Source organism: Pleurodeles waltl, chromosome 4_2 (genome assembly GCF_031143425.1).
Source record: "Pleurodeles waltl isolate 20211129_DDA chromosome 4_2, aPleWal1.hap1.20221129, whole genome shotgun sequence".
Taxonomy (NCBI): Eukaryota; Metazoa; Chordata; class Amphibia; order Caudata; family Salamandridae; genus Pleurodeles; species Pleurodeles waltl.
In genome coordinates, this window is record NC_090443.1 from 791,461,843 (window position 1) to 791,750,200 (window position 288,358).

Here is a 288,358-nt window from a genome sequence, read left to right on the forward strand (position 1 = left end):
GTCTGAAAATTTCAGAGCTAGCAGCTCATTATTCTGCAAGGCATTGCACTGTCCATTCTCACGTTTTTTACAGACAAGCTCCTTTGGATAGCCTTTCCGGTTAGAACAGATTGTGCCACAAGCAACAGTGTCCACTCTAAACAACTCCTTGAACAACTGCACTCCAGTGTAGAAATTATGTACGTACAAATGGTGACCTTTGTTAAACAGTCGTCTACCAAGTTCCCACACAATTTTCTTGCTAACTCCAAAAGTGGGCGGACAACCAGGAGGGTCAATACTGGAATCCCTACTAGGGTAGACCCGGAAATTATACACGTATCCTGTACTACTTTCTGACAGCATATACAATTTAATTCCATACCGTTCCCTCTTACTAGGAATGCACTGCTTAAAAACTAAACGCCCCTTGAAAAGGACCAAAGACTCATCCACACTTATCTCTTTGCCTGGAACATAGACCTCTGAAAACCGAACTACAAAATGATCAAGGACAGGCCTAATCTTAAAAAGACGGTCACAATCAGGGTGATCTCGTGGCAAGGCGAAAGCATTGTTTACAAAATGCAGCATACGAAGAAGAAGCAAATAGCGATTACGTGTCATAGTTGCAGGAAAAATAGCCGTTGCCATCAAGGGACTAGTAGACCAATAAGAAGCCAGTGACGGCTTCCTTATCAACCCAATCAAAAAAGTCAAACCTAAAAACGTTTTCATCTCTTCCAGATATGTGGTAATCTGACTGATGCCTACGTCTGGCAGCGTTGTCCCTCAAATATTGCTCCTCATACAAATTAGTCTGCTCCACAGTCTCTTCCAAAAATACATTGTCCATAAACAAGTGAAAGAAATTGACAGGCAAAAAGTTTTTCATCTTGTCTCTACACCCAGGGAGACCAGTAAATGCAGGTAACTGTGGCTGCTCTATTTTTGGGGCAATCCAGGTGTCAGGTCTTCTAATGGGAAACCCTTCAGCCCCAGGCTGCTGCACTCTTGGCACACCAATGTCCTCCTCTAAAACAGGCCCTTCATCTGCACTGAGAGTGGCTTCCTCATCAGAATAAACCTCTTGGACAGAAAACTCACTTGCCTGAAAAAGCTACTCACCATCAACTACTCTGCGCAGACACAGCAATCACCAATGATATCCCTCTAAAAAGAAAAAAGCAAAAAGCAAATTAGACATATGACAACACAAATATCATTGTGCTCAAATCTAAGGAGAATTTTACACACAATTCTGCATTTAGTACACCACCTACAAACATGTTATTCATGCATGTTAACAATACTCCTTTGGAGTAAATTGCTTTTGCTTACCTAAAACATTCAACTATGCAAACCGCAGGACAACTACTGCCAAAATCGCAAGGATCCACAACAAAGGAAGCAAAAGCTTTGAACTAGAACAAAAAGAAGAAATAAGCTGTTATAATCACAAATACAAATACTTCGCCAGTTGACAAACACCCCACCACCAAGAACTTAGAAATTGTCCCTGGTGCCTAAGTGGCTTTGAAAAATAATAGGCAGAGAAATGGCCAACAGCTCTGTACCCTGTTTGGGGAGGTGACCCTTGCCAATGGGGGCAAGAGAGCAAAACTAAGGGGAACAAAAAAACAAAAATTCCCTTACGTCTTGGTGGCTTCTGCCCCCTTAGGGGCAGATAGGCCTAAAAAAAATAGCCCGATCTGCCCCAAAAGGGAGCAGAAATGGCCATCAGTAATGTGCCCCCCTTTGGGGAGCGACGCTTGCCAAAGAGGCCGCCCTCCCACACACAAAACACACAGACACACAAGATCCCTGGTGCCTCAGTGGATTCTGCTCCCCTTGGAGGCAGATGGGCCTAAAAACAAAATAGGCCAATCTGCCCCTCAGGGGGCAGAAATGGCCAACAGCTGTGTGCCCCCTTCGGGGGGTGACCCTTGTCAAAGGGGGCACCCCCAGCACACAAAAAAACAAAGGGACCCAAAAAAAAAATTATCTGACATCTTGGTGCCTCTTGCCCCCCTTCGGTGCTGATGAGCCTAAAGAAATAGGCTGATCTGCCTCCAAGGTGGGCAGAAATGGCCATCAGTAATGTGCCCTCTTTAGGGGGTGACCCCTGCCAAAGGTACAGCCCCCTCCACACAAAACACACACACACACACACAGGATCCCTGGTGCCTAAGTGGATTCTGCCCCCCTTGGGGGCAGATGGGTGTAAAAAAATGTTGCCGATCTGCCCCCAAGGGGGGCAGAAATGGCTAACAGTCACAGTTGAAGTAAAAATATAATAAAAATGTGGTGTGATTCTAGTAAAATAGCTATCACAGCTAGTAGTGCGTACTTTGAGTTTCCCCCATCTGTTCACCAGTGCACATTAAGTAGCTGGGTCAGGTGGGGGAGAACAATTGAAGAGCTAACAACAAGGGTGTTTGGTTTATGAGAGTCAGATGAGGCACTAAACACAGTCTGACCTGAGAAGCTTCCTGAACCAATGAGTTTTGCCCCTTCAATGACTGTAAATAATGTGCAAAAGTAAGTAAAGTGTGAAGTAGATGGTATTCTGCTAAAAGTAACAAAAGTCACAGTTACAATAAAATCACAATAAAAATGCAACTTGAGTCTAGTAAACTAGCAATCACAGCTGATAGCATGCACCTTTAGGTTCTCACGTTTGCTTACCAGTGCACAGTGGTGGCCCAGCCTGGCAGGGGAGAACAACTGGAATGCTAACAAAAATGTCTCTCACTTTATGGGAGTTAGTGAAACACTAAACATGGCCAAACCTGAGAAGCTTCCTGATCCAAAGAGGTTTGCCCCTTTAATGCCTGTAAGTAAAGTAAGTAAAGTGGAAAGTAGATGGTATTCTGCTAAAAGTAACAATAGTCACAGTTATAATAAAATTACAATAAAAATGCAGGGTGAGTCTAATAAAACAGTAATCACAGCTAGTAGTCTGTTCCTTGAGGTTCTTGCATCCACGCACCAGTGCACATTAAGTTGCCGGGCCAGGCAGAGGAGAACAACTGGAGCGCTAACAAAAATGGCACCCGCTTTATGGGAGTCAGGTGAGGCATTAAACACGGCCTGCCATGAGAAGCTTCCTAAACCAATACGTTTTGTTCCTTTAATGACTGAAGTAAAGTGCAAAAGTAATTGTAGTGCAAAGTAGATGGTATTCTGCTGAAAGAAACAACAGTCACATTTACAATAAAATTACAAAAGAAATGCAGCATGAGTCTAGTAAAATAGCAATCACAGCTAGTAGCTCGTACTTTGAGGTTCTTGCGTCTGTGCACCGGTGCACAGGAGGTAGCCAGGCTGGGCGGGGGAGAACAACTGGAGCACTAACAAAAATGGCTCCCGCTTTATGGGAGTTAGGTGAGACACTAAACACAGCCCAACATGAGAAGCTTCCTGAACCAACATGTTTCTCCCCCTTAATGGCTGTAAGTATAGTGCGAAAGTAAGTAAAGAGCGAAGTACATGGTATTCTGCTAAAAGTAACAACAGTCACAGTTACAATAAAATTACAATAAAAATGTGACGTTAGTCTAGTAAAATAGCAATCACAGCTAGTAGTGTGTACCTTGAGGTTCTTGCGGCTGTGCACTAGTTCACATTAAGTAGCTGGACCAGGTGGGCGAAGCCAACTAGAGCACTAAAAAAATGGCACCCCCATAATGGGAGTCAGGTGAATCATTAGACACAGCCCAACCTGAAAAGCTTCCTAAACCAACAAGTTTTGCAACTTTAATGACTGTAAGTCTGCAGTGGGATGCATCGGTTCAAAGTGACACACCGGTATCGTTGCATCTGTTCTTGTGCTGCAGCACCACACTTACCTCCCAGGGCCCAGGACTGGATTTGGCACCACTTGGCAGAGTAGGACTCTTAGCAGAGGAGTCCAGGGCCTGGTAGCAAGAAGCAGTTGAAGTCTTTGATGTTGTCCCTAAGATTTCATAAAGCAATCTCAGTCAGGCCCTTGAAGAAACTTTAGACTGTGGGGTGAAGAGGGTTAGATCCAGTACTCTCACTCCCAGGTAAGAAGTAGCAGGTAGAAGGCCAAAACAGCAGCGCAAACAGCAAAGTTGTTGTCCCTCCTGACAATACAGCTGGCCTTCTCCCTGACAGAATGTCCTCATTGACGAAGTGTTCCTAGTATATGATGTCAGAGGCCCAGTGGCTGGCTGGTGGCCTGGCTCTTGACACTGACAGCTGTCAATGGCCTCTTTTGGTTGTTGACCTTGTGGATAGAGTTTTCCATGGGTTGGGGGCAGAAGTCAGACCCAAGAGGTGGAACGGGCCACATCACTTTGTTGACCATGGTGGTACTGCCTGCCTACTGGGATGCATCTGTGAGCAAAATAAGGTTAGGTGCTGCAAAGATGGGGTCCACAGATGAGGGGAAGGATTCCCCATCGGTCAGTTCAGTGGGATCGAGAGCATAGACAGAGGGATCCAACTAGGTCAAAGTGGCATAGAACTCACAAATGTTTCTGCAGTAGTGGGCCGTTGTCTGGCTTCTATCACCCTAAGCAGTTGATTAGTCTACCCTGGCTTCAGGCTGGAGGGGGTTGCACTGGAAACGGCCCTTTCTTCAGGGTCACTCCCAAACTTTTTGTCTTCCTCCTCTTCTTTTTCTGACCCTGTTTTGGTTGGCTTTATGACTCTGCGTACTTTAACACTTTCTTCCAGTGCTAAACTGCATGGGCTCTGTGTTTTTGCTTCTCAATGATTGGCATATTTGATTTATTAGTAAGCCCCTAGTAAAGTATGCAAGGTGTACCCAGGGCCTGTAAGTCAAATTCTACCAGTGGGCCTGCAGCACTGGTTGTGCCACCCACTACTGTAGCCTTTCAAACACAGGCCTGCCAACTCAGAGCCTATATGTGCAGTTTAAGCTGCCATTTTGACCTGGCAAGTGTACCCACTTGTCAGGTTCAAGCCTTCGTTTTTATTTGATGTAAGATGTTAAAAATGGGGTCTTTGGTTGACAGTCAGGTTACCCCCCTGTTCAAGCAAGGACCCTCACTATAGTCAGAATACCCCTCAGCTAACCCCTGCTTACCCCCTTGGTGGCCTGGCACGAGCAGTAGGCTTAACTTCAGAGTGCTAGGTGTAAAGTATTTGTACCAACACACACAGTAACTTAATGAAAACACAACAAAATGACACAACACAGGTTTAGAAAAATAGAGAATATTTATCTAAACAAAACAAGACCAAAACGACAAAAATCCACAATACACAAGTTGAGTTATCAATTAAAATGCAAAAAGAGTCTTCATGTAATTTTAAACACACACTAACACTGTTAGCGTGAAAATGTACCTTGGGTGCGTCAAAAATAACCCTGCACGGGTGAGTGTGCTTCAAAAAGGACTTGCGATGCGTCGATTTCACTCACGAGCGAGACCTTGCATCGTTTTTCCTTTCGTCGGGTGGGGGCATGTTGTTTCTTCTCTCCACAGGAGAGCGATGCATCGATCCGGTCCATACTCTCGGGTCCGGGCAGGCCTTGTATTGTTTTTACACACCCATAAGTACTTGTGTCGGAAATCCAGCCGCATGATGATCCGAAGACCACGCAACGCGGGTTGCGATCTCCCAGCCTCCGTCAGTGATGCTGCGCATCATTTCTCCATCTGTGTGCGTCGATTCTTCGGTCACGTTGCAGGTGAGTGTTGATTTTCAGCCGCAAAGCCAGCGGCGCTTCGATTATTCAGACGCAGATCGGAGTCGTGTCAAACTTTTCCCCACATGGCATTCTGTGCGTGGATTTCTTCCTCTTAGGCTGCCAGCTTCTCCTTTCTAGGTCCCAGGAACTGGATGGGCACCACAGGGCAGAGTAGGAGTCTCTCCAGAGACTCCAGGTGCTGTCAGAGAGAAGTCTTTGCTGTCCCTTAGACTTCAAACAACAGGAGGCAAGCTCTAAATCAAGCCCTTAGAGATCTTCACAAGATGCAAGGCACACAAAGTCCAGTCTTTGCCCTCTTACTCTGGCAGAAGCAGCAACTGCAGGATAGCTCCACAAAGCACAGTCATAGGTAGGGCAGCTCTTCTTGCTCAGCTCTTCAGCTCTTCTCCAGGCAGAAGTTCCTCTTGGTTTCCAGAAGTGTTCTCAAGTCTGTGGTTTTGGGTGCCCTTCTTATACCCAATTTCTCCTTTGAAGTAGGCCTACTTCAAAGCAAAGTCTCTCTTGAATTTGAAATCCTGCCTTGCTCAGGCCAGGCCCCAGACACTCACCAGGGGGTTGGAGACTACATTGTGTGAGGGCAGGCACAACCCTTTCAGGTGTGAGGGACCACTCCTCCCCTCCCTCCTAGCACAGATGGCTCATCAGGAGATGCAGGCTACACCCTAGCTCCCTTTGTGTCACTGTCTAGGGTGAGGTGCAACCAGCCCAACTGTCAAACTGACCCAGTCAGGGAATCCACAAACAGGCAGAGTCCCAGAAATGGTATAAGCAAGAAAATGCTCACTTTCTAAAAGTGGCATTTTCAAACACACAATCTGAAAATCAACTTTACTAAAATATGTATTTTCAAATTGTGAGCTCAGAGACCCCAAACTTCTAGTCTATCTGCTCCCAAAGGGAATCTACACTTTAGTCACATTTAAAGGTAGCCCCCATGTTAACCTATGGGAGGGACAGGCCTTGAAACAGTGAAAAACAAATTTAGCAATATTTCACTGTCAAGACATATAAAACACATAACTGTATGTCCTACCTTAACCATACAGTGCACCCTGCCCTTGGGGCTACGTAGGGCTTCCCTTAGGGGTGTCTGATATGTAAGAAAAGGGAAGATTTAGTCCTGTCAAGTGGGTACACTTGCCAAGTCAAATTTACAGTTAAAACTGCACACAGAGACACTGAAGTGGCAGGTCTGGGACATGATTACAGAGCTACTTATGTGGGGGGCACAACCAGTGCTGCAGGCCCACTAGTAGCATTTGGTTTACAGGCCCTAGGCACCTCTAGTGCACTGTACTAGGGACTTGCTAATAAATCAAGTATGCCAATCATGGATAAGCCAATAACATACACATTTTGTAAAGGAGCACTTGCACTTTAGCACTGGTTAGCAGTGGTAAAGTGCCCAGAGTAACAAAAACAGCAAAATCAGAGTCCAGCCCACATTAACAACCTGGGAAACAGAGGCAAAAGGTTAAGCGAGATCACGCCACGGATGAAAAGTCTAACAAGACTTTTAAGTTTAACATGTCCAGGTAGTGAAAAATGCTTCAATTCATCTTTCACTACTGCAAGGACCATCTCTTCCATAGGTTAGTATGGGGATCACCTTATGACATCTTTTAAGTGTAATTTCCAATTGGGAAAAGTTTGAAAAATTTAGTTTGCTGTCTATGGACTCACAATTTAAAAACACATCTTTTGGTAAAGGTGTTTTTAAATTGCAGGTCTGAAAATGCCACATTTAGAAAGTTGCCATTTTCTTACTTTAACCCTCCTGTGCCTTCGCCTGCCTCCAATTCACGTCTGGTCTGTGTCAGGTTAGGTGACAGCTACCTTTGTGCATTCCATCCAGACAGCCATAACTACAGGACACTCAACTGTTTCTGCATTCAATCTTTATACTGATAGGTTTCCTGGGAAGGAAGGGTGGAGGGGCTCTCACACTTCAAAGGATAGTGGCCTTACGCCACACAAAGTACTGATAACACCTCATCTCCTGGCAGACAGGTCTGGACTGAAAGGGAACCGGGGCACTTTGAAACCACTCTTTGAAGTCTCTTCCACATTTGGGTATAAGCACTGGTATCCAGTCGAGATGCATTTGCTGTTAAAGATGTGTGCGCTTAAGCTGTGTATTTAAAATGTTGTGTATATGTCCAGAAAAAAGAGCCCATCTTAGTAGGATGGCTAAACCTCCTGCACAGTGAGAAAAGAATGCACCCTCATGAACGATTGCCTCTTTGTGGTATGCTTCAACATAGAGGTCCGTTACGGTACAGGGGCATGCTACTACCTGTGAAATACACAGGAACATTGAGTGGTATGCTCTAGATGATGATGGAATAGGAGTCAGAGGGTTTCTTTAAATGCAATTTTAAAATATCTCCCTGGTAGGATTATGTGATCAATCACAGGGATTATCACTATTTCAAATTGACGTGTTTTCCTAAACCCCTCATTAAGCATCCCTTTTTGAGCCTACATAGACTTATACTCACTTTGAGGTGTTTTCAACATATTATGAACATTTTGCGTTACCTATTTTGTTGGTTTGAAGCATTCTGTTACCCCTGTATCTACCATACACTATAGCAGGCTAATTCGCTCCTTATGTATTTCAGGTTTGACAAACAATAACACTAAGTAGGTAACAAGTATGTGTATGATCATGCAGCATGTGTGAAGTCATCTTGCAATAATTATTCTAATTGATCGGGAGTTGAATCAGGGAGTGAGTTCCTTGGTCCTGAAGAAAAGCCACTGGGAATGACTTGAAACATGTAGACCTGTTGAAAGCAGGGTCATTACATACATACTTTCTATTTCTCTTTCCCCTTTTTTAACCACACCATCTGGAGGACGGAATTAAGCATTGCTCTCCTACAAGGCTGTTTTTTTATTGCACTTAAAAACCCTTCTACTCCTATTCTATCACCCTCCCGAGCAGACCACTCAGAGCTCCCTGCTGCCTGAATGAGAAGTACTGGACCTGCATCTTAAACCCAGCACAACTAGATTGACTCCATGGTCTAGTTGGCTGGCCTCCTGATTGAAACATCAATGACAGAAAAGGCTGCAACCATGTTCAACCCTTCACCTGGACTTTGCCTGTTGTGATTTCTGCCCACAAGTAGTAGTAATCCAGCCCTTGACCCTTGGAAGTGGGCATAGAAGTGCTCAGGCAGCCCAGATGTGGTCCTAGTATTACTGACGCAGCGTGATGAGTCACCTCACAGCTCGCATCAGAACTTTCACTAAAAGATGCATCCCCGACGCGGGATCTTGCAGCTCCTAAGAACTGCAGCTGCTTGACTTGAAGCAGGACCTCATGTCCATACACTAGCAAGAACATCAAGCAAAAAGTGTGGAATGACTAGGTAAAAGGGGCATTTTCTTACAGTATACAAGCAGAAGTGGAAGGGAGGTTCTTTCTGTGATTTCTGGTTTTATGATCTTCAGTGTAGCTTTTATGAATGAAGATTTCTGCTTGTAGATTATCAATTAAAGTATTTCGTTTCCTCCTTGTAAGGTTCTAAGACTCTGATCTCCCTCTAGAACTAATTTATGGACACATGTAACAATGATTTGACAGCAGGTCTTTTTTCAGCTTTTTATTTGTTGTAAAAGGTGATTTGTTGGAAGAGGGAAACTTACGAATCAACACAGACAGAGTCATATTTCTGAGGTTTAATTTCATCCATGTTGCTTAGGATCAAATCAGCGATTTCAGCCCTAGATGCTGAAAATGTACTCAAAGGTTTGCTGGATAATTTCAGTTTACTCCTTCTTTTCCCATACACGTAATCAGATTGTCTAGTCATAAGCAGTAGTTTCTTAACAGATGAGAGGAAACGAGATAAACATTATTGTAAGGGGAAAGTAGAGTGGAGTAGAATTCATAGGCAACAAATTGTAAAAGATAGTCGGGTGCAATACTAAGGAGTTTCTCAATGAACAGCATTTGTCATGATAAAACAGCTGGCTGGTAAAACACATAGGCCAGAATAACTATTGTCATCCAATTGATATGGTCATGTAGGAAGCACATCAGATATCACTAAATACCACTAGTCAGATTGGTTGCTTAAAAATCAAAATGCAGAATGCAACAGCACTCAGTACAAAACAAGATGGCAGGAGCACTTCATAGCAGAAATCTAGCAATGGGGGCTTGGGAGGAGCAAGGGCTTGCCCAGGCTCCCCCCGGGCACATCGAGCATTGGTGGTGCAATCCACCATGTTAGGTTACATAATTGGTTGTAGTTCTGGGTAGGATGGGGCTTAAGGTAGGCTATATATATTAAGGGTGGAGTGTGGGCGGCCTCTTTTGGACGTGTCACACCCCAAAGAGTCAGGGTGTGGTTGTTCTGAGCCCCTCCCATCCTCCCTTAATAGAGGCATTCTTTTTTGGGCTCTATTTTATTAGAATATAATTTGGTTAATTACGGGGTCTCACAGGAGGTTTTTAGGTAAATCTCATTCTCAAATTTTTGCATAGTTGATTTGTTTTAATAGGGCAGGTCATTTTTTTATTAGGTCATTGCCGCTGGTAGAATGGTCTGGTAAAGGCGGAGATGAGAGACATTTCAGTGGTTGGTAGTGAGTATGGAAACACCTTAAGGAGAGGGCAATGATATTGAGAAGGTCCAAAGTGATGGAGGGGCAAGGAGAACAACAGGAAGGGGACACTAGGGCACAGGGGTACTGGATTTTGGACAAGGTTTATCTGGGAAACGGCAATGGATTTTATCAGAGAGTGGGGGTGGGGTTAGGTGGAGTTTTATTAGTGAGGACATTGATTAGTTTTGTGAGGCTTTATGCCAAGGTTGTTTTTATGGTTCCCAGACCTGTTCTATTAAAGCACCCTTTTACCCCTTATTCAGGTTTCAGCGTGTTGTTGTTGCGCCGTTTTCGCCCCAAGTGTGATTTGTAAAAGTAGTAATTTAATTATTCTGAAGAGTTTGATATTAAAACGTCCTTGTCTTCACGATCACAGCCAAGCAATAGGACCAGAGTTAAAAAAAAAATTAAAATATCCAGCAACTCGTTCCGGTCACCTCAAACTTCATTCAAGACACATCCATCTTCTACAGCACCCAAGCCAGGCTCCCATTGTGTAATTCTAGAAGAACTTCTCCACATTTTTGGAGCAATATTGTGGGAATGAAGCGTGACATACAGGTACACATGGATTTTGCCGGTGCTTTGAGATAATGATATCAGGATTGTAAAGTAATACAGGAAATCTAAACATGCAGTTACATTTTGTGAATAATAGGGTTTGGAGGACTCAGGGTAATCAAAGTGTATTGGGTACCAACACTGTCAACTAGGGTCTTTCGCCTATGGTGTCCTTGTGCTTGCATACCATCGGCGATCAAGCTGGGATCAAATACACACTGGTGCACTTGACTCGCAGTGCACAGAAGTAGAGCAGCTCAAGCCTAACACAGGTGCAGTATGCTAGAAACTCAGACATCAGCAACACAGCAATAACTATAATTATACTGTAAAATGTTTATTTTGGGGATAATACTCCAGAAAAGAAATTACAATTCATAAGTACACAAAATCCATACAACAGTTATATACAGTGTGCAAATTGCACTGTTTAAAATACAAAAAGTGTCTCACAGGATTATCCCAAGAAACACAAAAAGATATTGCTTTGATTCTAACTCTGCTATTGTGCACAGCTATGTAAAATTATGTCTTTTGACTCAAAACAATAACATTCTGTTTAAACAAAATACAAAAAGAGGAGACAAAGGTTAAAGCAATTGAAAAGAAAGCTTTAATCTATAACTAACTATAATTATAGCTATAACTATAACTATAGCAATACCTATAACTATATTTGTTAGAGCTCACATGCTTTGCGTGGTATTCCCCCAAATCTTTTTCCTTCATCCCTCCTCCTTTGCTGAATTTGTTATTGTTGGCTTTAGAAATCTGTGCATTTTACCACTGCTAACCAGTGCCAAAGTGCTTCTGCTCTCACCCTAAAACCTGATAAAATTGGCCTACACCTGATTAGCGCATATAATTTACTTAGACACCCCAATTATATGCTACTACATGTACCCAGGGCCTTCCATACTACTGGTAAGCCTGCAGCCCCTTTTGTGCCGCTACTAAAGTAGCACTTTAAACATGTATCCAACCTGCCATTGCAGTCTGTAATGCAGTTTGAACTTGCCATTTCGACCTAGAAAAAATAAATACGGTAGGAGGCCCAAAGGCTCAGAGCGCACAGTGTTTAAAAAGTAGGACGTGTTTTTAAGTGTCCATGTTCATACAGTGAAAAACTCCCAGTATCATTTTCCACTGTTGTAAGGCCTATCTCTCCCATGGACTAACACCAGGTTACATTATTACATTTTAAAGTGCTAACTTTGAGTTGGGAATCAGACAGAGATATGCTGTTCAGATTTAAATGAATTATAATTTAAAATCCACTGTAATGGTAAAGTCAGATTTTAAATCACAGTTCTGAAAATGACACTTTTGAAAAGTTGGCATTTTCTTGTCCTAGCCATTTGCACCTTCTGCTGGAGTCCTGTGTCATATGACTGTGAATGGCTATGCTGTTGGGGTTTGTGTATTCCTCCCAGACAATGACCTACAGGGGACTGTATGTAAACATGATGATGATCCTGCCAGAATGGCAGTGGTGGAGCTGTTTCCTGTCCCACTTACAATTCAAAGGGTTTGCCTCCTGCACACATAAAGTATCTTGACACCAACCTTTCATCACCTGAGACTGTTTGGAGCCGTGATAAGGAAAGATATGAACTTTCCAGAGATAGGCATGGAGGTAGGACAAGATGTTCTCCCATGCACAAAGGCTGGCATCACATATAATCATTGGAACCTTCAGAACACCTCTTGAGTACACTCTTGGGCTCTTGGAAGATTCAGAAGAAGGACTGTCCTGTTGCCGTGCTGTCTGCAGAAGGAGGACTGGATATTTTCCTTAAAGCTAGGACCATCACTATGCTTGACATTAAGAAAAATCAAGCTTTTCCTGCCAGGAGCTGTTCCCTCCATTGTTAACAGCTTCACTGAGACTATATCCAGAGACTCCCCATTGTCAATAGCCTCCTCTTGGTCACAGTGTACTGCCTTTCCCCGCTGAGACTCTACCTTCTCCAGAACTTTTTCTTGAAGTTTCTTCTAAGTCCAAAGGTTAGACAAGACAGGGCCCAATGCACCCCTTGTACCTGACCCTCCCTTCATTGCAGTCAGCCTTAACTTTTGACTTTGCCCAGATCTCTTGTGAACTGATACCCTTGGTTGTTGCTTTGATGTTTTAGGCTCTAGATTTCACTACAAACTTTACAAATTCATAATTCTGGTTCTAATGTTTGGATTTCATTCATTTTAGTGTTATTGTATTTTTTATATTTTACTCATTTTTTTCTAAATTGGTTTTGGATTGTTCTTGTCATTTTTTTTCTTTCTTGCTGTTTGTGTACTGCATAAATACTTTACACATTGCCTCTAAATTAAGCCTGACCACTTTTGTGCCAAGATACCAGAGGGTTCAGCTAGTGAAAGGATTGTGGGTGTTGTCTGAGTGGGGCTTCCACCCTCCTCAATCAATAACCCAATTTTTAACTAAAACTATATCCTTAACTATAACTATTTCTATAACAACTATGACTATAACTATAGCTGTAGCTAAAACTACAACTAAATGTGCCACTTCATTGTCTGGCTAGTTTGTGTGCAGTGTTACAGATGGATGAGTGTCTGAATGCAAGAATGACTCAATAAGTGGGCGAATGGCTTCATGAGTGCAAGAGTGAGTGACTAAGGGGCAGAATGACTTAATGAGTGCAAGAGTGAGTGACTAAGGGGCAGATTTATGGAAAGTGGCGCTGCACTGATTACAGCTGCACTTTCCCTGTGCCCCTTAGCACCCTCTTACCCCCACCATGTGTGCGCCATATTTAAAATACGGCGCACCATGACGCAGGGTAGGGGGCAATAGTGTCATTTTTTATGACGCTATTGATGTGCTCTGCAGGAGTAGTGCCAAAATATTGGTGCTACTCCTGCCCATTCTAAAGCCCCCTTGTGCTTTTGAGCAGGCGTTAAAAGTGCTGTAAGAAATGGTGCAAGGAAATCTCATAGATATTTCCTTGCACCATTTTTATGGCTCCCTTAACGGGGGAACGCCCCCTTTGCATACATTATGCCTGGCGCAGGCATAATGTAGCGCAAAGGGTTACAGAGTGGCATGCATTGCGTCACTCTGTAAATATGGTGCAGGGAGTTTGGCCTCGTTGGTCCACATTAACGTCATAATAAATTATGTTAATGTGGCGCAAGGTGGCGCTGGGGGCCTATAAATATGCCCCCAAATGCATAGACATATGAGTGCGTGAATGTCAGCAAGATATAATTTCTATTTTAAGCCAGATCTATTGGTTTGACCATTGATTTTTTACGTAATCAACGTTAAATGCTTCCCAAATCTCGCAGTTTGGACCGCATTGGCTGCTTCTGAGATTTCTGAAGATTCTTAAAACTCATATTAGGAAAACAGAATAAGGCTGTAAAATTAAGTAGGTTTGTGAGATCTATTTCCCCACACTATTGCTCACCTATATAGATCATGCAAACTGAATGTACTGATTTACAAGAGTCATATTCGACCTTTACATCAATTATATTTACAATTACTAACACAATTCAAATGTAATAATTTCTCATGCACTGGATAGCCACTCTAGCAACATGTGTAAATCAAGTGGAAATGATGGCATAAATCAGGAGGAGACTTTAACCGCACTAACAGATGCTACTAAATCAGTAATGGAGCTTTTCGTCGGCACAGCAGCAGCCATCCAAATCTAATATACAATAAATAGCGCACTTCCTGAGCAGATTCCTACTGTGTTGCTCAGTTTCAAGAACTACAGGAGTTGGTGATATGCATTTCCCACGCAGTGGCTTCCAAATTGTACAAATAAAGATACCCAGAGATCTATTCTAATTGTGTTGTTATGTGGTTCATGTTTTTTATAAGGCTGTTTAACATATGAAGTACATCAGAGGTTCAAAAGAAGCCAGGGGAAGGAAATAAAAATGTAAGCAGTAAGTGAATGTTTTTGCACACAAATTGAAGCAATTTGCCCTTCAATTTGCTATGTGACTATTATTAATGAGGATACTTTCAGAATTTGCTATTATATTTATTTTCGAATCCGTAATACATCTCCCAGGATAAATGAGTGTTGAAATATGCCTGCTGTGAAGGTCTACAATGAGAGGTTTCCAATACCATATCTTACAAATGTCGGGTTATTTTAGATTTGGATTTAGCAAGCATTAAAATTTGAAAAAAAGGGAGAGTGGATGGGGACTCCAAACCACACCTGTCTTCCGGTTGTTTTACTCTAATAGTAAAATGTCCTCACTGTTCGCAAGTAAATAAGCTTTTATTTAAAGGACTAGAACCTTTGCAAAGAAAGGTACATTGAAAGGTTTTACCTGTTCTCTCGGTTTAATCAACACATTGATCTGAAGAGTACCGAGCTGACATGAGTGTAGGAGGTAGGGAACGCTGCCAGACTGTGACTTGTACAACTCCGAATTTTAGTAGCATTCATAGCCCTGAAGGATGACATGACCATTATGGATGAAGGTAGAAGCCTTCCCTTAAGCAACAAGCCCTTTCACTCAGTGATCATCTGTGGAATGGCTGCCAGTGCTAATAATCAAAGTGGCAGTAAAACTGCACACACAGGCCTTGCAATGGCAGGCCTGTTGGTGGCACAATCAGTTCTGCAGGCCCACTTGTAGCATTTAATGTACAGGCCCTGGGCACCTCTAGTGCACTTTACTAGGGACTTAAAGATAAACTGAATATGTCAACTGGGTGGGAGCCAATGATACCATGATTAGGGGAGAGAGCACATGCACTTTAGCACTTGTCAGCAGTGGTAAAGCATGTAGAGTCCTAAAACCAGCAAAAACGGGATCAGAAAAATGGAGGGAGGCAGGCAAAAAGTTGGGGGATGACCAACCTAAGGCTGTCAGGCCTAACATGTGTCCCCCTAGCTGAAAGTGGGGAGAGCTACCCAACCCCAAGGAACTCTTATCACTAAGGCAGAAGAATCGGGAGAGACTGTGAGCATTGGCATGGTCAGTCCCCGGGCAATGCTCCACCGTGAAGTCCATTCCCTGAAGGGAGGTTGACCACCTCAAGAGTTTAGGATTTTCACCCCTCATCTGCATGAGCCATCTGAGGTGCCTGTGGCCTGTCTCAACCTATTAGTTAGTCCCAAATAGGTATGGTCTCAGCTTCTTCAGTGCTCAGACCACTGCAAATGCTTCTCTTTCAATGGCACTCCACTTCTATTGCTGTGGAAGTAAGCTCCTGCTAATGAAGGCTTCTGGTTGGTCTAGGCCCTCCTCATTAAGCTGTGCTAAGACTGCCCCTATGTCATGTTCTTAAGCGTCTGTCTGTACTATGAATTCTTAGTAGTATTCAGGGGCCCTGAGGAAATGAAACGCTTTCTGGCAAGCCTCTATCCAGTTCACCCATCTGGTCTGCATCTTAGAAGTCAGCTCAGTTAAAGGGGCAACAATGATGCCATATCCCCTAACAAATATTCAGCAGTCACCAGTGAGGCCTAGGAAGGTTCTCACTTTAGTTTGGGTTTTAAGTGGTTGCCAAGCCGTGGTTGTTTCAGTCTTGGCCTGGAGGGGCTTTACCTTTCCACCACCTACCAGGTGTCCCAAATACACCACGGAACCCTGCCCAATCTGGCACTTACTGGCCTTGATTGTCAGTCCTTCCTGTTGTATGGCCTCTATCACCTCTTGGAGGTGAAGCAGGTGTTCCTCGCAGCTGGCACTGTATAGGCCAATGTCGTCTTAGTAGATGGCACAGCACTCCTCTTTATCAGCCAGGACCCTGTTAACCAACTGCTGGAAGGTAGCAGACACATTCAAGCCAAAGAGCTTCACCCGGATTTGGTAATGTCCCTCTGGGATTGAGAACACTGACCTCTCTTTTGCCCCCTCAGTCAAGGCGATCTGCCATTACCCTGATGTCAAACATACTGAGGAATTTGGCAGCACCTAGCCTGTCAATGAGTTCCTCAGATCTGGGGATTGGGTGTTACTCAGTCTTGGTGGATTTGAGGCCTCTTTAGTCCACACAGAACCAAAGTTCTGATTTGGTGTTCGATGTGGCAGCCTTTGGTACCAATACCACTGGGCAGGTCTGGGGATTGTTAGACGTTTTAATCACCCTTACTAGCATCTTGGCAACTTCCTCCACATGCTGGCTCTCACTCTATCTGACAACCTGTAAATGCTGTTCTTTACAGGGGAACTGTCCAGTGTCAATGTCATGGACACACAGATGTGTGAGTCCAGGGGAGAGGGATAACAGTGAGGAAAACTGTCCTAGCAAATGGCAGCAGTCAATCTTTGCTCTGGGGTCAGTGAGTAAGAGAGGTTGACACCCTCCACTGATGCATCACTTTACTGTGCAGATGAGATCAAAGAGAGGTTTACTCTCCTCCTCCACATTCTCATCTGTCAGAAGAAGCATGCTCACTTTGGACCTCTCAAAAATGAGGCTTGAGTCTGTTTACAAGGAGCACCCTTAGGGGGTTTCTAGGTGTCTGGAGGTCCACTAAGTAAGTGGCCTACCCCTTATGCTCCTTTACTTCATATGGGCCACTCCAGTGGCCCTGGAGAGCTCTGAGTTCTACTGGCTCTTGACCCATACTTTGTCGTCAGGTTGAAAGGCCACCAGAGTGTCCTTCTGGTCATACCCGTGTTTCATTACCTCTTGACTGGCCTCAAGGTTGCTTTTGGCCTTTTTCCAGAAGCTGTGCATCTGGTTGCAGAGGGCTAATATGTAGCTGACCACAACCTGGGGAGGGGGGTTTCTGGAAGCTTTCTCCCACCCCTGCTTGACAAGGGGAGGTCCCCAAACAGGGGGGCCATAGAGGAGTTCAAAGGGGCTAAACCCTACTTCTTTGTGGGGCACCTCCCTGTAGGCAAAGAGAAGGCATAGCTAGAGAACGTCCCACTTATGCCTCCTGGCCTCAGGTAGGCCTGCAATCATGCCCTTCAAGATCTTGTTGAATCTTTCAAATACACCATTAGGTTGAGGGTATAGGGTGTGGTGAACATGTAAGTTACACCACACGCATCCCACATAGGCTTCATGTATGCAGACATGAAGTTAGTGCTTTTGTCAGACTGTATCCCAGGTAAAGATCCCCATCAAAGTTCTGGTCACCACAGGAGTAGTCACGGTCCTCTGAGGGATTGCCTCTGCATAGCGTGCGGCATGGTCCACCAGGACCAGGATGAACCTGTTGCATGTGATTGTCTTGGAGTCCGATGGGCTAATGATCTTGATGCCTACCCTTTCAAGGGGGTGTCAGTGATGGGAAGTGGGCTCTGGGGAGCCTTGAACTTTTTCCCTGACCTCCCACTGGCCTGGCAGGTGGGACAGAACCTGCAGAATGTATCTGAGGCTGTCTTCATTCGGGCAAATAGAAGTGGGCGACAAGGCTGGCAAAGGTCTTGTCTTGCCCTAAATGTCCTGCCAGGGGTAAATCACAAACTAAACCCAATAGAAAGGCCTAGTAACACTGAGGGACCACCAGCACACATGCTGCCCCAGTACCCAGAGCCTTAGTCTGACTATATAGGAGATCATTCACCCAGTACATCAGGTGATCCCCAGAGACTTCAACTGCTCCATGGGCTGAGGCCTGTCGCCTCATGCTCTCAAGAGTGGGACACCCTTTTTGAGCTTTGCAGAATTCCTCCTTGGTGGGCCCACCCTCAACTAGTCAGCCAGCAAGCTCAGGTAGGTCACCTACGGCAAGAATGTCCTCCCCGGTTGGCTCAAGGGCCTCCTCCTCAGGGACCTTGTCAATCTCTACTACTGGAACCTCTGGGACCAGTTTCCTGCCCCTCTTGCCCCTCTCCTTTGCAGATGTCTGGGCCATTCTTCCAGGACCCAGACATCCTTGATTCCCCCTCTGGCCAGCCATGGACAGTGTGGTCATGCAGGCCCACTCAGGCAATCCCATCATCTGCAAGTGAGACCTGAGCTCTACCTCACTCCAGGTAGTGTGCTCTAAGCCATTGCCTAACAGACAATCTACGGACATGGCAGGGCTCACAGCTACTTTCAGAGTACCAGAGACCTTCCCAATTCAAAGGGAACCAAAGCCACCAGTAGATGGCTCTCACTATTGTCAGCGACTTAAACTTGGTGGATTGTGTTCAGTAGGACCTGCTCTGCTGACACCCGCTGATACTTGCCAGTTGTCATGCTGGCTCCTGTGTCACGCAGAGCCTCCACCTGCTGCCCATAAATGGTCATCTACTGCCTATACTTAGAAGTATTGGCAGGCATGTGGGCTTTTGGCACCATATCTGCATCCCCCAGGGACACTAGGGTTACATCTGTCTGCTCCCCAAAACTATCTGGGACTACCCCTTCCCTGAGCCAACCCAGGTGTCTGCCCACCAGTGGGTGGCTGTGCCCTCTTTGGGCCTTTGGAGTCACCCTTAGAATGACCATACTTGGAGCACTCTGTACATTGGGGTACAACCCTCCCTGTCTTGCGATCACAGAACCCTTTCTTCTTAGAATCAAACTGGGACTGATTACCACTACTCCCTTGGGAATCTATTTGGGAACTTTTAGAGAACTCCTTATTTTTAAGTCTTTCTACCCCCTCTTTCTTCTGTTGAGAACCCTGACCACCTCCGTGTGTGTCCCAGATACCCTTTTGGACACTCTGGTGCCAGCCCAAAGGTCCACCTCCTCAGCAAGCTCCCTGTGATCAGTCAGCTTACTGTCAACTGGATGCTGGTGCAACTCTGAAAAACAAATAATGAGCTTGTGCTCTCTCAGGATTAAATTCTACGGCCAAACATAATCCCTGACTTGGCTGCTCGCACCCACCCATTCAGTGCCTTACTGAAGAAATCAATGAAATCTACCCAGGATTGGTTGGGGATCTTTTTAATGTCCCTGGATATTTGTCGATACTTCTCAGGGGTCAGTCCAAATTTGGCAATCAAAATGGCTTTCATGGGAGTGTACTTGGTCTTGTCTCTAACCTCTATTCAGAAGTGTATCCCTCCCAAGTGTTGGCATGTGTTTCCACAGACCCACCCCATGTGTCCTCAGTGCAACTTCATAACCAGAAAACCACTTATGATTATCATCTCCCAACACATAACGGGGCACCAAATCCTTGGGTATATGAACCTTCTTGCCTCCATCAGGTACTGCACGTATGCCTTGAGGTCCAGCTCTTTTAGACTCAGTTCATGAGCCAGAAGTAATTAAGAGCCAGATGTAGGTAGAAACCAATTTGCGAGTTGCAAATTGCGAGTCCTTCCGACTCGCAATTTGCAACTCGCAAATTGGTATGCAGAAAGGTGTCTCAGACACCTTCTGCGACTCGCTATGGGGTCTCAAAGACCCACCTCATAAATATTTATGAGGTGGGTCGCAGTTTGCGACCCCATAGCGAGTCTAGGCACTCACGGGGATGGTGGCCTGCTAGAGACAGCAGACCACCATGTCCGTGACTGCTTTTAAATAAAGCAGTTTTTTTTTTCTCTTTGCAGCCCGTTTTCCTTAAAGGAAAACGAGCTGCAAATAGAAAAAAATACCGAAACCTTTTTGTTTGTTTGTTGAAAAAATATTATTGTGAGCATTCACAAAGGGGAAGGGGTCCCATGGGGACCCCTTCCCGTTTGCGAATGAGTTACCATCCACTTCAAGTGGATGGTAACAGTGATGATTTGCGACCGCTTTCGCGGTCACAGATCAACCCTACATCGCGGTGCGACTCGCAAATAGGTAGGGAACGCCCCTTCCTATTTGCGAGTCTGAAACACATTTTGCGAGTCGGTACCGACTCGCAATATGTGTTTCAGCATCGCGTGAGGGCATTAGTGCCTCGCAAACTGCGTTTTTCGCTGTTTGCGAGGCGCTAATGTCTTCCTACATCTGGCCCTAATTCTCTGCAAAAGCTCTTTCAACCTCTCTCTCAGCTTTTCTTTCAGCTCTTTCAGCTTCTGCTTTCCTCTCCTCTAACTCGATTTGCCCTCTGCAGCCTTAATTCCATCTCCTATCTCCTTTCCTTTGAAGTCATGTCATCACTTGAGACACTGCTTCCTGGTCTCACAGGTAGCAAAAAGCCAACTGATGTAGGCTGCTCCTCGGAAGATCACTTCTCAGGCTACCCCAGCTCATCATTCTGTTAGGTGCTGGACCCTGCCCAGGCCTTCAGCATCTTTTAAAACTTTCCCTTTTCAAGAGCTCTATAGGCAGGTACCCCCAAAAGCCCTTCGGCTGGGCAAGTGTGTGTTCCTCCATCTCAGCCAGGTTAAATTCTCCAGCTCCATTTGTTGACCCAGCCAGAGACAGGATTTATTGGATGAATTATAAATGTAAAGCAGGGAAAACATGCAGAAAAAGAAGAAAACTATTGAAATGGTCTTTCAATGTGGGTAGGTAGTGTACACATAGCTATTGTATGGCATTGCACAAACACAAGTCCTATCCACTCTGATGATCATCAGTGTTAAAAATTGGGCCGATAGTTTACAGAAGTACACTCCCTTGTCCAAGAAGGGACCGCAATCCTAGTCATGGTAAATCACAACACAATCCAAATTATCCTATGCTCACCCTCTGGTAGCTTGGCACAGAGCAGACAGGCTTAACTTAGAAGGTAATGTGTAAAGTATTTGTGCAATAACTCCTACAGTGAAAATACCACAAAAGGTACTGAACACCAGGTAAGAAAAATAGATAATATTTATCTGAATAAAATAAGACCCAAATGCCAAAAATTATTTATATGCACAAGTCAAGATATCACTTTTTAAAAGTTTAAATGAGTCTCAATCCTTAAGAATCAGTTGTTGTGTTTTTGTAACATACGGTACCTGGGAAGCATCAAAAATAACGACGCACAGTGTCACAGTCCAGGTGTAGATCCAGAAGTGTCTACTTTTGGAGGGTCATACCCCCAGTATAGATACACACAAAAATGCCTTTGAAGTGGGGATAAATCAGAGAGTGTTTTTTAGTGCACAAACTCCCCTTTCAACCCAGCCCTTTCTGCCAGGATCCCTTTAGGGGATTATCAGTCCTGTATGTGGGGTCAGTCCCCAGGCCTTTGAAGGGTAAGTGAGAACTCCTTCATCCTTCCTGCCCAGGGAAACCCTTTCAGTATGCGGATGAATGCAGATGTGGCTTAGGGTCCTGTGTTTATGGCTACTGGGTGGAATGTACAAAGGGATGTGTCAACCAGAACAGTCCAGACATGGATTGGAGATAGGTTGTAAGGCAAAGATGGCAGTAAGTGCAGAGAAATGGCCACTTTCTAAAAGTGGCATTTCTAAAATAGTAATATTAAATGCAACTTCACCAGTAAGCAGGATTTTCTATTACCATTCTGGCCATACTAAATGTAGGAAAGTACCATCCTTCTTGGCATGTTAGCCCAACTTTCTGCCTGTTTTTTAATGTGTTTTCACTGTGTCACTGGGATCCTGCTAGATCGGGACCCCAGTGCTCATAGTTGTGGCCTATATGTCAGTGTGTTTTACTCTGTTGTCAGTATGCTTGAATGTGTCACTGGAGTCCTGCTAACCAGAACTCCAGTGCTTATTCTCTCTGTTTCCAAATTTGTCACTATAGTCTACTGACTCTGTTGGACTTTTTTGCTTATTCAGGGTCATCCCCAATCTTTTTGACTCCTGCCTCCTATTTTTTTCTGACCTGTTGCTGTTGGCTTTTGAACTCTGAGCTCTTTACCACTGCTAACCCGTGCTAATGTACATATGCTCTCTGTGTAAGATGGTATGTAATTGGTTTATCCATGATTGGCATATTTGATTTACTAGTAAGTCCCTAGTAAAGTGCACTAGTGGTGCCAGGGCCTGTAAATCAAATGATACTAGAGGGCCTGCAGCACTGGTTGTGCCACCCACATGAGTAACTCTTTAATCATGTCTGCAGTGTCTGTGTGTGCAGTTTTAATTGTAAATTCGACTTGGCAAGTGTACCCACTTGCCAGGCCTAAACCTTCCCTTTTTTTACATGTCAGACACCCCTACGGTAGGCCCTAGGTAGCCCCAAGGGCAGGGTGCAGTGAATGGTTAAGGTAGGACATATAGGGGGTCATTCTGACCGCGGCGGACGGCGGTCGCCGCCCGCCACGCGGTTCCCGTCGAAAGACCGCTCCGCGGTCAAAAGACCGCGGCGGTCATTCTGGCTTTCCCACTGGGCTGGCGGGCGACCGCCGAAAGTCTGCCCGCCAGCCCAGCGGGAAACACCCTTCTCACGAGGACGCCGGCTCAGAATTGAGCCGGCGGTGTGGGAAGGTGCGACGGGTGCAGTTGCACCCGTCGCGAATTTCAGTGTCTGCTAGGCAGACACTGAAGTTCATTTTGGGGCCCCCAGGGGCCCCGCGGCACCCCCTACCGCCATCCTGTTCCCGGCGGGAGAACCGCCAGGAACTGGATGGCGGTAGGGGGTGTCAGAATCCCCATGGCGGCGGAGCGCGCTCCGCCGCCATGGAGGATTCTCAAGGGCAGCGGAAAGTCGGCGGGACACCGCCGACTTTCCGTTTCTGGCCGCGGCTGAACCGCCGCGGTCAGAATGCCCAGCGGTGCACCGCCAGCCTGTTGGCGGTGCTACCGCCGACCTCCGCCATGGCGGTAATTACCGCCAGGGTCAGAATGACCCCCATAGTAATGTAGTTTATATGTCCTGACAGTGAAATATTGCTCAATTCTTTTTTCACTGTTGCAAGGCCTGTTCCTCTCATAGGTTAACATGGGGGCTACCTTTAAATCTGATTAAAGTGTAGATTCCCTTTGGGAGTGGATGGACATGTGGAGTTTGGGGTCTCTGAGCTCACAATTTAAAAATGCATCTTTTAGTAAAGTTGATTTTAAGATTGTGTGTTTGAAAATGCCCCTTTTAGAAAGTGGGCATTTTCTTGCTTATACCATTTCTGTGATTCTGCCTGTTTGTGGATTCCATGTCTGGGTCAGTTTGACAGTTGAGCTGGTTGCACCTCACACTAGACAGTGACACAAAGGGAGCTGGGGTGTAGTCTGCTTATTCTGATGAGCCATCTGTGCTAGGAGGGAGGGGAGGAGTGGTCACTCACACCTGAAAGGGCTGTGGTGCCTGCCCTCACACAATGCAGTCTCCAACCCCCTGGTGAGTGTCTGGGGCCCTGGCCTGGGCAAGGCAGGATTTCACATTCAAAAGAACCTTTACTTTGAAGTAGGCCTATTTCAAAGGAGAAATTGGGTATGAGAAGGGCACCCAAAACCACAGACTTTAGAAACACTTCTGGAACCAAGAGGAACCTCTGCCTGGAGAAGAGCTGAATAGCTGAGGAAGAAGAGCTGCCCTGCCTGTGACTGTGCTTTGTGGAGCTATCCTGCAGTTGCTGCTTCTGCCAGAGTAAGAGGGCAAAGACTGGACTTTGTGTGCCTTCCATCTTGAGAAGAAATCTCCAAGGGCTTGATCTAGAGCTTAGCTCCTGTTGTTTGAAGTCTCAGGGACAGCAAAGACTTCTCTCTGCCAGCACCTGGAGTCTCTGGAGAGACTCCTACTCTGCCCTGTGGTGCCCATCCACTTCCTGGGACCCTGAAAGGAGAAGCTGGCAGCCTAAAGACAAGAATATCCACGCACAAAGTGCCGTGCGGGGAAAAGATTGACACGACTCCGATCTACAGCTGAAAAAACAACGTGGCGCCGGCTCCGCAGCGGAGAATACGACGCTCGCAGGAAATGCGACCGAAGAATCAACGCACGGAGCAGGAGAAACGACGCGCAGCTTGGCTGACGAAGGCTGGGAGATCACAACCTGCTCTGCGGGGATTTCAGATCATCGTGCGGCTGGATTTCCGACTCAAGTACCGCCGTGCGGAGTTATTTTTGACGCACACCCGCCCGTGCAGAGTTATTTTTGACCCACACCAGGTACAATTTCACATTAGCAGCGCTAGTGTGTGTTTAAAACTACTTAAAGACTCTTTTTGCATTTTCATTGATAACTTGACTTGTGTATGCTGGATTTTTTTCGTTTTGGTCTTGTTTTGTTTAGATAAATATTTCCTATTTTTCTAAACCTGTGTTGTGTCATTTTGTAGTGTTTTCATTAAGTTACTGTGTGTGTTGGTACAAATACTTTTCACCTAGCACTCTGAAGTTAAGCCTACTGCCCTGCCAGGCTACCAAGGGGGCAAGCAGGGGTTAGCTGAGGGTGATTCTCTTTTACCCTGACTATAGTGAGGGTCCTTGCTTGAACAGGGGGTAACCTGACTGTCAACCAAAGACCCCATTTCTAACATTGGTGATCAGCGGTTGGGATTTGGACTTGTATTTGTACTTGACATACAGTAATTCAGTGTACACTACTATTTTGAGAGCAGACCACTACGTGACCACATACTACTTGTTTGGTGATCTTTTGCTTTTTCTCTTAAGGACTCCTTTTTGTTCTACTTCCTTGATTTTGCTGTTCCTTTGACTGATTCTTTTTACTTCATTGGGAACTTATTTTCTGCCTTTGGAAATTTGAACTTGTGACCATCATGTCTCAATCTGGAGATGCAACAGCTGGAGCTGTGTTTGAAATGGAGAAACTGAAGGAGTACTCAGTTGCTCAATTGAAACGGTTCCTTAAAGATCTTGACTGTCCCACTGAGAGCTTCACTAGGGAGGGGGAGCTGCAAAAGGCACAGAGGGCCTGAGTGACAGACAAGAAGGCTGGAGGGCACACAGAGGAGGAGAATGTGGGTGGGGAAGTGCAGAGGATACACAGTGGTGTAGTGGAGGTACCTGTTACGCCTGGGGGAGGGTCCCGAGGAGGGGTAGCAGGGTGTCACCCAAGGGTCTGACTCCTGAAGAGTTACAGGACAGACAGGCAGAGAAGGCTCACTGGTTGACGTTCAAGGAGTTGAGGATGCAAAGGGAGAAGGAGTTGGAAGAAAGGAGGAGGGACTTAGAGATCAAAAAGAGGATTTGGGCCTATGAGCTCAAAATGAAGGAGCTGGAAGTCATGAGGGCTGAGTCCAGCTGGAATTGGGGCAGCAACAAATTTATGTCCAGTGCTGCTGAAGAAGTGCACATGCCCAGAGATGTGGTGCCCTAGTTGAAGGAGGGAGTTAACACACACCAGGAGGTTCAGGGGTATGAGATAGCTCCAGTGGTGCATAGGGTCCCTGAGGTGGATTGGGGAACTGGCATAGAGAGTCATATTCCTAGTGAAGGGAGGGACACTCTATTGGCTCTAGGTAAGAGTGACAGGGAGAGGGGTTCCCCCCAGGTAGAAGTCCTGGTTATGGAGTGTGAAGGCATCCCAGAAGAGTGTGGGTTGAGTGTCAGGGACAGTCAGGTACTGTCTCACCAGTCTCAGAGTCCCAGACTCCTACTCTGCCCTGTGGTGCCCATCCAGTTCCTGGGACCCTGAAAGAAGAAGCTGGCAGCCTAAAGACAAGAAAATCCACGCACAGAGCGCCGTGCGGGGAAAAGATTGGCGCGACTCAGATCTGCAGCTGAAAAAACGACGCTCCGCAGCTGAGAAAACTACGCTTGCAGGAAATATGGCCAAAGAATCAACACACAGAGCAGGAGAAATGACACGCAGCTTCGCTGACAGAGGCTGGGAGATCACAACCTGCGCTGCAGGGATTTCGGATCATCGTGCGGCTGGATTTCCGACTCACGTACTGACGTGCGGAGTTATTTTTGACGCACACCCGCCCGTGCGGGGTTATTTTTGACCCACACCAGGTACAATTTCACACTAGCAGAGCTATTTTGTGTTTAAAACTACTTAAGGACTCTTTTTGCATTTTTATTGATAACTTGACTTGTGTATGGTGGATTTTTGTTGTTTGGTCTTGTTCTGTTTAGATAAATGTTTCCTATTTTTCTAAACCTGTGTTGTGTCATTTTGTAGTGTTTTCATTAAGTTACTGTGTGTGTTGGTACAAATACTTTACACCTAGCACTCTGAAGTTAAGCCTACTGCTCTGCCAAGCTACCAAGGGGGTAAGCAGGGGTTAGCTGAGGGTGATTCTCTTTTACCCTGACTAGAGTGAGGGTCCTTGCTTGAAAAGGGGGTAACCTGACTGTCAACCAAAGACCCCATTTCTAACAGACTCCATATTCCAATCCAGATTGGTACACTTTACCCCCCTTATAAGTCTCTAGTATATGGTACCTAGGTACCCAGGGCATTGGGGTTCCAGGAGATCCTTATGGGCTGTAGCATTTCTTTTGCCACCTATAAGGAGCTCATACAGACACTCCTTTAGGACTGCCACTGCAGCCTGAGTGAAATAGTGTAAACACAATTTCACAGTCATTTTCACTGGACCAGGTAACTTATAAGTCACCATCCCCTAAATGTCTAATCTTCAGTTACTGAAGGCTAGGTGCAAAACTACTGTGTATGAGGGCAGCCTTGCACTAGAAAAGGTACCCCCACATTGTCCAGGACCAATTTACCAGACTTCGTGAATGCGGGGACACCATTATAGGCACTACATATATGTCAATACATACATGTCGGTTCACAATGGTAACTCGGAATATGGCCATGTTAGGTGTCTACAATTGAGAAACTGTACCCCCAATCCAATTCTGGTATTAGGGGACCAATTCCATGGACCCCTAGTACTGCCAACCCAGCTCTCTGAGGTTACCACTGCAGCCCCAGCTGCTGCCACCTCACAGACAGGTTTCTGCCCTCCTAGGGATTGAGCAGCTCAATCCCAGGAAAACAGAACAATGCATTTCCTTCAGGAGAGGGGTGTTATACCCTCTCCCATTGGAAATAGGTGTTACAGGCATGGTAGGGGTATCTTCCCAGAGCCTCTGGAAAGGCTTTGAAAGGCACCGACATCCAGTCTACACTGGTTCAGGGACCCCCAGTCCCTGTTCTGGCATGAAACTGGACAAAGGAAAGTGGCGTGACTACTCCCCTGTCCATCACTATCCCAGGGGTGGTGCCCAGAGCTCCTCCAGAGTGTTCCTGGCATCAGCCATCTTGGATTCCAAGGTGTGGAGGCCCTGTAGGAGCATCTGAGTGGCTAGTGCCAGCAGGAGGCATCAGAGACCCCTCCTGATAGGTGCATACCTGGTTACCTCTCAGGGATATTTAGGTTCTCTCCTCTGGGTGTTTCCTCAGATACGGTTTGCCCAGGCCCCAGCACTCTATCCTGCAATGCTCAGCTCCCTGAGTGGGATCCCTTTGTGTAGTGCTGCGACAACCGCATTTTACAACTCCTTTGTCCCTCTGTTCTGGGACTCCTGTGGGTGCTGCCTGGTCTTTGGAGGGCTCTCTAAACTGCTGAGAGCCCCCTCTGTCTCCTCAGTCCAAGTTGAGACACTTAGGTCCTTTCTGGGCCCAGGTAGCGCCTTTTCCCACCAACTGCGACATTTGGATAAGCCAAGGCTTGTTGGCGGAATACAACAACGAAAACCAACCTGCACCCAACTACTCAATGTGGGACATATCTTGCACCAAGCAGGAACCCGCAGCTTTCTTCTTTGGTGCATTTCTGACTTCTTCTCTCAACCGGAAAATCCACTTTTGCGCCATTATCCAGGGTAGGGGCTCCTGTTCTTCCTGGACTCTTCATCGACTTCTGGACTTGGTTTCCTCTCTCCACAGGTCTTCCGGTCCAGGAATCCATTGTTGGTTTCTTGCAGTCTTTCTTGGTTATTGCATGATCCTTTACCACGACTTCCAATGTGTTCTGAGGAAACGTGCTGTACTTTACTCCTGCTTTCCTGGGCTCTGGGTGGGGTAATTTTCTTACCTTTGGTGTTTTCCTACACTCCCAGTGCCCCTCTACACACTACACTTGCCTAGGGGGGAAATTGACATTCGCATTCCACTATTTTAGTACATGGTTTGTGTTAGCCCTAAGCCCATTGCTACCTATTGTGTTTTTCACTGTTCGCACTACTTTATGACTGGTTACTTACCTGATTTTGGTTACTACTGTATAAATTGTGTATAATACTTACCTCCAGAAGGCGTATTGCCTCTAAGATATTTTTGGCACTGTGTCACTAAAATATAGTACCCTTATTTTTGGTAACACTGAGTATTGTCTTTCTTGTGTATAAGTACTCTGTGACTATAGTGGTATTGCAAGAATTTTGCATGTTTCCTAGTTCTGCCTTGGCTGCTCTGCTACAACTACCTCTAGACAGCCTAGATGCTAGCACTACCTACATTTCACTAAGGTGGATCACTGACCTGGTATAAGGTGTAAGTACCTTTGGTACCCACTACAAACCAGGCCAGCTTCTCACACTAAACATGAGAGGGCTACTCCTTCAGATCAGGTGCTACCACCTAAAAGTATATAAGGGCAGTTCTAATTCTGGTCTATAAGAGAAGCAGGTGTCAAAGTAGTGGAAAATGAGGTTGTGAGTTTTCCACTACCAGGACATGTAAAACACATAAATACATGTCCTGCCTTTTACTTACATAGCACCCTACCTTATTGGTTCGCTAGGGCCTACCTTAGGGGTGACTTCTATGTAGAAAAAGGAGCGTTCAAGGAATGGCACTTCATTTTAAATGCCAAGTCGAAGTGGCAGTAAAACTGCATATACAAGCCTTGCAATAGCAGGCCTGAGACATGGTTAAGGGGTTACTTTTGTGGGTGGCACAATCATTGCTGCAGGTCCACTAGTAGCATTTAGTTTACAGGCCCTGGGCACCTCTGGTGTACTTTACTAGGGACTTACAGGTAAACTAAATTTGCCAACAGGGTAGGAGCCAATGTTTAGGGGAGAGAGCACATGCACTTTAGAACTGGTCAGCAGTGGTACAGTGGAGAGTCCTAAAATCAGCAAAAACAGGGTCAGAAAAATGGAGGGAGGCAAGCAAAAAGTTAGGGGATGATCACTCTAAGGCTGTCAGGTCTAACATTCACAAACTGTTACTGTTGAGATCAGAGAGAATTTTTGTACTATGCTTAGTGTGGTCAAATGAAATTGAGAAACTTCAGCTGAAATTTCTTGATTTCCCCTATCTATGTAAGAGTAATACAAATCACTGACACCTAGCAAATAGTTGTCTACCAACTGAATTCTGAGCAATTACATAAGCAGTATACAAATAATTAATTGGGAAAGTATTCAGTGAGTATACAGGCGCTACCATCTCTTGTTTCCAAACTGGCTCAGAAGGTGCACTGGCCAGGTTGAATACTTCCAAAAGACCCCAGATACCAGCAGACAATAACTGGTAAAATTAGAAATTACACAAATTGCCAGGCACACAGCCAACCAGTATAACATTTTGTTGACTCTATAGTCCATATATTTGATTCAGAACAGTACTTCCACCTATATTATATTGCTTTATTGGTCCATATGCATGCCCAATTGGCAGCTGCTGCATCCACAAATATTTCATACAAGGTCCAATGAAACGTGTGTCATAGTTCAACAGATCAGTTTCAAGTAGATTTCACATTGGATCTCCAGTATAACCTTTGAATACTTTTCAAATCCAGCCAGCCAACATGTGTTTCGTCAGGGATATTACTTTGACTTTATCAGGGCTGTAATGATGTATGACACACAAATTAGTCAAGTTCAATTTAAATAAAATTGTTGAAACTAATATAATTAACCATGCGGTGTCATATGGGTAATCCTTTGATACCATGAAAATTAAGTAGAACTTTTTTTACATTAGTGTAATGAATCTACTCCCAATATCGTGCGTAAAGTGACCATGTGCCCAAAGAAGAATGGACTAGAAATAGCCATGCAAGTCCTATTGGTCCCAAATGAGTGCTAACCGAATTAGCAAACACTGTGTATCATAAATGTGCACATATCACTGTGTTTATCACCAATAGTATCAGTGTCACTAACCTTAATAATAGAATTGTCCTTTGAAACGTAATCCCTCTAGTTGACGTTGGTGTAATGGTTTCAATACAAAGTACCCACGGTCAACTATAATAAATTGCAGTTCATCTGTCCAAATATCAGAAACAACACTATGTTACGCAATCTGTAAATAAATGCCATTGTCTCCTCTGAGTCACACACCGCAGAACCTAGCTTCATAGCGGCTATAATATATATACTTCAAAACAAAATTCTATAGACATAGTCACTATTTACAAAAGTTCGGACTGCCGATGTAGTCAAGTATATAAATTATATTGTAGTTCTACCGCTAAGGATTAAATTGCCTTAACACATAACTCGTGCGTTAAGGGACCCGGTATAAATTCATTATACCGGGTCGTTCCTCGAACAGAGCACAACCAAATCCGCACAGAAATAGTCTACCAAAGTTTTGCTATTAGCTGTTGTTAAATAAATATGAAACAACACCCACAATGGTGTGACAACTTGGGTTCCGATTAAATTAAGCCCAGGTTTTTCCCCTACCTTCAAAGTCTCTGGCACACTTCTTAGAATATCAAACTTGATGGATGTGAGTACGCTCATCATTCGAACGTGACCTGCATCAGAGATTAAATAACCGCATCAACGCGTCGGACGTGGGTGCGCTGAACCCGTGTGTGTATGTCCTTTCTTCAGTTCTATTTCTTATGCATTGAAACAGAGAGAGGACTCAGAAACCCTGACTTCTCTCTCTGCACTGCCGATAGGTAAAATAACAAAGTTATAAATGTTTGTTATAGCGTTGTAGTCAACAACCTCTGTTCCCATAGCTGTCCTCATGAAGTGAAGACGGTAATAAGCAATATCGAGCATATTCAATATACAATTGTACCCTATTCTTCTGAGTCGATCTGGACGATATGGTGGAGTCCACACTGCTTCCGGAAGTCGTCAGTGGTGTCACTGACATTGACACCTCAGGGACACCCAGCACCAGCAAAGGTAAGGCCAGCAATGATGCGTATCCCCATATGTGCATTTACATATGCCCCCTAGAAATAGCTATTAGATTGATGTATCGTGATAAGTAGTCCATGCCACATCTTACATACAACACAACAATGCCTTATGGGAGTGATAGGCCACAATCCTAAGGTCAAAAAACCACATTAAAAACAACTTGGTGTTAAGCCACATAGAGAAACAACACACACAAGTGGAAATGTGGGGGATGTTGAAACACAGCCACAGTCCGACTCCAACACAAGTGAGTCTCTCAGTATTGCACCAACCAGATGGAGGGCAAGGATGTTACCACTCCCAGAGTACAACCTGGACTCAGATGAGATGCCGGATGAACTCCCCACACCACCCCCAGAGGACAGATCCACAGGAACATAGCAGTCCATGCCCCAGCATCAGTCAACTCCCCTCAGGAGGCGTCATGATGCAGGCAGACAGTGCACAGAGGAAAGAGAGGGCCCATCAATCTTTGGCGGACTTGAAGCTTCCATGCTGAAAGCGCAGCACCTGCAATGCAAACACATCAGGGCAATGCACAGGCAGTTGGTGTCATTCAATCAGAACATGGGAGCAATGAACAAGCATTTGGAGTCACTGCATGAGGGACAGTACACAGCAGCCAAAAACACAAAGGACTTGACAAATGCCATTAGGGACCTCTGCACTGAGATTCAGCAGGAGCGTGTCAGACACCATAGGCGTCATCACCAATTTATGAGAAGGTTTGATGGGTTCTACAGAGTGGTCAGTCGGCTTGCTAGCTCAACTGCCATGATGTCACGATATGCTGTGGGCATACAGGTGGAAATGGCACACTACAGTCGGGACGTTGCACAGGGCTTGGTGCAAATAGCCAATGTCCTGGATGCAATGCAGACAGCATGCAGTGCTACAAACAGTAAACTAGGTGGTGGAAGTAGTGAGGAGTTCTCTAGCGTCAGCAGTCTTACAGCCCTGTGATGGACCCTAGGTGTCGCAGTACCAGACACAGTACTGCCAGTGAACCAGCTGCAAGAGGTGCCAGTGAGGCCACTGAGCACTCAAGTGGAGTGCATGGACGTAGGAAGTAATGTTAAGGCATACAGAGGACTACCGTAACATGTAGCTGTACTGTTATACTGTGATGCTAATAGTGTGACACTGTTATTTGCACATGGTAGCCTATGGTTCATGGCTATGGTCCAGATGTATCAAACGGTTTTACCCATTTTGTGTCTATGGAAACACGTGTTCATACATATGGCCCTATGTCCTATTGACACATACGTTACCTGAAGTCAAGGTAATAAAGTTGCTAACTACAGAAAGACATAAAATTGCAGTGGTGTTGTCATTACTTACATTAGAAATGGTTGTGCCTGATGTCAGCACGACTTTGCCTGCCCTCTGCTGCACTGGACCTGTCTACTGGGTAATGGGTTGGTAAGGGATCACCATCTTCATCTGAGTCAGGCTCCATTGGTTCAACAGGTATGCCCCTTCTCGTTGCTATGTTATGCAACATTGCACATGCAGCCACTATTTTACATGAAGTCTCTGGACTGTACTGTAGAGTCCCTCCACTCTTATGGATGCACCTGAAGCGGCTCTTCAGGAGACTGAACATCCGCTCCACCACTCTGCGGGTTGCCCTGTGTGCAGCATTGTACCACCTCTCTGCAGGCGTTGCAGGTTTCAGATAGGGCATCAGTATGTAGGTGCGCACTGCATAGGCACTGTCCCCTGGAAAGAACAGAAGGTAAAATGAGAACTGTTGGAATCTGCAGTCACTATTACTTCAATGCAACATAGTCATCTATTACTGTGCCCAGTAGGTCTCCTTCGCCAAACTCCCCAGCTAGCAGTCGAGTGTAAATCCCGCTGTGGCGAAAGATGTGGGAGCCATGTGTGCTACCTGGGTATCTGGCCACAAGATCAGTGATGATGTTAGAGGCATTGCTAATTACCTGAATGTTCATGGAATTATGTTTTTTATGGTTGCGATAAACATACTCAGTGACCAATGGTGGACAGGTAGCTACATGTGTCCCATCGATGGCACCTATGACATGTGGGAATTGTGCAATCTGATAAAAATAGATTTTTGTTTGTTGTAATTCCTGTGGGGTGTTGGGGAATCTTATGTGCTCCTGTGTTTTGCTCAACATGGCATTTAGGAATGCTTTGAAGACTCGTGAGAGAGTACTCTCTGAGACCCCTCTTGCTGCTGCTATGATTCCTTGATAGCTCCCTGAGGCTAATAGGTGAAGGGAGAATGATACCTGCACATAGGTGGGTATGCTATTGGTCCTGTGTGTGGTGCGCTGCAGTAGGGGTTGTAGATCTGCTATCAGGTCAAGTATCATGGCTGAGCTTACCCTGTACTTCTCATAGATTTCCTCCTCTGTCTGGTCAAAAAGGGTTATGCGCTCCTGTCTCCTCCTCCCTCTCCTCAACCCTGCCAAGATCCTCATCCTCCTTGCCATCACGTAGAGTGCAGCCATTATGGAAGAGAGGCCGAGTCTTTCTCGGCCTCTTTATATAGGTTGCACCTGGTTACCACCTGATTTCACATTGTTGTAAATTGTCTGTGCAAAAGGCCATTCTGCAAATTTTTGCAATTTGCGAATTATTGAATCATCCCATTGCGACATGGTTTTGCTTGTTGCAATCAGCGTATCGCAAATTGCGCCATGATTTTGCAGATTGCTATCTGCAATTCGCTAAACTGTGTTGCAGTTTGCGTCTTGCAAATAGCGATTCGGTATTTTATGTCGCTATTTGCGATATAATTGATTACGACCCGCAAAACCATGGTATATTCGCAAAAATTCACATTTTTGCAATTCCATTTTTTCACTCTGCGAATGCCTTTCATACATCGCAGGGACCATTTTTGCATTCGCAAATGGCTGATTTTTGTGATTCATATCGTTTGCGAATGCAAAAAAGCTTGATACATCTGGCCCCTAGTGCTGGCTCTTTTCTTCAGAGCCCTGTTTGATCCTCTTGAACAGTAGTGGCCCATCAGTACGGGTTGAGGAGCTACGCCCCCTACCTTTTTCCTAAATTGAAGAGTGTCTGTCAGTCTGAACAAAAGTTAGCCTGACAGATACTCTTCTGGTTCAGGTCAGACAGCCAGGAGCTGAACATGTACTAAATGTGCAGACTCCTGGCTGCCTCAGCTGAACTTTGCTGGGCTGAAGTAGTCACAGCCCTGTGAGACCTCGTCAGAGAGTGGGATGGAGTCAGCAGTCTCACTTGATCCCATCCCACTCTGTGATGAGACTGGGACTGCTGCATTCCCAAATTGGCTGACTCAAGGTCAGCCAATGAGGTAAGGCAGCAGTGCCAACCATCCTGGGACCTCCTAGGCTTCCTTGTTGAGCTGCTGCTCTTGAGGTACGTTTTTTTTTTTTTTTTTGTTTGGTGTGTGCATGCGTGCATGTATGAATGTATGTGTATTTGTTAGTGAGTGTTGTGAATGTGTGTGCCCGTGCATGTGTGAATGAATGAGTGTAAGTGAGGTGGATATGTGCATGTGTAACCTCCCCCCTCTCCTGCGCCTCCCTCATAAAATTACAGGCCACAACTGCTCTTGAAAACGAAGTAGGCCCTGCAAAATCTGTAGCAAAGTGGAGACTTCAAAAATATTTTGACTGGGTGACTTCAAAAATATTATTTTAACATCCACATTCCGTGAGGGTGCCCACTGCATTCCACTCTGCAGTGAGAAAGAAAGCTGTGAGACGTGGTTTGGCAGCTCCCCAACAATCTTGTAAGTCAGCCGAGGGTGGCAGCACCTCGACAATCTAATGAATCAGCTGTAGGAAGTTGGCCACTCTTGAATGCTCTCTTTCCTGTATGGAAATCGGCATTCTTTGCAATCAGGGAGGGCAGGGTCATTTTAGTGGGGAAAATGGAGCATAGCTACCTCTCCACCAAGACATTATTTTCCGCCGTGAGTTTCCATCTTTGATTGGCAATAACAGTGCTTACATTCCATTGTAACCTTTAAACTAACATTGTGGGTGATGATGGTCAAAGTGTAATTAACCAATCTGACTGTCCTGAAACCATCTTAAAAAAAAAAAAGAAAAAAAAAAAGGCGACGGCATCTGACCTAACCTGGTCACGTTGATCATGAAATCTATAAAATACCTGTAATACAACCAGGCATAATTCTGAAGAAGGGTGCAGTTCTTGCTTGCATAATAATATTAATTCATTATTTGTTATTATCTAGAGATTTTGCAAAATTCTGCATGTGGCCTTCCGGCTACTCCAGGGAAATGAATGACTTCATATTCAACACACTTTAAGCCAGACGTTTAGAAATCGCAGAACTGTGTTTGACCACATTGATAATGCACTTGACATTGAAATCTGCATTCACATCCTGTAACCCAAATTCACACAATAGCTTTCTACGTAATAGCGCCAACAATCAACAATAAAGACAGATATACTGTAAGGTACATTTAGATAATTACAACTTGCTGATATTTTTATTATGTGTGGACCTTACGCCATAATTATTTACATGCTGCAGGTCAAACAGGCCCTTGGCATCTGGTCTCAAACAAAAGGCATCGTGCCATGTCCTTGAAAGAAGGAGAGACAATCTTTTGGTTACAGCAGAATGTACTACATTTAGTGGTGGTTAACAGCGCTATTAATAGTATTAGTGTTGCTATCATGTAACATATTTGATATGCTCTCTTTTCATTATTCATTGTGCTATCTAAATGTTTTGATGACAAGAGTTATGAGGTTATATAATTAATGCGATAAGGGCGGATTCTGGGAAATCTGCTTTTATTGCTTACAATATGTCTTTCAAATCTTGACTGAAATTAATTATTTCCATGTTTTGTCTTTAAGGCAGTTCATTCATTGTTCCAGAATTAAGGTGCTCTATTTAACTGCAAGTTCTTTCATGTTTTAAAAATGTAGAACCCGATTAACGAATAATGCACGGTAAGAGTTGCAATTTTGCACACACAACTTAAAGTGACGATTTCTAACTTTTCAGGAATTCTCAAAGAACTCGCTTATTACTGCTAGGAATCTGCAATCCTTGTACTTTATCACGTGCATACCCATTAATGCATAAAAATGTAACAGTTGTCCATTTGTGTATAAGGAACCAAGCACACATATTTATTTCAGTTTGCAACTTTAGCTGTTTCTTAATGCAGACCTATGTATCAATACACCATACATAACCATAGTCGGTTCTGCGTCCCAGTTATCGCCGTGGGTTTCTGACCTGAACATTTATGAATTTACATCCGTGTTTATGAATGGCAAACCATATAAAACACTTTCCCAGATTTACGAGTTGATGGGAGGTCACTAAGTTGTACAAGTGGACCCTCAATGAAATCCTTCTAAATATAGCCAGTAAGAAGATTTGGTGACAAGGATTTTCCACCATGCTGGAGAACTTCTGTACAAGACAATCTAATTTACGAGGGTCAATTCTGCGAATCAGATGTCCCAAAAGCTGCTACTGACACACCTAAGTTGCACATAGGCGCACAGGTAATTTTGTGGATCCGGCCTAAAGAGTCAGGTCTATGAAGTAAAAAGAAGTAACAATTGTGTTTCAGTGCTTCACATAATATGATGTAAAAGTGTTGCCTGTGTTGTCACACGCCGGATCTTTTCCCTTGTATCTTTGCATAAGTGTGTACTGTGTGGTGTCATAGAGCACCTTTACGACTAACACATCGGCATTTGTCTGTAAACATTTACGTGTCTCTTTCTTGACGTCGGTTGTGAATAGGGACACGTGCATTTCCAGCCCTCGTTTGAGTTGTAAGTACAGTATAACCTCTTGTAGCAATGCCACCACGCTGACAGGGTGAGGACCTATATGGTGACAGACCTGCCAAAGATCGCACAAGTTTTGTTGTTTTTAAATCCGTTAAAAATGTGAAGTGCATAGATGGAATACTTTGACTAATGTATCCAAGCATTGTGCAATTTGTAAATACACACAAGATAGCTTAGTGAGTGGATTTCTCTCCACTGACAAACACAGTTATCTCTTTGTTGGTGATGACTTAAACCATGCAACTCGACCTTCCACCCTTCCTATGTCAGTAAATCGTGTGCCATATAGAAGCCATTAGTAACGTCTCTTAATTCCATTTTGAAACACCTTGTAAAAACTACTTGTTGGAAAATATGTTATTGGTAAGGGCAGGTAGGTACCTACACCTAGCAATAGGCCACTAACCTCCACTAAGGTCCAGTTAGGTCTCAGTAAATTAAACCCAGCTCAACCCTTTGTAGCTTGGCAACGAGCGTCAAGGCTTAACTTAGGAGACAGAGTGTAAAGCATTCAAATATCACAAAACAGTAGTTAAATAAAACACAGGAAACAGTTTAAAAATCCAAAACCAATTTATAAAAATAGATTATATTTTTATCTTTAAAATGACACCAAAACGAATAAAATCGGATAAGGGGAACCGGAGATATGAATTTTTAAATAATTATTATTTTTTTAGCGCCTAGAAACAAAAAGCGCCAATCGGGTCATCTGGTTGCACCTCGACCGGGGCAAAGTCAAAGTTTCAGGCCGACCGCGATGGAGCCCTGCTCGGCTAAAGGCCGCGGGAGGCCTCGGTAAAAAGTTTACCTTCACACATAGGGGGTCATTCTGACCCTGGCGGTCGGTGACCGCCAGGGTCACCGACCACGGGAGCACCGCCAACAGGCTGGCGGTGCTCCGAAGGGCATTCTGACCGCGGCGGTTCAGCCGCGGTCAGAAAGGGTAAACCGGCGGTCTCCCGCCGGTTTACCGCTGCCCTAGTGAATCCTCCATGGCGGCGGAGCGCGCTCCGCCGCCATGGGGATTCAGACACCCCTTACCGCCATCCTGTTCATGGCGGGAAACCCGCCATGAACAGGATGGCGGTAGGGGGTGCTGCGGGGCCCCTGGGGGCCCCACAAAGTATTTCAGTGTCTGCTTTGCAGACACTGAAATACGCGACGGGTGCAACTGCACCCGTCGCACCTTCCCACTACGCCGGCTCAATTCTGAGCCACCGTCCTCGTGGGAAGGTTGATTTGCCCTGGGCTGGCGGGCGGCCTTTTGGCAGTCGCCCGCCAGCCCAGGGCAAATCTCAGAATCACCGCAGCGGTCTCACGACCGCGGTGCGGTGTTCTGGCGGGGTTACTTTGGCGGGCGGCCTCCGCCGCCTGCCAAGGTAAGAATCACCCCCTTAGTCTCTTTTTCGAAGATTTTCTTCAGCGGGACGAACCTGCCAGTCCAATCCGACCTCCTGGAGCCCTTCTCCAGATACGCAATGCGGGAATCCTCGGTGGAGATTTTTACCTTCGGACGTAGTCATTTTTTTCGAGGTGAAAATCCTTCGACCGGGGTAAACCTGGATCTTAATTCGACGTCCATGGAGCCCTCCTCGGATACGCTGGCTGGGAGGTCCCGGTCAACTTTTTACCTTCGAACTTAGTCTCTTTTTTGGAGATTTTCTTTACCGGGACGAACCAGCAAATCAGGCCGGGTCACGGTTGAGGCAAGCCGGCTAGAGTTGCCGCGGCGGGTCGGTCCCTCTATGGAGCTTTTTTACAAAAGTTGTCCAAACTTCTCCAAACTTCTGGGGCTTCTCCCAGATGTCCTTTTAGGGTTCTTTTGGGGTCCACAGCTCACCCCAAGGGTCCAGAAGTTCTGAGATGGTCCTTGGGGGGTGCGGACTACAACTCCCAGAATGCACCTGGCGCAAACTCCTTTTTGGCCACTGGACAGTGGTCAGCTGGTCGCTTTCTTCAGGAGTTGGTGCAGGGGACTCTGGATAGCAATTTTTCACCTGTAGCAAACAGGGAGTCCCTCCTTGAACCAGTTGAAGCCAGGCAAAGTCCTTCTTGTGGTGAAGCCCAAGTGTGCAGCTGGTGCAGTCCTTCTGAGTGCAGGTTCCAGGTGCAGGCCAGGGGTCCAGCAGGGCAGTCCTTCTTCTTCTGTTGTTCTTCCTTGTTGGATGTGGTAGGGAACTGAGGTGTGGGTGCAGGTCTGCCAGTTTTATCCTTGCTCCTGGGTGAAAAGCAGGGGGGTCCTGGTTCTCCAATCAGGTGCAGGGTCCTTCCCCCTGTGATGACCACTTCCTGGGAAGTGTGGCAAAAATCAATCCCAGGAGGCAACATTCTCTAAAAATCCATCATGGCTGAATCTGATTTTTGGAGGTTACATCTGGCTGAGAACACCCACTGGTGTGGCTAAAAATCATAAACACACCCCTCTCTTGCCCTCTCCTAATCTAATCAAGGGGGCACCTAGTTGTCTGGGGTTGGAGGATGTGGGGGTGTTGCTGGGAGCTCCAAATGTCCTTCTCTGCCTTTGAAGACCAGTTTGGCAGCCCTCCCCCTTCCTGCCTTACCATCTGCTGAGGGGAGATTCCCTCCCACAGGCACATTCCTTTGTGTGAAGCCAGGCCACTTCACACCTCATCAAGGCAGCTTGGCCAAGCTGCTCGAGGCTGGCCAATCAGAGCACAGCAGCAAAAACAATGCAGGGCTGAAATTGGCAACTTTTCAAGTAACGTTTAAAACTCTTTACCTGAACAAGTTATATTAAATCCAACAACTGGAAGTTGTGGGATTTATTACAACGATTAATTTGATACCAAACTCTTGGTATGCATCATTTAAGGAGACTTTAAAAATTAAAATAAAGTCTCCCCATTCTAGCCTATGAAGGCCATTTACTACAATGAGGGAAAAACGAATTTGGCTGTTTTTACCTCAGTAAATTAAACCCAGCTCAACCCTTGGTAGCTTGGCAACGAGCGTCAAGGCTTAACTTAGGAGACAGAGTGTAAAGCATTCAAATATCACAAAACAGTAATTAAATAAAACACAGGAAACAGTTTAAAAATCCAAAACCAATTTATAAAAATAGATTATATTTTTATCTTTAAAATGACACCAAAACGAATAAAATCGGATAAGGGGAACCGGAGATATGAATTTTTAAATATTTTTTTTTTTTTTAGCGCCTAGAAACAAAAAGCGCCAATCGGGTCATCTGGTTGCACCTCGACCGGGGCAAAGTCATAGTTTCAGGCCAACCGCGATGGAGCCCTGCTCGGCTACAGGCCGCGGGAGGCCTCGGTTAAAAGTTTACCTTCACACTTATTTACACTAATATAAACTATTTTTATAAAGTCCCTGCTTATAGTTACATGGCACCCAGCCCGAGGGGCACATAGGGCACACCTTAGGGGTGACTTATATGTAAAAATAAGGTAGTTTAAGACTTTGGAACTACTTTTAATTCCAAAGTCGAATTTGCATATAACTTTAATTTAAAAGCAGCCAGCAAGGCAGGCCTGCCTTTAAAATTACACTGGGCACCTCAGCAGTACACCTATGTGTGCACCACCTATGCTGTGGTCCCTAAACCTACATGCCCTACCATATACTAGGGACTTATAGGTAGGTTAACTTAGCCAATTATAATTAGCCTAATTTGCATATCCATTTTACACAGAGCACAGGCCCTGGGACTGGTTAGTAGTACCCAGGGCACTATCAGAGTCAGGAAAACACCAGCAAAAAGTGGAAAATGGGGGCAAAAGGTTAGGGGGCCTCTGCAATCAGCCCTGTTTTCCCACACTACTTATTATTATTGAAATTGTCATCATATTTAGTATTAGTACTTGAATACTGAGTGGGCCACAATGTTTTTGATCTCCTCGCCTTCGCTTTTGATTTGTGGCAACAAATTGCCGAAAGAGGAACTTGTTGCTAAAAAGTAAAACACAAAGTTTTTGGGAATACCCCACTGGAGAATCAAAGAAATTTTCATAGAATGTCATGCCTTACGTGTTTTTTCTGTGAATGAAATATTAGTAACAGTTGCAAACTAAGGCATGGTGACCGCTAAAGTGACCCTGTCTTGCAGTTCTTGGACAGACTGCTGAGTCAAGAATTTTTGATGCCCAAGCCTTCTGAGGTAATGCCTTTGGAAACCAAAAGGTTAGTCCCTCGCCACAACCCAAATATCTAAACAAGAGAGTGGAACAGCAACTTTGACATGGGTATAGCTCAGGGGCGTAAGCAACACGTCTCCAGGCCTTGCAGTTCTGGTTGGGTGGGGCACTCCTTATAATCTTGAATGTGGCCCTTCAGCCTTGACTTCTGATTGCTTTGCTGTCCTACACGGAGGGCCTCATTACGACTTTAGCGGTCTGATGTTAAGACTGCAGCTGTGGTGGCTGCCAAAATACCGCCCTGTTGGCTGTCATCCAACCACCGTATTAACAGATGCGCAGCTCAGACCACCAAAAAATAGCAAATTTCCCGAAACCGACAGGACACTGGCAGACAGAAAAAAGGCGGTTCGACCACCAGCCTGCCAAAAATCATCTGATCAAATTACGATCCACTAATCACAAGATCGTTCTTTCCATGGCGGAAAACCATCAGCAGTGTGACCCGTGGTGGTTTGAACTCGCATCAGTCAGAACACTACACCACATTGATTAGTTTGAATCCCCCACACCTGACACACATTCACACACCCGACACACCTACACACTGCACTATGAAACACACTCCTACAAAACCCACAATCCTTTCCAACCACAACACCACTCACAGCCAGAGACTAGCAAAAATGAAAAGAGTTAGCTAAACAAACAATAGGCACCCCTGCACATTTCACTCAGCACTCATCCCATACTTGCATAACATATATAACACACAATTTTTCAACCCGCACAAAACACAACCATCACCCACCCACTCACATCACAGCACCCACACCTCATCACTAAAATTTTTGTATCCTTTTTTTTACTACCTCACCGTCTTCACCACCACTAGCATGTCCTCACAAAAACATCCACTTTCTCTGATGATGAGTTGCCAGTCATGGTGGACAAAATTGTCAGGACAGAGCCATATCTATTTGGATCACAGGTCCAGCAAACTTCAATATCCAGGAAACTGGAGTTGTGGTAAAGGATAGTCAACAGAGTGAATGCTGCAGACGGTTACCCATGCACAAGGGAGGACATCAGGAAGAGTTGGAACAACCTCAGGGGGAAGGTACGTTCCCTGGCATCCAGGCACCAGTTGGCGGTCCTCAAAACTGGTGGTGGGCTCCTACCTCCTCCCCTATAGTTCACATCATGGGAGGAGAAGGTCTTGGACATCCTGCATCCTGAGGGTCTAACATGAATACCTGGGAGTGGAGTTGGGTAAGTAACAACAACATTCATGTTGCCAAGCAATTTTGTCTTGCATGCTCACTGTTCACCTTCCCCACCCCAATGACCAAACCACCCACACCCCTCTGTCCAAATCTCCAAATACTCCTCTCTGCCCTGCCACATGTCAAGTAAACTCAGCTTGGGCCACAGTGTTTGGGAAGGGCATATGAAGTACTGGTAACTGACAGCACTACAACTCCTAGAAGTCACTGTTCCACCATTAACAAAACCAGAACAGTGCACTAAATTTGAAATGTCTTGCATGTGAAACTAACAATCAAAGTAACCCATCCTGAATGGTCCACCATTTAACAGTTCATGGCAATGACAGCTATGCAATGGCCCAGTACCATTACACGCAAATCACAGCTACAGCTGTGTCCTATACCAAACTGGCCTCTGAGAAAAGCCCCATTATAATGTCATATACTCACCTGGAGGGGACAAATAAATGGCAAATTGGATGCACTTGCAGTACATCTAGACAGAGGCCCAAATTGTAACTCCTATATTGTTAGCCAACTCTGACACCATTGCGCATTCTTCACTTTTTAGTTGACTCAATGATGCCATACACCTTACTAGGAGAGAAATGTGGATTGTCATGTCTTTACTCAGACAAGATATGAAGGTATCGGCAGCGATCTGAACACCAACGTACTCCAAGAGCTTGGAGCATGCTGTATGCAATTGCAAATCTCTATGTCCCACATCGCAGTAACCCAGACTTAGTAGCAGCTGTCATTGTCATTTCAGGGGATCATGTAAAGGCGCTGTATGCATGTCACATAGCATGTTTAGTTGTCTAATTTATACATCACTTGTTGCATCACTTACAGCAACCGTGTGTTCCACTTTTCCTACAGGTTACCTTGCTATCCCCAACATGGAGAGGACACCAGAGAATGACACTACCCCTCTGGATGAAGGTCCCAGTGAGGAAAACACCTCTGGATGTTTATACACTGACGGTAAAGCTGGCCCATCAGGGACACCTGGTAAGCCCACAATGACTCCTCCTTGCCCTGTTGCAACTAAATCACTGCCAACCTTTGCCCCAAACCTATGTCTCAAGGACAGTCTCTTCCATTGTATGACCCCCCAGTACAGGTACCCGAGGCTGCTAATGTCACCACTGACAATGATGGTTCTGCCACCAGTGGTAGTGGGCAGACTGTGCCAAGGGGACAGGTATGTGGGGGTAGAGTAAGTGGGAAGGATGGTGTGTGCCAGAGAATGGGAGCTCCAAGAGACACAACTGAACAGGAGACCATCTCCTAAGTCTTGGGAGTCTATGAAAATTCCCAAGGCATGATGGGCCAGGTACTGACCATCATAGGGAGATCCAACAGCTGCAGAGGGACAACCACCAGGAAGTCATGCAGCAGTGGCATGCCCAAAATGCCATCCTGGCTTCCATTGCTGGGGTGCTGAGGGACATGAACACTACACTGAGTAGGTTTGGCACCCAACATCAGGCCTCTTCAAATAGCAATGAGACATCAGGCACTTCTACACCTGTGGCTGCTAGTGGAATTGAGGTCCTGCCAGGGGAAGGGAACACCCCACCATCTGTTGCAGAAGAACCCCCCACAAACATGAACGTCCACCCAAATATCCAAGAGGAGCAGATGCCAAGACCAAACACACAGCCAAGAAGTGAACCTCTCCTGATTGGTTCCCCTGGTGTGTCACTGATACACCCTGTTGACTGTTCTGAAACCTAACTCCATTTTCCTATGGTGCAAGGACACTGGACTTGTGTTTCCAAATGGTGTAGCAGCTTCCCTGATGATCTAATCCACCAAGGCTGAACCCTTTGCTGTTCACTTTGTATTATTTCTGTTTCAAATCACTCATTTTGTCGTGCACTCCCCAATAAATACCACTTAACCACAGATTCTGTGTAAGTGTGATGTATCAGCCATATGAAACTGTCATGTATGACAACTATTGTAGCAAAATGTTCCTCTCCAATGTTAAACCTTTGTGATGGTCATCACACATGTACCGGATAACCAGGATACATATTGCATTGGGATTGTAACATAGACATGACACAAATCACCTGTATTGTACATCTCCACATATTTATTTGGAAACTGGAAATCAGCACATAGCGAAGTATTGCTGTGGACTTCAGTGTTTCAGCTAAGGTGTCATTCCCTACCAGCCCACAGCATACAGACTTTAGAGACATGTCAGTCTTTTGCCATCCCAGAAGTCAGACGTATTAGGTCCATGTGTCATCAGTTAAAGCCTTAAAGCCTTATCACATACCCATACCTTGCCTTCCAAATGAACATACCCCATGAACCAGACAGATGTTAGCACTTAATTCCCCAGTCATGGAACCTTGCAATTACCATGGTCAGGTATCTGTGGGCTTGCCACTCACCTATGTCAGTCTTCAGACACATGCTCATTGGTCTGCAATGAAGAAACACATTGACAGTTATGCACAAGTTAGTACACATACAACACAAACCATAATGATGGTTGAGGGTCTGGATACCACATTATGACATGTGTTAGACACAAATGGACACACACATGGCACCATTTGAGCCACCTGCAATACCAATTAAATCTTTTTTGGTAGAAAAGGATACTTCCATCCCACTGTACTGACAGTCTGCGCATAGAACACACACAGCGCAAATCTCATACTAAAGAGTACCTGGTGTAATCCATGTCTACTTCTCATGTCACTCTGGAAATACCATCTGCCTGTGACACTGTCTAAGATTGCCAAATAAGGATGAACCAAACAGTCAATCTGCAAATCTGTGATTTACAAAGATGAGGTATGGGCCAGAGTGGAACACATACATCACATTGTCAATGCATAAGTACAAATGTGACTTTGTGCATTTACAAAACAATAGACTCTGTACATAACAGCACTTCACACAACTCTAAGTAACAATCGGCATGTATATCTGAGTCATGGGCATTGGAGTCTCTTAAGACCTAACTGAGGGTGGTAAATAGAACATTACATGGCATGCATAACCTAAACAACACCCCAAGGAATCACAATTGTAACATCACATCACATACTTTGAGTCAGTTGAAGTACTGATTGATGATATCTGCCCTAATGCCGCCAGCTTCATCCTCATCATGCTCATCCTCACATGGCAAAATCTGCATTTCCACCCACAGGATCTGTGCCCCCCCCCTCATCTGGTATGAATGGTATCTGACGTCTCAGGGCAAGGTTGTGGAGAAGGCAACAATGATTTGACATACCTTATAGGGTGAGTAAAGGAGGGCTCCTCTAGACTTGTCTACACTGCAAAATTGTGCCTTCAGGAGCCCAAACGTCCACTCCGTGACACACCTTGTCCTTCAGTGGGCCTCATTGAAGTGGACATCCCCTGGAGTGGTTGGGTACCTCACTGGTGTCAATAACCAAGGATGGTTTGGGTGGCCAGAGTCCCCTGTAAGGTATAGTGACACCAGTCCAAACTGTAATCTTGGACATTCACATATATGGTAGCAGGAAAAAAGGTACAGACACATGACATATATGACTTACCAACCAGCCAGTCTCTCTCGGTGTATAGTCGTGTCATCAGCAGTGGGATATTGCTGTTCCACATGATGAAGGAATCATGGACTGATCCTGGATACCTTGCACAAACTTGTGAAATATATAGCTCAGCCAAACAGTCCACTTGGAGGTTTATGGAGTAGAAGTTTTTCTTGTTTCTATTTACCTGTTCATTAGCACTTGGGGGAACCAAGGCTACATGGGTGTCATCTATGGATTAAATCACATGTGGAATGTGTCCCAAAGCATAGAAATATACCTTCACAAGGGCCAACTCCTTATTTTAGAGAAATCTGATGTAGCTTTCCGGGTGTCTTACAATGGAGACAGTACAGCCTTTAAAACCAGACTGAACATGGGCTGAGACATCCAAGCAGTTAGGGCCACTGTATTCAGAAAGGAGCCAGTGGCCAGGAAGTGCAGCACTGACATGACTTGAATGATGGGAGGTATGCTGTTGGGATTGTGAATGGCAGGCATCAGATCTGGCTCCAACTGACAACGTAGTTCTATCGCTATCCAGGCAATATGTTTGGCTTACATTTCACTCCTACATGGTCTGCAGGTCTGCTAGTGGATGGTAAACTGGATGTTGTCTTGCTTTCCTCAGGTAAGGGTAACTCTGTGGGACAACACCAGAATGTATGTGAATGACTCAATCAATGCATCATAAGTATGATCACACTAACCTCACACATATATCTAAATCATGTCACGTGAAACAGTGAATTTGTGGTATTTAGCACTCAGCTAGGCAAATATGAAAGTGTACTGTATTCAAATCCCCTAAACCCTTGCATGTTCTCTAAATGGAGATACATGTCATTGAGAGTAAAAGGTACATCAACCTAGCTGACATGTAACAGATATGTATTGCACCTATACTATCTTCAGATTGTCATTAGTATGGTGACAACACTGTTACATGTACCTAACCCAAAATACCTCATTTCACTTCCTCTATTAATGACATGCTACTTATAAACAGTAAGCCAGCACTTAGTACATTATCATAGATATGAGTTTTCAGTAAGTGACAACTTTCATTACTCCATCATACATATATGAGCCCTAAAATGGCAGTAGCCTGACCCACTGCAGAGGAAATCAGGAAGTGACCTGACTCTGCCGGTGGATGTCGTCATGACGGTGGGCGCTCAGAACCGCAGTTGACATTACCATTGGAACACATTCTGCTTTTGGCAGACTTGGGCCAATGGCGACGTCTTCCAGTGGTGACAGTCCTGTATGTGGTGGACATGACCGCCATCTTCTGCACAATCCCTCACTTGACTCCTGACACTGCTGCCAGCAAGACCTCTACAACCTGAGCTGCTGTGTACTACCTCTGGGAGCAATCATGCCATGTCTTGCAGGTGAGAGGTCCCCTGCCTTCCCTCCAGAAGGGCTGGACAAGCTTGTGGAGGAAGTCCTACTCCTATATGGACAACTATATGGTACACCAGAGGAGCATGTGAGTCCAAAGCAATACCAGTGGGTGAAAGGTTGAGTGTATGATGACGTAGATGAAATGTGCAGGAATGGAGGATTGAGCTATCATGTGTGGGTAGATGGGCATATGCACATGTGCATAAAAAGACTGTTTTCCCTGATACATAGCAGGTAGTGTGTGATGTATGTACCCTGATACACAAATGTTCATTACATCATTAATATCAATGTTGGTATGACAAATAGTTGTTGAGATATACCTTTTTAAGGATATTTTTGTGGTCTGGTCATATGTTTCTAACCAAAACCTAGTACTGGTTATGCATGTTGTATGCCTTACTCCTCTTCACACATAGCTTGACTGCAGATGGTGATTTGAATAATATTTTGAAGTGTGAGGATGGGTATGTTTGGGTACTTGCACTAACTTGAATTTTCACCTTACTTGTTTTGGGATGAAGCACATGGACATGACTTTCTCCTCTTGTCTGTGTAATCCATGTAGGTCTACGCCTAAAAAGGGATCTGGCGTGCCATTGCCAAGAAAGTGCAGTCCTTGTGGGTCCACAGCTGGTGGAGTTCACTGTAGTAAGCGGTGGGAGGACCTGAGACGCTGGGCCCGGAAGACCGCAGAGGCCAAGTTGGGGATGTCCTCCCAAGGAGGACCGGGTGTCAGTCAGAAATTGACCCCCAAAATGGCCCGCATATTGGCGGTGGCCTACCCTGAGTTCGATGGACGTTTGAGGGCAGCACATCTGCCACAAGGGGGATAAGTTCTGACTACACTAATTTACATCCCTCCGCCAGGTCAGTGTATGATGTGAAAGACTATAAACTGTGACAATGTGGTAAGTGCAAAAGGTAAGAACACCTAAATGTACAGTCCTCAACATTGGTACATAGGTGTACACATAGTATTGTGTATAAGGACATGTTACCCACCTATATCATCCCTTCTGTACGGTAGCATATGATGATGCACATGTGACTGTGTCATATGTGTACCACTATACTGCTCTTAATACCCTGCTGGTTGATCCTTACCACCTACAAATCCATACTCCCAAGAGCATTCAGGTATAAATTGAAGGCAATGTGTAAAGTATTTATGCAGCACACAAACATTAAATAGGTGAAAACACAACACAATGTTTTTTTGTTTTAGAAAAATTCTGTATTTTTTAATGCATAACATTATATCACAATAAAAATCTTGTCTCTCTGGAAGTTGAAGGTGGCACCCCAGAACTGCGGAGTGGGACTTTAAGTTCCAGCAGTTCTTTTTCCAGTTCTCCTGCTTGCTCAACAATCCACCCCTTGTATTGTGAAACATCCCCTTCAGAAAAAGAAAGCAAGGCGGGAAGAATTTTTTGTAGCGTGGATCAAGAAGGCTGGGACAGATGTACACTTTTGATGAGATGATGTGATTTTGCAGCCTTGCATTACAAGTCAAGGCTAAACCTTTCAGACGCCTTCTTTAGCTGCTCCTGTAGCAGATGCAATACCGGGATAGCTTGGCCCATTTTACTGTCCTTGCTAACTTTCCATGTGAAAACCTCTAAAGGGAACAGCATCTGTGTGAGGCATTTGACTAGGCCCAATTTCCATGGTCATGGCTCTCCCAATTGCATAAGCTCCTCATTCAATGGCATAGTCATTGATCTGTTTTTACTGCTCAAACAGACGTTGCAACATAAAATAGCTTAGGTTCCAAAGTGTTGGCACCTCCTGTATCAGGGCTTTAACTGGTACTCTGTTATGACGCTGAATAATCCACAACTGTTTCTGGGCTTTAAAAGAATGGCTGAAGTGAGTGCAGATACATTATGTTGCTGATTATGTTTCATTTTAAAAAAAAGTCTTGCACAACCAGGTTAATGCAGTGTACCAAACACAGGACCCTAAAATAGTCTGTGATGGCCTTGACTATGTTACTGCCATTGTCTGTGGCAACCAATCCAACTCAGAGACCTATGGGTCACAGCCGTTCAGACACCTTGCTATTAAATTCCTCTAAGATATTTGCAGCTGTATTTGACTTCTCCATGGTGAACGTGGCTACTGTTGCATGCCGCCGAATGCTCTTAAATATTTCTTCTGGGCCAAGATCTGTAGATAGCTGTTTCTTTACCCTCAGAAAAGAGATTCAGTGTGCAGTGATGCACATGTAATCAGTCGCCCCTGACAAATAGTTCACATGTCTGTCGTCAGGTGGATAGTGTGAACAACACTTTGCTGCAAAGCTTGTCCAACCAATTGCAGCACATCATGATGCAGTGCTGGAACAGCAACTCTGGCAAAATAGGTCCGGCTTGGAACCTTCCATTTTGAGCCCAGGGCAACCACAAACTCTAAGAATCCCACTCCTTCAAAAAAATAAAAATGGAGGAGGTCCATCACTCACCGTTCATTACACATGGATAGAGTGTGTGGGAGAAAGGGATTTTGAAGGGAACACAACTGTACTCAGCTCCCCATATAACTGAAAACACACAAATGGAGTACGGGGTTCTTCTTATGCGTTGAGGGGTAGACACCAGGTGCGCCAATTGTGCCCTAGGTTCCTCGTGGTCCTCTAATGGAGGAAGGGGGTCAGTGTGAAGTGGAAAAGCAGTGGGAATGGAGAAAAAGAGGGGAATTTCCTTTACGGACTAGGTGGTCTCACACACTAGTGTCATGCTTCATCATATGACCACCTAGCCCCACGGAGGTAGGACAGTGCCACTTTGTTGGACTTAACCTGGCTGTCCTCAGTGGTGAGCCTAGGAAGGTCTTGGGGCATTCATCAGGGCAAAGGTTCCCTAAGACTCACGCTAGGAGTATAAGAAAACACTGTCCGGTCAGTAACAGTTCTAGAAGGTAAAGAAAATGGCCTACCTTGCCAAGGGGCTACCTTGAGGAGGCCTGTTGGGTACGAAACAGATAGACAATGAAGGCAACAATGTGACACAGCAATACACAGCAAACCAACAGCAGAGGTGAAAAAAATACTTATGCATGGAACAATTACACTCAATAAGGGCTATAACCATGCACATGTAACGTCATAGATAATAATACTATGAGGGGTAAGCAGAAAAATTCTTACCCTATACCTAGAGGCTATTGGCCTCTGGTGTCCGGGAGGTGGAGTGTCCCCTTATAGTCAGACACTAAGGTTAAAAAAAAGAGTAGATAAAGAGGGGCATAAAAAGATACACAGTAATATATAGAGAGGGAATGAGAGGCCTCTAGAATCCAAAGGAGAAGGCTGGTTGCAAAATGTCAACCTGAAATTGGTACAAGTAATAATAGCGCGTTAGCTAAGGTGCAAAAAAGGAGAGAAAGAAAAAGAAAAAGACAAATAAGAAGATAAGGAGCGCAGAAGAATCTTATCTGTGTGTCCAGGGCGTGGCTCAGTCACTCACTGCATCAAAGAGGGCGCTCGCTGTGCGCCTATACCGTCCTCTCCCTGGACCTCTTAGATAAAATGGTCAGGGAGAGACGGGCTTATATTGTAGAAAACTGCCTCAATCAAGGGGCCAGATGTGGCTAATCACTGCCGTGCCCGTGGTCTCATCGTCAGGCAGACGTGGAGGCCGGAAGTAGAGCTTCCGTGATCGAGCTGGCACAACCGACTCGTCTTTGTTGTGCTTCCGGGGCAGCCCGAGGTGGAAGCCTCTGGCTGCCGCTCGGAGTGCCGGGAAATATCGTGGGATTCCCGGGCCGCTGGGAAATGTAGTTCCCAGCGGCCTGAAAAATCCACCATCGCGAAATGATGTGGGATTCCCGGGGCCACTGGGAAATGTAGTACCCAGCGGCCTGGAAAATAAAAATAAAAAGGGTAAAGGAGGGGGGAATAGTGGGGGCAGGGGTGTGGTGGGGTGTGGGGGGTGTCAGGGGGAGGGAAAGGGGAAGAAAAGGGGGAAAAAAGGGGGAAAGAGAAAAAGAAAAAAGAAAAAGAAAAAAGGAAAGGAAGGGAGGGGCGGGGGCAGAAAGGAGCGAACTGTGGGGAAAAAAGTGGGGGGGGATGAAGGGGGGTGGGGAAGGGAAGGGAAAAAAAAAACAAAAAGGGGAAGGAGAAGAGGGAAAGAGAAAAGGGAAAGAAAAAAGGGAAAGGAGAAGAGAATGAAGGGGCAACAGCAATAGAGAGGAGAGAGAAAAGAAAAGAAGGAGAGAAAGAAAATAAAAAGAAAATGGGATAAAAGAAAAAAGAAAAAAGACCCCAGAGGAAGGGACGAGGCGAAAAAGGATAAAGGAGGGGGAACAAAGGCAAGGGAGGATGGGAGAAGGGCTGGGGGAAGGAAGAGGAAATAGAAGAAAGAAAAGAAAAGAAAAGAAGAGGGAGAAAAAGGGGGGAAGGGAAAGAGCGAGGGAAGATGGGAGAAAGGCAGGGGGAAGGAGGGGGAAATGGAAGAAAGAAAAGAAGGGGGGGTTGGGGGTTCTGGAAGGGGAGGAAAGAAGAGTGGAGAAGGCGGAGAGCGACCCGGATGGTGGGAGGAGGGGGGGAGGGGGACAAGGATATACTGGGAAGACCGGAGTGGTCAAGCAGGCAAAGTGCAGAGGGCCTAGTTATAAAGTGAGAACCAGGGTATCTCATCGTTCAGACCAACTGTGTCTGTACATAATCTCCACACCCAGCGTTGTTCAGACCGAAAGTTTCTGTGACATGTTGAAGGTTGTGGGATGGCAGTTGCTCTAGGACCATCCAGGAAAGATCATCACTGGCCACTTTCTTAAGAGCAACTTTCTTAAGGGCCATCTTAACTGCTTGGGTTGGCATTGACACTAAGATGCACAAGCAAAAGAGTTTGGTGCCTGTGGTCCGAAGTAACTGTAGGGCCTTCTCTTTTGCAGTACTGTGGGTGATATGAGGTCTCTTCTCTTGTATACCTAAAAACAACCAAGCAAAAAAAACATGTAGTTGATGAAATGTGGCATGCCATTGTTGTGGCAGGTTGAAAATAGTACAGAGAAATGCAATCTTAGTGTAATATACCTTGTATTTATTGTAAAAACAAACCAAAACACTACAACATAAAAATGACATTTCAAATCAGCCAGCACAACAGACAGATCTAGATCTTTGCTTTATTTACATCTGTTTTAAGAGACACCGGGTGTAGTCAGAGAGAGATGCCTGGGGAAAATGGGGTAATCCTTTAAATAAAATGACCTATGGCGTCAAGGTGGTCCACGGGAAATGCTTTGGTGGATAGATGCAAGGATCAAGGCAAAATGCAGAATTAGATATAAAAATTTAAATTAAAAATTAAAAAAAACAATAAATATAAAAATTAAAGTAAAAAGATATTAAAATTAAAAAAGTAAAAAAATATATAGAATCAATAAAACAAACATATAAAATTTACAATAAAAAAGTAAATTAAAAAAGAAATAAAAAGTGGCATAAAAATTAAATAAAAAAAATTAAAAAAATTAAAAATAAACTAACAAAAAAAAAAAAAGAAACTTCAAAAACAAATGATCAGTACCTAATGATGTTTGTATGTAAGCCTATGTCAACTCAAAGACAAACTGGTTGTACAGTGTACGCACAAAAGGGCTGCCAGCCAGCCACATTGTCAAACAACAAGGAGCAAGGAGGCATGGCAAACACATAGAAGCCTATTGCAAAGCAACACTGGCTGCATGCACAAAATGTCTCTCAGCCACATGGTCAAACAGCAACAACAAGGAACAAGGAGGCACGGCAAACAAAGAACACATGCAAGCCTATGGTAAAGAACACTGGCTGGCTGGACAAAATGGCTGTCAGCCAGCCACATGGTCAAGCAAAACAACAAAGAGCAAGGGGGGAGCATGGAGGACAAAGAACACATGCAAGCCTATTGGAAGGGACACTGGCTGCATGGACAAAATGTCTGCCAGCCAGCCACATGGTCAAACAACAACAAGGAGTAAGGAGGCATGGCAGACAAAGAACACATGCAAGCCTATGTCAAAGGGACACTGGCTGCATGCACAAAAATATCTGCCAGCCATATTGTCAAACAAAAAGAACAAGGAGGCATTGCAAACAAAGAACACATGCAAGCCTTTGGCAAATGACACTGACTGCATGCACAAAATGGCTGTCAGCCAGCCACATGGTCAAACAACAAGGAGCAAGGAGGGGGGCATGGCCAAGATGGTGACCGTGTTGGAAGCTTCTTAGAGCGCTCCGCGCTGGGCCTGGCAGTTATCCTGCTTTCAGTTGCCAACGGGTTCTGCCCTGGTGGAGGAATATGATGAGGGACAGCAGTGAGATGCCAGAGCAGAAGCGAGTACATTGAGAATGTCTGGTGTACTGAGTGAGGTTGTATGACCATTCAAAGTGATATGTTGGTGCCCGCAGGAGAGATGGTTGCTTCACCTAGAGATCCCTCATAATGAGTGGGAGACTATAGTGACTGAGGCAATACGGAAGAAATGTGCACTTAAACACTCTGAATCATTTGTTTGCCGTCATACCTTGCTGAAATGGTCCTGATATATATATAGTAACTAACGCTCCTGTGTCAGTTTCCCATTCGTTTCCCCAACAACCAGGAGGGCTCCCTTCAATAACTTGGAGGAACTGTAGGGCAGAGCTATTCAACATACCCATGACAAAGGGGCGAGCCATATTGGTGGATAGGGTCACCCAAGCAGAATCAGCCACACAAACTCTGCCAACGACTCTTCAGGCCATGCAAACAAAAATTGCGAACATGCAAGAGGGAATTTGCAGAGGGACGCTCGTGACGTAACATTCAGTTTACTGGCTTTGCTGAGCTGAACTTTTCCTGGAGGAGTTGCTCGTGCACACCATAATGAAAGATAGGACGCCTCCCTTGTTCTCAGTGGAAAGAGCCCACTGCATCCCGGGACACCCTCCCAAAGCAGGAGCACCACCACGCCCTCTCATCGCCCGCCTACTGAATTTCCGTGACCATGGTCCCATCCTTCAATTGTTCTGTACTAAGGACCCCTGGCACTTCGACAACACCACAATCTCTGCCTACCCAGACTATACTATGGAAGTGCAGGCCAGACGTAGCTCTTAGACGAAATTTAAATGATTGCTGCATGAATTACAGATCAAATATGCTCAAAGTTATGGACATTGAAAAGACGCACATTTTTCAAACACCAGAGGATGTGTGGACCTGGCTGCATGCCAAGGGTCTCGGTGCAACACTTGGGACGGAATAGGAAGCAGATACGTTGGTGACACCTAGACCTCGAGACATCGCAGAAAACCCCCATGGTCCCGTCCTGATCAAGCAGCTGCGGAGCAGGCCCGAGCTGTTGAGGCAGTGGCACAGCATCAAATAAATTCATTCTCTGCTCTTCACTCGGATATTATGAGAACATCCTGATCCAAGACTTTCAAATTAGAGGCCTCTTCATTCTGCAGTGTAGGGGTCCCCCACGTCACCCCCTGCTCTGTAGATTATATTATCAGATTTTGTATTTCCCATATGTCACAAACTGCTGATCCACTGCTACTGCTTCCCCTATGTACCATTCTGCTGCAGACAGGGCTTCTCAGCTGATGCTGATTTTTTGGACCTCTCCATACTAGGACCCGGGCCCCAGCGCAGTGCCCTGGAACGCACTTGCAAGTCATGCCTCCACGCTATGCCTATTTGAACACATTATTCACCAAGTTATCATTGCAAATGTTATTTTGCAAATGGTTATGAGTATTGGGCGGCATACCATGAGGTTTCGCCCCTTTGGGGATTGTAAATACAGTTGGGGTGTTTTTTAATTTGTATGCTCGTTCTACACTGTTCTGCACTGTGTTGTTGTTTACAGAGTTGTTGCTTTACACGTGGGATGCTAACATTGTGGATGACTATGGGAGGTATCTCTTGTACAGGATGGGGAGATCACGAGAGTCGTGGTATAACTGGTAGCCCAATAAGTACCTCTTCCAATTACTGCATTGGTCATGATACCTAACACACTATCATCAGAGCACACCCCGCAATATAGAATTTTGACAATGTGCGAGGCATGGCATCCCTTATTAAACGCCATAGGATGTACTCATATCTTAAACACCAGTAGGTTCACATTCCAATGCTTCAGGAGACACACCTTATGGCCGCGGAGCTAGATCGATTACAATCTAGGTGGCGAGGACAAACATGGCACTATTACATCTGCCTATGCCAGGGTGGTTCTCATTTGGGTGGCTCCAGGAGTCCCCTTTGTACTAACTACACAAAAGATAGATACAGAAGGCCATTATGTTATTCTAGAAGGTCGACTGGATGGGACCCCTCTCAATCTAGCAGCAATATATGCACCTAATGCTACTCAAACACACTTTCTAGACTCTCTAACACCTGTGCTCTTTCGAGACCCACTAACTCAAGCAATATGGGGGGGAGGCTTTAACTGCGACCTGGATCTGCATTTAGATCATTCCCATTCCCCACTGTCTTCTGCCACAAGCAGCCACATCTCCCACCACTTCAGAAGATGGTGTATACATATGGGCCTTAGTGATATATGGCGCCTGGGCAATCTGCAAGACTGTGAGTACTCATTCTACTCACCCGTCCGTGACTTGCATACCAGGATTGACATCCTTTTCGCCACTACCCACACAGGCCCTCTTTTGAATCAGTCAGAATACCTAGCTCGAATGCACGCAGACCATAATCCGCTAGTGGCAATTCTGTCTTGGGGCACACTACGACCCGTCATCCCCAACTGGCGCCTCCAACCGGAGGCTCTTCTGGACCCCTATTCTGTGATGCACTATCGCAGTACATAGGACACTTCTTCTAAACAAATGCTGGTTCGGATTCTTCTTATGCCATCAAGTGGGAGGCCCATAAGGTGCTGATCCAGGGTCACTGTATGGCGATCACCTGGGGGGTTCGGCGACAGCTGCTGCATGACCTCTCTGTGGCGAAACGGGATCTGCTCAAACAGAAGAACAGGTTGAGGGGCAACAGGATCGTCTCCGTCGTAGTGAGGCGGAATCCACCTTGGGCTATCATGACTTTCACACACAGATGGTTCTACAACATGATCAGGGAGATCGCTCGGGCAGATTGCTTGTCTGGCTCCTCTGGGGAGAACACCGTAGTGCCCTGGCTATGACGATTCGACTAGCTGACGGCACGATAGTTACTTCGCAGATGGCTATTAACAATGCATCCCGGGATTATTATCAAAAGCGATATGAGAAACCTCGTCCCCCAAATCTGAGTTGTGTGCAGGAATTTATAGGCAAGGTATCTCTTCCCAGGCTCTCCAGTACCCAACAGGATGTTATTGAGGAACCCATTAAGCTTGATGAGATCAAGGAAGCCATCTCGCAAATTGCTCATAACAAAATGCTGGGCGCAGATTGCCTACCGATCAAATCTTATGCCATTTACTACACTGCTATTACACAGCAACTTTTGGGGGTACTTCAGGAGGCATTTGAGCGGGCTGCCTACCAGAATTCCTATGCAAAGCCTTAATAGTGGTCTGCCTAAACCGGGGCGAGATCCATTAGATGTCAGGTCATACCATCCGCTATCTTTACAAAAAAATTGGGACTGCAAGATATCGGGGAAGATCCTGACAAATGGATTACTTCCTGTAATGCAGACATTAGTCCATCGTGACCAATCAGGCTTCATCACGGGCCGAAGTACTTTTCTCAACATACGCCGCTTATTACATATCATTCATAATACCCCACCTGATGACCTACACCGGGTGGCAGTCTCCTTAGACATAGAAAAAGCCTTTGATACCCTGAGATGGGATTTCCTCTTTGTGAGTCTAGAAGCCATGGGATTCAGACCACGACTTCTGAGATGGATTAACACGGTGTAAATGGAACAGCTAGCCAGGGTAAAGATGGGTCAGGTGATTTCTAATTGTTTTGTTATACAGAGGGGGACGTGTCTTGGTTGCCTGCTCTCACCCCTTCTCTTTGCCTTGGCTGTGGAACTCCTTGCCTGTTATCTGCGTGACTGCGCTGAGATCTAGGGTACACCGGACTTGCAGTGGTACCATGTCGTGTCTCTCTACGCAGATGACGTTCGCATTTATCCCAAGTCATGTGTATTCCCGCTAGCCCCACGCCCTTCTGCCAACAGAGAGATCATAGCTGACTCACACTTGCAGTGGAATTATGACTCCTTCAAGTACTTAGGAGTCAATGTTTACCATACGACACATAATCTTCTTGATGGTAATCTACAAAAAGCAGTTGCAAATCTCCGTAATTTCCTCACTTTCTGGCGTTCTTTGCCACTGTCGCTGATCGGCCGTGTGGCGATATCCAAGATGTTAATCCTACCCAGATTGCTTTATTTATTTTGAGCATTACCTGTAGTGGTGCCACACGTCTTTTTTAAGACGCTTGATGGCTTGTTCCTTGACTTGATCTGGGGAGATGGACGCCGTAGGGAAGCTGTGGCGATAACCTGTAAAGATGTGTCTAGTGAAGGCTGGAATGTGATGATGTGAGCAGTGAGGTCAGATGGAACAGGGAGACTCATGTGAAGGCTCAGGAGAAGGCTTTTAGGAGAGAAAACTGAAAGGTGGAGCTGTGCTGAAGATGTCATGATACTACCCACTCCCAATAAAAGTGGATACCAAAAGTAGTTGTGAAAGAGTGATCTTTACATTGGCGACGAGGGACTTCCGTGCAGGAGATGGATTTTAATGGAACATCTTCACTCCTGGAATAAACCAACAGCTCCTTATGAACTTCATTGATTCATTTCTTCTACTTATGGAACACACATCAAGGTAACATATTATTATTGAAGAAAAACCATAGAGAACAAATCCTTGTTAAAATTGTTTTTTTAAATACTAAAATAAATGTTTTTATAGACTTTAAACATCAATGTTAACCCGAGCGCGTGCACTTCAAACTGAATCTTGAAAAAATCCACACTCGAGCTCATCGGGTTTCCTTGAGCCTTGTGGTGACGCTTTCTCAAGCCGTCAGATGTTTTCCATTAACGTGCCCTCTGGAAAATAACCGAGCGCACAGTTATATTAATTGCGCTCGGCCGCACAACTGAATAGAAACTAAAACGTGTGCACAGCGCTACAAATTGGCCTGGCATTCAAGTCGGTGCTCGGCGGCACAATTATTAATCAAATGAGCGCACTGTGCTACTAATCGTGCTCGGCGGCATTAGCCGCACAGCTGAATAGAAACTAAAAGGTACGCACAGTGCTACTAATTGCGCCCGGCAGCACCAGCATTCAAGTCGTGCTCGACAGCACTCATGCTCGGCAGCACTGTCTCGCTTGGCGGCGCAATTATTAATCAAATGAGCGCACTGTACTTCTAATCGCGCTCTGCTGCATCCATTCGACATCAGCAGTTAATTTAACCTTTCATTTAAGCAATACAGATGTGTGAATAAGCACCTTACCTTTCTTGTTCCCGGCATCTGATTTTGTTTCCTGCAACAAAATGAAAGAAGGACTAGAACAATAACAATATAATATTGAAAAACACAAAAGAAGGTCTTTCACTGTAAATTCTTTTCAAGAGTGCAAAGAGTAGATGAAGACATAGCGCCCTATGTAGCAACACTAAGAGGACTTGCGTTTTCTTGCCGTTTTGAACAATTGTCTGATTCTTTGATAAGGTATCAGATTGTAAGGTGCACGTATGACAAAAAAATAAGAGAGAAGTTATTAATGAAAGACCCCAATTTGGAACAGGCGATACAGATAGCTAAGATGATGGAACACACTGTTATCTGGCTGCAAGAGATGGAGGAACCTAAAAAAGAAGGAAAACAAAGTATTGTTGGTGAAATTAGAAATAAAAATGACTTACAGATTAATACAGAAAGGAACAAAACTATGAAAAATTGCAAAGGAATGAAAGGAGAAAATGGAGAAAAGCAGAAAAAATGTGGGTGGAGAGAGATAACATGTTATCGGCGTGATGCTCCAGGACACATCGCGTCCAGCGAAATGTGTGCAGCCAGAAATGCAATTTGTTGCATCTGTGGCAAAAGAGGACATTTTGCCAAAGTTTGTAAATTCAAGTCTAACGGTGGTGGTGGCAGGACAATTCAGGAAATTCAGGATGTGTGCGAAAGTGTTGAAGAAATAATTTTAAATGTAGATGAAGGTCTTAATGACTGCAATGTTGGAAGTGGAAATTCACAAATGGGACTGTCAATTGAACAAGTCGAAATGGAAAGCACTGACTTGTTGGAGAAACCTCATGCTCAAATATTATTGAACAAAGTTCCAAACAAATTGCTAGTGGATTCTGGGAGCTTGTTCACACTTATTTCAAAGAAAGTGTATGAAGCTGAATGGACAAATTCAAGGAATGAAAACTTGATGGAACCTGATATAAAGGCTGGCGGGTATGCTGGAAAGAGGATCAAGATGATTGGAATGCAATGGATGACGATCTTCTTTAAGGGTAGAGGTGTGAAAGGAAAGGTATATATCACAGACTATGGAACAAATTTATTGGGTTGGTGCCATCAAAGAGACTTGGGCATAATTCTGGATCCTAATTCTAGAGCCGGTAATGCTTACGGAAAAAAAAGGCTTGAAGAACTGACAGTAAAGCTCCAGCATCATCGGATTGCAATGCATCCAGAAACTTTTTTGTCAAAATTGGGTCTCTTGAAGGGTTTTTCTCACAAAATAGTGCTAAAGAAAAATGCAAGGCCTGTGGTTCATAAAGTACGGAAAGATCCGAATCTCATGAGAGAACCTCTGAAACAGGCGTTAGATAGATTGTTACGAGATGACATTATTGAACCTATTGAGTCTTCGGAATGGCTTGCTCCAGTCGTAGTGGCGTCAAAGGATAGAGGATAGATTTGTCTGTGCATTGAACATAGAGTTCTAAACAAAAAGATATGGATTGACAGGAAACCTTTGCCAAACATTTCAGAAATGTTATCTGTAGAAGGAAAAGGGAGTGTACTTAGTGTTCTGGACATATCATCTGCCTATCATCAAGTAAATCTGCACGGGATTCTAGACACCTGACATCCTTTGTAACTCTTTAGGGGCTTTCCGTTACAAGAGGATGCCTTTTGGTCTAGCCTCTGCTTCTGCCATATTCCAGAGGATAATGGGAGATATTTGTGGGGATATGGGTAAGGTATTGTGTTTTCAGGATGATATATTCATTGCAGGGAGCAGTGAATCTGAACATGATCTTTTGTTTGAAGAAGTAATGCGTAGATTATAAAAAAAAGGCTTAACTATAAAGGAGGAAAATTTTCAGATTCGAAAACCTGAAGTGATATACTTAAGACACACTGGTGTGGTATTAGACCTAAGAAAAGTATAGGTGCTGCGATTGAACATGCACCTGAACCTGGGTGCAAGGATGAGTTAAGGTCATTCTTAGGACTTAATACTGTGCAAAGTTCATAAAGAACTTTATGGAAATAGTCAAACCTTTGAGGAAGCTTATGAAGAAGGGTGTGGTGTATGATTGGAATGAAGAATAGCATAGGAACACTGGCTGCACACACAAAATGGCTTCCAGCCACATGGTCAGACAACAACAGCAAGGAGGCATTGCAAACAACCAACACTGCAAGCCTAAGGCAAGGGACACTAGCTGGATGTACAAAATGTCTGCCAGCCAACAAGATGGTCAAACAACATCCTCCTATGCCTTCAAATATTAGTAACCCACAATATATAAACTTTTTGCAAAAAATGAATTACAAACAATAGCCAACATTTTAAATTTAAATTAATCCAATGACATCCCTGCCCTAGATGAGGTTTTAAGAACATATACCACTGAAACATTTATTTCATGCACTGAGGACTACTAGTACTGGTCTGGGATGACTGGCTTAAAGGCCCTTTGGAAATCTAGGACACATGGTGAAATAATATTGCAAATGGAAACTTGTAGAAAAGGTACTGAGCTGTGCAACGATTTTCCTTTAGAAAAGGTGAAAAGTCAACGAAATACAAAATGAATAATAACTAGGCCAATACTTAAACTCCAGGCTACACACCATCACTATACAAAGAAATACTGGTGCGTTCCCAAGCAAACAAACAATACCACCCTTATTCAATACAGTTTTAAAACTTACTTGAGTGATGATTTATAAAAACAAAGCCCTTAGATCCAAAAGTATATCCAGGAGACAAAGAGAGTGATCCTTCCACCTCGAAATCCAAGGGAAAATTGACCAGGGAATGGAAAAAGTGCTGGGAGGAGCCTGCTGGACAGGAACAGCAAGTTGGAGTCTCTGACACACTTCCTGTTGGTAAATGGAAGGGATAGGCATTACAATAGTGAATTGAAATGACTTTCGGAGTTTTTCACTGCCAGGACATATACAACTGAAACCCACATGCCCTACTTTTTAAACACAATACACCCTGTCCGATAAATTTTAGGGCCAGATGTAGCAAACTGTTTGCGAGTCGCAAATGGCGAAAATCGCTGTTTGCGAGTCGCAAACGCATGTTTGCTATGCAGAAATGCATTTTGCGAGTCGGAACGACTCGCAAAATGCATTTCCGAGTCGCAAATAGGAAGGGGTGTTCCCTTCCTATTTGCGAGTCACAGTGGTATGCAATTCCATTTGCGACCGAGTACGCGGTCGCAAATGGAGTCGCAGTTACCATCCACTTGAAGTGGATGGTAACCCACTCGCAAACGGGAAGGGGTCCCCATGGGACCCCTTCCCCTTTGTGACTGGACCCAAAATTATTTTTTCAGGGCAGGCAGCGGTCCAAGGGACCACTACCTGCCCTGAAAAAATCCGAAACTAAAGGTTTCGGTTTTTTTTCCTAAGTGCAGCTCGTTTTCCTTTAAGGAAAACGGGCTACACTTGGAAAAAAAAAAACAGCTTTATTTAAAAGCAGTCACGGACATGGAGGTCTGCTGTTCCCAGCAGGCCTCCATCCCCGTGAGTGCCCAGAGTCGCTATGGGAGCGCAAATTGAGACCCACCTCATTAATAATAATGAGGTGGGTCTTTGCGACCCCATAGCGACTCGCAGAAGGTGTCTGAGACACCTTTCTTCATATGGTTTTGCAACTCGGAAATTGTGAGTCGCTCGGAGTCGCAATTTCCGAGTCGCAAAACCTAGTTTTGCTACATCTGGCCCTTAGAGCCTAACTTAAGGATGACTGGTCAGTATAAAAAAGGAAGGGTTAGGTCTGGCAAAAATGTGTATTTTGCCGGGTACCAATGGCAGTTTTTAACTGCACTACAGGCTTCAGTGGCAGGCCTGAGACATGCTTTAAGTGTGTTGCACAATACATGCTGCAGGCCTACTAATGGCATTTAATTTACAGGCTGTGAGCATATGTAATACCATTTACTAAGGACTTACAATTAAACTCAATGGGGCAATTAAGAGTAGGCCAATTTTACCATGTGTGATGGGGAAAGCACAGGCACTTTAGCACAGTTTAGCAGGGTAAAAATGCATAAAGTCCTAATGCCAACAAACATGCGTTTAGCAACAGAAAACAAAAAGCTGGGGTTAACCCTGCAACAAAATCCATATCCAACAATTGTCAATATATTAGGACCCAAAGCAACAACATCCATATGTTACTGATGTATTGTGTTATTTGATGCAAGCTGGTGTTGGGTGTGGCACTATTTTATTTGTGCAGTAAAGCCGGCTGAAGTTTCTATCAGAAAATGTGTGTGACAGGTGCAGAGCCTAGGAAAGCAAACCAGTTATTTTAATGGTAAAAAAGGCATATTCTCAGGAATAATTTTGGTTTAGAAACTCCATGTTTTTCTATAGAAAAGCTAGAACTGAGCATGAGTGACCCTTCCTCCCTCCATTATTGACAAAGTGTAAGGGCAAGGTTGGCCATACGGACCAGCTACTGAGACAAGGCACAAGTGAGAGAAGGACTGAAAGATACTTGCCCATTCTCATTTTCTTTGAATTTGGGGTAAACATGACATGGTGCTCAACATGGATTTCTCAGTAACTTTCCACACACAAGCCAAACCAGAGATCTGGAGGTGTTTTACAACCATCCTTAGCAACACCAAATACACCCTCCCCCATCCAAGTGAGGATTTTGAGTGCCCAGCAATTACAAAGGATCCTACCAAATTACTGGTACAAATTCTGGAATCTTTGTGAGCAACAGCAGTAGAAAATGGGAATTAATTGGGGCAATTTTATACTAGTTATCTGAGCAGACCCCATGCATATTAATTAAGTATTCTAGGCATGAACTGAACTGTAAGCTGTGTTTGCAGCAGAGGGATTCACAAAATATGCAATAAAAGAAACTCTATACCACTATGATTCATATGTTTTTAATGAGATGCGTTTAGATTACAAGGAGCACCTAACCCTTTTCCAAGGGAGAATGTCAACATGTGATGTAGAATGTGCACTAAAGGCTTTTGACATTGAGTGGCATTAAGAAAAAAAGGAAAATCCCAAATATTTCAGTGACTGGAAGGTGGTTTAAACAATTTCCAAGATCATTTTATATGCTGGCTTCTAGAGGTCTCCGGGTGGATGAATGCCATCTCATGAAGGCTCAACTTTGAGAAAACCAACATCTTGGAGTTTGGCACCCCCTTCTGTTGACATCTATCATAGTGTTCAGTCTTTGGGGACTTGCCCTATCCCCTCTTTTAATGTCCCCTCTTTTGGAGTAATTTATGATTCAAAATTGTCCTTTAAGGGCCTACATTCAAAAACTCACTTCCACTTGCTTCCTTATGAAAGTCTTAAGTCAAATTCTGCCTCTCATTCCTAAAACGTTCAGGCTACGTCTAATCCAATCCCTGATCCAAGTATGTTGAATTATTGTAATTCCCTGTTCACTGGCTTCCATCCTATCTGACACACAAGCTAAATCTCATCCAGAACAGATGCATAATTTGTATTGGATATTCCTAAACATGCCAACATTACAATACATCTCAAAACCCTGCATTTTCTTCTGGTTCATATAAGATGCATTTTTAAGGTGCTGTGCTTCTGTCATAAGGCTACACACTGATCCTCTTGCATGAACTTTGCTTCTCAGATGTTCTACAGGTTTAAACCACCGCTGCAGACTCCTTTGGTCCTCGACTTCACAACTGCTTTGTGTCCTCAGGTATCATGAATCTTGCCTTGATGGACGTGCATTCTCTGTGATCATTTTTCAGGCCTTGATCAGCTTTTCTTTGTCAGTTTGGCCTGAATTCAGTCTTCGTAGATTCAGCAATTTAAAAAGATCTAACTTTTTCAATAATTCCTCCCAGTGCCAGGACACCTATGGGTATTTGTGCACCCTAGAAAACCAAGGGCCCAATGTACGATGCAATTTTGCTGTTGAAAAGGGTGAATTTGCCTTTTCCAATGTACCGTCCCTATTTTGCGAGCCGGCATGCAAATACTGACTCTCAAAATAGGCGTTGCAACTACCAATTAGGAAGGGGCATTCCAAGGGTGTCCTTTCCTAATTGCGAGTTGCAGTGGCATGTATAATTGTTTTATGACCGGAATTGCAGTTGCAAAACAATCACAGTTACCATCAATTTAAATTGGTGGTACCATATTCGCAAACTGGAAGGTAGTGGTCCCACAGAACACTGCCTACTCTGAAAAAAAGAAAAAAACTTTTCATGTTTTTGTTTGAAATGCATCCCGTTTTACATTAAGGAAAATGGGCTGCATTTAAAAACAAAAAAAAACCTTTATTTAAAAAGCAGTCACAGACATTATGCTCTGCTGTGTCCAGCAGGCAGACATCCCTGTGAGTGTGGTCATTCTCAATGGTGTCTCAAATTACAACCTACTTCATGAATATGTTGATGAGGTAGATCCTTTGCGACCCCATTGGGAATCGTAGTGTGATTGACAGTGTTGTGCATTCCAGATTGCGACTTGCAAAAAAATGCAAATTGTGAATCACTATCTGAAATGGTAGTATATTGTGCCCGAAATATCAAATCATGTTGTTATAGGGATGAAGAAAAAGGCATCTATACCTTGAGATATAAAAGGGGAAACTGGAATATCAATCCTTGATGAGCATTAATATTATTTTTCATAGGATCATGAAGATAGGAAATGAGATTCAAGGAGAGAGGTTCATCCTTCCCAAGAATCTGATAAGACACAGACCTATCAGCAGGGAAAGACCACTGAAGCTGAAAAAAAATTAGAAAGCAGCCTCTACCAGGAGACAGCATGCATCACAGAAAAATAGCCCATCTGAATTTCCTGAAGGTGAAGAGATTAATGACTTTGGGCCCGAATACGATTTCGGTGAACTTCCGATGGGAAAGCTGCTGCCATACTGGCTATTTCCCCACTAGGCCCATTACAACTTTCCTGCTCATAATTGGTCTGTGCGGCAATGCTGCCACCTGCAGAGGGCAGAGCAGACAGTAAGCATTGAGAGGGTGCTGGGCACGGGGACCCATGCACTGCCCATGCCAAGTGGATGGGCAGTGCTGGGGCCCTCTTGTGGCCCCTGCACCTGTTCTCCTCCAGCCTTTTCATGGCAGTGAAAATGCCATGAAACGGATGACAGAGGACCAGGTCATAATCAGAAGGGTGGCACTGACTTAAGCGTTGCCCTGACTGATTCTGACCTCCACCACCATTAGCCTTTTGGGATCATTGAAGATAGAGGTAGGTTGGCGGGGCTGCCCGCCACCCTCATAATGTGGCGGTCAGACCACCACAACCACAGCGGTCCAATAGCCACTGCGGGTGATTGTCTGAGGACCACCACACTCATAACAGTGCCCTTTGTTCAGAAAGAAACACCAGGTATGCATTAAATGGACTGTATTTAATTTATAATACTCAGATTCAAATTGAAGGAGAAAGTGAGAAGAATCTCAGTGATTTTCTGGACACCATTGACTGATTCATATGATATAATACTGGAGGAAGAACACTGGCTCCTACAAATTATAATCAATGTTTCTCTCCAGGAGGGAGCTATAATGGGAACTATGGGCCACATGTACGAAGGCTTTTTGTGGTTGCAAACAAGCCAATTTGCGGAATTAGTCTGTTAGAAAATGCAAAAAGGCTTTTTTACATGTACAAAGCCCTATTTGCGATTTGGTAACCTATTATCGAATCACAAATTGGGTTTGCGATTCAGTATAAGGAAGGAGTGTGTACAGGGCATCCAGAAAGTCCCCAGGGGACCCATTCTCCTTTGTAAAAAGTTTTTTTAGGAGCAGGCAGTGGTCTCATTTTTTTTTTTTTTTGGAAACGCGTCACATTTTGCTTTAGGGAAAAGTGGCTGCATTCAAAAAATATATTGCTTTATTTATAAGCATTCACAGACATGGTAGTCTGCTGACCACAGCAGGCCACAATCCCTCTGATTTTAGCGATTCCCAATAGGCCACAAACCAAGACCTACGTCATTAATGTTCATGAGGTAGGACTATTTGAAACCCACTGGGAATCACAAAATGTGTCAAAGATACATTTGTACATTGGTGTTTGTGATTACCAAATAGGTAACTGCAAAAATGTGTTATTTGGTAATTGCAAACTATTACCATTGTAAATGTGGCCCAATTTCTTGTTTAGACCCCTTGTCACTTAAGGACTGGATGCCAGAAATTAGCATTACAAGTTACTCCAGAGGTGTTTGGACAAACATTGAAAAAAAATATTGTGATGCAAAAATGTAATGTCAAGAATATCAGGATGTCAAAAATATCCACAGGAATATTGAAGGTAAAAATATAATTTCAAGTGTTGTTTTTAATACTGTTGTAAAAAATGTTGATTTAGAAAATATTGTTATATGTGATATCACTTGTAAGAGTTATTCAGTATATAATTTACAGTAGTGTGTTTGGCCCTCTATGATATCCATATAATAAAATTGTGGAACTTTAAATGGTATTAATATACACAAATAATGGATTCATAATTATCTTTAGCTGCTGGATATTGGGTTTGTACGGGATAAGGCTGGGAGATTTTTAAAAAGTGGATATTTTCATGTACATTTAATGTAAAATATTTTAATGATATCAAAATTAATATTATACATTTTAAATGTATGGTGTTACATTAATAACTTCCCAAATATTAATTTATAATTAATTAAAATATATAATAATTCTGTTAATTTAAAAAATAATTCTTATTGTAAATCTTGAAATTAATAAAACAATAAAAAAAAAATGAAAAAAAAAAATATATAAAAATAAATGTAATACAGTAAAACAACAATTACATTGTTTAAATAAAAATGCTAATGTTATAACTGATTATAAAAAAATGTTATAATGAAAATATTATTTTTATGTTGGAAATTATAATTTCAAATATTTTAATATTTTTTAATTTAAATAATGGTTTTATATGTTTTTTGAATGTATGATTGTTAGTTTAGATTAGATTTTATTGTTTATTTTATGGTTTTAACTTTAAGAATGGTAATAATTATTAAAAAAAATATATGAATTACTAATAGTGATAATATTATTTTACAAGTTCATGTTTAAATCTGAATATATTTGTGTGTTGCTTTGGTTTGTGTGCTTCAAAGTACATTTTAGTTTATTCTATAGATTAACATGTGTATGTGTGAGTATGGAGCATTGATTGTGTATATAAAATTTTTATATGACATGTTTAGTGTGTACCACCTTTATCTCTTTTGTTTTCAAAAACCTTCACCTAGTTGGGTTCGATTGGAGTGGCAATTAGGTTGGATTGGAATGGGAATAATAAATGTCACGCCTTTAGTGTCCAACACCTTTTCCGAGTGGGAATGGTGAATGTCACCCCTTTAGTGGTCAACACTTTGCTCAAAATAGTTTACTTAAGGGTGAGAATGGGAAATGATATCCCTGCAGTGTCCAACACATTTTCCAATGTGGTTTAGATTAGAGTGTGAATAGTAAATGTCACCCCTTTAGTGTCCAACACCTTCTGCCAATTGGGTTGGATTGGAGTGGGAATAGTAAATGTCATGCCTTCAGTGTCCAACACCTTCCCCAAATTGGTATAGATTGGAGTGGTAATAGTAAGTGTCACTCCCTTAATGGTCAACACTTTGCTCAAAATAGCTTACTCAGGGGTGAGAATAGGAAATCACATCCCTTTAGTGTCCAACACCTTCTTTAAATTGGTGTAGGTTGGAGTGGGAATGGTACTCCATACTGTCCTGCAACGCATTCTCCAAATTGGCTTAGATTGGAGTGGGAATAGTAAATGACAACCCTTGAGTGTTTACAAATGTCTTCAAAATAGCTTGCTTGGGAGAGGAATAGTAAATGTCACCCCTGTAATGTCCAACACCTTCTCCAAATTGTAATGGATTAGAGTGGGAATAGTAAAGGTCAGCCCTGTACTGTACAATAACAACTTCTACGAAGTGGCTCAGATTAGAGTGGGAATAGTAAATGTCACCCTTTTAGTGTCCAACAACATCCCCAAATCAGATTAGATTGGAGTGGGAATCATATATTTACCCCTTTAATGTCCAAGCACCTTCTCCAAATTGATGTAGATTGGAGTGGCAAAAAGGTAAATGTCACCATTTTAGTGTCCAGCATCTTCCTCAGATTGGTATAGATTGGAGTGGGATTAGGTTTATTTTTTAAAACACTTTTTTTTTTATGGTTTCTAGATACTTTGGATTGTTTTGAGGGATGTCCATTCGATTTTGTTTTATTTTTGCTTTTTTGGTAAATGTTTTTGCCCATTTTTGGTGGATTATTACTTTTGACTATGTGGATACAGAGGAAAATCTGCAGACAGAATAATAAGTCAGATTTATTTATTTCTATAGGGTGGGAAATTTCATATTTTATTGTTTGTGTTAATATTGATTTTACATGATGATTTAGTTAGTTTTTTGGGCTGTTTGGTTGGTGAGGTTTACATTTTTCATGTAAATAATTATATATATTATTTTATTATATCAGTCTTGGTAAACAGATTAAGGGGCTGATTACGAGTTTGATGGTCAGAAAAAACGACTGCCAAACTCCTGATCAGGAGACTGCCAAGGTGGTGGTGGGCTTCCCACTGGCCCCATTACAAGTTTTCCACTGGGTTAACTGGTTGAAACCAAGATTTCCGCCAGTCAGCCAAGTGGAAAACATGCAGAGACATTAGACTTGGAGCCGAGTCCTATGCTGTCAGACAGGGGCCACCCTAGCACCCTCGGAATTCTCACTGTCTGCTAGGCAGACAGTGCGCATTCTGACTGTGCTGAGGAGTGGGGTCCCTGCACTTGTTCTCCTCCAGCCCTTTCACAGCAGTTGAACCCCCATAAAAAGGATGGCGGAGAACATAGTTATAACCAGCACAGCGGTGCCGACTTCAGCGCTGCTGTGGCTGATTACAACCATGACTTCCATCATCTCGTCGGGATCAAAGATCCTGGTGGAGATGGCTGTCTTTTGGCAGTCTAACCTCCAGGGTCATAATGTGGTGGTTGGACTGCCACAGCCTCGGAGGTCTGACCTCCACCTTAAGCCTGCCAGACTCGTAATAGGGCATTTAATGTTTAGATTGACATAATAAAATATTATATTTATTGTTTATATAAAAAATGATTTAGGATTTTGGGTTATATTTTGTGACAGTTTTCTGGGACTTATGTAGGGTAATATTTATTTTACAATAATCTTTTGGCTATTATTACTAAGTAATGTACTCCTTTGTTGTTTATGAAGAGCTTGACTTTCAAATTGTAGCATGTCATACATTCTTTTGTTATGCTTGCTAAGTTTAGGTACAGTTTGACTAACAGATTGCTCCATTCATAGTTGACTGTAGCTTTGCTCGTTTTGTAATACTTCTATAAATTCAAATAGTGTAGGTTGGGTTCTGCCTAGTGTGAACTGGAAGGCCTTTTGTCATCATTCCACTGCATTGTTTGTTCTGGGTGCCTGTGCAAAGGTGCTGTCATAGACATTTCATCATGGTATCTAAAATTTGGGTTGGTGTCTGTGTCAGGAGCTATGCAGTCTGCCAATCAAGCATCTTTAAAATAATACATTAGGAGGCTTAGTTTGTCTTCATTATGTTGGTAGAAAGGGCTTACCTTTAGTAAATTGTAGTGGTTAGCTACCTCTGTGACAAGGGACATAGGCTAGTGTTTCATTTCTTTTATTTCAAAGGCAAATTATCTGTTTGTAGCATATTCTACATTTAATGCAGATTGTTGTAGATGCCCTCAAATCATTTGATTGAAATAATAGTAATACCCTTGTATGGATGTGATGAGGTAATGTTTTTAAAGTGGGTTGAATTATGGCTTGTTGAAAGTCTAATATTATATTTTGTGGGCAGAAGATGTTTGATCTATGTTTAATGTGGTTTAAGATGCCATAGTAAGTGTGGCTTTGTTTGTTTGGTAGTAGGGCATATATAAAAAGGGACATTTTTGTTTTGATATTCATCATTTATGGTATATATATGAGTGGATGGTTTGAGACTAATTGAAGATCCCACCCATCATCCAGCCGGGTGCTCGGTGCTACCTGGTTTGGCTCATTGCTACAGGTGCTTGCTTGGGCTGATTATTTAAGAAGTCGTGCAAACTCCTCTGTCACCAAGATAGTGGTACTGTGGTAGTAGTAGTAATATCAGTGAGTTAGCGTTCTTTGTGTCCTTCTTTTTTTGTAAGTTGTACACTCCGAAGCAATTCCCCAATGATGTGTAGTATGCATCAATGCAATGAAAAGGGAAACTGACTGAGTTGGCCCATCAAGGTGGGTTGAAAAGCAAAGATCATTCATTGCAATGCATTATTAGATCTAAATGTAGTTTAGGAAATTTGGAATAGGGTTTAGGGAAGGTTTAGGAAATTAGGAATAGGTCAACTTGATAATATAGGCAATCTGATTTAGAAAAGTACAAGTCAATATGTTATTTTCTTTGCCTTGCCTGTCAAAATATTATCTGGGAGATTAACTGTACCACAAATGTATTTTTGTAATCTTCTTTATTGCTTACATCAGTACCCAAGTGCAAGAAGAAGAGGGCATCAGAGGATCAGGCCAAGGCTGCTGCCACCAGTGCCGTGACAGGTGGAAGAACCACCGCCACCACCAGCGCTGCAGCCATGGCTGATGGCTTTCTGGGCACCAGTAAGGTCTTGTTAATATTATTTATTTCTCTATCTTTTACCTCTCCCCATTACAGTAATTTTGCCTTATTTCTCTTATACTGTGGCTTTTTTCCCAAATCCTCATCATTGTATTTAATGTTTGTTAATTCTTGTTATCCCTCCATGCATTATACTTTTTTCAATATTTCTTGTTTCTGTGGCTGACTTCCTCCTGTCTGCTAATCTGCAGATTTCTTCTGTTTGGTTATTGAACTTTCTCTCTCCCCTAACTTATATACCCTGTGGACCTGTTCTGTAAAACTAAGACAATAGATTAGTTACTCTACTGTGAAAGTTGCTGAGCTTGTAGACCCAAGCAAGCTATCCTATGTTTTTTTGTTGTGAAGGTTTTTAATTCTTGCTCATGCTCAAATGACAAGAGAGTGGCCATGGGTATTGTGACCCTCCCAATGTTGTGTTGTATATATATTATTCAGTATCCCAGCAGTTTTGATGGCAATGCAGCATGGCAAGAAAGTAGTATGAGGATGGTTCCATTGCTTTTGCAAACTCAAACCATAGGTCCTTCATTGATCAATATATTCTACCCCTTCATTATGCTATGTCTGACTCGCAGTCATCATCATATCTCTGCCCCTCCATTATGGTTGGGTTGGACATTGTCAACCAACAAAATGCCCAAAGCAATATTTTAGATGGGAGAGGAGATACTGCAAACTGAACTGTAGTCATGTATTGTGGTTGTGTTTTGTTAAAAAAATAAAAAGGGGGGTGTATCTGGCACCTAAAATGTGTAATGTTTTTTCTAGCCACACAGACTGCCAGTCCCGGGGCATGCGCCAGATGAAACATTTGAAGGGGGAGTCTCATGCCTTGGTAATTGATAATTACTAGTAAACCCACTGTATTTGTTAAGGGTGACAGATCCCACTCATCATCATACATGACCTCACTGCTAATGGCATTTTGTGACCCATGGGCCATGACCCCACCTAACTGCAGTATGGTTCAATTTGGCATTGCAGTGTTGGCTGTGCAATGTGTGTCTGCTTCTGTTAATGCAGCATTTACAAAGCTTTCAATGGATTGCATACTGAAACAAAAACAAGGTACCTTTCCCGCCCCTCCCAGTGCCCACTACTCACATCCTAGTACCACAGTGCTTTAATCGTCCCCATGTTCTGTCCTAGCCTACCAAAAACACTGAAAACTATTTTTTTAGCATTTGCCACGTCACAGGACAAGTGGTTGATTTGGCTTCCATAATGGATTTCCATCTGTTCAAATTTTCTCCTTTTGACATTCATCAGCTTTCAGTTTCAACTACAGTGACTGGCTAAGCTTCAGCTTAGCCACATGATGATCAGTGTACCCCTTCTATCCTATAAAAAAACCTTTACCATACCTACCCTGTCTTTTCCCTGTACCTTACCGTGTTGCAGACTATGGGTCTGATTTAGATTCTGGTGGACGAGTTACTCCATCACTATGGTGATGGATATCCCATCCACAGTAATATAAATCCCAAAGGATATAATGAGATTTATATTTTCTGGAGACAGAATATCCCTCACCACTGTGGTGGAGTTACTCATTCATCAGGATCTAAATCAGGCCCTAGGTCAAATTTCCTTCCCTTACTGCCAAGCAAATGTGTTTGATTGAAATAATTTGTGTTTGAGGGCAAGGTCCGGAAGTAAAGTGGGATTAAGTATTTGTGATTTCATGTTTTGCAGATTGGATACTCTGTGATTAACGTGTCCAATAAAATCTATATATACCGTACCTTTCCTTGTAGTGCAGTCCATAATTTTTCACTCTACTTACTGTAGACAGGATATCTTTGTCTGCATGTTATACATGATGTGTGTGACAATATAATTCATATGCCTCTTTGGAATTAGGGAAGAATTGAAAGGCATTTGGAGAAGAATAATGACATTGGAATCAAAGATAATTAATTGTCCATTGTAGCTGCCCCAGCTGCAGAAAGTAGCACATGTGTACCTGATGCTGTAGCTATCATGCCTCCAGTCATTTAACACAACAAGAATGGGATACTTGTAGTCGAAAGTAGATGATGCCTTACTCAACAATCAGAGTTACTTTTCATTTTTCCACCACAGGTGGTTTATTTTTTTTAGAAAATCCTTTACAAGAAAAAAAAATCACTCTGTTTTTTTAACCTGGAGTTATGCTGCTTCCTTTCAACCAGTCAGTGCTTTTATGTGAGGTCTGTGTTGGTAAAATCATGTCCCTGTGATTCTCCTAATCATATCAAAAATTCCAATGGCCCTAGGGGACACGCAATGTACTTTTACTATGCAACTACATAATTTTAAACAAGTGTTTGCATAGAGAATTCTTTTCAATTCGTTTTTTTCGTTTCTTGATATAGCTACTCCTGCTGGTCCACCACTACCACTGACCCAGCAAGAGACAGTGGTCCAGCTCCAGCAGTAGAATTTGGAGGCCATCTGGGCACAGTACCAAGGGCTGATAGAGAAAGAGTGTGAGGCACATGCCCCTGCCCCAGTTCTGCCAGCCACTCTCTTGTACCTCCAGCTTATGCCAGTACTGCCAGTAGCTTGGTGCTGCCCAAACCACCATTGCCGTCCTCCCTTCAGACCAGCTACTCCATCACAGAATGCTGCATGAGCTGCCACACTTGGACCATAGGATAGCATGCCTCGAGGCCCAGCCGCAAGACCCACAGACCCTCCTGGAAAATGCCCTCTAATAAGCCCTTTTTTAAAAACAAATGGAGGGAGGGAGTTTTGTTGTGGTTGGAGAGGGTGGGAAAAGGTGTTGCGTGGGCTCTCATTATCCTAAATGAGACTACTGGATTTCTAGGCAGCAGGATCGTTCACGGTGTGGGGGACTGAGTCTGACCCACTTGGAAGGACCTATGTCACTCTAAACCCGGTTTTGCTCTGGCTAACTAGAGATGATTGGGCAGCCGAGCACATGACATCTTTGGAACTTCTCAGGGAAGTCGTGGTCACTCAGATCCAAACCAGCTCTCTCATTTACAGTATGATCTTATATACAAATGACAAAGGCAGTTTAGGTTTTATATAGTTTTTAATAAAACAACTGCATTTTAGATATTAAGGCGTGAGCCGCAATAACCAGAACCATACAACACAGTAGGATTGAAAAAGTCACGAGGAGAGTGAAACATAAGAATAACCCTATCATGGTGTTAACTATTCCTACTTTCTCTCAGCTAGTTCTATTTCGAGCACAGCATGTTAAGCTTCTAACTTGCCTTTCAGATTCCCTGGGAAGACATTAACCCCCATACCTGAACAAAGGCCTGTGATCTGGTTCAGCATCTGCAACGAGGCAGTCAGCGTCTAGTTGTGGTTCCCTGGTCGGAATCTCCCTCTTGCATGTATTGGGACAAGGAAATGTTTTTATAACTGAAATGTCAGCGTGATCACAAAATGTCCCTACGCAAGAACGCCAAAGACTAAACTCCTACCGCGTCTATCGGCAATGTACCAGACTGTATCCTTGACTGAAGCACAGAGTGAACAGGAATGTGTTATTGAGAACTCCAGTGCTGAAGTAGGCTAAACAGTGTGATATAAAAAATAAAACAAGACCGCAGAACTGGTTATTTGAAAAATAACAGTACGAAGCCGAATAAAAAGCAATTAGAGCAAAGTGCACAGAGGCTCTAAGCTGCAAACAAAGAAATAAAATACATCCAGGGCAAAGTGTTGTGGAAGAGGTGTGGGCCTGTTGTGGGTAGGGAGACTGGGTTTAGTTCTGGATGTTTTGTTTTTAGTAGAGGGAAACCTTTTTATTCTACTTTATGTCTGAAGAACATTTTTTGTGTTTCACTTTAACTTTGCACTGATGCCTTTCCACATAGCCTATCTTTTTAATCTGTTTCTCAATGTGTAAGTTAGTTACTTATACCCTTGTCCTACTACCCCTTGTAATGATCTTCACCATTAGGATGATATGCTGCTGTTCCCTATATTGCCTACTGAAACCCAGATACACAATTACTTATCTCATCTGTAGTAGACGTTGGTTATGTACTAACTAAACTAGTTCATTTTACCCTATAGTTATCTTACCTGAATAGATGAAGTGGTGGCTGCTCCCACTGTCAATCTTCCAACACCTTACTGAAGGGTTTCCCAAGATGCCTTCTTTATGGTATTGGTAATGCGCTAACAGGGAAGGCATCACAAGCAAGGCCCCACTCCCAACTAGGTGATCCCCAGCTGTAGGATTAATCAAAAGGATTGTCCATCCCATATAACCATTTCTGCCCCACCAAGTGTGTGAGCCATTCGGTGTAAATTAACTCACACCTCGATAAATCAAACAGCCCGGGAAAAGAGGGTTAGGGGTTTGATGAATGGATGGGGAAGGGGGTTTGGAGAAAGGTGTAACAAAGAAAGACACAACACAAGAACAATATTCATCTGGATGATGAGCAGCACATCATCATCAATCTGTAGTGGAAGGAAATGAAGGAATAAGTATGACACAGTTCAGTTAAATGCTTTGCAAACAGTCCTTCTGTCTCAGAACCCCAAGGTATTAGATATCTAAATGTTCTGTAATCTAGGTTTGAAAAAATCATATTGTGGAGGAGTGAACTGAACCCACCAAGTTCTAAAAATATGATTGTTAAAAGAAAAATGATACTGTTATGCCAAATTGGGTGGTGCATCTGCATTCTCCTCGGGACTATCCGTCGCTCTTAGGTGCTTGGCTGAATCAGTCTGGTAGGTAAGCAGGAATTTGAACTTGCCTTTCATTCGTGCAGGAGAGGAGAAGGCCTGCAGATTGTAAAACAGAAACTGTATTATAGAGTCAAAGAGAAGGACAGAAGGAAGGGAAGCTTCATAAGGAATGTACCAAGAAAACTCATAGGCAGAGCAAAAAGAAGAGGAGTTTCACATTTGACAGCAGTGCAGCACACACCCACACACACAGCAGCTTTTCCCAATTCAAGGCACCTCTTTGAGTACTAGGCCTCACAGTCTTCATCATCATGGTTTCCCTTTGAAGATGAAAACTTCCTTCTTCTACCTGATGAGATAGTCTTACCGTGAGTCCTTCCATGCTTCTCCTGACTCCAAGTAACTCCTCCCAGTCCTGACCTGAGCGAGATAGACCTGTAGTGCCCTGCTGCTGGATAACAAGTAGAGAAACAGAATTGCAGTATTTTGCATAGATCTGTGCTTGTTAAGTAAAGTGTCTGATTTTGTCTCTGAAGAAACCCGAAAAAAAGAGTGGACCCTGAAGGTATATTTTTGCTAAGTTTGAAAGTTTCAATCACCTTAAGGAAAAATGATCATGTATCAGGCACTAAACATTTGAATTCATCGAATTCAAGTTTACTAATTAGTTGAACACCCTCCCTCACTGTCTGCCACCACATAAATCATCAATCAGCACTCACAATCACTCAATAATATGCTTGAATTCTAACTAGATAAACTTAGCAGAGGATCTATGCACTCACCCCCATATGTCAGTTTATCCTACAGATAAAAGTTACCTTGGATATAATGGGTAGTCAAAAACTTAATAAACAGGCACATTACACCATAAGTATAGAATTCATCTAACATCTTTAGATTCAATTTTACAGGCAAAAGTATGATGATGTTACAATCTGTCTAGCAATATATTATCAACACATTTGTATCAGTTGTAGCATTAACCAGCAAACAATGTTGAACTAATGAAAGCACTGAAGTTGCCATGAGTGTTTCGGGGAACGTTCTCTCCACTTCTTCAGGCCTAATGGAAAAGAGAATGAAAAATAAACATAGAGAACAACTGAATGTAGGTTTACAGCAACCTACAAGAATACAGTATGAGTGAGTGTAACCACAAAATCACAAAAGTGTTGTTGAGCTCAAAGCACCAATGAAATAAAATTAGAACCTTTAGAAAACTAGGCAAGCCTCCAGCATACAGTGTTTAAGTTGAAATTGACTATTTTGATCTCTCCTCAATTGATCTATAGATTTGTAAAAAACTTGAGAAAAGAATGCGAAAATCACAATGCTCAAAACAAGGTAAATTACATGAAAAAGTAATACCAACAGGATCACGATTACAAAAAAAGAGAAAGCAACTTGGCACTGAAGCGAAAAAACATATTAAAATCCCATCTATAAGACTGTCACCGAGCTTATTCAACAATAGAAAGCAAATCACCAAAAGTCCAAGCAAAAGGTGATTAAGGCAGAAAAAACACAATCCGAAACTGTTAGAAATGGAGTCTTTGTTTGACAGTCAGGTTCAAGCAAGGACCCTCACTCTAGCCAGGGTAAAAGAGAATCACCCTCAGCTAATCCTTGCTCACTCCCTTGGTAGCTTGGCAGAGCAGTAGGCTTAACTTCAGAGTGATAGGTATAAAGTATTTGTACCAACTCCCACAGTAACTTAATGAAAACACTACAAAATGACACAACACAGGTTTAGAAAAATAGGAAATATTTATCTAAACAAAACAAGACCAAAACAACAAAAATCCACAAGTCAAGTTATCAGTAAAAATGCAAAAAGAGTCTTTAAGTAGTTTTAAACACACGCTAACACTGTTAGTGTGAAAAAGTACCTCGGTGCATCAAAAATAACCCCCCACGGGTGAGTGTGCGTCAAAAAGGGCTTGCAATGCGTCGATTCCACTCACAAGCGGGATCTTGTATCGTTTCTCCTTCCATCGGGTCGGGCGCGTCGTTTCTTCTCCCTGCAGGAGAGGGATGTGTCGATCCAGCCAGGACTCTTGGGTCCGGGCAGGCCTTGCGTTGTTTTTAAACGCCCAGCGGTGCTTGAGTCGGAAATCCATCGGCACCATGATCCGAAAACCAGGCAGCGCGGGTTGTGATCTCCCAGCCTCTGTCAGCGATGCTGCACGTCGTTTCTCCTGCTCCGTGCGTCGATTCTTCGGTCGCGTTTCCGGCGAGCATCGATTCTTAGCCGTGGAGCCGGCGGTGCGTTGTTTCTTCAGCAGCAGATCAGAGTCGCATCAGTCTTTTCCCCGCATGGCGCTGTGCGTGGATTTCCTTTTCTTTAGGCTGCCAGCTTCTCTTTTCAGGGTCCCAGGAACTGGATGGGCACCACATGGCAGAGTAGGAGCCTCTCTAGAAACTCCAGGTGCTGGAAGAGAGAAGTTTTTGCTGTCCCTGAGAATTCAAACAACAGGAGACAAGCTCTAAATCAAGCCCTTGGAGATTTCTTCCCAAGATGGAAGGCACACATAGTCCAGTCTTTGCCCTCTTACTCTGGGAGAAGCAGCAACTGCAGGATAGATCCACAAAGCACAGTCACAGGCAGGGCAGCTCTTCTTCCTCAGCTCTTCAGCTCTTCTCCAGGCAGAAGTTCCTCTTGTTTCCAGAAGTGTTTCTAAAGTCTGTGGTTTTGGGTGCCCTTCTTATACCCAATTTCTCCTTTGAAGTAGGCCTATTTCAAAATAAAGTCTCTTTTGAATGTTAAATCCTGCCTTGCCCATGCCAGGCCCCAGACACTCACCAGGGGTCAGAGACCACTCCCCCCTCCCTCATAGCACAGATGGCTCATCAGGAAATGAAGACTATACCCCAGCCCCCTTTGTGCCATTGTCTAGTGTGAAGTGCAACCAGCCCATCTGTCAAACTGACCCAAACAGGGAATCCACAAACAGGCAGAGTCACAGAAATGGTATAAGCAAGAAAATGCTCACTTTCTAAAAGTTACATTTTCAAACACACAATCTTAAAATCAACTTTACATAAATATGTATTTTTAAATTGTGAGCTCAGAGACCCCAAACTCCACATGTCCATCCACTCCCAAAGGGAATCTACACTTTAATCAGATTTAAAGGTAGCCCCCATATTAGCACACGAGAGGGACAGGCCTTGCAACAGTGAAAAACAAATTTAGCAATATTTCACTGTCAGGACATATAGAACACATCACTATATCAGGACATATAAAACACATCACTATATGTCCTACCTTAACCATACACTGCACCCTGCCCTTGGGGCTACCTAGGGCCTACATTAGGGATGTCTGACATGTAAGAAAAGGGAAGTTTTAGGCCTGGCAAGTGGGTACACTTGCCAAGTCGAATTTACAGTTAAAAACTGCACACACAGACACTGCAGTGGCAGGTCTGAGACTTGATTACAGAGCTACTTATGTGTGTGGCACAACCAGTGCTGCAGGCCCACTAGATTTACAGGCCCCGGGTACCTCTAGTGCACTCTACTAGGTTCTTATTAGTAAATCAAAGATGCTGTTCATGGATAAACCAATCAACAATACAAGTTACACAGAGAGCATATGCACTGGTTAGCAGTGGTAAAGTGCTCAGAGTTCAAAAACCAACAGCAACAGGTCAGAAAAAATAGGAGGCAGGAGGCAAAAAGATAGGGGATGACCCTACATAGGCAAAAAAGTCCAACACGACCACCTACCAGCCTAAAGCCAGGGGAGAACAATCAATACCTTGATGTATTTCCCTGATTGGGGTAATAGAACAAGGACCCAGGCCCACAACAGCAAAGGCATGTTCCAGTTCTATGCCTTCCTGACTCGAGTTGGATCCCTCTGTTCATACTCCCAGGACCTACTAAGCTAACCCATGGGGAACCCTTCTCCACATCTGCAGATACCATCTGTGCAGCACCTAACTTTACTTTGCTTACAGATGTATCCCAGGGGGCAGATAGTACCACCAGTGCCAACCATGTAGTGTTGCCCACTCCACCCCCGGGTGTGACTCTTGTCCCCCCCCAGGGGCAACTCTGTCCACCAGGACAGCAAGCCACAGTGGCCACTGACAGCTGTCAGGGATGAGAGCCAGGTACCAGGCCTCTCAAGGCTCTCTAACCACTGTGACTGTTGAGAGTGGGGGGGGCGGTAGCCCCAGGTGCCTGAAACCCTTTGACCACTCTCCCTTCGACCAGGTCAGGGATGACAACCTGACCCTGGTCCTCCCCTCTGGGGATCTGTACCCTCCCTCCAGGAACGGCACCCCCAGAGTCAAAAATTGTCAGGATGCTTGTAGAAGTAGTCCTTCACAATTCTTCCACCAGTGCAGGGATGTTAACCTACAACTGGTCTTCCAACCTGGGGTCTGTACCTTCAGGTTGGACTAGGGCCAGGGGTGAGGCGTCCCTCCCCCTGCCCTCCCCTCTGGGGTCCTGCACCCCAAAACTAGGAGTGGTCCCCTCAGAAGACAACCTCTTAGGGACACTGTTAGCAGTAGCCCCTTCCTCCAGGTCAGGGGGGACACCCTGAACCTGGCCTTCCAATCCAGGGCATGTACCCTTATATTGCACTGGGGTCCGGGGTGAGTCTCTCTCTCCCCTACCCCTACTATCAGGGTTCTGCACCCCCCTCAGAGAGAGTACCCCTTGAAATCACACCAGGGGGAGTGATTGGGCAAACCGCCCCCCCTTCCGATCAGGATTTACCCCCTGCACCTGATCCTCCAGTCCAGGGTCTGTACCCACAGACTGGACCACTGCCTGGCAACCCAGGACTTCCTGGGGGGAATACCTACCCCCCACCAGGTCGCAAACCATTGGTGTGCATGCAAAATCAACGCAAGGCCTGTCTGGACCCGTGTGCGGACCGAATCGACGTATCACTCTCCTGCGGAGAGAAGAACTGACACACGCCGACTCGACAGAACAGGGAAATGACGCAAGGTCTCGCTTGTGAGTGATATCAACACATCGCAGCCCTTTTGTGACGCGCACTTGCCCATGCAGGGTTATTTTTGCAGCACCCAAGGTACTTTTTCACGCTAACAGTAAAACTACTTAAAGTCTCTTTTTGCATTTTTATTGATAACTTGACTTGTGTATTGTGTATTTTTGACTTTTTGGTCTTGTTTTTTTTAGATAAATATTTCCTATTTTTCTAAACTGGTGTTGTGTTATTTTGTAGTGTTTTTATTGTGACGTAAGTTCTTACGTAGTGTTCGTAGGTTTCCAATCTTGGCACAAGTGAGTATCCCACACAACAACCAAATCTAGCTATTCATCCAGGACAAATGCCACCCTCACATATCATCATTGACTAGTGAAAATGGGTGTTTCCACCTAACCTGATTCACTAGAAATGTAAATAATCGTACTGAAACCCCACCACTTAAGCTTCAGCAGTGGTAACCATTGATACCACAATCAAAACATAAACCTCGAAAGTTATTTACCAGTGCACATCTGGGAGTCTTTAATGAACCACATATTCAGTCATGCAACTCCCCCAAACAAAAGTCTCTTACCTAAAAATCACTAAAGACCAGTTCTGCATAGTCAGTGTAGTCTGCGGTAGTAAGCACACAGTAATGAAGAGTGTGTCATTCCACTACAGAGAAAAAGCAAAAGGAAAAACGAAAAACAAAATATTCCACTGAATAACATTATCAGAAGTCAACACCAGAAGTACCCCTATTCACACATATTTACAAACGAAATAACGCGTTTCCACTTACAAAATCATACAGCCATGGGAAACAAGAAAATATTAAAACAAAGATACTTTGGGGGTCATTCTAAGTCTGGCGGGCGGCAGAGGCCGCCCGCCAGACTTCCCCCTCCGAAATACCGCTCCGCGGTCGAAAGACCGCGGAGGGTATTCTAAGTTTTTCCCTGGGCTGGCGGGCGGTCGCCAAAAGACCGCCCGCCAGCCCAGGGAAAAACTCCCTTCCCACGAGGATGCCGGCTCGTAATCGAGCCGGCGGAGTGGGAAGGTGCGACGGGTGCTGTTGCACCCGTCGCGTATTTCACTGTCTGCCAAGCAGACAGTGAAATACTTGTAGGGGCCCTCTTACGGGGGCCCCTGCAGTGCCCATGCCAGTGGCATGGGCACTGCAGGGGCCCCCAGGGGCCCCGCGACCCCCCCTACCGCCATCCGGTTCCCGGCAGGCGGACCGTCGGGAACTGGATGGCGGTAGGGGGGGTCGGAATCCCCTTGGAGGATTCAGAAGGGCGGCGGTACACTGGCGGGAGACCGCCAGTGTTGCCGGTCTGACCGCGGCTTTACCGCCGCGGTCAGAATGCCCTGCGGGGCACCGCCGGCCTGTCGGCGGTGCTCCCGCCGACCCTGGCCCCGGCGGCCTAAGACCGCCCGGGTCAGAATGACCCCCTTTGTGTCAAACTAGATTCCAACAGATGAGATAAGCTCAGAAGAAAATGCCACGTGTACTTATACTTATTATAATAGAGAAGCGCATTTCCACATGAACCTCCTCATGGGGAAAAACAAATTACAATGAGCAAGACTAGAGATCTAGCACTCCCAATACATTGCTTCCAGCTGAAAAGGCAGTATGGTATTCGTCAGCGTAAATTCGAATCGACCAATCCTCTGCAAAAACATATAGTAAAATACGGACTGGATAACGTTTCAACGGGAATTACAGAGCTCAAATAAAAATATGAAACTAATTAATAAGAAAAGATGAATGAAAAGCTAAACCTGCTAAGCCATCACAGTTCCGCCAATGTTAAACAGAACCTGAAAGGATACTAAAAATAACAGAATTGTGACTCACTGACATGAAAACAAATACGAGCAATCAATATCCCACTCATGTAGCTAGTGACAAGTGGAATTGTTGCTTTTTGAATTAGTACAGATACATTCATTTTATTTGGGTTGTTTTTAATCGTGGTGGGTGAGGGACTTTTCCTGCTTTTACTGGTTGTGTGGCTGCTATTAGGGACTTTCTGGGGCTTTGGGGGTGTTTCTCACCTGTTGTGGGACTTCTTTTCGAGCCCTGCTCCCTCGGCTCGCTCCTTTTTTCCTGCGAGGTTTGCTAGAGCCCACAGTGACTTACTCCGTCCATCATTTTGGGAGTATTGGTGGCCACAGAGAGGAACAAAGGAGTGCTCTAGTGTATGCAGAGAGATAAAAGGCACGAGGATGCGCGGACACACAGCAGATGAGCACAGCAGGAATGCCAAAGGCAAGCCCATCTGCACCTGAGCTTAGACGGCACCAGGGATGCTGCCGGTTCTTAGCTGGAGGACAGGCCCTTTTACTATTCACATAAAGAACTCATGGAATGGTGTCCTAAAGAGAGGAGTAAGTGCAATACCTTCGACCCTGCCATTAAATTTACTGCTTGCTGCATGCATTGCAGCTTGGAACCTAAGGTACTCACGGAGACTGGAAACCACATATCTAATAAACAGGGGGATGGCACTACTCAGTATTCCTCTGGGTTTTTAGGTGATTTCCTGTAGGGGTGGGCAAAGAATTTGGCTCGCTGGTGGAGTTCGCATAGCTTTTTCTCTCTGTGGCTTCCCAACATTAAGTTTGCGAGCGAGAGAAATCGCTAAGTTGGCAAGCAAGATTTCTGAATGTGGGAGGTCACGGCAGGTCACTTCCGCTCATGTTGAGAAAGCTGCTGCGCGAGTTGAAGAAACTGCTGCTCGAGTACAAAATCTACTTTAGCGACAAAAAGAAGCTAGGCTCTCATTAAGAGTTTGGCAGTCAGTGGACCGCTGCAGGACTGGTGGTATAGACCACCATATTACGAGTAAAAGTCAAAAGACATAGAGAAGTCCGTCAACAGACAACTAACCTGCTTCCTAGAGGAGAGCCGCACCCTGGACCCTTCCCAATCCGGATTCCACAGCAACCACAGCACCAAAACCGCCCTCATCGCCTCCACCGACGACATCAGAACTATACTAGACAGAGGCGAAACTGCAGCCCTCATCCTCCTGGACCTCTTGGCCACCTTCAGCACCGTCTGCCACCACACCCTACGGTCACGCCTCATCAATGCTGGAATCTGCAACAGAGCCCTGGACTGGGTCTCCTCCTTTTTCACCGGCAGAACCCAGAGAGTCCGCCTCCCCCCATTCCGCTCGGAGGCCACCTAAATCATCTACGGCGTACCCCAGGGTTCGTCCATCAGCCCGACCCTCTTCAACGTCTACACGGTCCCGCGCACCAACATTGTCCAATCCCACAACCTCAACATCATCTCATACGCAGACGACACCCAGCTGATCCTTTCCCTCACCAAGGACTCCGCCAAGACCTACCTCCATGAAGGAATGAAGACCATCGCCGAATGGATGAAGAGCAGATGCCTCAAACTCAATTCCAACAAGACGAAAGTCCTCATCTTTGGCTCCGCCCCCTCTGCATGGGATGACTCCTGGTGGCCTGCTAATCTCAGAACCGCTCCGACTCTCACCGACCACGCACGCAATCTCGGATTCATCTTGGACCCCTTACTATCTGTGACTCATCGGGTCAACACCATCTCCTCCTCTTGCTTCAACACCCTCCACATGCTCTGAAAGATCTACAAATGGATACCCTCCAAAACCAGAAGGACAGTCACCCAAGCCCTCGTAAGCAGCAAACTGGACTATGACAATGCCCTCTATGCAGGAACCACAGCCAAACTCCAGAAGAGGCTGCAACGCATCCAGAACACCTCTGCATGCCTCATCCTGGACATCCCCCACCTCTGACACATCACACACCACCTGAAACACCTGCACTGGCTCCCAATCAACAAGAGAATCACCTTCAAACTCCTCACCCATGCTCACAAAGCACTGCACAACACCGGACCAGAATACCTCAATAGACGACTCTCCTTCTACACCCCGATCCGGCATCTCTGCTCCGTTGACATCGCCTTCACAACCGTCTCATGCATCCACAGAACTACAACCGGCGGTAGATCATTCTCACACCTCGCTGCCAAAACGTGGAACATTCTTCCCACCCACCTGTGCCAGACAAAAGACATCCTTTACCTTCAGGAAACTTCTCAAGACCTGGCTGTTTGAGCAGTAGCACCCGCACATCTTCTCCCCCCCCCAGAGCCTTGAGACCCTCAGGGGTGAGTAGTGCACTTTACAAATCCCTGATTGATTGATTGAGTACTGGGAAGGCACCTGCAGAACAAGTTCCCGTCCGAACCGCCAATGTGGACGGACTGCTGTTGCCGGCGGAAGGCCCCTTCAGGCCAGCGGTCAGACAGTTTCCACCCACTGTACTACGAGGTTGCACACCGCCAGGACTTCCAGGGCTGTCCAAGCGATGTGAAAACCATGGCAGAAACAAACAATATAAAAGGAAGCACCTACCTTCTGAAACACAGGCACGCCCATAGGTGCCATGGCACGCAAATTACAAGTCTTTCCAATGCTCCTGCTGGCCATTGACATCCAGGACCAGCGACTCCATCATAGACACCAGCTACAAGTACCCCACCCTATGACACACTTGAGGGAAGGACATTAGTATACACACATACACGCACAAACGCACAGTCATCATATATACATGCACAAGGAAAGCCAGGACAAGCTATGTAGCATTGACACCAACGGTGCCATTGTAGGTAGATAGTATTGTAAATATAAAAAACTGTCATTACAACAACTATGTACAAAATGCCAAAAGGGCTAGTGCTTCATTGTCCAAATATCCCGAACACAATGGGCATTTGCGGACTGCCCAACTTGACTCCTAACTGCAATGTGCAGACCTCCACAGGGCAGGGGCATCAATGGGGAATACAGGCACCTCAGGGATGGGGGAGTGGGGGTTGATCAGGGTTTGGATGGGGTGTCCTTCCTCTTCTTATCAGGCTTCCCCCCTTTCTGTCCTGCTTTCAGGGGGACGCCTTAGCCTTGCCCTTTCTTTCCTGCCTTCTTAGGTGGGAAGGTGATGGAGGGCACCACAGAAGGGGACCCAGATGGAGTGCTACCAGGGCTGGAGGTGTGAGGGGCAGGTGTGCCTGTTGTGGCAGCACTGCAGACTGCTGACTGCGGGGCATGGCTCAGCCCAGAGGAGGACAGGGAGGTGGAAGGCAGGGGTCTGGGAAGGGTAGCAGGGCATTTGGGGGGAACAGGGACTGGACTGTAGCCTCTGGGTCTCCTGCAGGGTAGTGAGGATCTGGGCCATGGTGTCCTGGGTTTGGTAGTATGCACCCAGGACCTGGTTGAGGGCCTCCTGGCCAGTCTGATGTTGTTGCTGCCCCCTCCCATGGACCACACCTCCCACTAGCCCTGGCCCCCTGTGCCTGTGCCCCGGGGACAGTGTGCTGACTCCCAGTAGCACCAAGGCCTTCATTGTCAGGGGCATGTGCCCTTGACTCATGCCCCTGTACTGTGGTGCACACCTCTAATTGAATGGTCCCTAAGGCACAGGTTTGGGGAGAAGGGCCTAGCTGTGGTAGTGTAGCCACATGGGAGGGTGAGTCCGTGGTGTCTAAGTTGGGGCTGCTGGAGGCCATTTGGGGCCAGTCACCCCAAATGGCCCTGGCATTTCATCATCCTACAGACATCCACTGGGGCCTTCATCCTGGGGAGGGGGAGGGCTGTCTGACCCTGGTATCCTCTGCTGGATGGCAGTAGCAGGGTTAGCTGTGGATGGAAATGGTGAGAGTTATTATGTGGAAATATCGTTGTAGTGTCATGGTGTGCCACTTGCAGTGGGTGGAATTGTTACCCAGGGAATCGTTACCCAGGGATGGCAATGACATTTGCAGAAATGCTGACACTGCATGGTGAATGGCCTTTGGGCCATGCTTGTCATATCAATTGTAGTTGTGGATTTGCTGTTTGACATTGTTGTAATTGGCATTGGTAGTGAGGTAGTGTTGGCTAGCAGTCTGGGTGGGCTGTGGGATGAATGTCCATGCAAGTGCACCATTGTGAAGTGTGAGTGTGACTCGGATCTGTCATGGCTAGTGATAGATTGTGGGAGTGGTTGTTGAGGAGATAGTGAAGGTTTAGCGTGCATTGTGCGGGGTGGGTGTGTGGATGGAGGGAGGAGGTGGTGTGGCGTGCAGAGTAGCAAGGTGGGGCAATAGTGAGGGGTGCATTCTAGTGGTTTGTGATATGATGGGGAGTGGTAGGTGCTTGGGTGGCATGCAGGACTGGAGTGGTTAGTGCTGGGGGGGTGTAGGTTCCTTAGCGGTATCAATCCCTCCAATGATTCCTGTCAGGCCCTGAGGATGCCTGATGTCCAAGACCTTCGCCTGGGGTCCACCGCCAGTCTTGTTGAGGGCGATGTTGTGCCTGGATGCTGTGGAATGGACCTTCCCCCTGAGGTTGTTCCACCTCTTTCTGATGTCCTTCCTTGTGCGTGGGTAGCTGTTCACTGCATTCACCCTGTTGACATTCTCTGCCATAGCTCAGTTTTCCTGGTGATTGATGTTTGCTGGACTTGTGCTCCCATCAGTTGTGGGTCGAATTTGACGATCTTGTCCATCATGACCCGCAACTCATTGTCAGTGAAGCGTGGGTGCTTGTGGCATGACAGGTTGTAGGGGTGCGTACAACATGTCAATTATTGCTCAATGTGCAGTGGTTCGTGGGTTGTATATCTCTTGCTCGTAGTGCTATTCTCATGGGTTTGTGGGAGAATGAGGGTGTGTGTATTATGCTGCAGTGAACAAGAGTGTGTGGTGTGTGTATATGTTTCAGGTGTAGGGTATTCGGGCTGTCCAATCTGGTGTTGCCTTCTATTGGGGGTGATTTTCTAGCCCGCGGTGGTGCGCACCGCCAATGGTTCACCACTGTGCATGTTCCGCTGTGCTGAATTGTAACTCATATTATGGTGGCCGGAATGGTGTCATTGTGACGGGCCCGGCGGACTGACAGTCGCTCTTTTGACATCAGTTGCACTGGCGGTGTTGGATTTCTGGCTGTGTTTTGTTGGCTTGGTGTTTGTGACTCATAATACAGCGGACACTGTACTGCCAACACAGGCGGGATGGTGGCGGGATTTTGCATGGCGGCCTTGCCCGAAGACCGCCAAACTCGTAATGAGGGCCTGAGTGTCCTCTGGCGCTACACATGATGCCATTCATGATGATTTTACTGCACAGGGGAAACTCCTGGCACTGAAAATCAGTGCGAACAGCATGACCTACCCAAACTCTTCTGCTCCTGGAGATTTGCGAAATGTACCTGAGTTGGTTTATCATCCCCCCCCCCCGGGTTCATGGTCCAAGTTTACTGAAGACTGGAATGTTGTACTAGAGCCTTAAATTATTAGCCCAAATTTCACAATCTTAGAGGACTTCAACTTTCATCTGGAGGACACAGAATGTAGTGACTCCAATAGGCTGTTGGACCTGTTGAAAGATTTGGTTTCACCTTAGTGGTGGACTTACCTACTCATGTGGTGGCCCATACGTTTGATGGCATCTTTGTTAACCATGATGCCCTGGATAGGGGAAAACTGCTTCTGTTGTCACCTTTTTATTCTTTTTAAAGTCAGATTACAGAGGACTGCAGCAGAGTAACAATCTTACAGTTAGCAGATGGAATAAAATTCGGAACAACTGGAAGTACAGTTGAATGATACCTGTGTAAGGACCAGCTGTCCGTTAGAATATTCTTCAGAAGATTTTAATAGTAGTGAGGAGGCAATTAATTCAGCCCCATCTGCCACTGTATCACCCTTTCCCCCAAGCTCCTTTTTAAAAAGAGGGAACTTATTTTGCAGATAAAATCAGGCTCTCCAGATGATCTGTGATCTCCCAGAATTCTTCATATGGCTCCATGGCAGATTGCCACCTTTCTTGAAAAAGTTTCCAACCAAATTCTTAGTACCAGGATTTTTCTCCCCACTTAGAAGGAGAAAGTAGTCACCCCTCTGCAAAAGAAACCTGATGGGGACCCAGAAGACCTTAGCAACTTGCTTACTATTTCTTTGTTGTGTGAACCTGCTAAGATTCTAGAAATATATATTATTCAGGTACTCATGGAATTCCTGATCACTCAAGATTTGTTGGATCCTTTGCAGAATGAGATTTGGAGAGGCCATAGCACGGAATCTGCCTTGCTGGTGGCTACTGATGATATACGCTACCAAGTGGATGAAGATCGATCTGCCATATTAGCATTACTGGATCCTTCAGCTGCATTTTATATGATGTCTCCTACCGGCCTGGTACATAGATTGCATCTGGCAGTTATGAGGGACTGCACATTGGCCCTAATGGAGTACTTTCTCATGGATAGTACCCATACAGTGAGTTGTGGGCCCTTCAGATCAGAACCCTATCAGCTGTGGGGCTCCACAGGGCGCCTCGCTTAGACCCACCTTGTTCAATCTGTATGTTGCCCCTTTGGCAAAACTGCTAAAATCTTTTGGATTCCAAGTCATGTCTTACGTGGATAACACCCAAAGAATTGTTTCCATTATAGATGACGTAGGTGAGGTAGCAAACAGGTACAAATGCTGCATGATAGAAATTAGTGCTTGGATGAGAACTGGTTAAAACATAATGCAGATAAGACTGAAATTCTGATCTTTGATGAACAAATATCAGTAAGGTCTGAAATGTGGCGAACAGAGGCCTGTGGCCCTTTACCTTGCCCAGTCACTGAAGTAAAAAATGAAGGTGTTATTTTTGACAGCACCCTCTTGTTTGATTCTCAGCTCAAGAAGACAATGAGCACCTGTTTTTTCACTATTAGAATTTTGAGAAAGAGCTTTCCTTTCATTCCCGTTAAGCATAGGATTGCAGTGGTTATTGCTCTGATAGCTTTGCGGTGGGGCTACTGCAACTCATTGTATTTAAACATCAATAGATCTACTCTCAACAGACTTCAGATTGCTCAAAATACAGCAGCTCACTTGACACTGAGGCCCATATTTATACTTTTTGACGCACAACTGCGTTGGCGCAGTTGTGCGTCAAAAATGTTAACGCCGGCTAACGCCATTCCAAAGCGCCATGCGGGCGCCTTATTTATTGGATGACGTTAGCTGGCGCTGCGGACTGGTGCGCGTCAAAAAAAATGACTCACACCAGGCAGCGCCGGCGTAGGGGAAAATGGAGCTTGGGCGTAAAAAAATGGGGCAAGTCAGGTCGGAGGCAAAATTTTGGCCTCAACCCGATTTGCCCCATTTTTTTTACGCCCAACCCTCATTGAAATGACTCCTGTCTTAGCAAAGACAGGAGTCATGCCCCCTTGCCCAATGGCCATGCCCAGGGGACATATGCCCCCTGGGCATGGTCATTGGGCATAGTGGCATGTAGGGGGGCACAAATCAGGCCCCCCTATGCCACAAAAAAAATCGAAAAAATATACTTACCTGAACTTACCTTAACTTCCTTGTGATGGGTCCCTTCATCCTTTGGTGTCCTCCTGGGGTGGGCAAGGGTGGCAGGGGGTGTTCCTGGGGGCATGGGAGGGCACCTCTGGGCTCCTTCTGAGCCCACAGGTCCCTTAATGCCTGCCCTGACCCAGGCGTTAAAAAACAGCGCCCATCTGGCTGTGCGCCGTTTTTTAAGGCCTGGCCCCTCCTGTGCGTCAAAATGACATCACAGTATAAATATGGGGCACAGGCCTTAAAGTCATTTTTTAGAAGGGAACGCCTACCTTGCATATAATTAACGCAAGGCTGGTTCACCCTTCGAAAAAATGGCGCACATGGTGGAACTTTGACGCCCACTGCGTCGGACGTCAAAGTATAAATATGGGGCGGTGTTTGCGCCGAATGTGCGTCAAAAATTTAGACGCACATTCGGCGCAAACAGAGTATAAATATGCCCCTGAATGTCCCTAAACGTTTTTCTGTTAAGGACATCATTCGTTCTCTTCATTGGCTGCCGATCAGGAAGCATGTGATGTTCAAAGCTCTGTGTCTGGCTCATACTTCCCTTGCCCTAAGATCATCTTTTGGTGTGCTCCTAACAGACCTTTAGATCCTCGTCTCTGAGGAAGGTGAATACCCCAAGATTTAAAAAAAGCAGATGGGGAGGATGGAGCTTCCCAGTAGCTGCAGCCAAATTGTGGAATGCCTGGCTAGTAGAAACCCTTATGCAGTTTTCCAAAAGGCTTTTCTCCCTGCCATGACAATGGCTGAATGCTTTTCTTCATGTTTCTGCCTCTTGTTTTATTGCTAGCTCTTTGGCATCCTTGGGTATAATCTGCTTTACAAATTCAAAATAAAAATACAAAGACAATATAATTTTGTGTGGTTGGTTAGTTAGGCAATAATAATTAACAACAATTTGACCAACCATTTTAAGGTCAAACCACACCACCATTACATAAAATGTAATTTCCAGTCTGGATAACACAATATACCTCTTTGCTTTATGTGCATCTATTCTAAAGGAGACACCTTTATTAGTCAGGGAGGTGCATGGGTAAAATGAATTAATATTTAAATGAAGGCTAAGATGTGCCTTTGACAGGCAAGGTTGTCCAGGTAGAAATGGAATAATTGAAAAGTGAATGATGCCGTTGTGTGAAGTGCATCTACTCTATGGCAGGCAGGGGGCCTAGGGGGAATTAAATAATACCAATAAATAAATACGTACATAAATGAACAAATAAATACATGAATACATTAAATTAAATAAAAGATAAAAAATATTCTTAGAAATTAACACAACAAATAAAAAAAACTAATAAATTTTTTTAAAAGAAAACAAATAAAATAATAAATTATAGTAAAGAAAAATAGAAAATGAATTGCAGATATTTGCACCACAGAAGTATGAGAAACCTATTGGAAGGAAAGGTTGTGCAGTTAAAAAATGCAAATAAATGCATGTACTATAAAGCGCTGTTCATCATAATCATAGTCATATTATACATATGCTACAATCATCCTCAAGCATATTATTAGGCTGATATCACATGCAAGCCCATGGCAAAAGCGCACTGACTGGCTGCACAAAATTGCTACCAGCCGCATGTTCAAACAAAAAGATGAAGCAAGGAGGCATGGAGAAGAAAGAACGCATGCAAGTCTATGGCAGAAGCACACTGGCCAGCTGCACAAAATGGCTACCAGCCACATGGTCAAATAACAAGAGCAAGCAAGGAGGCATGGAGAACAAAGAACACATGCAAGCCAATGGCAAAAAGCGTTTTGCCAGCTGCACATAATGCTCAAAAGCAACTTCACCAAAAAACAACAGCAAGTAAGGAGGCATGGAGAACAAAGAACACATTCAGGCCTATGGACACAGACTACACAAATTGGCCCCTGCCCACATGGCGTAGAGAACAAAGATAAATAGTGGCCTGTGGCAAACATACTCACACACACATTGGCCATACAAACTGAGCTATAAAAATGTAACAACAATACACATCCTCCTGTGGCATCAAATATTACCCTACATGTACACGTTTTGCAGGAAGAAAAACATGAAATACGAACAATAGCCAACACTGTTAATTTAATCCAATTCTATCCCTGCCCTAATCAATATTTTAAAAAACATATATCACAGAAACATTTCTTTCATGCATTGATGACTAGTACTGGGTCTGTTGGCTGGATGGCCCATTGGAAGGCAAGGCCACATAGTAAAATAAATTACTATTGCAAATGTAACAAACATGGAGAAAAGGTATTGAAGTGTGCAACAGTTTTCCTTAACAAAAGGTGAAAAATGAAATGCAAAAATATTAATAGGCTGCGACTGAAACTCCAGGCCGCCCACCACAGTGAAATTTAAAAATCAAATAAAAGTACAAAGAAATACTGATGCATACCCTATCAGACAAACAACACCCTTATAAAATAGTTTTTTAACTTACTTATGTGATATCAAAAAAAGGAAGTCCTTAATTCCAAAAGTATATAACCTGCAGACAAACAGAGTGATCCTTTCACCTCGAAATCAATGATCGAAATCAGACCCATAGTCTACTCCAGCTCAGTCTAAGTTGCCTACCCACCCGCCAAAGCTTAACGAATCATGAGCGAGTTTAGCTGTTTAAAAAAGGACCTGTTCAATGGGGTAGGTATGTTTTGAAACATATAGAGTAGCTTGGGTAGAATTATCATTTTCATCCATCAGGGACAATGGCAGAGTTATCCAGCGATCCACTTTAGATTGGAGCCCATCAATAAATGCCCCATAATTCTCCAAGATCGTTTGAGGGTCAGTATGATATAAAATGCCTAAATAAAGCACCGGTCGCCCATGTAATGGGAGTGATAATGAGGGCTGAGTAGTAGCATTCGTAAGCAGAACTGGGATGGACTTCAACCATTTAATTTGAAAGTCCGCTCAGTGGCCGAATTGGGTAATGTCATCTATAATGGGACACAGATTATCTTCTGGATCCTGGAGAGCATCATCTGCATACTTAGAGAGTAAGGTATAGTGAAACCCTAAAGTAATCCTGTGCCAGGAATTAAACTTTCAAAGTATGCAGACAAGGGGTTCAATTGTTTGGGCAAAAAGCAAGGGGGAAGGGGACAGCCCTGTCTCGTGCCTCTACTGATTGAAAATGCTGCAGACGTCCCTCTTTTGATCCTATCCGGAGCCTGGGAGTCTGTGTAGAATAATCTAATCCATCCAATAACTGTGCCACCAAGCCCCATTCTGGTAAGCACTGACATTAAAATAGACCATTAACCAGTGTTGAACACCTTAGTGGCATCGCAAAATACTGCCACAGCTTTCAGGCTAAATTCAGACAGCAGAGGTTGTCAGTGGCGGAACATCCTGGAATAAAACCAGATCGATCTGGTCATACCAGGAGAGGCATGAGAGGTAATATTATATGTCCCAGCAGTCTGGCTTGTATTTTACTTTCCACATTTATATGGGATGGGAGCAATATGAATCACACCACTCTGGGGGCTTACCCAGCTTGATGAGGGTGATGATGAGTCCCTCCCTCATGGTATGCAGGAGTGTACCTAGCTCATAAGCTTCTTCATATATCTTTAATAATGAATACACAAGTTATTTTGCATATGTCTTATAAAATTCAGCAGGGAAGCCATCACTGCCAGGGGCACTACCAGTTTTGAGCTGCAAAATTACAATTTTGGTCTCTTCTAGTGGAAGAGGTGGTTTAGCACAGCACATTCTTCAGGCCCAAACCAGGCCAAAGTTGCCCACTGCGGGTTGCTATGAATAGCTGTGTCTTGCCCCCTAACTTGGAAGTTTATACCTTTCTGTAAAACCCAACAAATGTATCTGTGATGGCCTCAGGCCCATTAAGAGCCTTATCAACTGACATATGGAGGGGAGTGATATGGCAATGGACCACCTAGGACAGAGCAAAGAGGTCAGCATGTGTCCCTATCAGTCTCCCTCCCCATAACGCCAGGCCAATGCATGTTTGCCCAAGAATTTTAATAGAGCTCGCATGCCAATAGAGGGTGAAACACATGATGTTTGTTTGGATGCACTCTTTGATTTCTCTAAACTATCAGAAACAATATCATAGCTCTCATCACTTGAATTGCAAGAATAGTGACAAAGACATTAGATGTATTTTTCCTTTGTTTTTTGTGATGTAAAATACAACTATATGAAACCCATTATGTGTTTAATCTGTTATGTAGTCACAAACAAGTGAATGTAGTGTTGTTAATATTGGTGGCTAATTCTGGGCATTGGCATCCCAAAACATATAACTTTGAATAAAACCAATTTTCCAATTGATCAGACAATTGAATCTGACATACGGCTGCAAATACATGAAGTAACAGCTGTAACCTGTTGCAAAGTAAGATCGACTGTGAAATAGTCTCAACACTTCACTTATCTTAATAAAAAAGAGGCCCCCACCTCCTGGCTTTCCAAGTCATCTACTTCCTAAGAAAAAAGTCACTATACCACAGATCGGTGATCAAAAAATATGCAATCACCAACTTAACATTATTAGAGTAGTACATCTGAGGGTTGGTTCAATGCAAGTAGTAGTTTCAGCTATAATGTGAATCCTTAACAATATGACTTACAATGTGGGATTTACCAGCACATAAAATGTTGTACCATAATAAGGGCAATACAAACTCCTTTAGAGGAAGCAGCACAACCTTTCAGTATCACTTACCCAGATCATATTGGACCATTCAAACTAAAAAAGAAATGCAAATATATATTGGTGCTAGTAGAGTCATGTGCATGTTTTAAGTGGGTGTGATCATGTTTTTGTGGGGGAAAATATGGTACTTAGTAGGAATGGAGTTAGTCTCATTTCACTCAGACCATGAGCAGTCTTGTACCTCAAAGATGTTAGCAGAAGTGCTCACTGAGGTGGGATTAAGTCTCCAGTTCTCATACACCTTTAGGCCTAGTTCACACAGGTTCTTCAAGGGCCAACAGTATGTTTGCGCAAACCTTGACTGCAAGGATCCTAAGTAATGGTTCACCCTGGCAAACAAGCTATATGGCGCACAGAGAGTTTTAAATATGCCATATATATTTTGTTGAACAGTATGCCTTATGAAGTGTTCTCTGGGGTTATAATGGATGTACTGGATGTTCCAGAAGGTGAATACAGATGATCAGTAATTTCTTGGTGTTTTGGAGGATTTGCAGTAGGCATGGAAAAGCATGAACAAAGCTGCCAGAGATCTGCCTTTACCTGCTGTCATTGTCTAAATACCAAAGTGCAGAGTGCACATGGGAGAGAGTTTCAGAATGAAAGAACAGTTCAACCTTGCCTATAAGAAACCTGTGCCAATGCTAGTGATGATTAGAAAATGAACAGTGATCTTACCACTGCTAGTCAAGTAAAGAAAGAAGGAAAGCATTTTAATTGATTCAGTGAAACCATATCATGAAGTGCATCTTGTACAGCTGAACAGTGTTGCATCTGAAGCTGCCACAAACTGTGTAATTGACAATGTCAGAAAATGTGTTCCAGTTGGAATCTCTCTAAATAAAGAGCAACAAGTTTGAAGTACAGAACATCAAGCTATATGCTCTAAATTGACTGAGAATGCTATAGCAAAACCATCACCAACACCACTGAATTTAGGATTTAGTAAATATTTACTAACTGTGAGCATTAAAAAGCCAGAAAATTCTGGTACAGAGCATGAGACTTTTGCAGTCAGTGTTTTTTCTCTACAAAAGCTGAGGTATACGTTTATGTTTCATAAAGCCCACAGTGGGATAGGTGGGTAGAGTTTAGGCTTGCGGGGAGATTTATGTAAAACATCCCTAGACTTATTTTGGCTTACATAGATGCTGTTTTCATTATTAATTTGGCTTTAAATAGCGGTATTCGTAGCAAGGATCGTGATAACGAGTGTGTACAATGTATTGAGAATCCTGACTTAGCAGAAAGAAAACTGAGCAATGAGGATAGTTTACACATAGTCACTAGCAGTATGCAGAGTGAGTTTCATTATAACCTGATAGCCACTCCATTGCAAGATGGCATTTTATGGGAGGACTTGCCACACACCTTCTGTTTTATACCAATCATGTCAGAATGTTCATAATTATTATAAAGAACCAAGCAGGTAATATGCTGTTTAGGGTGAATGTTAAATAGGCCACAGTCATATTTCATTACACTTTCCTACCAAAAGTGTCTAGATATTGTCAGCAGCCATCCAACGTTTATGGCTGCATTAGTGTATTAAACTTCAATTGGATCAATGACATAATATCGATTAGGTATGGACGATAAATTCTGCTCTGCCATGGATTTGGTGGAATTTTGGCCACTCTGCAATATACTTGTAACGGGGAATTCCATCCCTCCAACCAATGCGTGGTGAAGTTTTTTCTCACAAGTTGCTCATCAACAGTAAATTGGCGAGCAAGAATTGGCATCTCCTAGCACAATTTTCAGGCAGTATTCACCCAGAGAGATTTTCTCACTGCAAATGGTCGTGGGCTGTCACGACCGCTCACAGTGAGAACATTGCAGCTCCAGTTGAATATCTACTCAAGTGGCAGCAAAATCAACTCAAGCAGCAGCACCCTCTTGCGTGCTCTGTGGTGCTGTTTATGCTGATTTTTTTGTGCAGAAAGAGCTCCCGACACTAAAAATCAGATCAAGCTAAGAAACATACTGATTTCCGCCAGTTCACAGAACTCTGTGGAATCTCATAAAGTTTATATGTAACTCCACGGAATTCCACAGATTGGAACTCTGCAAAACATCTGCCCTCCCCTGATATCAATGCACACAATATTGATTCACAAAAAAATAAATAAGTATTGTTCACAAAAATATCGCCTTCCTCTACCTAATAAAACACACATATGGATAACCAAAATATTGCAGTCAAAAATATCTATTTTCATTGTTATCAATGACAAAAATACCAGAAACCAAAATATCAGAACCATTAAATAAACATATAAATAGTAAAAAAATATCCAAGATACAATATTAACTATATTAATCTCACCCCCAAAATTATTTACAAAACAGAAAAATAACAACCTTTTAGGGTAAACAACATTTTTTTATTATAAATATTCTAACAGCATTGTAAACATTTTACCTTTCTAAATTAAATTTAAATTACCCAGAAAACTAGTATCTCAGTACATCATAATATTCATAAAACTATTTCCATTAGGTCCTAATATTTAAACATGAAACTGAAATTATCTATCTATCTATCTATCTATCTATCTATCTATCTATCTATCTATCTATCTATCTATCTATCTATCTATCTATCTATTATAGTGAAAATAAATCAAAGTTTTTGAAATATATATTCAACATTATACAATAAGCAGTAATTAGTGTTCTCCACAAAAGTCTATAATTGAGAACATTCCAAACTAAAAGACAACTAAAGAAAAAAATACTTAAACAAAATTAACCAGTAAAATTATGCAAGCAATTCAACTAACAATATATGAGGAGCATACATTTTACCAACTTATTACTCCAAAAACTACAAAAGCTGCAAGAAGAAGGGCCTCTGTGTGAGTTTCCAAACAGAACCTGAAAATGGAAATAGAAAAATATATCCAACTACCTTCCAAGGTAAGTAAAACATTTATTTAAGCTCAATTATAAAAATATTGACATTAATGTAAAATAACAAATAACTACACAAAATATGTTATAGCATGTATATATATACCTGCCACCACAAGTTTGGTGGTCTGAGGACCACCAAACTGATAACTAGGCCCTTAATATTATAACAAAATAAAGAACAGAAAATCTAAATAAATGTGTAAATAATCTGATTAATAAAATCAAACATTATTTGTATATGAAATAAAGCATGAATAAATGTAAATATATCTGTACAACACACAATCCTCTGTCACAGACAATATTCAAACTATATTCATCCAACAGTGAAGCTGTTCAAGATAGTTTGTAAAAATGCTTTTGCCAATAGAGATCAGTTTTCAGATTTAATTCATAGGTCCTTATTACACGTTTGGCTGTTGGACCGCCAGACCACCATGTTGGTGGTCCCATGAAGACCGCCCTATTACGAGTCATACAAGCAGGACTGCTGACTACCTACCAGAACAGGTGGACCACCTGCGTTGCGGAGGTCTGAAAATAAGCAGTCCGACCTCCAGCAACCACAGCACAGCGACAAACCACTGACCGTATTACAAGCGCAAAGTCACTGTGGTGGACACCATGGCAGTTAGCCAATGGTGGTTCGAATCAAGGCAGTTCGCTGTCACAAAACTAATACAAAATGGAACATTGGATGGATTTGAAAACAACACAGCTGACACATATTGCCACACTGGACACACCTGAAAAGGACACTTTAAAGCGTCTCCTTTCACACACCATAATCCTCTGCATGTTTACAGCAAGACTCAGCAAAACAGAGTGAATCTACTAATCCACACCCCATAAATTAGGCACCCTTTTAAAAAAAAAATCCCATACATTGCCCTGCACACACCACTCCATTCACATCCTATTGCACTACCCCCGTTAAGTAAGTCACTTTCACCCATTTTTTTTCCACTGTATCATGTTAAAGAAATCCCTGTCTTTCCGAAGATGAGTTGAGAGTCATGGTGGATGAAATCATAAGAGTAGAGCCACAATTGTTTGGATCACAAAGTCCAGCACACTCCTCTCAGTAGGAAAATGGAAATATGGGACAGGATCCTCAACAGAGTGAATGCTGTAGGCCCCACCCTGCACACAAGAGAGGACATTTGGAAGAGGTGGAATGACCATAGGGCCAAGATACATTCCCTGGTCTCCAGGCACCACCTTCATGCCAAGAAGACTGATTGTGGCCTTCCCAGTGCCCCATTACATCCATGGGAGGAGAAGGTCTTGGTCATCCTGCATCCTGAGGACTTGACAGGAGTTCCCGGGGGAGTGGAGTCTGTTAAGTCACAGCACTATAAATGTCACTAAAATGCCATTTCTTGCATGCTCATAGCTCACCTTTTTCCACTGTCACTCCACTCACCAGCCCAGTGTTCACTTGTCCAAAGACCCTTGTTTGAAAACTCCCAAATGAAGCACACTCACCTGGGGGAGGTCAGCATTTGTATAGGGTGCATAGTACAGGGACTGACATGAATGCAACCTCTAGGAGGCATTGTTGTGATAACTCCAAACACCAGCACAGTGTCCTCTTCTCCAAATACTCCTGTCTTTGAACTCCCAATTGAAGTGTACTCACATGGGTGGAGACCATTGGCCAAGTGTGTGTAGTACAGGAAGTGACCTTACTGCAACTCCCAGCAGGTCATTTTTCTCTGACTCCAACCACTGTCACAGTGGTCACATGCCACAATACATCTGTTTGTCAACTCTCAAATGAAGTTCACTCCCCTGGGTGGATAACATTGGTCAAGTGTGTGTATGTCAGGGACTGACATGACTGCAACACCCAGGGGGCACTGTTTAAATAACTCCAGACACCAGCACAGTGACCTTTTCTCCCTCGAAATACTCCTGTTTGTGAACTCCCAATTACAGTGTTCTCACCTGGGAGGATACAATGGGCTAACTGTTGGGAAGTAGAGGAGTGACATGACTGTAAAGTCCAATATCCCCTGTTTCTCCAAAACCAAACACCAGCCCCATGTACACTTGCCCATATACCCTGTTTGTCATCTCTCTAATGCCCTTCAGTCATCTGGGCTAATAAAATGTCTCAATGGTTGGAAAATAGAGGAAGTGACCTGCCTGCAAAGCCCAATAGGCACAGTTACTCCAAGTACAAACACCAGCCCAGTGTTTCCTTCTCCAAATATCTTTATTTGGCAACTCACAGATGAAATATATTCACCTCAGGGGGCACCATATGGACGGTGTGTGTAGTAAAGGGACTGACATTATTGCAACTCCCAGAAGGCTCTGATACTGTTTAACTCAACCACCATCACCGTGTCCTCCTTTCCAAATACCTTGTTTGGTAACTCCCAAATGAAGTTTACTCACCTGGGGGGTTGAGATATGTATAGTGTGTGTAGTAGAAGGAGTGACATGACTGCAAATCCAAGGAGGCACTGTTAAATTAAATCCAGACAGTAGCACAGTGTTTCAATAACCCCAAATTCCAGCATAGTGTTCCCTTGTCCAGATAACTTTGTTTCTCAACTCACAAATTAAGTTTACTCACCTGGGGAGATGACGCTGGTCAAGTGTGTGAAATAGAAAGAATAACCTGACTGCAACTCACAGGAGGCACTGTTTCTCTGATTCCAAACACAAGAACAGTGTACAGTCGATCAAAGAGCCCAGTTTAGCAAATAAAAACATATGTTTACTCAGATGTGAGTATACCATTTGTAAAGTATATGTAATAGAGGGAGTAACTTGGCTGATGAGGCCAGGAAGCGCTATGTCTTTCACTCCAGACACAAGCCCAGAGTCCATTTGACCAAATACCCATGCCTGTGAAATCCCAATTGAAGTTCACTCACCTGGGAAAATAGCATATGTATAATGGTTGGAAACAGAGGGAGTGACCAGAATGCACATCCCAATTGGTCCTGTTTACCGAACTCCAACAACAAAACCTGTTTCACTTTCCCAAATCCATCTAGTAGAGAGCTTTCAAATGAACTCTACACAACTGGGAGGATGAAAATTGTCAAGTGTGTGCAGTGAAGACAGTGATATAACTGTAACACTTAGGAGGCACTGTGTCCCCAACTCAAAACACCACCCCAGTGGTTACTTGATCAAATATCTTTACCTGCTAAGTCACATTTGAAGTTTACTCATTTGGGAGTGACCAGGATACAGATAGCTCTGAGAAGTATCTGGCTACCTAACTCCATCTTGGCCTGCTAACCCACGATGTAATTATTGAGGAAAGGAAGGATACATTACCCAATGTGCATTACAAGGATCCCAAAGTCCTCAATATGCATCACCAGAATGGTATTGGCAGCAGACCCATTAGCACTGCAGTAACCACCTGATGACTCCTGTCACCTATACAACATACTCCTGGGTCTGCCTGCATCACATTAGACTAGGCCTCAAAAGGTGCCAAAAACATAACTTGCCTAGCTACTGTTTAGCCTACGCTGGTAGCAAGATGGCATTTTCAGGCCATCTTCCAAGGGAGAATTTTTTGCTCATCTCAGCAGCTGATTCAGGCAATGAGATCTGGCATGCTCCACAAATATCATTTCAATACAACCAATACCATGTGTACCTGTCACAATAGGATTACATGCAAATCAATCATGTACAAGGTCTTTGTGAAATGTCAATGTAATCTTTTGGAGGTAGATGTTACAACACAACCAGTTACATTGTATCTTTCACATCAACAGGTTGAACTGCCACTGGCCACCCTCAGTGGACACTCCTGGACATCTGGACGTGGAGGACAGTTCTGGCCACATTAACACCTCTCAGCCCGGTTGCCTCTATATCACGGGCAACCATGCGCCCCCTAACCTGTGTCCCTAGCATAGTGTAAACAATCTCCTGTGCCCAATCCAGGATCCTGAGTTGCATCACAACACCTCTGACAATGATGGTCCAAGGACCAGTGGGAGAGGGCACCATGTGGCAAGGGGACAGGCCAGTGGGGGTAGGGTACGTGGGGGGCAATGGGATGAGGCCACTGGGGTTGATCTTAGCCAGGACACCATCAGCCACATCTTGCAGGTCTATCAGGAGTCCCTATGCGTGCTGGGCCAGATACTTTCTGAACTCAGGGAAATGAAGCAGCTACAGAGGGATTTCAATTGGAAAATGCGTGAACAGTGGGAGGCTCACAATACCAACATGGCCTCCCTAACAGGGGTCTCAGTGACATTAACACCACCTTGAGCAGGGATCTACAACAACACTCTGCCATTTCCTTTGGCACATTTACACTAGGCCCTTTATTGGTGCCAGCTGCTGGAAGGGAGGCCATGTAGCAGCAGATCCCCCACCATTCAAGCAGGGATGTCTAAATAAAACCCCAGGTGGTACAGATGGCAAGACACCCACCACTGCCAGCAAGGGACCTCTTCCATAATGGCCTTTTTTGTGTAGCATATATTCACTCTGTTGACTGTTCTTAACCCACCTTCCATTTCCAATGGGAGGAGTACACTGGACTTTGGACTTTTTTTGGTGTGGCATCTACTCCAGTGCTTTCATCCACCATGACTGAACTCATCACTTTTCTGTACCATCTCGCCTGATTTATATTCTGCACACATTTCCAATAAATTCACCTATCACAAAGTAATTGTCTTCTTACTTCCGTTCCACATTTTGCTATGTAAAGATGAAACACCATGTGAAACAAATGCAATACTAATGCAAGGAGGGACATGTTACAGGTACAGTGTTCTGCTGAGGATTACTACAAACACACACAAACACATTGCTACGATTGTCTGGCCACATCAAACATTTTCTTCCACTGTAGAGTACAGAGGCTGTTGAAATGTTTGGACTGTCATAGCCAAAAATGGCTGACTCATATTGAGTCAAGGTACACATACCAAGGCACAGCCCTCCAGCCCGCGGAAGGAAGGGCCTTGTCAGACATTGTCCTGTAGAATAGGCAAACAGAAAAGTGGATGGTGTCACCAGCTTGAGCCTTATCACATACCATATCAGAGTAAACCACCATCTGTAAACCAAGGTACAGACAGAGGTTCCCTGACCACAGGATCATCATTATCCAATGGCCATGCATCTGGTTGTATGACACAAACATATGTCAGTGTTGTGCCATAGTTACTGTGGCCTGCAATGATGAAACACATCTACTGCTAAAAACAGGCCATACATGTCAACATCAGGGCAGTGCGCACTCTAAGGCAACAAGAAAGCAAAAACCCAACAGTTTTAAGTTAACATAATTTATGCCTTGTGATGATATGATGTTGTTTAACCTTTTGCATTGCAGAGTTTAATCTTAAAGACTTATGTTCAGCATGCATATAAATACTGTTCACATGCCATGTACTGCTGCAGGTTTCCAGACTGTGTCAGGGTGTGGTCCCCTTTCAGGGCCTTCTAGACGCTTTACCTGCAGAATGCCTGGGTGTGGTTTGTGGGCTGGGCCATGACTCTGTATCAGGGAGCCAGCCCAGCTCCACGTGCTCACTATTCAGAGGTCCCAGTCAGAGCAGCAGCAACTTCCTGAGCTCCTGTTCTGGAGGCCTACTTGGATCTTCCAGACCTCGCCCTTTCACTGCGCTTGGTGATTCTTGATCAGGGCGGTAAGACGGAGGTCGGGCTGGGCCCCCGATCCTGTTCTCGAAGGATTGCGATTTCTTGGGCCTAATCATCATGATAAAATCTTTTGACTCTTGTGCGTGTGAAAGTTTGCATGATGTTTATTGGACATTTATATGCTGACATTCGAATTGGCTAGACGCGTGCTTTAACCCTTGATATTCATTGTGCGCTACCATTTCCTGGCATTTACATGGTGGCATTCGAATCGGCGAAGCGCGTGATTCATTTCTCGTGTGTAACTCATGCTGTTCATTGTGCGCTACCATTTTCTGGCATTTACATGGTGGCATTTAAATCGGCAAGACGCGCAATTTCATTCTTGTGTGTAATTCATGTTATACATTGTTCGTTAACTTTTTCTGGCATTTTCATGGTGACATTTGAATCAGCAGGAAGCGCAATTCTTTCCTTGTGTTTAATATCACGATGTTCATAATGTGCTACCTCTTCATGGCATTTACGAGGTGGTTTTCTAGCGTGATTTAATTTTCGAGTCTAACTTATGTTATATATGGTGCACAATCGTTCTATGATATTTATAACCTTTGTGAAAGTATACAATGTGCACAATTCATGTTTCCGACAGTTTTTGAGAAAACAAAATGCTAGTTCTAGATGTGATGTAGTGTCTATATAATAATGTTTTTTCTTTTCCTGATTCTCATGCAAAAGATAATGGGGGTCATTACGACCTTGGCGGTATAAGGCGCTTACCGCCGTGCAGAAGACCGCCAATACACCGCCGCGGCCGTGGTAGACCGCCACAGCTATTATGACACACATCTCGGAATCTGCCGAAATTCAGACACCCACACAACACCGCCACACCAAAGGTCAGCGATAAACATGCGGAAACAAATCCTCCACCTCCACGCCAACAGAAACACGCCCATGCTATTACTACCCACGAATCCACGCGGCGGTCTTACAACCGCGGTATTCCATTGGCGGTACACACCACCGCGCTCAAAATACACACATACCTCCAAAACACCGCCACATTGGATATTTCGAAATACACACACCTGATACACATACACACACCACTCCCACACACCCAATACAATATAAAACACACACCCACATCACACACAAACCCCTACAACCAGAATTTCTGAGAGAAGGCCAGAGAGAGACAGCACAGAATAGAGAACCCCATCACACAGAGGCACACTACACCATCACCCACATAACACCCACGCACAAAACACCACATACCACTACACTCACCACACTCATCAACACATTCACCACCCCACACATCACACACACCACCCCATGGCACGCCAAAGACACCCCCGCTTCTCCGAGGAGGAGCTCAGGGTCATGGTCGAGGAAATCATCCGGGTAGAGCCACAGCTATTTGGATCACAGGTACAGCACACATCAATAGCCAGGAAGATGGAGCTATGGCAAAGAATAGTCGACAGGGTCAACGCTGTGGGACAGCACCCAAGAAATAGGGAGGACATCAGGAAGAGGTGGAACGACCTACGGGGGAAGGTGCGTTCCACGGTATCCAGGCACCACATCGCGGTACAGCGGACTGGCGGCGGACCCCCACCCCCTCCACCACAACTAACAACGTGGGAGGAGCAAGTCTTGTCCATCTTGCATCCTGAGGGCCTCGCAGGAGTCGGTGGAGGAACGGACACTGGTAAGTCAAATTTCAACTATCATATCCCCCACCCTACCTGCATGCTATCACACACCCCTACCCTCACACCCTCCCCTATCACTCCAAATCTTCACCTATCTACCCATGACACCAACCACCCATCCCAACCCCAAAACCTGCATGACATAACTAAGCATGGATACCCATCACTAAAGCATGCCCACTGCACAGACCCACAACACCCCCCAACTATCACCACACAAGCCCCCACACAGGAATGCCTGCACTGGGGTACACGCACACCCAAATATTGCACATCATGAAACACACACATGCAATAATCATGTACTCATACCCCCGCAGGAACCCGAAGGAACGTCACCACACCAGAGGGTCCAGACAACACCACTCCACCCCCAGAAGAGGCCACAGTGACGACAGCAGCTCTGCCCCACTGGATCTTGATGACCAGCCCAGACCATCGTGGGCCTCAGGACAGTCGGTTCCCCTTGCCCAGCCACAGCCCAACACCGAACTGCCACCCTCTGGGAACACCAGCACAGCACCCACCCAGCGGGCCCAAACCTCCCTACCCAGGACATGTCAATCAGCGGTGTGTCCACCACTACAGGGCACCCAGGGTAACCCACCACCCCAACAACAACAGGGACCTGGGGGCAGTGGTAGTGGGCACACGGTCCAGGGGATGGAGGCACAGGAACACAGGGGAACTGGGAGGGCTGCTGTGCGACAGAGGGAGGACAGGCCAAGGGAACCTACTCTCAACGAGGCCCTCTCCTCCATCATGGGAGCATACCACCACTCCCAGGAGACGATGGCAACGGTACTGGCCAAGTTGCAGGAGACCCTGCGTCTGCAGGAGGAACAGTATTTGGGGTTCAGGGAGGAGCTCAGGACCATCGGCTCCACCCTGGGCACCATTGTAGGGGTGCTGACGGACATTCAAAAGACCTTGAGGGACACCGTGGCACTCCAAGGGGCCCCTGACACTAGCCAGGATGATGAAATGCCCACCACCTCCGCCGGCGCTAGTGGACAGGAGTCACCGCCACAGGAACAACACACCAGCACCCCATCCCCTGCAGACGGACCACCACCACGCAAGCGGGCCCTGAGATCCGGGAACAGGACAGAGCAAGATGGCAAGACCCCCGCCAGGAAATAAGACCACCCTGATCGTCCTCCCACTGTCCCACTTTGTTACCCTGTCCAAATCGGAACTGCCCCAGCTCCACTTCCAATGGCCAGATGTGCAATGTACCTGTGAGACTAATAGACTGGACTCTGCCATGGACATTCCTCCACCATCAACCATCCCCATTTCACAACCCCCCTTCATTGTTATGCACTTAAATAAACACCCTTGAAACACTAATAAAACTGGAGTCAGTCAATGATTGTGAACTTTGTATTGTCAATTACAGTGTTAAAAAAGGTTACCCATTGGAAGGCCAACATACCAATGTCACACATCACAAGCCTTTCAAGGGTGCAAGCTGTTGACACGTAGGTTACCACAATAGTGAAACTGAAATGGAAGGGGACAACTCAGTTAACAAATAGGGAGTGAAATGTAGGTACAGGATAAAGGTAGACGTGTGAAAGTTAATAATATGTGAAACATGAAAATGTACTCACCTGTGTCTCACTGAAAATATTGCTTTATGACTGACTCCCTGTTGCAGTTTTCATCTTCATCTGCTTCCTCCTCATCACTGTCCACAGGCTCCCCAGGCTCCCCCGCTGCAACAACACCGTCATCTGGATCATCCTCCTGCAGAAAAGGCACCTGCCGTAGCAATGCCAAGTTATGGAGCATGGAGCAGGCGATGATGATGTCGCACACCTTCTTCGGTGAGTAGAATAGGGATCCACCAGTCATATGGAGGCACCTGAACCTGGCCTTCAGGAGGCCGAAGGTCCGCTCCATCACCCTCCTAGTCCACCCATGGGCCTTATTGTAGCGTTCCTCTGCCCTGGTCCTGGGATTCCTCACTGGGGTCAATAGCCATGACAGGTTGGGGTAACCAGAGTCCCCCAATAGTCATACACGGTGCCTCTGGAGTTGACCCATCATACCAGGGATGCTGCTATTCCGCAGGATGTAGGCGTCATGCACAGAGCCAGGGAACATAGCATTTACCTGCGAGATGTACTGGTCTGCCAAACAGACCATCTGGACATTCATGGAATGATAACTCTTCCGGTTCCTGTACACATGTTTATTCCTGCGGGGGGTACCAGAGCTACATGGGTCCCATCAATGGCACCTATGACGTTGGGGATATGTCCAAGGGCATAGAAATCACCTTTCACTGTAGGCAAATCCTCCACCTCAGGGAAAATGATGTATCTCCTTACGTGTTTCAGCAGGGCAGACAACACTCTGGACAAGACGTTGGAAAACATAGGCTGGGACATCCCTGATGCCATGGCCACTGTTGTCTGAAAAGACCCACTTGCAAGGAAATGCAGCACTGACAGCACCTACACGTCAGGGTGGGATTCCAGTCGGATGGCGGATTGGTGACATCAGGTCTGGCTCCAACGGGGTACATAGTTCCTGGATTGTGGCAAGGTCAAACCGGTAGGTCACAATGACATGTCGCTCTTCCATTGTCAACAGGTCCACCAGCGGTCGGTACACCGGCGGATTCCGCCATCTTCCAATATGTCCCAACTGACGGTGCCTAAGAAGGACAACAGCGAAGAAACTGTCAGCATTCCTCCAGGTATGTACCCAGAGTCACACACAAGACTACAACAGACAATTAACCCATCCGGGAAAGGTTTTGAGTGTAGGCCTCGGTATGTGTGACGCAGTAGTAATTGAAGCCATCTGGGCCCCTGAAATGGCAGCTGCCTGACCTCTAAACTGGGACAATGGGATTGTGGGGTAACTGCGCTGGCGTTGGACACCGTCGCGGTAGGCGGTCGTAGAGCGCGGCGCAATGCTGCATTGGTTAACATTGGACCCTATGGGTCCCAGGAGCCAATGAACAGGTGCGCTGGCGGTGATGATGCGCCCCGCCGCGGACGTCACCGTCGCGGACGTCACCACCATTTTCTATCTCTTCAATCACTAGATACCTGACCTTCGACAGGAGAGGACCTACACTGCTAGTGCTGCTGTGACCTCGGTCTGGAAGCGACGATGGCTGCTGCGTCTGGGGAAAGGGCCCCTGCCTTCTCTGCACATGAGTTGGAGAAACTTGTGGATGGGGTCCTCCCCCAGTACACGCTACTCTACGGTCCTCCAGACAAACAGGTTAGTACACAGGGAGCACATTGTATGGGCTAGGCTTGGGTGGAGAGAGCTGGGTGGATGAGGGAAGGGGGCGAAGTACATAGAACAGTTATGCATGGGGATGAATGGGCCACAGGGATAGAGTTGGGAGGGGGCCAATCACAACGACGGTGCAGTAGGTAATGACTGTCCTCTTTCCTTGTGCATGTCATGTAGGTCAGTGCCCACCAGAAGAGGGACCTTTGGCGTGCCATCGCTAAGGAAGTCCGGACCCTGGGGGCCCACCAGAGACGGGGCACCCACTGCCGTAAGAGATGGGAGGACATTCGCCGCTGCAGCAAGAAGACGGCGGAGCCTCAGCTGGGGATGGCCTCCCAACGTGGGAGGGGTGCCCGTCGCACCATGACCCCCCTGATGTTCAGGATCCTGGCGGTGGCCTACCTGGAGTTGGATGGGTGCTTAAGGACATCACAGCAGACACAAGGGGGTGAGTACTACCTCATCATATGGACTTTGCGTGCAGTGGAGGTGTCTGGGTGGGGGTGGTGGGTTGTGGGTGTCCCTAGGCCAGGGCGAGTTAGGTAGGCAAGGCCCCTCCGGTATGTAGGCCATGTGGCACTCTACCCCAGCTCAAAACAGAGGGAAGTTGATGTATAGTTGCCCCTTTGCCATCCATGTGGGCAGATTACTACCATTGCCATGTAGGCCATATCCCAGAAATAGAATGTGCAGAGGTCAGGAGCACGGCGTAATGCATGGGGCTGCTGCGTCTGTCTTGTCCGCCAATGGTAGCGGTATGCCATGCACTAAAACTTTCTTTCTTCTGTCTCCCCCCTTTTCCTGCTCTCCCTGTCCTTTTGTACATCAGCATCAACAGGCGGAGGTACAGTGGCACCGGAGCACAAGGGAGCTGCATCCCACATGGCCATGGAGGGCCACACCACAGACTCTGAATTCACCAGTGGGACGGAGGGCGAGGGGAGCTTCACGTCGGCCACCAGATCACCAACCAGCGACACGGACTCGTCCGCCGATGGGAGCTCCCCTGTGGTGGCGGCACCATCTGTGAGTACCACTTCTACAGGTACAGCTGCCACCTCCCCTACCAGCACCGCCCTCCCAGCAGCCCCTCAGCGTGTGTCCCGTGCCCGCTCACCCAGGAGGGTGGGCATCACCTTCGCCCCAGGCACCTCAGGCCCTGCCCCAGTCACCCCTGCTGCCCTCAGTGAGGAGGCCATTGACCTCCTCAGGTCACTCACTGTTGGGCAGTCAACCATTGTGAATGCCATCCAGGGTGTAGAACGAGAGTTGAAACACGGTAATGCATTCCTGGAAGGCATTCATTCTGGTCAGGCTGTCCTTCAGCGAACCCTGCAAACTCTGGCTTCAGCACTGATGGCAGCCATAGTCCCTGTGTCCAGCCTCCCCCCTCCAACGTCCTCCACCCAGACCCAATCCCCTGTACCCCAGCCCATCCCAAGCACACCTACAGACCAGCAGGCACACAAGTCAACACCCAAAAGTAGCTCAAGCAAACATAGGCACCACACACACCACAGGCACTCACACAAGCATCACACCCATACAGACACACCAACATCCACTGTCTCCACTGTGTCCCCCTCCTCCTCTTCTCCCTCCTCCCTCCCAGTCTCGTCTACACACACACCTGCATGCACCACATCTACAGGCACTAGGACTCACACCAGAACACCCAGCACCACAAGCCACTCACCTGCACTCACCACCTCCACTGCCATTTACACGTCCCCTGTGTCCTCTCCCAGTGTGTCTGTGACGCACACTCCCAAAGTACACAAACGCCGGCAATCACTCACCCAACATCCATCCACCTCACGACAGCCTCCAGTACCTGCACCTGCACACAAAACACCTAAAGTGACACCTCCTACAGCCACCTCCACTACCTCCACTCCCAGACCCCCTCCAACTACCCATCCCAGTGTCCGTCAGAAACTGTCCCTCTGTCAAATTGACCTGTTTGCCCCCCCTCCAGTTCATCAGTCCCATCGTAGCGCCTCAGCCAAAAAGCCTCCAGTACCAGTGGTGCGTGTTCCAGGTTTTTGGAGTGCACCGTCCACCAGGGCAGGCAGTAGGACCCGGAGCCATGGCACTGTCAGCCCACCCCCTGTAAAGGCACCGAAATTGGAGAGTGGACGACGGGACCGTGTCAAGACTCCTGGTGGGAAAACAAGTGAAATGGGATCGAAGGCGATTGGTGAGTCAGCTGTAACTCCAAAGAAGGTGGGGAAGGTTCTGAGGAAGTCTGCCCAGCCTGTTGTGAGTGTCATGGCGGAGAAGTGCGCCATCATTTCCGGCAGTCCAGACACAACCGCCAGCACCGTCGTTACTGGTCAGGAGACCACCGCCAGAGTCAGTGCCCAGGAGGGCCCGAGTATCGTTACTGGTCAGGAGACCACCGCCAGAGTCATTGCCCAGGAGGGCCCGAGTATCATTACTGGTCAGGAGACCACCGCCAGAGTCAGTGCCCAGGAGGGCCCGAGTATCGTCACTGGTCAGGAGACCACCGCCAGAGTCAGTGCCCAGGAGGGCCCGAGTATCGGCACTGGTCAGGAGACCACCACCAGAGTCAGTGCCCAGGAGGGCCCAAGTATCGTTACTGGTCAGGAGACCACCGCCAGAGTCAGTGCCCAGGAGGGCCCGAGTATCGTCACTGGTCAGGAGACCACCGCCGGAGTCAGTGCCCAGGAGGGACCAGGATCCCACAGCCCCGCTGGGCGATGATGGAACGTCATGCCACAACCCAATGTCCAGTGTGGAGTTCGTCATGCCACACACCAATGTCCAGTGTGGAGTTCGTCATGCCACACACCAATGTCCAGTGTGGAGTTCGTCATGCCACACCCCAATGTCCAGTGTGGAGTTCGTCATGCCACACACCAATGTCAGTATCTGAACCGCCATCTCAGGCTACCGCTGAACAGTCCATAGCCAGCCATGGCAAAGCACCGCTGAACAAGGCCAAGACCGCCATGGTGAATACCGCTGATCAGGGCAAACACCGTGTGGGTATGAATAGGCCGCCACATCAGGCATCCTTCTCCCATGTGCAGCTGGGACAGTGACAGGACAGGAACTTTCACGGGGAGACTCATCCAGTCTGGCCACCAGTCCCACCCAGTACCAGTTGAGAACTGCATCTACTTGCGTCAATGTGGCTTTGCACTCCCCAGGATGGTACAGTGGGCAAGCCACCCACTGTATAGACTTGAGAGACTGTGGCTTTGCACTCCCCAGGATACATCAATGGGCTTGGAGCCCCATCGTGGATCTGGCTTTGCAGTCATGTGGCTGAGGTGCCCCCCTTCCCTTCCCCCTGAGGTGCCTGTAGTGTTTCAATCTGATGCCCCGGCAGTGTTCTCTCGGATTTTGGTCAGGTATCTATTGTGGGCCTCGCCCATGCATTTTTGGACTGTTGGTGCACGGACATTGTTGTGTACATATCTGCACTACTTCTTGTATTGTATATATAAATATGACATATTTCGAGATATGATTAAGTATATTTTTATATGACATGTATATTGGCACATTACAATATTTGAACGGATCTCGTTTGTCTTTGCATTCTTCCGGGGGGATTGTGGGTTGTTAATGTGATATTTTTGACTGCATTGGTGTGTATGTTGTACTATGCGAGGGTGGGGGTGGGGGTGTTTGGTGGGTGTCCCCCTAACTTTAGCCTCCCCCTCCCCTATGTCGTAGATGCAGTACTCACCGGTATGTTCTGCGCCTACGTCGCTGTTGTTCGTACAGGAGCAGAAAGACAAGGGCAGGGAGTATTTGGAGTTCCGGCTCCATGGAGTCGTCGTTCCTCGTGGAGTGTGTTGAGGTGAGCGTTTTCCCATAGCAAAGGCTGTTTCCGCCGTGTTTTTATCCACGGTGAATCCGCCCCGGAAAAGGTGGTGGATTGTTGTGTTGTAATAGTGTGGGCGGTACTTTGTCTCCCTCCTGTCTGTTGGCGGTGACCGCCACGCTGTTTGTCTGTACCGCCGTGGCGGGCGAAGTGTTAAAGTGGCTGTCTTTGTTTGCGGTTACCTCCAGGGTCGTAATTCCCTTTTTTTGTCCGCCCGCCTGTTTGCGGTATTACCCCACCTTTTACACCGTCCGCCAGGGTTGTAATGACCACCAATATTTGAATCTGAACATTGCATTTAACCATTCCTTGATTTCCTCTCAGGCATCCAGTAATCTTGAAGTCTAGTTGTTTAAGTCCATTCATAGGTTGTCTATGATTTCAGAACGACAATGCTTAGAGTTAGAATCTAGTACTGATTCATATGATGTAATCTTGATATTGTGTGTTTTAACCTTTTGCTTCCTACAGGTGCCCTTCCCAGATTTTCCCTTCCTAATCCCCTTTTCCCCACATTGACTCTCTCAGACTCTGTGATAATTCTAATCAGAGTATTGGAGCTGTCTTGTGGTGGAAGTATTGGGAGCGTGCACAGACCCTGAGGATCTGGTGACTCTGACAATACAAGAAGAGTGTTTAGCCAATATGAAGGGTGAATGCCTTGCTTTCAATTGATCACTACACATTTCATGCTCATATTATGACACACACAATACAATTGGACCAACACAACACATGAAACAAGTAGAATGTGCACTTCTGACCTTCCACCCAAACGCTGTTCAAGCTGCCTTTGCACAGGTCTCATACACCCCAAATATGTGTCCTACATTACCTGGGATAACCCATGTCCACTTCCTATGTTAGAACAGCATCAGATAACTGCCAATGTCACAACTCTGAAATGCACATATGAGAAAGGCATGGCGAAGGTACCTGTACAAAGACAAAACAAGGAGTATAGACTTGAAACATATATATAACACAACTCGCATAACAAGCATCTGGAAATGGAATAACATTGCAAAGATACTGTCACAAACAAAGCAGCATCATCAAGGTAGGGATACGTCAAAGGCTAACTCATCAAGCACCTTTTGGCTGAATATTGCAGAGTATCAGCTCCCTAGTTGTTGTCAAAACACTAAACTCCACACATGCTCAGACATAAGGTACATTGTACAGTCACAGTCATGACATCACATGACATACTTATACTCATGAAAAGTAGCCGTTGGTGAGATCTTCTCGCAAGGCAGCTCCTTCCTCTTCACCACTGTCATCCTCACTTTGCTTTCAGGATTCTCACCCGCTGGCACTGCAGGCTCCCTCTCCTCTGAGGTGTATGGGATATTCCTCTACAGGGCGATGTTGTGGAATATGCAGCGTGCCACAGTGATCTGACACACTTTTTTCGGGTAAGTAGAGGAGGGCTCCACTAGTTCGGTCAAGACAATGGAATCTAGTCTTCAGGAGCCCAAAAGCCACCTCCACTCCCTGGCTTGTTCTTACATGGGCCTCTTGAAGCAGACTTGCCCTGGCGTAGATGGTTTCTTATTGGCGTCAACAACCAAGGATGGTTTGGATAGGCAGAGTCTCCTGTTAAGACATGGGACATATGTGCATCATTGAGTCACTCGCTTCATGATTGTAGCACCAGACATTGTACACACACTATCAGGACAGATGCGACTTACCAACCAGCCAGGCCCTCTCTGGGTACATTTGTGCCATCAGCTGTTCTACATTATGAAGGAATCATGGTCTGAACCCTGATAATTGGCACAGACTTGTGAAATGGAGAGATCTGCCAAACATACAACATGCACATTGGTGGAAGGAGGTTATTTCTGTTGCAGTATACTTTTTCATTGTCCAGCAGTAGAACCAAGCCTACATTTGTGCCATAAATGATCCCACCACATGTGGGATGTGTGGAAGACCATAAAATTAAGCCTTCACATGGGCTAAATCATCATGTTGTGGAAACTGGACATAGCTGTCTAGGTGTTTCAACAGTGCTGAGAGAACATCCTTCAACGCCAGCCTGAACATAGGTTGTGAAATGCCAGCTGATATGGCCACTGTATGTTGGAAGGACCCTCTGGCCTGGAAGTGCAATGCCGACATGACTTATACAATGAGTGATATGGTAGTTGGATAACTAATACTTGGCATCAGATCTGGCTCCAACGGACGACATAAGTCCACTATTGTTTGCCTATTCAGATTATATAGGAGTCCAATGTGTCATTCTTCCTTGGTCTGAAGGTCTGGCAGTGGATGGTAGACAGGAGGTTGTCACATCCTCCCTGGGTACTTATGTATGTCAAGACATCATTTCTTATGTGCATTATGCATGTCAATGATATCATATGACAATGCATTTCTGAATGTATAGGCATGGCAACCAGTACACATCACAGCTACATATAACACAAGGGTCACATGTGGCCAGCATGGTATTAAGCAAGTGTGGTCATAACATGTATATGGACAAAACTCAGAGATGTGCAACACAATTGCCCCTCAAAATGTGACTGGGTATTCCTATCACCAAAATGACCATTAGCGGTGCTGGACTGTGCCCCACTTTTAAACACCATCTGTTCCCTGCAGCATACTACAATGATGTTTGAATAGTAGGACCTAAATGACATAGCAGGATAAGCTAGATGTGATGCATATTCTACAGCCCAGTGCAGCATTTCAGGCAACCAAAATGGTGGCTGCCTGACTTACTCCACTGGACATTAGTTAGGAACCACCTGCGACCGCCAGTGAAAGTCATGATGGTGGCAGGCAATGGCAAACGTGGCAGACACAGCTATAATATAAAGTTGTTGCCAGTGGCGGTTGCGGGCCAATGGCTGTGTCCGCTGGTAGTGACGACCATGTATGTGGTGGATATGACCGCCATGTTCTGCAGATTCACTCTCTTGACTCCTGACACTGCTGTCAGCAAGACCACCATGTCCTGAGCTGCTGTGTACCACCACTGGGAGCAATCTTGCCACATCCAGCAGGTGATAAGTCCCCCGCTTTCTCTCCAGGAGCTGGAGAGGCTAGTGACTGAGTCCTATCCCTGTATGGAGAGCTCTATGGCTCACCAGAGGAGCAGGTAAGTACCTCAAGTGCAAAATTGTCTCTGTACTTCACCATCATTTCCCTCCTCACAGGCTTTAATGTGCACATGTGTGCCGGTTTGACTACTCATGTGCCTGTTGTTGCAGTCTATGTGGCATCAATGAGATGAACAATGTGCAGGTACTGCTGTCCAGTGTCATATGCTAAGTTTAGTCACATTGTGTTGTGTGAGGTTTTTGGGGTGCTTCATCGTCCTTGTGTTGGATGCACATAACTAGGTGAGGAGAGATTACTGCCATCTACTGACATCTCTTTCCTTATGATTGTTGTAAATGTCAGACAACATGTACGTGCATGAAAGCATAAGCTGTGTATGCTTGTTTTAAGAGCCAGTTGAGAGTTATGTGAGCAATGTGTACAGTGCCATAGATCTTTCAATCCACATCTGCCCTTGCTAAACTGTTGTTTGGAAGGCATATCATGACTCACTGTGCCCTTCAGGTTGCCACACACATACCATGGCAAATTGCTGTTGGCTACATGATGTACTCTCATTCATGAAAGTGGTGAGAATGGAGTGTCAGGTAGGTTCTGTATGCTCAGCCTGCAGACACCCGGGCCTGTCACATGTATCTACAAGTATGGGACCTAGTCCAGGCTGTGGGAGAGTCACTGTGGTTAACCAACTGTGGCGCTGTGCCCTCTCCTGTACCCCAGCAGAGACTGTCATGTGGCCAATATTAGGTGTTGGTGGTAAAGCCTGCCCTGAATGCCTCATACCTTTGACTAAATTAGGAATGGGTACAGAGGACGTTAATTAATCTAGTCCATATGTGCACTTAGCAACATTGTCTGTGTGCGTCTTATGCTCATGACAGTTTCCTTACTCCGACAGCTCTGTTGTCACCTCCTCACAGGTCATATTTGTCCTGTACAGTCTTATTGCATAACTGACAGTGTAGATAGTCTGTTGATTTCTGGGAGGCCATGATATGTGAGTAAGTAGCTTGGTAACATATCAGAAACTGTACAATGCATGCCTTTGTTAGTTAGAAGCCATCTCTGTAGGATGGACACATATGTCCAAAGGGGTGTTCTGTGATACAGGTACATACCACAGAACCCCACCCCATGAATTGGCATATCTTTGTATTTGTTATTCCACATATCCACACATGGATGGGGAATACACTTTCTGTACCCACCATGCCAGCCCCTTCAATGTTACACATGTGTAATGTGGGAGTTTGTACTCTGGCAGTTGCCTGTAGGGACTGCATGCAGTGAGTCATTCTCACAGAGTGTGAATGTGTTGGTCCATTCATGCCTAAAGAGTTTACCCTTCCGAAGCCACATAGGTGTGTTGTGTTTCATAGTGGCTCACATCACAGTGAAGGTTACTAGAGCATGGGCTACCTGATATCAGTAAGCTTGCTTAGTCATTGTAGGCCATGAGCAGGGCAGTGGGTTAGTCTGCAGATGGAAATATATATGTGTGTAGTCATGTCCCTGTATGTATTGGCTTGTGTGTGTCACACTTGGGAGTACTGACAAATGGTAAAGTCCTAGCTCGATGTTACTGACATGTATGTGACTCAACCATTTGTGATGGAACTTCGTGATCATGATCTCTTGATTTGTCTTTTACATCCATGCAGGTCAATGCCCGTCAAAAGAAGACACTATGGAGAGCCATTGCCCAGAAGGTGAGGACCCTGGGAGTCCATAGCCAGCTGAGCCCTCTCTGCAAGAAAAAGCGGGAGGACCTGAAACGCTGGGCCCAGAAGATCGCTGAGGTCAAGCTGTGAATGTCCTCCCAACATGGGCTGGGTGACTTTCGGACCATGACCCTCCTTAATGGCCTGCATTCTGGCGGTGGCTTATCCAGAGGTTGATGGGTGTTTGAGGGCAGCACAGCTGGTGAGTGCAGGGCATATTCCTGCCTGTCAAATTGCTAAGTGAATGTGTTAGGTTCTGACATCTCCCTTTGATAACTGGGGATGAGTCATTTGTAACACAGTAGATGTGCGACTGTTTGTGGAGACATGTTATGTTTTGTATGCTGATGTGCCTTGACTATTGGCCGAGAGACCTAGGACAAAACTGTGTACAATCCACAAACCACTTGCTCTTCATAGACAACATATGGCTGCGTACAGTGATCAATCAAGTACTGTTTGTTGTTGTAGTGTGTGTAACTTCTATGCAACAGACCACTACACCTCAATGTTACAAGCCACATGCAAGTAAGTCATGGATCACTGTCCTCAGGTATGTTTCTAGGTAAATGAGTAAATAGGGATCTGCTTCCCAGAAGCTAGTTGTCTTCAGTTTATGATGGATGCACGTGCCTCACTGCAGTCGGTAATGTGAAGATGACCATCACACATGTGACAGAGCCTACATTGTACTTTGGGTGGATCTATAGATCAATACTTTCCCTCTGTAAGTGGGGAATGTCCATTGACATGAGTTATGTGCCATCACGGTTTCCAACATTCCTTGGGCATACATGTTAGCATGTGTCTCTTTCTCTTTTGAAAAACATTTGTAAGCTGCTGTTTCATGCCTGGTCTACCTGTGCTGCTGGGATGATGTCTGTATTCCCTCACATATATGTGCATGGCAAACTGTGTGTGGAATAGGGCATTTACAATGGAAGTACATTTCAAGTTGTGTCACAGACAGCAGTGTGTCACCATTGTTTATTGGCTGACACATTCCCTCATGTGTCATAGCATGTCAGTTGGCATGTACAACTGCAGTTGCAATGAGGGACATGACAGGTAGGGCTATAGTTTTGAGCCTCAATGTGAACATCTGTTCCTTTCATGTGGCATCATGTGGAAAAGTGCACTGAATATGTGTAATGGGCAAGGTTTGTGACCTAAGTGTTCGCCAGCATCATGGAGTGGCTTGCAGTTATGTTGAAATCATATGTGTTTGGGTAAAACCATTCATCCACAGACAGACATCTAGGTCTGCTTGACCATAATGAAGACAATGATGTAGCCTCCAATTGGGCAACATGTTGAGGGCATTCAGCAGGTTTTGCAATTCTTTGGGCCTCTCCTACATACTATGGACTAATGGCATCTACTGATGCAATCAGACCGTGTCATTGTGAGGGGTTCCAAACATTAGTGGTTATTACCATTGGGCTTGCTGATTTATTGTGTTGTGGACTGCAGGGACATTTCCCCCTGACATATTGCACATGATGTCTACAGTGTCCATTTCCATGCACGTGTCTTATCTGAGCAACAGTAATACTACCTCTACTCTCCCCGCCATCTACCTCTACTACATCTGCTACCTCTACTCTCCCCACCATCCTACGACAGACCCAGGACCTGCTGGCCTTCAGAAGACTCCTGAAGACCTGGCTCTTTGACCAGTAGCACTCCCCCTCCCCAGCGCCTTGAGACCCTTGCGGGTATGTAGCGCGCTTTACAAATGCAGTGATTGATTGATTGATTGATAAATCTATTGGGACAAATATCACTTGGTGAACTGGGCATAGTGCAACTGCTTCCAGCGTGACATGAGTATTGCCATGTCAACTTCTCCAGGCTGTTGTACTTTTGTCAGCAACATGGCAGGATTTTGGAGCATTCTTTCTTATTGTTGTGTTACTATTTATGTGACAAATAGATGTGTGCATGGCCTTATATGGGATCTGTGGGAATGCATTTGGCATTGGCTTACTATTCTATGACAACTGGTAACTGAGGTCTGCTCCATGGGGCAAAGCTTTGAGCGTGATGGTGTCTCCTACTTGCTGAATGTTTATTGTGATTGCACAACTTCAGCTATGCAATTGTAGTTGTGTGAGATCCTGATTTTCCTGTGGTCAACTGTTGACAGTTTATATGACATGCATGAATATGGTACGGCACATGTATGGACCACTTATGTAGAGTTTGTTGCAGGGGCCTACTTGATATCATGGTAATATTTGCTAATTAGAGCAGTTCAAGTGTGATCATGGATATGTGATGACCCTATTTCTCTTTGTATTTGCAGCACTGGCAAGCGAAGGAGATGGGACACCGTGAGTGGGGAAGCATCTGTCCACGGAACTCGGATCAAAGCACCACAGACACCGAGGGACCCAGTGGCCTGAAGGATGAAGGGAATGCATGGGAAGACTGGAACATCCTCTTCATCATCGTATTCTTCCTCCAGTGGACACTCCCTAGTAGCAGCGGACCCATCGGGCATCCCCCTGTACCATTTTTGTCCACCATCCCCCATTCTGCCACCACCATCCCTGTTGCTCCCCACCCAGTTGGCCGTGCCCGCTCACCCAAGAGGGTGGGGATCTCCTTTGCCACAGGCACCTCCGCCTCACCCCCTGTTACCCCTGCTGCCCTCAGCGAGGATGCTATTGACCTCTTGAGAAGTATCTCTTTGGGTCTGTCAGCCATTGTAAATGTCATCCAGTGATTGGCAACCCAATTCTAACAAATGAATGCATTACTGGAATGCATTCATGGTCCAATGGCTGGCCTACAGAGATCTTTTCAGGCTCTGGCCTCCTCACTAATGGCAGCCAGTCACACTCCACCTCCCTCTTCCCAATCCAAATAGTCCCTTCCCCTACCTATCCAAATCACACAGACCGATCCACATGCATCCACCTCAACACACAAGAGCAGCACACACAGACACAAGTCACCACTTACCAAGATGTCCCCATCACCCCCAGCTTTACACACACAATATCAAGCATGCACAAAGGCACCACCACAACAGCCAGTGACACAGCCACCACACTGACACACCCATCACACCCAGTATACCCACAGACACAACACCTACAGACACCCAGACTTCTACAAGCACCGTTCTGGCAAACATCACACAAACAGGCACACAGACATCCACCACATCCAGCATACCCATAGACACCTCCCCAACAGACACAAACGTCCACCACTCCATCCCCATCATCTCCACCTCCCTGACCCCCAAGACACACAAAAATACTCACTCATCCACCCAACAGATACCAACCAAACACAAGCATACCTACCAGAAGCACGCACCCACAACATCCACACCAAAACAGCAGACAACCACTCTCTCGACCTCAAAATCCCCAAACCCTTCTGCTGATCATACCTGCGTCCCTAAGAACGTTTTTTGTTTGACCTTGCCCTTTCCCCTGTTCCCTACACCCATGTCCCAAACCCAAGAGGCCACCACCCACCTTACCGACTCTCCCTTCCACCTCCAAGGCCTCCCCAGCCACCTGCAAGGACACATCTCTCTACCCTCTTATTAGGAAGCCCACCCCTCCCAAACCCAAGACCAAACCCCCCACCCAAAATCTGATCAATCAATCAATCAATCAATCAATGAACCTACCTCAATGAAAGAGTAAACTTCCACACTCCCACACGCAACCTCCGATCCGCCGACCTCGCCCTAGCCACAGTCCCCCGCATCCAGCACACCACCACAGGAGGCAGGTCTTTCTCCTACCTCGCCCCCAAAACCTGGAACTCCCTCCCCACCGACCTTCGCAAAACCAAAGACCTACTGGTCTTCAGAAAGAACCTCAAGACTTGGCTGTTCGACCAGTGACCCTCCCTGGACCCTAGTTCCCCCACCCCCCTATTCCACTCCCCCCAGCACCTTGAGACCCTCACGGGTGAGTAGCGTGCTCTACAAATTTCTATGATTGATTGATTGATTGATTGATTGATGTGTGTGATGTGTGTGTTTATTCCAGGGCTGTTTACTGAGAGTGTTTGTGTTCCTTGCCACATTCAATATGTGTGTTGAATGTAACCGCAGTCCATGGCATGTGTGCAATGAGAGTCTGTGAGTTGTATTTGTGAATGTGATGTTGGTGTGTTGTTGGTGTTGTGTGAGACAATGTTGCACACACTTCACTGTCCCTGTGCCTGAGATAAGGGGGCATGTGTTTTTGTGTAGTGTTGTGGAGCAGTGTAAGTGACCTGCCCAAAGGGGGTGTATTGTGACTGTGCATGTGTTCTTCTTTGTATATAATCCCAACCTGGAACACAATGACACATGTACTTGGTGCCTGCAGTGTGACCTCCATATCATGTGGACAACCGCGCACTGATCATTTAGTGCAGTTAATAACAAAAGTAGGTGTGTGTGTTCTAATGGTCAGTTGCGCCGACAGCAACGTTGATTTTGTGCACCTTCAATAATCATCAGCAGCGGCAGGATGTGCATGATGATTTGCCTGCAGGTGAGTCCCCATTTCCGCCTCCTGAGACACAGTGGTTGGACCGCCACAGTCACACTGGCGGTGTGCAACATCACAATGTGTCTGGCAGAAACCCTGTCTCCGCTGACCTCTTTGTGCAGCCTCATGACCGTGGCGGTCTGTGCTGCCTGGTGGTGCTAGCGGGTCCCCGGCAGTCTTTGCTCCATAGGCCAGCATGACTGGCAGTCCAAATGCCAATCTGATGGCGTTTGGACCGCCGCCGCCATGGCGGTCCACGGACCACCAAACTCATAATGAGGCCCAAAAACATTTTGCTGCAGTAAACATGACTAATTAGGATTTTTAAAAAAATTCTTGGTAAAGTCAATGCTAAATTCGCTACAGTCGCTAACGAGAGATGCTCACAACTCAGTTTTGAGAAAGTTCTCCAAAGTTATATCAAGGTGTAACAATATGAGGGACCCAATATTAAAGAGGTGGTTGAGAAAGAAGAAATATAGAAATTCAGTGTGAGTCACCTGCTATGTGCCTTTCCACCTGGTCCAACTAAGACATTAATTAGAAGGTGGAAAGTACTCAGATTATGGATCATTTAAAGGGGTCATGCAGCACCGTTAGTGCTATAAAGTGCACTAGAAAAGCTGGAATAAAGTATAATATAATGCAAGTGTACTTGTATGTTCGAGCTACATCAAAGCTGTGATGTTCACTTTGTGGCGTTTTATGATTCAGCCCAGCAAACTAGATCTTGCAACATTCATTTCATCTTAAGCTGATGACCTGTTCTCCCATGTAAGCTTTGTGGAGAGGGAGATGAGCTAATCAAATATTTTCCTCCCATATTGGTCTAGTTAACAGAATATTACTATTGAGTAGTATTTATGAAATTTATGGAAGGTAGAATAAGGGCTAATACATGATCAACCTGCTTCCTTTCTCCTCTTCTGTTTTGATATGTCTGGAGATTGTAGGGAGGGGCTTGAGGCTGGGGGTTCTGTGCACCCCAAGAGCTACAAACACTATTATGACAAGGACTTGTCCCCTTGAGGATGGGTGTGGAGGGGTTGGTACAGGGAGGAAAAGGGAGTGGATAGAGAGAGGCTTAAATAAACTCAAATATAACATGTTACACAAGGTTGATAGATTTGCTCAAGGCATGGATTGTTTTTTGACATGAATAATCAATGGTTTCCATATCACTAGTAAAATGAGTATAGCTATAGAGGTGAAGTATACTTTGAAACCAGATATTGTAGATCTTCAGGTGACCTATTGGATGCTGCTTGACAAGATGGGATGGCTGTACTTACTTTCCTCTACACAAACAACTTTGCTTTAGGAATGGACTATTGAAAAACCTGTCTGTGATGTCCTGTCTTTGCAGAAGAATGTTAAGGGAGAATGTTAAGGTGCCGGAAATATGCATGTCACACAGCCATTGAGCACCAGTAGTGCGAACAGCACTGAGAAATCAGTGCGAGCGACACCATGAAGTATGCAATAGGAAAAGGACATTCAAGTTGATTTTGCTGCTGCTTGAGTAGAAAATCTACTTGAATGGCACCAAATCTAGTCAAGAAGCAGCCCTCTGATTGTGACCCCTCATGATTGCCTGGGACTGCCCACATTAGAAAATGGTGCTTGGGGATGCCAATCTTGCTCATTCTTGCATTTCTGGAGACTCGCTGGAAAATGTTCCGCCAAGTGAAGATTGGTGGAGTTTGGCCAGAACTCTCTGTTACAACAGAATTGCAGAGTCACTAAACTCTGCCAATTCCACGGGTGGAATGAAACATTTTACCCACCCCTACTGTGGGTGAGGTTTATGAAAAAGAATGGTCTAGGAAAAAGACAGATGATCCAATTTTTGGAAAGATGTTGATGACATTGAGATCTGGTTGGAGACATGGTGTGAAAGATCAAGAAGAGTGCTCAAACCCATTTAAAGCAATTTTGGAGAAGAGATGAGCCAGAAAGAAGGATTGTTGTTTAGAGGAACATGGTTGTTCTTTCATTGTCTTTAAGAGAAAGGATTATCAAAATTGTACGTGTTGAACATATCGGTATTGTGAAAACTCAGGAGTGGATGAGACAAGATTTTTGGCAGTATGGGTTGGATATTATGGTGGAAAGAAAGAGTTGTGCATATTTGCATCTCATGTTTTAATAGTGATAAGGCTTTAAGAACTAAGAAGGGTCCTATGCTCTTCAATACCCTTTGTAGCCTACTTCTGCACCTGATCTGGGCAGGAGGTCACCCTCTGGTCTTCTGGGATACTCTCACTATTCCTTTTGATCGTGAAGGTTTCGGGTCCCTGATTTGTATCTATATAATCTTGCTGCTCAGTGTCATTATGCACATCAGTGGTATCATGCAGATGCCTGTGTTCTGTACCTGAGACCCGAGTGGGATCAATTGGAGGGGCTTTGACATTCACAGATATTACAGAAGGGCATCCCACTGGATGCAAATAACATCAAAACTATGTCCATGACTGGGCATGTGGCAGACTTCATCAGACGCTGGGTGGTGGGCCCCTTTATTCTGCTGCCCTCCCTCTCAACAACAATCCATGGCTCCCCCTTAACTGGGTAAAACTAGTGCAGAGCACGCTTCATCATCATAATTGATCCACCTTGGGGGATCTCTTCTTTGATGGCCATGTCGTGCAACCTACTGCCAATTCTCGCCCACAGAAAGTTTCTTACACTGACCTCTTCATTTTTCAGAGAGTCCATAATACCCTAAGATCTCTTCTCCCTTCATATTCACTAGCCCTAAGGACTTCCCAGAGCTGACACATGGTGACAGACGTGGAGAGTGAACATTTGAATTCCAGGCTGTCCCATTTTTGTGTTGCCATGAAGTCTGACACAACCACGCAAGTACGGGAGGTGTGGGCGAAGGAGCTGGGAATTCCACTCACTGACAAGATTTGTACATATTGCTACTAACAAAGTTAGTGCATCTCAATTAACTATAGACATAAGCTGTTATATTTTTAATTTCTCCACCGTAGTTGTCTCTCTCCGTCGTACATTATTAAATTTGACCCCACTAGGACTGATCACTGCCCTAAGTGTTGTTTCCTGGTCTAGATTTTGCACACTTGACCTGAACCAGCCCAGAGATCTCTAGCTACTGGGCCTCCATCTTCATGCACATCTCTGCCATGGTAGATATCAAGTTTGTAGCTAACCCTCTTCTTGCTCCCTTGGGCTGCACTAGGGACAATTTATTTGTAATTTCCTAGTAAAGTGGTACTATAGGTACCCAGGGCCCTTAACCTAAATACTACTGGTGGGCCTGCAACACTAATTGTGCCACCAACTTAAGTATCCCTTCAAACATGCTAAGGCCTGCCATTTCATCCTCTGTGTACGGTTTCAAACTGCCATTTGACCTAGAAAAATAACATTTTACCAAACCCAAATCTTTCTTTTTAATACATATAAGTTATCCCTAGGGCAGGCACAGCAAGCCCAGAGAGCACGGTGCAATTATTTAAAAAGTTGGACATGTACTTTTAAGTTTTACATGGCCCGGTAGTGAAAACTCATAAATTTGTTTTTCACTACTGAAAGGCCTGCTGCTCCAGTCTAATTACATTATATTTACCTTATTACATTTAGTAAGCTGTAACTTCCAAATGTGAACAGGCAATTGGTTCAAATTTGGTGTCTTTTACTGAGAGGTTATCTTTAAGAAAAGCATTACAAATAGCTAAAAGTATAGAAACCACTATGTTATACATGGATCAAATCTAATTGGAAACACAAATACATGTGGTGACATTAAATAGTGCAGTAAAGATCAGAGAGAGGAAAGCAGATTCCAAACAGAAGGTGTTGGAATGTTATAGGTGCGGTAGCAGAAACAATTTGGGTAATGCTACCACATGTCCTGCTGTGGACAAAGTGTATTTAAATGGAAAAATAAGGGACATTTTGAAAGAGTTTTTAAGACCAAACCAAATTTTGGGTAGGCAAAATCCAAGAAAGCCCTTTCATTTGTCAGTGTGGTGGACATTAACTCTGGTTCTAGTAGTGAAGAAGAGAATATTTTCATATTGATTTCTGATTCTGTGAATGGATTTCCAAAGTACAGTGATGTTCTCAAGATATACTCCAATATTGTCATAAGACCGATTTATCAGCTAGACATCAATGGCATTCCTGTACCTATGATGACAGACTCTGGTTCATTCTTTACTTTGATTGGACCAGAAGAATAGAACAAATTTAAAGAATGTCAATTTGAGAAATTCCAGGATAAAACTCATAACATATGGTGGTAAACCAGTTGAAGTTATGGGTGATTTTGACAGCATCATGACTTTTAAAGTACATAGTGCTTCTGCCACAATTTACATAGCAAAGGAAGGGTCATGCTTATTGGGGTGGTTGGAACAGAAGAATTTAGGTATCATTTTAGATTCAAATAGTCAGGAACAGGATTTACAGAAGGATGAGTACAAGAATGCTTAGATGTTGGAAGAGCATAGTTGGAAAAGGGTTTTTCAGTAACAATTTGGGGAAAATTAAAGGTTTTTCTCATTGCGTTGTGTTGAAAGAGGATGTGAAGCAATTGGTCCACAAGTACAGGTGGGTGCCATTAGCGATTAGGGAGGAAATGAAACTGGAATTGAAATCTTTGAGTGAACAGGGTATAATTGAACCTACAGAGAGTTCAGAGCGGTTGTCAACTGTTGTTCCCGCAGGAAAAGCTAATGGTAGCTTGAGAATGTGCAGAGATTTGAGGGCTCTTAATGAAAGAAAATGAGTGGACAGACATTCCTTGCCATATATTACAGAAATGTTGGGTTCCCTCAAGGATGCTAAAATCTTCACCGCACTTGATATGTCATCCGCATTTCATCAAATTGCCTTGCATAAAAGCAGTGCTCATCTTACATCATTTCTCATACCTATGGGGTTCAAAAGGATGCCTTTTGGGTTGGAGTCAACATCAGCAATTTTTCAGAGAGTGGTGGAAGCCATGTTCAGGGGACTTCCCAATGTGAAATGTTTTTAGGATGACATTTTAGTGTATGGTAAGGATTTGGAAAGCCACAACAAAATATTTGGTCAAGTTTCAGCTCTTTTGACGGTGAAGGGAATTACTTTGAAGGCAGGTAAGTGTACGTTTGCTGTGGATTCAGTTGATTATTTGGGATACAAGTTGACTTCCAGAGAGGTGGAACCAAATGAGAGCTTAGTAGAAGAAATTAAAGAATTTCCTGAACCTCAAAACAAAAATCAGTTAAGATAATTTTTCAGCATGCTGGATTTCTAAGCCCAATTTTCCCCAAATGTCAGTGATAAAACCCATCTCATGAAGAAAAATCAGCAATTTAATTGGACTTTGGAACAGAGTGAAGAGCTCGAAACTATAAAATGTAAATTAGCCAATGCCAATCCATTGCAACCATTTGATGCACACAACTCTTCCATTTTAGTAACAGATGCCAGGCAACATGATTTCGGGGCAGTACTTTTACAAAAAAGAGAAGGAAAAGTAATAGTCATAGCATTTGCTTCCCGGGTTTTATAAGGAGCACAGTCCACATACTTGGTTATTCGATGAGAGGCTCTAGAATGCTGTTGGGAAATTAATAATTTCAGACATTATTTGTGGGGAACTGAGTGTATAATCCATATGGATCATAAACCTTTATTCAGGGTGTTCACCACTTTGGGTGCAAACAAGGCCACTCCCTGAATTACCACATGGCATTATAGAATTTTAATTTTAATTCAGGTTGGAGTACATTCAGGGGGCTAAGAATGTGTTTGTGGACTGTTTGTCCAGGATAGCGATTAAAAACAAAGAAAATGAGGAGGATTTAGAAGATGTTTGTGTAGTGGTATCATTGCAAGGGTTAGATTAGGAATGCTTGTTGGAGGAAGAGTAAAGTCACCTGTACAGGCGGATAAAACCATGCAGTGGGTGGCTGACATATTGACTAAAGGATGGTCAGACAAACATTTTTGAGAGGGTGTGGTTGCATTCAAACATGTCCTCTCTGGGTTAAGCATGAGGGTTGGAGTAATGAAAATAATGTTTTTACTTGTGGTGCCATAAGTTACACATAGTAAAGTGTTGACATTGGCAGATGAAGGGCATGGAGGAATGAGAGCTATGAAAAGAAGAATCAGGGAAGTATTTTGGTGGCCTGGTATGGACCGTTGTGTGGAGCGCTATGTGAGAGAATGTATGGCTGTGCAGTCAGCGATAAAACTAAAATTACTTTTCCCAGTCCTGTGCTGATAGACTATGGGACTAAATGGCTAGAGGTTCACTTTGTCAAGTCAGCCAACACTAAGAAGGTAAATGAATTGTTACAAATGATTTTCCTGAGAGAGGGTGCCCCTCCTGAAATAGTCACGGACAATGGTATGCAATTTGAATCAAGGGAATTCCAAGTATTTTTGTCACACTGGGGAATAAAGCATATCGTCACCTCCTTATATCATCCCCACACAATGGTTTGGTTGAATGGTACAATAGGCAAATAAAGGATAACATTCAATTGCCAGTGGCAAAAGGGTTGGATTGGAAGAAAGGACTCAAGAAATTGTTGTGGGCATTACATACCACTCCGAACGCCATTACCAAGTTGTCACCATTTGCCTTATTGAGAGGCAGGATGGCAACCATCAAATTGGTTAGACCATGGATGGGAGACTTAAAGGTGTCAGAGGAGAAACTAGAACAAGTTAAGCAGGATTGTGAGAAGGGACAAAAGAAGTAAGTGAGTGATGAGAAAATTAAAGGTAGACATCATGCGATTTTCAAAGCAGAAATTTGGGTCAAAGTCAGGTTGCCTGGGATAATCTCTAAAGTTCATTCCAGGTTTTCTGCACTGATCCTTATCACTATTGTCCAAAACAGAGTTGTTCAAATTGAAGATGGTAAGTGGTGGAATAAAGAAAAATTGTCCAAACAAATTCACTTAAGTACATCTTGCAGAAAACTTGACAAAGTGAAGTCATCGGTTGGGATGGACAGATCCTTGAGATCAGAAGGGGAAAGAAGACTTCCAGTTTGGCATAAGCATTATGTCCAAACAATCTACTGTAAGAACTAAACCAAGTCTTTTTTAAGAGATTACATTAGAGGTTTTGTTCTATGGAATGAGGAATGAGTAATGTGTTTTAATGTAAAGATAGTTAGATTTTTTATTTTGTTCTGTGACACTTTTTTTCTATAGTTACATATACCACTGTTATTGATCTGTTGCGGGGGAAGAAATGTGTTAGTTTCTTGGCTCCAAAAGAACCTGGAATGTGGACTGCCATGACAACTGTGTCCAAGGTAGAATGTAGGTACGACATGCAATGATTGTTCTGAGGACGGCAGTTTTATTTCGACTGCCTGTCTGTTGATTGTATGTAACTTTGCTCTACATTAAATCAACTTACCTTCAATACCTTGTGTGTCAGAGGACTTTTCATATTGGTAATGGAGAGTGGAGAGAGTATGAGAGACTGCCTCAAGATAGGAGGAAGAAATGCCATGATGAGAAGTTTACACCTGAGCAATGGAGTGGAAAGTGGGAGATTAAGTCAAAGTTAAAGCTTTTGGCAGATATGCAATGTGCGCATGTCTGCCTGGCAGTCGCAAGACAGTCAGCCAAAAGGACATGTGCACTTTAAATTTAAATGCACAGGTCACTGTTGCCACTCAGCTTGGTTCAGGACGGGAGGATGAAAAATAAAATGGTAATAAACGACCTTTATTACCATTTTATTTTTCATTTTAGGCGGAGGGGCAATGCTCCTCTGCCTTAAATGGGAAACTGCCGCTGGGTTGTACATGCATTGTGTACTGTCTTTTACCCTAAGCGACAGTAGAGCAAGCCTTCAAAGTATAAAGGTGGAGTCAGCTACTTGGGAAAGGCCATGTTTATTATGTGGTACCTCGAATTTGTTGCTCGACCTATGAGTTGATATTAGAAATCAGCTATCCCCTTAGGATGGTTCAATCCAATTGAATTGTGCATACGATAGTGGAAGCATTAGGCCTCTGAGTCACTTGGCGCGAACTACATAAGAAGATGAATGAACATATGTGCATCTCTGAACTGCATTCTCAGGACACACAGCTGTTTTCACTTAAGTTTGATACGTTTTTTCGAAACTAGTCATAACAATGTACATACACGTAGACATGGTGTAGGACTTTCCGGTCAGACTTCTTCATCCTTTGTTTTGTTTAAATATTATTCAAATTTTGCTTTCACACACCACATCATAGAGAATGGGGAAATGGTTCACCTACTTTATCCATTGGCCTCTTTCACTATACGAGACAGCATTTCACCCTGTTCGCATGAGACCAGCTACCTGAAAAAGAGTACACTTAACTGCTGGGGTTCGTCTCATCCGTTGGGTCACTCCTATATGTTTATATTTTTGTTGAGTTGTTTTCCTGTTTCATATGTTTATGAAATACAAATAAATAGAACATTTCAAAGTCCAGATTTAGGGACTTTACTGATCCTTGTCACTTACTGTAATTGACAGACTAGTAGATTAAGTTAATTTGTGTAACGTTAACAGGTACTATATAAATTGTTTGGCACACTGCTAAATTCTTCATTAGGAACAAAACAGTTAGGTGTGTTTCCAAGAGCGCAGCTACAGGGGGCGGGAGGGAGTGATTTGTTTGGCCCCTGTGACAACACGGTTTTTGATTGACTCTACTTAGAAAACTCCGCGTCATTATTTTCCTGTTTAGGACGACATTCAGGCTACATGCAAGACATGCTCTGTGCTTTGAAATAAACACTTTTTCAACTGCTAGGGTTTCATTTGCTGCGAAAGGACTCCTAAAAATGTTCCTGTGAAGTTGCCTTTGAAAGTTAGGCTGAGGTCTGCAGATGAGTATCTCGGAAGTGTATTCTTTAAATCATGAAAACACAAGGAGGCAAAAGGGCTTGACTCTTGGGAACATTTTAAGATTTTTGGGGCCCTGGGCCAAAGGTATTTTAAGGGCCTTTATTCGGAACAGCTTTAAATGTATGACCCAATTTCAGCTCTGTCATGCTTTCTTTGCCCAGGACACTGACGGTGCATAAGCATTCTTAGTTTTAAATGTGTTTACAACCAACATTCAGAGATAGTGACACGTGTTTTCAATACTGTAAAACAGCAGCAGCTCACTAATATTAAGGCAAATAATCTTTGGCACACCCTCTCATTTGTCATATGTGAAGTCATGTTTTGATCTAAAAGAAACTTTGTTTATGGATGGTGTGTGCTACCTAAACACAGCATTTTTCTGCCAAATGTCTGTATAAGACTCTACACATCATCCGCATTCAAATAAATTAAAGGAAAACTGGACTTAAAACAATCTGTTTAAGAATTATTCAAGGTCATAAGGGCAAGACTCCACCGAACAGAGCTGGCTTTATCAGAGGGTCCCCTGAAAGACTGGGACCCTGGGCGAGAGCCCACTTTGACCATAAACCCCCCCTGTTGACTCGAGCCTAATAGCAGCACCATATTAGGATGTCAGAACAATTTCTTGTTACACTAACTAAACAGGTTCAGTTTAGGTTTAGGGGGCACTGCCACCCAAGAAAGGTTTTTAAAAGCTGTGACCAAACTATTCACTGTATAACACATTTTACCCAGAATATTGTTTAGAACGCCACAGGTTTCTTATTTACCCCTGAAGAGATGTTTGTAAAAAAAATGTTGCGTGCGGCTCTTCCGTAGCTGCGTAGGTTAAGCATCTCTTTCAGCCCATTTAAACCTGAAGGCATCCCCGGCCTTCCTGTTTCTAGAAGTGTCTCTCGTGTCCTGAGTGACCAGTCCAGGTGGATGAGTAAAAATTGATATGCTCATATCATACCAGGAAAAAGCGTAGTTCTCGGGTGTGTAAATGCATGTGATATGTAACTTCACAGTCTCACTAATGTCAGACTTGTCATGTCTGGAGCGAACTGTGCACCCGCTAAATTGCGTTTGCGCGCTGGTGTGCAAATGTGCAGATGGAAGTTCCATTGTTGACACTTATTAGGCTTATTATGACAGGTATTGAAAATAATGCACCAACAGGCCACATGAATCCACATTCAGAAGTGCACACACATCACGTATGCACTGTTTACGCCCACAATATGTGACAGGTTTGACCTGGTATGAAAGCACGAGCAATCTCCCGTGATCTACACCCACATTGTAATGCCATTTTGAGGACAAGCATTAGTTTGACCTGTAAGTAGGGCCAAGTGCCTCGTCATCACTAAGGCCTCAGTGTGCTTCCATAGCTTTCACATTCATTCACTCCTGGTTGTTTATCTGGGAAATCGTACACTCCACCAGTAGTGATTCACAAAAAGTAAAAAAAAATCATTTACACTTTCACCATATTTGTGCTACATCTTAAAGATCTAGGTGTAGGGAAATGCATACATTCTTGGGGACATGGGAATATAATAATGTTTTTCCTTTCGAATTTTGCAAAATATTATTTTATTACAAACGTGACATTCTTCCCGAAGTTTAGAGGCTGAAAAAATACAAAGATGGAAGTAAACATTAAGTAAAGGAAGGTTTACAGTATAAAATGTCAATATAAACATTACTGGCAAGAGTATTGTTGCATAAAAGTATTTTTGTGAGAAAACCTCGAAACAAAATCATTTTTGTAAGGAACTTCTTTCATAAAGGAAGCAGAGACTATTTGGGAATCAGGGAAACGGTGATCACTGCCAAATTCAGTCGTTTCCTTTTCCTTACATTTTGAGGCTGAGGTATGAAAGTGTGTACTTCCCTACCACATATACCAATTGCTCCAAGCATCATACGAAGCAGAGGTGTGTTAGATAAAAACGGCAACAACTGAAACAGAAAAATAACACACAAATAAATTAGGAATTTCTCTCATTTGCTGACCCTATTCGCGTTGTTTACACCATGCAGAGTGTACCCACACAGTTAGCTTTTTCATTAATTTCACAGATTCTTGGTATCTTTGCTATGCATAGACTGGGAAGGCAAATAGGAAATTGTTCAATACATTAGCCAACCTGCTTGGAAGTGCTGTATCCCTTACCCCACAGAGATATGGAAAAGTTATCATGTCTAACCAATCCTTGTTACTTTTTGTTCTAGAAATGTCCCATGGTGGTGCTAGAGAGGCCTCTGCAAAAGACCGCGGCACCCATAGAACTGTACTTACGTTCTTGCTCCTTTCTGAAAAGTAATAATTAACCTGGTAAGTATTTGGTACTTTTGTATAGGTGCTTTGGGGAATGCGTTTTTATGTAAACACATTATTACCCAATCAAAGTTAGCAATCATTTTAGACCAAATAGAAGGATGAAAGACTGAGCCAACCTTCCTGGGATTTGAGTCTGCAGAATGCATGTACACTTGAGTACCAGGTGATTAACTGTATCCTAGCGAGATATGTCATCGCTTGGGAAAAACTGTGTCTTTTTTCTATAAAAGTTGTCGATTTTGTTGAGAATGCTGAAGCAGATGTCTTAATTAGAAATTATTAATGAGTGTTTATGTATTTTGAATAATTAATTTTGTAGAAAATGAAATAACATAGAAAAAGAATGCACACGTTTCAAAATGTGACCTCGAAGTCTGGCCACCAGTATTCACGAAATGTACTAATGATTAATACTTGCGAAATATTGAAAATGTATTAAAATTATTAAATTAATGTAGTAATATGTCATATTAAGGGTTATGAAGTATGCTTTAGTTTATTAATTGTAGACCTTAACTTAGCGAGTGTCTTGGCCTAGTTTTGCCAGGCCTCATACAGAAGCTGTATTTTTTAGTGTTTAGTAGAAAATGCTAAATGAGTGGACTAACTGTGAAATGTTCATTGTTTAATAAAATGCTTAGCAGAAGCTTTCCATGAGAACTGACTAACAGGAGAAAGAGGCCCTCATTACAACCCTGGTGGTCGGTGTTAAAGCGGCGATAATACCCCCAACAGGCCGGCAGAAAAAAAAATGGGATTACGGCCGTGGCGGAAATCGCCAACATAGACAGCCACTTTAACACTCCGACCGCCACGGCGGTAGAAACAAACAGCGTGGTGGACACCACCAACAGACAGGCGGGAGACAAAGTACCGCCCACTGTATCACAAGAGGCCTATCCACCACCTTTTCCGGGGCGGAACCAACGCTATCAAAAGCACAGCGGAAACAGTACACAGAAGGGAAAACACTCACCTCTTGACACCCAATGAGAAACCAGGACGCCATGGAACCCGAACTACACGTACTGCCCATGTTGGTTTACCTCCTCTTCTACCAGGAGTACGAACGGCGGCGGCGACCACGGTGAGTACTGCACCTACAACACGGGGGGGAGGAAAGAGAGTGACACACACACGCAACACGCAACACCCCCACCCTCACACACAACAACATATGCACAAATACATGCAGCAACATTACATATACACCCCCCCACCCCATGGAAGAACGCAAGGACAAAAGGAAATGATTGTAACCATTGTTATCATTAAAATTCCATTAGTCAAAAGTCAAAATTCAGTATATACAAATATGTACACCAACTACACAAGTCCGGTTAATGTACTAATCATTGTCCTTGGACCACTGGGCCCAAAATGCATGGGCGGTGCCCACACGATACCTGACTGGAAACGGAGAGAACACAGCTGGGGCATTAGATCGAAAATATACAGGCGCCTCCGAGGGATGGGGAGGGGGGCACCACAGCCTGATGAATGCATGACGCCACTGCTGCACTAGGGGTTCCATGCCCATTGATGTATCCTGGGGAGTGCAAAGCCACAGTCTCTCAAGTCTCTCCAGTGGGTGGTTTGCCCACTGCTTTATCCTGGGGAGTGCAAAGCCAGTCTCACAAGTCTCTCCAGTGGGTGGGTTGCCCACTGCTTTATCCTGGGGAGTGCAAAGCCACAGTCTCACAAGTCTCTCCAGTGGGTGGTTTGCCCACTGCTTTATCCTGGGGAGTGCAAAGCCACAGTCTCTCAAGTGGATAACAGTCTCCACTGGTTCTGGAGGGGGCTTTGTGCCCAGAGTGCTTCATCCTGCCAAGGACTGAGGTAGTGGATGCCTTTCTCCACTGGTTCTGGAGGGGGCCTGGTGCCCCGAGTGCTTCATCCTGCCAAGGACTGAGGTATTGGATTCCTTTCTCCTCTGGTTCTGGAGGAGGCCTGGTACCCAGAGTGCTTCATCCTGCCAAGGACTGAGGTAGTGGATGCCTTTCTCCACTGGTTCTGGAGGGGGCCTGGTTCCCAGAGTGCTTCATCCTGCCAAGGACTGAGGTAGTGGATGTATCTCTCCACTGGTTCTGGAGGGGGCTTTGTGCCCAGAGTGCTTCATCCTGCCAAGGACTGAGGTAGTGGATTTCATTTCTCCACTGGTTCTGGAGGGGGATTTGTGCCCAGAGTGCTTCATCCTGCCAAGGACTGAGGTAGTGGATGCCTTTCTCCACTGGTTCTGGAGGGGGCCTGGTTCCCAGAGTGCTTCATCCTGCCAAGGACTGAGGTAGTGGATGTATCTCTCCACTGGTTCTGGAGGGGGCTTTGTGCCCAGAGTGCTTCATCCTGCCAAGGACTGAGGTAGTGGATTTCATTTCTCCACTGGTTCTGGAGGGGGCCTGGTGCCCAGAGTGCTCCACGTGCAGTGTGGCTGGTACAATTCCCTCACCTGGGTGTGCGTGCTATGAGATTTGCGAGGTTCAGGTAGCATGATACGCAATGGAGGCAGCCACATACCCCACATTGCTGTGGCTGCGCCTTCCACCTGCAGGAGTAAACAGTGATGGAAGAAATGCCTCATGGAAGCTGCCCAGGGTCCAGGAACTCTCCTCCAGCCTCAGACGACTGACCACTGGGGATGGTAGCCATGTCAGCGGTAGGGCCTGTGTCCGAGGACACCGCGGGGCCGGTGGCAGTGCTTGCGGCGGTGTCCATTGCGGCGGTGCTTACGGCAGTGCTGGCGGCGGTGATGGCGGCGGTGCATGGGACAGCACCTGCAGAGGGACACAGCAGGACGTCACCTGCAGCCTCGGACGGCTGCCCTGTGGGGAAGAGGCTGAGGACTGTCGCTGAGGTTGTAGACGTGCCGGGGGCGGTGCACGTGGCGGTGCACGTGGCGGTGCTTGTGGCGGTGTCTGTCGTGGCAGTGCTGGCGGCGGGGCATGGGTCAGCACCTGCTGAGGGACACAGCAGGACGTCTCCTGCAGCCTCGGATGGCTGCCCACTGGGGAAGAGGCTGGGGACTGTCATTGAGGCTGTAGACATGCCGGGGGCGGTGCAGGTGGTGCAGGCGGCAGATGTGGTGGCGGGGCAGCTAGCGGTGTTCGCCGACGTACAGGTTGGCGTGGTCGTGGACAGAAAGAGTGACACTGGTCCCTCAGTCGGTGCCACCATGCCCTCTCCTGACCTGCTCTTCAGCTTTTGGCCCTTCCCCAGCTTTGATGGTGCCGCAGTTGTCTTGCCACTATCCCCTTTGGTTTTTGCTGAGCCCTTGGTGGCTGGTACTTTCAGCTTCTCCCTCCGGGATGTGGGCACCTTTTTCACCTTGTCAGGTGGTGGAATGTCCTTGCTCTCACTACGTGGCACATTGGCAGCCCTGATGTGTGGCGCACTCGATGACTCCGCAGTTGCTGGCACCACTGTGCCTGAGGATTTGGTGGCTGAGGTGTTGGGCAGGGACCTGGAAAGCTTGGCCCTAGGGGAAGGACAGGGGGAGGTGAAGTGAAGAGGTCAAGGTTTGCCAGGAAAAGTTTTTTAGACACACTGGGACGGGAAGATGGAGGGGGTTTGGGAGGGGAGGTAGAGGTAGTGGTTGTAGGAGGTGTATGTCTGCTGAATTTGGGTGAAGGTGCATGGGCCGGAGGCTGTTGTGAGGTTGATAGCTATTGGGTGGGTGTGTACCTGCGTTAGTGTACTTTGGGAGGAGGGCTCACTGACAGACTGGGAGAGGACACTGGGGATATGTGAATGGTAGTGGGGGTGGTGAGTGCACGTGAGCAGTGTGTGGTGATGGGCGTGCTGGTGATGGAGGCAGTGCTGAGGATGTATTGCATGCAGGTGTGAGTGGAGACGAGACAGGGAGGGAGGAGGAGGACATGGAGGAGGGGGACACAGTCGAGGCAGTGGATGTTGCTGTGTCTGCATGTGGATGGTGCTTGTGTGAGTGCCTGTGGGATGTGTGGTGCTTCTGTTTGCCTGAGCCACTCTTGTGTGTTGATGAGTGTGCATGTTGGTCTGATGGTGTGCTTGGGATAGGCTGAGGTACAGAGGATTGGGTCTGGGTGGAGGTAGTTGGAGGGTGGAGGCTGGACACAGGGACAATGTCTGCCATCAGTGCTGAGGCCAGAGCCTGAAATGCTCTCCGTTGGGCTGCCTGCCCAGAATGAATGCCCTCCAGGTAAGCATTTATATGTTGCAAATGCTTTCTACACCCTGGATGGCATTCACAATGGTAGATTGCCCCACAGTGAGGGATCTCAGGAGGTCAATAGCCTCCTCACTGAGGGCAGCAGGGCTGATCGGGGCAGGGCCTGAGGTGCCTGGGGCGACGGAGATGCCCATCCTCCTGTGTGAGCGGGCACAGGACACATGCTGAGGGGCTGCTGGGACGGCGGTGCTGGTAGGGGTTGTGGCGGCTGTACCGGTTGATGCAGTGGGCACAGAGGGGCCCGCCCCCGCAAGGGAGCTCCCATCAGAGGAGGAGTCGCTGTCACTGCTGTCTGCTCCTGTCCCCGCCGTGAAGCTCCTCTCGCCCTCCCTCTCACTGGTGGCTTCAGACTCTGTTGTTTCGCCCTCCAGGACCAAGTGGGTTGCAGCTCCCTCCTGCTCCCGTGCCAATGCTCCTCCGCCTGATGATGCTATTGCACACAAGAACAGGGAGACCACAAAAAGGAGGGGAAAGATAGAAGAAAGACATGTTCAGTGCATGCAACACCACTACTGTTGGCGGACACAACACACATGGAGCAGCCCTCTACACTACGCCATACACTAACAGTTCCTATAAATTTCAGCTGACTATGGGGTACGAGGCCTAAGACCAATTGCTGGACACCTGGAAGTCACAGGGGCCTGAATGGTGTAGGTGGCTCTTACCACTGGTGGGGTTGGGGTGCCACATAGCCTGCCTCACAAGGGACTTTGCCTACCAAGTTCGCCCTGGCCTAGGGGAACCCTCTGCCCACCTCCCCCACCCAGACACCTTGTGATGCGTGCAGAGTCAGCTGAATGAGAGTGTACTCACCCCTTGTGGCTGCTGTGATGCCCTCAAGAGCCCATACAACTCCGGATAGGCCACCGGCAGGATCCGGAACATCAGGGGAGTCATGGTGCGATGGGCACCCCTCCCACGTTGGAAGGCCATCCCCAGCTGGGCCTCCACCGTCGTCTTGCTCCAGCGGCGCAGGTCCTCCCATCTTTTCCGGCAATGGGTGCTCCGTCTGTGGTAGACCCCCAGGGTCCGGACGTCCTTGGCAATGGCACGCCAAATACCCTTCTTCTGGTGGGCGCTGACCTAGAGGAATGGTACAGGGGTAAAGGAAATTACTTACCCGTCCGGACCATCATACTCTTTGCCCCCAGTTCCCACTCTTGCCCTGACGCACATACACTCACCATCGGCACATGCAGGCCTCAGCCCCCCCCATGTATCTTCCATCCACACCACTCAAAACAGGCATTGCCCATGCAGCATGCTCACAGTGTACTCACCTGTTTGTCTGGAGGACCGTACAGTTGCGTGTACTGGGGGAGGACCCCATCCACTAGTTTCTACAACTCCTCCGAAGTGAAGGCAGGGGCCCTTTCCCTAGACACATGAGCCATCGTCGCTTCCAGACTGAGATCACAGCAGCACTTGCTGTGTAGGTCCTCCCCTGTTGAAGGTCAGGTATCAAGTGAGGGAACAGACAGAAAATGGCGGTCACATCCGCAGCGGTGCGTACCGTCCTCGCCGACGTACATCGTAGTTGGCTCCTGGGACCCATAGGGCCCAATGTTAACCAATGCAGAATTGTGCTGCGGTCTTCGACCGCCCACCGCGACGGTGTACAACGCCAGCGCAGTTACCTCATATCCCCTTGTCCCACCTTACAGGTCAGGAAGCCGCCATTTCAGGAGGCCACATAGGATGGATGTTAACTGCGTCACACCTATCTAGGCCGGGAATATAGACAGATACTGGCACATTCGGATTAATAACATTTCTGAAAATAAGACATTGTGATACCTCAGTGTTGGATGACTCTCTGATCGCTGTTCTCCTCCATAGGGCCCGCCCGCTGGGGCAGGTGATGAGATGGTGGCATCCTCCAGTGTACAGACCCCTGGTGGACCTGTTGAAAATGGAAGAGAGACACATCCTGGTCCCATACAGACTTGATCGTGCAGCAATCCAGGAACTGTGTGCCCAGTTGGAGCCAGACCTGATGTCAGCTATCCGCCATCCCGCAGGAATCCCCCCTCTAGTGCAGGTCCTGTCTGTACTCCATTTCCTGACCAGTGGGTCTTTTCAAACAACAGTGGCCATGGCATCAGGGATGTCCCAGCCAATGTTCTCTAATGTGTTGTCCAGAGTGTTGTCTGCCCTGCTGAAACACATGCGCAGCTACATCGTGTTCCCTCAGGTGGAGGATTTGCCCACAGTGAAAGGTGACTTTTATGCCCTGGGACATATCCCCAACATCATTGGTGCCAGTGATGGTACACATGTGGCATTTGTGCCCCCCCGCAGAAATGAACAGGTGTACAGAAACCGGAAGAGCTACCATTCTATGAATGTGCAGATGGTGTGTTTGGCAGACCAGTACATCTCCCATGTGAATGCCAAGTATCCTGGCTCTGTGCATGACTCTTACATTTTGAGGAATAGCAGCATCCCTTATGTGATGGGCCAACTCCAGAGGCACCGTGTATGGCTAATAGGTGAGGCCAAGGTCCCAATACAGTTGACATAGGTGTCTGGGTATGGGGCTGTCCTTAAGGGTTAGTGTGTGTCTAACAATTGTCCCTCAACATTTTCAGGTGACTCTGGTTACCCAAACCTGTCATGGCTACTGACCCCAGTGAGGAATCCCAGGACAAGGGCAGAGGAACGCTACAATGAGGCACATGGGCGAACTAGGAGGGTGATCAAACGCACCTTCGGCCTCCTGAAGGCCAGATTCCGGTGCCTCCATCTGACAGGTGGCTCCCTATACTACTCACCGAAGAAGGTGTGCCAGTTAATCGTGGCCTGCTGTATGCTGCACAACCTGGCTTTGCGACGCCAGGTGCCGTTTCTGCAGGAGGATGGGCCAGATGGTGGTCTTGTGGCAGCCTGTGGATAGTGAAGAGGAGGAGGCAGAAGAAGAGGATATCGACAACCGAAACAACATCATCATGCAATACTTCCAGTGAGACACAGGTAAGAAGATGTCACTGCTTCCCACATCTCATTCTATTGTTGGCACTAGCATAAGTCTGTCATTTTCATTTAGTGTATGGACCCTGACTTGTCACTTTGACTTTCCATTTCACAGATCTGGGTCCCACTCTGTGCCCTCTGCTATGTTTACTGCTGGCCTACAGCTGTATTACATTGGTATGTGAACAAGTAAATTGACATTGCTATATTCCATTGTTATTGCAATTACACATTTGTGAAAGCACAGACTGACTCCAGATTGTTTTGTGATTGAAGTGTGTTTATTCCTGTGCTAATAAGTGGAGGGGGTTGTAAAATGGGCTGGGGGGATGGTGGAGGAATGTCCATGGCAGAGTCCAGTCTATTTGTTTCACAGGTGCATTGTCCAAAGGGGCATAGGAAGTGGAGCAATGGCAGTTTAAGGATGGACAGGGTCACATAGTGGAACAGAAGGGTGACATTCAGGGGGGTCCCATTTCCTGGCGGGGGTCTTTTCAATGTTCTCTGTCTTGTTCCTGGATCTCAGGGACCGTTTGCGGGGTGGTTCCCCATCTGCAGGGGGTGGGGTGCTGGTGTCCTGTTGTTCCTGTGGCGGTGCCTCCTGTCCACTAGCGCCGGCGGAGGTGGAGGGCTGTTCATCGTCCAGGCTAGTGTCAGGGGCCCCTAGTTGTGCCACTGTATCCCTCCTGGTGTTGACAAGGTCTGCCATCACCCCTGCAAAGGTGACCAGGGTAGTGTTAATGGACTTCAAGTCCTCCCTGATCCCAAGGTAGTGTTCCTCCTGCAGCCGCTGGGTCTCCTGAAACTTGGCCAGTACCGTTGCCATCGTCTCCTGGGAATGATGGTAAGCCCCCATGATGTTGGAGAGTGCCTTGTGGAGAGTGGGTTCCCTGGGCCTGTCCTCCCCCTGTCGCACAGCAGTCCTCCCAGTTTCCCTGTAATCCTGTGCCTCTGTCCCCCGAACCGTGTGCCCACTGCCACTGCCCCCAGGTCCCTGATTTTCTTGGGTTGGTGGGTTTGCCTGGGTTCCCTGTAGTGGTGGACACACTGCTGATTGACGTGTCCTGGAGACAGAGGGATGGGCCTGCTGGGTGGGTGCTGTGCTGGTGTTTCCTGAGGGGGGAGGCTCTGTGGTGGCTTGTGACAGTGTCAGGGGAACTGACTGTCCCGGGGTCCCAGATGGGCCGAGCTGGTCATCTTGATCCAGGCATGCAGAGCTGCTGTCATCACTGTGGGCCTCTTCTGTGGGGGGACTGGATATGTCTGGCACCTCCTGTCCAATGACGTTGGGTAGGGGTCCTGTTGGGGTGTAAATGCATAATTATTGTATCTGTGTGTGCCACTGTGTGCAATGGGTGGTTGACCCTCTACTCCAGTGCTTGCATTATTGGCTTGGTCCTTGTGTGATTGGTGATTTTGGGGCATGAGTGAGTCTCTGTAGTGGACATGCTTGGGTGATGGGTGTCCATGCATTGGTGTTACATGCAGGGCTTGGTTTTAGGATGTGTGGGTTGTGTTGGTGGGGTATCTGTGGGTTGTTGGGGTGATGGGCGTGAGGGTGAGAGTGGGAGTATGTGATGGCATGCAGGTGGGGTGGGGGGTATAAAGTAGTAAAGATTTGCCTTATCAGAGTTCAGTCCTCCTGCTACTCCTGCGAGGCCCTCAGTATGCAGTATTGCCAAGACTTGCTCCTCCCATGTTGTTAGTTGTGGGGGAGGACGTGGGGGTCCACCGCCAGTTCTCTGTACAGCAATCTGGTGTCTGGAGACCACGGAACGCACCTTCCCCATAGGTCGTTCCATCTCTTTCTGATGTCATCCCTAGATGCTGTCCCACTGCGTTTACCCTGTCTACAATTCTGCGCCATAGCTCCATCTACCTTGCAATGGATGTATGCTGCACCTGTAATCCGAATAGCTGTGGCTCTACCCGGACGATTTCCTCCACCATGACCCTGAGCTCCTCCTCAGAAAACCTGGGGTGTCGTTGAGGTGCCATGATGTGGTGTGGGTGATGTGTGAGGTGGTGTCTGTTGTGATGTGTGAGGGAGTGTGTTGGTGTGTGTTGTTTGAGTTTTGTGGATGTTGTGTAAGTGATGGTGTTGTGTGTCTGTGGATGCTGGTGTTGTTTTAGGTAGTGTCTCTGGCCTGCTTTCAATTTCAGGTAGTAAGGGTTTGTGGGTGATGTGGGTGTGTGCTTTATATTCGATTGGGTGTGTGGGTGTGGTGTGTGTATGTGTATCAGGTGTGTGTATTTCGAATTGTTCAATGTGGTTGTGTTTTGTAAATGTGTGTGTATTTTGAGCGCGGCGGTGTGTACCACCAATGGATTACCACGGTTGAAAGATCGCTGTGTTGATTCGTGGGTCGTGATAGTGTGGGCGTATTCTTGTTGGCGTGACGGTGTCGGTTTTGTTATCGCCAGTTTATCACTGACCTTTGGTGGCGGACTTGTGTGGGTGTCTGTATTGTGGCGGATTCCTGGCTGTGGGTCATAATACCTGTAGCGGAATTCTGCAGCAGCAGCGGTATGTTGGCGGTCTTCTGCACGGCGGTAAGCGGGATTTACCGCCAGGGTTGTAATGAGGGCCAGAGTCCTTAAAATGTATTGAACTGTATGTAATGTATGCTAGACGTTCTTTCCCAGGACGCGAACAATGAAGACACTGACTGGAGAAGAAGATGCAACAAATTCGATACCTGACGAGCCGGATGATGAGAACATCGTAAAGCAGACCAATCAACGACGTGTGAAGGTTGAAATATTATAATTCATTGATTTGGTATAGAATCACTATAGGGTAGAGTGATAACGGACGATTAATTGACCAATTGGAAATTAGGGGATAGATATAACAACGTGACAGAGGGAAGAGACACAGAGATTTTTAGGCAGACAACTGTTGAGAAGAAGAGACTTAGAAAAGATTTGTGATTATGTCATTGGGCTCACACTCTCTGAATGAGAGCCTGATGTGTTGCTGATCACCTGACCTGAGGAAGAAGACTGATTGTGTTTGCTGACCCATACCGTGGATAGGTAGATATGACAATACGACTGAATTGTATTTTTATGCCTTTTCTTTCTTGGTACCAACTGCGCTGTTTTGATTAAGTTTCCCTTAGCTAGATGTTTTCTAAATTTGAGTTCTAAATTGTTTTGCATGAAGCCCCACATGCTGATGCTAATCTGGAATATTTTAGGTTATCTACATGATGATTGACAAATTGCAGAAACAAATGGTTGACGAAATAATTTGCTGAACTCTGGATTATGTCGGCCTATTAAAGTTGACTTTGCTAAGGATTTGCACTGATGCTTTAGAATGTATTGTGAGTCAAGCTTTAATTAGGTTGTGTTTCTTGTGTCTTTTTGGTTAATCAATATTATTCTTATGTTCTTTTTGATTTGATTTTGAGATTAATCTACATGATTTTAGCATTGTTAATATAAGGGAAATAAAATTACTAAACTTGTGGTTGGTTATTCATGGCTGAAAGGCTGAAAGGCCATGGTGTGTTTACTGACTTTATTGATTGACTAATGATTATTGTGTATTGATTATTGATTCTGTTCTGGAGCTATGGTAAGAACATCTTAAACAAGTCAAAAGTTTCATCAACCTATACGCGTCCCCTTGTAAGTTTACTTAGTAAGGATCAACGCACTAACAAGAATAACTGGCATTGTCCTGCTCTTGAATACCTCGTTTGCACGGATGTTAATTCTCCCAGGCTGCACCCAGCCAGAAAATGAATGAACATTGTTATGTTTCTGCTGATTTACGCTGGGAATTCTTGCTGCCAATGCTGCTGTCTTCATGATAACTGAAATAAGGAAGACTTGAAAGTAAGTGCTGGGTTCATTGGGTGCAGCTGTGGCACACCCACCTTCCAAGTGCATGAAGCCCGGGGAGCTGACTGAGTGAGGAATTAGACGGCAAGTGCATTCCTCTCTGCTGGAGACCGTAAACTTAAGACTGAAGGCCTTTACTCACCTTCGAAGACTGTCCAGCTGGTTAGATGCAGAGGATATGGGGAGAGTGACTGGAGACATTTGTCCATGTGGGAGAGCCAGGAGAGAAGCAGCACAATTCATAGACTGCGGGTGCAGCTAGGTGTATACTAGATCCTACTGTCGAGCTACCAAGGAGCCGGACCAGTTGTAATTCCAGACTTCGAAGGTGGCACAGAATGCGAGTTTCCAGCAGAATGGACGCATTACCTCCACCCTGATTGTTATCACTGCAATATGGTTGAAGGCAATGAGCACAAAAGGGACCAATGTATACACCATTCGTAGGGAACAGGCGCTGAATGATCACTGTATCACTGAAAGGATATCTTTTTTTTTACAAAGAAGGCAATTAGGTGAATGCCAGTGAAAATGCAATAGTCTACATGTTGTGATAGACAACACAAAATAGACAAGCATTGGCATAGCCATTACGTCTGGCCTTTAAAGGCTGCTACAGTGGCTATTTCTTTTTTATTTTTCTACTATAAAAATAAATAGAAAACACGCAGGCATCTAAACATGGTTGTTATATACTTACGCTAAACATCTTTAAATTTAAAAACATTCTCAGATGTGGCCCTTTCCCTAGTGGTATTTAAATGAATTAATTGATTAACTAAAATTATTATCTGTGCAGTAGACAAGAAAAAATAACCACCTAACCATTCACTCAAATTGCAGGCTTCTACGAAGTTACAATGCCACTTTAACACTTTACTAGCAGTTTTAAAAGCAGATGAAAAATAAATCATTAACCGTGCAACCCAAGTGCAGGGCAAAATAAATAGCTAGTATTTAAAGTTAACTAAAATCATTAAAATAAAATACTTTGATCCAGATGTTCCAGTGAAGAGAAAGACACGATATTACGATTTTCCATTTTTAACAACTGCACAGGCAGGGGCATAGCTTGGTCAGTAATATTAGGGGGTGTAAGCTTCAGATTTCCCAACAATGAAGCTGACATACAATGGTAAAATGCATTTTACTATAACCAGGGTGCAGGAGAGGGGCTTAAGGGGCATTGGAAAGGGAGTGGAATATGGACTGGTGAGGTTACTAATTGAAAGAATACACATTATTTTGTGAAATAACCAACTTTTTTGAAGTCTTTCCAATCAGAGAGAGGGAAAGAGTTGGTGCATGCGTTTATGTTTGTGTGCAAAAAGTGCTGGAGAAATCCGACAAACACTTAACCATGCGCCAAACTTTTGTTACTTACAGGGGTGGTTTACCATGGCCTACAAACTGTAAATATACGCAGCAACTTTCACACGTTATTACGAGGTACCACTACGTTCGTGGTTTAGTAGTATGGTTAATAACTAAAGGACGTTAGGATGTTATTGTGTTAAACACATGGCCTCACTGTCATTTTTCCACTCTATGAACCCGGGTGGGCGGTTTACATTGAATTAGTCTACAGTAGTGATTTGGAGTATTGGTGCGCATTACTTGGTCACTCCCACTGGTATTTTTTAATAATAATTGTATTCTTTACCTTCTTCTTCTTTGGCCACAATAAATAACCGGATGGTTTCTTGGCTATTTGTATCAGTCCTTACTGCTTTATGGGGACCAGTTATTGCTCCTATGGAACACCACATTTTGCATGAACCTAAGTGTGATTGTATGCATGGCAAATATACTACTAGGTTTTTCTGGCTTGGGAAATTTGTCCTAACTCGTAATGGCTCTTTATTCCATTATACCTAAGAAGTACTTCTCTTTTTGTGTTCAGCTCACACTAAGGGGCATCGTCTTTTCGTCATCCCACACTCTTTACTCCTTTTGGATATTTGCTCATCACTAAAGGAACTGACCCTTTGTGACTGTCTAAGTCAGTATTTTGGACCATAATTAATTTTAATTGTAACTTCTCGTATAATCTCACTCTATTCTAATTAAATACTCTGGCCCTCATTACAACATTGGCGGTAAATGCCGCTTACCGTCGTGAAGAAGACCGCCAACACACCGCTGCGGCCGCGGAAGTCCGCCACAGCTATTACAACCCACAGCTCAGAAACCGCCAAAATCTAGACACCCACACAAGTCCGCCACACCAAAGGTCAGTGATAAACTGGCGATAACAAAACCACCACCGTCACGCCAACAGGAACACGCACACACTATCACGGCCCGCGAATCCACGCAGCAATCTTTCAACCCCGGTATTCCATTGGCGGTACACACCGCCGTGCTCAAAATACACACACATTTACAAAACACTACCACATTGGACAAATCTAAATACACACACCTAATACACATACACATACCACTCCCACACACTCAATACAATATAAAACACCCACCCACATTACCCACAAACCCTTACTACCCAAACATTTGAAGAAGCCCAGAGAGACAGCAAAGCAAAGGCAACACCAGCATGCTGAGGCACACAACACCATCACACATCCACACACAAAACACCACACACCCCTAAACATCACCCCACACATCACAACACACACCACCCCACATATCACCCACACCACCCCATGTCACCGCAAAGACACCACAGGTTTTCTGAGGAGGGGCTCAGGGTCATGGTGGAGGAAATCATCCGGGTAGAGCCACAGCTATTCGGATCACAGGTGCAGCACACCTCCATAGCTCAGAAGATGGAGCTATGGTGCAGAATCGTGGACAGGGTCAACGCTGTGGGACAGCACCCAAGAACACGGGATGACATCAGGAAGAGGTGTCACGACCTACGGGGGAAGGTGCATTCGGTGGTCTTAAGACACCACATTGCAGTTAAGAGGACTGGCAGCGGACCTCCACCTCCTCCCCCACAACTAACAACATGGGAGGAGCAGGTCTTGGCTATACTGCATCTTGAGGGCCTCGCAGGAGTAGCTGGAGGAATGGACTCTGGTAACTAAAATCTTTAACTACTTCATCCCCCACCCTACCTGCATGCTATCACATACCCCCACCCTCACCCTCACCCCCATCACTCCAACTCCTCACATATTTCCCACTATCACAAACCACACATCCCAACACCAATCCCTGCATGCAACAACAAAGCATGGACACCCATCACCAATGCATGTCCACTACACATACCCACACAGACCCCTAAACAATTAGCACACAAGGTCCTACACAGGAATGGAAGCACTGGGGTACAGGGTCACCGACCCATTGCACACCATGGCACACACAGATGCAATAATCATGCCTTTACACCCCTGCAGGACCCCTACCCAACGTCACCGGACAGGAGGGTCCAGACATGTCCACTCCACCCACAGAAGAGGCCCACAGTGATGACAGCAGCTCTGTCCAACTGGATCTAGATGACCGGCCCGGCCCATCTGGAACTTCGTGACAGTCGTTCCCCTGACACAGTCACAGGCCACCACAGAGCCTTCCCCCTCAGGAAACACCAGCACAGCACCCACCCAGCAGGCCCATAACTCTGTCCCCAGGACACGTCAAGCAGCAGTGTGTCCACCACTACAGGGAACCCAGGCTAACCCACCACCCCAAGAACAGCAGGGACCTGGGGGCAGTGGTAGTGGGCACACGGTTCGGGGGACAGAGGCACAGGAAAACCAGGGAACTGGGAGGGCTGCTGTGCAACAGGGGGAGGACAGGCCCAGGGAGCCCACTCTCCATGAGGCCCTCTCCAACATCATGGGAGCCTACCATCATTCCCAGGAGACGATGGCAACAGTACTGGCCAAGTTTCAGGAGATGCAGTGGCTGCAGGAGGAACAGTATTTGGGGTTCAGGGAGGAACTCAAATCCATCAATACCACCCTGGGCACCATTGTAGGGGTGCTGAAGGACCTCATGAACACCAGGAGGGACACTGTGGCACAACAAGGGGCCTCTGACACTAGCCTGGATGATAAACTGCCCACCACCTCCGCCGGCGCTAGTGGACAGGAGGCACCGCCACAGGACCACGACACCAGCACCCCACTCCCTGCAGATTGAGAACCACCCCGCAAGCGGTCCCTGAGATCCAGGACAAAGACAGTGAACAATGCCAAGACCCCCGCCAAGAAATGAGACCACCCTGATTGTCATCCTTTGTCCTACTTTGTCACCCTGTCCATCCTTAAACTGCCCAGCTCCACTTCCTATGCCCCTTTGGACAATACACCTGTGAGACAAATAGACTGGACTCTGCCATGAACATTCCTCGACCAACACCCCTGACCATTTTACAACCCCCTCCACTAATTTGCACTTAAATAAACACCCTTGATTCACAAAACAATCTGGAGTCAGTCTGTGCTTTCATAAATGTGTATTTGCCATAACCAAGGAAAATACCAATGTCCATTGTATTGTCAACATACCTATGTCACACAGCTCTAGTCCACGAGGTAACATAGCAGAGGACACACAATGGGATCCACACCTGTGAAATCGAAAGGGAAAGTGACAAATCAGGGTCCATACACTGGATGAAAGTGACAGAAAGATGAGAGATCGAACAATTTTATCAGATGTACGAGGCAGTGAAGTCTTCTTACCTGTATCTCACTGGAAGTATTGATGGATCATGGTGTTTCTGTTGTCTCACTGGGGTCAGTAGCATGACAGGTTGGGGTAACCAGAGTCACCTGCAAATGTTGAGGGACAACTGTTAGACACACAATAACCCTTAGGGACAACCCCAGACAACTATTCACACTGTATAAGGTCCTTGTCCTCACCTAATAGCCACACACGGTGCCTCTGGAGTTGCCCCATCACATAAGGGATGCTGCTATTCCTCAGAATGTAAGCATCATGCACTGAGCCAGGAAACTTGGCGTTCACATGGGAGATGTATTGTCCGGCCAAACACACCATCTGCACATTCATTGAATGGTAACTCTTCTGGTTTCTGTACACCTGTTCACTCCTGCGGGGGGTACCAAGGCCACATGTGTCCCAGCAATGGCACCAATGATGTTGGGGATATGTCCCATGGCATAGGAGTCACCTTTCACTGTAGGCAAATCCTCCACCTGAGGGAAAACGATGTAGCTGCGCATGTGTTTCAGCAGGGCAGACAACACTCTGGACAACACGTTAGAGAACATTGGCTGGGACATGCCTGATGCAATGGCCACTGTTGTTTTAAAGGACCCACTTGCCAGGAAATGGAGTACTGACAGGACCTGCACTAGAGGGGAGATTCCTGTGGGATGGCGGATAGCTGACATCAGGTCTGGCTCCAACTGGGCACACAGTTCATGGATTGTGGCACGATCAAGTCTGTAGGTGACTATTACATGTCGCTCTTCGATTGTCGACAGGTCCACCAGCGGTCTGTACATCGGAGGATGCCGCCATCTCCTCACCTGCCCCAGCGGACGTGCCCTATGGAGGAGAACAGCGATCAGAGGGTCAGCCAACACTGAGGTACGAAATAAACAACTTTATTGCACACATTTGTCAATCCGCTATGTGCCTGTCTGTAGGTGACTATTACATGTCGCTCTTCGATTGTCGACAGGTCCACCAGCGGTCTGTACACCAGAGGATGCCGCCATCTCCTCACCTGCCCCAGCAGACGTGCCCTATGGAGGAGAACATCGATAAGAGTGTCAGCCAACAATGAGGTACGAAATAAACAGCTTTATTGCACACATTTGTCAATCCACTATGTGCCTGTTTTAGTGTGTATGCAAGGCCTAGATGTGTGTGACACATTTAAAATTAATGCCATGTGGCCCCCTGAAATGGCGGCTGCCTGACCTGTAATGTGGGACAAGGGGATATGAGGTAACTGCGCTGGCTTTGTACACAGTCGCGGTAGTCGGTCGAAGACCGCAGCGCAATCCTGCATTGGTTAACATTGGACCCTATGGGTCCTAGGAGGCAATGACAATGTACGCCGGCGGTGACGGTACGTACTGCCACGGACGTGACTGCCATTTTCTCTCTGTTCACTCACTTGATACCTGATCTTTGACAGGAGAGGACCTACACTGCAAGTGCTGCTGTGACGTCAGTCTGGAAGCGACAATGGCTCAAGTGTCTGGGGAAAGGGCACCTACCTTCACTTCGGAGGAGTTGGAGAAACGAGTGGATGGGGTCCTCCCCCAGTACACGCTACTCTACGGTCCTCCAGACAAACAGGTGAGTACACTGAGCATGCTGTATGGGCAATGCTTGTTTGGAGTGGTGTGGAAGTGAGATAGGGAGGGAATGAGGCGTGCATGAAACGATGGTGAGTTTATGTGCGTTAGGGCAAGGGTGGGAACATGGGCCAATGACTGTGACGGTCCGGACGGTTAAAGTTTTTCCTTTTCCCCTGTACTATTCATCTAGGTCAGCGCCCACCAGAAGGAGGATATTTGGCGTGCCATCGCCAAGGACGTCCGGTCCACCACAGACGGAGCACCCACTACCGGAAAAGATGGGAGGACATTCGCTGCTGGAGCAAGAAGATGGCGGAGGCCCAGCTGGGGATGGCCTCCCAACGTGGGAGGGGTGCCCATCGCACCATGACCCCCCTGATGTTCCGGATCCTGGTGGTGGCGTATCCGGAGTTGGATGGGCGCTTGAGGGCATCACAGCAGCCACAAGGGGGTGAATACACTCACATCCATCTGATTCATCACACATTGGAGGTGTCTGGGTGGGGGAGGTGGGATGTGGGTTCCCCTAGGCAGGGGCGAGTTTTGTAGGCAAGGTCCCTTCATGAGGCAGGCTACGTGGCACCCCACCCCACCAGTGTTAAGAGCCATCTACCCCTAGTCAGGCTCCTGTGACTTCCATATGTGCATAAATCGGGCATAGGCATTGTACCCCATGTCCTTGGGATTAATTAGGGAACTCTAAGTGCATGGCGTAGTGCAGAGGGCTGCTGTGTCTGTAGTGTCCGCCAGCGGTAGTGGTATTGCATTCACTGAATATGTCTTTCTACTTTCTCCCCCCCCCCCTTTTTGTGGTCTCCCTGTTCTTGTGTGCATTAGCATCATCAGGCGGAGGAGCTGTGCCACCAGAGCAGGAGAGAGCTGCATCCCACATGTCCCTGGAGGGTGAGACTAAGGACTCAGAATTCACCAGTGGGACGGAGGGCGAGGGGAGCTCCACAGCGGGGACAGGAGCTGAGACCAGCGACACCGACTCCTCCTCTGATGGGAGCTCCCTTGTGGTGATGGGCCCCTCTGTGCCCACCACATCTACAGGTACAGCAGCCACCCCACCTACCAGCACCGCCCTCCCAGCAGCCCCTCAGCGTGTGCCCTGTGGCCGCTCACCCAGGATGGTGGGCATCTCCTTTGCCCCAAGCACCTCAGCCCCCCCTGCTGCCCTCAGTGAGGAGGCCATTGAACTCCTGAGATCCCTCACTGTTGGGCCGTCTTCCATTCTGAATGCCATCCAGGGTGTTGAGAGGCAGTTGCAACAGACAAATGCATACCTGGAGGGCATTCATTCTGGTCAGGCAGCCCAACAGCAAGCTTTTCAGACTCTGGCCTCAGCACTGATGGCAGCCATTGTCCCTGTGTCCAGCCTCCCCCCTCCAACTTCCTCCACCCAGACCCAATCCCCAGTACCTCAGCCTATCCCAAGCACACCATCAGACCAACATGCACACACCTCAACACACAAGGGTAGCTCTGGCAAACATAAGCACCACACATCCCACAGGCACTCACACAAGCATCATACCCATGCACACACACCAACAGCCACTGCCTCCACTGTGTCCCCCTCCTCGTCTCCCTCCTCCCTCCCTGTCACATCTCCATTCACACCTGCATGCACTACATCTTCAGCCACTACCTCCATCACCAGCATGCCCATCACCACACACCGCTCACGTGCACTCACCACCCAAACTACCATTCACACATCCTCTGTGTCCTCTCCCAGTGTGTCTGCGAGCCCTCCTCCCAAAGTACACAAACGCAGTCACACACCCACCCAACAGCCATCCACCTCACGACAGCCTCCAGCCCATACACTTTCACCCACAGTCTGTAAACAAACACCTCCTACAGCCACTACCTCTTCCTCCAGTCCCAAACCCCCTCCATCTACCCGTCCCAGTGTGTCTAAAAAACGTTTCCTGTCAAACCTTGACCTCTTCCCTTCACCTCCCCCACCCCTTCCGTCCCCTAGGGCCCGCCTCTCCAGGTCCCAACCCAGCACCTCAGCCACCACATCACCGGGAACAGTGGTGCCAGCAATAACCGGCTTCTGGAGTGCACCTAGCAGCAGGGCAGCCTATGTCCCAAGGAGCCAGGCCAAGGACATTCCCCCACCTCCAAAACAAAAGAAGTTGCACACAGCCCGGAGGGAAAAGGCCAAAACACCTGCCACCAAGGGCTCAGCCAGGACAACAGTTGGGAGTGTCAAGACAGCTGCGCCACCATCCAAGGTGGGGAATGGGCAAAGAAAGAAAGGGAAGTCGCCACCAACCTGCACGGCGGACAAGACCGCCACTGGCACTGCCACATGAACAGCCGCCACGGGCACGGCCGCCCAGGACACTGCCGCCAGCAGCACGCTCAGTGAGTCCCCCACCAGCACCGCCGCCCAGGACACCGCTGCCAGCAGCACATTCAGTGAGTCCCCCACTAGCACCGCCGCCCAGGAAACTGCCGCCAGCAGCACGCTCAGTGAGCCCCCCACCAGCACCACCACCCATGACACCACTGCCAACAGCACGCTCAGTAAGCCCCCCACCAGCACCGCTGCCCAATGAGCGTCGCAAACACCGCCGCTACTGAGGCCACCGCCAGCACCGCCAGTGGCCACGCCACATCCTGTGCCAGTGGCACCACCGCAAACATGGCTGCCATCCCCAGTGGTCAGTCGTACGAGGCTGGTCAGTTCCAGGGGCCTGGACAGCTTCCATGTTGCCCCACCGTCAGTAGAGTGTCAGATCCACTACCTCAGTCCTTGGCAGGATGAAGCACTCTGGGCACAAAGCCTCCTCCAGAACCAGTGGAGAATGACATCCACTACCTCTGTCATTGGCTGGATGAAGCACTGTGGGCACCAGGCCCCCTCCAGAACCAGTGGAGAGATACATCCACTACCTCTGTCCTTGGCAGGATGAAGCACTCTGGGCACAAAGCCCCCTCTCGAACCAGTGGAGAATGACATCCACTATCTCTGTCCTTGGCAGGATGAAGCACTCTGGGCACCAGGCCCCCTCCAGAACCAGTGGAGAGACACATCCACTACCTCTGTCCTTGGCAGGATGAAGCACTCTGGGCACAAAGCCCCCTCCAGAACCAGTGGAGAAAGACATCCACTACCTCTGTCCTTAGCAGGATGAAGCACTCTGGGCACAAAGCCCCCTCCAGAACCAGTGGAGACTGTTATCCACTTGAGAGACGGTGGCTTTGCACTCCCCAGGATAAAGCAGTGGGCAAACCACCCACTGGAGAGACTTGAGAGACTGTGGCTTTGCACTCCCCAGGATGCAGCAGTGGGCAACCCACCCACTGGAGAGACTTGAGAAACTGTGGCTTTGCACTCCCCAGGGTGCAGCAGTGGGCAACCCACCCACTGGAGAGACTTGAGAGACTGTGGCTTTGCACTCCCCAGGATGAAGCAGTGGGCAAACCACCCACTGGAGAGACTTGAGAGACTGTGGCTTTGCACTCCCCAGGATGAAGCAGTGGGCAAACCACCCACTGCAGAGACTTGAGAGACTGTGGCTTTGCACTCCCCAGGATGAAGCAGTGGGCAAACCACCCACTGGAGAGACTTGAGAGACTGTGGCTTTGCACTCCCCAGGATGAGGCAGTGGGCAACCCACCCACTGGAGAGACTTGGGAGACTGTGGCTTTGCACTCCCCAGGATGAAGCAGTGGGCAACCCACCCACTGGAGAGACTTGAGAGACTGTGGCTTTGCACTCCCCAGGATGAAGCAGTGGGCAACCCACCCACTGGAGAGACTTGAGAGACTGTGGCTTTGCACTCTCCAGGATGTAGCTGTGGGCATCCCACCCACTGGACAGACCTGAGAGACTGTGGCTTTGCACTCCCCAGGATACATCAATGGGCATGGAGCCCCCTCGTGGAGCTGGCGTTGTGCACTCATCCGGCGGAGGTGCCCCCCTTCCTTTCCCCCTGAGGTGCCTGTTTTATTTCGATCGGATGCCCCTGCAGGGTTCTCTCCGTTTGGATCGGGTATTGAGTGTGGGCCTCGCCCATGCATTTTGGGCCCAGTGGTCCACGGGCTATGTAGGTGCAGTACATGGACTTGAATTCTAGTGGTACATATTTGTTAATAGTGTATATATATTTTTGATTAATGGATTTTTCCTGATTACAATCGTTCAACTCATTTCCTTTTGTCCTTGCGTTCTTCGAGGGGGATTGGGGGGGGGGAACTGTAATGTTTCAGCATGTATTAGTGTGTGTGTTGTGTGTGTGGGTGGGGGTAGGGGTGTTGTGTGTGTGTGTCACTCTCTTTTCCCTCCCCCCTCCCCTGTGTCGTAGGTGCAGTACTCACCGTGGTGGTCGCCGCCGTCAGTCGTGCTCCTGGTAGAGGAGCAGGAAGACAATCGCAGGTAGAATATGGAGTTCCGGCTCCATGGCGTCCTGGCTCCTCGTGGGTTGTGTAGATGTGAGAGTTTTCCCTTCCAAGTCCAGTTTCCGCTGTGTTTTTGTTCGCGTTGAATACGCCCCGGAAAAGGTGGTGGATTGGCCTCTCATAATGGTGTGGGCGGTACATTGTCCTCCGCCTGTCTGTTGGCGGTGACCGCCATGCTGTTTGTTAGTACCGCTGTAGCGGTCTGAGTGTTAAAGTGACTGTCTATGTTGGCGGTTTCCACCGCAGTGATAATTCCTTTTTTTTTACCGCCGGCCTGTTGCCGGTTTTACCGCCGCTTTACCACCGACCGCCAGGGTTGTAATGACGGCCTCTGTGTCTCCCCTCTTTATAGTGTGATATGAAATTTGTACTATATTTTGTCACGTCTACACTGTACGAATAAGGATTCTATTTACCTGTTCTCTAGGCAAATTCATTTCTCCATAACATGGCCTGGGGCTCATGCGGACTTCTCTACATATTCTTGATGGTCTCATTATGTCTCATCTAGCTGTATTAATTTCTTTTGGCACTTTTTCTTTTGAGTGTTCGTCTGGTATACCATTGCGTGTACCATAAATCAATCATTTCTATCACTCTACACCTAGTGTATTAACTCACTTTTTTATCTGGATTAGTCACTTGGAGGGTCTCCTGTGGCGCAATCTTCATTAATTTTACATCTGTTCTTGGATGTTTTTGTATGATAATATTTTGTTAACATGTATATATGTATAATCTTGTTTGCAGCCTTGAAAAAGTCACGTCTGGTGATGAAACACGTGTTGGCTGCTTTGTTCTATTATCATACAACATCTAAAAACACACAATTGTACTATCACAAAATAAAAACGTTTTGCTTCTTGGATATACAACACCTATGTATTTGCATCTATGTATTTATGTTTGATTCCTATGTAATCAAACTCATGCTATGAGTGCTGTGGTATTTGATGTCTTGTTTATTGAGTAGGTTTCTTGGGTAGTAAGGAACTCAATACCATTCTAGCACCTGCATAACAACTTTGTGAATTCTATACTTTGATCTACACTGAAGCCTGATGTGGGACGTGCGTTCTGTATACTACTACTACCATATATTGTTGTGACCTCACTATAGACGTCTGAAAGCAGCTGTGCCCAACTATTTATTACACAGTACATTTATTGGGGATGTGTATCACTCCATCCACACCCCTGAAGCTATGCCTCTGTGCACAGGATTTGTGAAGTCACTGGAAGTGAAGTGGGACATTGAGCAAAGTGGGCTGACCCACTGTCCCTTGCTGTATGCTGTAGGAGGTGGAAGCAAATTGTGAATGACAATGTAAGAGAGCAATAGATGAATCTTGTTGACTAAATGCCAGTCTATATGTATATTAATTATTACATTTTATGGAAAACAGTAAGCTGGCGAGACACTTAAAGCTGTCCCAAAGGCCAGATATAATGATTGTGGGCTAATCACAAATGAGATCTAGAGGAACCATGTTGACACATACTCACACATATGTTTATGAAGTGATTCCATGTTAATATCAGAGAGGAGCAAAGCCGACATGCCTAAAAGTGCTGTTTGCTGCATCATAGATCATATGTTACCATTACTTTTCACTGCGAAATATTTCTTCTAATGCGAAGATTCCTTGAATGTGATTTTAAATTACTACATAAATATAACCCTTGTATCCTAGTTTTGGTGAAATGTTTTTTTTTTTAAATTAACACACAGGAAAAAAAGTCATGGCACAAACCATACATGCAGATTCACAGATCATAATATGTTATTTACTTACATTTTTGACATTCTGATGAAAGGGTTTACAATAAAAAGTATCCCAAATCCATATGAGAACAAAAACACATATGACCATATTTAAGAGACCCTTGCACCGCTGTTGCATTATGTTTTCTGATGCAACAGCAGTGCAAACCACTAAATCACATTTATGAAGCCATGCAAAACCACTTTAAATATGGACAAATATGGACAAAGGCAAGGCAGCGCAAATCGCTGTGTTACCTTACTCTGTGGTAGGAAGGTGTTTCATGTATTTTGCAGTGGATGTTCCCACACGGCACCCATGAATTTTGATGCATTCCCAGATTTGCGAAATCTTGTAAACCTGGGGATGCACCAAAACCTTATGCCTGCCCCGGGGATGCACAACAAGGAAAACTATCAGTATTTCTCATTGTTTTTGACTCATTCTATGTGTACTGCATTCTGCAGCACATATAGAAGTTGGAAAAAATCTCCAAGGATTGTTTCTGTGCAGAAAGGTTCTCCTTCCTGCACAAAAACAATCCTGCATGCAAAGCAGGCACCTTGGCACCACTGTGCCAGGGTGCCTGCGTTGATGCCAAAATGGCACCAGTGCAGAGGGGAAAGGATGGGAATGTACCATATTGCTTAAATATAGCACATTCCTGCCCTTTGATGAAGGGCAGTACAGGAAGCTGACTTGCTGTGCTGGCCTGTGCCAAAATCTTATAAATATGCCCCGTAATTTTTTAATTCCACCTCAGGAATCCTGAGGGTGAATTCCATAAAACTGCCGTAATGTTGCCCCAAGTCGGAGTAGTTATGCATCATGGTTGTTCCTTAAAACAAATCTGTTTAGCTTGAGATTTAATAGTGTGATGCATTCGATACATTTAGTAATTTTCATAGTGATACAAAAGGGTGCGGCTCAATTGCTATGACAGACTGGAAGCTTTTTTAGAGACTTCGATGATGCACTTATACATCAAAATGTCTCTAATGAACATAACATACAGGGGACCCATAGTAAACGAAAGGAAACGAAGCACTGCATATTGGGGGCTTACACCTGTAAAAATGAAGGCACTCTTTTAAAGTATTGTTAAACTAAAGCTGCTAAAACATGCCTACTGGAGGCATATATTTAAGAATGTCTTTAATTACTGCAGATGCCACCTTTTGGTATTTAAATTGAAATTTAAGTGCAACTTAAGCGATGACACTGGGACCTATCACTTGCATAAAGATGGTCAGGAGAACTGTAGGATGTACCTAACATAAAGTGGCAGCTGGCATTTACAAGGCGGGGCGGACGAACGGGTGGATGCAGGCACACAAATAAAAAAAAAATATAAAAAAAAAACACTTACCGAATCACGTCTTCCTCTCCCGCTGGATGTCTTCTGCCGAAACTGAAGTGCAGTATGCGAGCCAAAGCAAACTCCCTTGACCAATCCTGGCATTGCTCACATGCTGTAAATCAGCATGTGAGCAGCACCATGATTGGAGGGAGCGGCCTCTCTTGCCTCTCCACAGCACACTGGAAGCCTGCACCTGCTCTCAATGACAGCTGTGGTGAGAGGTTTAAAGTGTGCATGTCAAGCTGGCCTTTGCAAGATGGCAGGCCAAAGAGACATGCACACTTAAACAGTGCACATGGAGCTCTCTGCCCACCACTCCTCCCTGCTGCCACTCAACAGGCTCCACCCCGTCCTGACAATCAGTTCAGGACGGGATGATGAAAAATAAAAGCGTAATAAATTATCCTTTTATTTTTCATCTCTGGGGATTTTGGGGAGCATTTCATTGGGGCGACGCTCCTCCGCTCCAGTGGAGGAGCTGAGACTACCAACTTATATCAAAACGTTTTTTACCCTTCACAAAAAGAAAGGCACTTACTCGGTATTTTTAGTACTGAGATGTTGGCACTCAGAAATTTGCAAAAAAGTGTGTCCTACTTTCTTGTCTGCATGTAAACAAAGGCTATGTTTCAGCCATGCACTGTTAGTACTACTATGACAAATAGCTGAAAGTAAAAAAAAAGATGTATGCGAGCATTCTCACAGTACACAGTGGCAGTGTTCTTTCTTTCAAAACTTGTGTGTTTGCCAGTAAATAATGACTTGATCCTCCTTTATTATTCTCTTCCAGGCAGAAATTAGAAAAGGCGACCTTCCTTGGTAACTAGTTGGGAATCTGCAGTGAGGTGGGGTTGCTTAATGCTGTGTCAAGCCTATTCTGATAACACTTCAAAGAGGCTTGGGGCGGATCACCAAACATTGTTTGTTAAACAGTACAGAACAAACACACCCGCGTGTAGCAGGGCAGTGAGCATTTCCAGATTTCTAGTACAAGTACATAATAAATAATGAAAAATGACACCAACAGATAATTATAATGATTTGCACACTTCAGTAATAAGCATGCTTCAATGTTTCTCAGTACATTCTTTCTATTTATAATTATTTTTCTGCTGCGGAGCTGTAGCCTATGACCAGACACTAAAGGGTGGGGCTCCGCCAATGGCAGAAAATGTTCTTTTTGCCACCAAGAACCCCATCCTTGCCATGGGCTGCTGACATTATACCATATATATAATAACAAGCAGAATTAGTGGATGTTGGAGGCTGGTTATTAGTGGAGGTAAGTATACACCTACCACTAGCAATAATGCCCCTGTGACAACGTTAGGTCCATTCAAGGTCTCAAAACATTAGCCCCTTGCTTAACCCATGGTAGCTTGGCAACGAGTAGACAGGCTTAACTTAGGAGACAGGTCCATAAAGCATTTAAATATATCACTACACAGATAAGTAAGACACAACACACTATAAAAATCCCACACAAATGTATAAAAATAGTAAATATGTTTACCTTTAAAATGACACCAAAATGACAAAATTCCAATGTAGAAAACCAGACTTCTAAATTGTTAAAGATTAAATTAAACAATGTGCTTTCTAGTGCTTAGAAATTAATAGCGTCAACCAGGGACATCTGGTCTCACTTGACCAAAGTCAAAGTTTGAGGCTTACCATGATGGAGCCCTGTTCGGATACCCTGAGTGGAAGGCCTCAGTTAAAATTTTATCTTGAGCATTAAGAAACGTTTGTGGAGCTGTTGGAAGGTGAGTCATTAGTTGTATAGCCTGCACAAGTAATGGGTCTGCACTTGTCCACCACAGGGAAATAAATACCCCATTGTAGCGCTTTACTCTCATAGGGTAGCTCTGCAGGGCAGTCCACCTAATACTGGCAATAAAGCACATCTACTTTGATCACTGGTGGCTGTCAGTCTCCATTACTCAAGCATGAACAAGAAATGTGTAGATATGTTGGAATGATTTTGGCTGTTACGATTATTTTCAGATTACTCTCAGATTACTCTTGATAAACATTGTGTAATATCATCCTTCACCCCCAGAGGATGCCTGGTCAAATGACCATTCACTAGTCATACCCGTGGTCTGAACACAGTGACCACATATTTTTTAAAAACATTTAGCGTACCATGCTACCAAAATTATAATAATGCAGTTTTTATCACAATCCAGGCCACAAGTACTGCAGCCATGATCTTTTTCCCTAGAGGGCATAGTTCAATTCTTCTGAAACAAATGTTCCTGCTGGAACTTAGTTCAACACACAAAGGAACCCTTGGGGGGTTATCAGACTCCAGTCCCACCAAACCTAGGGTGGGGGAATTTGGACATTGTTTGGGGGGACACTGTGTTCCTCCTGCAGCTCCCCCCACATTTATACTCATTTTGGGTCAGGGGGAAGGGTGTTCCTACTCTCCTGGGGCCACCACAGTTGGCTATGAGCAAAAAGATGTGTACCGGCCGCGCATGGCATTATGTGGCGCTTGCTTGGGAGTGTGAATTCTTATTGAGCGGCTCTCCTACTGAGCTGGTGAGATTTGCAATGTTGCTGGGATTCAGTTCACTTCCTGGGTGTATCCGGTCCCACCCAGACACCCCCCAACACAAGGTGAGTCCTTCAGTGGGGAGCAGAGAAAGGAGCCCACCACCAGCTGCTCCCACAGGCTCCCCGCATTGCCAGCACCTCAACGTGCTGGTGTGGGAGCGGCTCTCCATTGTGAGTCTGCCCACTCCTGTCTGGGCGGATTGCATGGGGGTGAGCTGCGGCACTCCCCTCTCCTTCTTCATGCCATCAGCGGTCCTGGGATAGGGTCCTGGGACCCCCTCCTTTTTCACAGGGAGTGTGACTGGTCCCACCCACCGCCGGCGTCCAGCTTCACAGGGAGCGTGACTGTGCTTCCCATCTTTGCTTCTTTATGGGGCCCACGGGACAGGGTCTGGGGCCTCTCTGGAGAGCTTCAAGGGGTGTGCAGAGGGATTTCCCATCTTGTTTTCTTGGTGCCAGGACTGAGGAATGGGGTCCTGGGCCCCTCACTGTTCAGGGAGCGTGACAGCACTCCCTCCAGCCGGCATCTTCTTGCTGGGGTGAGCGAAGACACTTCACGGCTTCCTTCTTCAGAGGTGCAGCCTCCGGGCCTTGGCCAACCGCAGAGGCACATTCTTAGTTGGCAGCGAAGCCCCACATGCTTCGTTGTCAGCCAGGAAATGGTCAAAGGTTGTCGGACTTCACATCATGATTTTTCATTTCCTGCTGGGCTATATCTCGTGCTCTTCAGCTCATTTAGCTCCTGGTGATGAGATCTTGTCACCAGAAGCACTCTCTTTAGGCCTCCTGACTGGAAGGTTCCCAACTTGGTAGGGCACCAGTCCCACTGACTCCCTGCACCAGCCTTTCATCTGAATGCCTTCTTTTGTTCTGGGCAGCACACCCTCCTTGCGCCAGCCCAGTCTTTCACCCAACTGGTCCTCAGGGAGTGTATGGGAGCCAACTGACCTGGCCCTTGCATGCATGTTACTGGGTCTGAACTCATTCAGGGACATAGTCCTTGTCCCAATGGGCAGTCAGGGGGTTCTTCTTTCTAGTTGTCCATAACGCCTGTCTTCAGTGCCAGTGTCCTGCGGGGAAGCACAGCCTTGTGAAAGACCTTTCAAGTGGGGGCAGAGGTGTCCAGCAGGCCTGCACCTCTGGCCTATCCAGATGTGCCACGTCACTTCCTTGACCCTGTCCCCTCCTTCCTGCACAGTCTTCAGGGATAGTTCAAAATGGCGTTGTCCTGGAATAAGTTGCCACGTGTACTCTGAAAGCCTCAGCACCTCCTCCCTGACATTCCTTCCAGGGCCTCTCGGGCCCGTTCCTGGCACAAAATTGATGATTGATGCAAGGCCCTGCTCGGGCAGCTGGACAGAGCAGTAATTGGCCCTAATCTTGAGATGAGTCAGAGAAAGATGACATTCCTGGATGACACATAAGTTGTACAAAGATGCTTTTGTAACCTACAGAATCATTCTTTTCATACAAGTTACAGTGTACATTAGTGGAACTCTGGAGTCTGTGGACCCTAGGGAACGGAATTTGTGCCCTAGGCCAGCCTTTCACATTGACCCTTAATGGAGTGTCACTACAATGAAAATGCAGTAGGCACACTGACTATCTATTCCTCACATGAGTACACCCACTCCAGGTCACCACCCACTATGCCTTGGCCTTCAATGCCAGGCCACTTGGGCACAGTTCTTGGGTTGCGCATGACAGGAGTCATCCCTGCACAGCCCTCACATCAGTGCACCCATGTGTGCACACGTGTTCATGTGTAACCATCCTTATTCCTTCTGCCCTTGCAACATCGCAGCAGCCTCATCTTAGCAAGGTAGCACATAGGAAGTCCATTTTACCATAAGTTTTCTATGGATGAGTCCCAGGCTATGAGGCTCCCTTACAGTAAAAGGTCAAAACCAGGTGATCCAAAAGCAAAAAATCAGGGTGGACCAGATAGTCAGAACCACCTTCACAGAGGACCTTTTCTCTTTCAACGTTGTGAGGTCCTGCTCAGCAAGCCGATTTTGATGCAACATTGTTAGACTGCTTTTCACCCGGCCCAGTCAAATCCTGGAAGTCTGGAGCTCCAGGGCTTCCAGCGGGATGAACCTGAAATCCTGGTCAGGTTGTGGCTGAAGGTAGTTGGCTTGACTCACGACAGTGAGTCAGTCCACTTATTGAGCTTTTTCCAAAAGTCGCTCCAAAATTCTGGAACTTCATGCTGAAGTTCCTCTTGAAGGTTCAGAGTGTCCAAAACACAAATCCAAGGGTCTGGAAATTCTGAGATGGTCCTTGGAAGTTCAGGACTACAGTTCCCACAATGCACCTGGCCAAATCTTTAAAAGTCCAAGGGACACACTCCAGGCAGGAGACTTTTGTGATAGTTGGTGCAAGTAAGCTCTGTAAACCTGTTGCCTCAGGGAGTCCACTCCTGAGTCCTTTTTGAAGCAAGGCAAAGTCCTTTACACTGTTGTTCCAGTGAGCAACAGGTGCAGTCTTTTTTAGTACAGTCCATTGGATTTCAGACCAGGGTTCCAGCAGGGCAGTCCTTCTTCTTCGTGTGGTTTCAGGCCGCAGATCTGAGTTGCAATGCAGCTCAGCCACCTTTATTCAACCATCTAGGGGAACATGCAGTTTCCTCCAAAGTGTGGCATTTTCGTGTCCCATAATACACTGCATTGTAAAATCCAAGATGGATGATTTTCCTCCAGAGGAGCAATCCCTAGTTAAACAAACCTACCGGTGTGACTCATTTCCATTAACACTCCCCTTCTAGATATCTGCAAATTCCTTTCCTTGGCCTACTATCTATCTTTGGTGTTCAGGGGCAGAGGGCAGTCCTGGCTGGTATTCCTTTCTGTCCTGCTTCCTGTGAAGCCCAATTTTATTTACTCAGCCGCCTTCCTGGAATCTGCAGTTGCAGACCTCCCCATCAGATAACCTCTGCACTGGCCACTTATCACCTCATCAAATCAGCCTGGCTAATCCTGGTAAGGTTTGACCAATCAGGAGAGGCCACTAGCTGGCAGAAATTTGGATTAAAGAAAAAAAGTCTTATAGCTTATGTTCTGTATTAGTTATGATAAATTCAACAGTGACACATTATTGGACTTATCATTACCAACTTTTTGAGTCCTTTCATGACACATTTAGCTCCTTCCTAGCATACGTAGGCTTATAGAAAATATTCCCATGTTAGCTTATGGAACTAACTATCTACAATGAGGAACAATGTGCAGTTTTCCCCTCACAAGGGCATATAAAATATCTTTTATAATGTCCCTGCTTATAGTTACATGGCATCCCATCCCTGGGGCATCTAGGGGAGACCTTAGGAATGATGTATAAGTACAAATTAGGTAGATTTTCATTTTGAAAATACTTTTAATTCAAAGGCAAATTTGCACATGTTTTACTTTTTAAAGACTCTCTGCAAGGAGGGCAGTCTTTAACAATATCAACAGGTAACACAGGAGTGACACTACAGTGCAGGAAATCTACTGGACCTCTACATTTATTTGACTATTATATATTAGGAACTCATAGGTAGTTTAATCCCCCTTGCCCTATTTTCTACTAGGGACTTATAGGGTCTGTCATTGCCAGTTGGAATTATAACATTGTGCCACTGGACCATATATCTTTTATTCAGAGCACTGGTCCTGGGCCTGTTATGCAGAGACTATGGCACAGTCAGGGACAGTTACCAATAGTATCAGTCAGAAACATTGGGGTGAACATGCTAAAAGGGTAACTTTCCCACAGTATTTGCCAATTGTAATTGTGCCACTTTACCATATACCTTTTATTCAGAGCTCTGGCCCTGGGCCTGTTTAACAGATCCCAGGGCAGAGTCAGGGTCAGTTAATGCCAGCATCAGTCAAAAAGCATGGGGGTGAACATGCTCAAAGGATGACTTTCTCACAGCAGACATTCTCAAATCATGTGATAAACACTTCCCTAGATGTGTCACATCTCACTCAGACAGGATGATTCTCCTACCCATCTGCCAAAGTCTCGTTATATTCCTGTGAAAATAGCAAAACTGTACGAGTCACAGGTTGAGGGAATAGTTAGAAATTGAACAGTCATTTTAGCCTTCTGCCACTTAATGGCATCTAATTCCCCAACATCACTTTCTTTGACAGACCTGACCCTCCCCAATTATCAGTTTATCTTCCAGTGGGTTACATTCTAGTAGTGTCCCCAGAACCACTCCGATGATATCATGAGAATGACATAACCGGAGATAACAGAAAAATTGGGACTTATTTGAAGTTAAACCCCCCAACCATTGATCAAAGGAGAGTATGTGATTCTGCTTCCAGACATCCCCCAGCAGGGAGATCCAGTCAGTCTAATAGTCAGTCAAATATCTTTATTTGCTAGGTTTATGTTGCATAAAAGCACGAAAAATAGATAAAATATAAATAACGAACAAGCATAATAAATTACAACCCATCCAAGAAAAAATAATGTTACAGCTGTACATAATACACAGAGCAAAATGGCCCCATGTTATTGCACACTTCCTTAATTTTACCATCTGCCAAATAAAAGAGGCCACAAAAAAGCAAATCAAAGGGCTGTTAAACTGTTGCAAAAACAACTGAGCAGGTCTACACTGACTGAATTTAAATTTTTTGAAAAGTGGCAGTAAAAACTTCATTCTAGGCACCTGATAAAAAAAGCACAAGAACATAATATGTAAGGTTGACTGAACAGACTTGCCATCAGACGGCAGGGGCTGAAATCTAATAAACTACAACTATCAGCTGGGAATCCCACCAAAAGGGGAACAGGACGGAAACAAAATCTGGTAAGAACAAAACACTATTGTCTATTAGGGTTAAAAGATAAGTGATATTGAAGGACCTTATGGATATATAACAGGTTGTATGTGTTCACCAATGATTTGTGATTATCCTCAGACATTCTCTTCATCGATACCTTATTGAAGAATAATTGCTTTAATCTAGCCTTTTCATAAAAGAGGCAGGAATCTGGGGTACCAAATAGATCTCAGTGCTTTATCACCTCACAAACTGACTTCACATAATCAAACAATGGTAAATCAAGGGCTGCGTGGTGTCGGAGACAGTCTACCCAGATAGAACGTCATAGTAAAAGGGGAAATCATTTAATCCTGTCCTCAATATACGAGGTGCTCTATTCAGCATGGCAAATAGCATTGGTGCAACATTAAGGGACCGCCAACAGATTTTAAAAAATATATTTCCTACCCTTTGAATCCCTTGAGCATCTACTATACCCAAAATTCCTGCCCTTATGTAGCAATCGCCAAAATCCATGCAAACCGATGACTGATTTTTTAAATAATAACATAGATTGCCACTTATATTTGTCATTAATAGGATACCTGTAGGAAGTTGGCTCTGTATGTACTATTTCAAAGTAAGAAATAGCATGCACAGAGTCCAAGGGTTCCCCTTAGAGGTAAGATAGTGGCAAAAAGAGATAATTCTAATGCTCTAATTTGTGGTAGTGTGGTCGAGCAGTAGGCTTATCAGAGGGTAGTGTTAAGCATTTGTTGTACACACAGAGGCAATAAATGAGGAACACACACTCAAAGACAATTCCAGGCCAATAGGTTTTTATATAGAAAAATATCTTTTCTTAGTTTATTTTAAGAACCACAGGTTCAATATTTACAAACAATACTTTAAATGAAAGGTATTTCACTCAGGTATTCTAGGAACTTTGAATAATCACAATAGCATGTACAGTTTTGGCAAAAATGGCAATAAGCTATTTTAAAAGTGGACTCAGTGATCAAATCAACAGTTCCTGGGGGAGGTAATTAAATGTTAAGTTCACAGGTAAGTAAAACACTTACAGGGTTCAAAGTTGGGTCCAAGGTAGCCCACCGTTGGGGGTTCAAGGCAACCCCAAAGTTACCACACCAGTTGTCCAGGGCCGGTCAGGTGCAGAGGTCAAAGTGGTGCCCAAAACACAAAGGCTTCAATGGAAATAGGGGTGCCCCGGTTCCAGTCTGCCAGCAGGTAAGTACCTGCGTCTTCGGAGGGCAGACCTGGGGGTTTTTGTAGGGCACTGGGGGGACACAAGCAGGCACAGAAAGTACACCCTCAGCGGCACAGGGGCGGCCGGGTGCAGAGTGCAAACAGACGTCAGGTTTTGTGTCGGAATCAATGGGGAGACCCAGGGGTCTCTTCAACGATGCAGGCAGGCACAGGGGGGGGGCTCCTCGGGGTAGCCACCACCTGGGCTAGGCAGAGGGTCACCTGGGGGTCGCTCCTGCAATGGAGTTCAGTTCCTTCAGGTCCTGGGGGCTGCAGGTGCAGTGTGGTTTCCAGGCATCGGGTTCCTTGAAGCAGGCAGTCGCAGTCAGGGGGAGCCTCAAGATTTCCTCTGCAGGTGTCGCTGTGGGGGCTCAGGGGGGTCAACTCTGGCTACTCACGGGCTCGCAGTTGCTGGGGAGTCCTCCCTGTAGTCTTAGTTTTCCGCAGGTAGAGCCGGGGGCGTCGGGTACAGAGTGGAAAGTCTCACGCTTCCGGTGGGAAACGTGTGGTCTTTAAAAGTTGCTTCTGTGTTGCAAAGAGTTGCAGTTTCTTGAACAGGGCTGCTGTTCTCTGGAGATTCTTGGTCCTTTAGATGTAAGGTAGTCCTCTGAGGCTTCAGAGGTCGCTGGACCCTGGGGGACGCGTCGCTGTTGCAGTTTTTCTTGAAGTGGGGAGACAGGCTGGTAGGGCTGGGGCCAAAGCAGTTGGTGTCTTGTCTTCTCTGCAGGGCTTCAGGTCAGCAGTCCTTCTTCATCTTCAGGTTGCAGGAATCTAGTTTCCTAGGTTCTGGGGAGCCCCTAAATACTGAATTTAGGGGTGTGTTTAGGTCTGGGAGGGCAGTAGCCAATGGCTACTGTCCTTGAGGGTGGCTACACCCTCTTTGTGCCTCCTCCCTGAGGGGAGGGGGGCACATCCCTATTCCTATTAGGGGAATCCTCTAAAATCAAGATGGAGGATCTATAAAGGCAGGGGTCACCTCAGCTCAGGACACCTTAGGGGCTGTCCTGACTGGTGGGTGACTCCTCCTTGTTTTTCTCATTATCTCCCCTGGACTTGCCGCCAAAGTGGGGGCTGTGTCCATGGGGCGGGCATCTCCACTAGCTGGAGTGCCCTGGGGCATTGTAACACGAAGCCTGAGCCTTTGAGGCTCACGGCTAGGTGTTACAGTTCCTGCAAGGGGGGGGGGGGTGAAGCACCTCCACCCAGAGCAGGCTTTTGTTTCTTTCCTCAGAGAGATACAAAGGCCCACACCACATGGGGTCAGAAACTCGTCTCTCAGCAGCAGGCTGGCACAGACCAGTCAGTCCTGCACTGAACAATTGGGTAAAATACAGGGGGCATCTCTAAGATGCCCTCTGTGTGCATTTTTTAATAAATCCAACACTGGCATCAGTGTGGGTTTATTATTCTGAGAGGTTTGATACCAAACTTCCTAGTATTCAGTGTAGCCATTATGGAACTGTGGAGTTCGTTTTTGACAAACTCCCAGACCATATTCTTAATATGGCCGCAATTGTACTTACAATGTCTAAGAATAGACTTAGACACTGTAGGGGCATATTGCTCATGCAGCTATGCCCTCACCTGTGGTATAGTGCACCCTGCCTTAGGGCTGTAAGGCCTGCTAGAGGGGTGATTTACCTATGCCACAGGCAGTATTTTGTGTGCATGGCATCCTGAGGGGGATGCCATGTCGACTTTGCCTTTTTCTCCCCACCAACACACATAATCTGTAATGGCAGTGTGCATGTGTTAGGTGAGGGGTCCCTTAGGGTGGCACAACATATGCTGCAGCCCTTAGGGACCTTCCCTGGCCACAGGGCCCTTGCACCACTGGTACCTTTTCCAAGGGACTTATCTGTGTGCCAGGGGTGTGCCAATTGTGGAAACAAGGGTACATTTTAGGTGAAAGAACACTGGTGCTGGGGCCTGGTTAGCAGGGTCCCAGCACACTTCTCACTCAAGTCAGCATCAGTATCAGGCAAACAGTGGGGGGGTAACTGCAACAGGGAGCCATTTCCTTGCAATACCTTAATAAGAAAAAGAGGCAGTCTCAGAAACCTAGGTATTGGTATTGAAATGAGAGGGCCTTTTCGTCCGTCAGCCCTACCTATAGTAAATTATTTGCTCTCATTAACATTTAAATCTAAATCACGCATAAAAACTATAAAATCTAGAAACCCTCTTCCCGTTCTAACCCTAGAACCGCATGGGCTGGGTATTGTAAGATGAGGAGAGGTCAGGTCTCAATATAAGGTATGTCGTTTCAGTCAACCTTAAAATGTTTTAACCTCTGTTGATGCAAAAGGAAAATAAAAAAAAGGCCTAGGACGCATTCTTGTCTTACTCACCTCATTATGCTAAAATGGTTAGTGCATTCATCATCCTTGAGATAGAGAACACACACATTGACATCCTTATAAATTGTCTGATAAAAGAATTAATGCCCTCTGTCATTCCTAACTCATTCATGATGGACCATATTTTAGAGTGTGACACACTGTTGAATGCTGCTGTGAGGTCCATAAAGGATAGATGATTAGTGCCAGTATATTTGCCTATAACTAAACTCTAATTCAGGCACTGATCTACAGTACCAAGTCCTTTCCTAAACTATATTCAGTATCAGTTAAAATATCATTCACAGTTGCCCAATCCTACAGCCTATACAACAGGGTTGACCTTAAGTGTAGAATCTTAGAGTGATATTGGTCTGTAATTCTTAGGCTGGGCTGTCTCCCTATTTGTAAATGGGTATTATAACTGAACTATTCCATCTCAGGGGATCATCTACCATAGCAACAGCATTAAATATATTAGTGAGCAATGGGGTCCACATATCGTGGCAGTCTGAATATACATCTAAGGAACCGCTTTTGGGAAAGGAACCTTGCCCTTCCTACTTTCATTCAATGCCCTGTGAACCTCTGCATAATCAAAAAACAAAGGCATGGTCATCTTTGGGGACTCCTTTTACCCTTCATTGACTTGCTCCATCGAAGATATGGGAAATTCAAATACGTTTGTATGAGCAAAAATCAGATAGCTTGACCACCCGTCCCCGCCATGTGCCAGTCCACAAGGGGTTCTAGTAGAGTGTATTCAACCATTCAATATGTGCAGGTGCAGTGCACCAGCACAACAGAAAACATTTCATGATCTGTGGGAGAGCACATGGGAGTCTAACTCTGTATAGTAGACACAGATCCTCTAGTAGGGTAGCCATCTCTAGGTACCATGTGGGGTAATGTCTGTCACTGAAAAGCCAATTGGCAATTGGAACTATCTTTAGGGCCCAATAGTATAATTTGACATTGGGGCCCCCTGGCCTACCAGCGTAGAGTGTGAGTACACATCTAGGGGCAGATTTAAGGAAGGTGGTAATGCACCCAGTACAGTGCCACTTTCCTTGTGCCCCCTAGTGCCCCCTACTGCTCTGAGCAGGCATCAAAATTGCCAAACAAAATGATGCAAAGACATCTCTCAGATCTCTTTGCACCATTTTTTTGCCCCTCACTAACAAGGGAACACCCCCTTTACATAAATTATGCATGACACATGAATAATGTAGCACAAAGGGTTACAAAGTGGCGCAATGCAAGTAGTGTGCCACTTCGTGAATTTCTCGTGGGGAAAAGACCACAGTAGTGTAGAAAAATGACGCTAAGGCGGAGCTAAAGTGGCACTAGACCCTCATCAATCTGGGACCTAGGGTGGGACACCCGGGGAAGTCTAACTGCCCAGACGAACCTTGGGACCATTGACACAGCACCTTGGAAGAAGGCAGCTGAGGGGATGTATGGGTATTTTGCAGGATATAAATGAAGTGGGGGAGGTGGAGGATTTTATACAAAGCCACTCTCCCTATCAAATTGTGCCTTCACCCCTCTTGTTTTTTAAATTTGTTTTTATTGCCATTAGGACTCTGTGAACTTTACCATTGGTAACCATGCTAAAGAGCTTGTCCTCTCTCTCTAAAACATGGCAAAATTTAACTACACATGATTGGTGCATTTATTTACTTAACCCATTGTGTTCGTCAGATGACCAGAAGCCGCCCCATGCCAAAGTGCTCATGTGCGTTGGTCGGCTCCCGGGAAGTCACGTACATGTCACAGGAAATCTCTCTGGTGCAGGCAGAGCTTCCCCAGCAACCAAGACAAAAAATATCCCCAACCTAAATGACGATGAGCATGCTGTGCCCACCAACATCACTAAAGGGGAAAATGAAAGTAAAATGAGCCAATCGGCTTATTTGCTTTCATTTTCTTCGATGCTCAGGCAATATCTCAGGCTCCAAGCACCGATTTCAACAGGAGAGGTACCATTGAAAAGGGGAGAATCTCTCCTCTCAAAAGGTGCCTGGTGGATCTCTGCTGGGAGATTGCCTCAGGAGGGCAATCCCCACGGAGGAATCCACTCCACTAGGCCACAACGGAGGGGGAAGCGACCCCCTGGGTTTTTGCTCCCCTTCAATTTTTTTTAAATGATACAGTCTTCCCACTAGCCACCAAGGACTTCAATTTGTATTTAGGAAAGGGTGGGGGCTGCCCAGGAAGCCCACTCACCCCAAAAAAGAAGAAAAGTATTTTGCTCCAAGAGGGCAGATGAGGGTTATTACCCCCAATGTATCCCCCTGGGGGGAAGAAAGCCCATTAGACACCAGGGATTTTTCACATATATAAATGCCCAGAATAGGCAAGGTATTGCCCCCAACCCCATGGTAGGCACAGTCTTCTCCCCCAAGGAAGCAGATAGGAGTTATTACCCCCAATAAGCCCTCAGTGGGGCAGAAAGCCCACTATGCACCACAGATAACTTTTTTTAGAAAGATCTAGGGGTGAGGGCTGCCCAGAACCGGCACGGCAATGCCCCCCCCCACCTCTAAAAAATAGTCTCAGTCTTTCTGCCCCACCTGGGGCAGATTGGAGGTTATTACCCCCAATTTGTCCCCCATGGGGGGGCAGAAAACTCACTAGACACCAGGGATTCTTTTTATAAAAAAAGGTGTAGGGGCAGCCCACCATGGTCATGGCTATGCCCTCAGCCCACATAAATGGGCACCAAAGTCTTTTTGTCCCCCTGGGTGTCAGATACTTTAATTATCCCTGATCTCCTCCCCAGGTGGGTAGAAAGCCCACAAGATGCCTGGAAATATTTTTATTTTAAAAGAGGGGTTGGGCTGCCCACCATGGGCATTGCCATTCCCCCACCCCAAATAAATGGGGACACAGTCTTTCTGCTATCCTGGGGGCAGATAGAGGTAATTAACTCGATCAGTACCTCAGGACGGGGCCAGACAGCCCACTAGACAACAGGGAATAAAAAAATAGAGGGGTGGGCATGGTTATGCCCCCAACAAATTGAAGGAGCAACAGTGTTTCTGCCCCCTTCCCCCGGGGACCAAAGCATCTCCTCCCAATGGCAAGCAATAGGACATTTGACTCTTTTGGTGTCGATTTTATATATGGGCCAGGAGAGCTTGGCTAACTCCCAATATCGTCCCACTTGCAATGGTGAGTAGCTGCACTTTTAGGACTTGGGTACGTTGCCACCGGGAAAAACCTGTCAGACTCAGACACTTCTGAAATGCAAACATCTGGGGGAGTTCAGGGTGGTATGCTTCACACGTACCCCACACCATTTTCTTACCCACAATGCCCTGTAAAACTCCAACTTTCCCTGAAAATACTCATTTTTCCTACATTTCTGTGATAGAAACTTCTTGAATCCACACAATTCCTACCACCCAGCATTGACTCCATCTGTACTGATAAAAACTCTGCCCTGCTACACTTGTGTGGATGCCCAAAGCAAAGTCAGCCTAAAAACACATGAAAAAACCTGCCCTTTTGGACCCTCTTTGGTTCCTCCTCCATTTCTACACATTTTTGTCCCTCCCCTGCTGCAGGCACTTAGCCCAAGGTATCAATTTTATCGGAAGACTGAGGGGAATACTGGGTGGTAGGAAACTTGTGAATCTCCTCCGATTCCACATCTTTCCATCACAGAAATGTGAGGAAAAAGTATTTTTTGGACAAATTGTGAGGTTTGCAAGGGATTCTGGGTAACACAACCGGGTGAGAGCCATCCAAGTCATCCCATCTTGGATTTCCCTGGGTGTCTAGTTTTCAAATATGTACAGGCTTGCTAGATTTCCATAGGTGCCGACTGAGCTAAGGCCCACAATCCACAGCTAGGCACATTGCAAAAAAAGGGTGTGTTTTGGGTGGAAAAATATGATGTGTCTATGTTGCATTTTGGGTCATTTCCTGTTGCAGGTACTAAACCTACCCACAAAAGTGAGGTACCATTTTTATTGGGAGGCTTAGGAGAATAGAGAATAGTAGAAAAAGTGTTATTATCAATTGCCTTTCTCTGCAGTTGTGCCTTTCAAATGTAAGACAGTGTTTAAGAAAGAAGCCATTTTGAGAAATGGCCTCTCATTCAAATTCAGAAATGTGCTCCTAACCACTGCGTCTAAACGCCATATCATGTGCCCATTTTGGAAATGCATATGTTTCCTTGATACCTATTTTTCACTCTTTATATTTTACCAAATTAATTACTGTATATCCCGTGCACAATGAAAATCCATTGCAAGGTGCAGCTCAGTTATTGGCTCTGGGAACATAGGGTTCTTGGCAAACCTACTAACCCTATCTATCCCCACAACCAGAAGGGTCCAGCAGATGCAACAATACATTTCTTTTGAAAATCCGCCATAGTTAGAAGTTGTAAGAAGTTACAGATGAAAACATAGACACAACTGGCTGTTTTTTCTATTTCAATATTTTTTTTATTCAACTGTTCCTTTCCATAAAAACACCTTAAAGGTTCCACACAAATTACCCCTTGCTAAATTTAAAATGTTGTCTCCTTTTCAGAAATGTATAGCTTTACAGGATCCACCATGGGTCTCACACCCGTTTCTACCACTATCTGAAGGAGGCTGAAAATACAATAAATAGGACAAATGGGCTATGTCCCAGTAAAATGCCAAAATTATGTTGAACAAAGTTGTTTTCTAATTCAAGTCTGCCTGTTCCTGAAAGCTGAAAAGATGGTGATTTTAGCACCGCAAACCCTTTGTTGATACCATTTGCAGGGAAAAAACAGATGCTTTCTACTGCAGCACTTTTGTTTCCCACTTTCCCTCCAAAAACCCAACATTTAACTATATTTAGGCTAATTTATAGGTCCCCTCCAGGGTAATCCGCAAACCCTGGTTGTATTTAGAACCCCCACGGCGTTAGAAAAAAAGTATGCAAATTTGGCATGGATACCTTATGTGGACAAAACGTTATGGGGTCCTAAGCCCGGCCTACCCCACATTGGCAAAAAAAGTCTTAGCACTGGGGTGGGAAAAGCCTAGCAGCAAAAGGATTGAAATCCCGTAGCACTAGATACTACATGTAACCAGGGCTTGTCAATTAGATACTTCTATTGTGCCTTTAGCACACATTGTGCCACCTGTGAATGCAGCCCTTTAGAACTTGTCTCAGGCATGCCTTTGCAGACTATAGTGCAGTTTTAAACTGCCATTTTGGTCTGACAAAATAAATCCTTCACCAAACCCTACTAAACCTTGCTTTTCAATACAAAAAGAAATCACTCCTATGGTAGGCCCTAAAGGGCTCATTTTATTTAAAAAGTAGGACATGTGATCTTAAGTTTTACATGTTCCAGTAGTGAAAAACCCCTACACTTGTTTTTCTATATTGTAAAGACTATCTCTCTGATTGGATAACATTGGGTTACCCTATTATATTTAATGAGTGCTAGATTTGGATTGGGACCCGATAGGGATGTCATATTTAGGCTCAAATTAATTTTAATTTGAAGTCCTCTTTATTGATATTGTCGGATTTAAAGTCACAATTGTGAAAATTACACTTTTAGAAAGTTGGCATATTCTTGTCCTAATCATTTGGTATCTGCTGCTAATTTCCTGGGTCACATGACTGTATATGGTTCTGTTGTTGAGCTTTGTGTATTCCTTCCAGACAATGAGAGAAAATGGGACTAGGTGTTGGTAGGACAGGACATCCTGTCAAGATGGCGGGGGGCTGAGATGTTTTCTGCCCACTTACACTTCAACAGGCTTGCTTACAGCACATAAAAAGGAAACTGATACTAGTAATTTGTCACCCCATACTTTTTGATCCCTTGGCAGGGAAAAGTAAAAACATTACCAAACCATATTTTGGGGTAGTTGAGAGAATCCCTGCTTCAAAGGTGGATGGCAAGTAAAAAATATTAAACTCTGAATGCCTCTTCAGCACATTCTTGGACCTGTGGAGGGCTTCAGAAGGACTGCCTGGATGCCCAGAAGACCAGATGCTACTAGAGGCCTGCCAGCTGGTTGAAGGCCTGCCTTTACAGCTTGAAGGGAGAGCTGGATCACCTCCTTGAACCCAGGGCCACCAGGAGTAAATCCAACGGTTAGATTGCTGGTCTTCTGGTTCAGCTGGAGGTTACAGAACAAGCTCCTGAGCCCTTGAACCCTGCATCTGGTGGTGCTGGAGTGAGCCCTAACCACCCAAGTGGCACCTTCCACGTCCTGTACCCTTGGAAGTGATGTGGAGGAAGCGCTGCTCCTGCCTACCCTTGATACTTAGAACATCTTTCACTAAAAAGTCCCTGAAGAACTGACAGAAGACCAGAACCTGCCTGCCAAGTGATCTGCTCAAGGTGCATAACCAGTCAGCCTGACTTTGCGACAGCTCCCACTACATTCTTTTCCACAGTGCCACCAAATCCTATTCTGCGAGACCTCTCAGTGCCTTTATCTGGCCTCGTAGAGCCCTCTTCATCTACAGCCTGCAGTTTCATTCCCCTGGTGGTTTTCACCTTCCAAAACGTTGTCTAAGTCTGAGCATCATTCCTGACCTCTCTTTGAGTCAGCCAGTACAGCAGCTTACTGGACTTTTTACCATGCTCATATGTTTATGTAGTGGGACAGGTTCCAGGCCAATTTATAATTATCAAACATTTTTTTGTCTCAGAGTCTCCTGGAGACCGTCCAGATGTGAACGACTATGCCTGGTCTGGTGAGGGTCAGTACTCTTCTCCTGTAAAGGAATCTGGATCTCCAATGCTGTGATCCCTCTCTGCTGCGTATTGTGGCAAAAGCCCTACAGTGTACTAAGGCTTTTAAGGCTACTCACATACATGTGGTCGAGGATATTGTGGAAGTGTTAAATTCAAGATAGTCACTGATTAACTCCCGTAGAAGGTCAGTGAAGGGGTCTTTGAACCGCCAGACATTTAAGTGTGAAATTCCTCCAGGGCTGGGGCAGTGGCTTTCAAAGTATGCCTCAACTGATGCAGGGTCGGAGAGACCCAGTGCTGGATATTGCCACCAGAAATGAGGGAAATGCAGGCTGTTGGTACGAATAAAAAAATCAATTTGAGATTCACTGTTGTCTGATGCTGAGTAATGAGTAAATTGTCTCTTGGCTGGGTGCCAGGTGCGGGACACACCCATCAGCCCCGAAAAGTATACCCACCTCTCCAAGGTTTGCGTTCTGGTTTTTGAGAAAGAAGGTTTCTTTTGTCCGAAGATTTGTGAAGCAGGGCAATAAAGTTCCCCCTCACCACCAGTGTGAGAACAGGGGTATGTAATCAGGTGTCCTCTAGTTCTTCCAGAGTGCTGGTAACAGGTGTAGGGGGGAAAATACACTAAAAATGACCCATGGAGAACCCTCCAGAGTCTGTTTAAGTACCACAAAATTACCTAGATCATCCAACTGTACTTTGGCTATCTCTAGCGGGAGGACTTATGAAGGATTATTGTGAACCCCCAAGAGGCTCTGGTGAAGCCAAAGTGATATACCCCTGTGTATCCATGGCTCACAAGAAAAGTGCATTTTTTGTCAAGAAGGTGGGTCTCGGCAGAATGAGTACATCCGTCGTTTGTTGTTTGAAGCACACTAATACCATCCCTCTATTGATTTTGTCCAAAAGAACATTAGCAATCGAGGATAACACTTTGAATTGCCCAGAAGTATCCGTTAAAAATGACGTTACAAGGTATATTGAATAGTAGAATCCTAGCCATGAAATGCTCACCTACCACTGCTATTTGAAATAAAAACAGTAAAACTACTCCCAGCCAAACCCCCGCCCTATCTTTCCAACCCCAAAGACACTGTTGTGCAAACACAATTAATACTCAAACCAATTCACTTAATTAAAGAAGCTAGTCTACATAAAAGTCTGTGGGGTAGCACCAATTTTGAGTGAATGTTATGACTCAAATTCATGCAGAATCTGTAGGATGTCGGTCTGCTGCTGTTTGTCCAAGGGGGATCCCCTGCCTATCATCATCTGTGTTCATAAATTCTTGCTCCAACAGTTGCATGGCTACCAGGCATAAATGTGATTCTCCTGAGGACACATCAAGAACATTGATGACACCCACGCTTAGGCCTACTTCATGGCCGCGTTGTCCTCTGGTCCTCACCAGATCCCCCTTGCTGATGGTCTAAATCACCAGGGATCAGAAGACACTCTTCCGCTGACTCCAAGACATGGTCTGAATGTTTGAAGAACAAAATCTTCCCCTGAAATAACGCTTTCAGCTTAGCAGGTTTAAAAGCATGTACTGTAGGTCCATTGTTCTTAATTTTTGCTTTACTTGCTCAAAAGACTTTCTTTGTTTCAGGACCATTTCTGGCAGTCGGGTCTAATGAGGATTTTGTGTGATTCCACTTGCAATTTGCGCAGCCTTCTCACACTCCTAAGTATTAAGTCTCTGTCACTGTAATTCAGAAACCATGTGGTCATGAAACGGGAAGGGACCTTAGGCGGGGACCTCTGCACATGGCACAGTGGGTAGGCTCAATCAGAAAGCAAGGCAATATCTGTTCCACAGGCAAAATGGTAAAGAGACAGGTATCCCAAAAATGTTCTGGGCAAGACCCCTCCATTCCCTTAGGTATACCAAGAATACAGAGTTTGTTACACTCAAGCAACTCTCTGTATTCCTCAACTCTGAATCACCATTTCCCCAGCTGAGTTCTGCAGCTCCTGGACTATTTGATGACGAGTGCTGACCATGTGTTCCAACTCAGAAATGAGGTATTGAGCCTCTATGACACAGTCCGTTGTTTTGCAGAGATCTTGCCGGTGGAGCACCATACCTGCGCCAAGCTCCCTTATATTAGTCTTGGGAGCCATTGATGAAGACTGAATGACTGTGAAAGATAACATCAATATTCACACTGGCACCCTCTCCAAGTATATGAAAGTATGAAACTCAGTGGGATTCTTTGGTAAGGGGCTTTAGGTTGTGCAAGAAGTTTGTAAATGTGTCCCATTTTCCATGCTTAAGGTTTATCCTTATCCATGCTCTAATGCTCCCCATGAAGTGGCTCACCAGTCAGCAGGACAGGAACTCCATGGGCATGATTCAGAAAGGCATACTTAGACTTAGGTCTACATTTATATCAAGGCATAAATTTATGACTTTTTGGTATCCACAAAGGTAAGCTACAAGTAGTATCTTTACGTTTGCACCCAGGGCGGAATCTCTGCCTCTGGGCAGAATCTCCACACTCAGGGCAGCGATCAGCTCTTAGTGTGGAGTCTCCACTCCAGCTGCAGAGATTCCGCCCTGAGTGAGGATGTAAAGATACTACTTGTGACTTAACTTTGTGAAGAACAAAAAGTCATGTAATTAAACTTTTGGTCTAAATTTAAACCAAAAGTCTAAATTTACCTTTGTGAATCAGGCACCATGACTTACCTGACCCAAAATCTTGGGAGACACAAAGCGTCAAGCAAGGCAGATGTAGGCATCTCCCACACAAAGGAAGTCTTTGGAAGGGTAGTGGGCCAAGGCCAGTCATGACTAGGCCTGGGTGTAGTTAGTGGAATTACGCTATGCGGAACTCCACGAAGTGACCCAAAACATCTGCCGCACTACGCAAAGTTCTGCAAAGAGGTGGAGTATGTTAGGTTGCACCATTCATGCTGATTTTTAGTGCTGGATGTTTATCCCATGCTGTAATATCAGCGCAAACAGTATCTTTCTGCCGCCCGAGTAGATTTTCAACTTGAGCAGAAGCTTTCTCAAGGTTTCTCAGTGGGAGTGGGAGTGGGAGTGACCGTCCGCGAACACCAGCATTAAGAAATCTCACTGGGAGGTGGTCTGTAGTATGATTTTCCGCACTCGTGCTTGCGACCTTAACGTTGGCGAGCACGTGCGAGGAAAAAAACTCCGCTCTGCTCCGCTGAGTTTTTTGGGACTCCACGCTAAAACTCTGCAAACTCTGTGATTGGAGCGAATTTCACTGCCCACACCTAGTCATATCCTGCAAAACTCTGCTATTAGCATGTTATAGCATCCTCTAGGATAGTGTCTCCAGGAACAGGGGGAAGGAGTAAAAGCAAATAAGGGTGCAATATTTTGTCTCACAAAACCTTCCTGCCACCCCAGACGATGTCTTCTAAGTGTCCTCAATTCCCTAGGGGGCACTAGTTAGGGCAATCCTGAGATGGATGTAGTGTGTTTCGTAGGCTGTAAGGCCCTGCTCTGCAATATGTCGAAGTGGTATGTGCCTGTGACAGCCAGCCAACAGGAGGTCAATTATTGAGGGCCAACAGGAGGTCAATTATTGAGGGCCCTCAGTAGCATCAGGCCCTTTGCCTCTAGAGAGTCCCTGTAATACCGCAAGGGAGGGAGATCAACCGGGCCTGAGGTAAAATTCAGCAAGGACATCCATGCTCCCACCTCTCCACCCTGGGCACTCACCTGCTTGTCCCACATCAGTCATTCCTCGAGACCAGCAATCTCAGCAGAAGCAGTGGGGCCCTTGGAATGGAAGAGATCAGGTAAGGTCTACAGAGAAGAGGCCTAGTCACAGCGCCTCAACCCCGACCACCACCCACAATTAAATACTGACCCGCTGCTCACAACCTCTTTTCAACACAACGAACTTGGTCAGGCTTGCTTGATTCTCCTCTAACCTTGGAAGTAGATGAAGGAATAGCGGGTCCTGGGCATGATTGTCGACTCCTTAGGCCAATCCAACTACAAGGACCTCATTGTCTAAGGCAGTAGAAGGCAATGGCTAGGGATGGCTCGCACCAGCACCCTGGGACATCCACTCAGCACAGAGTGGCAAAACTGTTCCAGTCTGGCAAGCAGCCATCACCTTTATCTTCGATTCGTGTGGGTTGATGCAACCCTGGCGGCAAATGCAGTCCACCAGGGGCCAACTACAGCACAAGACAATTTCTTGTGATGTGCTGTGCTACAATGAGGGCCTCAGCAATGGCACAAAAAGGTTTTCTTTACATTTGAAGCAGGATGATGTATGATGAGTGGCAAGGGCACAGTAGCACTGCAAAAAAGCAGCCACCATCTTTCACCTTAGCAGTCAATGTTCTTGTTCTTAAGTTAAGGCATTACTTGGTGCAAGCATATTTCACCATCATTTTATGAAAATAGGATTCAGACGGTGGGAGTTTGTGCCAAGAAAGTTTGTGCATAATTGCTGTGCAGCAATATGTTGTGGTGATGTGTTCTGGGTTTTCTTTGCTGCTGTTTATTTTGTGCTGCATTTTTGCAATGTGATTGTCTTGTGTTATACTCCGGTTCTTGTGTTGTGTTCACTTGTGGCTACTTAGTTGTGATGTGTCCTGGTATATTTTATTTTTGTTCTTATAGTTTTTGTGTATGAGGTTGTATTATATTCTGTGGTTTATTTTAGCTTTATCAACAAATGCAGATAAAATGCCAGTCAAAGGCAGTGCCTTGAAAGTTGCTGTGATAAGCAACCCCATCAGGTTGTAAAATAAGATAGTCAAATAATACTGCTTCAGCTCTTCAATTCTTTAGACACAAGTCAACCCACAACTGTGGCACAGGAGGTGTATGTGCTCACCTCATGTGATATGGCCATAGGTCTTCTATTCACTGAATATGTTCGTTACCTCTGATTAATACCCATTATACTGGCTCACAGGGTATGGCTAGCATGGCTAGCTTTGTAACTGGAGCAGTACAGGGAAGAGTGAAAATTATGGTCTTCTTGGGAATATGTTGACCTCAGTCACAATAGATGGAAAAAGGTTTGTCAGAGCCTACTTGGCTATTAGGATAAATGGAAGAAGGGATTGTTTATAGGACATGAAGAAGGGATTGTTTATAGGACATTACATGCTCACTTGGGCAAAGTGGCTTGATAGTGTATTATTTGCTAAAAGAGTACGGTTAAGTGTTTTATTTTCAGGTGCTCAACAAACATCATCAGGACCAAAGATACACTTTCATTGAGTTCAGACAAAGAACACCCTGCACTAAACTACTTTCCACACAAATCCTTGTCTCAAACACATCTGTAATAGACACAGATGCACAGTATGTGCCAAGCACATACAGATGTCTGAGAACAGCATCTGCAGATGCAGTACTCTGGCCAGGCATGCTGTGTACATGTGTGTGTGAAGCTCTATCTTTATTGTATGTGAAACGTTTTCTTGAAGGGTTCAAAGAAGCTGTACTCAGTAAATGCATTCACTTAAAAATATACCTTCAACTCTATCAAGTATCAGAGCTGGGTTAGCACTAGACCAGAATTAGAGCCAGGTACAAGTATAAATATAGCTCCTAATAGCAAATCAGATAGCTAAAAAGTGTGCCAGGTTTGCTAATCGGGGCAGTTTCAAACTTATAAAGAAATGTTGTAGAGGTGTTTTGCAATGTATAGTAGACTGCATGTATTTATGCTTGCTACAGGGAATGTTTTTGGTAATATCAGGGACATGAGCAGTAAAACTAGCCCACTAGACCATAAAACAGCCAAAAAACATGCCACACTGACTTGTCAGATAAGTTCTCTGACACTGCCAGATCGACCTATATGCCATTATGACCCTGAAAGGAGGCAAAAGGCACACAAGCTTAGGAACAAACTAGCAGTGTCATTTTGCAAAGTGGTTTAATAGTTAAACTTATCATACATGTTCACCATTTTTGCAGCATAATAGTAAACAAGTCTGACCAAATGTGCTGTAAAATTCGGTATTGTTAAGTTCTAATAGATGCATTTATATAGCACTAAAAACTGTACAGAAGCAGCTAAGCTTTAGTTCATATAAGCCACTGTTAGAAATGGGGTCTCTGGTTGGCAGTCAGTAGGCACTCTGTCCAAGCAGGTACCCTCACTCTAGTCAGGGTAAGGGAGATGCACACCTCAGATAACCCCTGCTCACCCCCTTGGTAGCTTGACACCAGCAGTCAGACTTATCTCAGAGGCAATGTGTAAAGTATTTCTACCAACACACAGTAACACAGTGAGAAAACCACAAAAGGATTCAACGGCAGGTTAGAAAAATGAAATAGCCAATATTTATTTGAGTAAAACAAGACCAAAATGACAAAACTCCAACCTACACAAGCAAAGGTAAGGATTTTTTAAAGATTAAACTTCAATATAGCGCTTAGAAACACAAATGCTTCAATTTGGTGATATCATGATGTTGTGACGGAGTCCTTCTCAACAAACTGACACCAATGGCGCCGGTCACAGAGTTGAATGGACCCCCCAGGTACAGCACCTTATGAAAATGAGGAAGCAAGCCGGTGCACGGAGTCAGGGATCGAGGCGTCACTAGATCCGGTGCAGCATCAGGTCTGGTGCTGTGGAGAAAAGGAGCAGAGGCATTGGTGCGAGGTGTTGGGTCCTTGCTGAGGAGCTGTGGAGGTGAGGCAGCAGCGGTGTGAAGCATTGGATCCTCGCAGTTTCGGCAGAGTCGCTATCTGGTGTTCATGACGTGGTGCAGCAACTTCACGGGGTCGCAGTCACACCATGAGGCTGCAGGCGCCACAGCCGAGTCAGGTTTCACAGATGTCAGTGACACAGCACTTTGGAACTCACGGAGTCGTGGACTTTGGCAAGGCTGTAATTGTGGTGGGCCTGTGCGGTTGGCGCACTCCAGTGGGGACCAGAGATTCAGTTGCAGGTGGTGTCATGGGATCCGGCAGTGGCATCAGTCCGGGCATCGTCTGAAGTCGGTACACTTTTTTTTACTTGCTTTTTGACCAGCTTTCACTCCCATGGGCCCGGAAACTAGACTAGGCACCACCTGGCAAGTTAGGGTCTACAGCAAGTGAACCCAGAGGCTGGTATGTGAAGTATTTGCTGTTCCGGAGACTTCTTAAAAGGAGGCAAGCTCAGTCCAAGCCCTTGGAGAAACTTCACAAGCAGGATACACAGCAAAGTCCAGACTTTGCCCTCTCTAAGGCAGGAGCAGAAACTGCAGGCCAACTTAGCAAAGCACACAGAGCAAAGGGGCAGTAGACTTCCTTCCTCCAGCTCTTCAGTTCTTTTCCTTGGCAGAGTTTCCTCTTTGCCCAGAAGTGTTCTAAAAGTCAGGGGTTTTACTTCTACTACTTATACCCCTTTCTGTCTTTGAAGTAGGCAAACTTCAAAGGAAAGTCTCTGTTATTGACAAGATCTTGCCTTGCCCAAGTCTGGCCCCAGAGACACAACAGGGGGTTGGAGACTGCATTGTGCGAGGACAGGCACAGCCCATTCAGATGTAAATGTCAGCTCCTCCTTCCCCACTTTTGCCCAGGAGACTCATGAGGATATGCAGGCTACATCCAACTACCTTTGTGTCACTGTCTAGAGGTAATTCACACCAGCCCAACTGTCAGTCTGACCCAGACGTGGAATACACACGGAGGCAGAGGCACAGAATGGTTAAGCAAGAAAAGCCCACATTTTCAAACTGACAATCTAAAAAACAACTTTACTAAGAGGTGTATTTTTAAATTGTGAGTTCAGAGAGCCCAAACTCCAGATCTCTCTATGCTCCTATTAGGAAACTGCCCTAAAACATATTGAAAGGCAGTTCCCATGCTAACCTATGAGAAAGATAGACCTTGCAACAGTGAAAACCGAATTTGGCAGTATCTCACTGTTAGGACATGTAAAACACATCAGTACATGTCCTACCCTTAACATACACTGCACCCTGCCTAAGGAGCAACCTAGGGCCTACCTTAGGGGTGACTTACATGTACAAAAAGAGAAGGTTTGGGACTGGCAAGTGGGTACACTTTCCAGGTCGCATTGGCAGTTTAAAACTGCACACACGGACACTGCAGTGTCAGGTCTTGGCCATGTTTACAGGGCTACTCATGTGGGTGGCACAATCAGTGATGCAGGCCCAGTAGTAGCATTTCATTTCCAGGCCCTGGGCACCTCTAGGGCACTTTACTAGGGACTTAGTAGTAAATCAAATATGCCAATCATGGATAAGCCAATTACACATAAAGTTTGCACAGAGAGCACTTGCACTTTAGCACTGGTCAGCAGTGGTAAAGTGCCCCAAAAAAACAGCAAAAACACAGTTGAGTACACAGTCATAACTTAGGAAGCAGAGGCAAAAAGACAGGGGGACTACACCAAGGATGCCAGGTCTAACAGCCACTAAATACATTATCAGTTTTAGTTCATAGTGATACATAAGATGATTACTACAAACAATTTTCTCGGTGCACGTAGCCAGTGGTAAACATATTATTGAGCTTCGAAGGATGACCACCAGATCTAGATATTTTGGATTTGCACTTCTGAAAGACACATCACACCACACACTTACTTGAAGTGACCACACTATTAGGCTACTAGGCAGCAAAGTTTTTCCTCTCACAAATTATTTTCAAGAATAAATGAGTGCTAGCTCCATTGTAGAAAAGTATGTAATCTTTGAACACACTGGAATTGGCAGGTGGAGAGGAGAATGTTTATAAGATGGTTGTCAGGGCACTGGTACAAAAATTTCAGAATCCTCTAAAATAGGAACCTGCAGACAGGGGCAAAAAGGGCAATAGGTGTTTGGTCTGACAAACCAAAATGGGGTTTCAAGTGAGGATGGGCATAACTTGCACAATTTACTTTAGTGTAATTACACAAAATTACACAAGAATACGTGAAAACACACAAAAAGCATAACCTAGCATTTAGCACTACTTTTTTAGCGCAAAATGCACCTCATGTCCAAAATGAACTTGAGGGTGCCTTTTTTGTCAAGGCAATAGTGCTGAATTCAAAAGAACATGAACAGCAGCAAAAGACTCCAGCTACTTGCACTTGCTAAGTTTATTGTTCATGTGTTCCCACTGTAGGATATTGTGTTTGCGTAATTTTCGTTAATTTTATGTCAAAAGAGTAATGCAAAATTGCCCTGATTACTCCAGCATAATTAAAATTTCGCCTAGGCCTAGTTTCAAGCAAATAAGACAGATATCTTTGCATTGATTATCTGCATGATCCCTTTAAACACATCAACATATTCTGTACATTTCAAATCTGCATGTATAGCTTAATTTCATGCAGAAGGCCTGACAGAATTGTCTCATTGTTTGCCCTTTGCACCCCAGCAGTGGTGAAGCGAGCAGAAAATCGGGGAAGAAGCATGGCACTGAGCTGTGTGCCGCGAGAATCACGAGAGGGATGCACGACTTCTGCATTTTCAAGTCCCGATATAGAAGCTTGAGAAAAAGGCTCAAACAGTGACAGGTACAGACCACATGCCTCGCAGGACCAGAATACTCCTCAATCTCATTACCTAACAAGCAACACAGATGCTACTGATCAGCCTTAAGGAGGGCTGACAAAGCAGAGCATGAGACAGGAGCATGAGAAGCACAGTACTGAAAAGGATGATGAGGCCTATTAGTGTCTGTCTATCAGTGTCTATTAGAACGTGCCATTTCCTGATGAATGAAAGGAGAGACTAGACCACAATCTCTGGTGCTGAAGAGGCCTCCTTTTTAGAAGGATGTGCACAGATGCAGGAGCAAAATGGTGTGACTCATAGTGAAGAGAGCCACTGATAGAAGTGAGCTGATACATGCAGTGACCATACAACAGAGCAAGAGAAGAAGGGGGTTGACCATCACCCTTCTAAGAATGTATTTTAAAAGGTTTTTTATTAAGAAAATACAGAAAGTTCTCGGCTGATGCCAGACCTAAAAAAAATCTATAAAGTTCATCGATCATCACATAAAAGACTGAACAACTTGGTGATGAGTATGGTATACCTTATTCCCCCTCTGTGTATTAATAGCATAAGCGTTTGCGAAACGAGCACTGTCTTAATTTAGTGTTGATTCACCAATATGTGCAATGTATTCATCACATTCATCACACTTTTCACCACATCTGTGCTACACTGAAGGCGAAATCAATTTATAGTCAGACCTAATTAGAAAAGTATTTGAAATGCTCTGAGTGTGCCAAAGGCTGTTATCACATAAGGAGTGTTGATTTTTAATTGCCAAGGTTGCAGCGTGGACATGTGTCTAATGTACCAGAACACAGGTCCAAATGCTAAATGACAAAATGTTTATACTGTCTTGGATAATATATTTTAAAGTGCAGAGGTCACAAAACCAATTTAGTAATTTATCTGATCCTAGAAATTTACTATATGATCTATTTATGTTAAAATTGAGATGAGTGTTGTTGAAGAAAATGCAACATTGTGTCTGACAGCACAACCAGGTCTGCTAACCCTCGTGCATTTAAATTCACCTTTTTCCAACGAGTTTATTTTTATTTCAGTTTCAAATTATATTTCTTGCTGGCATACTTGATGAAAACAATGTTGGAAAAGCAAGAATACGTTTCTAAATTATTTCTTCAATAAGCATGTTTACTTACATTTTGTAGTATTACATCCATCCAACTGATGTTTGAATTTCGAAAGTTCCCGACAGGGATGCTTTGTTCTCAGCCATCAGCTGATAGCTTTAACGACCACTCTCCACAAATGATACTTATCTCCCAGTTATGGGGTAACCAATAGTTAGGAAAGAAGCTTATTGTGTGCATCTTGCAGAAGGTTCTGTGATTAGATATTCAAAATCCGGAGAGCCTTATTTGGTGTTCTGTGTAGTAGGATCACTGCAGTAAATCAACAGTTCTCCCGGTTCCCGTGTTGTGCTTAAAGTTTGAGGAAGCACGATGTTTGGAGAGGTGGCAATCTATGCTGTGTACACCACTGTAACGCCTGGTTCGACAACCTTTCCCTCAAGCGGTCTCTAAGTCTGTTTGTGTTTTTTTGTAAAGATTCATTTCGATCACCAGGATCATAAAAGCATCATTTAAAAAACATGAATACAATAATAAAACACATATAAAAACATTAAATCATCCTTTCATTACACTTTATGTCTAAAACAAAGAACAGCATTTCACTACATTGAACCTAGGATAAAACCAATCATATCAATGCATTTTATAGGTTTCTAGTGGAGTCAGTCTAGCATTTAGGAATAGACATAGATTGAATTATCATAAAATGCAAACCTAGCCTATATCATATCACAAAAGTCAAGCTGGACACAAAATCAGGCAGTATTTACAACGGAGAGTGTAACTCACTTATATCTATCAACAGAAAGTAAAAACAGACAAAACCACACAAGATAAAAATACATAGGGGCACATTTACAAGAAAGTGGCGCATCAGCTATGATGTGCCACTTTTCTTGCGCCCTTCTGCGTGTCGCACGTTAGCCCAATGGCGTACACATTTTTTACGCTATTGTGGTGCATTGGTTGACTAGCACCAAAAACAGATGGCGCTAGTTCAGCAATGCATGGGGAGGCCCATTGGAAACAATGGCATCATCAATTTAATGCCTGTCATGGGAATGCGTTAAAAATGAAGGGAAAAATTATGCAGTGAAATCTCATAAATTTCACAGCACCATTTTTTTGAGCCTCCTAACTGGGGAACGCCCCCCTTTCATACATTATGCCTGGCGCAGGCATAAAGTGGCGCGAGGGGTTACAAAGTGGAACCTAGGGTAGTGTTTTTGGCCCGCCACAGATTTATGCATTCCTGTTAACCTGGGGAAGTGTCAAAAGCAATGGGCCTTGTGGTGGCACGCCCACAGCAACACTCATTGCACACCCCTCTGACACAGAAAACTGAGTCGGAGGGGTCCATATTTACACGGAGACGTAAAGCCACAAAAAGTGGTGCTACTCTTGGTTAGTGCCACCGTACCGTTGCAAAAAGTGATGCTCTTGTGGCACTTGGACCTTGTAAATCTGGCCCTCTAAGACTGTTATTAGGTCTCTCAGTATGCTTACTGGGCCCTAAACCTGTTTTTAAATTGGCTAAATCCTATTAGCTATTTAACTATAAAGTAAGGCCACTCTACTATGGTACTAGAAAATGCACCATTGCCATTAAAGCTGATTATCACACCTGGGTTGCCTTATACATTTGCACCGTCTATGCATGTGACAGGAGAAATATGGCTTCAGGCTTTTAAAAGTGTCCATACTAGTTCTAGGCTAAAAAACAGATGTAACAAATTTCAAAATGAAGCTTTTTATGCAATAGCTAAATCACCACTAGTGTACTTTTCAGACTATGACTCATAGTGCTGAATGGAGAAATGTTAATAAATACAAATTATTAACAATACATAGGAATTTGTAACAAAGACCTGGATCCTACAAGCCTTCTCTAGAGGCTTCAGTACGCTTTTCAGAATCTACAAAAAAAGTGGGATTTAGAGTTTGGTGGATAGGTCGCTATCAACAATGTAATGAATGTACCGTCCACCTTATCACAAGCGTCTTATATCCTATGATACTTGTAAATTGGTAGATGTGACTTAAGGCACCCTTATAATGGAGTATACCATCTCCCAAACTCTCACTCAGTCCCTTAGTAACTTTATGAAGTTCTGAAGAACAGAGACGAGATGACAAGCATCTCTGATAAAAGTGTCTGAGCTTTTTCAAACAAAGTTTGAGACAACAATGATGCCTCTGAAAAGAAGAATCTGATCTCACTGAGCCCTTATTGCTACAGCATACTGACTTACTTGTTGGAGAACTTTGAGAACAAAAAAGTTGACTAATTACATTTTAAAACTTGGGACTGGGAAATGGTGGCAAATTTAAATGAGAGACAAAGTGACCTCAGCAGCTATAGAATACAGATCATAATAGATCAATAATTAACTTTTTTTTATTAAACATAATGTCCATATGCTAGTTTGTAGCGTTTATATTTTGTAAAATTGCTAATACTAAAACATTTAAGGCCTCATTTACAAGGCCCTTCTGGAACACTGCACCACTGGACTGTCATTTTTTTAGGCTCTAGTAGTGCAGTGTGCCTTCCCATTCATGCATAACACTGTCTGAAAGGGGCGTTACATGGGTGTTTCTGTGGGTGTTCCCACACAGCACCCATGGAATCTGATGCATTCCCAGATTTACAAGGCTGGGAATGCATCAGTTTCCTACGCCACCTTAGTGGCACAACAGCGAGAAATAACATTATTTCTTTCCGTTTTCTCCTCTTTCTATGCGTGCTGCGTTCTTCATTAATGTATGTTTCATGGAATACTTTATTTTCAGAAATATGACATAAAACGAACAGAAAAAAATATTGAAAAGTATATCTGTGTCTTATTGAGCACATTCAAACATAAAATCAGTAAAATAGTGCACTTTGATTTTGCATTCACACAAAATTATGAAAAAGGAATGCTGTCATTAAAATTATGGGGGTCATTATGAACACGGCGGGATTCCCCGCCGTGTTCATGCTGGCGGTCTAAACACAGACCGCCAGCCCGCAGAAGACCCCGCCGGCCCTATAATAAACATTCCACTAGGCTGGCGGGCGGAAAGATTGTTTCTGCCAGGCGGCCAAGCAGAATGCTGGGCCTGAACATTGTCGATGGGTCCACATGTAGCCTATGTCACTGCTGCAGTGCGGCAGGAGCAGCAGCACCCGTCGTGCATATCACCTCCCGTAAATCGGGTAGTGACATGAGTGACGGGCTGTGCACGGGGCCCCTGCACTGCCCATGCCAAGTGCATGGGCAGTGCAGGGGCCCCCAAGGGGCCCAGAGCACCTCTTCTGCCAGCCATTCCCTGGCAGGGAAACCACCAGGGAAAGGCTGGAGGAACACGGGTTCTTTATCCGGAGGGCAGCACTGCTTGCCGCACAGTCCTGTTGGATAGAGAAATCCACTGTTGTCAGGCTGCGTCTCGGAGGTAGCCTGGCAGTAGCGGAGGGCAGCCTGTGGCGGTCTTTCTTTATTCAAAATATGGCAGTACAGACCGCCATGCTATTGGCGGTGATTTCTGCCACCGCTGGCCTGGCGGTCTGGACCGCCATGTTCATAATGACCCCCTATGTGTTGCACTTTTTTTGTACATCACCTTTCAAAGTTGAGTACCTGTAGAGGTTCATACACATAAATAACAAGAGTCTTTTATGTACTTCTTAAAAATAAGTGCCTCATGTACTAGGAAATGACGCAGCGTGGCACTACAAGCCAGCTTGCTATACTGCGTCATTTCAAGAGTGGAGAGATGCATCGTATTTACAGAAATATGATGCATCCCTATACTTTCCTCAGTCCTGGCACACAAACTGCTGCTTAGCACCAATGCAGACACCCTTGCGCAATGGGGCAAGTGTCCCTGCGTTGCAGGGATGATTGTTTATGTGTATTAGAAGGGACACCTTTGTGCACATAAACAATCATTAATGGCGTTTTCCTCTTTCTATGTGTGCTGCATTCTTGCATACTTTTAATTCTTTTTTCCTGTTCATTTGATTTCATGTTGTTTATTTCTGAAATTAAATATTCCATGAAACATACATTAATGTTGCAACGAAAGAACCATAGTAAAAAATATATCAATAATTGAATCCTTATTTTCACACAATACATTTCCTTTTAGGGAACTAGCATCAAAATGTTTGACGCTAGTTGGGCACTTTGCCCGATCAGCGTAAAACATGTTGACACTAATCCTGCAAAGTACCAAGAGGCCCATTTTAAACAATGGGTGCCTCATTTTAATGCCTGCTCTATGCAGGGGTTAAAAATGCTGAAAGAAATGGAGCAAAGAAATCTTTTAGATTTCTTTGTTCTATTTTTTCAGCCCCCTCAAACGGGGGAACGCCCGCTTGCATACATTATGCCTGGCACAAGGATAATGTGGCGCAAGGGGTTATAAAGTGGAACAATGCATGTATTGCGCCAGTCTGTAAATATGGTGCAGTGATTTTGGCCTCGTTGGGCACATTAGCATAAATAAATGACACTAATGTGGCACAAGGAGTTTCTAGAGGCTCTTAAATGTGCCGCACAGTTTGCAGAACAAAATTGTACATTTAGCATTACAGGTTTAAAAAAAATATATATCTACAGACTTTACATTCTCACTTATGCATTTATTTCAGTATAGCTATAGGTCCCACATCCCTTAACCTTGTGTAAACAGACAGGTAAAAAGGAAAATAATCTTGCCCCCACACTGGCTCCGATTTAAAGATGCAAAGCTTAGAGTAAGCCAAAGGCATCGAGATTTCGGACTGTGGAAGGACATCTAAATGAAATTTAATGTAAAGATTTCTCATCAGTGGCTATGTCATTGTATCCAAATGTTCACCTGTTCACACATTTTTTAAGGCGAGTACATAGAGGACCGAGTTCAGATTTACACATAGTATTTAGGTTTGTTATCCGCATGTCCCTAAATTGTATTTTGATCAGGGCTTTCCTCTGTTTTCAAGTTTGGATAGGCCCACATCTAATGCAGATCCATATGTAATAGCATTTTCAATATATGATCTACTTAAGTGAATCATAATGCACCTTCACAGATAAGATGCTTTTCCAAAGCCCTTCCACAGAGATACATATTTGGGGACATCTTGAGTTTTGCCCATTTCTAAGTTTTTTTCAATAACTGTAAAATACCTAAAGTTCTTTGCCTCCAAATCATCACACGCCAGGTTCATGATAGCTGATGGAGGAAAATTAAACAATTTTGGGGTATCAACAGAATGTTCAAATTAGCACAACCCCAGACCTCTGCTCCATGCAATGCACTGTCTTTCCTTTTTTCCCTAAATGCTTCCAGCAGAGTTGAAATGGCACAATAACTCAGTTTACACCCTAAAACTTTCAAAATACATGAGGTGTTACATAAAATTTGAGAAGTTTTGACCGGGGTACCTTTATGACTGGAACATAGGCCTAAACAGTAAAACTCATTGAAATATAGCCTAATTTCTCTTAATAGCTTAAGTGAGTCCTTTAGTGGTATACCTGGCCTCAGCGATAAGGATCTGAAATTTCTAGACTTTGAGCAGCGTCTTCTTCTCTTCACTGAATGTTTCAAAGGCAGATAGCGATACGTGATATGTGATCTAAATTTTTGCTAATAACACTTCAGAGAAAAGAATCAAAAGGAAGTGGGCTAGTCTGCTAAAAAAATTAAAGGGGAGTGATTTGCCTCAGAAAAACCTATTTGGACTTGGAATCTCTTCTGGTGTTTGAAGAGACCCTCACTCACCGCAATTCTCCTGTGGCATGCTTCATCATTGAGCCAGCACTAAGGCACCTAATGTGGCTGGATGGGCTCAACCTCTTTGTGATGGGAGCAGGTCTTAACGGGATTATTAGTGAGATTTATGAGATGTGTGATCAAATGACCTCTGCTATCTCCATTTGGGTTTATCATGTATCCTGGAATCGAGGTAAGGTTAAACGAACAAAGCAATGAACCTAAGGCTAATAATGATGCCTGTCATCATCAACGTGGTTGTGCTCTACATCTTTCAGGCACCTGGGCCCAGACCGGGTCTTGAGGTTTTCTTCAGGACCTCACTGTGACAGATCCCTACATATTAATACAAAAGCAGACACTATCCTGTAAAGGGTGTTCAACAAATTATTACTAATAAAGCGTTAGTGTGCATACTGAACCTAGTAATTCATGAAAGTCACTGATTTAGACTATTCCTTGGTATACTGACCTGGTACCTGAAGGATGAAGAAAGCACAAAAAACACATCATAATTTAGGTTTTTCAGTCATACCTCTCTGAGATAAATATTTCAGAACCCAAAGTGCATCTTTCCACTAGGGGATATCATAGCATGCTTGAGGATAAGATTTTTATGCATATGTGTTAGCTGATGTACAAACACATACACACATGCATAGAGATGTTCTTATCACTCACGTGGTAGCCCCTCAGGCTATGCTAGAGCGTATCATGACATGTGAATTAAATGATGAGCATTTCTCATGCCAGACTGGAGGCTAGCAAATAAAGTTTATTGAGAGATGATATATTCAGTGCACTCAAATACCTTCTAAAGGGGCTTATTGGGGCAACATGGGGCAACTTAGAGGCTCAAGGACTCTGCAGTCACACACTGCAAGTTATAAGGAGAGACTGTAACCAAATGTTTTCACGGGAAACTGTTATAGATAGAGTTGTTATAAAGAAAGAGCCCAAACCCTAACCTGCACGTTTCACTTACTGAGTCATGGGTTCATGCACAGCAGGAAGGCAAAGTGTGACCTCTACACATGGCATCTTGTGGGACACAGGGTTCTTTGAAGCTTAAAAAATGCTGAACCCATTTAGTGTTTTATTGCTCTGACATTTCACATGTGTCTTGTGAATGGGGCCAAAGTGAGTGCTCCTGCATGTGTCAGGGGGCTTTATCAACAGCGACATGTGGGTGGACCAGAGTGGGTCACATTGCATGTGTCAATGGGAAGGACCAACAGCTGTGCTCACGATGGAGAGAAAGGTAAAATGAACTACATTAAAAAGGAAATTATAATAAACATGGAAATGAAAAAGTGAACTTCTTCAGGGAATGCTTAATTTAAAGTACAATTGTCTCACCTGTACAAGATCTATTTACTTCGGCAATGTGTTTTGCCATGTTGCACACCAGTGTGGCTCTGGTTCAGCATAGCTAAAAGTTAGTGGCTTGGAGTGGGGGAGCAGAGTGTCATCGAGTGGATTTGTTTCAATGTCGTAGAGTAGAGTAGGAGGATTAGAGTGTCATAGAATTGAGTAGAGGGGAGAAGGGTTCAGTGGCATAGTGATGATGTGGGATGGAATAGGATGGAGTGGGTTGGAGTATTTTGAGGTAGTGGTGTGGATTGGTTTGGATTACAATAGAATGGGGTGGACTGGATTAGGGTAAACTGAGGCGGATTGAGTGGAGTGGATTGGTGTGGGGTGGATTGGATTGGAGTTGGATGAATTGAAATGGGATGAGGTGGATGTGATTGGGGTGGATTTGAGTGGTACGGATTAGATTGGATTGAGTGGGTGGTTTGGATTGGAGTGATAGTGGTAGGATGGATTGGATTGTGGTGGGGTGGATTGGAATGGAGTGGGCTGGGGTGAGTTAGATTGGGCTGGAGTGGGGTGGATTAGATTGGCCTGGAATGGAGTTGATTAGATTGGAGAGGGATGGATTGGAGTGGGTGGATTACATCGGAGTGGGTGGGCTGGATTGGAATGGAGGTTTGGGGTGAGGTGTATTGGATTGGAGTGGGGTCGCTTGTACTAGGCTGGAATGGGGTGGATTGTATTGTGTGAGATGGGTTGGATTTGTGTGGGGTTGACTGGGTTGTAGTGGGATGGATTGTGGTGGATAGGAGTGGGATGAAGTTTGATGGAGTGAGTTTTATTTGGGTGAGGTGAGATGGATTACATTGGAGTGGGGCAGATTGTTTTGGATTGGAGTGGGTAGTTCCGAATTGTAGTGGGGCAGGTTGGAGTGCAGCAGGTTGTTTTGAATTAAAGTGGGGCAGATTTGAGTAGGACAGAATGAAATTGATTGGAGTGGGGCAGGTGGTTTTGGATTGAAGTGGGGCAGATAGTTTTGGATTGGAGTGGGGCAGATTGTTTTGGTTTGCAGTGCAGCAGATTGCAGTGAGGCAGATTGTTTTCAATTGGGGCAGATTGCTCTGTATTAAAGGCAGATTGTTTTGGACCAGAGTGGGGTGTATTGTTTTGGATTGGTGTGGGGCAGATTGTAGTGGGGCAGATTGTTTTGAAGTGGTGCAGATTATTTTTGATTAGAGTTAAGCGAATTGGAGTAGGGCAGATTAGACTGGGGTGGGTTGGATAGGGGTGGGTTGGAGCGGGGCAGATTGGAGTGGGATGGATTGGGGTGGGGTGGACCTCACGATTATGTGTTAAAGTATAATTTCATAGATTATACATAATAAAAACTGTTCCTTTGCAATATTTCAAACAAGTTAATTGTCATCTTTTGAGAAGATCACTGAGAAGAGCGCCCACGAGAAAAACAACAGAAAACATGAGTTGAAAGTGAGAAAAGACGACTTGGCAAACTAAAAGAAAGTTAACTTAAAAAAAATAAAACTTTATAATTTTGTTTGTCCTGCTGGGCACATTTTGCGAGTTACAAGCTTTCTCTTTGCAGGGCACTAGAAGTTAAAAAGAACAAAATAGCACAGTGAACACGCTGGGAGCAGTGGACAGGCAATAATTAAGTTGAATCAATCAGTGCTTCATCCCTGCACCACACAGAGGAACAGGAATGACGCCAGGAATGCTGCATCGAATTACGAGACTGTAAAGAAGAGTGCCAGGCAATCCAACAAATAGTAAGTGACAGGCGGGCTCCAAGCCCTTTACTGTACACAACAAAGTCTCACAAGGGAGCCGCATGTGCTAGTGCATGCACTCGCAGGCTTGACCCTAAAAAGGGAGGGAGTGGTTTCTCATAGTAAGGATGAGTGCATTTCTCGGTGTACCCTGAGGCAGTTCAAGGTTAATGATGGCCACTGAAAGGTGGTGCCCCATGGTCTTCAAGAGAACTGTTTTTGTAGTAGACTAGCCTTTTCCCTTTTGCTTCTTTTTCTGTTTACAATTGGAGGATGAGTGTAGATATTCTTTATTAGCACTTCATGATCTGCATAAGCTGCCAGGGCACTAGGACACCACCATCTAAAGGGCAATTTCCTTTAATGTCTTTAAGTACATGGTCTAAATCAAATAATATATTTAGAATTGAAAAACCATCTCTCCAGTTCAAGCATACTGTGCTCTTCTCTCTCTCTCTCTCTCTCTCTCTTTGCTCATCACTTTTCTCTTCTCTGTCCCCTTTCTCTCTCTCTTTCTCTGTCATCCCTCACCTTTCAGCTCTGTGTAATATAATATGCCATGTTGAGGCTTAGTAATAAACTCCTCAACAGTTCTACTTAACAGCAATTTTACCAATTTAAACAGAATTGCAACTTTATTTTAATGATTCATGCCATACCTCAACCCTACCTTATGTATAGCCTCACACGCCAATATGGCAAGCACCCAGCGCAGCTCAAGTGGAGCTCATTCACATTTCCCAGTGCATCTTATATGCCCAATGAAGCCTCCTTGCCCTAGGTGCTGCCTTACATGTCAGATACAGTCAGATACTAGAGGATACAGTCTCATTTGTGTTGGCATAGTCTAATCTGCCCTGGTCTGTGATATAGCCCTTTATAGAAGCACAGTGAGTCTAACCTGATATTCTCTGCAGCATCATGTGGCCAGATGTAGCCTCCATGGTATAGCTGTATATGAATTGTGACGCCTTAAATGGTTGATCTCTATCTTTTCTGACACACTCCTATTTTGTAACATGTTCCTGCACTTGAGACAATGCAGATGGTGTGACAAAGAAATCATGTTTGGTAAGTTGGTGTTGCAAGTGCAGGTAGATGTGCAGTAGAAGAGTGAGAGCAATGTAACTCTGCTTTCAGCCTTGCTCTTAATCTCTTGCTCCCCACTGTCTGCAAGAGGCACCATAGAATCTTTCAACATCCATGATGGCTCTCAGCCCCGAGAGAGTGGTTCTAGAGCAGAATGGCTACTGACTCAAATGAAAAGAACAATAGGGCTGATGGGCTGCAATGTAAATATGTTGATTCAAGAGGTCTATTTGTGTTTTGTTTCCAAGTACTTCTTCTATGAGCTCTGATCCAGAGGTCACAATAGGAAGTGTTTGAGAGACCAAAGAATTTATAAGTGGTGGCTGTTTCCTTCCCTTAAAACAACTGAGATGTCTGACGGTTGTCATGAAGGCAGAATCCAGGTCTCATATTAAGGACAATCCCTGACCATGTTAATGATTACAGTTTAGAGTACTTGTATGTGAATGGATCTCAAGTGCATGTCCTGAAAGTGCTTCTTGGGTCAGACTTTGTGGAGCAATACTGTACTCGCTTGCCTAGCTGATATTCACTATGGATTCTGGTATTCTTTTCCAACTGTTTAAATTAATCAAATATATTTCTATTGGCACTTGTTTAAAGTTTCCAAACCAGGTTAACAATTGTATGGGGGCTAACATTTATGTGGAGTCTCAGGCAGTACTCAAGCATCTTTATCACTAAATGTATATCAAATTGATGCCAGTTAAATTCTGCTTGGTTTTATTGTTGTAGAGCTAGCCAAGCAAACCTTGATGTATATACAAGTGTATTTGAAAGGCTACAGCAGTTCTAAGAACAGGAGTAATATATGTGCGCTGATTGATGGCCTTGGTCTTTTACAGAACTGTGATTAAATGATAAAGATCTTATGAAATGAAACTCTTTGCTTGTGCAGTTCTTTTGTAGTTTGTCTAAATACATGACATTATAGGGGCATGCTATGGTTAAATTGAAGGAGTTACATTGGGAATCATAAAATCACGGCCCTTACAGCAGAAGTCATTAATCACAGATAACTCTTCAGTTGTTTTTGCATTGCAGGACTTTACTTTCGCTGCATTTGGAAAGGTAGACCTCTATCACTTGTGGTCAAAACTGGCCAACCAGGATGTACTGACAATCCTGCTGACGGCCATTATCTCTTATACAGTGAGCCTTGGGCTAAAGTAAAGATGAACAAGAGTTTCAGAGCTACAGATTGATTTAGTTTAAAATGGTGCATTAAGCAGAGCTGTATTCCTGTACCACTATTATCCACTATTTATGCTGCTAACATAATTACTGCACTCTCAAGGGTAAGATCATTCCCTCCCCGAATGGTCCTCCAAAAAATCCAAATTTTACGATATGCATATGGCATCAAGTGATTCTTGACCACATACCCCAAACTCACCACCACCAAACCTGGCCACCTGCAGATGACTTAGTGATTCTTGACCACACACCCCAGACCCACAACCACCTAAATTGCTCAACGAATCTGCTAAAGCATCCCAGTGAGGATTGGATTTCCACCCTTTCTGCTCTCTGGGCTGATCACACCAGCAATTTGCAGAACTTCACCAGCTTGATGACAGTATGCATGAACACCCTAGTGCCATTGAAGTGCAACACAATGGAAAGAACCTGACCACAAGCCAGCTAGTACACATAGGAACTCCAGGTGATGAAATGTCACTGCAAGCAGCTCGAGAACAAGTGGGGAATGATCTAAGGCACCACAGACAAAGGCAACTTCAAATCTACCCTAAGATGCTACCACCAGCTGATCTGGAAAACCAAACCCATGGCATTCATAGACCACATTCACCTTGGTGACCACATCAGGAAAGAAATCTTCACTATTGTTATGCCTGCAGCTGTCTCCAGCAACATCGCCTCTTCACAATACCTCTGCACAAGCTCCCAGAATTCTTCTATGACAAGATCACCTCAATATATGGCAACTTCGACTCCTAACTGGGCCCCTTCCTCATCATAATTCAACTTCACACCTTGGGCAAAGAAGAGACCTTTAACTTGTGGCCCTCCGTCACCACAAATGAAACCACCACTACTATGAAGTGTATCCAGTCAGGGGCTCCATCTGATTGCTCCCCTACTACACCTTCTTCAAAGGCACTTGGAATGCCAGTGTCATTTCCCTGCTCAACAAACCCTCTGCTGATCCAGCCATGCTCAACCACTACAGACCAGTCTCCTTTCTACTGTGCCAGGCCAATGTTGTGAAGAAGATCATCAACAGATGTTTCACTAGCCAACCTCATTATCCACCAGCTTCTAAATGGCACATAGTCCAGCTTCAGGCCCAACCACAGTGCATAAACAGCACTCATCACAGATTACATCAGCATGATCCTTGATTGAGGAGATACAGAGGGCCTCATCCCCCTGGATATCTTTGCAGAATTGGACACAGTCTCACACTCCATCTTTAGCAGACACCTACATGGGATTGGCATCCAAGGGCTGCTCTCCACGGAATCTACTCCTTCCTCATGGATAGAACACAAACTGTCTGTCTGGCACTTCACTATTTTTGGTGGTTGGCCAGATTTGGTCCCACAACCACACTCTTTACCCACGCCCAAAACTTTGAAGCATCATTAACAACAAGCTTGATATGACCGCCCAAGTCAAAGACATCACATCATCCTGTTACCAACCCGTAAATAAGCTGTGAAAGATCTTCAAATTGCTCCCAAGCAACAACAGAAAAATGTAATTCATGTCCTCATCACAGCACATTAGACTACAGAACACCCTTTATGTCGGACTCAACAGAAGACTATAAACGGTCCAGAACTTGACAGCCAGAGTAATCCTCAAACTCACATGCAGAACTCACATTACACCGCATATCAAGTCACTTCTTTGGATTCCGATGCACAAAAGTGATCAGTTTAAACTTCTAAGTCACACATTCATGGTACTACACAACTTAGGGTCTGCCTTCCTGAACAGTCACTTCTCCTTCCACCAACCACCCAGACACAGAAACGGATCTGGAGTCCAGATCTTCTCATACAACTCTCCCAAGCTTCGACCAACCTTCTACTGCACATCAGAGCCTCTTTCTCTCTTCCTAAATTCTAAATGAAGCTAGAGACCTTGGCTAATAATTAACCCCCTGCCTTAGGCATGGGTAAGCAAACACTCCTGCTTGGTGCCAGGATGCCCTTGTAGGTGACAGTGCCCTGTATAAATAACATAAACACTTAAGAAATAAACCAATGGATAAGGACTCCAAAACTAAGGTCATGGTATTGAAAAGTTTCAAATGTGAGGCCAAAAACCCCCAACTTCTAGATCCTTCTACTCTGAATTATACTCCAATATATAATGATTTAGTTGCCTCTCTAACTGCCCAGTGTTTCTCATGATACCATGCACCTATAAATCGAGAATAATGCCACTGCCCTCATTTTTGCATTATGCAGAATACATTTTAAACTATATAGTCCCTCTGTTTAACCCATTTTAAAACATATTGGAGTCAAAGTTCTGCCTTCACCATCATATGCTCAGTATGCCTTCTTTAATAAAATTTGCAAGGAAAATCTTTCATTTACATCAAAGTACACACTAATCTCAGATCCATGTGGAATCTGGGTGTCTCATTCAAGATGTAAGGCCTTATTTATTTATATAGCGGTTTTATCATGGTCCATTTGGGTAGTAAAGGACATTACATCTGATCACTCTCACCACAGAGGACAGCCATATTTAGACATCACCACCATCCCAGAAGTGATCTTTGTGCATTCACAGGAGCTACCACCATGGTGTGAAGACACTGAAAGTTTAGTGCACAACTGCTATCTTCTAGGTGGATGTTCAGCAAACTTTGTGCTTTTTTCCAAAGCAGGCGTTAGTTCCTGAACATCAAAAAACTAATGGGCTTCACACATTGGGGGTTTGTTTCCCACTGTGTTTGGGTATTTTTTTTTTTTCACATCCAGGGTGTCCCTGGTTGTGATTGACAGAAAAAAAACAACAGCACACCTTTGGCTCTAAAGAAGGTGAGTGGTCTGATGACCTGTACTCCATCGGCCGTCAGAGTAGGTTTCCAACTGCTCTGTCACTGGAAAACATACAGTCCACTCAAATCCTAATCAGTGCCACTGGAATTATGTGTATCTTCTGCTATAGTGTTTTGCTGAAAAATAATGTTTTTTTCTACATTTTCCACATAATCTGTTATCTGCTGCATAATCTGCAGAAAACTACATTATTTCTAGCTCAAATGGATCAAAACGTACTAAAAACATGATGGCACGTTAACGTGCTTTGAAAAGCTCCTCACAAAAGTTGACCATTCATCTTCCACTTTCTTATTGATGTATTTGGTTGTTAAACTGGTACAAGTGAAGTGCAATATTTACCTAGACAGTGTTACCGAGAGTACGTACGAATGACAAAATAATGAATTCATACTATCACAAAATGTGCTGCACAACACTGCATAATTTGCATTTTATTCAACAAAAATGTAGTTGACCCTTCTCCATAATTCGGTCCTCTTATGCCTCCTAATTCCAGTAGCTATTCTCATAATTGAGTGGCAAATACAGAAACAACAAGGTGATGGATGGAATGCTTGAATTAATCTCAGCAACTGGCAATCGCTCAGGGCCACATACCAATCCATTGTTTTTTGCCCACCATGCCACCTCAGTTTGGACCCAGCCATATGCAAATCAGTCTTGACCCTACTCCTCATGGGAACAGTACAACTGGAACTGCCAGGCCAGATGTTTCCTAAACTGGAACACAAGCAACCTAGGACCATTTACATCCTAGTTAGGGCTCTTCATCCAGGTGAAGCTTGCTTGCTTCCAGTGGCACACTGAGCCCAGGACTTATATCTGGGCATCCCCAGTGCAGTTAGGGAGGCAAATGCAAAAATGCAAAATGAACAATATGATGGATGGAATGCTTCAATTAATGTCAGCCACTGGAACTCACTTGAGGTTGCACCCCATTTTTTTTTTGCCCGCCATGCCACCTCGGTTTGATGGATTTTGATGCAGCCCAAATGACTAGTGTTTGCCTGGCGGTGATGAACAGTAAAAGAAATGGCTACATGTCTGCTGATCCTGATTGGATGGGCAGACATGTAGCCATTTCTCTGGCAGTCCTTACTCTGTTGGGGCATTGGAGATGTTCGGTTATGGTGGTTATTGAGTATTGTCTGCTGTAGCCAAACTGAATGGCCACCCACATTTAAACCTAGTGGGTGGGGGTTCATGTTGGTGGTATCTATACTCCGTCGCCATTGCGAATGAATATATATCACACCAGCAAATAAATGAAGCGCTTAGTTTTAACTTAGCACACCAAGGGCTTGTTTGCTGTGATACTACCTCTAGACTCTGCCACAGTTTTGGGCTGAACAGTGCCTTCATTAGTTGTAGAGCTTTAGCAGCTATATTTTATCACTTTTTACAGTGGTACGTGGTTATTTGTCAGTATAACTTTAAAGGGATGGGCTGTGTTTGGCTGGAAATGTGGCATTTGTTCACATCCCAAAACTAAATAAACATCACAATAAAATACATCACAATAACATAGACCGAAGCATAATTTGCTGCATAACAAATCGACAACAGCCGTACTAAAACAATGTAGTAAACACAGAATGATACACAACAACCACAGTACAACACAAAAACAATGCAATGTACTAATTCAGCACTATAACACAAAGAATAGCACAGCACATTATGACCACAACAAAATGCAATGCAAACCTGCTTTCATAATTTGGGGTAAAATGTGTTTGCACTAAGCACTGTTTTACTTACCACCTGAGATGTGAAATAGCACCAGCCAAATATGTTTTATGATTGAGGGCATTCGAAGGGTCAGCTTCCGAGAAAATAAATGTTTTAGCCATAGCTCCATTAGATACTGGTCAGCTGCCTCTAACAAAAATATTCCAGAATGGATCACTAAATTTATGCGCTTCACTTCAAAATCTTTCTGATGGGCATCATGCAAACTTAATTTATTTATGGAGGCACCTGTCATTTACTGTACATTTTGCAGGTGACATTTAACAGTTGATTGAATCTAAACAGATTGCCAATTTCAGCTATCCAAGCCAGCTCTTTGTCAGAGGCAGTCCTTCTGAAGTCTTTTAAAGGTCTGGGAGTGTACTGAAGAGGTGTTGTGAGTGTCAAATACTCATACTACCCCCGAACCCACATTTGGTTCTAGAAAGTTCCTTCCTTCCCTTGCCAAGGGTCCAAGAACACTGGGTTGTCAAAATGTGAGTTTCAGGTTCCTTTGTGCATGTGCTGTGAAGTGCAAGTGGGGCAAGGAACAGGTCCATCCCCAGTCCACCATGGAAGAATAGCACATCCTTTAGCACCTAGTCCCCTTTCATCTCACTGTCTGGGAGGAATACACAAAGCTTTCAACAGGTTGGCAATTCACAACCATGTGACCCAGGACACTGGCAGCAGGCATCATATGGTTAGGGCAGGAGAATGCCAACCTCCTAAAATTGGCATTTTCAGAATTGTGACTTCAAATTCGACTTTACCATTAAAGAGATATTTGAATTACAAGTCATTTGAGTCCAAACATGATATTTCCAATTGCTCCAGCAGTTAGCATTTACTAAATGCAATAAGGTGTCCCAATATTATCCTATGGGAGAGGTAGTTCTTAGAGTAATTTCATTAAATTTAAAGAATTTTTCACAACCAGGACATGTATAAAGTAAACCCATAGGCGCTACTTTTTAGATAAAATACACCCTGCTCTATGGGCTGTTTAAGGCCTACCTTTGGAGCGATTTATATGTATAAAAAAGGTAAACAGGCCTAGAAAAATGATTATTTTGCCAGGTCAAATTGGTAGTTTCAAACTGCACTAACAACTGCAATGGCAGGCCTGGGACTTGTTTCAAAGGGCTACTGTAGTGGTGACTCAATCAGTGTTGCAGGACCACTAGTGGCATCTAATTTAGAGGCCCTGGGTACATGTAGTGCCATATGCTAGGGATTATAAGTACAAGGAAATGTGACAGTTAGATGCAATACTATTTTTCCACATTTCAGGAAAAGAGCACAAGCACCTTAGCACTCGTTAGCAGTTGTAAAGTCCACAGAGTCCCAATACCATCACAAATGAATTTCAGAAAACAGTATCCCTGTCATTTTCTTTGGGCTTGTCATCTATGGACAGTGATAAGAGCCCCTTGGATGCTTCAGTTTGCCTTCACCTGTTCCCTGATTCAGCCTTGAGAAATATGTGGATAAAATTAAGCTCTCTGTCCTCCTAAACATTGAGACCTAATTTACAGAGTAGATTTGATGCCTAAGTAAGACATCTGCAAGTATCATTTGCATACAACTCTTAGAGATGGCTCACAATTCTAGAATGAAAGTACAGCATATTGATCTTTCATTTATTTGTCTTAAATTCCCGGATGTAGACTAGACGTGCACATTCCCCAGGGTGTGGACCAGGAACAGCAAAGTAATTGAGGAAAACACTTATGTAGTCATTGCTTTTTAGCATGAAGAACAAATTTGAAATTGTTTCCCACTCTTACCTTAATGTCCAGGGGCCAATTCACAAAAATATACTTCAGGAGTACCACTGTATTTACTCACAAATGCTATGCACTGCCCTACAAGTCCTATCTCTAATGTGTGGAGTTCTCCACTCTGAGTGCCAAGAACTTTGCACATGGAGGTATATGATTATGGTGTACATGCAGCAGAAGCAAAAGGGAGTGGTTGGAACATGTGTAATGTCCACTTCTAAATGAACAGATTACAAGTGAAACCAAAGAGTGGTATATTTAGGAAATATTAATACAAAAACACATCCACAAGAGAATAAACTACTTGCTGTTCACTTAATTTGCAACCACATCTGCTTCAAAAGTACTAATGACAAAATAGGCTCAAATCTTCTCCAGCCCTGGAGTAAATTGCATACCACACATGGCCAATCACTAGTATTGAAATGCATTCTCATAAAAAAAAGGGGAGGCAGGAAATAATACCACATAAGGCAAAATAGGAAGACAAATTTCTGAATCAACAAATTATATTTTACTTTAACTATTATTTCTTTATTTTATAACTACGGCTCCCGGTTTTATGGTATTTATTACAAATTTCCATCTGTATTTATCCATATTTATTTGTTGGCCATCTTACCAGTATTTATCCATATTTATTTTGTGTTCTGTGACTAAATGAAGGTGTAAAATGGTATATTTCCACATTTATTTAACTAATAAACGTTCGCATCTACTTTGATGCCCGTTGAATTTTAGCAAATGAAGCAGCCAAATTTAACATGACAATCCACCCGAAGGTAAATATTAGCATTATACTGCAAATGCATGTTGCCATATGTTGCAGTGTAAGGTTGCAGTGTATCTCATCTTGTTTTTAACTCTGCATGCCATCTATCTGCCCAACGGTTGGCTTGCAACAGATGAAAACAGTATGGAAAGTCACTCAAAAGAAACAGATTTTTCTGTATTTTACAATTTTTAAAAATAAATACAGACATTAACCACTTTGTTTTCTGTCTGTATTTATCTGTAAAATCTGTAAAAACGGAAAACAGGGAGCCTTATTTATAACATAAGACAAATAATTGAAAGTGCATGTTTATCCTCTGGGGTTTATTCACCCCAAATAACAGATATTTATTATTATCCAACTCAAAGGTACTCTTTGTTATCAACCTCAGAAACATGTAAGGCAGAGTGAACCCACCAAGATGTGAATTTATGACCGTGTGATCAAACACAGGTCTCTAGAGTAGATGTATTAGAACAATGAGTTACCAATGAGACATTCCTTTATAAAAATGTAAACACAGGCACTCAAGAGTAAACATAGCTATAATTAGATTCGCTCTTATAGGCACACCAAGGCAATGTGTGGGTGTACTGTCAAGGCTCCACTACACTCATCAATCGGTGAAACGCACTACAGAATCAACCAATCACGCACAGAACCACACACAAAACCATTTTCATTGTGTCGGCAAAGATCTTTTTCAGTATATTTTGGCAGAGGTTCAACATATCAACTTCTTGCTATGTTCAGAGAAGCAGTAATGGCTACATGCCACTTCTTATCTGATGTGATTTATGACATGGTCACAGACTGGGAGCACAGGCTCACTTCCCCCTCAGCCACTTCCTAGGTCACCCCTACACATGTCTCAAATGGAAAACCAAGAAAAATACATCACCAGGCCGGTGCACCAGGTTATCGCTATGGTAGTCTGTGACGGAAAGGCAATTGAAGGTAATGGAATTCTCTGCTAATAGCCACTTTCCTTGGATAATACGTTCTGTCAGTTGTATCCATGCAGAACTTCATCAACCCTGCCACAGAGAAAAACATTTCTGCAACAGACACTGCTGGCAACCCATGTGCAAGCTGTCTGCAGTGTCAAGGGCTGCTTCACTTATGTGTACACTGATTTTCCTGGATGCAAATATAGCAGCTACATTATCCAACAATCATCTCTTGATCTTCAGTCGATTGCTGGTAATTATAGTGACATGTGCTTGTTAGGTACATTTAACTAAATCACATTGAGACTGTACATCTATGCATATTATTATTTACATTCATCTTCTTCTAGATCATACAATTGAGAATATAAATTCTTGCCCAGTACACAAGGTAGACTTTAGCATGCCAGACTATGGCCTTCATTACAACCCTGGCGGTTGGTAATAAAGCGGCGGTAACACCACCAACAGGCTGGCGGTAAACAAAAACGGCATTATGACCACGGCGCCAACACAAGCAGCCACTTTAACACACCGACTGCCGTGGCGGTAGCAATAAACACCGCAGCGGTAACTGCCAACAGCCAGGTGGAAGACAATGTACTGCCCACAGCATTGCAACACGCCTATCCGCCAGCTTTTCGAGGGCAGTACCAACGCCATCAAAAGCATGGCGGAAACAGAACACTGAAGGGAAACGACTCACCTCTTGACACTCAAGGAAGAACCACGACATCATGGAGCCCGAGCTGCACTTTTTTCCAATGCTGGTGTACCTTCTCATACACCAGGAACACTAATGCCAGTGAAGACGACCACGGTGAGCACTGTACCTAGCACACAAGGGAGGAGGGGAGGAAAAAGAGACTGACACAGACATGCAACACCCAACACTCCCACCCCACCCCTAACACCATACACACAAATAGATGCAACAACATTACATATCTCAGGAGGTCAATAACCCTGTAACCCTCAGGAATAACCAAGGACAACAGGAATGGAGTAAAATGAGTGTAATAGTACAGATTTAGATATATACGTCTGTTGGACTTTTTAGTTTATGCAGGGTCATCCCCAATCTTTTTGCCTCCTGCCTCCTATTTTTTTCTGACCTGTTGCTGTTGGTTTTGTAACTCTGAGCACTTTACCACTGCCAACCACTGCTAAAATGCATATGCTTGCTGTGTAAATTGTATTGTTGATTGGTTTATCCATGATTGGCATATTTGATTTATTAGTAAGTCTCTAGTAAAGTGCACTAGAGGTGCCAGGGCCTGTAAATGAAATGCAGACACCCCTAAGGTAAGCCCTAGGTAGCCCCAAGGGCAGGGTGCAGTGTATGGTTAATGTAGGACATATAGGGGGTCATCACAACCCTGGCGGTCCAAGACCGCCAGGGCTGTTCTGACGGAAGCACCGCCAACAGGCTGGCGGTGCTTCCCATGGTATCACGACCGCGACGGAAGTGCCGCGGTTGCAGCGCCGGGACCGGCGGTTTACCGCCACGTTGGTCCTGGCGGATTTAATTTGCCAGGGCAGCGCTGCCCAGGGGATTACGAGTCCCCCTACCGCCAGCCTTTTCCTGGCAGTTTGAACCACCAGGAAAAGGCTGGCGGTATGGGGAGTTGCGGGTCCCCTGATAGGGCCCCGTGCAGCTTTTCACTGTCTGCTATGCAGACAGGGAAAAGCGCGCCGGGTGCAACTGCACCCATCGCACGGCCGCAACACCGCCGGTTCCATTTGGAGCCGGCTCCTATGTTGCTGCCGAGATCCCCGCTGGTCCGCCGGGTGGAAACTAGGGAATCTCCTAATGGCCGCGGCGATCAAGGTCGTAATGAGGCCCATAGTGATTTATTTTATATGTGAAATATTGCTAAATTTGTTTTTCACTGTTGCAAGGCCTGTCCCTCTCATAGGTTAATATGGGGGATACCTTTAAATCTGATTAAAGTGTAGATTTCCTTTGGGAGCAGATGGACATGTGGAGTTTGGGGTCTCTGAGCTCACAATTTAAAAATACATCTTTTAGTAAAGTTGATTTTAAGATTGTGTGTATGAAAATGCCACTTTTAGAAAGTGAGCATTTTCTTGCTCATACCATTTCTGTGACTCTGCCTGTTTGGGGATTCCCTGTCTGGGTCAGTTTGACAGTTGGGCTGGTTGCACCTCATACTAGACAGTGACACAAAGGAAGCTGGGGTGTAGTCTGCATTTCCTGATGAGCCATCTGTGCTAGGAGGGAGGGGAGGAGTGGTCAATTACACCTGAATGGGCTGTGCCTGTCCTCATACAATGCAGTCTCCGATGCCCTGGTGAGTGTCTGGGGCCTGGCCTGGGCAAGGCAGGATTTCACATTCAAAAGAGACTTTACTTTGAAGTAGGCCTACTTCAAAGGAGAAATTGGGTATAAGAAGGGCAGCCAAAACCACATACTTTAGATCACTTCTGGACATCAAGAGGAACCTCTGCCTGGAGAACAGCTGAAGAGCTGAGGAGAAGTGCTGCCCTGCCTGTGACTGTGCTTTGTGGAGCTATCCTGCAGCTGCTGCTTCTGCCAGAGTAAGAGGGCAAAGACGGGATTTTGTGTGCCTTCCATCTTGTGAAGAAATCTCCAAGGGGTTGATTTAGAGCTTGCCTCCTGTTGTTTGAAGTCTCAGGGACAGCAAAGACTTCTCTCTGCCAGCACCTGGAGCCTCTGTAGAGACTCCTGCTCTGACAAGTGGTGCCCTATCCAGTCCCTGGGCCCTTGAAAGGAAAGCTGGTGGAAATCCAAGGATATCGACTTCAGACCGACGCTGCTGTTGAATCCGGTGACGCCGCCTGCAACCAACTCCGTGATCTTCGCTGGAACGCGATGACCTTCACAGGCCCAACGCCACTGCAGCCCCGCTAAAGTCCATGACTCCATGGAAGTCGCCGCACCACGTAGTGACCGACGCCGCTTGAAGTGCGCAGATTCAACTTTTCGCACAGATGCCGTGATCCCCGAATCCGCGCATCGACTTGTTTTCACTCTCCGCCAAAGGTACTGTACCTGGGGTCTATGCGACTCCATGTATGGGGCCGGTGTCAGATTGTTGGGAACAACGCCATGTTAACACCTCATTGAAGCATTTTGTGTTTCTAAGCGCTATTTTTGAATTTAATCTTAAAAAATTCATAACTTGACTTGTGTATGTCGGATTTTTGTCGTTTTGGTCTTGTTTTGTTTAGATAAATATTTTTTATTTTTCTAAACTGGTGTTGTGTCATTTTGTAGTGCTTTCATTAAGTTACTGTGTGTGTTGGTACAAATACTTTACCCCTAGCCTTGCAAAGTTAAGCCTACTACTCTGCCAAGCTACCAAGGGGCTAAGCAGGGGTTAGCTGAGGGTGATTCTCTTTTGCCATGACTAGAGTGAGGGTCCTTGCTTGAACGGGGGTAGCCTGACTGTCAACCAAAGACCCCATTTCTAACAACGTCCTTAAACAATAAACAGTATGTACAATATATACAAAAGGAGGGACAATACTGTTGTGATGTAGTTGTTATAGTAATATTTTATCACAATTCACATTAATTAATTCATGGAATCAAATCATATTAATGTAGATGTGTTAGATTAAACAATGTATAGGAATGGTATTTCCCTTGTTCTTTTCCCCCCTGTGTTCTATTTTGGATCGGTCAGAATGTTGGGAAGAAGGGAAGGTAGTAGGCTGGGAGAGGACGTGAACGTTGTGAAGAGAGAGACCTGTGAAGAGAATTGGCAGTTGAAGCAGTGGAGATGGAATAAAGTCTGACTTGAAATTCTCCAGACTCCGACTTTATATCACTGGCGACGAGATGGTATGTGAGGGGACATCTCCATCTCCAACCCTCTTTTCATTGTTCTTCAACCGCTGTCTGAAGACTTCGTAAGTTAGAATTTCGCATTTACACGGTTGAGAAAGAGTTTTTTTTTTTCAGTTCGTCTTACAGTTATTACAAACACGTACGTAATATGATATTTGCTAGTAGATGAATTTAGATGATTGCGGTGGAGCATTTCAGGCGTTCTGAGATCTTATCATTGGCGGGACGAACAGCAAGCGGCAAGGTGACAAGGAGATTGAATAGTATCGGAATTATAAGGAGTACCGAATGAACAGATTTATTTTCCTGCCTTGTTTTATTGGATACTGACCTGAAGTAACACCACAACGAGTCTGAAAAAGGGGGCACGTTTGTTTTCCTGCCTTTGTTTTCGTGGATCGTGATCTGAGGTAAAAAAATTCAGCGACTGCGCGCGTCTCTGAAGAAGCATTCCGCTCTAATTACTGCGAGTTGAAATTGACTATACGAATGCGGTAGCCTAATTGTAACAGCAGGTGGCAGTCTGACACGAAGTTCAATTTATCTAGCAAATATATTTTTAAACGGAGAACGAAAGCTCGATCTTTTCAGTCAGCGCGGTTTATACTGCTCTGAGGAAACATTTCTATCAAGTGTGTCAGTGTGGCACGCGTTGGTGAAAGGCGCTCCACACAAATTTACAACTTTTAATCAGGAAGTGTACACATACTGATACTGATCTCAGTTCCTCAGACTGAACGTAGAGACAACGGCTTGAAACCTTTAAGTCTGCTCTGCATTTTCTGCTCATGGTAATTTCACAGCGGCACGCGGATTTTATTGACTCAAACACTCTGATCAGTTTTCAGAAAATCAGAAACTCTCCGAAATAAGCACAAAGGAAAAAAGAAAATATAAACAAAACGAAGCCTGTTGAGCACGCTGACAGGCACAGCTTGACCAAAAAACAAACTAAACGAAGCCTGTTAAGCACGCTGACAGGCACAGCCTGAGAATTCTTTTAATAAATACGCTGACAGGCACAGCTTCCTCTGTTGACATTTAAATCCAATGTCAGAAATGAACTAAATCACATAAAAGCACTTCCACTTTTATTCACAATTACACATACTACACATATTCAAAGCAAATATTTGTAACTCAACTTAACATATTCCTTTGCAATTACGCTGACAATCAAAAGTCTTTTGGCATTATCATACAGTTATACATATTACAACACAAGTATGCATTTACAGTTAATTGTGTATTGATTAGTACAATTAATCTTAATGTAAAATTAATTGTACCAAGAAGTAATTCCTGTACAATGGCAGCTGCGGAATGTCTCAACCAATACCTTTTCTGAACGAAATAGGGGAACCGAATGTGCCATGGAAAGAATGGATACAAATATTTGAATCATATTTAATTGCTATTGGGGGGGATAAGTTCAACCCAATCAGGAAACAGCATATTCTTTTACATAATTTAGGTACCCATGGCAGGAAGATATATGAATCCCTACCGGAACCGCATATTCCTGATGGGCAAGCACAAGATGAGTACGTCACCACATATGTAAAGCTTGAAAAACAGTTTGGAGATAGAGTTAATGTAGTTCTTGAACGCCACAAGTTTTTCTCTCGCGTCCAAGGAAAACAAGAGAATGTAGTCAGTTACATTGCTGCATTAAGAGGCCTAAGTTCATTATGTAATTTTGGAGAATTAAATGACTCCCTCACACAAGATCAATTGGTCCGTTGCACGAATAACATTAAGATACAGGAGAAATTACTCCAAAGACAACCTGATCTACAAGAAGCAATTGAGATAGCAAAATCTATTGAGCACACGGCCATTTGTCTACAAGAAATCAGGTCCTCCTCTTCTATTGAGCAGGTGAACGAGATTAAAGATAACACACCTAGTGAGAATGTCCTAAAGGTGAAAACTAGTGATAAGCTTACACACATACAAGCTAGTGTCAAAAGTGGGCTATTGTGTTTTCGTTGTGGGAGTAATAATAATTTAGCCAATTCTTCCTTTTGCCAAGCAAAATCAGCAGTTTGTAGGAAATGTAACAAAAGAGGCCATTTTGCTAGGGTATGTAAGAACCTATCCAAAGTAGAGTCCGATAATAAGAAATGGGAGGATAACTCCCAAACAATTAAGAAGATTGTGCTTCAAGTCAAAAGTAAAGATGCTGCTCCTTCGCAATATCCTGAATGCACTATATCGGTCAATAACAAAAACATAAGGGTTTTTGCAGATTCGTGTTCACCATTCACCATAGTAAATGCTGATGATTTCAAGTATGTGAAGAATGACAGTGAAATTGAGTTAACTAAACCTGATGTCAACCCTAAGGGTTACAATAAGGACCCAATTCTCCTCAGGGGCATGTTCAAAGCGGTCATTTCTTTTAAGGGTCGCTCTACAGTCGGGAAAATTTACGTAGTAGAGAAAGGGTCTAGTTTACTAGGATGGCAACATCAAAGGGAACTTGGAATAAGGTTAGATCCTAATGATCCCGAACAAGTTTTAGTTGTAGACACCTCTATTGCTAATGATCAAATTTTCCAGAAATTTCCTGAAATTTTTTGTGAAGAATTAGGCCTTCTTAAACATTTTCAGCACAAGATTAAATTGAAGCCTAATTCTAAACCTATAATACACAAAACCAGACCCATTCCACATCTATTGAAAGGTGCAGTCAAAAAAGAACTTGAAAGATTGGAATCTCTAGGAATTATACAACCTATTGAGTGTTCAGAGTGGTTAGCCCCCATAGTCGTAGCTAGAAAAAACAATTGCAATGACATTAGGATATGTGTGGACCTTAGAGATTTAAACAGGAACATCTGGGTAGAAAGGCATCCATTTCCTAGAATTAATGAATTGTTAAGCACAATGGGTGAAGCTGGTTACTTTTCGGTACTCAATCTTTCTAGTGCATATCACCAGGTACTATTGCATCCCGAATCCAAAGTGCTTACTGCTTTTACCACTCCTTTCGGTTCATTTATGTTTAATAGGATGCCCTTTGGGCTGGCTTCAGCAGCAGCAGTATTTAAAAAAATAATGCAACACATTTGAGGTGATGCTAGGTGCACACTCTGTTTCCAAGACGACATTCTGATTTATGGAGCTAATGAGGAAGAGCACAATAACAATCTGATGAATGTGTTGAATAAGTTGAAAGCAGCAGGTCTTACCTTGAAGAAAGACAAGTGTCGCATAGGAGTTAATTCAGTAGAGTATTTAGGGCACATTATTTCTAAGGATGGATTCAAACCCAAATCCTCACTGGTGGATGCAGTGAAGAAGGCAGAAGCTCACCACCCCCAATTCTGTCACAAATGTTTCCCCATTTACAGCACTGAAGGGCAGGTAGCCCTGTACCAATTTTTTTCCTGTCTGGTTAGGGGGTGGGGATAAGTGTAATTACTCCACCCGTCTTAGTAATATCAAAATCTCCAATCAGGACAAATATAAAAGCAGGTATGAGACCACACAAGGTGTAAAAAAACAGGATTGGAATATCAATGATCAAGTGTATGTAAAGAAACCAAGTGGCGGAGTATGGGAAGGCATGAAAGACACCAAATTCATGGGCCCTTTCCGCATTAGTAAAGTTAAGAAAAATGTAGTAATATTAGATAATGGTCAATGCTGGAGCATGGACAGACTTGGTAAGTTGTCGGCAGCTAGTGAAGAAGAAAAGGAGAGCGTGGTGGAAGAATCCGTGTTGAAGGGATTGGCAAGAAACTATCCTGGAAGCAAGTTCCAAAGGAAGTTGGGACTTTGACAAATCAACCCTCCACTATGGCACAAAGATTATGAAATGACCACCAATATAACATAAATGAACATTTTCCGATGAAATCTTGGAAATAAGTTATATCTATGAATTAGTATATGATGATATATATATGTAATTTGATTATATAGTTGTAATCTGTTGATAGTTATTTGACACTCTGTTATTTTATTATTTTATAGTTTAGGCATAATAACATTATTAATAAAAGGTTAATGTATTATCTCAATAATCGTTAAAGGGGAAGATGTGTTGTGATGTAGTTGTTATAGTAATATTTTATCACAATTCACATTAATTAATTCATGGAATCAAATCATATTAATGTAGATGTGTTAGATTAAACAATGTATAGGAATGGTATTTCCCTTGTTCTTTTCCCCCCTGTGTTCTATTTTGGATCGGTCGGAATGTTGGGAAGAAGGGAAGGTAGTAGGCTGGGAGAGGACGTGAACGTTGTGAAGAAAGAGACCTGTGAAGAGAATAGGCAGTTGAAGCAGCGGAGATGGAATAAAGTCTGACGTGAAATTCTCCAGACTCCGACTTTATATCAAATACCCACTCCAAAATGTCCGTGGCCCACTGGGCCATAACACATAGGCCAAGGCCACACTTGACTCCTGCCTCAATACGGAGAGAACACTGCAGGGGCATCAGGTTGAAAACACACAGGCACCTCAGGGGGACAGGGAATGGGGGCACCTCAGCCAGAAGATGGTACAACACCACTGGCCTGGAGGGAGATCCATGCCCACTGCATGGTCCTGGGGAGTGCAAAGCCACACCACAGTCTCTCTAGTGGGTGGTTTGCCCACTGCTTGGTCCTGGGGAGTGCAATGCCACAGTCTCTCTAGTGGGTGGTTTGCCCAGTGCTTGGTCCTGGGAGTGCAAAGCCACAGTCTCTCAAGTGGGTGGCTTGCCCACTGCTTGGTCCTGGGGAGTGCAAAGCCACAGTCTCTCAAGTGGATGCCTTCTTCCACTGGTTCTGGAGGGGGCCTTGTGCCCGGTGTGCTTCATCCTGGCAAGGAGGGGCTGAGTAGATGCATTCTACCACTGGTTCTGGAGGGGGCCTTGTGCCTGGTGTGCTTCATCCTGGCAAGGAGGGGCTGAATTAATGACTTCTTTCACTGGTTCTGGAGGGGGCCTTGCACCCAGTATGCTCCATCCTGGCAAGGAGGGGCTGAGTGGATGCCTTCTTCCACTGGTTCTGGAGGGGGCCTTGTACCCAGTATGCTTCATCCTGGCAAGGAGGGGCTGAATGAATGACTTCTTTCACTGGTTCTGGAGGGGGCCTTGCGCCCAGTATGCTCCATCCTGGCAAGGAGAGGCTGAGTGGATGCTTTCTTCCACTGGTTCTGGAGGGGGCCTTGTGCCCAGTGTGCTTTATCCTGGCACGGAGGGGCTGAGTGGATGCCTACTTCCACTGGTTCTGGAGGGGGCCTTGTGCCCAGTGTGCTTTATCCTGGATGGGGCAAGGTCACAGTCTTTCACCTGTGTGTCACACCGACAAGTGTTGCAGGGGCCAGGACGCACTACAGCCCATGTAGTCACTACCACACACTGCTCGCCGGCGGTGACGGCTGCTCAGTGGATGCCAGTTGCGCTGCCGGTGGCAGTGCTGTCAGTGGTGGTGGTAGCCTCCAGGCCTTCACCTGCAGCCTCGGATGGCTGCCCACTGGGGCTGCTGCTGCTGGCCATGGTGCTGCTGGCAGCGGTGCATGTGGCGGTGCTGGTGGTGGTGCAGGTGGCCGTGCTGGCAGTGGTGGTGGTAGCCTCCAGGCCTTCACCTGCAGCCTCAGACGGCAGCCCACTGGGGCTGCTGCTGCTGGCAGTGGTGCTGCTGGTGGCAGTGCATGTGGCAGTTCTGGCGGCGGTGCAGGTGGCAGTGCTGGCCGCAGTACAGGTGGCAGTGCTGCCAGTTGTTGTGGTAGCCTCCAGGCCTACACCTGCAGCCTTGGACGGCTGAAGTGCCATGGCTGGTGTAGTGTGCCCCTTCCTGCCCTTGGCAGATGGTGGTTCCTCCTTGCTTCTGGCAGCTGGTGTTTTTTTCTTGCCCTTGCTGGCTGGCGGTGTCTCCTTCCCCTTGCTGGCTGGTGTCCCCTTCTTGCCCTTGCTAGGTGGCAGAACCTTCTTGGCCTTGGCAGGTGGTGCTGGCACATTGGCTGGGCTGACGGGTGACTCCTTGGAACTTCTCACACCTGCAGTTGCTGCAGAAACCACAGTGGCCATGGACTGGGTGGCTGAGGTGCTGGGTTGGGTTCTGGCCACCCTGGCCCGAGGTGTAGGATGGAGGAGGGGTACGGAAATAGGTCAATGTTGGTGAGGAAAAGCTTCTTAGGTACACTGGGTCGGGAAGAGGGTAAAGGTTTGGGTGTGGAGGAAGCGGGAGTGGTTGTAGGAGGTGTCAGCCTGCTGTGTTTGGGTGCAGGTGCATGGGCTGGATGCTGTTGTGAGGTGGATGGCTTTTGTGTGTCAGAGTGCTTGTCTTTGTGTACTTTGGGAGGAGGGGTCACAGACACAGTGGGAGAGGACACAGGGGACGTATGCATGGATGTGGGGGTGGTGACTGACAGTGAGGGGCATGTAATGACAGGTTGCTGGCGATGGAGGTAGTGGATGAGGATGTAGTGCATGCAGGTGTGAGTGGAGACGCTTCTGGGAGGGAGGTGGACGACAAGGAGGGGGGACACAGTGGAGGCAGTGGATGTTGGTGTGTCTGTATGTGGATGGTGCTTGTGTGAGTGCATGTGAGATGAAGTGTGGTGCTTGTGTTTGCCTGAGCCACTTCTGTGTGTTGATTTGGGTGATTTCTGGTATGAAAGTGTGCTTGGGATAGGCTGGGGTTGTGGGGATTGGCTAGAGGAAGTTGGAGTGGGGAGGCTGGAGACAGGGACAATGGCTGCCATCAGGGAGTTGGCCAGAGCCTGGAATGCTCTCTGTTGGGCTGCCACGCCAGAATGTATGCCCTCCAGGTATGCATTTGTTTGTTGCAAATGCCCTGCTACACCCTGGATGGCATTCAGTATGGTTGACTGCCCAACAGAGAGGGATCTCAGGAGGTCAATAGCCTCCTCACTGAGGGCAGGAGGGCTGACTGGGGCAGGGTTTGAGGTGCCTGGGTCCAAGAAGGTGCCCACCCTCCTGGGTGAGTGGGCATGGGAAACACGCTGAGGGGCTGCTGAGAGGGCGGTGCCGGTACGTGGGTAGCAGCTGTACGTGTAGTTGGGGTGGCCACAGAGGTGTCCGCCACTGCCGGGGAGCTGCCATCAGAGGAGGTGTTGATGTCAGTACTGTTCCCTCCTGTCTCTGTCATAGTGCTCCCCTAGCCCTCCGTCCCACTGGTGCCTTCACTGTCAGTGGATTTGGCCTCCAGGCCCATGTGGGGTGCAGCTCTCTCCGTCACCAGTGCCTCTGCTCCTCCGCCAGATGATGCTAATGCACACAAGAACAGAGTGACAAAACAAAAATGGGGGGAGAGACAGAGGATACAATGCCAGCAACAACACTACCTTTGGCATACACAACTCACAGGGAACAGCCCTAGGCACTAGGCCATGCACTACCAGTTACAATACTAGTCACCAGCCCATGGGGTACAATGCCTAACGCCATTAGCTACACACCTGAAACCCACAGGACCCTGCCCAGTAGTAGATGCCCACTAACATTATTGGGGTTGGAGTGCATCATTGAACATACCCTGCCATGTTCGCCCTGGCCTAGGGGCACCACCAGACACATATGCCCCACCCAGGTAATACCTTACTGCACACAAAGTTATGATTCTGAATCTGTACTCACCCCCTTGTGGCTGCTGTGATGCCTTCAAGCGCCCATCCAACTCTGGATAGGCCACCGCCAGGATGCAGAACATCAGGGGGATCACGGTACGATGGGCACCCCTTCCTCGTTGGGAGGCCAGCCCCAGCTGGGCCTCCGCTGTCTTCCTTGCCCAGCGGCGCAGGTCCTTCCACCGTTTGCGGCAGTGGGTGCTCCGCCTGTCAAAGACCCCCAGGGTCCACACCTCCTTGGGGATGGCATGCCAAATACCCTTTTTTTGATGGGCGATGACCTGCAGAAAAAAACAGCAGAAAAGGTATTAGTCATACCGTACGGACACTTACACTCATGGCCCACCATATCCCCCATCCCCTTACGCACATACATTGACCACCATACATGCAGCACTCTGCCCAGTACCCCTCAGACCCTCCCTACACGAGGCTTACACACACAGCAATCCATACATTCATGCCCCACGCATCATGCTCACAGTGTACTCACCTGTTTGTCTGGAGGACCATAGAGTAAAGGGTACTGGGGTAGGACCCCATCCACCAGTCTCTCCAACTCCTCTGAAGTAAGGCAGGGGCCCTTTCCCCAGACACTTGAGACATTGTCGCTTCCAGACACAGGTCACAGCAGCACTTGCAGTGTAGGTCCTCTCCTGTTGAAGGTCAGGTGGCAAGTGAGTGAATAGATAGAAAATGCCAGTTACGCCCGCGGCGGTGCGTACCATCACCACTAGCGTACATTGCCGTTGGCTCCTGGAACCCATAGGCCCCAATGATAACCAATGCGGTGTTGCACGGCGGTCGTCGACCATCGACCGCAACTGCGCACAACGCCAGCGGAATTACCTAATTTCCACTTGTCCCTCCTCACAGTTCAGGCAGCCGCCATTTCAGGTGGGCGCAGGCCATGGCACCTAACTGCGTCACAGCAGACATTAGCACATCAACTGACTTACGAGTTCACATACTGTTTCTGTAAAGCCAAAATTTCATATTAATGTTGAAATGTGAATATGACCTTCTGCTCACCGTTTGTCACCCTAGAGTTCAACCACTGAGGATGAATAGGAGATGGAGACATCCCCCTGAGTACAGACCTCTGGTGGACTTGGTGACAATGGAGGACAGGCACATTATCCTCATCTACAGACGTCATAGGGTCACAATCCAAGAACTGTGTGCTCAATTGGAGCCAGACCTGATATCTGCTATCCGCCACCCTACAGGTATCCTCCCTCTAGTGCAGGTCCTGTCAGTGCTCCATTTTCTGGCAAGTGGTTCCTTCCAAGCGACAGTGGCCATGGCATCAGGGATGTCACAGCCTATGTGCTCAAACTTGCTGACCAGAGTGTTGTCTGCCCTGCTGAAACACATGCGCAGCTACATCGTATTCCCCCAGGTGGAGGATTTGGCCACAGTGAAGGCTGACTTCTATGCACTGGGACATATCCCCAACATCACTGGTGCCATTGATGGTACACATCTTGCATTTGTCCCCCCTCCGGAGAAATGAAAAGTGTTCAGAAATAGAAAAAGCTTTCACTCTCTGAAGGTGCAGATGGTGTGTTTGGCAGACCAGTACATCTCCCATGTCAATGCAAAGTATCCTGGCTCTGTGCATGATGCCTTTATCTTGAGGAATAGCAGCATCCCATATGTGATGTCTCAACTCCAGAGGCACCGGGTGTGGCTAATACGTGAGCCCATGGTCCCTACCCAGTTGATGTAGGTATATGGTTTATTGGTTTGGCCCTAAGGGTGGGATGTGGCTAACAGGTATCCCTCGATATTTGCAGGTGACTCTGGTTACCCCAACCTCTCATGGCTACTGACCCAGTGAGGAATGCCAGGACAAGGGCAGAGGAACTTTACAATGAGGCACATGGGTGAACAAGGAGGATCACTGAGCAAACCTTTGGCCTTCTGAAGGCCATATTCCAGTGCTGACAGGTGGATCCCTGTACTACTCATCCAAGAAGGTATGCCAGATCATCGTTGCATGTTGCACAACCTGGCCTTGAGACACCAGGTGCCTTTTCTGCTGGAGGATGAGCCTGGGGATGGTCGTGTGCTAGCGGTGGTGTTATAACTCTGTCGTCCCATTTCCACTGTAAGGGGACTGTTGGAAGCCTGGGAATCACCTTGAACACTTATGTAGAGTCCCTTGCTGACTCCTGTTTGTTTCTCTTTTTGCCATGACATGCTTTTGTAGCATTACATTTGCTTCCTGGGTCTGCAAATCCCATAATGCAGAGCCTGTTATTCAGGGAAGCCTGGATTCTGTTTTACATTGTTTTCTATGGGAGCAATCCATTTGCTCCTTTTCACCGGATCCTCTCCTCCAGGACTTGCAAGTGTCTGAAACTACACACACCTGATACCTCTCCTGTGCAGCCCAGTCATGTGATTCCACCTGGGGTTTTCTGCAGCTTGGAACTGCTTATAAGCAGCCATTTCCTCAAGATCCTTTGTCGTGCATTAGAGTTCGATTCCTTTGCTTTACAGACCCCTTATCGGATGGTGTTCCAGTCCTGTTCCTGTTTTGTTCCAGCTTGACCCTGTTTCCTGTTTCTCTGCCCAGCTCCTGATTGTTCAATGCAGAATCTGCTACTTCTCTCTTAGCCTTGTACCTGTTTGTTTCTTCCAGGGCCTCCTCCCTGTTTATTTGCTCCTGCCTTGTTTCAGCTTGAACCTGCTCTCTGTTTCCCAGTCCTGTTTACTGCTTATTCCCACTCCCTGCATTCCAGCCCTGTCCTTGCCAGTTCTTGCCAGCTCTCAGTTTCCCAGTCCTGTCTCTGTTTGTTCCAGCCAGAAGTTTGCGCCCTGTTTTCAAGTTCTAGTCCTGCCTTTGCTTCAACCTGAGCCTGTTCCCAGTTTCTGCCTCTGCCTCTTAGTTTGTTCCCTTCTGTTTCCATTTCTTCTTGGATATTTGTGTCTGGAAAGTGTTCTATCAGTCTTCACCAGTGTATAAGAAGGCAAATCCAGCCCCCCCTCCTTGTCTAGTGTTGTACGTTGTCTTTTGTGCCTGACAGTGACAGTGTGCTATTGCTGTTGTTCCAGGAATCGCCACTGTGTTTCCAGCTGGACCCACAAGAGCTTGTCTTGTGTATGTAAGTTCTATCCTTGTTTGTGCTCTAGGGTCCAGAGATAGAATCACTTCTGCCTCTTTTCTATGGGCTGGCAGGGTGACTATCTGTAAGAGCAAACTGCACAGAGGAATTGACATTCTCTGTCACTGTGAGAGGTTCTGCGCCCTACTTTGTGCACAACCCCAGTGTGTTTGTCTATTAGTAATCCGTTTCCTGTTTATTCACACAAGGGTTGCTCTGCTTTAGTTTCCTGTTTCCTGTGCCTGTCCTTAGTTGTCCTTTCCGTGTATGCTTTTAGCTGCTCTTCTGCCCCAGTACACTACCTCTTTAGGATATTCGGTGACCTCAAGGGGTGTCCCAACCAGAGTCCTGATCAGACACGCCCAAAACCGTGACAGTTGGAGCCTGTGGACAGTGACGAAGAGGAGGCAGAGGAAGAAGATGTGGACAACAGAACTACACTAATTCAACAGTACTTCCAGTGACACACAGGTAAGACACTGTAACTTCACCTTCCATTGCAGTTTTGTGTTTGACATTGAACATGGCATCCTGGTTTCCCTATTTCTATGGCCACTGACTGTACCCTTTGACATCTTTATTTTCAGATCACATGTGCTCCACTCCGGCTCCTGGTGTGTTTACTGCTGCCTACTACAGGTCATACCTATGTAAATATTACAGTACATTTGAATTAAAATGTTTACAGTTTGTGAAACTAAGACATATGTCAAACAATTGGCAGACTCCATATTTGAATTTGTTCCAAGGGTGTTTATTTAGGTGCTAGTAAGTGGAGGGGGTATTGCAATGGGCTGGGTTGCTGATGGAGGAAATCCAGGGTAGAGTCCATTTGTATCACAGGTGCATTGTCCAAGGGGGCATAGGAAGGGGAGCAATGGCAGTTCTAGGTGGACAGGGTGACAGAGTGGGACACAAGAGTGACAATCAGGAGAGTCTTATTTCCTGGCAGGCATCTTGTCAATGTTTTCTGGCTTCTGCCTGGATCGCAGGGACTGTTTGTGGGGTGGTTCTCCTTCTGCAGGGGGTGGGGTGCTGGTGGCCTGTTGTTTCTGTGGCGGGGCCTCCTGTCCACTAGCATTGGCGGGGGTGGAGGGCGGTTCTTCGGTGTGGCTAGTGTCAGGGGCCCGTTGGTGTGCCACTGCCACCCTCATGGTGTTGGCGATGTCTGCCAGCACCCCTGCAATGGTGACAAGGGTGGGGTGGATGTCCCTCAGGTCCTCCCTGTTCCACAGGTACTGTGCCTCCTGCAGCCGCTGGGTTTCCTGCAACTTGGCCAGTATCTGGCCCATGGTCTCCTGGTAATGGTGGTATGCTCCCAGGATGTTAGTGATGGCCTCGTGGAGTGTCCGTTCCCTGGGCCTGTCCTCTCCCTGTCGCATAGCAGTCCTCCCAGCTTCCCTGTTGTCCTGTGCCTCTGTCCCCTGAACCGTGTGCCCACTGTCACTGACCCCAGCTCCCTGATCATCCTGTGTTTGTGGGGTTGCCTGGGGTCCCTGTAGTGGTGGACACACTGCTGATTGATGTGTCCTGGGGACAGAAGGATGGGCCCGCTGGGTGGGTGCTGTGGTGGTGTTTCCTGAGGGGGGAGGTTCAGTGGTGGCTTGGGACTGTGGCAGGGGAACAGACTGTCCTGAGGTCCCCGATGGGCCAGGTTGGTCATTGTGATCCAGGCGTGCAGAGCTGCTGTCATCACTTGTGGGCCTCTTCTGGGAAGGGACTGGATGTGGCTGGCACCTCCTCTCCGGTGACGTTGAGTGGGGGTCCTGTGGGGATGTGAATGCAGTGTTATTGTTTCTGCGTGTGCCATCTTGTGCATGGGTGTGTTTCCCTCTATGGTTGTTATTAGCAAGGCAGCTTTGGCTTGTGTGAGTTGTGATTGGTTTGGCTAAGTGATTGTCACTAGTGTGCATGCTGTGGTGATGGGTGTCCATGCAGGTCTGTGATGGGGTCCATGCATTGGTGTTGCATGCAGGGCTTGGTATTGGAATGGGAGTGTTGTGATGGTGGGATATATGTGAGGTGGTGGGGTGATGGGGGTATGAGTAGGGGCTGTTGTTTGTGATGGCATGCAGGTAGGGTGGGAGATAAAGTAGTAAGGATTTGACTTACAACAGTCCAGTCCTCCTGCTACTCCTGCCAGGCCCTCAGGATGCATGATCGCCAACACTTGTTCCTCCCATGATGTTAGTTGTGGGCGAGGAGGTCGGGGTCCACCGCTAGTCCTCTGTACAGCTATCTGGTGTCCTGCAACCACAGAACGTACCTTCCCCCGTAGGTCGTTCCACCTCTTCCTGATGTCATCCCTTGTTCTTGTGTGCTGTCCCACAGCATTGACCATGTCCATGACTCTCTGCCATAGTTCCATCTTCCTTGCAATGGATGTCTGCTGCACCTGTGATCCACATAGCTTAGGCTCTACCCGGATGATTTCTTCCATGACCATTAGCTCCTCCCCTGAGAACCTGGGGTGTCTTTGTGATGCCATGGGTGTAGTGTGAGTGGTATGTGTGAGGGTGTGTGAGTGTGTGGGATGATGTGTTGGGGTGTGTGCTGTGAGGTGCGTGGATGGTGTGTGGGTGATGGTGTTTTGTGGCTCAGATTCAGTGGGTGCTCCTGGCTTGTCTCCCTATCACTTGCCAAATTTGTTGGGTCGTAAAGGGTTGTGGGTAATGTGTGTGTTTTATATTGGTGTGAGTGTGGTGTGTGTATGTGTGTCATGTGTGTGTAGTATGAATTGTCCAATGTAGTGTAGTTTTGTATGTGTGTGTGTATTTTGAGCGCTGCAGTGTGTACCACCAATAGTTTACCGTGGTTGAATGACCGCCGCGGTGATTCGTGGGTCATGATGCTGTGGGCGTATTTCTGTTGGCATAACGGTGTGAATTTTGCTACCACCAGTTTATCACTGACCTTTGGGCTGGCGGACTTGTGTGTGTGTCTGTATAGTGGTGGATTTCTATGTGTGGGTCCTAATACGGGTAGCGGTATACCACCACGGTCGCGATATGTTGGCGGCAGTCAGCATGGCGGTAATTCGCATTTACCGCCAAAGTTTGGGATGAGGGCCCACATGGGAACATGTGGGAAAATTCTCTGCCTCTACTATCTAGGTGGAGAACTCTGTAATGCAGGTAAAACATAGCTCTGTATTTAGGACAGAGTTCTCAGCCAACTGTGAAAAACAGGATAAGTCAGAGACAAACATAAAGTAGATAATTCCTCAAACATCAAAGGAACACCACACAACCATCCTCCTTCCCACTGCTCCTTTCGGTCTAGAGGTGTCCCAAATGGTTGGGGTTCAAAAAAAGAAGGCCCCTTGTTTCTCTCAGGAGGTTTTGAGGATTATCAAGGAAATACTGTCAGCTCAGTGGGGATCTGGCATCATGCTGATATCTGGCAGGGCATTACCTAATGCTGCAGTGCTATGCAGTTCATACCCAAAGAACCGGGGAAAAATAGGGTGGAGCTTCTCATGAACCACGAAGAATAGGTTTCCTACAGTTCAGCCAGAAAAGGCTCCACTGTCAGAGGCCTGACAGTGCCTCCTTCCCTCACTAGGGCTGCAGAACTGTTGGCTTGGTGGGACAGTAGCTCCGTCTGTTTTCAGTAGGGTTCCAGCTCCACCAGAGTGTGAATAGGAATGCATGATGTAACATAAAAACCCAGGCATTACGACTGGCAAAAGGCACAAAATTGTGGCAAGCACTCATCATAAAGGTCTACAGGAGGATAGTGACTCTGAATAATGTCATCATCAGAAAAATCTATTCAAAGTCTGTAGCTGGTGCTGAGTTTGAACAAAAACAAATAAAATGAATTTGGATTGTAAACAATTGTGTGATTAGCTAAGGAGAATGACTGTTCACCTTGAGTAATAATCAAGATGTCTGTCAGGGTGAGCCAACCAAATAACTAAATTAGCCTGAGCTCAACCACATTATAGCTATGGCACAGATCAGAAAGGCTTGCATAGGGCAATGTGTAAAATATATATGTAGTTTTAAAACAGTAATTAAGTCAATGCACATAACAATAAAAATCCCAAATAAAATTAGAAATATAGAGTAACCTGTAATACATAAAATGACACCAAAATAACAAACATCCAGTAAAGAGATTCTGGATTTGAGTTTTTTTTAAAAGGTTTGTAAAAAATAGTGCATCAAAGTATCAACCGTGATAGACTAGAAATTAGGTGTAATTTGAGACTGACTGCGATGGAGCACAGGGCAGGTTCAAGCTTGGTACTGAGGGACTCATTTACTAGTTTTTGCTGTAGGGCAACACAGCAAGTCACTTTGCTGAGCTTCCCTGCATCAAAAGGAAAGATCAGGAATGTGCCATATTAAAGAAATACACTGTATTCCTGTCCCTTCTGCCTGTGCTGGTGCACAAATTGGTGCCTAGTGCCAATGCAGAAACTCTTGCCCCATGGTGTAAGAGTGGTGCAAGTGTGACTGCGTTGTTGGCACAATTGTTTTGTGTAGGAAGGAATCCCTTCCTGTACAAGAACAATCAATGGAAGTGTTTTCCTCTTTCTATATGTGCTGCATAAAGGAACATACATAGAAAGAGGTAAAATGAGGAGAAATAAAGTTATTTCTCCACATTACTCCTCCCCTGGCGAGGCACACAGTTATGATGTATTCCCACTTTTACCGATCCTTGTAAATCTGGGAATGTGTCAAAACCCATGGGTGTTGCATGGGAAAACGTACTGCAATGCCCAGGCAACGCCTCCTTGATGTACAGTAAGGTAACACAGTGCTTTGCGCTGCCTTGCCTCACTCCATATCTATGAGGCCATGCAAAGCCACGCAGGGTGGATTCACGTCACCTCATCAGTGTGCATGCGAGGCCTGCACTACTGGAGCATCATAAAAAGTGATGCTGCACCAGTGCTGGCTTCTTGTAAAAATGGAAGTCCTGGTAAATGTCCCACTCTTAAAGGAAGGGGCCTAAGACATTATTTATCAGTTAAAAAATAAAGTAGTGATCTGGTGCAATGACTTACTGGAGAGAGCTTCTTCTTGTTCAAACATATAAACTAGGTTAGGCAAGTTGATTAGGGTGGGAAGGGTCCAGAAAATCCAGAAGGTGACGGTTTGGTGGTTGATTTTGGTCAGTCAGAGTTGGCAGATAGGCTTCTTTTTCAGCTTTCCAATGTTACTGTCATACCTTCTTGAATCCAACCACAACTTATTGGCTTTTTTACCCACCTACATAGCCCTGTACATTGGAGAATGTAACTGTGCCCACTTCTCAGAGATCGCTTGAGTTAGTGGAAATTTGTAATAACCCCACTGCCAAAAGTTGTGAATCTCTCAGCCTCTTGGATAATAGTAATTGACTGGATACCACACTTTAATGCTAATTTTCTAGTGATTTGATAGAACTGGTTGGAGGCGCCACTAAAGATTAGGATATAGTTTGTAACACATTGACACTCTTAAATTGGAACATAGCAGGGCCGAGTAAAAAAGAAACATGGCACATCTTTGCTAAAGGTTATTAAAGGTTGTATCATTGTTTGTCCAATGCTTTCTTTGTGGAAGGATTTAATTCCTTCTTTACCCCAGCTATGCCTGTGTCCTTGGGTAGTGCATACTGTAGTCATAGTATCCTGATTTCCTCCATTTAGATTGCAAAACATTGATGTATTATACTGGAAAGTCTCATTTCATGGTAATATTATTAACAGTTTCAAATACCATAAAACCTCTACTGTTGAATTTTATAATCCAATGTAATGCTGAGGAATCCTAAACATCTTATAGCCTTGAAGGACTTTCTTCAACTATATACCACTGTGGTACTTGTGGGAGATTTTAATTTAAATGTGTGTGAAGAAAAATGATAAAGGAGTGGAAGCTTGCAGGAAAGTGATATGAGTAATTCTTTGCAAATGTTGAATGCCTTCTTATATGAATTCAACCCTGTACTCTCTCTGAAAGAATGCAGTATTAACTGCACTCATTTAGGAAGTTCAACTAATATTGGAAGATGGATTTTATTATTGATTGTATATTTGTATCCACCCTTCTCCCTTCCCTTACTACAAACGCATATGTTGGCAACACTGTGATCACAACCTCATCAATCTCTCCCTGAGCTGGATAAAGACCAAGGGCAACAATCCTTGTTCTGTTCTGATTAGCATAAGGCTATCCTCAGATCAACAAGGCTATAGGCTTCAATGAAACAAAGTGACTCCTGTGAGATTTGTTTCCAATTTTAGTGATAATCATTTGAACCAAGCCTCTCAGAGGACTCACAAAGTAGCAATATTTGCTTCTTCTCAGAAGATATGTAAAGAGACCAATATTAAGTTAAGGTGTCAATTCGCTCAGACTTTGACCCCTCAGTGCAGGTGGTTTTGCTACAAATTGCTCCAAGGTGCCATGCAACCCAATTAAGGCCTTGAAGGAAAAACCTAGTGTAAGAATCAATGTTGTGATGTGTCATCGTATTTATATAGACCTTTAAAAGAGAGGAAAAATTACCTGAAGGCGGATGCTTGTGGAATTTTATGCAAACTAGCATTCTCAAGCAAAGTCCCCTATTCTGGGAGATAGTTAATTGGCCAACATTTGCTGAACATGAAGGGAACATTGTGTGCTCTCACATCTCCCCAGACAAGTTGGTTAAACATTTTAAAGGGTTCTATGATTCAACAGATCTAGTTAGGCTGGGCAAAAAGTAGTTGTCTCCCAGGGCACCTAGAGGTAAAGGAAGTAAAGGAAGTATTTGAAGCCATTGTCTGGCTGACTGAGAACAAAGCCCCCAGTCTTGATGGGGCACCTTCTGAGTTATGTACACAAGAAATGATTTTATGTGTCTCCCAACACACCCAGACAATAAATGTTGTGGCCAGAGAAGGGATTCCTCCATCCTGGTCACACTGAAATAATAATTTTAGTTTTCAAATAAAGGGAATAAGAACAACTCTGCTGTTATAGGCTCATCTCAGTTATCAACTCAGTAGTCAAGGTTATATGAGGGAGTAGTCTTATCCAGGTTTACAGCTTGGGAGGGTGATAATCACAATATTTCTGATCTCCAGTATGTTTTTAGATTGGGCCAGAGAACTTTTGATTAATGCCAAAAATTATATTAACTTATAAATACACAGTGATCTCTCCACTCCTTTAGCAGACACACAGGCTGAATTACCTATTCGACCAGCATCCGAAAGCTAGAAGTGTAGGTGGGGAACAAGAGAAGTACAGTGACTCAAAATTGCACAGGAAGGTAGAGAAATCAAGACATCAGGTCAGAAAGGAGGATCAGGAGAAGGCCTGTGTGAGGCAATTGGGCCAGGCGCACCCTAAATGGCTGGAATGACCACAAAAACGTATAATTTGCAGAAGCAAAATAAAATCAATTGCTACAGTCACATTGACATTTAATTAGGTGAAGTTACAGGATTTAGCTGAATTAAATACCTTGGGGAGCAGTTTGCTCCCAGTCTGGGCAACGATTAGAGACTCAGAAAAGTATGGTTAGCAATGAGAATCAAACAAGTGCGTCACCCATCTGCACACCACAACATCGGATGGAGGTAAAGGAGAGAAACCAAAGTAGTAGGTCAGAGGAGAGGAGAAGGGCAAGCCACATTTGCAAATGTTATCAGCTGTAAAAAACAACAACTGGCAAAGCCATTAGGTATGGCTTGCAATCACATTTGTAAACCATACCTACTGGCTGTGTCAAAGCTAACTGATGATTAATTGAATTTGTATTTCATAGGCAGCATATTAGCAGGGGGGCTTTTGGGCAGGCAGAATATTTTTTACATCTCAGTAGCTGGATATTATTGCTAGGAATACCGGAAGGTTGTCTGTCTAATTGAAACGAGTGGAGTCTTTGGCGTATCCGACAATTGATATGTTTTGCTGTAAAGTGGACCAATGTGTTTTGCAGTGAAAAAAGTAACATGGCAAGATCCCTTTTTAGAGGAAATTATATCTGAGGAAAAAAAACTAAATGTGACAAAAAGTTTGAAGATTAAGGGCCTTATTATGATTTTGGCAGACGGTTTTCACTGTCCGCCAATGTGGCTACCTCCCTACTGGGCCCATTACGAGTTTCCCGAAACTTGAGTTTACGCCCGCTGGCCTAGTGTGAAACACCCTACAGCATTGTCTCCAGCTCTTAATCGAGATCGTAATCGAGTCAGCAGCAATGCTGTAGAACGTAGGGGGGCACCATGGTCGTAATATGGCACTGACTGCCATTTGCGAACTTGGTTGGTCATGAGACCGCCAGGTTCATAATAAGGCCCTAAGTGTACTTTTCAGATGGAAGGAACACCGTAGTATGAGATGAAGTCATACACCAAAAAGGCAAAAGCATGAGGTGATAGACATATCATTTTCTGGCTTGACCCAAGATGTGAGTAACACTGTCTCAAAGCAATGGCAGAAGCTGATGTTTAAAGCGAGCTGATCAATAGCTCACTATGTTAATTCTTTAAACAAATGGGGGCCTATTTACAAGCTCTTTGCGCTGTCAGTTTGTCACTTTTTGTATGGGAAAAAGTGACCCTCCGGCAGTGCAAGGGGCTTGTAAATAAGAACCTAAGGGGCATATTTATACTTGGTTTGCGCAGTTTTATTGTCATTTAATTTGATGCTAAAATGGCGCCAAAATAAATATTTGGATGCTAAACTCATCTAGCATCAAAATATAGGAATAAGCATCATATTGTGGATGCGGCAAACTACCTTGCGCTAATTAGTTGCAAGATAGGAGTTCCCATCCAAAATATGACGCTAACCTCCTAATGCCTTATTTATACTCTGTGCAAAAATGATGCGCATGGAGTAGGCAGACCCAAATAATGGTGCTAAGCCTGCTTAGTGTCATTATTTAACACCAGGCGTTAGGGGACCTGTGGACCCGTTTCCATGGCTGAACACCATGGCATGGGCCCACAGATGCCCAGCCCACGTCCCAGGAACAGCCCCACCCACACCAGATCCATCCTGGGTAAGTATTATAAAGTATTATCATTATTTTTTTTTCTGTGCCATTGGGGGCCCCTTACATGGGGTCCCCTCCCTGGCACTGTGTGTTATGGCCTTGCCCGGGGGACACCGGTCCCCTGGGCTGGCCTTTGGGGTGGTGGGCATGACTCCTGTTTTTACTAAGACAGGAGTCATGTTTGGGTGGCAGTGCATCAGAGAATGGCACTAGGCTGGTTAGCTGCGTATTTATTGCCGCTAACCAGCCTAGCGTCATTTCTGACCCACTAACGCCTTTTCCCCTCTCCCCAAACCCTCTCGGCTAGCATAATTTCTTTAGACGCTAGCCTGTCATTTGCACCACTGTGTGCCATTTCATAAATATGGCTCCCGGCTGGCACTATGGAATGGCGCTAGCAGGCATTATGGATTTTGCCACAAAACTGTGTTAACACAGTTTTGCGGCAAAATCCATAAATATGGGCCTAAGTATTTCAAGCAGCTGCTCTGACAGGACAGACCTAAAATATTCCCTGACTTGCCATATTTTTATTCACCTGACTTTGATGATTTTGATTTTCATTGAAATTCTTCACATCCACTTTCACCACCAAAATTGTTTCCTTATAGTTTTTTTCATACAGAATGTTGATAATCTACGAAGTATTTTCAGTCACTAAATTTCTGCATATGTCCATTCAATGTCTTTGTTTCTGTTCGTTATGGTGCTTTAACAGCATTGCGCTAATGGATGTGAGTTTCCTATCGTTATGACGAAAATTTAGTTTACAAAGCACACTAACTTAAACGTGTTCTGATTCCAGTAAAATATTATGTAGGTGTATATTATTTTACCAATTACTACTGCAATTTAGCAATACATTCATAATGTAACTGCACATTCGCTGTTTAACACCGACATGAAATGAATGAAAAATAAACGTGTGGCAATGGAACAGACTAGCTTAGAGGTTGAAGGTCTAGGCGCATGCTGATGTAGCTACCGCATCAGGTGATCAAGAGAAAGGTCAATGCTATGTGAGTCAGGCTACCTTTATAAAACACGTCAGACAAGTTGAACACCTTGAAGCACTGCCTAACATGCTACCAGAACTTTTGGTAAACGGGTTGCATCTCGAAATGTGATATGCGTGACCTGCTTCGTAATTGGCTAATTGATCCTCCAGGCCTCCGAGCTCTGCTGAAGAGGAACTGCACAAAGTAAACCCCCATCAATTAACGTAGGGGAAAAGGGTACGAATGCATACTTTTACTGTCAGACGTTTTTTTTTCACCAAGAAGCTCAAAAGGCTTTCTGGGTGGAAATGTGAATGCGGCGCAGAGGGGACAATATGGCGTCACCCAGTGGGGCAGGGGCTCGGTGGGTCCCCCTCCTGAGGGTGGATTGGGTTAACAGGAACTGTCCAACAATGCATCAAGTCTTGACACCAAGAGATACTGTTATCTGCTGTGTTTTTAATGTATCCTGTGCACAACTCCCCTGTTTCCCTACTACCCTCAGCCAGCTTATGATGTCATAGAATGTTGGTGAGTGACTGGAAGGATGGATGGCATTAAGAATATGCTGAGCAGAGTGGATGCTGCCTCTAGTGGGATGTTCTACTAAGCAACCTGTTACCTTTTCAATACATCTACAGCCTGTTAACCTAGGTGAACTGGCTATTTGACTTCTACTTACCAAGAAGAAATATTCAATTATAAGAGATACCCTCTGTATAAATTATTCTCAGTAAAACAAGAGCCAGCTCCATAACGTCAAGTTTGTATATGGAGCAGACATTGGTGGTGGTGCCTTTTTTGCAATGGTATAGCCTCCTTGTAAACCATATGTGCTGCCCCAGGTGTGAGCTATGAAGAGCAAGTTCAGATTTCCAACATCTAAATTAGGGCTGTGCCTTTGAAAAACAAAACAACAAAGTCTCTCATGGTTAGGAGAACGTTTGAGCATTTGTCACGGCCAGGTTTGCCATTGTTTGCATGGAAGTCCCAGGTATGGAAAAAAACTTAAAATCATTCATACACTTTGCTGTAGGGGATTTTAATCAGCTTCTCTTCCTACATATTGAGAAATTCCATTTGTGGCACCATTCATTGGCCACAAAATTACTGAAGTCCCCACACTAACTGTGGGCAACAGAGCTGGCTAGTTCAAATGTCAGTGTTCTTTGACCAACCGGGAAGGCATCAAATCATGACCAAAAGTGCATCAGCTTTCTTGACATGCCTAAGCCACACCTGAAACAAACCTGTCTCTCTTTGACAAAGGCCAGAAGAGACCCATGGGCACTCCTCTTATGCTGAGCACCTTGTATCATGCTGCCCCTGTCCTATCCATGTTTCCTCACTTAATTCAGATATGTTATGAGACCACATAAGCTGTATTTAAAATGAGAAATACAGGCCTTCATAGTGAGTTCTTTGTTCTATGCCCTAGTCTATTATGTATGTGAATGCAAACATATGTTTTGAAGATGTGTAACGTGTTTGCTGGGTCCTGCCTATGCTCCATGTAGCCTCCTTACCTTCTTCCTGCTAAGATATAATGTTCTGAGTGCATGTGGCAAAAGAGATCGGAGAAAATATAGCATCACCATAATTTCATGCAGGGTTCGCTAGAGTGATGTGGAGTGCATAAGGTTACGATATATAGGTGATTGTAATGAGCAATAATGATCTGTTGAAAAACAATAGCTGTTACAAAATACATTCTGTGAGGGTTCCTGTTGAAATGTGTTTTTTTTAGATAATGTGTCTGGTAAGCTCGTTTATATACATGAATTTTCAAAATTTTATTTGTTTCACAGAGCATCTTGTATGAACTGTTTTACTGATAGCAAACATCGACCGAAGCTAACCTGTGTAGCGCAATTCCGTTAATAAAGTCTATGGGCTTGTTGAGACATGGATTCATATTTTGTGAAGAAAGATCTTAAGATCATACAATGCAACAAAAAACATTAAAAATACAAGAAAATATAAACATTTGTATATTTCAGAGTTTAGGCAGACTTGCGTCTCTCTTCATTAGCAGTCACACATGAGACAAAAGAGGGCTTTGAAAGCATAGGGTTCAGATCTAACCTAACTTTCATTATTACAGCGCTTATTTGGTGGTCAGAGAAACTCTTCATATAAAGGAAAGTGTTGACAGTACCCAAATAATGATTACTATTTTAGATTTCAACGTTCCCGATCTCATTCAATTCAGGTGTACAGAGCCGACCTTTTTTAAAACCTGTGTGGATGAAAAGGGCTACAAAGAATGAATCTCATCATGTGTAATCCGCTGCATTTTTTTTAATTATTTTCAGATTTAAAATTACATACGCTCAGAGTCTTTCACTCTTTTGGGCGCACTTCTAAAGCTAGAGGAGGTTTTGAATTCATCTTATTGAGAGAGGAATTGAATGTCCCTTAACAAGTGACTCCCCACTAAATCATACGACAATACCAGCCCCAGCTTGCTGTTACGTACCTGAATCCCCTTGTTAGCTTCAGAATGCATTTCACAGATCTCCGTCGGACAGGAGGACCCCAAGACAATAATTCAGAGCTGTATGGAACCAGTGACAAAACTGGGCTCTTGAAAGCAGAAATAAAAGGTAAGATAAATGGAACTCCATATTCAAAATTAAATCTAAGTTGGCTGCCACCGGGTTACCTTAGACTAAACTGAGAATGATTTACGAGGTTTCGAACATTAGAAGGAGCTAGTAAAAGTCAAACCAAGATACTTATAAGAGTTTATTCGTTCCACAACGTTGCTCAAAACATGAAATTAATACATTTCTTCCCCAAAATCAAAATCTTTGTTTTATCATTACTTGGTGGTGGGTGGAATTGAGTAGAGTAAGAATGCAAGGTTTTGTTTAAGGTTAAATCCATTAAATCCAGGCCATCTGCGAAAAGGAGCCCCACCTACTTTTGGAGCAAAACAATCTAGACCCCGAAGTTTGGATGGTCGGTCCACCAAGTAAAAGCCGAATAGAGTTGGCGCCAAGACACAGACAAATTTAAGACCACTCCTGATCGCGATCTTCTGGTATAAATGGCCCAGGCAAGCAAAGTTAACAAAACAACAATTTAGGCTCATTTTCTATTCTACAGCTAAAACCTACAAGGTGAAGCAACTATGTAGGGTTCAGTGAGCTTCTCTGAAACCATTTTATTCCACTAGGATTTAATGATTCTCATCAACACATACATTTACGTTTTGAAGAATATTTTTTAATAAGCCTTAATTGAGATGTCTAAAAGGATTATAGATACAGGGAGTGCAGAATTATTAGGCAAGTTGTATTTTTGAGGATTAATTTTATTATTGAACAACAACCATGTTCTCAATGAACCCAAAAAACTCATTAATATCAAAGCTGAATATTTTTGGAAGTAGTTTTTAGTTTGTTTTTAGTTTTAGCTATGTTAGGGGGATATCTGTGTGTGCAGGTGACTATTACTGTGCATAATTATTAGGCAACTTAACAAAAAAATATATATACCCATTTCAATTATTTATTATTACCAGTGAAACCAATATAACATCTCAACATTCACAAATATACATTTCTGACATTCAAAAACAAAACAAAAACAAATCAGTGACCAATATAGCCACCTTTCTTTGCAAGGACACTCAAAAGCCTGCCATCCATGGATTCTGTCAGTGTTTTGATCTGTTCACCATCAACATTGCGTGCAGCAGCAACCACAGCCTCCCAGACACTGTTCAGAGAGGTGTACTGTTTTCCCTCCTTGTAAATCTCACATTTGATGATGGACCACAGGTTCTCAATGGGGTTCAGATCAGGTGAACAAGGAGGCCATGTCATTAGATTTCCTTCTTTTATACCCTTTCTTGCCAGCCACGCTGTGGAGTACTTGGACGCGTGTGATGGAGCATTGTCCTGCATGAAAACCATGTTTTTCTTGAAGGATGCAGACTTCTTCCTGTACCACTGCTTGAAGAAGGTGTCTTCCAGGAACTGGCAGTAGGACTGGGAGTTGAGCTTGACTCCATCCTCAACCCGAAAAGGCCCCACAAGCTCATCTTTGATGATACCAGCCCAAACCAGTACTCCACCTCCACCTTGCTGGCGTCTGAGTCGGACTGGAGCTCTCTGCCCTTTACCAATCCAGCCACGGGCCCATCCATCTGGCCCATCAAGACTCACTCTCATTTCATCAGTCCATAAAACCTTAGAAAAATCAGTCTTGAGATATTTCTTGGCCCAGTCTTGATGTTTCAGCTTGTGTGTCTTGTTCAGTGGTGGTCGTCTTTCAGCCTTTCTTACCTTGGCCATGTCTCTGAGTATTGCACACCTTGTGCTTTTGGGCACTCCAGTGATGTTGCAGCTGTGAAATATGGCCAAACTGGTGGCAAGTGGCATCGTGGCAGCTGCACGCTTGACTTTTCTCAGTTCATGGGCAGTTATTTTGCGCCTTGGTTTTTCCACACGGTTCTTGCGACCCTGTTGACTATTTTGAATGAAACGCTTGATTGTTCGATGATCACGCTTCAGAAGCTTTGCAATTTTAAGAGTGCTGCATCCCTCTGCAAGATATCTCACTATTTTTGACTTTTCTGAGCCTGTCAAGTCCTTCTTTTGACCCATTTTGCCAAAGGAAAGGAAGTTGCCTAATAATTATGCACACCTGATATAGGGTGTTGATGTCATTAGACCACACCCCTTCTCATTACAGAGATGCACATCACCTAATATGCTTAATTGGTAGTAGGCTTTCGAGCCTATACAGCTTGGAGTAAGACAACATGCATAAAGAGGATGATGTGGTCAAAATACTAATTTGCCTAATAATTCTGCACTCCCTGTATATGAGCATATAGATTGCATAGAAGTTAATATTCCTCTTTTTCATATTGTTAGAAATGGGGTTTCTGGTTGGCAAGGGTATGCACCTAAGCCAGGCAGAACCCATCCACTCTAGTCCGGGCGAGGGAGTTACTGTAGGAGGCTGGCATGGCTTATAGTGGGTACCAATGGTACTTACACCTTGTGCCAGGTCCAGTTATCCCTTATTAGTGGAGTAGTAGTGTTCTAGCAGCGTAGGCTGATAGAGGTAGCTATAGCAGAGCAGCGTAGGCTGAACTAGGAGACATGCAAAGCTCCTACTATACCACATATCGTATAGGTACTATATCATAAGAAAGACAATACTCAGAGTAACTAAAAATAAAGGTACTTTATTTTAGTGACAATGTGCCAAAATATCTCAGAGGATATACTCCCTTAGGAGATAAGTAAAATACACAAAATTTACACCCAAACCAAAATCAGGTAAGTAAAACAGTCAGAAAGTAGTGCAAACACTGTAGAATACAGTAGGATGCAAAAGGCCTAGGGGCAGCACGAACCATATACTAAGAAAGTGGAATGGGAACCACAAATGGGCCCCTAGGCTAGTGTAGTGTGTAGGGCGTCGCTGGGAGTGTAAGAAAACACTAAGGGTGTCCATGATACCCCACACCAAGACCCTGGAAAGTAGGAGTAAAGTACTACTATTTCCCCAGAAACACACCAGAGTCGTGATAGAGGATTTTGCAAAGACCACAACAGACTACAAAGCACTAAAGACGGATTCCTGGACCTGAGGACTGGCAAAAGAAGGGGACCAAGTCCAAGAGTCATGAAAGTGTCCAGGAGGGCAGGAGCCCACTAAACCCCAGATGTTGGTGCAAAATGGCTGCCTCTGGATGGAAGAAGCTGAAGATTCTGCAACAACGAAAGATGCTAGGAACTTCTCCTTCATGCAGAATATGTCCCACGGAGTGCTGGAGGATGCAGAGTTGTTTCCTTGGCAAAATACTGCAAACAAGCCTTGCTAGCTGCAAGAGTTGCAGATAAAAAAAAGGGTGCTGCCTGGGCCCAGGAAAGACCAGAATGTCACCACTTGGGAGAGGAGACAGAGGGTGCCCTAAGCAATATAGAGAGTCCATGCACAAGAAAGTAGCACCTGCAGAAGTCCTTGAACATGGGTTCAAGAAGTCTGAACGCTAAAGTCATCTCAACACTACAAAAGAGGGTCCCACAAAGCCGGAGATCAACTCAGGGAGCTGAGCATCATAGGACAGAGTGTTGGGGACCTAGGCTTGGCTGTGCATGAAGGATTTTGTGGAAATGTGCACAGAAGCCCTCGTAGGTGCAGTTCACACAGTGCACAGGATTCCTGTCTGGAAAGGGGAGGCAAGGACTTACCTCCTCCAAATTTGGACAGTTGGACCACTGGATAGTCTGGGTCACCTGGGTCCACCAGCTGTGTTCCAGGGGCCATGCTCGTCAGGATGAGAGGGGTCCCAGAGTACCGGTGACGCTAACGTTTGGTGCCTGCTGAAGCAGGGGGAAGATTCCATTGACCCACGGGAGATTTCTTTGTGGCTTCCAGTGCAGGATGAAGGCAGGCAGCCCCCAAAGCATGCACCACCAGGAAACAGTCGAAAAAGCCAGCAGGATTAGGCGCTACAATGTCGCTGGTAGTCTTCTTGCTACTTTGTTGCAGTTTTGCAGGTGTCCTGGAGCAGTCAGCGGTCGATCCTTGGCAGAAGTTGAAGAGAGAGGTGCAGAGGAACTCTGGTGAATTCTTGCAAATCGTTATCTGAGGAAAAGCCCACTGGAGAGACCCTAAATATCCCTCAGAGGAGGATTGGCCACCTAGTCACGTAAGCACCTATCAGGAGGGGTCTCTGACATCACCTGCTGGCACTGGCCACTCAGAGGCCTCCAGAGTGCCCTCACACCTCTGGATCCAAGATGGCAGAGGTCTGGGACACATTGGAGGAGCTCCGGGCACCACCCCTGGGGTGGTGATGGACCGGGGAGTGGTCACTCCCCTTTCCTTTGTCCAGTTGTGCGCGAGGGCAGGGACTGGGGTTCCCTAAACTGGTGTAGACTGGCTTATGCAAGGAGGGCACCATTTCTGCCCTTCAAAGCATTTCCAGAGGCTGGGAGAGGCTACCCCTCCCCAGCCTTTAACACCTATTTCCAAAGGGAGAGGGTGTAACATCCTCTCTCAGAGGAAATTCTTTGTTCTGCCTTCCTGGGACTGGACTGCCCAGACCCTAGGAGGGAAGAACCATGTCTGTGGGGTGGCAGCAGCAGTAGCTGCAGAGAAAACCCCAGAGAGCTGGTTTGGCAGTACCCGGGGTCCATAGTGGAGCCCTGGGGATGCATGGGATTGGGACCCCAATATCAGATTTGGCATGGAGGGACAATTCCATGATCTTAAACATGTTACATATTCGAGATTACCATTGTGAAGCTACATATAGGCATTGACCCATATGTAGTTCACGCGTGTAATGGTGTCCCCGCAATCACAAGGTCTGGGGAAATGGCCCTGAACTATGTGGGGGCACCTTTGCTAGTGCAAGGGTGCCCTCACACTTACTAACTTTGCACCTAACTTTCAGCAAGTGAAGGTTAGACATATAGGTGACTTATAAGTTACTTAAGAGCAGTGAAAATGGCTGTGAAATTACATGTGCGTTATTTCACTCAGGCTGCAGTGGCAGTCCTGTGTAAAAGTTTGTCTGAGCTCCCTATGGGTGGCAAAAGAAATGCTGCAACCCATAGGGATCTCCTGGAACACCAATATCCTGAGTACCTAGGTACAACATACTAGGGAATTATAAGGGTGTTCCAGTGTGCCAATTGAAATTGGTAAAAGTGGTCACTAGCCTATAGTGACAAATTTAAAGGCAGAGAGAGCATAAGCACTGAGGTTCTGATTAGCAGAGCCTCAGTGACACAGTTAGTCACTATACAGGCACACACATTCAGGCCACAAACTATGAACACTGGGGTCCTGGCTAGCAGGATCCCAGTGAGACAGGCAAAAACAAACTGACATACATGTAAAACTGGAGGTAACATGCCAGGCAAGATGGTACTTTCCTAAAGTTACACAACCAAGAAAACCCCTACTCACCCCTTTGGTAGCTTGGCACAAGCAGTCAGGCCTATCCCAGAGGCAGCGTGTAAATCGTTTGAACAACACATACAACACGTGACGCACTATCCCCACCACAAATGAAACACAACACCAAGTTATATAAAAATAAACTGTATTGTACACAACATCATTAGTCCGAACACCTGTCAGTAATACGCTGCTACCCAAACAGTTGTCATAACATTACAGAGTACTGCAGAACCAGTAGTAGTCACATATAACACATTGGTTGTTCATTATTCTGCAACATAAGCAGTAGTCAGGAAAACTTTACTACAATAATGTACGTCATAAGATCCTCTTAAATCCCCATACCAGGAACATTAGGAAATACCTATGGCAAGTCATAGAAACATATTAGCGTAGAATGCCCACAAAAGGAACAGTAGCAGATGCACAGCAAGTCATAGAAGACACAACAACATATATGCCAGTGAAAAGAAGCATCAGCGAGTACCTGTCAGATCATGGGAACATGATAGCCCATAAGAGGATTCTCCACAGTCCAGTTCAGGGTGAAGGGGTGCCCCCCAGCGCTCTACAGTGCCAAATGGGGGAGAGGGTGGTGTCACGTAACCCCTCTGTGCTTGGAGATGGCTCCTCTGGGAACTAGCTCTCAAACTGGGGTGCCCCTGGCCCTGTGGGCCCCCCAGGGCCATGACTGACCCTCCTGGGGAGACCGAAGAACAACAGAGAGGGGCCCAGTGGTGCGGCAGGCCTCTGATGAGGCTTCCGCCCTGCCCGTCACTCCTGTGGGGCAAAAGGAAGGCGCCCAGCAGTGCGGGGGGACTCTGATGAGGCTTCTACCACACCCATCCAGCCCTCGATTTCCCTGGGACCTCAGTGGAGCAAGGTGACCTCCGATGAGGCCTCCTCCCCACTCAAACTGCACACCGACGTGGTGCGGGAACCAAAGAACCACCAGCCTGGGCCACAGCAGTGACTTTCCCAAAGTCAGAGTCATCTGGTCCCCTGGGGGCACTCCTCAGAGCGTTTTGCACCCTGGGGGCACCACTAGGGGCGCACTCACCCCATTCTTCTTTCAACAGTGCCCGGTGGGCACTAAGGAAAGCGCAGTGCACTGCACTTGATGCAGCAGGCATCCCAGGCTGGCGATGATCCCCTCCACCTGCCAACACTATGAAGCGCTCAGAGGGCGCTATGGGGAAGGAAATAAAACACTCTCAGGGCACTAGGCAACAACAAAAATGAAGCGCTCTTCAGGCGCCATGGAAGAATGGAAGCACTCCCCTACGCTTTAAACAGGCAATGGCAGCGGTCAGTTGCCACAGCACCCAGCCCCTTGGGGCACAAAGGTGGAGCACAGGGCAGCAGGGCCTAGCAACAGATCAGCACAAAGGGTTGCAATTAGTGGCAGCTCCTCCTAGTGCCCGAGCAGGCCACATGTCAGCACAGCAGCAACAGTCCAGGGCGGTTCCTGGTGAGTCCCTCCAGCAGCATTCTGTGTCCAGTTCCAAGCATGTTTCAGTGTTGTGTGTCTCTTTTTCATGGGAAAACCCCCCTGCACATATACTCAGTTTTGCAAAGATTTATTCTCCTCCAGCACAGGCTACAGAAATCAGTTGGGGGTAATGAGCCTTTTATGTGAGGCTAGGGTGAAGATCATTTAAAATGCAGATGCACCTCTGTGACACCTCCGCCCTCCCTGTGTATTGACTGTCTGAAAAGAATGCACAAAGCCCAACTGTCATTCTGCTCAAACATGGATTGGAGTCAAGCTACAAAACAGCAGAGTCATAAGCACAGAGAAATGGTCACTTTCTAGAAGTGGCATTTCTCTAAATCCACCGACACTGGTAAGCAGCATTTCTCACTACCATTACAACCATACCAAACATGCCTACGCTACCCATCATACATCAGACAATACCCCTCACACACACACACAAGGCAGGGCATTTCCAATGCAATCCTATGAGAAGGCAGCACTCATAGCAGTGAGAAACCAAATAGGTTATTTGTCACTACCAGGACAGGCCTTGCAACCAGGCACATGTCCTGCCTTCTACATACATAGCACCCTGCCCATAGGGCCAGCTAGGGCCTACCTTACGGGTGACTTACATATAGTAAAAGGGGAATTCTGGGCCTGGCAAGTAAATTTAGATGGCAGGTCCCTGTGGCAGAAACTGTGCTTGCAGGTTTGAAAGGCTACTTCTGTGGGTGGCGAAAGTGGCACTGCATGCCCACTAGTAGCATTTAATTTACAGGCCCTGGGTATAGAGATTAAGGGGGTCATTCTAACTTCGGCGGGCGGCGGAGGCCGTCCGCCAAAAGTTCCTCCGCCAGAATACCGCAGCGCGGTCAAATGACCGCCGCGGTAATTCTGACTTTCCCGCTGGGCGGGCGGGCGGGTGACCGCCAAAAGGCCGCCCGCCCGCCCGCCCAGCGGGAAAGCACCAGCAACGAGGAAGCCGGCTCCGAATGTTGCAGTTGTACCCGTCATGATTTTCAGTGTCTGCTAGGTAGACACTGAAAATCAATGTGGGGCCCCGAGGTGCCCCACGACACCCGTTACCGCCATCCTGTTCCTGGCGGTGAAAACCGCCAGGAACAGGATGGCGGTAAGGGGGTCGGAATCCCCATGGCGGCGCTGCAAGCAGCGTCGCATTGGAGGATTCCCTGGGGCTGCGGGAAACCGGCGGGACACCGCCAGTTTCCCGTTTCTGACCGCGGCTGTACTGCCGCGGTCAGAATGCCCACGGAAGCACCGCCAGCCTGTTGGCGGTGCTTCCTCCAACCCCGGCCCTGGCGGTCCATGACCGCCAGGGTCGGAATGACCCCCTAAATGTGCCAATTAGGTATAAGCCAATCATACCAACTTAGCACCTGCACTTTAGGACTGATCAGCAGTGGTAAAGTGCTCAGAGTCCTAGAGCCAACATCAAGAGTTCAGAAAAAATAGGAGGAAGGAGGCAAAAAGTCTGGGCATGAACCCGCAAAAAGAGCCAGGTGCAACAGATATTACCTTTATGATCACATCCATCCAAATGGAATGGACATGATCTGTTGCAGGTACCCAGTGAAAAAAGAGTAGGAGTTGTTGAGTCAGCCAGTTGCATTTTAAAATACCTGTGACTAACTTGCCAGCACCTACAGCTCCACTTATATCCATTGAACTGATTGCTGAGTTTATGTACTTAAGCGCAAATAGTACTATTATTTTAGTGTGAGACAAAATTCAAGGATTACTGGGAAATTCTGCTTGGAAGCCATGTGAGCTGTCAGACCAAAAGACAGCCGATAAACAACAAAGCAAATAAACAGTGATTATTCGCCCATGAACAGAAACAAATAATGATTAGGCACGTAATACAGCTACATATCATGTGAACATTTGTGCCTTTGTGCCTTTGATACCACATGGCATCCTGATCCCAGGAATGCATTGCCTTTCCCCATGATTCATTGATGTGAACAATTTGGGGCCCTTGACAGAGGACTCACCTCCAGACATTGCTCCATATGGAGTTTCTGTTGAAGTGTAGTGGATGGACGTTAATGTTTGTATACCCATTGTAGAACCTGAGTAGCTTATTACCAAGTGACTTGCACCGCCGGTGCATCACTTTTTGTGATGTACCAGTGGCTCAGGCTGCAGGCACATATCTACAAGGCCATGCAAAGCCACATTGCGTGGCTTTTCATTGCCTTGTAGACATGGAGTAAACAACACAGCACAAGTCACTGCGTTGACTTACTTTGCGTCAAAGAGGCTTTCTATGGGTGTTGCACTGGTTGTTCCTATGCAACACCCATGAATTTTGGTGCATTCCCAGATTTACAAGGCTTTGTAAACCTGGGAATGTGTCAAATACCTATGCCATCCCAGGGGTGTCACAATGGGGAGAAATATCTTTATTTCTCCCCATGTTTAAATCTTTCTATGTGTGCTGCATTTTAGGGCAGTGCAGGACAGAAGGCCTATATCTAAAAGGCCACGCAAAGCCACTTGGTGTGGCTTTTTATGGCCTTGTATATATGGAACAAGGTAACACATCGCAACTCATTGCGTTGCCATATTTTGTGTCAAAGTGGCATTCAGCAGGTGTTGTGGTAGTTGTTCCCCCGCAACACCCATGAATTTTGAAAACATACCCACATTTGCAAGGTTTTGTGAAACTGGGAATGTGTCATAAGCCCACAACACCCCAGTGGGGCGTAAAGGTGGCACAATGGGGAGAAATATCTTTATTTCTACCTGTTTGTTTCTCTTTCTATATGTGCTGCATTTTGCAGCACACATAGAAAGAGGAAAATGCCTCACGATTTTGTTGTACAGAAAGGTGTCCTTCCTTACACAAAAACAATTATTCCTGCAGTGCAGACACCCTTGCACCATGGTGCAAGTGTGCCTGCATTAGCACATGGCAGTAATTTGTGCACAAGCAGAGGAGAAAAGGACAGGAATCTTGTAGCTATGGTGCATTCCAGCCCTTTTGATGTAGGGCAGCGCAGCAAGAAGGCTTGCAGCGCTGTCCCGTGCCAAAATGTTGTAAATGAGCCCCCACATTGCAGGCTAACAGGGAGTAAAAGGGTGCACTGTTGGGTCTATTTTGTCCCTGAATTTATTAAACAGGCTTCTGAGTAATCATCAATCTAGGCCCTCCCTGGTGGAAAAGAAATGTTGGAGTGATCATATTTGTGACACAGTAAAGCATCAGATGGTTGCTGAGTGGAGTGGCACAGCTGTAATGCTGATGTTAGCAATACCAGTGGGGGGCCGTGAGTTATAGATACCTTAGGGCACAAGTTTTAGTTACATGAGATAAATCTAACTATAACAGGTGAATTTCTATGGTTTTGAACGTTTAAAATGTGAGCCTAACTATAACGTCCCTGTAAACTTTGTTTTTTCTGTGATTTTTTTTGTTTTTTTTAACATATAGTAATTTTCATTACTATACATTAATCCATTAATCAAACCACCACCACACATGCCCGGAGGGACCACCCCTAGGTAGTTATAGTTGTGATGATATTTCCATAAAAGCATTTTTTTACTTGCCTATATCTTTGGCATCGTTTGATGAACCTTCACAAACTTTTCCAAGAGAATACAACGCTCCCTTCAGCGTCTGTCTGGAACGTTTTGGAGGGATCCATCAAGCAGAGGCTGAAAAAAAGGGGGGGGTCCAAACATGCTTTATCCCATGCATTTTTCTAAAGGGATTTTAAACAGGAATAACGCCAAAACCGCTGGATCGAATTACACCGAATTTGGCAGAAAGGTAACTCTTGGTTCAGAAAGCACCCCTTTTGTTATTTGATGTAAATCCATTCTGTAGTCTTAGAGAAATTAACATAAATCCAAATTTGTTTATTTATGGACATGAAGGATTCGTGACTCCTTCCGTCTCGGTGCTGGGATCTGATTGGCCGTCAACACTTGAACAAAGAAGTGTTGGCAGCCATGTTGGGACTCAGCGGTAACCGAGTCCCAGAAAAAATCGTCACCCTAACCCCTTAGCTCTGGTGCTGGGGTCTCAGAGCAAAAAAAACATTTAAAAAAAATGTTTGATGTGATTCGCAGCAGATCTGACAAAACAAATGAAGCTGTGCTTCTTGCAGAGGAGTCCCTTTTGGGTCAAGTTCCGGGGTCATTGAATTTTTTATATGGTGGCATCTGTCTCCCACAGCATCTGGGAATGCCACATCCCCAGGTTTAAAAATGTTATTGTTGCAGGGGGCCACATGGCCGTCTGCAGCCCAGGGAACCGCCATCTCCCCGGGCTCATATGTCCTTTCACTACAGGGTGGCGTTCAGCCCCACTGGGGCCCCCTTGGACCACCACCCCGGGCATTATTAGAATTCATTGCGAGGGGCTGGGCAGCCCCCGCAGACCAGGAACTGCCACCTCACCGGGGCATTATTCTAATTCAATGCAAGGGGTCTCCATGCCCCCCACAGCCCTATGGACCACCACCCGGTGCATTATTATAATTCAATGTGGGGGGGGCTGTGTGGGCCCACGCAGCCCCGGGGAACATCACCTCCCCGGGGCAAACTTAAAAAAATAGAAAGGGGTTCCATTTTGGACCCCCAGGTCCCTGGGGTCCACCACCTCTCTAAGGTAACTATAACTCACACTATCATCATGCACTGTTAATTACCCCACAAATTATCGCACTCATGACATCTTTGATAACATCATTGATAATATCAATGTAATATTTGCAGTAAAAAAAATTACAAAAAAAACTGTGCATGGTGTGGTGCGAGTTATAGTTACCTTCGGGCACGAGTTATAGATACTTGAGATTACTCTTACTATTACATGTGAATTTCTATGATTGTGTACATTTAAAATGTGAGCCGAACTATAACATTCTTCTAACCTTTGTTTTCTTAAGTGAATATACATATACTTAAACATACAGGACCATAGAATTTACCAGTTAAAGGCACCTGAAGGAAAATCATTCCAGCAACTGCAATCTAATGCAAATCTTTGTGATCGATCAGTTCCCCCTAACATCTATGGCGGCAACAGAGTGTTGTCATTACGGAGGTTAGAATCCAGATATATCATTTGGTTCAACACGCTTCATCCTTTGGGTTGAACATGGATGAGGAATTGGTTGTACATTTAGGCTAATGTGTTATTATATGACCTCTCTGTCTGTGATCTCATGTATATGTCATTTTGTTTTTTAACACAATTTAATAATTTTTTACACAGGTGTTATTGGAGATCACTGTGGAGATGCTACCTGATCTTTTGAACTAAGAATGTTTTTTTGGATGAATGTGTAACTTGAAAATCAATATTGTATTTGAGGAATTTTTTTTGTATAAGTCTCTTCTCCCCTATGGCTAACTAAATTTTTTACCTTAATTGTTGCCATTAATTTTGTTGAATATTGCTATGATAAGTATATTGCAGTTAGCCCACTTGGGTTTTATGTGGGTATACAATTTTTCTGCAGATATATGTGTTGTTTTCTCCACTCACTTGGGCGATTCATTGCCTAGCAGTGCCCTAGTTTTCTTTTATTGACTGGGGCATTTCACAATGTACTATGTGGTTTATTCTAATTTACTGACTGTGATCCTTCCACACATAACCAACAAAAGTATTTTCCATGTAACTTATCAGTACTGTGATGGCTGCCATATTTTATTGCTCTTTTTGACAATATTGCATTTTTTCATTTAATTATTTTTTATTTAGTTATGATTACATGTGAAGTTTTATGGGGCATAATGTTGTTATCACCTGTTGAACAGATGTTGACATTTCAAAATGCTGCTCACTTTTGCATTATCTATGCAGTCCTTTGTTTCTGTTCATGCACCTATCCACATTATTTAATGCACCAGTCAAAGACACTTGTTATCAAGATACTTGTTGTGTCAAAATGTGTTGAGTGTATTGCTTCATTAAAACTTTATTGGATTTCATCACTTGTTGGGAGTGGGCATGATTTTCACCTTTAATCAGAGTTTTTCTGTGCTGATGTTTTTGGGTCCCCACATCTGATCACGCATTACATGTGGGAACTGAACAATCTGATCTGTGGGGCGCGGTACAGACATATATGTATCTATATATCTATATCTATATATAATATAAATATGTGTGTATATATGTGCATATATATGTGTGTGTGTGTATATATATTTGTTTAATTTATGTATTTATTTATTTGCTTATTACCGGCTTTCACTTCCAGAAAATGTAAACAAACAGAAGAACTCACATGCACTCCAGTACTGTGTGCTCTATTGTGCCTTTCACCCATCTCCAAAAGCAGCATGTTGGATGGCAAACCAAATGTGTATATATATATATAATATAAATATAAATAATATATATATATATATATATATATATATATATATATATATTCATATGGAGAGAGCGAGAGAGATAGGCTAAGTGGAAGGCATCATACCGAATCACATCGGCTATTTCTTTTATTATTAGAGGTGGGTGCGCCAGCAAATTATATGGAGAGCCCAGTCAGAGGCGAAAGGAGTCAAAAAATATGTGCAATGTAAAACTTACAACAAACATAATGTAATAAACATAAAACAATTCTCTTTTGTTCCCTTCCTCCACACTCTTTTAGCTCTGTTTCCATAGTAACAATGTTTCCAATAATCTTTGCCTACCAATAGGTCAAAAGTTCACAAGACTTTCTCTCAACAGCATACTTGCTTCACATTAAGTGTAGCAGGTGTGGTTGACTGTTTGCAATTCCAAGCTTAAACCAAGTAACATAGCTTTTTTTTATTTTTCCAAAGCCAATCTCAGAGTTTGTTACTTTTTTCACTACCAAATTTTAGTTCCCTGTACAACTCCACAGTCCAATCAAATATGTTCCTTTTTATTTTTGCTTGCTGTCCTTTGTTTTAACTGTCTTTGATCTTCAAAACTGCCTAATTCTGCCATGGTATTTTTCCTGTGTGCTACTGCTGTTCCCAACACACATTCAATACAAAACAACACATTTAATACAAACATATCCTATTGCAATTTATATAACTGTATTATAGCCTGAGTGTGGATGTGTGAGTAGCTCTGTAAGTGACTTTGTTGGCATGTTAGTAGTTTTCAAGGGCCACTATGGATGTGCAAGTGGTTTTCTGGATCTGTGAGTGGTGTGTAAGTGGCTGTATAGGTGTGTGATAGGGTGTGTGAGTGGCAGTAGAGATCTGTTATTGGGTGTGTGAGAATCTGCATGGGTGTGTGAATGGATGTGTCAGTGGTCTCTGACTGGAGGTGTGAGTAATTGTGTGGTTGAATAAGTGGGTGTGTGCGTGTGTGGTGGGTGAGTGTATTAGTGGGTGTGCAGTTGGCTGTGTGGGTACGTGAATAGGCGTGTAAGCAGCTGTGTGAGTATCTATGTTGGTGTGTGTGTATGAGCACCTGTGTGGGTCTATGAGTGGGTGTTTGAGTGGCTGTATGGGTCTGTGAGGGTGTGCAGTAGTGGTTTTGTGGGTGTGTCAGTGTGTGAGTGGCTGTGTGGGTCTGTGAGCTGGTGCGCCAGTGTTTTGTGGTCTGTGAGCATATGAATGGGTATATAAGTCGGTGTGTGAGTGGCAGTATGGGTCTATGAGTGGGTGTGGTAGTGGTTTTGTGGGTCTCTGAGTGTGTGTCTCTGAGTGTATGTGTATGAACGGCTGTGTGAGTGGGTGTATGAAAGGCTGTGTTGGTATGTAAGTAGGTGTATGAGTTGGTGTGTGAGTGACTGTGTAATTCTGTGACTGAGTGTGGTAGAGGTTTTGTGGGTCTGTGAATGGGTATGTGAGCATGTGAATGGGTGTGTGAGTGAGTGTATAGGTGGGTCTGTGAGTGTGTGTATTTTTTTGATTGAGGTCTAGAGCAATGGATCCCCTGCAAATTGACATGGAGGGCACGCTTACCACCGTGGAGGACCTGCAGATCTGTATGAGACCAAAAAATACATTTTTAGGCACCTTCTTGCTTATGAGGGTGCTTCACTGACCCCTTCTTCAGTCCTATGGGGTCAGGATACTTCTATCCTGGCCCCTTACGTTCATTTCATCTTTATTTTACCCCCTTTGAACTGAGGGTGGACTTTCCTGTCAGGTTGTGGTCAGCCAATTAAAGCATTGCTGTTGGCACTTGGACCCGCTGATCCACTATGGTGGCGCCACGTCTCTATTTATACATAAATAACTTTTTTTTAACAACTCCAAAACTACTGAGCAATTTATACCAAATTACAGAAAGGGACCTTTCTAGATCAAGAACTAGCTTTCTTCCACATTTGGTGTAATACAGGCTATAGCTGTGTCTAAAATCCCTATAGGAAAAAGCATTGGGAAAATGTGTGTTGGAACCCACCATTTTTCTTGGCCCCCCCTTGATGAATCACCCTAAAACTTTCCAGGAAGCATTTGAAGTGAGTGGCAAACTAGGTTTGAAAATTTCGTGAAGATTTGGCAAATGGCACCAAAGTCATCAGCAAAACATAAAAGACTTTTCCTATGGAAACTAGGTCCTAAGTATACCTACCGAGATGTCATCAGTGATGTAATATATGAGGTAATTAGCAGTGCATGGTGAGAGAACAAGTTATAGTTACCTTAGGGCATGAGTTATTGTTTATTAGGATAAGTATAACTGCTGAATTTCTATGGTTTTGTGGTGTAAAAGCTGAACCTGTAACCATTGTTTTTTTTCAGGGGATTTTAAGGTCTTTGTAATTTTATTTCCTAACTATACCGCTCCTGTAACCTTTGTTCTTTTAGTGAATTTCTAGGAGTTTTTTAATGTGAAGTAATATGATGTAGTTACCGTACATTAATCCTGCCTGCTGTGCTTGGCCTACTGCCTAATGTTAAGTAACATTAAATTACCCGATGGTAATCCTGCTTGCTGTGCATGAGAGGTGGTTGGCCACAGGTCCTGTTCTGCAGTCAGACGATGTGTCCATCCCCCCAATCCCACTCAAGGCCTTCATCCGTGTTGGGTGGGGGATGGCCACAGTTTTTTTTATGGGAATAAGACCCTTTCATTTTCATAATTTCTAGAGGGAATGCTTTAGGTATTATAATTTTGATTACATAAAGATGATGTCAGGGCTACCACATTTTTGTAAGAAATATAGAATGTTAGCAATCTAATTTTTCATCAGAATACTGTGGGGAGGTGGAGGTCAGTAGCATGAACTCAGATAACTGAGGTCAATGAGGAGGGTGTAGAGGCAACAAGTTGACCACGCTGGGTAGGCGGGAGAGGCAGTGGCAGTACAAAGGACCATGGAGGGCATCAAGAACCAATCATGCAGAACAGACAGGAGAGGCTGTGGCAGTACAACAGACCATGGAGGGCAGAAGAGAGAGGCAGTGACAGTACATACAGCTATACATGCCAACAAAACAGATTCAGGCAGGAGACTCACAATGTCCTTAAGCCCAAAAGGGCTTTATATTATCTGTCTCCTGCCTAAAATCTCCTCTTTTGTAATGTGAGTCAATGGGGAAAATCAGCTCCCCAAGTTTTTTTTTCTTAAAATCTCTCTCTTACTAAGTTCAAAATATTGGCAAGAATGGTACATTGGATCACGGAGGACAGGAGGAATGGGATAGTGTCTTGGACTCGGATTAGAGAGGCCAGGAGGGAGATAGGTAGGGGCACAAAACTGACCTAACTGGGCAGGCGTCGGTGTTGCAGCAGCACAATAGACCACACATGGCAAGCAGGATATCAGTGCACCAAAACGGACCATGGAAAGCAATAGGGAGGGTACAGGCCATGCATATGGAAAACAGAGAGCAGGGGGGAAAGAGGTGAGCACAGCAAGCAGACCATACTGGACAGACAGGAGGGACAGTTGCAGCATAAAAGACCATGAAGGGCAGGAGGGAGGGTACATGGGCATGACAATGGTCCAGGCAAGGCAGGAAGGAGGGGATAAGGGCCTGCACATGGACAACAGAGGGCAGGGAACAAGGTAGGAACAGCAAGCTGACCATGGAGGGCAGGCTGGATGGGCACTGAAAGCACAACACACCATGGAGTCCAACAGTGGGACTAGGATGTCATACACAAGGACAACAGAGAAAAGGTGGAAGTGCAGAAAACAGAACACACAGGGCAGGTGGGAGGGCTGTGGAAGCAAAGAACACCATGCATGGCAACTGGGAGAGTTAGTGGCAGTACAACAGTCATGTTGGCCCAGAGGTAGGGGGCAGGGGCATGCACAAAGGACCATGGAGCACAGAAGGGAGTTGAAGGGACTGGGCACAGATAAGAGAGGGCAGGGTGAGGAGCTTCACAACAGACCACGCAGGGCAGGCAGGAGGAGCAGTTGCAGCACAATAGAGTATGGAGGGCAGAAGGGAGTGGCAACAAAATGGACCAGGAAGGACAGGAGGGAGGGGATGGGGCATGAAGCTCGGCTAGGCAGGTTGGAAGTGGCAGGGACAGGTAGAAGCCATCTGACCATGCTAGGCAGGTGTGAGGGGCAGTGGCAGCTCAGAAGAACACTCAGAGTAGATAGGAGGGGTAGTGGCACTTCCATTGAACATGGTGGGCAAAAAGAAGGGAGCAGGGACATGCACACAGACATCAGAGAGTAAGGAGAAGGAGGGTCGGGGCACCAAGCTAAGCACAACAGATAGGGGCCCAGTGGTGCGGCGGGCCTCTGATGAGGCTTCCGCCCTGCCCGTCACTCCTGTGGGACAAAAGGAAGGCGCCCAGCAGTGGGGGGGCCTCTGATGAGGCTTCTACCACACCCATCCAGCCCTCGATTTCCCTGGGACCTCAGTGGAGCAAGGTGACCTCTGATGAGGCCTTCTCCCCACTCAAACGAGAAAACACCGATGTGGCGCGGGAACCAAAGAACAGCCAGCCTGGGCCACAGCAGTGACTTTCCCAAAATCAGAGTCAGCTGGTCCCCTGGGGGCACTCCTCAGAGCGTTCTGCACCCTGGTGACACCACTAGGGGCGCGCTCACCCCATTCTTCTTTCAACAGTGCCCGGGGGGCACTAAGAAAAGCGCAGTGCAATCCACTTGATGGAGCAGGCATCCCAGGCTGGCGATGATCCTCTCCGCCTGGCAACACTATGAAGCGCTCAGAGGGCGCTACGGGCAGGGAAATAAAGCGCTCTCAGGGCGCTAGGCAACAACAAAAATGAAGCGCTCTTCAGGCACCATGTAAGAATTGAAGCGCTCCCCTACGCTTTAAACAAGCAATGGCAGCGGTCAGTTGCCACAGCTCCCAGCCCCTGGGGACACAAAGGTGGAGCACAGGGCAGCAGGACCCAGCAACAGACCAGCACAAAGGGTTCAGTTAGTGGCAGCTCCTCCTAGTGACCCAGCAGGCCACATGTCAGCACAGCAGCAACAGTCCAAGGCGGTTCCTGGTGAGTCCCTCCAGCAGCATTCTGTGTCCAGTTCCAAGCATGTTTCAGTGTTGTGTGTCTCTTTTTCATGGGAAAATCCCCTGCACATATACTCAGTTTTGCAAAGATTTAACAAAGAGGGAGAGAGGAGGTTCAAACAAGTTACAACTGGTTCTGGGAGTGTCCCCTCTCTCCTCCAGCACAGGCTACAGAAATGGGGTAATGAGCCTTTTGTGTGAGGCCAGGGCACATCCTTTACAGATGCATGTGTGCCCTGCCTCCCCTTCTCTCAACTCAGGAAGATCATTTAAAATGCAGATGCACCTCTGTGACACCTTCACCCTCCCTGTGTACTGACTGTCTGAAAACCATGTACAAAGCCCAACTGTCATTCTCCTCAAACATGGATTGGAGTCAAGCTGTAAAACACCAGAGTCATAAGCACAGAGAAATGCTCACTTTCTATAAGTGGCATTTCTCTAAATACACCGACACTGGTAAGCAGCATTTCTCACTACCATTACAACCATACCAAACATGCCTACGCTACCCCTCATACATCAGACAATACCCCCCACACACACACACAAGGCAGGGCTTTTCCAATGCAATCCTATGAGAAGGCAGCACTCACAGCAGTGAGAAACCAAATAGGTTGTTTGTCACTACCAGGACAGGCCTTGCAACCAGGCACATGTCCTGCCTTCTATATACATAGCACCCTGCCTATAGGGCCAGCTTCGGCCTACTTTACGGGTGACTTACATATAGTAAAAGGGGAATTCTGGGCCTGGCAAGTAAATTTAGATGGCAGGTCCCTGTGGCAGAAACTGTGCTTGTCAACTAAATTACGGTGATTTGCATTGTGTGTCACCTGACCAGTATATTGATTCCTCTCTGAACTTTCTGCTATATTACCAGAAATATAATACAACAAATCACATACACTTAAAACCACAAATCACATACACCTAAAACCAACTTGGGCTAATGGATTTGTCAGTAATTGTTAGCTGTTTAAGATAAATGAGTAACAACAATGGTTTTGCTATAAATAGTATTGAAACTGTTTAATTTCTGAAATTGAGACTACATATTACTGGGGCCATGGGAAACGGTAGTGGGCTTCAGAGTTGCTCAGTCACCCCAGTTATTTTTACTCTATGTTAGACATGTACACCCTTTTTCTCTCCACATCTCGTCCATGTGCAAATCTTACAACTCGCTTTCCTCTTCAGTGCCCTCGCTTCACTCTCTCCTAAACAAACTTCCTAGCGTTTCCTTCGTTTTTCCATCCCCTAAACACACAAAGTACTCACTTGAAAGCAGTGCACTTTCTTCAGTTTCACCTTGTCAATATTTTAACAACTGTATACCTCCATACGCATTTGTACAGAATCACAATTGCAACTGGAATGCATCACCATTGCTCCATGTGCTCTGAAGGGAGGTCTTAGATCACATGACCATGCATTTTGAACACCGTTTTCACCCACTGATAGGTGATAACCTCACACTGCTTTCAGTCTCAAACGCAGAGCTCTCAATCCCGGCCCTTATATACACCTGGAGGTGAATCAGTTGAAAGCATGCATTTTACAAGAGTAATATCCTACACCAAAAATGTAAAAACTCAGCATCCTAGAAATAGCTACTTAATCTTGCTTTCCATAAGAAAGAGAAACATGTGAAATATAAACAAGAACTACAACTTGACGTTTTGTACATTCATTGTTCAGAAAATTAATCAATGTTTGTGGCAGTAAAGTTAAGGACATTAATTTTGGGCTGTTGGAGTGTAGCTTTTATAATCAAAAAAATAATATGAACTGCTTGCAAATTAATATACACTGATGCTGCATAAAAAATTGTATTAATGTGCTTCTAATGTACGTGTTTGAAATGTGCCCACAGGGAGTGGCCATCAATGTATACCTTGACTAATTAATTTGACTAATGACGAATTAATGATGTACTAATGTGTGAATTTATACCAGCTTTATGAATCATGTAGTAAGGATTTGCTAATTTAATCACTAGGCCTTAGTAAGCAAGAGTCTGGGCCTAGCTGTCTGGTCTCATAATAACTGTGTTTTTCTAATGTGCAATGTGCTGTCTTCCTAAAGAACCTGTAGCTGTACGTTCCATAAGCTGGAGATGTGTGTATAACCGTAGTAAATTCTTTCTCATGAGACCCGACTTGCTCAAGGAGACATTCTTGTTGAATGCAACAGTGTAATTCGCAAGAGGTACAAGGTCGCCCAAACTGGTAAAGACAATGGAGCTACTGACTAAAGCAAGAAAAGTTACTTTTCCTACCAGACATTCTACCCGTTAAAGACGTAAATCACAGGAGCCAATAAACTGCATGAGAACTGTCCTAAGTGAAAATTTTAGTGAGGCGATCAACAGATCATTGGATAGAGATAATGATGCACCAAATACTGAACAATGGGAAATTAGAGACTACTCTGGCAAATTCCTTTAACGACGTGTCACAAGGAGAAATCAGCCATTGTTAGCGAATGTTTAGTCATTCTTGACGTTCCTTGCGAATGCTCTTATTACTTTTGTCCCTACTTTGACCATTCCTCTAGTTGCTCGATATTTTCTTCTCCTCCTTATGAGGGAAGTACTTTCTGTCCTAGTTTCTGAGACATTGCTGCTTACCCCGGCTGATGGCGAATCGACTGATGTCCTGAGGACGAAGACTGACTCTGTATGCTGACCCATTACGGAGGGTAACTATACATTGATGAAATTGTAATTGTCTGTTTGCCTTTCCTTTCTACGTACCAACTGCTCTTTTATAGAGGCTATAGCTAGAGGTTTTTTCCAAAGTGATGTTGCTAAATTGTTTTGCATGAAGCCCAACATGCTAATGCTAATTCGAGGTTAGTTAAGGAGTTCATTAACCGAATGCAAATAGACAAATGACTGAATCTTTGCTGTGTTGAATAGATGCACTAATGATTCTCTGCTAAAGTTGACTCATGTTGACGTCGTGCTTTGTTCTAATGTTTGTGATCTTTACCTTGATGAAGTCTTATTCGAGTTGCCATATTGTGACTTTATTGATGTGTTTTCTGGTATTGAGACTAATAAACTTACTAGTAGAGTGTAACAAATAGGGAATAAATATTGTAAATCTTACTAAATTCGGTGTGGTTATTCATGGCTGAAAGGTCATGGTGAGTTCTGATTCTTATTAATGTCATTAACTAATTTGATTAATTTGCTGTTGTGAATTTTGATGAGATTATTGACCTATCGACTCATATGCTGATTAGTTATCTTGTCTTAAGGTGTCTCCAATCAGAGTCAAAAAGTTCATTGGCCTAAAACAAGTCCCAGAGTAAGTAAATTACTTAGGGTCGGGTGCATTATCAGTTAGGGTAGCAGAGGACGTTTTTGGCCCTGTGGGCCCTAAAATGAGGGTCCATTGTTTTATAATTATTTTGAAGTAATGCAAATTGGAGAGATGATGTTCCCCTAAGCCCCAAATGACTTTCCCGGGACCCCGGAGCTTGCCGAAGTGAGTTGGGTATGTTCTCGGCGTTCTAGTGATGGTATGAGTGAAGTAGGATTTGCGCTTGCACAGCTTAAGCATACCACAGTTGAATTGTGAGAATTTTATGCCAGGTGATGTTTTAGTAGGAGTGGGCGTACTCCGCAGTATGAGAGTAGGGAAGTCATCAAACTACATGTAAGTGTGTGCTCAAAAATTGTCCACGTAGTTGTTAGTGATGTATGGATCCTGCGTGGTCTAAGACTCCGGAGTATATTGATAAGTGTATGAGAGACTTGGTTTATGTTGTAATTTGCGTGGTTTAAATAGGTCAATAGGGTGTGGTTGACGAGTCGAGTTTGAGTCAAAGTGTGTGAGAGAAAACCTTTCGATGGAGATTTGGTAAGTTCTAAAGTGCACTAGGTCGAGCCATTGGCAAGTCGAGAGTGAAATTTGCAGGTCAAATTCTGCTTGCGAGTGCAGGATCTGAGAAGGAGAGAGTAGCGGCCGAGGCTTCAAGTGAAATCTCTGTAAAGTTCTGAAGCGATTGTGTTACCCTTCCTGTAGTAAACCGGCAAATTTGAGTTTTGTTGTTAAATCGCGTGCAATATATTGCATTTGTTTTGCATGAATAAAGAGTGAGGAAGACAACCGGCAGGACTTTGTCAGCCGCAGTGTGTGTGAATGTGACGTCATTGGAGCCGCGCTGGGATAGGTCAGTTAGTGAGAAGGGTTGCACACGGGTTGGCAGCCGTTCGTGAGAGGCAATTGGTTAGGAAGGTAGGTGAAGGGTGTTCTGGAAATTAAAGTCACTTCCTGATTCAGTTATAAACGAAATAGGAGATGCAAAAATGAAGTTCTTCAAGGCTCTAAAGAGCGCTTTGAGGGGAGATGTGTACATTACCACGAGCGTGGGGGAACCTACACCGCCCGAGGATACTCCTGCTTATGCCGTGATGGAGGAGAAGGGAGTCGCACCATGTCTTTGGCTAAAACAATGGTGCAAATTAACAGCGAAGGATGGGTGTTTGGCGTTTCCAGAGAATGGGACGTTCAACATAGGGGTCCTAGAGAATTTGTGGAAGGTGTTGAATGAGCAGAAGCCGCCTCCAAGGCCAGCACAGTTCGAAGCATTAGCAATTTGGGAATTAATGGCCATATGTCAAAGGCAGCAAAAGTTTGAGAGGAGAATGAGAAAAGCAGAAAAGACGCTAGCGGAGGCTGGGTGGGATAGCGAGATCAGGATGTGGAGAAGAGAAATAATAGATGGAGTCAGGATGTTTCCCACAATAACTCAAGAATCCGACACACAAGGAAGAAAGGCCACTTGTAAAACAGACAAGGGTTCTAGTAGAGGGAAAGAGAATAACAGGTGTGGGCAGATGCAGATGACTCAGATGACGATGAGTTTCTTAATCAGTTGTTACAGGATCATCCACCGCCATATGCCATGAATGACAACAGACTAAGTACTAGTGCAGGTCCTGTAAATTCAACACAAAATCAGGGAACAGCGCATACACCTCAGGTGAAGGCAGTTGCGACACCAGCTCCAGTGCAGAATAGTGCCAGTGTATCCACCGTCCCAGAGATGCAGACACAGTTGCAGCCACCACCGGTTCAGAGGTTCTACCCTGATGTCCCAACATTAGAGACCACTACGAATTTGATGGTGCCGCCAGATCAAGCATATACAAGATCAAGGTTGGTACAAATGGAGCCAACTCCACTTCTGCTGCCCCAGCCGCAGCAACAGATGGTTCAGAATTACACTTTGGTCACAGGACCGCAGTCAGTCCCAGCACCCGTAATGAATCAGACTATGGGAGTAAATGCTCCCCAGGGTGTGGGAAACAGACAGGCACCAGCTGCTATATCTTTGCCGATTACAGTTGGTCCACCCATACCTCTGTACGCACAGGCAAAGCCTAGTGTATGTGACCAAGGGGTAATGACTAAAGAGGTGATAAGAGGAGGGTTCGCAAGAAGCTCTCAAGGGATGACACCGGGAGAACAGACAGCAGAGTGATCTAGGTCCTTGTTAGATTTCAGTCTGATTGGGGTTCCTCTAGAGACAATGAGACAGGCTGGTTTGGGACTACTAACTCCACAGATACCCAGTAAGAACATGTCACAACCACCGATGATGCAGGCTGGAAATATCTTGTTGCAAGGTTTGACTGTGCAACAACTGAATGAATGGCTAGACAAGCTAAGTTCAGCGCAGACTACTCCTGCAACAGCAGAGCGGTCAGAGAGAGAGCACTACTTGAATTTTGTGAGATTGGGCGTGGAAGCAGCTGAATTAGTTGAAGGGAGCATGGGAGTGAATAGACTAGAGTCATACACTGAAGCAGAATTAAGGTATCTGTGTACAAAAATAACTAAAGAAGTGAGCAAGGTGCACCAAAGGTTGGCAGAACTAACAGACAAATATGGCATAGACCTAGACAATACTAAGCATCTAAAGAGGAGTTATAGAACCTAAAGATTTTGATCACATGAGGTCCACTGGGATGAAGGCACACAACAGGTTTCAGGAGCCTTAGAGAAGTGGGAAGGCAGATAAGCAAAGAAGAGAGATAAAAGGAAAAGTGACTGCTTGGAGCAGCAGCGGGCAAAACCAGTGCCAGATACTGGTACCATAAATATGCTACCCATGAGAGAAACATCTGGAGGGGTTCTTGTCCATGTACCATGGTCCAGAGGTGACATTCTGTCCTTCACAAATGACTTCCCCCAGGCTGAGGGAAAAGCCGATAGAATGGTACCAGCAGACAGACAGATTTGTGAAGCTTGCGAAGTGTCTTTGGGAAGACTTGAATACATTGTTTGAGATCATAGTTCCTGCCGATTTGTGGCTCGAGTGCAAGAGAAGTGTTGACTGGCCAACTGCAGAACCGGCAAGGGATAGGGTTACCGGAGCACCCTCTCCGGAAGTAATGAAGTATTACTATAAGGTAATTGAGTTTTTGAAGCAGAAAGTGTTGTCGCAGAATATTGATTGGCAAAAGATTGATCGGACGGCACAAGAAGGCAAAAGAGTCGATACATGCTTACTATGAGAGGTTGTTGAAAGCATTCAAGCATTACAGTGGTACGGAGGTCATAGAGCCTAAAGACATTAATCACCTTGTGTTCAGGTTCGTTGAAGGGCTGAGACCAGAAATTAGCCAGATGATTAAGAATCATTTAATGTGTTGGCAAGCGAAGCCGATTGAAGAAGTATTGCAGTATGCAAAATATTGTAGTGATGAAATCGAATTGAAGCAGAGAAAGTGATGGTGATGCAAGTTAAGGCAGCGCAAGCAGGGATGCAGGGAAACAGAATACAACAGATGGTGCAACAGCCGCAGGGAAACAGAATGTTTCAGACACAAACGAGAGGTAGAGGTCGGGGAGGTTTTGTGCACCGTGGTCCAAATTTGAATACAGTAGTGGTTCAGAATGATGTACAAGGGATGAAGAAGGTGTTGCCATGTCACGCGTGCGGGGGCGTGGGACATTGGAAGCGGGAATGCCCGATGATGGTGCAGGAGGATGCGGTTCAACAAAGCAATGATGTCGGTGCATTTCAAAATGTTAAAGGACCAAGAATGAGGGGTCCTAATCCAAATGTTCGGAATAACATGGTTCAGATGCAAGGTCTTCAGCCCATGCAACATGTGCAGATGCCACGTATGCAACGAGTGCAGATGCAGCAGGTGCAACAGCAGATTCCAGTGGTATCTAGACAGCAAATGCAGTTGCCCTTAGCACCAATGGGAAAGCAACAGGGGATGCTTCCTCAACTGGTCACAAGTCAAGGAATGGGTCAAAATAATACAGTACAATAGTTCCCGTTGCGTGGTGAGAATGGAATAAACGATGAATGGTCGGATGACAGTTCAGGTAGTGAGGAGTGCAGGCTTGCAGCGTCCCTAGAAGTAGATCAGAGGGGACCCTATGTGCAAGGGAAAGTGATGCGTCACAAGGTCTCATTTTTGGTTGACACAGGAGCTACACACTCTACAGTCAGGAGTGCAGAGGTTCCGAAGTTGCCCCTTTCAGGACGCACAATAAAAGTAGTGGGAGTGACAAATCAGCTCCTGACCAACCCAATCACAGATCCGGTTCAGGTTGAGATTGGTACCTTTCAGGGATTACACAGATTTGTGGTTTGTGACTCAAGACCCGTGTCCCTACTGGGCAGAGACTTGCTGTGTAAGACGAGGTGTTCTATCACCTGTCCTAATGAGGGAATTGAGGTGCAGACAAACAGTGATGATGAAGGGGATGATGGTCAGATCTCAGAGCCTGAGACAGAGACCACAGATGAAGAGTCCCCTTTGATAAGCTTTTTCCGATGTTCACAATGACTGACCTGCCTGCAGACCTGCAGGGGACGGTCACAGACAGAGTGTGGGACTTGACAGGAAAGGAAGTGGGACTGATAAAAGGAGTGGAACCAGTCAAAGTAGACGTGAAGCCGAATGCTGTGTTCCCCCAGGTACCGCAGTACCATATGGCACAAGACGTCCTCATTCAGGTGACGCAGATAATTGCGGACTTTGTGAAGCAGGGGGTCTTGAAGGAAGTAATGAGCAGCCCATGTATCTCTCCTATAGTGGGAATGAGAAAGCCCTGTGGGAAAGTCCGAATTGTTCAAGACTTGAGAAAGATCAATGACAGTGGTAAACTGTCAACACCAGAGCAGTACGCGCTCTATTGGTGACAAAAATGCAAAAACCCAGCACTCTCAAAACAGCGTAATTTATGCATTGTGCTGATATGTTGTGGTTTAATATTTTGCATTGCAGAGTTCAATCCTGAAAACTTATTTTTAATATGTTTACAAATACTGTTCCTTTGCAATGTATTGCTGCAGGTTTTTAGAGTGTGTTAGGGTGTGGCCCCTTTCCAGGACCTTCCAGAGACTTTTTCCTGCAACATGCCTGGGTGTGGTTCTGGGCTGGTCCAAGAGTCTATAAAAGAGAGCCAGCCCAACTCCCAGTGCTCACTATTCAGAGGTCCCGGTCCAGAGCAGCAGCTTCTTCCAGAGTTCCTGTCCCGGCGGCCTATTTGGATCTTCCAGTCTTCTGCCCTCATCCTTCATTGGTGATCATTGTTCCAGTCGGTAAGACGGTGGTTGGACATTTCCCAACACCGTTATTGAGAATTTTCATATTCTTGGTTTAATTCTTAAATGAATAACAGATTACTTGCGCTGCCATTTTTTTACATTGATATGCTGGTATGCAAATAGGCAGGACGCGCGATTTATTCCATAAAGGTTTGACTTTGTTATTCATTACGCGCTGCCATTTCTTGACATATACGTGGTGGCTTAAGAATCTGCAAGACGCGCGATTCGTTTTATGGTGTTTGGACATTGTTGTCCATTGCGCGCTGCTATTTCTTGACATTTACATGATGTTTTACCTGTTGGCAAGACGCGCAACTCGTTTCATCAGCATTTAACTTTGTTGTTCATTGTGCGGTACCATTTCTTGACATTTACATGGTGGCTTAAGAATCGGCAAAAGAAGCGTGATTTGTTTCATTGTACTTTGATCTTGTTATTTATTGTGAGCTGTTATTCCTTGACATTAATATTGTGTTTTAGGAATCGGCAAGACACGCGATTCGATTAATGAGGATTTGACTTTGATATTCATTGCATGTTACCATTTCTTGGTATTTTACATGGTAACACTCAAATTGGCAAGACGCACGATTCTCTTCTCGAGTTTAATTCATGTTGTTTATTGTATGCCACTATTCTAAGATATTTATCATGTAATATTCGAGCTGACAAGTTATGTGATTTGTTTCCTGAATCCATATTGTGTTAATCATGGTGCACAATCTTTCTATGGTGTTTACTATATATATATATATATATATATATATATATATATATATATACATATATCTGCAATATTCGCAATTTGTGTTGAAACATTTTAAGAGTACACAGAAGGCCAGAGTTTCTAGATGCAATATTGTATGGTCCTAGTATACATTCTCAAAACAGGGTTTATATGACTGGTTTAAAATTTAGTCAGAATGTTTTTTCTGATTCTCATGTAAAGGAAACTACTTGAATAAGAAAGTTTTCATTTAATTCATCTTGATTCCCCTACTGGTATCCGGCCATCTTGAAACTTAGTCATTTTAAACTTAACTCTTAGATTGTTCATGTTTTCAGAGTGACTAGGCTTAGAATCATAGTTTAGTATTGATTTCAGGAGATATAATTTTCATATTGTTTGTTCTAACCTTTCCTTCCCAGCTGTTCCCTTCCTAATCCCCTCTTCCTCTCTTGAACTCTCTCAGTCTCTGTGATTTATCTATCAGAGTCTTGGAGCTGTTCAGTGGTGGACTTATTGGGAACGTGCACAGACCCCGAGGATCTGGCGACTCTGACATAAACTGCTGCCCGATAGTGCCAAATCCAGCTGTAAATATGTTTCAAGTTCCATGCAACGCAGAATGGTTCTCAGTCGTTGACTTGTCCCAAGCATTCTTTTCTGTGCCTCTTCACGAGGACAGCCAATTTCTTTTCAGTTTTAAATTCCTGGACAAGGTTTACAGTTGGTGTGGAATCCCTCAGGGGTTTTTGGAGTCACCATCTATCTTCAACCAAATTTTTAAGTAGGATTTGGAGTCATTGGAACTGCCTTTCCAATCGACTCTAGTGCAGTACATTGACGATTTGTTGATTGCTTCCAAAACAAAAGATGACTGCAAGTACAATACTATTGTCCTAATGAATCACTTGGGAAAGAATGGGCATAAGGTGTCCCCCAAGAAGCTGCAGTACTGTCAGAAAGAGGTGAAATATCTAGGCCATTTGATTGAGAAGGGGTCGAGGAAAATATCCAAGGAAAGAGTGACTGTCATACTATAGATGAATCCCCTGACATCTAGGAGAGACATCAGAATGTTTCTGGGAATGGTGGGCTACTGTCGTCAGTGGATCCCAAATTTTTCTGTTATCTCTAAGTCCTTGGAGACTGACAGTTAAGGAGGTTAAGGACGGCCCAGATACCCTAACTATGTCCGAGAAAGAGATAAGGGCGTTCATTGAGCTGAGGGAGTATATGTGCAGGGCTCCAGCTTTAGGTATGCCTGATTACACAAAGCCTTTTATCCTGTTTTGTCATGAACGTGATGCTTGTTCTTTGTCTGTCCTGACCCAGGTCCATGGACGTGCAAACCGACCAGTAGCATATTTTTCAGCTACTTTGGACCCAGTCACAGCAGCCTTACCGGGTTGTCTGCGTGCAGTTGCAGCAGTTCGTCAAAGCCTCACTCAGTGTGAAGGCATAGTGATGGGACATCCCTTAACAGTAATGGTCCCACATTCAGTTGAAATACTATTGACCTTAACTAAGACCCAGCACATGAAAAATGCCAGATTGACCAAGTCCGAAACAATTATATTGGGGTCACCAAACGTGTCACTGAAATGATGTACTGTATTAAACCCGGCAACTTTGCTTCCCAATGAAAATACAGATGTTGATGATGCTGAGGAGGTAGAACATGATTGTCTTGAGATAACAGAACTGTGCACCAAACCAAGACCTGACATTAAAGATACCCAACTGGAAGAAAATTATTATATTATCTTTGTTGATGGCTCATGTTTGAGAGACTCAGTAGGAGTACTGAGAGCCGGATACGCTGTATGTACAATTACTGGTATTTTAGAAGCATCTTGGCTTGAAAGAGTATACTCTGCTCAAGTGGCTGAATTGATTGCTCTTACTAGGGCATGCCATGCCGCTGACAAATTGAAAGTGAATATCTATACCGATAGCAGATATGGATTTGGAATTGTCCATGATTTTGGCCAGCTATGGTCCCATAGGGGTTTCATGACCTCTTCTGGTTCTCCAGTGAAAAATGGTGAAAGAATTAAGGAGTTGTTGCACGCGATTCAGTTACCTCTTGAAATTGCCGTGGTGAAATGTAGCGCTCATCTGAAATCACAAGATTTTGTGTCAATGGGAAATGGATATGCAGATCAAGTCACAAGGTTTTGCGCATTGAATTGTATATCGTTCAAGGATCAGGGGGAATTGTTACCTGAAACAGAAAATGAAACATGCACAGGTTACGCTTGAGGATGGTTCTCACAATGTAAGAATTAAAATTGTTACAGGGTCATGCCAGCAGGGAGGAGAAATGCTCTTGGCTCAAAATGCAGTGTGTACAAAGACCAGATGATTTGTGGGTTTCAGATGAGGGGAAAATGGTTTTGCCGAACAGTCTTTTGTCACAATTTGCAAGGTTCTACCATGGGCAGGCACATATTGGGAGAGACGCCATGATCAGGTTGTTCAAAATTGATTGGTTCAATCCAAAATTCAGACAAGCCGCAGAAGTGATCTGTCACCGGTGCATCATCTGTCAGCAGATGAATGCGGGAAAAGGGACAGCGGTGAATTTGAGCCACATTGGAAGAGCAGGAGGTCCATTTAGCAGAAGGCTATTGGATTTTATCAAGATGCCTGTGTGTGGAGGTCTGAGATACGTGTTGGTGATTGTGTGCATTTTTAGCAACTGGATTGAAGCTTACCCCACACGTAGGAATGACAGTCTCACAGTAGCGAAGTTGCTGCTTAGGGAATTGATACCTCGTTTCGGGTTTCCGATCTCTTTAGAATCAGATAGAGGAAGTCACTTCAACAATGAGGTGGTTAAGCTCTTGTGTGCTGCGCTGAACACTGAACAAAAATTGCATTGCAGTTACCGTCCTGAAGCATCAGGCCAAGTGGAACAAATGAATGGTACCCTGAAGTCTAGAATGGCAAATTTGTGTGCAGCTACAAATTTGAAATGGCCTGATGCATTGCCCTTAGTGTTGATGTCAATGAGAAACACACCCAACAAGAAAACAGGACTGTCTCCTCACGAAATTCTCATGGGCCAAGCTATGCGATTGCCCGCAGTACCTGCAAATGCTCTTGTGAATATCACAGATGATATGGTGTGTGACTACTGCAAGGGTCTGGCTGACCTGGTCTGCTCTTTCTCTCACCAGGTGGAAGCAAACACACTGCCACCAATAAATGATCTAGGTCACAGCCTGAAAGCTGGTGACTGGGTTGTTGTCAATAAACATGGGAGGAAGTCGTGTTTGGAGCCACGTTGGAAGGGGCCATATCAAGTGATACTAACAATTACCACTGCTGTGAAGTGTGCGGGAATTCCAAATTGGACCCATGCCAGTCACACAACGAAGGTGACGTGTCCAACTGACGAGGAAATTGAATTATCAAAAATAACAGCTGCAGAAAAGGAAGTCTCAGGGCTGGAGAGTAATCAAAGGGGAACTGAGACTGGAGGAGAGCCCGTTGAGGATGGCCTGGTCACTCAAAGAGTACACGAGATCCAGAGGGGTGACGGTGGGCCTATCTCAACTGAGGCACGAGGAGAACCGACCAAAAGAGAGGTTCTCCCAGAAGCAGACGGATACGGGTTTGAAATCGAACCCTTGACAGACCCAGAAGGCGAAGGAGTTGAGACAGAAGGCAGTCTGAGTATCCAGACTCCTCCTGAGCCACGTGCAGGTCCAGCAAGAGAAAACACCGTAGCACAAGAGGAGGGCATTGAACAGCAATCAGAAAGGACGAACGATAAAGAGACACTGAAAGGAGACAAGTGGCCAGAATCGCAAGTAGCAAAAGGAAAAGTGGTCATTGATGAAACATATGAGGAGGAAGTTGATACAACAAGGAGAGAAGACCTGAGGGAAGGAGAATTACAAGGGGATCGCAAGTTGAAAAGAAAGAGAATAGCAAACAGAAGATATGCAGGTCCTGAATGGTCATATGCAACTTCAGCAGAGTGGCAACAAGAGTTCCTAGCCTTTTGCTTTGATCGAGAAGTTCCAGGTCAATACTATGGTACCTGAGTTTGGCCACGAGGAAAAGAGACTGTGTTAAGCTGAAAGTGAGCTGAGAAACATGAGAAAAGAGACTGATAAATTACCAGATGTGTTGCTACTAACCTGAATTGACTTTTGAAAACTGATTGTGACAAGCTGCTAGCTGAATTGACAAAGGTCCTGGGAGTGAATGAGAAAGCTGTAAATACTTGCTAAAGAGAGACTTTGCTTAGCCTTGCTGGAAAAGAAAAAAAAAGAGAGAAAGAAAAAGAAACAAAAACTTTCAGCGATCCTCTGTTGATTGTCGTTTACATTTGTAGCACTTCACTTTCTGATTCTTTACAGATCATGCCTAGCACGGGAGATGATAGTGAGGGGAGTAGGCATTGTAAATATTTGGGTGTTGCTTTGGGTATTGTTTGCGTGATATTCATTATAGCTTTGTTTGTGGAGCTGCGATTGGTGGATGAGAATGAAGCTAACAATGCTACAGTTTCTGAGACTGCAACACTAACAACTTGGGAGAAGTTTGAGCAAGATACAAAGTATCTGCATAATGAAAGTAATGCAAAAGGGGAACTGTCTACTAATGTTTTCTATCACATGCTGAGTGAGTATGTTGACATTATGGATGCAAAAGCTTGATATGTGTGTACACAAATTCCTCTTTCAGTCCAAGAGGGAGTTACATATCACAGTTTGCCACTAACTTATATGATTAGTTGTAGTCTGCTACTAACGCGTTTCTATAACCAAGAAGATGTGCAATAATTTTACTCTAACTATGACCTTGTATTCTCTTATGTGCCTATCATAGAAGATCTGAATAGTGTAGCTAAATACTATGCCATAAAATTGATTAAGGGGTTCTTTGAACCAAGAGTAGCGATCAGTACATCATATGCACACCGCAATAATTTGACATGCTTGCTTACACCCGTAGAGAAAAGCTTTCTAGATCAGACTGAAGATAGAAGGAGGATTTTAAAGGGGAAATTAGAAAAAGGCTTGCAGCAGCGATCTTTTCTTAATAGTGGTAGTTACAATCTGATTAGGGAACAAGGGAAGCTAGTTTAGATGCAAAACATGTAGGTAGGCTTTGCATAACACAGCCAAAGTCATATTATGACAATGTATTTGTGGGAACAAGTGAGCATGTGTTTTTGTTTCAAAATAAATGGACCTTCATGCTAAATGGAATGGATCAAGCGATCCCAGGGGATTACTATATTTATGGACTTAATGCTTATTACCGTCTTCCAAAGGGATGGTACGGGACATGTTACTTGGGGATAGTTTTCCCAAAGATTTACCAGCAAGAAGAGCTAAAGAAATTCCCAAAAGTGACTGAATTAATTTGTGCTATACAAAAGAGAGAAACTGCTGCTGGTTTAGTAGGAGACATATTTGGAGTGATAATTCCTTCAGTAGGGGTTGTCTTAAACCCCGTAAAGATTCAAAAGTTGTCTACTATTGTGGATAACATGTTGACAAATTTCACAGGGCTTTACTCCTGGTGGATACTGAACTGGCTGCAGAGAGGGCTATGACTCTTCAAAACAGGCTTGCTTTAGACATTATTTTAGCGAAGAGTGGCGGAGTCTGTAAGATGCTTAATGAGCGTCACTGCTGTGCCTACATACCTGACAATAGTAATGAGATTAGAAGTATGCTTACTAACCTAACAGGAGATAGTGCAGATTTGAAAGAATTGAAGGAACCAGGAATTTGGGAAAAGGTTGGAAAAGGACTTGCTCATGTGGGAAGTTGGTTTAGTAGTATTTGGGATGGTATATTGGGAAAATTAATACAGGGAATAGTGATTATTTTGGCTTGTTTATTTGGACTATGTTTATCATACAAAATTAGCAAAAGGATTAAAGCAAAATTGGCAAATCATAATGCGAGGAGGGAAGAAAAGAAAAGGGAGAAAATGTTCAGAGCAAAATATGAAAAGGCAAAACAAAAGGAAGAAATTGAGATGAAAGAGATCAAAAAATTACAAGGTTGTTAAAGGAAGAATTTGTGTGATGACAAGAGTCATCAGAGGAGGTATTGTTGGAGTGTAGCTTTTATCATCAAAAAATTAATATGAACTGCATGCAAATTAATATACACTGATGCTGCATAAAAAAATGTATTAATGTGCTTCTAATGTACGCATTTGAAATGTGCCCACGGGGAGTGGCCACCAAGGTATACCTTGACTAATGAATTTGACTAATGACGAATTAATGATGTACTAATGTGTGAATTTATACCAGCTTTATGAATCATGTAGTAAGGATTTGCTAATTTAATCACTAGGCCTTAGTTAGCAAGAGTCTGGGCCTAGCTGCCTGTTCTCATATTAACTGTGTTTTTCTAACGTGCAATGTGCTGTCTTCCTACAGGATGTGTAGCTGTACTTTTCCAGAAGCTGGAGATGTGTGTATAACCGTAGTAAATTCTTTCTCATGAGACCGGACTTGCTCAAGGAGACATTCTTGTTGAATGCAACAGTGTAATTCGCAACAGGTACAAGGTCGCCCAAACTGGTAAAAACAATGGAGCTACTGACTAAAGCAAGGAGAGTTACTTTTTCTACCTGACATTCTACCCGTTGAAGATGTAAATCCCAGGAGCCAATAAACTGCATGAGAACTGTCCTAAGTGAACATTTTAGTGAGGCGATCAACGGATCATTGGATAGAGATAATGATGCACCAAATACTGACCAATGGGAAAATAGAGACTTCTCTGGCAAATTCCATTTAACGACGTGTCACAAGGAGAAATCAGCCATTTTTAGCCAAATTTTAGCCATTCTTGATGTTCCTTGCGGATGCTCTTATTACTTTTGTCCTTACTTTGACCATCCTCTAGTTGCCTGATATTTTCTTCTCCTCCTTATGAGGGAAGGACTTTCTGTCCTAGTCTCTGAGACTTTGCTGCTTACCCCGGCTGATGGCGAATCGACTGACGTCCTGAGGACGCAGACTGACTCTGTATGCTGACCCATTACGGAGGGTAACTATATAATGATGAAATTGTAATTGTCTGTTTGCCTTTCCTTTCTACGTACCAAATGCTCTTTTATAGAGACCATAGATAGAGGTTTTTTCCAAACTGATGTTGATAAATTGTTTTGCATGAAACCCAACATGCTAATGCTAATTTGAGGTTAGTTAAGGAGTTCATTAACCGAATGCAAATAGACAAATGACTGAATCTTTGCTGTGTTGAATAGATGCGCTAATGATATTCTGCTAAAGTTGACTCATGTTGACGTCGTGCTTTGTTCTAATGTTTGTGATCTTTGCCTTGATGAAGTCTTATTCGAGTTGCCATATTGTGACTTTATTGATGTGTTTCCTGGTATTGAGACTAATAAACTTACTAGTAGAGTGTAACAAATAGGGAAGAAATATTGTAAATCTTACTAAATTCCGTGTGTTTATTCATGGCTGAAAGGTCATGGTGAGCTCTGATTCTTATTAATGCCATTACCTAATTTGATTAATTTGCTGTTGTGAATATTGATGAGATTATTGACCTATCGATTGATATGCTGATTAGTTATCTCGTCTTAAGGTGTCTCCAATCAGGGTCAAAAGATTCATTGGCCTAAAACAAGTCCCACAGTAAGTAAATTACTTAGGGTGGGACGCATTATCAGGGCAAGATAGGAACACGTTTCAATGTCTGTTTTAATTACTACCATGTCTGAGATCCGGAATCCCAGAACAAAGCTCACTTAAAGCCCTGACGCAAGTTTGGGAAAGTGTCGCTTACACCTCCATTCTGTAAGGAAGTGTAAGGAAAGGTTTGTCTTCACAAAGGAAAATCATAAGTTAAAAAGGGAATATTGTGTGCAAATTAAATATTTTCCTTGCTCCACACCTCCAAAATTCTCTATGCTGTTGAGGACCTGAAGATTAGAAAAAACGTCTTACGAATAAAAATATGTGAAAGAAATATATTTCGCAGCACAATAACATTGCTTTGTTCATGAGACATACTTGTGTTGTTGGTCAACAACTCGAACAAAGGTAGGCACGTATTTGCGGTACTTGGTCACTTACCTCTCTATATGCTTCTTCAGTGAGTGCCATTATCATAATAAAAACAATTTTGACCACTGGAAATGTCATACCTCAAGCTTAAAGCCCAAGTAAACACATCAGCGAGATTTTGTTATGCGTTTGAGTATGTGCAATTAGTGAAAGTGCATTTAAGCATGAACCATAAAACTGCTGGAGTTTAATATGATCTGATTACATCTGGCTGCAAAGTACATATAGTTTACTGATGCAATTTTCTTGAATATCTAATAACGTTATAAGTCTGATATGTTGTAACAAAGTGGTGATAACTGTATAAAGTGTTTTGCAATGTTAACCAAGCTAATCTTATTCTAAACCACTTCGGTTAAACTAGGGACATATTTACTATTATTTAACGCAACGAGGTGCAGCAAGGTAACTTGTTGTACTGCATTGTGTGAAATGGAAGGAGTGGATATTTTATGTATTTACAAAGATATGGAGCATAACTGCTCCCTCATTGTGCTGGTGCACTGTGCTTCCTATCCCCAATGCAAAAACCCTTGCTCCATAGCAGTCCATAGCCTCTGTCTTACATTAAACTTTTTAGAAAGCCATGCAAGACAGCAAAAATTGCCCTTTGCGTGGCTTTGTAAATATTACTGAAGCCTCTGTGTTTTCTGATGCAAGAGCAATGCAAAGGCTCGGTAAATATGGGCCCCAATGCATTGTTAACTATACTGAGGCCCAGATTTCCTAATCCTTTGTATTGTCCTTGTGTTGAGCAAGGTGGCACAAGGTCAACACAAAGGCTTCAGCAATATTTACAAAGCCATGCACATTGGTAATTTGCACTACCTTGCAAGGCTTTGAAAAGAAACACAACACAGCGGCTTGCATTGTATTAATTTACAGCTTGGAGGCGTTCTACAGGTGGAGCATGGGCCTTTTTAATGCATCCACTCATGGATTGATGCAATTCTAGATTTAGGACTGGGTCTGAATCAGATCTGTACACCTCCCAGAGGAAGGTGTAACAAAGAGATTTTTTTTTTCCTCGTTATGTGCTCTTTCTCTGCATGATACGTTTTGCATCACTCATAGACAGAGGAAAATCAGTTTTGGATTGGTTTTGTACACAACGGTATCCCTTTCTGCATAACAAATGCTGCCCATAATGCAGGTACCCTTGCACTAGGCAGCACACAGTGCACAAGCACAAGGAGCGAACATAAATGCTCCATATCTTCGTAACTATGGAGCATTTCTGCTCTCTCCCTTTCATGCAACACAACACAGCATGTTTTCTTCCTACTTTGTGTGAAATAGTAGCCGATATGCTCTTGAGTATTATTCAACACTAACAAAGCCAATCTGAATGTTATGTTGACTTTGCCCATTCTTCAGTACCGCTTTGCTCTCAAGCTACATTGGGGCTAAAAAAAAACAATTCATTTCCTCACAAGGATTAGATTAGTGGAGAAATTCTACCATCATATCATAAAATATCATTTTATTGAATCTTTTGTTGTTAGTTGGAAACTGTAGTGCTACAGCTGAATAGAAATACTCTGAATTCAGCAGAACGTAACCCAGAAAGTATGCATTTTGTGTTTGATGTAAATCCATTCAGTATTTGCTAAAGGTACAACATTTATAAGATATATTGACATTTGGGCTGAAACTCAAACATTCAAGATTACTGATTGGCTGAGGAGGATTGTTTGGTGCAAGTGCTGTGACTGGCTAGCTGTAACATAAACTGAAACATTAGAGCACCCATTAGAGGACTCTGGTACTTTCTCTCCCATCCAGGAAATGTTTTTAAAAAAGGATATAGGTGGACAGGGTAGAAGGAGGGCTAGTCATAGAAAAAAACAAAAGTTAAAGTAACATTATAGTTAGATGAATTTGTCAGTGTCAACATTAATGTTTTAAACTAAAAAAACATGGAACTTCACCTATTATAGTTAGTGGCGCTAACTATAAATTGTGCCCCCGCCATGCACTGCTTACAGTGATGTTATCAATGATGTCAATTGAAATGTCATCAGTGATGTCATATAAGATGTCATAGAACATGCCATGAGTGATGTCATAGGTGAGGGGTGGAAGCTAAAGTTAGCACTGCTAACTATATCTGGTGAATTTCTGTGCTGTTATTTAGTTTAAAATATTAGTGTCCACACTATCATAGTCACCTAACTATAACTTTACTTTAACTTTTGTTTTTTTCAGTAAACTGATCCTTTCATCACACCTAACTACAAAGTTACTTTACCCTTTGTTTTTTCCAGTGAATTTCGTGTTTTTTTTGTTTTTGTTTAAAGTAATAATTAATTACCAGCCTTTGGCTGTGTGCTTAGACAAGCCAGACCCTGCAGCCAATACCCCCCAATACAGCCAACCCCACACTGAGCCAGGCCTTCTGCCAGGAGCAGTCATAGGGTCTGACCCTGAGAACCCCATCACAATGTGAGTTAAAATCACTTCATATCCTAAATTCCTATTTATTAGTGTCCACAAATCTTACCCTTATTCTTTTTATGGACAATAAAAAATAGGAATTTAGGATATGAGGTAATTTTAACTCACATTGTTTCACTCACCTTCTCACTGAGATATCCTTCAGTTCATTTGGATAAAGGGATACTGAAGTGAATGGAGACCCACTGATGATGCTACCCACGGAATCACCCCATAGTGGTAACATTCACCACTTAGGGCAGAATACACGGTTGAGGGGCTGTTGGGAAAGATCTCAGAGGGTCTGGAATATTATGGTATAAGGGTTAACTTCTTGTAGTTATTAGTGTTTGGACAAAGGAAGGTGAGTGGACCTTAGAGACAGCTGCTTTCTCCCTCCTTCATTGGTTTATATGTAATATGCAGGTGACCCTATGCCCTGGGCCCAGGGCAATTTTGAAAGGGGAAGGGAGCATGCAGCCCCCTCCCCAGGCCAAGTTTGGCACAGGGGACCCCATGGCCCACAGCATTTTGAAAAGGAGGCATGTAGCCCGCCTCCATTGTCTGATTTTCATCCTAAGGACCTCATCCCCCAGGGCCTGACAGTATGGTCAAAAGTGAGGAGGGCATGTGCCCCCCTCCCTGAGCCATTTTCAGCATTGGAAATGCAATTCCCCATGGTCCGGTTGCATTTTAAAAGGGAAGGGGGCACATGGCCCACCTCCCTGGGCTGATTTTGGCCTCAGGGACCCCATTCCCTGTCCCCAACTCAACAAAGGATAGTTGCCCTGGTGGCCACCCAAGATACCCACCATATCCTTGTTGGGGACTGTAGGAAGAGCCCCAAGGCACTCACAGCTCCAGCCAACTCCCTGCATCCAGAAGGAGCCAGCATTGCTACCACCTGCAAGGAGTAGCTAATAATACTGCTCCCTGGTGGGGAGCAATATTTACATCTGTTTCCCTGCCCGCATCAATGGGGCAGGAAAACAGATCTAAAGCCTGCTCCCAATGGGTGGGAGCATTTTTGAAGCTCCTGTCAGCTGGGAGCGGACTTGGTGTTTGCTCCCACTTGGAGGGAGATTTAAAATTTTCCAACAAAGCAGCGCAAACACAGGTTTTACTAGCAGCACTGCTGCAGGCAGGGAAACCGCTATGTCTCAGGGGTGGATACCCTGGGACATAGGTGCTGAGTGAGGGGGCCACAGGTCCCCTCCCTTAAAGGAAAAGGCCCCAAGGGTGGACTCTATTGGGCCTTTAGAGGCTCAGGTTGTGGGCAACATGGCCCCCTCTCCATAAAAATTAATGCCAGCCCCGGAGTTGGGCTCCCGGGGCCTCTTGAGGCATAGGGAGGGGGGTACGTGGCCTACACATAAATAAGATCAGTCCCGGGGATAAGCTCTCCAAGGCCTTTTGAGGCACAGGGAGGGGGACCATGAAGCCTCCCTCCCTATAAATGATAAGATCCGGCTCTGGAGTGGGCTCCTTGGAGCCTCTAATGACCCGGGAAGAAGTCCACACATACCTCTAGAGCCTCACAGGATCTTGTCATTTTTGTCATTTCTTTCGTTTTGGTCCTGGTGGAGTCTACCAGCAACTTCTTTCTCATGTTGCTGGCAGCCAATCAGAGTTCTTGCTCTCACAAGAGTCTGACTCCCACGGGATGAGATGGCCCAAGGGAAAAAAAGCTTGTTGGGCCAATCAGAATGCTCTGTTTTTTAAATTGGCTTTCTCATGAACGTCTCGGAGACTCTTGCAAGCCCAACTGTCAAAATGTACAATTATTTTTTACCCTTAATTTCTCCGATATTAAGGACCAGATTCCTGATGAATTTGGTGAAATTCAGATCAGCCGTTGTTGCTGTAACCTTGTTCATTAAAATTCTTTATTCAGCTTTGATGAGCCATAAAAGTTTGCTTCAAATACAATACAATACAGAAACATTAAAAGTCATAAAAAGACTATAGTTAATAAAGACAATCAACTCAGTATTTAATGAGAATCCATAATGCACTTAGAATAACATTCAACACTGCCTAAATAGCATCTATTCTTCCCATGCACTATAGACAAGAAAGAGCCAACTCTTTGGACCTAATCTTGGATGCAACTAAAACTGGGAGGAGAAACTGTCTCCTCTTAGGAGTATAAAGAGTGCAAAGTAAGAAAAAATGCTTAGGCCCATATTTATACTTTTTGACGCAAAACTGCGCGAATGTAGTTTTGCATGAAAAAGTATAGTGCTGGCTTGCGTCATTCCAGAGCACAAGCCAAATTTATGGAATGCCGCAAGTCGGTGCAAAGGGTAGGCATGTGTAATGTCATTAGCAGGATGGGGGTGGCGGTATGGGAGAAGGGGGTTTTCCACCAAAAAATAATGTTAAGCTGGTTAGAGGCCTCTAACCAGCCTAGCGTCATTTTCTGAAGCAAAGTCATCCATACCAAATGACTCCTGTCTTAGAAAAGACAGGCGTCATGCCCACCACCCCAATGGCCAGCGCAGGGGACCAGGGTCCTCTGGCCATGACCATTGCACCCTGCACCATGCAGGGGGCTCTAAGTTGTGCCCCCCATTGTCACTTTAATTTAAAAATTAAAATACTTACATCTACTTACCTAGGATGGGGTCACCTATCCTCCGGTGTCCCTCTGGTGTGGGTGGGGGTGTTCTTGGGACTTGAGGAGGGCACCTGTGGACCCAACCCATGGTGTGCAACTCTGGAAACGGGTCCATAAGTCCCCTAACGCCTGGTCTGACCCAGGTGTTCAGTAATGGCATTATTTAACCCCTTCTCCCACCCATACGTCATTTTAGCACAGGGGGATAAATATGGGGCTACGGGATTAGCACCATGTTTTAGATGGAAACTCCTACCTTGCATCTGATTGACGCAAGGTAGGTTCATGCAACAAAAAAAATGGTGCAAACTCGAATATTTTGATGTTAGACGGGTCTAACGTCAAAATATAAATATGGAGTTAGTTTTGACCCAAATTTTCATTAAAAAATGATGCACATTTGGCAAAAATTGAGTATAAATATACCCCTTAATGCTTTGAAGTGCAGTGCCATTGCAGGGGCTAAAAAGAAGTGAGGAAAACCATGTGCCTTGAATGGGAAAAGCCACCAGGAAGTGTACAGATTTAAGACAGAGCCTGACCAGCAAAAATGTATGGCTCTCATTTGGAAATGTCTATAAATAAAGTGTGGAGTTTGGACCTGCATGTGTAAATTGTTAGGAATGCTTTATCACTCCCAACACACCTGTCACCATACAAACTGATTGAGTATTTTTTTAATAAGCTCTTTCACTCTAGATGATGGGCAGGAGGCAAGACCGCCTGAGTTAGAAAAATATTCTTGGACGACCAATTTTGTAAGGCTATATTTTATAAACTCACACCATGGAAAATCTAAGGCACTATCCAGTGCCAGACAGTCAGCCAAAATGAACCTCTGGATTCTTCCAGACTCTGAGCCAGAGTAACAGGGGCTGTAATTTAGTGTGGTCTTCTATAAACCTGAGCCCAATTTCTTCATGGGGTTGGATTGCGGCACTGACAGCAGCAGTCTCAAAAATGTATTTATGATTATTTGTCGGGAGTTGCTGTTGGCATAACCCCAAATACCAGCACCAAAGGAAGCAATAGATAAACACTTACTCCTAAAGACACAGAGTAATTCTTTCACTGGCATGTGCCCCAACCTCTTTGAGAACCTAAAAAGCCTTTGGAATTGAAAGGCTCTTGCTTTTTATAGGAATATCCAATTAATATCAACAGGCACACCTCAATACATAACGTGAGGGATTTTAGTTATTTCTGTGCCGCCCAGCATAAATGTTCCAGATTTAGCTAATTTTGGAACACGTTTGATTTAAAAGATTTTGTTCAATTTGTCCTAAGACCCAGCTTAGTCATAAAACTGTTAAAAATATCAAATAAAGATTGGAGCCCGTTGCCTGTTCTCACTATAAGGACTGCTTCATCTGTGTACAGACACACAGGAACTTGACGTGAATTAATCTTTGGAATCTTTGCAATGTCTCTCCCGTACTGCGTAAATAATCCTCCAGGCCATTAATATATAATAAGAAGAGAAAGGGGGCTAAAAGCAGCCTTGCCTTACCCCAGCTACAGAGGGAAACTCTGTCCCCTTCCCTACTGTACCAAACTTTGTCTGCTGTGTGTGCATGGAGTCTACATAGCAGTTATGATTGCATTATCAATCCCTAATTGTGCCATAATTGACTATAATTTGCAAAGATCCACTGTGTTGAAGGCACATGTTAGGCCCATGAAGGCCAAATGGACACAACTTTTATTGGCCTTTGCTTATTTTTGTGTAATGGGAGATAGAATCAGGGTCTGCCCAGTGGTTCCTAGACCAGGGTGAAATCCAAACTGGACATCCGAAAGCCCTTGAGTCTCTGCTGCCCAAATTTCCAGTTTTGCCAAAATTACCCTACCCAAGATTTGCACCACACTGTTTAACAGAGAAATTGAGCAATAGCAATTGTGCTGGTTCTTATCTCACTTTTTAAAAATGGGGACAATAAGAACCTCCTGCCATGTCTTGACAGGGGGTCCCATGATCCCAGATCTTATGACATTAGTGATTAGTGCACCCCAATATTGCGGGACGGATTTATATAAATCAGACAAGATTCTATCTGGTTCTGGAGCTTTATCTGAGGGGCTACTTTTTATTGCTAAAATAACATCTGAAATCTAATTGGACTTAGTGAGGCATATAGCAGCATTTACATCCCAGGGCGATTTGACTCCCAATGCCATATTGGCAGTATGATCTCCAGGACCAAAGATTTTAGAGAAATAATCCACCCAAACTTTGGCTTATATAACCATCTCTACTTTTTGCAATACATCTCCTGACAGCTTAGGAAAATTAACAAACTGCCACAAGGAATGTGAGTCTTTCCAGGCATTTGCTGCCCTAAGATCTTCCCAGACTTTGTCCCTTATTCTGACCTTTCTTGCACTGATCGTTTTTTTATAGACATTTCTGGCCATCGCTACCCATGCCTGGTCTCGTAGTTGTTTACCCGGAGCCAGTTTAAGGGATTTTTGGGCCTGAGAGCAGGCACTGTTAAACCCTCTAGAGTAGTTACTAGTCTTTGTGATGCCGTTTGTTAATCTTACTGCCATATAGCTATTTGAGGAGGAGTAAGCCTGTATGAGATCTGCAAGATTAGCATTGTCCTGCATAACTGTAGAAATTTGGGTCCGATTATTTAGTAAAAGATCTTTGAAAAAGCCATCTTTATTGACCTTTTCCGATTTTATGTTTGGGCGCTTATATTTACTGATTTCCACCCTATACTGCAGGGCATCATTGGTGTTCCTGCCCGGACCCACTTTCAGACCTATTTTTAAGGGATTATGATCACTTATGCAGCTAGTCAAAACTTTGAAATCTTTAAAAACTGGAAGCAGGTCCTTTGAAATTAACATATAATTAATAACAGAACTTGAACCTAACCCCACAAATGTTGGTATTTGCCTGTGGTCTATACTGACAAGAGCTTAACCAAATACCAAAGTGTTTACAACTGCAACACTCTTCAGCACATCCCCATTTAGCACATACCTATATGGGGTATGCCTGAAGTGTGTGAGAGGTTGTTCTAGCTTATCACAGGTGCTACATGACTCCAAGACCCTCTTTATGAGTTTAGTGGGTGGAAGAGGCCGCCCGCCAAACTCAAGCCGTGAGAGACCACCGGGCCTATTTGGAGTTCAACAGTGTTTCTGCCTGCCTGCCTGCCTGCCCTGCAGTGAACAGGGCCTTAACATTGCAGCTGGCTCGTTACTGAGCCAGCGGAAATATGGCGGTGAGGCAGGGGCAGCAGGTCATAATGTGGCGGTCGGACCACACGACTGTGGCTGTCCAACCTCCACCATGAGCCTGGCGGTCTCAAAACGCCAGACTCATAATGAGGGTCTATATCTTTAGGGTTGCTTATATACATTTTTAAATCTCCCAAACAAATAATTGTAAGTTCCTATTGTGGCCATTCTTCATCTTATGCAGGGATTACTCTAGGTCATCTACCACCATAGACACAGCTTGGCAAAGTATATTATAATAAAACTTAATCTGTAACAAATCAAAGGGCTTGTGCAGATGCATTAAAAGAGTATGAAAATACTTGTGATAACAACCTCATGTACTATGATACCAGCCAAAAGCCACAGAAATGAAGGTAACCAAGTCCATTTTTGCCTCGCCTTCCATTGAAGAAGTAGCTGGAACATGGTAGGTGACATAACCATCTATGTGGGTGGGATCAAAGAGCCAAGTCTCTTGGCAGCAGAAAGTTGAATATTGCTCCACTATCTTTGCCCAATCAGGATTTTCTAGCTTGGTGTTCAGACCCACCACATTCCATGAAATTCCGCCCCAAGTCTTTTCCTGAGTCTCTTTATCATCATTCAATCAGGGCTTGAATGTGAAAGAAGTGGGAGAAGTGATAGGTTCATTAATGTCCTCTGCACATCCTGCGGATTGTGATTGTCAATCAAGTTGCTCTAATGATGATGGGGCCTCAAATCTATTAGAGAGTGGTATTCTACTTTGTTGATGGCAGATTGTCACCTTATCCTTTTATGAGCCATTCTGTAGGGCCCCATTAATGGTGCCATGCAAATTAAAAAAATTCAAGCCATAGAAAAAGACCAAGAGGTTGGACTCTAATGCCCTCTGGGTGAGTAGCTAATTGAGGAAGATGCTGTAGCATTGCTCAGACTAGATCTGGTTCCCTAAAGTTTATTAATACATAGTCACTTTGTTAACATTTTATTAGTGGGATAACCCAAGAGACTGTCCTTACAGAAATTATGTCCTTTGACAGCTCATTAAACCAACCCAAATGCTTTCTCAGCCAATCTGTCACTTTACTCAGTAGGGATGTATGAGATTCAAAATGCAAGGTCTCTACTTTAGGCACATTCTCCAGAATTATTATATATGGTGTGCACTCCAGGGTGATGTGTGGTCAAACATCATGTACTTTTTCCCAGCTTTTGAAATGAATATTATGAGTGCCACTCTTGTATTTATCCCTCGGCTCAGAGCGCACCAACTTTGTTTGGGGTTGTAAATTAGGGTTTGTTAAGCTGTTGAAAGAAGGCTCACACAGGCTAGTGGTTTCCTCTCTTGGTCATTCCGGAATTTGTAACATTTCCAGCTTCTACCTGAGCCCATTGATCATTTGGGCATCCTAAGATCTCTTCATATCTCTCCAGTAGAGTTATACTGGCTTTTAATTTCCTTTGAGCTAGTTGGAGAGTACTTGGCTTCCCTTCGAAAAAAAATATATCTTTACATAATCAAAGAGAGAAATTGAGTTAAATGATTAAGGTGGATGTCCAAATGGTCAAATTTCTCTACAGTAAAGTTAATAACAAGCCAAATAATGTTCTTTTTCTGTATTTTAAAAGCAGACCTAACTATAACTACCTAGTGGTGAACACCACTGGGTTACATACACACGTGTGTATGTATATATATATATATATATATATATAGTTGGGTTATGACTTTATTCACACAAATAGAGAACAGAAATTCTGCAGTTATAGTTAGATCTATTTCAAGTAACTATAACTTGCAGCCTTAGGCAACTACAATTTGCGGCCCCACCAGTTGGATAGACATAACTGTGGGTCCTTGTTGGATAAACAAGCATGTGAGCTTCTGTTCTGGCCATGATGCTCATTTCAAAGAAATTCAACCATCAGGGGGAAGCACTTACAAATGTAAATGTAGCAGGTGTCCCAGTTTCAGCTCCACTTCTGGAAAGCACAAACGATTCTAACTCCTGGGCTTGGCGAAGGAAAAGCAAGTGTGTTTACTCTGCAATTCCAAACTGAGAGATGATCTGAAATCCTTTGTGGAGGTGAATGCATCTTTCATCTATTAGAGCACAATCACACACTCTCACATCCGCTTTAACACCCACATAGACCTTTTGACACCCACTCTCACATCCAGACAGACACTTTCACAGCCACTCTCACACCCCGAGACACCCTCTCACACCTATTCTCACACCCAGAGAGACAGGCCTTGAAGCCAACTCCCACTGTGCATGGCCAAATGCCGTGCACAGCGTGGAGTTGGGTGGTTAGGGAGTCGGCCGCAGGGACTGGCAACAACATGCACGGCACGGGGAAGGGTCATTATAGGAGATTGGTGGGAGGCCCTGTAACCAACCCCTGCCATGCATGGCAAAAGGCCATCCATGGCAGTGGCTGGATTAATGCATAGTAATCAAACTTTATGTTTAAAAAAATAGCCACACCAGATCAGTGACTGGGGATGAGTGTTTAAAAAGTCACAACATTTGGTAGGTCTCTCGCTCGTTGCACCACTGGAGTCAAGCTACCCTGGCTGATGAGGGGTGATACCCCAAAATGGGTAATTTAATACATATAAGTTATGTCTTATATGCATTAAAACAGGTTAACAGGTTGATTTGGAGATTGCTTATGACTCATCCTGACAAGGATTGTCATTGCTGCTTGAGTAGGATTTTACCCCCTCAACCAGTAACCCAATTTCTCACATTTGTGGCAGCGGCGGGATTAGGACCTGTGTTTATGCAGTGTCATACAGTGATTTTGTGTTACACTGAATATCCCATGTAATAGTTTGAGACCATTTTGAGTTTTTTTTTATTTCTCTTCTTTCTCTCAATTGGTAATTTTCCAAAGTTGGTTCCTACCTTACCTTCATTCCATTGAGACTCTTTTACTATTGAACCTGTGATACGTTGCAATAACAGGAATAATCCTGGATCTGAACTACCTATCACACTACAATATGAGGGAAGGATTTCTGCAAGGAGAGTGGGCTGGTCGTGAAGAAGGGGTCCATAAAACAGACTTTAATTGAAGACCAAGAGGGTGATGGCCCAGAGAAAGATGATGAGGAAGAGAAGAGAAGTGACTTGGCAATAGCTTCAAAGAAGAGAGGAGGAACTGCAGTGGTTGGGTCCCCTGCTGGATCTCCTGATAGCAGCAGCATATCCTCCCGCCCCCTGTTTCCTGAAGAGTTGAACGGCAGATAGCTTGAGAGGGATCAACAGAGGCAGAGAGAGCCATGGAGCAGAGAAAAATGTCTCATAAACCGAGTCCAAAGGAGCTGGTCTTGAAGGCAAAACAGTTGTCAGAGTCCAGCAGCAATAGTGGCAGTGAAAATATAGTGTCCAGGGAAATGACAGGACCCACATACTGACCTCGTGGTGGGGGATGGCAAAGACATGTGATTTGAGGCATATGACGTAGCTTTAGAGATGCTTAGGATCCCTGAAGAGGTCTGGGGAACTAGCCTCTGGAGGCATATCCCTAAGGAGGGGAAATAACTCCTTCTGGTCTTACAGAAGGGGGCATGATGAGGTAGCCCCCTATGAAGGAGACCCTTGTCAAGAAATATGGTCTCACCCCAGAAAAGTAGAGATTGTGGTTCCAAGGCAGTCACAAACAGTCTCACCAGTCCTTGGTGGGGGGGGGGAGAATTGTGGAGTTTGTGGATTATTTGTGTAATTCACTGGATGGTTGGGCTGAAGGGTAGCAAGCTAAAGGGTTTGAACAATTTAATCACAAGAAAGCCCATGTTCAGTCATAGGTTCCCTAAGCTACTTTTTTATGTTATTACTGTTGAAGTGCTGCATTAATACTTTACACATTGCCTCTAAGTTACACCTGACTGCTCTGTGCCATGCAACCAGAGGCCATGTTTATTTGGTGTTTGCTTGTGCCTCACCATGACAAGGATATTGGTTGTTGCTTGAGTATAGTTTTACCTCCTAAACCATTAACTCGATATCTCACAGAAATGCTGTCCACAAACTTACATGTAGAGTTTCCACGACTGCCTCCACCTCTCCTATGTTTTTCTCTGATGAGTTGTTCGCCCCAACTGCAGAGTCTCTGCAAATGTATACATTTTAGTATGGGGAATATTTATGGCTAAGGTGGGGAGATTAGGAGAAGTAAGAGGGGTTTACGGATGGTCAAGGAAGGTCAGAGAGGGGTTAAGAGACATCCACCCACCCACTCACAAAAGTATAAGCCCATTGCTATTCATAAACGGCACTCTTAAAGCCAATATATTATAGCCAAAAAGGGACCCAAAACAGTAGCACATTAATCCAGCTCAGAGCTGAAGTAAGTCATAGTTGGGGAGTAAAAACCCCATAATCAACTATAGGGAAACTTACAGATGTTTATTAAGCTAGGAAAACATTTGTAAAAATATGTTTTTTTTTATTTTAAATGTTGAACTGAAAAGAAAAATGCTACATCACTAGTAATTTCATTTTCAAATAAACATTTAATTAATGTATGTATATCAAATTAAATAAAAAATGAATTCCTACCTACAATTTTTATTATTTTATTATTATTAAAAGTGATGTATAGTCAAATAAAACTATTTTAACTATATCTTATCAAAATGTATTGATATATTGTTACATTCAAAAAGGTTATTAAAATATTATAGAATTAAATGATAGCTATTCTCTCTATATATTTACATGGACATACAGATATATATATGTATATATATATATATGTATATTATGTATACACATATATATATATTCACACACACACACACATATATTAACATTAAATTATGTTTTTTACGATTTAAAAATATTTAATCTAATTTAACAGTATTTTAATAGGGTTTAATTTCGGCTCCCTAACTTCATTATTTTCTGTGGAAGGGTGTTGCAGTACCAGTGGTTGTGTGAGGTTGGATTTATTATAGGTTTTTTCAGTAGTACCATATAATCAAAAAATTAACTCCTCTCCCTCTTTAAGGGGTGAAGATGTGCAAGTCTACACTTTTGTTTAACTTTACACTGGGATTTTGTGACTAGCCAAAAGTAGTGAAGTTCCTCAAACGTGTGAGAGTAAATTGCACATGTAAATTACTCACAACTGTAATTTACATATGTGTATGGATTCATATGTGTTTTCTACCAAGTATGACCTTAAATTTCCTGAAATAATTTGCTACTTCATATTTTTTATCTGTATTTTAGTACCTGTGCCAGGAATATGCACACCCTTTCTTTTTACAGTTTGATTTTAACACTAAATATCTTGATTGAACATCTCATCAGTGTCCATGTCCTAAAGGAGGTCTAGCTAATGAACCAGTGAGGCTAAACTACAATACTATTTATTGTATTAGATCACTCTCTCCAGTTCAAGGGGCAGGAACAGTTCTTGGTCTGTTTATGTCCCCAATCTCACTACAAACATATTCAATAGGTTCCTGGCCCACTGAGGAGCCATCAGCTTAAGAAGCTTAAAGAGGTACCAATCCTATTCTATTTCCCTAAAATGTTGAGCACTATCAGGTTGTATGGGCCAGACAACAATAGTTAACACAAAGAAAGAAGAAGGAACACACCTGGAGAAGGACATAGTTAACAAGCACCCCCTAAACTTGAGGAATCTTTGAAATTGCTTTCAACGACTATTTTCCCAAATGTGTTCCTAACTGAGCTTCTTAATATACTGGTTGGGTGCATCAACACATAACTTCATCCAGGCTGACTGCAGCCCTCCTGATTGATGAACACACTTCTTTAAGTTCCTCTGTTTATTGAAGCCATTTTTGTATGACTATGCTTGTTTCTAATTTAGGGCCATACGTACAGAATTTAGGGATTTCGAGTTCCTATTTGCCCTTGTTTTCAAATAGCAGTCATGAAACCACAATTCCTAATATACAAATATCAAGTTAGTAATAGTGATTCCTAATGGAGTCACAACAGACCTACCTCATGAATAATATTGAGGTATGAAGCATTTTGTGACCCATTGGGAATTACAGCCATCAAGGGGAGGGTGGCCTGCAGGGGCCAGCAGACCACCATGTCCATGATTGCTTTGTAATAAAGCAATCTATTATTTTTTCTCAAACACAGTCCATTTTCCTCACAGGAAAACGGGATGTGTTTAAGTATTATTAGAACATTGGAATGTTGGCATGTCCATTGAAGACAATGGACTGCTGCGGGCTTTTACAGGCCGGTAAAAGCCCGCAGAGCCAACATTCCAATGTTCGCTTTGTTCACAGCAACAGCTGTGAACAAAGCCTCATGGAGCCCGAGGGGATTTAAATCCCCTCGGGCTCCGTGAACATTTTTTTTTTTTAATAGAACATTCTGCCCTGTGTGGCAGAATGTTCTAATAGCCTTAGAACCCGCCGTAGCGGGCTCTACCGGCTAAGGCTATAATAGTAGGTAGTGGCCCATGGGACCTCCGTCTGCTCTTAAAAATATTTGTATCAACGTTCACAAAGGAGAAAGGGTCCCACATGGACCCATTCCCACTTGCGAATTGTTACCACCACCCTTGATGTGTCAGTAAATTAATGTGTTGGTTGCAAAACATTCATAGATACTACTGTGAATCGGTATAAAGAAGGGACGCCTTAAACATGGCCCTTCCAAATACCGCTTTGTAAACCTAAATTGTACCAAATTGCAATTTGGCTTTTGTACATTATGAAAACAAGTTTTGTGGTCGCAAACGCCCCAATTCTATGAATTGAGCCATTGCGATCTCAAAAAAGGTTTTGTTTGGCACTTGGTATGCTTTGCCACTGGCAATGCTTTTGTTTCCAGTACTCTAGAAATCTGGGTGGTTGTACCAAGTGAGAACTGAGAAAGACGTCAGGTAAACAGGATGCTTATAATGACAGCCTGTCCACCTGGAAACTTTTTGATTGTCGCTTTGTGGCTCCCTCTAGCCTAAGGCCTCCTTCCTTAATATAACCTTTAAAGATAGCACTCTGGTGTGTTGTTTCATCAAAATACTAATGGTGTGCAGGACTTTGAACTAACTTCTCTCCTCAATGAAATGTCCGTACAACTATTTAGTTATAGTGCTGCCAGATGAAGAAGAATTGGAGGTCACTGCTCAAGAAGGATGGGTTCATGGTTATTTGACTGGAAGTTTACATGTGAACCAAAAACTCACCCAAGAAGAAGTAAAATATATTTCCTTGTATTTCACTCCTTGTTAGTAAGCAAAACAATATCATGCTCATGGCTAACAAACAGAAAATACAATTATGCATGCTAAGTCATTTCAAACTTAACACTGCTAATTGGACTGCTGGTTTTTACAACTAAACAGTCCCTGACGTCTGCATTTCACCTCATTAATTTATATTTAGCTCCATGTATTCTGAACCATGAATTATTTTGCCAAACGAATGTTCTATTGACTGCATAGTTTTGTGACTCTGAACATTTGCTTAGCGGAAAAGCTCAGGGCACATAAAATATATGCTAAAGGTATTTTCAATAAGTGTACTAAATGATATGATTGTCATTCTTTTCTGGCCGATATTTCACAAATTCACACGACAGAAAGAATAGCAAGCTAGTTAATGGTAGTTGGCAGATCTACTGCTGTTGCATCAAAAGATGTGCAAACTGGTGCCACGTTGTCTGTCAGAACGATAGGAACGTTATTGTCTCATAAGAGGCTTCTTTGGCAGCAATGTGAGCGAGGAAAATTAATAAAAGCAGCCTGTTGTTTTTAAAGGTCTGCAGCAAAAGTGAGGAATCCACGAGTTAATTATGTGTTAGTCCTACTTTTGTCACTCCTACTTCCTTTATGTTGGTTGCTTGGATACAATGGGCCAGATGTATCAAGAAGGCCTTTTGCGAGTCGAAAATAGCGATTTTTAAGAAATCGCTATTTCTGATTCGCAAAATGCAATGCATCACATTTGTGAATTGGTAATAGCGATTTCTTAAAATACCGGCCCCATTCGCACCTATGGGCCTGTAGGCCCATATTTGCTAATTTTTTGCATTTCCAAAATTGTGATTTCTTAAATGGAAATCGCAATTTTGGAAATGCAAAAACCCAGGGTGCTGGGGGCCCAAGGCCCCCTCTGCTGCACCCCAAAAAGTTTTTTAGGACATGTAAGGTGCACACATGCCAAAAGGGCATGTGTGCTTTACATGTGCATTTTAAAAATGGATTTTAAATGCATTTTTAAAATTTGCACATGGTTACCACCAGGTTCACACTGGTGGTAAATAGAGATTCCTAAATGCCCAATTCGCATTTAGCAATCGCTTCTTACATGTGCTTTAGAAAACGCAAATAAGGATTATTATATTTGCGATTTCTTATTTAGAGAGTCGCAATTTACGACTCTCTAAACGTGGTCGCAATTTTAAGGAATTGCTATTTTAGCGATTCCTTAAAATTGCTTTCAGAATGCCTTTCATACATTCTGAAATGACTTTTTGCATTCGCAAACAGGCATTCGCAACGTTTGCGAATGCAAAAAGCTTTGATACATCTGGCCCTATGTATCTGACAGGGTCTGCATGCTGGTGGATGCTGGTGGATCCTGTTTTCCCTTTTTACATGTATTACACTCTGCCATTGGTTCAGCCAACTGACCAATTGCTCTCGTCGTAAGAAGTGAATCTAAGGTCGTTGCTTTCCTACCGTTGTCACTTTTATCTCACCTTCGATTGGGGCACTGACGGATGCACATTCGGTTTGTGGCACCATGTCTTGGACAACTGCACTGCACTTGATTTCCTAGAACAAAATGAGAGTACATAACTCTCTCTTTTGGCATTTGTTTACAATTGTTTTAATGATTAAATTCCTTTAAGTGGTTCATCGTTAATGAGGCGATTAGTACTGGTGTGTATTACTTTGTATTGGAGATTTTAAGCAAGGGTCAATAATAGGACTGTCGGAAGATGTGAAGTGATTTTTGTTGGCAGGACAAAGTGTAGCATTGCACCGAGTTACTGAGCACTAATCAATATGCTGACCTCAGTATCAACATTGTAGGGCTCAGATCATTTAAAACAATGAATTGAGTGATCAATGTGATGGCATATATCGTTGCAAAATTTAGTATTCTAGTCGTATTATAAATATACATGTGTGGAATCCACCGCGATCTGAAAAGGTTTCTGCACAAATGTGCCATCACATCCACATTGATGTTGCATTCAACACTTCTTAATGTACTTTTCACATCTTCCTACAACCTGCGTGACCTTACACCATTATACTTAAAAAGGGCTGATTGCTTGCTGTGTATTGCACCAATATATGAAGTTTCTCTAGAAATAAGTGAGACAATTAGTTTTAACTTTATCGTAACTTTCACCCAAGATGCCTTCCATGCTCAAATACTTTTGAGATCTATTCCTACATCTTAAATGTTAAAAGCAATCTTCCAAAAATAAAGCTTGATGTCTGGCTACTCTGCAACTTAATAGTACATCTGACTAAAGCTTTATTCTGTAGGACATCCAGTCATCAGACACTGTTCAGGTAATTAGTCCCATCGATTCTGGTTAACGCAAGGGGCCATCAATTACCTCGATCTAACAACAAGGTTAGGGTTGATGTGACCCATTTTGTCTTGTTAACGTTTCTAGTTTTCACTCATTATTTGTACTGATTATTGATAGATTGATTAAACCCAGGCCTTTGTAAGTGGATACTGTTCACAATAAAAACAGTCTCATCGACAATAAAACAGCAGTCCTGTTAAAAAAAAGATGTGCTTACTTTCAGGAACTTGTATTATTAAAGGATTCATCAGAAACATTGGTCATAAGGAAACTATTGTCAATGTATGCACTGCTCAAAGTTTTAATCTTATTTCAGTCCAGTTCCTAAAAGAGGTGACCACAAACAAACGGGTTATCTACAATGTCAACAAAATGCCATTCTCCAATCATTGTGCGGATGTTTTGCTTGCCACAGTTCTTTCTTTCCAATATGGTGAAGTTATTTTATTCCACATTTTGCACACTGGGCCACTTTATTTCGTGCATGAATGTTTCCAGTAATTAAGGTTTAACAAGGGTGTAGTATGAGTGTGAGTATGCAGAGGGGGGTATAGTATGAGTGTGAGTATGTGGATGGGGGTTGTAAATGCGTGCATGGATGAGATTGAATGAGAATGTGTGCGCATGCGCCCTTAAAAGGAGGTGTGCGTGTTTGCATGGGTGTGCCTGAGTGCATGTCAGTGCGTGAATGTGTGTTTCAGTGTGCGCGTTTCAGTGCGCGTTTCAGTGTGTGTCTCTGAGCAAATGGGGGTGTGTGCAGCCAGTGCGTGGGTGAGTGGGGTGCGTGTTTGTAAGAGTGTGGACAAGTGTGGGTGCATGTGTGCATGTGTGTGGACATGTGGGTGTGTGTGTGCCGGTGGCAGAAATGGGGATTCCTGTTGCTGGGTACGTTTCCATCAGGGTTTTCTTGGTGAGGTGACTGCCACCGAAAGCCTGGTGGTCTACAGTCTTGTAATCCTGCTGTCAGGCTGAGGCCTGCCGCCGGGTTGGAGGTGCTCGCCGCCTGCCACATCGGTGTGACCACACCGGTGTGCCAGGCAGCATTGTGGAGGATTGGCTTCTGCCAAACCCCACAACTTGTGATGTGGTGGTATTTACCGCTGGGTCCATGGCGGTCGCAAGGCTGGTGGTCTGATGACCGCCAGCCTCATAATGAGGGCCTGAGTGTGCACTGTCCAGCGCACAATTTGTACTTAAAGCATACCCTTTCAGTACATATCTGCAAACACAACAAGCATGCATATATCATGATGACAGACGCGCAACAGGGATGTAAATGAATGTTGTTAGACCTGTCAACCTTAGTTTAGTCTTCCTCCAAACTTTTTGCCTGCATCCCTCCTATTCAGCTGAATTTGTTGTGTTGGACTTAGGCTCTGCACACTTTACCACTGCTAACCAGTACTGTAGTGTTTGTGCTCACTCTCTAAAACATGGTAAAATTGGCTTACACTTGATTGGTATATTTAATTTACATCATGTACATCACTAGTAAAGCCATAAACCCTACACTCACGGCCTGTAAATTAAATGCAACTGGTGGACTTGAAGCACTCATTGTACCCCCGCCCCCTCATAAATTGGCTTGCAAACATGCCTCAGGCCAGCCATTTTCAGCCTATAATGCAGTTTTAAACTAATAATTATGTTTCCCCTGGGGTAGGTCCTAAAACTGCCCATAGGGGAAGGTGCATTGTAGTTGCGTGTTTGGACATGTAGTTTTAAGTTGTATATGTCCTGGTAATGAAAAACTCCCAAATTCGTTTTTCACTACTCTCTGGCCTACCTGCCCCATAAG